This window comes from Aquarana catesbeiana, linkage group LG04 (assembly GCF_042186555.1).
Source record: "Aquarana catesbeiana isolate 2022-GZ linkage group LG04, ASM4218655v1, whole genome shotgun sequence".
NCBI classification, from domain to species: domain Eukaryota; kingdom Metazoa; phylum Chordata; class Amphibia; order Anura; family Ranidae; genus Aquarana; species Aquarana catesbeiana.
In genome coordinates this window covers 59,042,765-59,331,122 of record NC_133327.1, presented here as the reverse complement: position 1 = coordinate 59,331,122, position 288,358 = coordinate 59,042,765, and the positions used below count along the sequence as shown (strand labels likewise).

Below are 288,358 nucleotides of genomic sequence, written 5' to 3'. Positions count from 1 at the left end.
AGCAATAACTCTCGGTGGAGCTGCTGGTCCAAGCGGGCCCGTCACCCTCACTCTCCTTCCCTCTGTTTCACCGGCACCGGGTCTAGGGTTCCGTTGAGTTTACCTCCGGACAATCCAAGCACCAACACTGGAGTACGTTTTCAATGCTTTATTGAACAATTAACGAATGAAGTAGCAGGAAAGAGGCAGAAGGGAAACTGCAGGGAAGCTCAAATACCTCTCTGTAGGATTGTTGACAAATGTTCTTTAGGGTTGAATATTATAGTAGAATTCGCTCCCCTCGTGGGACACACTCCTTGCTCACCTGGATAAGCCTCTCTCACTTGCCTAGCAGCCAGTACGTAGCACGAACAAAAGTCTCTGCCACAGACTTGTTTGGGATAAACCCGTATGATCCTCTGCCACAGGATGTATTGGTTTTGCGGTGAATGTCAGACACAGTGCTTGAACCTTTAAGCCATACCCGGCAACTCTATGCTGTAAAGTAACTTTAGGATACGTCCTCCAACCGAGTCACCAGGCCCCTCTCCAGACTAGCACTCTGCATGATCCTTCCATGACGGGTCCTCCCCTGGGATCTCCTCGGTTGTCCAGCTTCTTCACTCTGGATAGACAGCTCAGGACCATTCCTCGGCCGCTGTGGTAGGCCCCAGACAAGCTTCTGGGCCCACCCATGCGCCGCAGCGACACGGGCCTCCGGAACGGAGGACCACGAAATAGCACTCTAACGCATACCTGTCGGTCAGGAGGGCCAGCAGGTGGCTGAAAAACGGACCCCTAAAACATGGCGTCTGTCCCATAAATACCCTCGCCCAGAATGCACCTCGGAGGACCACCTCCACCGAGTTGTCTCCGGGACAGAGGAGCACTCATACGCTTCGACACGTTGCCTTTCCAACACTTACCGATAGTAACAACGACACCCACCGGCCCAGTATGGAAACACACGCAACATCAGCCAAGCTGGAACAGAGGCAAATCTAACTTCCTTAACGAGCAATTTACTAAATTTACCTATCAGATGGTAGATCGCAAATCTACCAGCGCTACATAAGCAATGATGTAACTTTGCAACTATGTATGTAGTCCCCAGGAAGAAAAGTGCTACAGAAATAATAACTAATTCAATTTTTCAGAGTTGTGCTTTAACTTCTTTTGGCTGTGCAAGATCAGAGTGCTTCCATCGTTTTCTGGAGAAATCCAGTAGTCTGCCACTGATTGGTGGAAGTGCATAGATAGAGATTTTGACATGCACCAGACTACTCCTGGCCAATCAGCAGTGTGCAGGCAGGGAAAAGAAGAGAAGGATGGCTGCTCATATTGAGTTATGCTGACCATACAAATGTAGTGCACCCTCTAGGGAGCCGCAGGTGAAATGGGATCCCCCACCCTGCACAGCCAGGCACACCGAAAATTCAGAGTCAGGAAACAGTCCAGTACATACAACTTCAGGGACAACTTTCCTTATACACCGTCTATATACACTTCTTACTTCCTCCAGCACACTTGCTTGCAGAATTCCAGCTGGAACACTGCCTGTGGATCTGACAAAGCACTCAGTCAGATTTAGAGCAAAAAAAACTGTTTTAGGCAGGAACCCTAGGCCCCTTTAGGTGTGTAGCAAAACTGCAATGTCCAGCATATTCAGGCACTACCAGCCCACCTGGCTGCAGCTGCCCTTTCACTAGCCCCCCTGGCTACTGCTTCACAGTCCTCTGGACAATGACACTCTCCACGGTCCTTCCAGACTGACACTCTCTCTCTCCACAGTCCTTCCAGACTGACACTCTCTCTCTCCACAGTCCTCCCAGACTGACACTCTCTCTTCACAGTCCTTCCAGACTGACACTCTCTCTCTTCACAGTCCTTCCAGACTGACACTCTCTCTTCACAGTCCTCCCAGACTGACACTCTCTCTCTCCACAGTCCTCCCCGACTGACACTCTCTCTTCACAGTCCTTCCATACTGACACTCTCTCTCTCCACAGTCCTCCCAGACTGACACTCTCTCTCTCCACAGTCCTTCCAGACTGACACTCTCTCTCTCCACAGTCCTTCCAGACTGACACTCTCTCTCTTCACAGTCCTTCCAGACTGACACTCTCTCTCTCCACAGTCCTTCCAGACTGACACTCTCTCTCTCCACAGTCCTTCCAGACTGACACTCTCTCTCTCCACAGTCCTTCCAGACTGACACTCTCTCTCTCCACAGTCCTTCCAGACTGACACTCTCTCTCTCCACAGTCCTTCCAGACTGACACTCTCTCTCTCCACAGTCCTTCCAGACTGACACTCTCTTTCTTCACAGTCCTCCCAGACTGACACTCTCTCTCTCCACAGTCCTTCCAGACTGACACTCTCTCTCTCCACAGTCCTTCCAGACTGACACTCTCTCTCTCCACAGTCCTTCCAGACTGACACTCTCTCTCTCCACAGTCCTTCCAGACTGACACTCTCTCTCTCCACAGTCCTTCCAGACTGACACTCTCTCTCTCCACAGTCCTTCCAGACTGACACTCTCTCTCTCCACAGTCCTTCCAGACGGACACTCTCTCTCTCCACAGTCCTTCCAGACGGACACTCTCTCTCTCCACAGTCCTTCCAGACTGACACTCTCTCCACAGTCCTTTCAGACTGACACTCTCTCTCTTCACAGTCCTCCCAGACTGACACTCTCTCTCTCCACAGTCCTTCCAGACTGACACTCTCTTTCTTCACAGTCCTCCCAGACTGACACTCTCTCTCTCCACAGTCCTTCCAGACTGACACTCTCTTTCTTCACAGTCCTCCCAGACTGACACTCTCTCTCCACAGTCCTCCCAGACTGACACTCTCTCTCTTCACAGTCCTTCCAGACTGACACTCTCTCTCCACAGTCCTCCCAGACTGACACTCTCTCTCTCCACAGTCCTTCTAGACTGACACTCTCTCTCTCCACAGTCCTTCCAGACTGACTCTCTCTCTCCACAGTCCTTCCAGACTGACACACTCTCTCTCCAAAGTCCTTCCAGACTGACACTCTCTCGCTCCACAGTCCTTCCAGACTGACACTCACTCTCCACAGTCCTCCCAGACTGACACTCACTCTCCACAGTCCTCCCAGACTGACACTCTCTCTCTCCACAGTCCTTCCAGACTGACACTCTCTCTCTCCACAGTCCTTCCAGACTGACACTCTCTCTCTCCACAGTCCTTCCAGACTGACACTCTCTCTCCACAGTCCTCCCAGACTGACACTCACTCTCCACAGTCCTCCCAGACTGACACTCTCTCTCTCCACAGTCCTCCCAGACTGACACTCTCTCTCTCCATAGTCCTCCCAGACTGACACTCTCTCTCTCCACAGTCCTCCCAGACTGACACTCTCTCTCTCCACAGTCCTTCCAGACTGACACTCTCTCTCTCCACAGTCCTTCCAGACTGACACTCTCTCTCTCCACAGTCCTTCCAGACTGACACTCTCTCTCCACAGTCCTCCCAGACTGACACTCACTCTCCACAGTCCTCCCAGACTGACACTCTCTCTCTCCACAGTCCTTCCAGACTGACACTCTCTCTCTCCACAGTCCTTCCAGACTGACACTCTCTCTCTCCACAGTCCTTCCAGACTGACACTCTCTCTCCACAGTCCTCCCAGACTGACACTCACTCTCCACAGTCCTCCCAGACTGACACTCTCTCTCTCCACAGTCCTCCCAGACTGACACTCTCTCTCCACAGTCCTTCCAGACTGACACTCTCTCTCTCCACAGTCCTTCCAGACGGACACTCTCTCTCTCCACAGTCCTTCCAGACTGACTCCCTCTCTCCACTGTCCTTCCAGACGGACACTCTCTCTCTCCACGGTCCTCCCAGACTGACACTCTCTCTCCACAGTCCTTCCAGACTGACACTCTCTCTCCACAGTCCTTCCAGACTGCTCACTTACCAGCCCACCTGGCTGACTTCTCAGGAGGAAGAGAGTTTTGGATGATAGACTTTATAGGCACAACACTAATTATGTAGTTTTGTAAAAAGTATATAACTTTATTATCTACAAGAACACATATAAAACAATATTAAAATCATTGGCTATCCACCATTGTGCCGTGAAACATATAACACACCACCTTTGTGTCAGAGGAAATAGAATACTTAGTAGTGAGAAACCAAAGGGCACTCTCCAAGGATTACTATAATATCGTGAAATATGAAAGGCATCGTGATTCAGCTCAGCTCTACATGTTACACGTACTCAAAAATGCTTCTTCAGGGGCTTGGGGCATATTATTACTGTGATCAAAAAGTAAACAAGGGACAAAGTCCACGGCACAGCCAGAGATGCGGGGATATCTCATCAACAGAATTCCAAGATAGTCTGTAAAATAACGATCACACAAAAGCTTATGGTGATTGAGGGTTAATTCTATAGCCAGCAAAGGAAGAAACTAGTCAGGATATTTTTTAGAAAATTGTATGATAGTTCTGGAAATGCAAGGGATCCCCCACTATTCATATATATCTCCATTAGTGATCTTTTTTTTTTCCCATGCAGACACCATCAAGGTGAACATCCACTGCAGAGCTACGCTGTGTTGCACCCACAGAGCGTGGTAAAAGGTGGCTCCTTTTACCACGCTCTGTGGAGAACTCAGGAGAACTGGACGTGCTGACCTGCTCCTGCTGTCCTCTCCTTACTCCTGTGCCTCCAGGAAGGATTCCTTCGTGTGTTGTAGAGGGTCCCTCCAGCACCCAGGTTCAAGGCCCAAGGTCCCCCCCCCCCCAGACTAGGTGGCACCCTCAAGGGCCACGACAGTATCCTCAGCACTCCTTCTCCATCTTCAACCCGACTGCCCCTGCTGGCATGACTCATGCCAATTTAAGAAGGGGCCTGCCCCCTGCCATTTGCTGGGGGATCGGCTGGGGCCCTCATGAGTATGCCAATCAGCTTCCTTCTGACTGCTCACTGTCACTTGTCACTGTAGAAATGACACTGGCAGGGAAGGGGTAACATCAGGGAGAATCAAAAGGTTAAATGTGTTCCCTATATGTACTTTCTAACTGTGGGGGATGTGCTTTGACTATAGGAAAGCAGAGATTCATGTTTCTGCAGAAACATGAGATCTCCATTTTCCTTTCTGGCATAACAGCGGTCTGCCATGTTTATATAGGCAGACCACCGTTCTGCCTCTCTACGAATGATCGCCGGATTCCCGTTGGGCATCACGGCCGCCGGACCCGCTGACTGGCTCCCGCTGTGTCCAATCACAGTGGGAGCAGGGCTCCAGTGGCGCACGTCCCAAAGCCACCAAGGAGAATCCCGTTCAGGTACTTGATTTTGCGCTTAAGAGCCGCCCTGCCGCAGTATATGTACGTGGGGCAGTCCTTAAGCGGTTAAAAAGTGTATCACTTCTCAGGCATTCAAGTGATAACAAATCCTCAGTTTTTTAAAGCAGAGTTCCACACAAAAATGGAACTTTTCGGAACCCCCCCCCCCCTCCAGTGTCACATTTGGCACCTTTCAGGGGGGAGGGGGGTGTAGATACCTGTATAATACAGGTATTTGCACCCACTTCCAGACATAGCCTCCCGAGGGGGGTCTACGCCACTTCCCGTCCCCCCCGCTGTCTGCTGGGAGACACACAGGTCCCAGAGACAGCAGGGACCATTCGGATTGCGCAGGGCAACTCGCGCATGCGTAGTAGGGAACCAGGAAGTTCACATCCTGATTCCCTTACCGAAGGTGGCAGCGGCAGCACCCGAGGACCGAGGGTCGGTTTGGCCTCGGGTGAGGACATAGCAGGCGCCCTGGACAGGTAAGTGTCCTTATTTTAAAAGTCAGCAGCTGCAGTATTTGTAACTGCTGACTTTAAAAAAAAAAATTTTCAGCGGACCTCCGCTTTAAGAAGATGATTTAATCACTTACTGAGTTTTCAGCCTTTTCATCTGTTAATCCTTGCATACGTTCCAGTTTAATCTAATAACATGGTCGCTGTCCCGGGTATCCTGTTTCAGGGTAGCTCTTTGCTCTTGCAGCATCCTATAGAGCCACCCTTACTTTGCAGGGTCTCTCTATACTGTGTGCACCAATGAAAACAAGTAGCTCCATATCCTATGATAGCAAGACACTCCCCTGCTCCCTCCTCCCTTTTCCATGCTAACAGACTGACTGGAGATGGCACTGTTTACCATTAATGTTTTCTTGTTGCAGCCCCCTTGTCTTTAACAGGGGTGAATGGTAAATGTAGCTGTGCTAGGTGGTAACTAACCTGGCTGATTTGTAGTCTTTTTGATCATTTGGGTTTTTCAGCCTGGTTTAACTGTGGTTCCTCCCTTCTGTCAAAAGGTGGCACTGTTGCCTTTGGCATTAGTATGATGAGCTGCAGTAAGTTATGAATATGCACATTTTTTTCAGCCAATCAGTAGGCTTTACAAGCCACTGCACATGCTGGGTGAGAGTATATATTTGGAGGAAATCAGGTGATTGGAGTCTTCCCACCCAGACCTTTATTAGGTGTGGATGTGTGAGGAACAGCTGCGTTGGGTGATGCCTGGAGTCTAAGGCCTGGCCATGTGCTCTAGACTCTAAAGAGAGAGAGCTTTCTGTTGCCTGGAGGCATGAGGAAAAGGATGGAGTTCAGAGATGAAGTACCAGAGGTTACTCTTCATGAGCCAGGGACTGTGAAGAGGTCGGGAAAGCATCAAGAGGGACTCAACCAAGGAAGCCCTGCATAATGTTGTGAGTTTTTGGTTACTCTAGGAGACAGCAGTCATTGGGTCATATTTTATACTGAATCTATAGACTCTGAAGGATAATAGAGTGTAGACTAAGTCTAGGAGATTTTAAGGCTTAATGCCAAAGCCAATTGGGGTCCTAGGAATTATTGAGCGGCATTCGTTGAGTGTGATTCTAGCCAAATGTTCCATATTTTGGCAAATTTGGCTGAACATCCTCTGGAATGGTACATAGCCTTATATAGTGGTATGGAAGAATTAACCAATGCCTTCCAGAGGTTTAGAGAGGGCACTTTGAGTTGTTTCCATTTAAGAATCAAAGTTTTCCTTGCATAGAATAGCAATAGTCCTATAAGGGTCTTTGTTGCTTGGCGGTGAGCCAAGATGCCCACCAATCCCAGCAAGCAGACCGACACACAAGGGATAGGGATCGTAGTAAGGGTGGTAATAAAACATGTGACTTCTTTCCAGAAGATTGGCCAATCATTGATCACTGACTAAATAATATCAGTGTGCATCTGGATACCAAAAAAATTACAGAATTAGGAGCAACTGCAGCTAATGGTTGTATTTAGCCACATAAAATTTTAAGCAATTCCATCACCCTTGTCACCAGTACTATTCAACATATACATCCGCCCACTTCTCAATATCATCAGGAAAACTGATCTTTGTTTCCATTCATACGCTGACGACACCCAACTCTACCTTCGTATCAACGGACAAAAAGACCTTCATCAGCAATTACAGAAATGCCTCTCCTTAATAGACGACTGGATGACCACTAGCTCCCTCAAACTCAACGGATCAAAAACAGAACTTCTTCTTCTACAAGCTAACAAAAATTCCAAAATAAAGACTACATGGACACCTCCCACCATCCTTGGACAGACCATCTCCCCAAGCACCAAAGCCAAGAGTCTCGGAGTCATTTTTGACTCAGGAATGACAATGGATGCACAAATAGGATCAGTGGTGAGCGGATCCCACCATCTCCTCTGCCAAATACGTAGACTCATCCCCTTCATCCCAGAAGAGGACAAAGCGGCAGTTGTGGGAACAATCATCAATTCCCGACTCGACTACGCAAATTCGCTCTACGTAGGACTACCCCAATATCAGCTTGCGCGCTTACAACTCATCCAAAACACGGCGGCAAGACTGTTAACAGGAAAAAAACCCTGGGAATCCATCTCCCCCTCCCTAAAGAGCCTACACTGGCTAACGGTGAAGAAACGGATCACATTCAAGACCCTCTGCCTCACCCACAAATGCGTACAAGGAAACGCCCCACCATATCTCCGCGAGAAAATAAAACACTATACACCGAATCGCAGTCTTCGATCAGCTAACCAAAACCTCCTTACCATTCCCAAATACCGCTACAAAGCAAAGGGAGAACGAAGATTCGCAGTCCAAGGACCTCGACTATGGAACGCTCTTCCTACCAACATCCGCATGGAAGAAAACCACCAGGCCTTCAGAAAAAAACTAAAGACCTTCCTTTTCTGAGAAGTTGACATCAGAGAATGCATCCAGCGCCTTGAGGCGATTCAGTTCGCATTTGCAGCGCTTTATAAATCATTCATTCATTCATTCATTCATTCATTCATTCATTCATTCATTAGATCGTAGTTTGTATTTATCAGCCAGTTAGATGTCTATGTGTATGGACAACATAACAGAGGAAATTGGATATTTACTTGCCATCTCCCTGATCACTGCTCTGCCATAACCTCTCAGATGACACTGAACTGTCTGATGTCTATGGAAAATCGAAAACATTGGGAAATCACTTTGGGCAATAATGAGCACTTGTATCGCTCACAGATGCTCATATTTCAGTGACAGGACATCCCGTTGATTGCTCAACTTCTAGTAACACTCCAAGCTGTGGGGCAACGCTTGAAAAAAATCAGGCACACGTAAAAAAAAAAACAGCAATGGAACATTGCTTTGATTTAGATCTTTATCTTGTTTTGATAATTTGTTATTATTTATGTTCCTGTACTGCTATTTTTTTTTTTTTTTTTAGACTTGTGACTCGCCTTTCCTCCTTGAAGTTACAGAACTGCCGCCATAAAACACGGAGACGTTAAGTGCCCATAGTGTGTTGCAATAGGTTAATAGCTCTGGGAAAAGGAACAACATAAGCAATATAAACATGCACTAATTGTACGAGATGCCAAAAATAACTCCGTTGCTGGAGATGTGAATGTGATGATAAAACAGGAGAGCAAAGCAGAGGGGGGAAGGAGGATAAACTATCCTGGGTCACGCTATGATGTTCACCTTATCTGCTAGTAAAAAATTACATTTGCTTTGGGTTTTTTTTTTTTGTATGATTTGTGTGATATACTGTAAGGCCCCTTTCAAACGAACGGACCGTTCAGGTCGGCCTGTCAGTTTTGTCGGCGGACCTGAACGGGCGCTCCATGTTAGCCTATGGAGCAACGGATGTCAGCGATGACATGTCCGCTGACATCCGACCCGGTCTGATCCTCTAAAATCAGAAGGATGGACCTACGTCCTGGCGGATCGTATCAGGTGAGATCTGATGAAAACAGACATGCTGTCCGTTTTCATCTGATCTCTCCATAGCAACCAGCGGCGCTCGACAAGCCCCTCCCCACTCAGTGAGCAGAGAGGGACCTGTCATCCGCCGGCTCAGCGGAGATCAACGGAGAGATCTCCCGCTGAGCTGGCGGACAGAGGCAGACTCCGTAGTAGCGGATCCGCCTCGTGTGAATGAGGCCTAAGTCTCGTACTCACCTTTCAAGCAGGCAGTGATTCTTCATCCTTTGTTGTTGTATTTATGCCACCTAAATATACTTACAAACCCAGCGGACCCAATAATGCCCTCCTCTCTTGCACCGATCCCTTAGTCTCGTGCACCCATCTTCCTTTTGTATGTCATTCATTAGGAGCCAGTAGTCTCTTTCAGGTTTCTGCAGTCAGCCCCTGATGATGCAATGTCAATGCATCTTCTTGCACTGCTGGAAAGCCTGTAGCCTCCTTGTGTAGTGCTACCCCTGTAGGAGCCGCTGGTGAAAAGAGATCCCCCATACTGCACAGCCAGGCACACCACATCTTCACTGTTGTCAGGAAACAGTCCAGTGCTTTGTTTTTTTTGTGTTTTATTGAGGCGCATAAACTTGGATGGGGATAGGGATATTATTATGGGATTCCCATTTGACTTCAGGGATAACTTCTTCTGTACAGTCTATTTACACACTCCTCAGCATTTCCAGCACAACACTTGTTTGCAACACAAAACTCCCAGGACTAGCTAGCACACTGTTAGGTGATCTGACAATAGGGCTCAGTCAAATGTAGAAAATGCCCATTACAGGCAGGGACCGTGGGCCCCTTGGTTGTGTAGCAAAGTCCTAGTGTCCAGTGGTCCTTCTGTGGCTACTGATCCCAGCACCACCTGGTCAGACACTGCCAGCCCACCTGGCTGCAGCAACCCTTTTCTCCAGCCCTCCTGGCTAATCTTCCACAGTCCTCTCAGACTGGCTCTGCATCAATCTCAGACTGCTCTCATCCAGTCCTTTCAGGCTGCCTCTCAGTCCCCCCTGACTGTATCACTCACCAGCCTACCTGGCTGTCTTCTCCTAGGAGATCACCAGAACATGCTCACTGGCTCCTGCTGTCCTCACACCTGCTCCTATGCCACTGGACAGGATCCTTCCTTGGGATATCAGAGGATCCCTTCTGCACCCGAGTTCCAAGGTCCGAAGTAACCCCCCAGACTAGGGGGTTACCCTCAAGGGCCCACCGACAGCCTCCTAGCACTCCATCTCCTACTTCTACCCAAACTCTCCTGTCCTGTTTGGCTGACCCTGAGTATGTGAGGGGGCCTGCTCCCTGCCAACCCATCTGTTGGGGATTGGTCAGGGCCCTCATGAATAGATCGCTCCTCCTAACCTCCCTCCCATTCTTCTAGAAGTTTCCAGCAAGTTCCAGAAGTAGGGGGAGGTATCAGAGATGCTGCCTGATGAGTCATAACAGCCTCCCTTAATCACTCACCCGACCCAGATTAAAATACAGGCTTGGCTGCCAGCCAAGCCAAAACATTTACCTACACTATCAAAAACCTAACATTACCTACTCTAGCACACTAGAGGGTGCTACTCTTGGATATGTGATTTTGGTATTTCAGGAGGCTAAAGAGAAGGCAGACATGTCACTGTGGCCTAGGCGAGAATAAATGCATTGATTGAATTGATCATTATTAATGGTGAAAAGAAACAGGTCTGGGGGGGGGGGGGGGGGGTTGGGATAATGGAAAGTGTATTTCACATTGAAGGTCTGCTTTTAGGAGGACCTGATGTGTGGAAGCTGTGCCTAGGCTCCCTGCAGTTGATCATTTCCCCAATACTGATTTACCATGCTTTGTTCTACACTGTGAGGAAGCAGCCATCTTAGTAGAGGCAGGACGTTGGTCTCTCATGTCAAAGCTGCCCCCTGATGACTGGTGGTCTGATGACTGGTGGAAGAATAATCAAACAGCAGAAGAGGTGCAGAAATCTCAGATCTACAGAATAAATTAGGCAGAAGCAGGAAGATCCTGTCACTGCAAATCCTCTGGTACAGCTTCCCCTCCAACAAGGAGAACAGTGAGCAGCATGGTATTGAGATCACCAAATCTCAATCCAAATCTGGTGAGACTAATAGAGACAGCAGTGCCTTAGATGATGTCACACTGCAGATACAGTATATGCCTATGAGGATTTAGACAAAAAAGTGCCTAGGCACATGAAGTGCCCTGATATTTTTCAGGATCATTTTGAGGCAATGGGTACATTTATCAGGGTACACCCCCAAGGAGCCGCAGGTGAAATCCCCCACCCTGCACAGTCAGGCACACCGAATTTTCACAGTCTCCCTGAGTCATAAAACAGTCCAGCACTTTGTTTTGTTGTTTTATTAAGGGATTAGAACTTGTATGGGGAGTAAGGATGTTATGGGATGCCCACTTTAAACAACTTCAGGGACAACTTCTCCTCTGTACAGTCTGTGTACATGCCTCACTTCCTCCAGCACTCATTTGCTTGCAGAATTCTAGCTGGGACATTTTAGTGGATCTGACAAGCCACTCAGCCAGATCAAAGCAAAAAGCCCTTTACAGGCAGGGACCTTGGGTTCCTTGGCTGTGTAGCAGAGTGCAGTGTCCAGCTTACATTTTTCCTGTGGCTACTGATTCCAGCACCACCGCTTCAGGCACTGCCAACCCACGTGGCTGCAGCTGCCCCTTTCACTAGCCCTTCTGGCTATTTCTCCACAGTCCTCCCAGACTGACATTCTCTTTCCACAGTCCTCCCAGACTGATCACTCACCAGCCCATCTGGCTGACTTCTCAAGAGACCTACTGGATGTACTGACCTGCTCCCCCTCTCCTTGTTCCTGTGCCTCCAAGATAGGATTCCTCCATGTGTTGTAGAGGGTCCCTCCAGGACCTGAGCCCCAGGCCCGAGGTCACCCCCCCAGGATAGGGGGCACCCTCAAGAACCACCGACAGCCTCCTCAGCACTCTGTATCCATCTTCCACCTGACTCCCCTTGCTGGCATGACCCATGAGTAGTTATGAGGTGCCTGCCCCCTGCCAGACCATTTCATTGGGGATTGGCAGGGGCCCTCATAAATACTCCAGGCAACTCCTCCTAGACTCCACCCTCTACTTGGAAGTACTACTGGAAGTAGAACTTCTGGAACTTATCCAAGATTCCAGAAAGCAGGGGAAGTTACCAGAGATGCTGCTTACTGAGTCGTCCAGCATCTCTAAATCATTCAGCCCTGACCCCGATTCAACCCAGGCCTGGCTCTTAGCCAGGCCAAATTTACCTACACTAACAACTATGTACATTAGCACACTAGAGGGTGCAACACTACTTAGGCATAATTACCATTCCTAAATGTACGCTTAGACTTGGTTTACACTTTTGTGCATGTTTTGCACATTGGGCTGCAGCAGTACAGCAGTACATCCTAAAGTACCTTGCAAATGCATGTGCGTTCCAGAGTGCCACAATGCACAGTAATGCACTACCCTGTGTTGTGGTGCACTGCATTCCAAAAAAGTACATGCACCTTTTTTTAGTCCATGTGGTGCATTAGGCAGTCTATTTAAATAAATAGGCTGCCACTTAACAATACGCAAAGTAACGGCCTTGCATGCACATTGTGTTAACGTACCACAAAAGTGTGGCTCCAGTCTGAAAGATAGCATATCTTGACTTTTTGAACTCAGGTTCCCTTTAACCACTGGTCATCCTTATACCATTTTTAAACATCCTGGACTTTGAGTACTTAAAACAAGCTCATGGCTGCAGTTTTAAGCCCATGGGCATAGTATTTTTTGTAGCGAGCGATTCCAATCCCCAATCCCTTTTACTACAGTAAGAAGGGCCTCCTCCCCTGACACCTGCAACCACCCTCAGTGGATCTTGGATGCAAAGAGATTAATGTCAACTCCAAAAGCCAACTATGTTGGTATATTAGGTTTAATGTTGCACACCCTGTTAGTGTTTTGTTTTGAGGTTTTCAGCGCTAAACAATGTCAAATAAAAAACAGTACTGAATGCGCTCTCACCCTTAACCCTAAAATGAATATTTCAATGTCCCAAACATCATGACATAGTGGTACTTTCATGTTTTGCTCTGTCAGCTCTATCAGCTATTTCAAACATACACTTTATACAAAATGTGCAGACTATGCGGGCAGAGTTACTCTTATTCAAACTTTACCTGAAAGAAAAGCCCACAGCAAAAAAAATAAATAAGCGCAGGGCTACATGAAATGTGTACCCTGTAGGCTAATAAAGACTGACTATCTAACTAGACCATGAAAATTGCCAACATCCCTAGGAAGGAAAAATAAAGGTACCCCCAAAGGAAAATGGAACTTTAATGGCAACACCAGTATACTAAAAAAGCCATTTATTAATACAAACTGACATATACAAGAACAACAATAATTATATAGAAAAAGGGGATATACAAAATTAGAACCATTAAAAACAATGGTATGACATGGTAGTGATGCTTAGAAGAACTTCAGCACGGCCCTACGTGTTTCAGGACTTGGCAAGACGTCCCTTCATCAGGGGAATTTGTGGAGAAGGATCCCACTGTATAATGAAGTCAGAATTGAAGAAAGTATATCAATAACTCATTATATAAATACATTAAACAGTTGCTGTTGCATTACAGAGCATTCGGCATAGTAATTACATAAAGGGAACACATACTCAAACATATCAAATTAAGAGTCCTAACGATGGAATCGTGGCGGTGACCACGTCGGACACACATCACCCCAATATCCAAACGGAGACCGAGGTGAGCAATTGGTCCCCCCCATCCACACTGGTCCATCCAAGCAGCACCGACCAAGGAGCCTCCCCGAGGCAGTAAATCCACCAAGTAAAGATTAAATTAGATCTAAAAAATAATAAAATTACAACATAATTATACTAAACCATTTAAATAAACAAAAAAACACAATATGAGCCAGAGCATCCCAAACCATCAGATACACACCATAATGTCATACCTCAATGGAATTAAATCCCAGAGGAAGAAAGGAAATCAAGCCAGGGATGCAGAATATGGAATGTAGAGTATATAAATCACTGTTCCTGATTAGAGTGCTTCCACCATGATTTTCCACATGAATAAGTTCTGCAGACAAAGTCAGGGTGAGGATGTCTCCAAACAAAAAAACCTACCTTAACAGTATAGATTATAGTCTTACAAAAAACTAGGAAAAGTCCCTAGAAATCACTCAGAACCCACCTTGATGCGGTAAAGTCTAGGTGTAGGGGTCCTCGAACCATCCAGTAGTATGCCGTCCAGTGCAGTGACAAAAATCCTGCATCTGATAGGGGTTTAAAAAGGCTGAAAGGCGGCGTGGTATGATGCGGCGCCGCCAAACTTGCGGCGCAATAACGCCACCGCGTCACCGCCTGGGGAGGAGGAGTCGTCACCCACGGCATCCATAATAGCCATGATGCAGCGTCACAACGCTCACAGCGTCCCCCCCGCCGTTATCCAGCGGGAAAACAGCGAGCGTAGCCTAAGACCAGGAAGACTCCGCCCAGACAAGCGCAAGGCGAGAACAAAAAAACAAGCCTAGCCGCAGAGCGATCCAGAAGTGAGTGGTAGCACACAATGAAGAACAGTGGAGATTAAATACCAAGTATAAATAACAAAGAATAAGATCAAAAGCTTTCTTATATAAAACCATATCAATGGATATCATATTAAACCCTGGGGGGGGGAAGAAATAGCATCATCTCCTATACTACCTAAGAGGGGCAAAACCACGATGGCGCAAAAAAAACCTAGAGCCAGCTCGCAGCCATGCAGAGGACGGCCGCCACAGCTCCCAGCGGCTCACTGGAGCGCTCCAGCCCCTCCGGGTCCCCTCGAGCCCAGCGCAACTCAGGGGGCCCAGTTCCAGATCCTCAGGCACAGCCGGCTCCGCCGCCCATGGCGGGAGCCGGGGGAGGTGCCGGGAGGACTCCCCGTCGGGGGTGGGGCTTGGCAGGACGGAGGCGCAACATCACCCCAGAATGCGCGAAGACCAGGAGGAGTGCGGGGCCACATCCCTGTGGATGTTTCCCCAAATATGGTGGCTTAGAGGGGGAGGAATCGCACGGGCCGGGCCAACCCACCAGGGCAGCCGGTGACCCCATTGCACCTGGATACAGCCAGGATCAGAGGGCCACAGCTGAGGAGAGGAGAAGCAAGGCCCCTCCCACCTCCGTGGGGGTGAAGACGGTCTCCAAGATTCCGTCTCCAGACGGTCTCCAAGATTCGTCCTGCTCGGAAGGGGAGCTGTCCGGTGAAGAGGAGGAGTTCAGCAGTGGTGGATTCCGGATTGACGGCTGTGGGATCACGTCCTGGTCGGCCCAGTAAGTCCATGCCTAATGTTGATTCTTCTTTTCAGTGTCCTCCTGTCCCTGTCTCCGGTTCTAGGGGTAATGTTCTTTCAGCCATGGGGGGTGGAGTCTCTCTCCCCCTCTCTCGGTCGTCAGGTGTGGAGTCAGCCACGACTGATGAGGCCACGGCTGTGCAAGACCTATTGGTTGGGCTACGGTCGTTGGTGCAGCGTTTTGACGCGGGCACACCGCTGGGATCCCCGCCAGTGTCAGCAGGGGTTTCGGACGCGGGTCAGGCAGGGGCTCGGTCAGCGGTGGGTCTGGTACAGGGGACAGTGCAGGGGTCAGAAGCAGTGGTGTCACCGGGGGATTCGGTGGTTCAGGAAAACGAGCGCCCCTTCCCCTGCGGTTTGCAAGAATACCAAGTTGGTTCGCCTGGCCAATTCGGCCAAGTGCAAAGTGTATGTTTGCTTTGAGGGTCCCCTAAGGGCTCATCTCAAGGCAGAAGTACAGGAAAAGATTTGGAAGGGGGAGTATGTGGAGATTTTCACGTTACTCCCTCTAGAAAAATTTAACTTGGACAGGGTAAAGCCGGAGGAATCTAAGAAGGAAGATGAGGAGAAGCAGCGGTATCAGTTGATTCCACAAACTTTTAGCAATTGGTTGCAGGCATTCGCCATTTTGGCACGCATCATTGGCAAAAAAGCAGCGGAGAATTGTTCCCCGCTGTTTTGCTATCTGGACTCCATTGGCTAGGCCCAGAGGGTTTACGGTAGTGTGGCTTGGCTGCCATATGACGAACAATTCCGTCAACGCAAAGCAATTCGCCCTTCACTGCGCTGGGATCATAAGGACATCAGTTTGTGGATGAAACTTATGTCCTCTCCACGAGCCTCTATGGCGTTTTTTCCAGCGGGGGGGGGAGTTCAAACACCCCTGGACAACCGGCCGCAAAAAAATCAGGGTCAGTGCTGGCAATTCAATGAGGGTTCTTGTAGGTTCGGCGCCAACTGCCGATACAAACACGAATGCTCACACTGCGGAGGGGCTCACCCCTTGTCCGATTGTTTTAAGGCCGGCAAATCCCATACCGGCGATACTGCAGGAAAGAGGCTGGACAGGATGTCCTTCCTTCTAAATAGATATCCGGACCGGCATGCGGCTCGGTTGTTACAAGCCGGTTTCACGGAGGGTTTTGTGATTCCTTGCTCCCTTACGCAGATTCCCCCTGTGGCGGACAACCTTAGGTCCGCCATGGTACACACTGTAGTGGTTACTGAGAAGCTTGCTAAAGAAGTGTGGTTGGGCCGCACGTGCGGCCCCTTTCCCCCTTTGGAGGACTTGGTGTCACCGTTGGGCCTCGTTGCAAAGAAGGAGCCCAATAAGTTCCGGCTGATACACCATCTTTAGTTTCCAAAGGGCGGCTCTGTTAATGATGCATGTGCAGTATCTTATACTTAGTTTGATGCTGCTGTGTTTTGGGTTTGGCGATACGGCAAAGGGGCCCTTATGGCCAAAACAGATATAGAGGCGGCTTTTTGTTTACTCCCAGTTAACCCACGCAGTTTTCTTCTCTTGGGTTGCAAATGGTTAGGGGCCTTTTACGTAGATCGATGCCTGCCTATGGGCTGTTCCATCTCGTGCGCATTCTTCGAGAACTTTAGTTCCTTTCTGGAGTGGGTGGTACAGGACGTAGCAGGCGTCAATTCAGTAATTCATTACCTGGATGACTTTCTCTGTGTCGGTCCCCCATCCTCTAAGTTATGCGGTGTACTGCTGGCTAGAGTACAGCACATAGCGGAGCGTTTTGGTATACCTCTCACGGCGGACAAGACAGAAGGCCCCACGGAGGTGATCAAATTTCTGGGTATAGAGATTGACTCCAGGGCAATGGAATGTTGTCTGCAGGATGATAAGTTGCGTGCCCTTCAGGAAGAGGTCCGTTTAATTGCAGGAAAAAATAAGATCCATCTACAGGACCTGCAGTCTCTATTCGCTCAATTTCGCATACTGTATTATGCCTATGAATAGAGTTTTTCGTCAACGGCTGTCGGCCGCCACGGCTGGGGTCACTTCACCCAGGCATTTCATCAGGCTCAATAGGGAACACAGGGCTGACCTGCAGGTTTGGCGTGCATTTCTAGATAAGTTCAATGGGCAGTCCATCTGGATGGAGTGGCCAGTCAGCAATTGTGACTTTTTAGGGATGCGTCTGGACCTACCGGGTATTGGGCATTTTTGGGGGGTCGGTGGAGTGCGGAGCGCTGGCCCAACGAATGGCAGGAGGCAGGATACTTAAAAAATTCGCGGTTGGGTCTTTGGGGCATTTGGAAGTAAACTGCTGGAATTAGAGGATTGGGACACGTCTGAGGTATGGGTCCCCAGTGAATGCCAGTTATGGTGGTTAACTGGGAGTGTATAGTGTATCTGCTGAAGGTGGTTCATCCCCGAGTCGGTGCAATGCGACAGGGACCATGGACAGGCCCAGATTTACTCCCTTTGCTGCCCCAAGGCCGGGTCCTTCAATGCCGCCCCCCCCCACACACGTGTGTGTGTGTGTGTGTGTGTGTGGAACACACACACACACACACACACACACCACCATTCTCGTCCACACCACCATTCTCGTATCGTCCTTTATCGATGACTGCTACAATAGATCAATTAAAAACATATCTCCACACACGAAAACACTGAAAATAACTGGCTTTAATTGTACAGACTAAAAATACTCTGTAATGCAGAAAATGCCTTTTAAAGGTTATAGCAGTAAGAAACTCCCTACAATTTTTTAGTTCTAACTTTTCTTTTGGCAAACTCATCGATAATATCTACGTAGGACAAAGTATTTAAAAGTTCTGACTCAAAAGAGCGAACAAAAGTCCTGGATGGCTTAACTCCAATGTAAAAATGCATATAAAAGTAAAGGAGAAGGTCTTCAAAAAATACAAGGTTGAGGGATCATCCTCAGCATTCAGACTTTATAAAGAATTCAACAAGAAATGCAAGGGTGCAATTAGGACGGCTAAAATAGAACATGAAAGACACATAGCGGAGGAGAGCAAAAAAAATCCCAAGAAATTCTTTAAGTATGTAAACATTAAAAAAGGGAGGACAGACCATATTGGCCCCATAAAGAATGAGGAAGGACATCTGGTTACAAAGGATGGGGAGATGGCGAAGGTATTGAATTTATTCTTCTCCTCAGTCTTCACGAGTGAATCGGGGGGCTTCAGTAACCAAAACTGCAGTGTTTATCCTCATGACACAACACAGGAAGCACCTCCATGGTTAACAGAGGACAGAATTAAAATTAGACTTGAGAAACTTAACATTAATAAATCACCGGGACCAGATGGCTTGCATCCGAGGGTACTTGGCGAACTCAGTCAAGTGATTGCCAGACCGTTGTTCCTAATTTTTAAAGACAGTCTACTGACTGGAATGGTACCAGCTGATTGGAAAAAAGCCAATGTAGCACCAATATTTAAAAAGGGCTCAAAATACATCCCTGGGAATTACAGACCAGTTAGCCTAACATCAATAGTATGTAAACTCTTGGAGGGGATGATTAGGGACTATATACAAGATTTTAGTAATGAGAACGGTATCATTAGCAGTAATCAGCATGGATTCATGAAGAATCGTTCTTGCCAAACCAATCAACTAACCTTCTATGAGGAGGTGAGTTGCACCTAGAGTATGCTGTCCAGTTCTGGGCACCAGTCCTCAGGAAGGATGTACTGGAAATTGAGCGAGTACAAAGAAGGGCAACAAAGCTAATAAAGGGTCTGGAGGATCTTAGTTATGCGGAAAGGTTGCGAGCACTGAACTTATTCTTTCTGGAGAAGAGACGCTTGAGAGGGGATATGATTTCAATATACAAATACCGTACTGGTGACCCTACAATAGAAATAAAACTTTTTTGCAGAAGAGAGTTTAACAAGACTCATGGCCACTCATTAAATTTAGAAGAAAAGAGGTTTAACCTTAAACTACGTAGAGGGTTCTTTACTGTAAGAGCGGCAAGGATGTGGAATTCCCTTCCACAGGCGGTGGTCTCAGCGGGGAGCATCGATAGCTTCAGGAAACTATTAGATAAGCACCTGAATGACCGCAACATACAGGGATATACAATGTAATACTGACACATAATCACACATAGGTTGGACTTGATGGACTTGTGTCTTTTTTCAACCTCACCTACTATGAAACTATGTAACTATGTAATGGCAAGTAAAGCTAAACTGTTCAGTCTTTCTTGACCCAAAGATGATCGTAAATAGTTCTTTATACAAATACATTTCATTCATTTTTATTCACCACAGCTCAGTTGCAGTGCATAGAAACAGTATGCATTTTGCACCACACTGCTCAGCACGCAGTGGCGCTGTTGCAGTGTGAAGAGGACACATAGAAAACAATTGTTTTCTATTGCCCTTGCAGAGACCTGTGTTTTGCTAGTGCAGAAATCCCAGACCCCCTTTTACATCAGTGTCTTCAGTCCCCCCCTTCACATCACATCACAGACCTCCTTTTACATCAGTGTCCTCAGTCCCGCCTTTACATCACATACCCCCTTTTACATCACGACCCCCTTTTACATCAGTGTCCTTAGCCCCCCCCCACATCCCCCCCTGCCTCATCACAAACCCCCATCACAGACCCCCCATTACAGACTGACCCATCACAGACTGAACCCCCCCCCCCATCACAGACTGACCCATCACAGACCCTCCCATCACAGACTGATCCCCCAAATCACAGACCCCTCATTACAGACTGACCCCCCATCACAGACCCCATTACAGACTGACCTTACCCATAGCAGACCCCCCATCATAGACTGAACCCCCCCATCGCAGACCCCTCACAGACTGACCCCCCATCACAAACTGGTCCTGACCCATCACAGACTCCCCATCACAGATCCCCATCACAGACTGACCCCCCAAATCACAGACTGACCCCGCCAATCACAGTCCTCTCTCAATATCAAACTCCTTTACCGCACAGCACTCCCCCCTCCCCAAAGAACCCTACCTTATTCACACAAGACATGGAGCCTGGCCGCTCTGGACAACGGGCGGGACTTTTCACGTTAAAAGTGAGTGATTTATTGCTGGGACCGCCCCGCTGTCTAGCAACAAATCACCCACTTCTTAACTTAAAAAGTCCTACCCTTTGTCTAGAGCGGCCGCGCTTCATGTTTTGTGTGAATAAGACTGGCAGTGTAGGGAGGGGGCAGTGCAGTGATATTAGAGAAGGCACAGACCTGCCGCACCTGCCATGCTGCTATGTTAGTGCGGGGGGGGGGGCCGCGAAAGCCCCTGCACCACTGCCGCCCTGAGGCCTGGCCTCGGTAGCCTTGTGGGAAATCCGGCCCTGATCATGGAAGTGTTTAAGCAGATATAAGGTAAAGAGTTGGATACGTAGTGCCTCCAAGGATCGGCAACCAAAAAGTTTATGCCAGTTTTATCCCAACCTTTGGTGTCAGACTATTTTTAGTAGCAATAGCAGGGCACTATAATATGGGGACATAAAAATGGGCAGGAGAGGGTAAAAAGGGACAGAATACATATGGGTTATCTTTTCATGTCAAATGTCAGCAGCTAAGCCCTCATCTCCAAATATAACCACTCCCCGTGTATGCAGTTACAGTGCTGTGAAAAAGTATTTGGCCCTTCCTGATTTTTTGCATATTTGTCACACTTAAACAGGGCTTTTTTCTCAGAGAATGGGTGCAAGTACCCCTAAGGGGGGGCTCTTTTGTCCCTGCCCCTACCCACCTCCCAGCACCGTCCCTTGGTTCCACTCCCTACCTACTTCCCAGTACCTCCCCTTTTAGAGACCCCAGAACAATATACATTTGATTCGTCCAGCAACAGTAGATCCCTCCTCAGCAACAAACCCCCCCAACAACAATAAATCTCACAGCAGCCAGCATCAGTAGACCCCTCCCTCAAAACTAGATCCCTCCGAGCAACAATAGATCCCCCACCAGCAACAATAGACCCCCTGCAACAATTGATCTTCCCCAGGGACAATAGATTCACCAGCAGCCGGCATCAATAGAACCTCTAGCACACCCTTCCACCCCTTGCCATTAGATACAATCAGTGCTGGAGGTACGGGTTCTGCGTTCCCCCGTATTCCCACTCAAATAAAGCCCTGCACCTAAATTATTCAGATTCAGTTTTGGATCATTGTCCAGCTGCATAACCCAAGCGGGCTTGAGGTCACGAACTGATGGCCGGACATTCTCCTTCAGGATTTTCTGGTAGAGCACAAAACTCATGGTTCCATCAATTATGACAAGTCGTCCAGGTCCAGAAGCTGCAAAGCAGCCCCAGACCATCACACTCTACCTCTACCATGTTTGACTGCTGATATGATGTTCTTTTTATGAAATGCGGTGTTAGTTTTACACCAGATGTAACTGGATGCACACCTTCTAAAAAGTTCAACTTTTGTCCCATCAGGCCACAGAATATTTGCCCAAAAGTCTTGGGGAAAATTAACATGTTTTTTGGCAAATGTGAGACAAGCCTTTGTATTCTTTTTGGTCAGGAGTGGCTTGCGCCTTGGAACTCTCCCATGGATGCCATTTTTGCCCAGTCTCTTTATTATTGTTGAAGCATGAACACTGATCTTAACCGAGACAAGTGAGGGACTGCAGTTCTTTAGTAGGGATGAGCTTCGTGTTCGAGTCGAACCCATGTTCGACTCGAACATCGGCTGTTCGATCGTTCGCCGAATTGCGAACGTTATGGGCCGTTCGCGCTAAATTCGTGTGGCGCGTCACGGCCCATAATTCACTGCGGCATCGCAGTGCATTGCTGGCTGATGATTGGCCAAGCATGCACTATGACCCGCATGCTTGGCCAATCACAGCGCCGTCAGTAGAGAGAGCTGTAATTGGCCAAAGCCAGGGTGGCTTTGGCCAATTATGGCTCAGGGGATTTAGTACACACCCCACACTATATAAGGCCGCCTGCACGGCGGCCCTGTGTAGTGTGTGTTCCGGTGTGCTGAGAGATAGAGAGAGAGAGAGACAGTGTCATTTGATTTGAGTTAGATAGATTAGGCAGAACAGTCAGTCAGTTAGCTGCACTTACAGTGTATTGTGTATATATATGCATCCCAGGTGTTGCATATATATATATACACTGTATTCAGTTTAGCTAGATCCGTTCCTGTTATCTTCTATCTAGACTATTTACATTTAATGCAGTGCGTCCTGCTCACAGTGTTCAGCTAGATCCGTTCCTGCTATTTACATTTAGTGCAGTGCGTCCTGCTCACAGTGTTCAGCTAGATCCGTTCCTGTTATCTTCTAGACTATTTACATTTAGTGCAGTGCGTCCTGCTCACAGTGTTCAGCTAGATCCGTTCCTGCAATTTACATTTAGTGCAGTGCGTCCTGCTCACAGTGTTCAGCTAGATCCGTTCCTGCTATTTACATTTAGTGCAGTGCGTCCTGCTCACAGTGTTCAGCTAGATCCGTTCCTGCTATTTACATTTAGTGCAGTGCGTCCAACTCACAGTGTTCAGCTAGATCCGTTCCTGTTATCTTCTAGACTATTTACATTTAGTGCAGTGCGTCCTGCTCACAGTGTTCAGCTAGATCCGTTCCTGCAATTTACATTTAGTGCAGTGCGTCCTGCTCACAGTGTTCAGCTAGATCCGTTCCTGCTATTTACATTTAGTGCAGTGCGTCCTGCTCACAGTGTTCAGCTAGATCCGTTCCTGCTATTTACATTTAGTGCAGTGCGTCCTGCTCACAGTGTTCAGCTAGATCCGTTCCTGTTATCTTCTAGACTATTTACATTTAGTGCAGTGCGTCCTGCTCACAGTGTTCAGCTAGATCCGTTCCTGCAATTTACATTTAGTGCAGTGCGTCCTGCTCACAGTGTTCAGCTAGATCCGTTCCTGCTATTTACATTTAGTGCAGTGCGTCCTGCTCACAGTGTTCAGCTAGATCCGTTCCTGCTATTTACATTTAGTGCAGTGCGTCCTGCTCACAGTGTTCAGCTAGATCCGTTCCTGCTATTTACATTTAGTGCAGTGCGTCCTGCTCACAGTGTTCAGCTAGATCCGTTCCTGCTATTTACATTTAGTGCAGTGCGTCCTGCTCACAGTGTTCAGCTAGATCCGTTCCTGTTAAATTCCTACTGACCGGCAGGCTTGTCTGGTTACAGTATATAAAGCTACCTGAAGAAAATTACAGGTGTTCTATTTGATCCTATTAGTACCACGGTCAGGCAGCTAGACTATTTACATTTAGTACAGTGCGTCCTGCTCACAGTGTTCAGCTAGATCCGTTCCTGTTATCTTCCTACTGACAGGCAGGCTTGTCTGGTTACAGTATATAAAGCTACCTGAAGAAAATTACAGGTGTTCTATTTGATCCTATTAGTACCACGGTCAGGCAGCTAGACTATTTACATTTAGTACAGTGCGTCCTGCTCACAGTGTACAGCTAGATCCGTTCCTGTTATCTTCCTACTGACAGGCAGGCTTGTCTGGTTACAGTATATAAAGCTACCTGAAGAAAATTACAGGTGTTCTATTTGATCCTATTAGTACCACGGTCAGGCAGCTAGACTATTTACATTTAGTACAGTGCGTCCTGCTCACAGTGTTCAGCTAGATCCGTTCCTGTTATCTTCCTACTGACAGGCAGGCTTGTCTGGTTACAGTATATAAAGCTACTTGAAGAAAATTACAGGTGTTCTATCCCAGCTTAGTGCAGCTACAGGCCATTAGTATGTCTCGAAGGCCAAGAAGGAGAGGCAGACAGTCACAAGCCAATAAGAGAGGGCAAGCAGGCTCTGTGTCTAGTGCTGGTCGTGGAGACGGTGCATCCTCATCAGCACGTGGCCATGGGACACGCTTGGCCTTTTTTTCGGCAGCTGGCCATGTTGAGCCGCAACATGCGGAAGACTTGGTCGAGTGGATGACCAAGCCGTCCTCATCCTCCTCATCCTCTCTCACCCATGCCCAGGGTGCTTTGTCTGGCAAAGCAGCGGCCTCTTCCCTCAGCTCAATGTCATCAGTGACTCCTTCCCTAGCTCCACCATGTCCTCATGAGGATTCCCTCGAACTGTTTGACCACAGTGTTGGGTACATGCTCCAGGAGGATGCCCAGCGTTTGGAAGGCTCTGATGACGATACTGAGCTCGATGAAGGCAGTAACATGAGCGCGGACAGAGGGGGTGCCCAAGAAGGACAGCAATCTGGCAATCATGCTCCCCCTGCTGCAGCATACTGCCAGGTTTGCTCCAGTGATGAGGAGGGAGGGGATGATGAGGTCACTGACTCAACGTGGGTGCCTGATAGGAGAGAGGAGGAGGAGGAGGAGGAGGAGGAGGAGGAGGAGGAGGCGGCAGCACATCACCAACGAGGCAGGATGCCCTCCAGGGGCCAGCCTAAGGGCAGCACATTGACTGCATCACACCCCAAAGCTCCACATGTGCAGGGCGCTGCAGTCTCTGCGCGTTATTCAAAAAGTTCTTTGGTGTGGGCCTTTTTTGAGACGAGTGCATCAGATCGCACCGCTGCTATTTGCAACATATGTCTCAAGCGTATCTCGCGTGGCCAAAATATCTCCCGCTTGGGTACCACATGCTTGACCAGACATATGTTGACCTGCCATGCAGTTCGTTGGCAAGCGTATCTAAAAGACCCACACCAAAGAACAAAGAGGATCTCTCCTTGCTCCTCATCAGCTGAGATTTCCAACCCCACTAGACCTTCAGTCCTCTCTGAGACCTGCAGTGAGAGGAATGAAGGTGTAGAATTAGGTGTGTCACAGCCAAGTACTTGTGGGCAATCTGCTTTTGGTACACCGACGTCAGATTGTACCAGGCAAATTTCCCTGCCCCAGCTGCTGCACCGCCGAAAGAAGTTTGCTCCCAGCCATCCACATGCCCAGCGGTTGAATGCTAGCTTGGCAAAATTGCTAGCACTTCAACTGCTGCCTTTTCAGTTGGTAGACTCTGCCCCCTTCCGTGAGTTTGTGGAATGTGCGGTTCCTCAGTGGCAGGTACCCAAACGCCACTTTTTCTCACGGAAGGCGATTCCGGCTCTCTACCGGCATGTGGAAGGCAATGTCCATGCCTCGCTGGACAGGGCGGTCAGCGGTAAGGTGCATATTACCGCTGACTCATGGTCCAGCAGGCATGGACAGGGACGTTACCTAAGTTTCACGGCGCATTGGGTGACTCTGCTGGCAGCTGGGAAGGATGCAGGACAAGGTGCAGTAGTGTTGGAGGTTGTTCCGCCACCACGCCTCCAAAATGCTGATTGTGACACACCTCTCTCCTCCACCCCCTCCTCTTCTTCTTCCTCCATGGCCTCTTCCTCGGAACCAGCGGTGCTCCGTAGGCGTTCAAGGGGCTACGCAAGTACGCAGGCCAAAAGATGCCATGCGGTGCTTGAGCTGGTGTGCTTGGGGGACAGGAGCCACACTGGGGCAGAGGTTCTGTCAGCTCTGCAGGGGCAGGTTCAGAGGTGGTTGACGCCACGCCAACTTAAGGCAGGAATGGTGGTTTGCGACAATGGCACCAACCTCCTCTCTGCCCTCCGACAGGGACAAATGACCCATGTGCCCTGTTTGGCTCACGTCCTTAACTTGGTGGTGCAGCGGTTCTTGGGCAGGTACCCGGGCTTACAGGATGTCCTGAGGCAGGCCAGGAAAGTCTGTGTGCATTTCCGCCGGTCATATAATGCCAGTGCTCGGCTGACGGACCTCCAAAAGGAGTTTAACCTGCCCAAGAACCGCCTAATCTGTGACATGCCCACCAGGTGGAACTCAACGTTGGCCATGCTGCAGCGGCTGCACACGCAGCAGAGGGCCATCAATGAGTACCTGTGCGACTATGGCACCAGGACAGGGTCAGGGGAGCTTGGTTTTTTTTCCCCACGCCAGTGGGCCATGATCAGGGATGCATGCACTGTCCTGTCACCATTCGAGGAGGCCACGAGGATGGTGAGCAGTGACAGTGCATGCATCAGTGACACTGTCCCCCTTGTCCACCTGTTGGAGCACACGCTGCGTGGAATAATGGACAGGGCACTTGAGGCAGAACAGAGGCAGGAAGAGGAGGACTTCCTTAGCTCTCAAGGCCCCCTTTATCCAGACAGTGTTCCTGCGTGCCCGCCGATCACACAGGAAGAGGACGAGGAGGAAGAGGAGGAGGAGGAAGATTGTGTCAGTATGGAGGTGGAGCCTGGCACTCAGCATCAGCAGCAGTCTTTAAGGGATCAGTCCCAAGAAACACATGGACTTGTACGTGGCTGGGAGGAGGTGGCTGCGGACCATGTCGTTCTTAGTGACCCAGAGGACTCCGGACCGAATGCCTCAGCAAACCTACGCTGCATGGCCTCCCTGATCCTGCAAAGCCTGCGTAAGGATCCTCGTATTCGTGGTATCAAGGAGAAGGACCAATACTGGCTGGCAACCCTCCTTGATCCACGTTACAAGGGTAAGGTTGCGGACCTTATCTTGCCATCGCAGAGGGAGCAGAGGATGAAACATCTTCGGGAGGCCTTGCAGAAAGGTCTGTGCAACGCGTTCCCAGAGACTGGGAGGTTACAAACTCCTGTTTCTGGACAACGTGTTGCTGAGGCTTCGGTCAGTCAAAGAAGGAGCGGTGGAGAAGGTGGCCGTCTGACCGATGCGTTCAGACAATTTTTTGGTCCGCAGCCCCAAGGTATGATCGGTTCCAGCAACCATCGCCAGCGTCTGTTTTACATGGTGCAGGAATACCTAGGGGCAAGATCAGACTTGGACACCTTTCCCACCGAAAATCCTCTGGGTTACTGGGTCTTGAGGATGGATCACTGGCCAGAGCTTGCACAGTATGCAATTGAGCTACTGGCCTGTCCTGCATCCAGCGTTCTTTCGGAACGCACATTCAGTGCTGCTGGAGGCGTGGTAACCGATCACAGGGTGCGTCTGTCCACCGACTCGGTCGATCGGCTGACCTTCATAAAAATGAATGAGTCTTGGATCACCACCAGCTACCAAGCACCTGATGCTGATGTAACCGAATAATTTTTTTTGAAATCTCAGATCCCTTCAAAGACTGCCTATGCTGATGCTGAGTGACTATCCCTGAGTAATTATCCTCTTCCTCCTCAATCATCACGCTGATAGCTTGTAAGAACATTTTTGGTTCTGGGCGCCACCACCAGTGCCTAAGGCACAATTTTTCAGCCCCTGTTTAACAGGGGCGTGTAATTACAATTTTTGATGTAATACTTTGCAGCAGGGCTCGTTCCTGCATTCCAACTAGAGTGTCTGTGAGGGGTTGCAGTGTTGTGGCACCAGCACCAGTGCCTAGGGCCCAATTTTTCTGCCCCTGTCTAACAGGGGCGTGTAATTACAATTTTTGATGCAATACTTTGCAGCAGGGCTCGTTCCTGCGTTCCAACTAGAGTGTCTGTGAGGGGTTGCAGTGTTGTGGCACCAGCACCAGTGCCTAAGGCCCAATTTTTCTGCCCCTGTCTAACAGGGGCGTGTAATTACAATTTTTGATGCAATACTTTGCAGCAGGGCTCGTTCCTGCGTTCCAACTAGAGTGTCTGTGAGGGGTTGCAGTGTTGTGGCACCAGCACCAGTGCCTAAGGCCTAATTTTTCAGCTCCTGTTCAACAGGGGCATGTAATTACAATTCTTGATCTAATATTTCACAGCAGGGCCCTGTGAGGGCTTACAGTGTTGTGGCCACAGCAACACCTAAGGCCCAAATTTCTGCTGAGTATATAGGGCAGGACCCTACTTTCAAACATCTAACTTACAAACGACTCCTACTTGCAAACGGAAGGAGACAACAGGAAGTGAGATGAAATCTACCCCTAGGAAGGGAAATTCTCTCCTGTAAGAGTTAATATGGGAAAACAATTTCTCCTTTCCACTGATGCTTTCCAATCCTTGTTCCACAAAAAAACCCAAATTTTCAAAAAACATTTTTCATTGGGACAAAAAAGTGAGGTGAAATCTTCTGAAGAGGAGGAAAGACAGCAAAACAAATGTCACAGGGGTGATAACCCTTCCCTATGTTTTCCAAAAAGCTTAGAAAAGATTTTTTGGCTGGAGCTAAACACGTTAAAAATGTTCAAAATTACAAACAGATTCTACTTAACAACAAACCTACAGTCCCTGTCTTGTTTGCACCGCCTGTATACTGCTGTTCAGAGTATATAGGGCCTGGTGGCCCCACACCTTTCCTTATTTTAATTTGGGTGCGGGGTTCCCCTTAATATCCATACAAGACCCAAAGGGCCTGGTAATGGACTGGGGGGTACCCATGCCGTTTGTCTCACTGATTTTCATCCATATTGCCATGACCCGACATGACATTAAACCCGCAAGCAGTTTTAAATGAGATTTTTTCCTTTAAAAATGACATTTGGTGCAGGGACTGTTCTAAACATGGGAAACACGCGTCACTTTACAGGCATACTATAGACACCCCCCAGGTACGATATTTAAAGGAATATTTCACTTTTTTTTTTTTACTTTAAGCATCATTAAAATCACTGCTCCCGAAAAAACGGCCGTTTTTAAAAGTTTTTTTTGCATTGATACATGTCCCCTGGGGTAGGACCCGGGTCCCCAAACCCTTTTTAGGACAATACCATGCAAATTAGCCTTTAAAATGAGCACTTTTGATTTCGAACGTTCGAGTCCCATAGACGTCAATGGGGTTCTAACGTTCGTGCGAACTTTCGGTCCGTTCGCGGGTTCTGGTGCGAACCGAACCGGGGGGTGTTCGGCTCATCCCTATTCTTTAGATGTTGTTCTGGGTTCTTTTATGTCCTCCTGGATGAGTCGTCATTGTGCTCTTGGAGTAATTTTGGTATGCTGGTCATTGCTGAGAAGGTTCACCAAGTTTTCTCCATTTGTTGATAATGGGTTTCACTGTGGTTCTCTGGAGTCCCAAAACCTTAGAAATGGCATTGTAACCCTTTCCAGACTGATATATGTCAATTACTTTGTTTCTCATCTGTTCTTGAATTTATTTAGATCGCGGCATGATGTGTTGCTTTTTGAGATCTTTTAGCCTGCTTCAGACAACTTCTATTTAAGTGATTTCTTGATTCATCAGGTCTGGCAGTAATCAGGACTGGGTGTGGCAAGTAAAATTTAACTCGGACTTACAAAAAATGTGGTTAATCACAGTTCGTTCATGATTTAGCAAGACGGGGGCATTTACTTTTTCACATAGTGCCAGGCAGGTTTGGACAGCTTTTTTCTCTTAATAAATTCAATGATCATTTCAAAACTGCATTTTGTGTTTACTTGTGTAGCCGTACCCCCATGGGGGCTGCTGATTGCATCTATACCCCACTGGCTACCCTGACTCTGCAGATCCTCTCTTACCTCTGACACCTTGGGTTCCATTCTGCAATGTTACGTTAGTAATAAGAAACTCACACGATATCACTGAACCACTCAGAAAAGTTTACTGAGATAAGTAATGGAACACAATAAAGAGCATGATAGAACGACACCCCCCCCCCCCCCCCCGCCCCAGTGTGAAAGGGGGCTTAATGCACATATACAAAACTTATAACCTTATAATCACCTTAAAGAGTATATGTGAACAGGTGCACAGAGGGATAGGTACTCAATATCTCCAAGACATATATTAAATACCTTCCCACTGAGGCCTCAACACACAGACCAAATGCAATATGTATATTCTTTACATTCAGGAACACAGTGTAAAATCTAACATATACACAAATGGCTCCCCCTAGGTTATAATACAGATCAACTTGGAGATCAACTCTGCTACCTTGGAGCTTCATCGAACATATGTGAAGACAGTATTGCACTCTTTGAGGAAGCAAGGACATTACGTGAAAGCGGAAAAGTGCGATTTCGAGAAGAAATCAATACAGTTCCTTGGGCTGATCATCTCCACTGATGGGGTAGCTATGGATCCACAAAAGGTGCAAGCAATTCTAGACTGGCCAACTCCGTTGGACAAAAAGGGTGTGCAAAAATTTGTGGGCTTTGCAAATTTTTACAAGAGATTTATAAAGAACTTTCTGACATCATCTCACCTCTAACCCAAGTAACCCGCCTGCATGCTCGTTTCCAGTGGTGACCAGAAGCACAATCTGCGTTTGACAAACTGAAATCTTTATCCATCTCTGCACCAATTCTACAACACCCTGATCCTGCTCTACCCTACATCTTAGAGGTCGATGTCTCAGAAGTAGCCACAGGGGCAGTACTATCAGAGCGCCAGGGACTGAAGTCTTTACTTCACCCCGTGGCCTTTTCCTCATGGAAAATGAGCCAGCCAGAGAGGAATTACGATGTGGGTGATAGAGAACTATTGGCCATTAAAACAGCCTTGGAGGATTGGAGATACCTTCTTGAAGGTGCCACTCAACCTGTTGTGATTTTTACACATCACAGGAACCTAGATTACCTTTGCACTGCTAAACGCCTAAGACCCAGACAAGCTTGATGGGCTCTGTTCTTTTCTAGGTTCAACTTCCATATCACCTACCGCCCTGGGTCCAAGAAGGGAAAAGCTGGCGCTCTATCCCAGATGTTTCCCGATACTCGTGAAGAGACCACTCCCAGCACAATCTTGTCATCACAAAACTTTCTCTTAATCCAACCTGATCTGAAGACATCACTCGAACAGGCTTCCTTCCAGTGCACGAAACCAGAGGCATCCTTCTTAAGAAACCAGGAACGGTTCCTTTGGCACCAAGATAAAATCTTTATTTCGCAGCAAGCCAGAATCCAGGTCTTAAAGACATTCCACGATCACCAACTTGCCGGCCACTTTGGGTGCGAAAAACAACAGAACTTCAGATCAAACGGTTTTTCTGGTGGCCTACTTTGAAACCTGACTGTAGGGAGTATGTTACCTCCTGCACTACCTGCCAGCGAAACAAAGGGTCCAACGTTAAGTCTTGGGGCTTGTTACGACCACTGCCAGTTCAGGAACAACCTTGGAGAAAAATATCTATGGACTTCATAGTGGATTTAAGAGTTAACAACTATCCTGGTACTGGTGGACTGTCTGTCCAAGATGGCATACTTTCTGCCCATGATAGGTACACCATCTGCCGCGGACATGGCAACATTTTTTATGATAACATCATGTCCGATAGAGGGGTACAATTAGCCTCCAGATTCTGGAGAGAGCTCTGCAAAATGCTGTCAATTGAAGTATGGCTCTATTCGGCAAATCTCAGGCTTTCTTGCCCCTCCTGGAACTTGGGACCAAAATTTATCGTTCCATTTGAGATAAAACGAGAAGTTAACCCAGTGGCATTCGAACTGGCACTACCAAGTTCTTATAGAATTCATCCTGTGTTCCATGTTTCTCTGCTTAAATCTGCTATTTCTAGTCCATTTCCAGGGAGAGAAGAAGTTCCACCGCCTTCAGTCTCAGTGGGAGATGAAACAGAGTTTGAAGTAGAAGCCATCCTGGACTGTCGTAGGAGAGGTAGGACAATTCAGTTTATTATGAAATGGAAAGGGTACTCAGCAGAAGAGAATTCTTGGGAACCTGCAGGCAATATACACGCCCCTAGACTTTTACAAAGATTTCAGGTCCGATACCCTGAAAGATTGGATCGATTAGGCATCTGGAGGCTGCCCCTTGGGGGGGGGGGGGCACTGTCAGGGAAATGGTCGAAGAATGGGCAATCTTGCCAGTACTCGTCATTTTTGCGCCAGATGAATCCCTGCGCACATGCGTGACGGCAGGTGCATGCAGGCACGTGACCCCTGGCCTATTTAAGGCTGCCACTGACACATGCAGATTGCTGGATTGTCTTCAGCTTCCTGTATCTCCTGTGCCTTGTGTATCCCGATCCTTGGACTTCCCACTACAGACCCGGCTTGCTGTACCCATTTATCCTGAACCTCTGGCTTGACCCCTGGCTCACGTCTTGACCTCTGCTTCTGTCTGCCCCATTGTGACTGATCCCGGATTGTCTGACTACCCTGCTATCTCCTACCCACAGTGTATGACCTAGCTTGCTCCTGTACCCATCTCGGACTGATTCTACTGTGTATGACTCCTGGCCCAGCTACTGACTTGTTCCTGGTTCACCCTGCTGTTCTATACCTGTGGCACCATCCTTGCACGGCTGCCAACACAGTTTACCCAGCACACCCCATCTGTTCTCTGTTAACCAGCTCATCCAACAGCAGTACCGGCAAACCATGCTTCTTTGGGCACTGCACTCCCTGTATCACTCCCAGGGGGCGCCTTCTCAGCAACCCGGCCTCACACCTGAAACGTGACAATCGTGCTTGTTCACACAATAAAGAACTCCTTATCAAGCACTTTGATGGTCTGGTGTGCAACCAATTTCTTCTTTTTTCTTCGCATTGTGGACAGTGGTGAGCCAAGGTTTGCACCTGGAACCCAGTGCACCTGATTATTGCCTGATGCGGTGTGTGTGCTTCTTGTTTGGACTATGAGTTTGCTACTCTACCTCTCACAAGCCAGCAGGACTTACCTAAATAGATCAGGATGGCTGGAAGGGGGAACAATCACATGGACTTTTGTTTGTTTAAGGAGGGATAGATGTCTCATAGTGTGAGCTAGAAAACCCCTTTAAAGCATCTCTTTTATACAAAAGTCCCTTTTTTTCCATGGCACGTCTCAGATATAACCACATCCACACGACGCCCATGTTTTGTCTCCTTCATCAGAATATATAAACACTGATTTTCCATCTCTATGGTTTCCCCGGTTTTGGACTGCCATTCATAATTTTAAGAACCAAATCCAAATCCAACAAAAACAAGAATAGTAAAATAAACACAGTCCGTATGTTTCTTTTCGTCACATCTTCTGCAGCTTGGAACATTTCGGGTGACGTTCCCCTGTTCCCCTATGCCAAACAGGTCTGTTGTTTTACAGGGATAATGATGGCGTTGCAGTGCCACCACAATCAGCGTAGGCTTTTAATGCTCTCAGAAAACCACACACATCAAAAGGCTTCATGAATGAGGAAGTCCTTAAACAAGGAGGGAGGGCAGAGTCCTACGAGTTTCTGTCTGGGCTAATAATTTGCACAATGTCCGTGGTGACAACCGAGGGCGCTGTTGGAATTGGGTGCTGTAAGCCACTGACATTTTAGCAGCGCTTGCTTTGTTTACATGGCGGAGAGATTAATTATTTAAGTGGCTCTTACATTCAGCAATGTCTTTTAAATCTGCGCACAGTCACCGGGCCTGATGACTAATATGTTATGACTGTTTGCAAACAGAATGTCTTACACTGGTTGAAAGCTTCAATCACATGCAAAGTGGCCTGTTTATTCTGCACTTAAACTGCAGGATGTTTAAGAGAAAACTATCGTCATTTTACACTTTTTTTTTCCAGATCTATATGTGAATGCAATCAGCTTAAAGTATACGTATATGTTCAGTACTAGTTGAAAGACTACTGCACACACCCCCATCCCCCCAAACACACACACACACCCCATCAGTTGTAATCTACCAGTTTCGGGGGTTAATAAAAAATTAAACTTAAACACAACAGTGCTTGCACTGTTGCACTTGCAGTTTACAACAAAAGTCTAGTAAAACACAATCAAAGAGGTTCTTGTGTGCAGTGTCCTTATTCACTCACACAAAAATGTTATATATATATATATATATATATATATATATATATATATATATATATATATATATATATATATATATATATATATATATGTATATTAGTAGTGCACCTCTCCACTATGCTCTTGTGTAAACACTCCACACTCACCAGAACAAATTGACATGTGAAACAAAAAAATCAAACTGCGCTTGCTAATGTAACCATATACCAATCTGTTAGGCAGGCCATACATGGGTCAAGTTTCGAAAGAATTTTCTTTTGAAAATCTTATCTAAGAATTTTCGTTCCTATTTCGCACCATTAGTGGGCTGCAGCAACAGCCGATTTTTTGTGCGGCCATCGAATTTGAGTAATCGGGCATGTTAGATTTTTTTTTTTAAATGAACGATTTTCTAATCAATGATGGGAGAATCGTGCGAGAAATGTAATCGAAAAAGAAATGTGTAAGAAAAGAAAATTCCCAGAAAGAAAAGAAGATTCCCAGCCACAAAAATTATTTTCTGTAGCAACATGAGGTGAAATTGAAGGCTTGGTTGGCTAAATTTCAATCAATAGTGGCACCATCGGATCACTAAACGAACGAAAATTCTGATTTTCAAAAGAAAATTCTTTCGAAATTCGACCATGTATGACCAGCCTTAAAGATAAAAGATTCATCATCCAGCTGTCAGCAATATCACTATATCGCTTTACGAACACTCCAGCCGATCCCACTATTACCTCCAAAAGGTTCACTCAAAGCCTCAAAACCTCATTGCTATGATATTAAAAAGATAAGTTGCTCCTGAAGGCATTGCATACATATGACAAAACGTGTAGGGCGAGACTTCCAGTACGTTATTTTCAGTATTGGTAGAACGCATGCTGGATGAGCCAGCAGCAGTTCCTGGCTGCATGTGATACATGCTATTCTATCCTTAAAAGCTGTAAGTGCATTTTTATACATTTACTGGTGCAATAGAAATATTTTACACACTTTTGTGTGCATCCCCATACCAGCATCCCATTGATGTCTATTGGGACACGCAGCTGCACAGACACAGCCACTGTGTCCCATTATGACAGGCGGGTGCATGCGAGTGCAGGTCACCAAATACACACAGGGTGAGTTCAGGGACCCACACCTGGGCGCACCTATATGTCATATTGGTACACAGTGGCTGTGTCCATGCATCTGTGTGTCCCAATAGAAAACAATTTGATGCTGGTACAGGGATGAATGCAACACTTGTGCATCCCCATGCTGTGAAACGATAGCCCTGCGCAGGACACAGAGCTAATGGTTCCATGTAAATGAGGCCTTAATGTAAGTACTGTGCCTTGTGTGATTTCAAATGTTTTCTACCTGAACTTTGGCTTTGAAAGGATTCACCTTTACCAAAAAAAAAAAAAACTGCCTATGCAGGTAAGAGGCGCCTGTAGAGAAAAACTAATTGGAGAGCTTTGACTATAATTGGATAATGCCAGTACTATAGGTTTAGGCCATTTACATACCTCCCGCAGCTTGGCTAAAAAACTCCCAGAGATGGTATCATTTTATCCTGCCTTGCTAGGAGATTGCTAAGAAACTCCCAGCCCTTACTGCTCACCCCACCATCAAAGAAGTGAGTTTCAAACCCCAGCGCACACAGTTGACCAACTCCTCTGTTGTAGCATCGCTGAACTCAGAGCTACTGCAACAGAGGGGAGAGAGCGCATGCAATGGGTTTTGAATTGGCTGGGAGCGTCTTATCAACATTCTAGCAGCAAGGTAGGGGATGATGCCATCTTTGGGAGTTTTTTGGCCAGGCTGCAGGGAGTACTTAAATGGACCAAACCTATAGCAAAGGACAATATCTCACTTTGGTCAAAGCAGTTTGTTTTTATTTATAGGCACCCCTTACCTGCATAGGCAGTTTTTCAGTAGAGGTGAACAAACCCTTCAAGAGCTCATGTACACAAGTATTGCTGTCAAACACTACATTTTTCGCAGAAGAGAGTTTAACAAGACTCGTGGCCACTCATTAAAATTAGAACAAAAAAGGTTTAACCTTAAACTACGTAGAGGGTTCTTTACTGTAAGAGCGGCAAGGATGTGGAATTCCCTTCCACAGGCGGTGGTCTTAGCTGGGAGCATCGATAATTTCAAGAAACTATTAGCTAAGCACCTAAATGAACGCAACATACAGGGATATACAATGTAATACTGACACATAATCACACATAGGTTGGACTTGATGGACTTGTGTCTTTTTTCAACCTCGCCTACTATGTAACTATGTAACTATGTAACATTCAAATGCAAAATGCAGCAAAAGCCTATGTTTGAGTTGCTTTATAGCCTTGTGTTGTTGGGCAATGTTTTCATGCTTTTCATGCGTGTTTGAAGAGTATGTTGAATGCAGTTCAACAGCTTCCCATTTACATCTATAGTAGCACTCAGGTTGCTAGAGGAATGGGCAGTACATGGGGCCAACAGATGCCCTACCTACACATTTATTAATAAGAAACAAGCTAAAAGGTGGAGGGATTAAAGCGTTTGTTACCCCAACACTTCATATTCCTGATATGTGCTTGCTGTACCATGTACTTGTATGAGAATGTATTCTGTTTGTTCTCTTTGTATCGCTTCCTTAATGTGAAATCCCTGGTGTTCCTGCTAGTCCCCTTGCATTCCGGTTAAAAACTGACCACACAAAGCAGGAGAACACACCATGGTCATTTCTCTAGCTATGCTGGGAACTCAATGTACTCTCTTCCAATGATCAGACTTGTCCTGACACATAACACCCCCCCACCCCCCCCCGCACAGCCATTTACTGGGAAGCTCAGTGTGCCGCTGCTTCTCCTCATCCAGCTCTAATGCAGCTAAGAACAGAGGGAATGTGATTACTTATAAAAAAAGGGGAAAAAAAGTATTTATATTGTTTTTTGTTTTTTATACCTATACAAAAATGTTTTGCCTTTCATTTCTATTTTCAACTGAAAGGGTTGTTTTATTATCGTTTACAATCACTTCAACTCATTAGTCTGTTGATGCTCTATCACTATCGAATTATGGGATGAGGCAGGGGGCCAGATGACCTAGCCCTGTTGCAGCAGAGAAAACTCAGGCCACCTTGCTGGCTGTACTCTGTAGCAGAGGTGTGTAACTCTAAGTACTGGATGGACAGAAATAGAAATCTTTAGGCAGGTAAGATAACGGCTATATACAGTATCTCACAAAAGTGAGTACACCCCTAACATTTTTGTAATTATTTTATTATAACTTTTCATGTGACAACACTGAAGAAATGACACTTTGCTACAATGTAAAGTAGTGAGTGTACAGCTTGTATAACAGTGTAAATTTGCTGTCCCCTCAAAATAACTCAACACACAGCCATTAATGTCTAAACCACTGGCAACAAAAGTGAGTACAGCCCTAAGTGAAAAAGTCCAATTTGGGCCCAAAGTGTCAATATTTTGTGTGGCCACCATTATTTTCCAGCACTGCCTTAACCCTTTTGACCATGGAGTTCACCAGAGCTTCAAAGGTTGCCACTGAAGTCCTCTTCCACTCCAACATAACGACATCACGGAGTTGGTGGATGTTAGAAACCTTGTGAAAGCACTAGAATCCACATGATCCGTTAGTTGAAGAAATGATTAATACCCTTCTAATAAATTGGACTGAAAGTGATAGTTGGTGTTTTAGTTGAAAAATCACAATATCTGTATTGCCTTCTGGTATTGCTCATGTACTATGGATAATCGATGCAATTCGTATAACATGTATATTTTTACACTCACTGGATGCAACTATTGTATAATTGTATGCATTGAAAGAGCAATTTCTCAATAAAAAAGTTTTGATTAAAAAAAAGAGACCTTGTGCTCCTCCACCTTCCATTTAGGATGCCCCACAGATGCTCAATAGGGTTTAGGTCTAGAGATATGCTTGACCAGTCCATCACCTTTACCCTCAGCTTCTTTAGCAAGGCAGTCGTTGTCTTGGAGGTGTGTTTGGGGTTGATATCATATTGGAATACTGCCCTGCGGTCCAATCTCTGAAGGGAGGGGATCATGCTCTGCTTCAGTATGTCACAGTACATGTTGGCATTCATGGTTCCCTCAATGAACTGTAGCTCCCCAGTGCCGGCAGTACTCATGCAGCCCCAGACCATGACACTCCCACCATCATGCTTGACTGTAGGTAAAACACACTTGTCTTTGTACTCCTCACCTGGTTGCCGCCACACACGCTTGACACCATCTGAACCAAATAAGTTTATCTTGGTCTCATCAGACCACAGGACATGGTTCCAGTAATCCATGTCCTTAGTTTGCTTGTCTTCAGAAAACTGTTTGCGGGCTTTCTTGTGCAACATCTTTAGAAGAGGCTTCTTTCTGGGACGACAGCCATGCGGACCAATTTGATGAAGTTTTCAGGATATGGTCTGAGCACTGACAGGCTGACCCCCCACCCCTTCAACCTCTGTAGCAATGTTGGCAGCACTCATATGTCTATTTCCCAAAGACAACCTCTGGATATGATGCTGAGCACGTGCACTCAACTTCTTTGGACGACCATGGCGAGACCTGTTCTGAGTGGAACCTGTCCTGTTAAACCTCTGTATGGTCTTGGCCATTGTGCTGTAGCTCAGTTTCAGGGTCTTGGCAATCTTCTTATAGCCTAGGCCATCTTTATGTAGAGCAACAATTCTTTTTGTTCAGATCCTCAGAGAGTTCTTTGCAATAAGGTGCCATGTTGAACTTCCAGTGACCAGTATGAGAGAGTGAGAGCAATAACATCAAATTTAACACACCTGCTCCCCATTCACACCTGAGACCTTGTAACACTAACGAGTCACATGACACTGGGGAGGATAAATGGCTAATTGGGCTCAATTTGGACATTTTCACTTAGGGGTGTACTCACTTTTGTTGCCAGCGGTTTAGACATCAATGGCTGTGTGAGTTATTTTGAGGGGACAGCAAATTTACACTGTTATACAAGCTGTACACTCACTACTTTACATTGTAGCAAAGTGTAATTTCGTCAGTGTTGTCACATAAAAAGATAAAATAAAATATTTACAAAAATGTGAGGGGTGTACTCACTTTTGTGAGATACTGTATGTATGTATGTATTTAATCTGTGTAGATTTTTTTCTACATAATATTACTTTTGTAGGATTTTCATAGTTGTATATTCTTGTTGTCCTTCTGTATTTGATAGGTTCTTTAGGGTTGTAGGACATTCATTGTTTCAGCAGTTATTCCTTCAGTTTTTGCAGTCAAATGTTCCGATAGGCATGTCTTACCAGAACCCATTACATTTTGCTGCTTGTACTGGGCATAAAGAGTTTAACAATATCTAAATCCAATTTTTTTTTCCATTTTGGATTTGATAGAAAATATGTAAAACCTCTGTCAGGAACCTGAGTCATGTTCAGATATGGCTTCTTCTTTGATGATAGAGCTTTACTTTGCATTTTTGGATAGCACTGCGAACTGTGTTTACAGATGGTGAGTTTTAGAAATAATCCTGAGCCCATGCGGTGGTCTCCATTACAGAATCATGCCTGTTTTTAATGCAGTGCCGTCTGTGGGCACGAAGTTCATGGGCATCCAATATTATGTTTCAGCCTTGTCCCTTGTGAACAGAGATTTCTTCAGTTTGTCAGAATATTTTGATAATATCATGTACTATAGATGATGTTGAATTTAAAGTCTTTGCAATTTTACATTGAGAAATATTAATCTGATAATGTTTGACAATTTTTAGATGTAGATTTTCACAGATTGGTGAACCTCTATAAATATATGCTATCCAATCCAATATCCAATCATGTTACTGACCTGTAGATCAAACTAATCCGGCAGCTAGATCTTCCGCAAAGAATACAATTATTAATCCAGGTATGGTACAGAATAATACAGGGCTTATGCATTTCAGCGTATAGCTCTAATCATAGCCATAAAATAGTCAGATAGTCAGTGTGTAACATATTCCAGAGGGTAGTATTGGGGGCATTAGTGGTAGGTTGACCAAAGCACATAAACCCATGGTAAGTATAGTAGCAAGTCCTAGTTGCAATATCGGAACACCCAATAAGAGGATAATATGCGACTGGTCTAAACTACGTGGCATGTTCACCAATGCCAGGAGCCTGGCGGACAAGATGGGTGAACTAGAGATACTGTTGTACGAGGAGGATTTGGATTTTGTAGGAATTTCAGAGACCTGGTTCAATAGCTCTCATGATTGGCTGGCCAACATTCAAAGGTATACCCTTTATCACAATGATAGAGAGGGTAAAAAAGGGGAAGGGGTAGGCCTATATATCAAGAATAATGTACAAGTGAATGTGAGAGATGACATCACTAAGGGAGCTAGGGAGAAGGTGGAATTCTTATGGGTAGAGCTCCAAAGGGATGAAGCTAAGGGGAAAACAATACTGGGGGTATGCTATAGGCCCCCTAACCTGAGGGAAGAAGGGGAGACAGATCTCCCATCACAATTTGGATCAGCAGCAAGGATGGGAAGTGTTATCATAACGGGGGATTTTAATTATCCAGACATAGACTGGGCGGAGGGAACCACGCATTCATCTAAGGCTCGCCAGTTCCTAAATGTCTTGCAGGACAATTTCATGGTTCAGATGGTAGACGCACCAACTAGAAATAAAGCATTACTGGATCTGCTGATTACCAACAATACAGACCTGATCACGGATGTGGAAATACGGGGCAATTTAGGAAACAGCGATCACAGGTCAATTGGCTTCAGTATAAATCACACAAATAGGAAACATAAGGGGAATACAAAGACACTGAATTTCAAAAGAGCCAACTTCCCTAAACTACAAACCTTGCTAGAAGGCATAAATTAGGATAATATCTTAGGAACAAAGAACACGGAGGAGAGATGGGTTTGCTTTAAGAGCATATTAAATAAGGGAATTAGCCAATGCATCCCATTGGGTAATAAATTTAAAAGAGCGAACAAAAGTCCTGGATGGCTTAACTCCAATGTAAGAATGCATATAAAAGCAAAGGAGAAGGCCTTCAAAAAATACAAGGTTGAGGGATCATCATCAGCATTCAGACTTTATAAAGAATGCAACAAGAAATGTAAGGGTGCAATAAGGATGGCTAAGATAGAACGTGAAAGACACATAGCGGAGGAGAGCAAAAAGAATCCCAAGAAATTCTTTAAGTATGTAAACAGTAAAAAAGGGAGGACAGACCATATTAGCCCCATAAAGAATGAGGAAGGACATATGGTTACAAAGGATGGGGAGATGGCGAAAGTATTGAATTCATTCTTCTCCTCAGTCTTCACGAGGGAATCGGGGGGCTTCAGTAACCAAAACTGCAGTGTTTATCCTCAGGACACATCACAAGAAGCATCTCCATGGTTAACAGAGGACAGAATTGAAATTAGACTTGACAAACTTAACACTAATAAATCACCAGGACCAGATGGCTTGCACCTGAGGGTACTTAAGGAACTTAGTAAAGTAATTGCCAGACCATTGTTCCTAATTTTTACTGACAGTCTACTGACTGAAATGGTACCAGCTGATTGGAAAAAAGCCAGTGTAGCACCAATATTTAAAAAGGGCCCAAAATACATCCCTGGGAATTACAGACCAGTTAGCCTAACATCAATAGTATGTAAAATCTTGGAGGGGATGATAAGGGACTATATACAAGATTTTAGTAATGAGAACGGTATCATTAGCAGTAATCAGCATGGATTCATGAAGAATCAATCAATCTACTAACCTTCTATGAGGAGGTGAGTTGTCAGCTAGATAAAGGAAGGCCCATAGACATGGTGTATCTGGATTTTGCAAAACCATTTGACACAGTTCCCCGTAAACGTTTACTGTACAAAATAAGGTCCGTTGGCATGGACCATAGGGTGAGTACATGGATTGAAAACTGGCTACAAGGATGAGTTCAGAGGGTGGTGATAAATGGGGAGTACTCAGAATGGTCAGGGGTGGGTAGTGGGGTCCCCCAGGGTTCTGTGCTGGGACCAATCCTGTTTAATTTGTTCATAAACGACCTGGAGGATGGAGTAAACAGTTCAATCTCTGTATTTGCGGACAATACTAAGCTAAGCAGGGCAATAACTTCTCCGCAGGATGTGGAAACTTTGCAAAAAGATCTGAACAAATTAATGGGATGGGCAACTACATGGCAAATGAGATTCAATGTAGAAAAATGTAAAATAATGCATTTGGGTGGCAAAAATATGAATGCAATCTATACACTGGGGGGGGGGACCTCTGGGGGAATCTAGGATGGAAAAGGACCTGGGGGTCCTAGTAGATGATAGGCTCAGCAATGGCATGCAATGCCAAGCTGCTGCTAACAAAGCAAACAGAATATTGGCATGCATTAAAAAGGGGATTCATTCCAGAGATAAAACGATAATTCTCCCGCTCTACAAGACTCTGGTCCGACCGCACCTAGAGTATGCTGTCCAGTTCTGGGCACCAGTCCTCAGGAAGGATGTACTGGAAATGGAGCGAGTACAAAGAAAGGCAACAAAGCTAATAAAGGGTCTGGAGGATATTAGTAATGAGGAAAGGTTGCAAGCACTGAACTTATTCTCTCTGGAGAAGAGACGCTTGAGAGGGGATATGATTTCAATATACAAATACCACACTGGTGACCCCACAATAGGAATAAAACTTTTTCGCAGAAGAGAGTTTAACAAGACTCGTGGCCATTCATTAAAATTAGAAGAAAAAGAGGTTTAACCTTAAACTACGTAGAGGGTTCTTTACTGTAAGAGTGGCAAGGTTGTGGAATTCCCTTCCACAGGTGGTGGTCTCAGCAGGGGGCATTGATTGTTTCCAGAAACTATTAGATAAACACCTGAATGACCGCAACATACAGGAATATACAATGTAATATTGACATATAATCATGACACATAATCACACACATAGGTTGGACATGATGGACTTTGTGTCTTTTTTCAACCTCACCTACTATGTAACTATGTAACTATGTAAAATCCTCAAAAAATGTTACTGACCTGTTGCCATTTAACCTAACTAGCTGCAAAATGTTCTTCCAGCTTTTCAATGTTAGTACCACCTACTTTTCCAGCCTTTTGTTGCCTCCTACTTTTTTGAGAAGTGTTGCTGCCATCAATTTCAAAATTACCTTTTTTTTTTTAACCACTTGCTTACTGGGTACTTAAACCCCCTTCCTGCCCAGACCAATTTTCAGCTTTCAGCGCAGTCACTCTTTGAATAACAATTATGCGATCATGCTACAGTTTATCCAAATGAAATTTTTATCATTTTTTTCACACAGATAGAGCTTTCTTTTGCTGGTATTTAATTGCTGCTGGGTTTTTGTTTTGTTTTTTGCTAAATAAAACAAAAAGGGACCGAAATTTTGAAAAAAAAAAACAAAACTGTTTCATAGTTTGTTATAAAATTTTGAAAACAGGTTATTTTTCTCCTTCGCGGATGTGCGCTGATGAGGCTGCACTGATGGGCACTGATAGACACTGATAGGCACTGATAAGGTGGCACTAATGGGCACTGATAGGTGGTACTGATAAGCACTGATTAGGTGGCACTGAGAGGTCACACTGATGGGTGGCACTGATGGTTGGCACTGATGGTTGAACTGATGGGTGGCACTGAAGGGCACTGATAGGCGGCACTGATAAGCGGCACTGATAGGTGGCACTGATGGGCACTGATGGCTGGCACTGCAGGGCACTGGTAGGTGACACTGATAGGCAGCACTGATCTGTGGCACTGATTATTAGACACTGATGGGCATTGATTGGCAGCACTGTGGGCATTGATGGGTGGCACTATGGGCACTGGTAGGTGGCACTGTGGGCACTGATGGTGGCACTGGGGGTTACTGATAGGTGGCACTGGTAGGTGGCACAGTGGGCACTGGCAGGTGGCACAGTGGGCACTGACAGGTGACACTGGTGGGCACAGCCGCGGCTTTCTGAGTGAGGGACCGAAGTCCCTCTGACAGAAGCCGGTGATCGGCTTTTTTTTTCCCCTTACACTGACAGAGTGAGGAAAAAAAATACAGATTACCGAGCTCCTGTTTACATCACGTGATCAGCCGTCATTGGCCGACAGCTGATCACGTGGTAAGGGGCCGGGATCAACCCCTTACTCGGATCTGTGATTAGCCGAGTCTCATTGACTCGGTGATGACAGAGCCTGCCGCGCCGCACGCGAAATATGGGTTTATAAGATTTTCAAACCTTTGCCTTCTGTTTTTATGTAGATTTTACACAGAGTCCCAACTTGGGAATTGGAGTTGTACTTTGATAGTGTGACAGAGTTTTTTTTTCTGCAATGAAATCATGGCAATGTTGTCATCCTTCCTGCTGGTGTAACTGCTTAGATTCTTGTGCTATTGATAGCCCTATCAGTAAATAGCTACACCTAACCCTGCTCACAGCCCTTTAAATTTAGAGCATATTATCTGCATAAACCAAGGGAAATGTTGTAAAAGCCAGGCTCAGTCTCAACTACCTCCTCCAGTACTGGCTAGTAGGGTGCAGGAGAAATCCAGCTTCTGATCTGCATTTACTGTACATGTCTATTACATGTCTTTTAAGACTTTTAACATGTCAACTTGCCTTAAAAATTCTTGTTAGGAAAAAACTAGAGGGTATACATGGATTTTAAACCCCATGAAAAACCAGCCATAATATTCAATAAAAGGGAAGCCACACTCCTTCATAAAAGCCTTGTATAAAAATGGGAATGTGATTATGATGTTTGATGTTGTATTATGGGAAAAATGTGTCATGTCCCTTGGATCCTTAGACCTAGATTGTATACAGGACCTTCGAGTTGTTAGAGCTCGGGATTCCTTCTTAAAAAGATTTTTTTTCACATTCTTCTGGATTGATTAGAATTTTTTTTTGGGCATGTGACTTTTTTGAAATATGGAACTATTTAAACAATGCCCATTATTAAATCAGTTTTGAGTGGCATTGGCCTCTAAATTTTGACCTGCCTTTTCTTGAAAGCTATCTGATTAATAGATCATGTAAATAAAAATGACTCAGAAAAACTTATCAAAAGGAAATTTATTGGAAATAAAATTCAAACTTCCACATTACAATAATAACAATAATAATAATAATAATAATAATCAGGTGCAGAGCAAAAAATAAAATTTACAGACGCAAAATAAAATACAAAAAGTCCCTTTCAAATTATGGTAAACATTTCCACAGACACTGTGGTACAAAGCAAAAAAAAAACTGTGCACGAAAAGCAGAAATATAGTAATATAAGCCATTATTTACAAGGCAATGCAGGAACATTTTGTATTTAAGAATTTTTTCGGTACAGTTTTTCCCAAACAATGTAATAGTACCTCTGTAACTATTTAAAAAGTAGTTGCTTCTTTACTGTATTTTTTGCCTTGGTTTTGACATTAGAGATAATATAATTTTGTAAACAAGAAACGCTGGTACATTTCAAAAATCTGCATAGATCAAATATGAGAGTGCACACAAACACATTATAAAAATTCAGAGAGAAAAGGCATCTCGGTGATAGCTCAGTGCTTAATCTTGTGTGATTTACTAGTTTAGGCAATCATAACATAAAACATAAAAGTAAAGTTGGGAGAAATTTCTAATTAGCAAAATAAGTAGGCTTCTATTACTGACAACTACTCTCTAAATGTGCAGTGAAGGTGATCCTCTGGATTAAGGTAATTTTGAGGCACTGTCCTGGAACAAAACTGCAGGTCAGAAGTACTGACACCATTAACGCTTTATGGTCTTTAATTTAGAAAGCATTGAAAAATTTACATATTCTTAACAAGCAGTAAACAAGCTTTAAAGCATGCACTGACCTCTGTAGCTACAGGCATTGTGGAGAAGTGAATCCTCAACATTTAGAACAGAACCATTGAAATCAACAGCTCGTCAACCCTTGCTACTTATCAGGAATTTGACAGGCAGCTTACCTTCTAATATAAATAAACAACAAGCACTGTAAGTTGTTTAGGAATGCTGCCCAAGAGTCTCTGTTGTGATTTTTTAAGTTAAATTACTTCATAGTACTTGCAGCTACAGAGATCAGTTAGGGCTAGTTTTAAAGTTAATTTACTGCTTGTTCAGAATAGGTAAATACTTTAATGTCTATAGTCTGGCCACAGGTACATAGAAGTATCCTCAGGACTTTAGCAATGGCAACCTACATATTTTTCCAATGGAAGGTTTATTTTAACTAATTACTAAGGACGCAGTTATTCATGGCTTCCTGAGAACTGGTACACTAAGAGAATTATTGCAAACAGAACATAAAAATTGATATTTTTCTAGGTAAAAAATAGCTTGGCAACATGAGCAGATGCATTTGTTGAGCAACAACAAGCATAATTATTATAACTAAAGAATAAAAAAAAAGTGTGTGGAGTTTTAAAGTGTCATGCAGACATAACGGAGTAATCCAGTTTGTGAGCTCAATTGGTTGTCAAGAGCACAGCTATACAGTTAACAATGACCCCAAGGTTTTGTAAGGTGCCAGCAGCCAGTAGCTGCCATATTGGGTTATAATATTTCTTAATAAAATTTGAAGTAAGGACTGTCTGTATTTCTCCACAATACCAAACCAAGTTCAAACCTGCCCAATTGAGGAAAGGAAGAAAGTTTTAAGTGTGGCTGCGATAAACTTTCAGATAGATGGATTGATGAGGTTCAATATCTTTGAGAAAAGCTATAATATTTGTATTGGGATATAGAAACCATTAAATAAGCTTTCTCCTTTAAATGTATAACTTTGAAATGGAATGAGACTGAAGCAGTTAGGTTTCCCTTATATATGTCACCTAACAATAAGGGAGACATGATTTGGACTGCAGAACTAGCCAATGACAAACTACAAGAGATATGGCCATAGCTCACACAGTGACAACCAGGGACATGATTACAGACAGCAGTTCCCATAGAGCCCCTACCCTACTGCAGTGGCTTTAGAAACTTTACTGCATTTCTCCATTTACCCCACTAGAGGTCCCATAGAACCTCCAACAGACTGCAGTGACCAACCAGATCCTACATGGCTGCAAGTCTGATGGAAACCTTACCTTATTACAGTGACCACTGCAGTGGCCATAGAGACTCTACCCCCCTGCAGTGTCTATAGAAACCCTACCCTTTGTGATCACTGACTCCCTACCCCCTGTAGTAACATGGAGCCCCCACCCCCTGCAGTGACCATAGAGACACTACCCCACTGCAGTTGCCATAGAGACACTACCCCACTGCAGTGACCATAGAGAACCTACCCCAATGCAGTACCTATAGAGCAGGGGTCTCAAACTGGTGGCCCTCCAGCTGTTGCGAAACTACAAGTCCCATCATGCCTCTGCCTGAGGGAGTCATGCTTGTAACTGTCAGCCTTGCAATGCCACATGGGACTTGTAGTTTCATAAACAGCTGGAGGGCTGCCAGTTTGAGACCCCTGCTATAGAGACCCTACTCCCCTTAAACAGGCCCTGAGCGAAGCACTAAACCACATACCTTTTATTGTGACAACACCTACAGGCAGCTTATGCAGTAATCTGTATTCAAGCTATGTACATAATGTACCATACATAGATCAATAGCAGTACAGCAAGCATTTTCTGTTTGGGCTATAGGGGACGAAAGGGTGGCTTATGTGTACAGAACATGCAGAGAATCCCTAAACAAACCTTGCTTATCCCTCCACAATGAATACATGGGCTTCTACAGAATACTGCTAAGAAATAGATCTCAGGATATACCATCAATATTGGCATCCAGCTATTAAGATTGTCATTATGAAATTCCTGAGTGATCGCACAGATTCAAAGTAACCTAAGAAAATATTCTCTCAAACATCGGTTCGGCCCCAAACATGCTACCTTGTGGAGCATTTGCATATAATAAACATTATAAGAATCTAAAAGGGAGATTCATAAAGGATCATGCAGGGACAGCCTGTGCAAAAAGTGTGCATTTTAATTTATAATGTGCAAAATTTTCAATAACTATGCACATGCTATTTAAAGTTATGGAAAAGACACTAAATTCCAAGAAAAATTGGGAAAAAAACTGATTGCCCAGAAAATAATCTTCAGCATTCAGCTTTAGAGTTCGGGATTAGGTAACATTTAGGGGTTAGATTTAGATCAGGTTCAGGTTAATGGTTAGATCAGGTTCTGGTTAAAGATTTTGGTTTGGGGTAGGTTTGGTAACTGTTAGGTTTAAGGGTTGTGGTTTAGGTGGGTTCGGTTAGCAGTAATGTTTAGGGGCTATGTTAAGGACTGTTTATGGGTTAGGCTGAGTATTGGGATTATCCTTTAGGGGTCATATTGAGTTTAAAAGAGAAGTATGGACTAATAAGCATTTATACTCACCTATGTGGATGCAGCATCGATCCGATGCTGCATTGGTCCCCCCGCTGGCTCTGCAGTGAGAACTGACCAATCAAACACCATTCATCACTCAGTTCTCCCCCTCCACTCTCAGCAGAGAGCCGTGACTGTCAGCCGTGACTGTCAGTCACGGGGTCTCTGCTCTGCCCCTCCAGCGTTTACTGGAGCGCTGGGCTGTAGAAGGGGCAGGAGAGGCTGGCTGAGGCTCTCAGCGGATCTCTGAGAGGCCAAGCCATTTGCCAATCCAGTCATCGGGTGGATCCCAACTGTATTCTGCCACTAATATGAAGCGACAACCCTAAACACTAAGATGTACTTCACTAGAAATAGAAGTTCTGATAGTAGGATTTTTTTAGCACTCACTCTCTATTGGAGGTAACTTTTTAATTTGGTCAAAGTCCCCCCTTGGATAAGCATTATAGGACATTGCTGCCCCATAACAACAATGATGTAGGAAACTCTTGAGTTTTCATTGATTTGTTCAGTTTTTAGGTATCACTATAACTGACACTGCTGTCTCCAGGAGAAATGAAAGATAAATAAAAGCTAGGTTCATCCAAATGGTTTACTACGCCATATATGATCACTTAAAGGCTTCCACTAAAGATTGACATGTATTGGATAGATTTCACCTACAAAGAAACTCTCACCACTGAAGATAACGGCTTTGTTGTCCTACACCCCCCTTCCATTGTGGTCTATAGCATGTTGTCACCCTCCCCTGCTGTAATTATCCGTTTATTCCTACAGTATATGGAGTATGACAACCTCTAGGGCTAAAGCAATAACCAGTGTGATGGGACAGTAGAATTGTGTATCCAAGTGGCATGATCTCTTTGGCTTTTTCTCTAGACTTATTGAGAGCTATAAGGAACCCTGCTGACCTAATACTGAAACATTCCTGGGTGAATTTGACCTTTAAGTGTCAAAAACATAATTTAAAAAACTTGTGAAGGGCAATTTTAAATATGAGCAATGAATGAGTAAATCTCTAAATATAAAAAATAATTTAAGGTACCTGTTATTGCCGAGTACACAAGTCTGAATCTGGAAAGTACCACATTTTCATTTGTCAAATAAATGCAGTGGAGGTCACTTTCACACAAATCATTTTACTTCTGCTTATTTTCTGCAGAATTGTTGCGGCAGATTTCAAGTGAACTTGTCAGAATTATGGGAGCTTCCAAAGCTGGCTGTTATTTTAACCACTTCAGTTGTCACATGGACCAAATTCATTTTTAAATTTCAGATTTGAGTCCATAGGTCTGGAAATCATTTTTTTATTACCGATTATACATTTACTTTTTTTATTTATTTTTTGAAGAAATATTGGTGAAGCTGCCTTTCCAGTAGCCATTTTGTTTTATGTACATTCTAAAGGCAAAAGGATAAAATGAACAAACTTCTATAACTACAAAGTGTATTTTATTCTTTAATTTTCCTCATTATTGTGACATGAAATAATGTTTCTGGTAGAAAGCACGATGTATATAAAAGCAAGTTTTTTATAAAAAAAAATTGGGTGTTTTGTTAATACTACAAAAGCATAAAACGTAGAAAAAAAAAAGATTATACATGTTTGCAGATATCTGGAAAAAATAGTTAAGCTGCAAACTTGAAGGAATTTAGTTCATTAGGGCCTTTAATAATTACCTATGAGTTTATTAAAGTGCACAAGTGCCCAGACTATGGACATTAAAGAAGAAATCTCGGTATGGTTATTTTTACATAGTTACATTGGTCCAGCTTGGACTATGCATATACCATACCAGTGGGATCCCTCTAGAAGCTGGAAATCATTCTTGTAGACAGCCCTACTACAGTGATGGCCACTAGCTTCTGGGCCCCATGCAGAGTGACTGCTACATTGTGAACACAGGAGGTAGACTACTGGGAATGGGTGGCATTCAGAGAATGCTGTGTATTTTGTCAATGAATGCAAAGCATTCTCTGGTTGGACAAGGTGAAGAGCATGATATCATTACTCTGCCTTTCAACCTTGTTAAATCAGAGAATGCTTTGCTTTCATTGATAAAAGGCAAAGTAGTATCTACAACAGTGATTTCCAACTTTTAGTTGGAAGCCACGGGTAGGGTATCCCTGGACCAATGTAACTATACAAAAATATTCATACTTGGAATGCATCTTCAAGCTATTTACATACTTTTAACAAGCAGCAAATAATCTTTAAACAAGCCCTAACTGACCTCTCTATCGGCTTTTAATATAATGTTTCCAAAGTTTTTCAGTTTCTAACAACAAAAGCTGGCCATACCTTATACAATTTTCTTATTCAATTTCTTTTAGATATACCTTCAACTATGTAGTGCAAGGGCCAGCCTGACTCCATACAAATTGAAAGTGTTTAGGTTTGACCTCATATTATATGGTTTTGGTAAATCTAAAGGAACATTATATAATGTATGGGCAGCCTTAGAAACACCTGCTGTTTTTTTACCAAGTGTATGCTCTCATAGTAAAAATTAGATTTCAGTTCCTGTGTTTTGAAATGTGAAAATTAATTTCTTCATAATACCAATAGATACAGAGATGAATTAGGGCTTGTTTAAAAGTGCTTTTAGTGCTTGTTTGCAAATACTTTAGCATGCATGATCTGGGCACAGGTTAACATTAGGCAGTAAAAAAATGTATGCTTCATATATATATCTTCTGTAGCTGACAGCTACAACAAAATGATTACACTGTATCCCTCAATGATCGCTGTAGTAAACTCTTACAGTGGTAACCAAAGAAGCTTTTGTCAGTGGCTCTTGTACACAGACCAGGATCTCCTCAACTATTAACTTGGCAGTGCACATCTGAAGAAGCACAAACACACCAGCTGGGAAAAGGGCTGTAGGATGTACTAAGTATGTCCTGTGGGCTGCCATCTTTAGTTGGACTCCACTACTTAGTGAGTTACTTAACTGGAAAAAGCATGAAGCCAGTAAAGTCTCAAGACTGAATCATATTCACCACGGTAGTTCCAGTTCAATTAGCCCCTAGGTCAGTGATGGCGAACCTTGGCACCCCAGATGTTTTGGAACTACATTTCCCATGATGCTAAACTACACTGCAGAGTGCACGAGCATCATGGCAAATGTAGTTCCAAATCATCTGAGGTGCCAAAGTTCGCCATCACTGCCCTAGGTAATGGAGCCAGTATCAGGATGACATCCCAAGTTTGCAAAAATGTCAGCAAGGACAGCTTCCATATTTCTTCATAGGTTCATATTTTTATATTTATTTATTTTTATATTATATTTAATATATTTTATATATTTACCCTAATCATAATGTTATGTCATTTTCTCCCAAGAACCAACCTGCATCACCCATATATGCTGTTGGAAGAAGCTTTACTCCATCGTTGTACTCTGAAACATATCTGCCCTTGTATGAGAGAGCAAGGAGCCTACTGTAGGTGGGGTTGAAGAAATGTGGCCTTACCTATTCACATAGTTCAGCAATTAGTTTTCCCAGAACACCAGATTGCTTCCAAGAAGGTTGATTAAAGCAGTGGAATGGCTTGATTCTTGGAGCTTCCAAGACACTTAGGTTGTAAAGTGTGGTAGACTCACTGCTTGACACCTATGATGAGAAAATTGCTACACTGGGCCTATAATAGCCAAAGTATGACCCTGGTTTCAAAAGGCATGACCCAGAACAAGGCAAGGTCAATTATGCTGTAATACACGTTTGCAAACAAAATATTGTTCTATAAGTGCAGCTAAGGTTGAGACTGGTACCATATGGCTCAGAATGGAGCCCCAAGCTAAATGGTGCCCTAAGCAACAGCTTATTCCTAAAACCAAACCTGAGCACAACTTTTTTTATGGTAGTGCAACCAGTACCGTAAATTTGTACATACCATACCTCTATTGAGGCAACACTCTTAGTCAAAACAGATATTTTTTTAAGGACCATAAAATGTGAGATTTTACAGCATCTGTGTTAACCCACAATAAGTGCGTGTACCGTTTATTCATAACTAAATACATGTATCGATTTTCAGGACAAGAAACAAGCCAAATCTTTGGAACAGAGAAGTGCAAGAACATAACAGAGGCAGTGCATACTTTTACATATAACAACGACAATAGTGCTTAAAGCTTTAAATGAGTTCAAACACTTTTGAGTGAATTGATCTGTATGTTGCTACATAATATTTGCATTTTTTTAGCTCAGGCCAAAATATTTAAATGTACCCTGTCATTAGATGACATTCTAGCACGTTGTACGTAGATTCCCAGAATAGTACATTTTACATCTGTATGCTCAGTGAAGACACAGAGAGACAGAATTACAGGTTGCAATTCCCGAGGGGTTATTAAAGGGGTTTTCTTTTAAAAATATGCCTCATGGAACACACCATAGCATTTGTCTAGCCCAACTGGTCAACCAGAAAATATTTGGACCAACCACTTCAATTTTTTCAAGCTATGCCCCCTTAAAGGCCTCCAAATTGCATACCTCCCAAGTGCTAAGACTTCTTGTTTCCATAAAAAAATTGCAGAAATCCCCTTTAAAGTTTCCTTATCCTCTGAGAATGGCCATTTTGTGAACTCAACCCATTAATCATGAGATTACAAAATCCCTTAGCCACCAGTGACATCTGAGCGGCCTAAAAAGTCTTTGCTTGATATATTGGGGTTTAGCCCACAAAATATGTGGCTTCACTGAGCACAGACACACAACCATCAGTGTTTGTTTATACACTTGCATGTACTATGAGCTTGTGAACTTTTCAAAAAGAAAATCTGTAAAATTAAATGAAAATACATATTTAGGGACCTATCAGCATATTTTAACATAACAAACACTTGAAGGGTCCAAATATTATTAAATAATTATAAATTAAAAATGTGAAGATGTCAAAATTCGTAGAAAAAAAAAAAAAAGAACAAACAAAAAAAACAAAGTTTATACATACAGATAATTTAAAAATAAACATTAAATTCATATGTTTTGAGCTAATATTGTTGCTTCTTTTTTTTTTTTTTTGTCTTTTCTTACGTTTACATAGGCAATGTTTTTTATTCATATTGTATATGTTTTTGTTTGCTTTGTTTTAAGGCATTAAAATGAAATTGAGATATGAGATAAGTGCATTTTTGCAATGTTCAAAGTCTGTACCATCATCCAGATGAAATTGTACAAAACAAAAAATTTCATAAGAAAATTCATAAGACGTACATTTTGTGCAGCTTTCTGTATCACTTGAAAAATTCCCTTTTTTCAGTACATAAGGCAGGTTTCAGCATTTTTGGTATTGCATAAAGCACGTTCATTTAAATTCCTAAAGTTTTCTCCTTTTTTTCTTTCTCCCACAAAAAGTCACATCTGACGATGTTTATTTTCGTACTCGTAAAAACTATAATTTTCTTTGGAATGCTTCAGTTCAATATAAATATTAATAAAAAGAAATAGTTTAAGGCAATGTGGCTTTTAGCCCTTTTTTATAACAAAATGGCACAATTGTTGACAGGTAAGTTGTATTGCATGAGATTTTCAAGGTCTTTCTGAGTCACACTCAAAATATGAATTTGTATATAAAAGGATTAAGGCACGTACTGATTTTCTTAAAAGATAATGTTTGAAATAGTCTAAGGCCACAGGAAGGAGCATATGATCAATAAGGCCTCCAAACTGACTCATCCATACGACCGCTAGAATTTAACACAGTGGGGGAGCTGCTGTGGCTGCCATCTGCATCAACGCCGTCATTCTGGTTGCCTAGATTAGGGTTTAGCAATGTGCTGCCATTGGCAGTGGTGCATGGAGGAAGCATCCGAGACGGTGAGCGGTCACCCCCTGGGACCATAGGGAACTGGTAGGATCCAGATGATGTACCATAGTAGAGATAAGGTGTGCTGCTGGTTTGAAAAGGTCCACTTTGGTTCTGGGAGGAGCCAGGATAAGGAGGTGGCAAGTAAGTGTGATAGTGAGTGGTTGCAGACATACCCAACGACATCCCTGAGGTGACTGGCGGAGTGTAAGTAAATGTTGCAGGGTAGTGCATTCGTGGGTTCGAGAAGCGACTCTCCGTTAACGAAGAAATACTTGTAAACTGCCTGGGATCTGAAAATGGGCCCAGCTCTGAGGCACCTTAAAAAAAATGCAAAGAATTATTTATTATTTCATTTCAGTAACCATACAACACTATTTACTAATAAATTGGAACAACTAGAAAATGTGAGATTTTGAATTAAAGCCGAAATCTAACAAAAGTGTCAGAGTGTCCAAGGAAAAGAACCTCTGTCAAGTTTTTGTTTGCAGTCTGTGTCTACACTCAGAAGATTTCTCACTTTTTGTCAGGAGAAGAAGCAAGGGGAAATCTCTCCATTGGGGACACATACTGCATCAAAATTTACTTGGCAAAGTAAAATATGGAAAGTAGGAACCTCCCTCAAATTATTATTACTCTTCCATCCTTTTCCAAGTGACAATCACTCCATTATTCCTTGTTCTGCATAAAATGTCCCCAGCAAGTCAGGGGCAACAATAAAAACTTGAATACTTCCAATATTGAAATAAAATGCACCTATAATAGGGCACAGTTTCTTAAAGGAAACAAACATGGAGGCTACCATTACCGATCTCTTTCTGAAAAATTGGCACTATTAAAAACCAGTCATCCTTTGTGTTTTTCTCACTATGGTTGTCCATACAGGACACTCCTTCCTCACTGTGCTCCCTCCCTACCCACCCACTGCATCCATCACATAGACAGGTGCATGGCCCAGGAATTTTGCAGTAGGAGTGGGTGGAGCCTGATGCGGAAGTGGGGGACTATTTCCCCATCAGGTCCATCTGGCTGTTGATTTACAGAGCACAGCAGCGAGCGTATCCACAGCCACTATTCAAAAGTAAGGTGGACCTAATGGGAAACTAGACTCTGAGTTCCCCATCAGGCTCCACCCAACCAGACTCCATTCAAACCAGTGACACAAGTATTTTCCAGAACTTGCCATATTTGGCTAATGACATCACCACTATCCCAGACACTTTGTTTAAATCTAGCTTTCGTCCGATAAATGCCCGATAGCTGAAATAGAGCCCTATGCGGTTAGCTGTCACATACATGACAGTTTCCCAGCAAGTTCGATAAAGATGCTAGCACTCACTCACAATCACACTGCAGAAGCAATATACAAAAAATTAAAGTCAGTTAGGCTGGTTGAAAAAAGACACAAGTCCATCCAGTTCAACCCACGCAGAAAAAACAAAACACCCAAATAGAAAACATCCATATACATAATCCTATAACAACAGTTGATCCAGAGGAAGGCAAAAACAACCCCAATAAATAAACAACTCTATAATCCTATAACAACAGTTGATCCAGAGGAAGCCAAAAACAACCCCATAATGCAAGTTGCTCCAGTGGGAGGAGGGGAGATTTGTTCCTGATCCCCCAAGAGGCAATCGGATATTCCCTGAATCAACTTTACCTATACATATTCGTATCCTGATATACAGTATTTTGTGCATTTAGGAAAGAATCTAGGCCTTTTTTAAAACAATCTGCTGAGCTGGCCATAACCAGCGCTTGAGGGAGTCTATTATACATTTTCACCGCTCTTACTGTGAAGAATCCTTTCCGTATTTGGAGGTTAACACTCTTTACCTCTAGATGTAAAAGAGTGCCCCCTTGTCTTCTGTGATTACCTTAAAGTGAATAACTCACCACCAAGTTCACTATATGGACCACCTATGTATTTATGCATGTTGATCATATCTTCCCTTAGGCCGGGTTCACACCTATGCAAATTGGAAGGCAGGTTTCCCCGCATCCAATTTGCATAGCAGGAGAATGTGACTGGCTCCCTATGGAGGCAGAAACGGTGCATCTTTGGCTCCATGTCAGGGCCAAATTCAGGCATAGATTCGGCCCTGATTCGTTCCTGAAAGGGGGAACAGGGACTCACAGCGCTCCTGTGCAATCCACAGCCGGTTTCAGTGTGAACCGAGCCTGAATCTCCTTTTTTCTAGAGCAAGAATAAATTCAGTTCCTCTAATCTTTCACCAAAGCTGAGCTACTCCATGCCTATTATCAGTTTGGCTGCCCTGAGGTGACAGAGACAGACAGCTTCCCAGCACAGACTATTGTTGTGCCATTATATACCAGCTTAGAGTTGGTCTTAATTGCTGCATGTTTTCTAATCTGCAAACTAGCTGTTAGGGTAACACTTAACACTAGGCACAGATAGTTCTAAAGAAACTGCCACCATAAAAGTGCCTTTAAATCTTTATTTTCAGTCAAGGCACCCTTTAAAATTATGGACAGTCTCAAGGCACCCCATTCTAAAATGTAAAAAACAGTTCTAAAAGTTTTACATAATGCAGCGGCACACATAGGACACCCAACATTAGCAGCAATTTATTCCTCCAAAGCAAATACACTCTTGCACACTGGTACCGACTAGTATTCCTGTGTTTCTCCTCTCCCTCAGTTTCTCTCCATCACTCAGCTAATGTAACCCCATGTTGACAGAGTGGGGCAGGGGAGGGTCAAAAAAGGATGCCGTGCAGGCAATCAATAGCCTTCTTATCAACACTGATAACATCATGTTTGTTAGGACACCAGAGGCTGGAAGGTTGTAATAGTGCACAATGAAAACTTGAGGCTTTGTATACTGAACTTATTCTCTCTGGAGAAGAGACGCTTAAGAGGGGATATGATTTCAATATACAAATACCGTACTGGTGACCCCACAATAGGGATAAAACTTTTCTGCGGAAGGGAGTTTAACAAGACTCGTGGCCCCTCATTAAAATTAGAAGAAAAGAGGTTTAACCTTAAACTACGTAGAGGGCTCTTTACTGTAAGAGCGGCAAGGATGTGGAATTCCCTTCCACAGGTGGTGGTCTCAGCAGGGGGCATAGATAGTTTCAAGAAACTATTAGATAAGCACCTGAATGACCGCAACATACAGGGATATACAATGTAATACTGACATATAATCACACACGGGTTGGGCTTGATGGTCTTTTTTCGACCTCACCTACTATGTAACTATGTAACAATGTAGAACTAAAAGGCAGACTTGATCTGCCTGCTGGCATGCATACATTTTGATCAATTTTTAGGCATTTTGCCAAGGCACCCCTGAAGAAACCTCAAGGTACCCCAGGGTTGAAAAAGGCTGGCGTAGAGAACCAGTAAGAACCTTAAGGAGCTTGCCATAAGAAACATACACGGGTAGGTCAACAATAACTGCATATTTTCCCATGACACTTCTCCTTTAAAATTAAAAAAAAAAGGACAGAGACTATTTAAAGTGAAAGCGACTTCTAATAATAAATATGTTAAATTGGTTAACTCTGTAAATTGTTCCGTCAAATGTTTTGGAAAAAAGTTTTCAAAGGCTGATAAGTGTGATATTCAGTTATCAGCAAGAGGTGGCTGTGTTTTAAATAACCCTTCCTCTATCTGAAGGGGGGGGCTCACTTGGGATTATGAACTAAAATTAAGGAGTAGATCCTAGTAAGACCTTTACAGAACAATCGCTATTAAGTGAGAGAGCACACATTTATATTTTCCATGCTCACTTGTAACCAGAAAAATCAATTCAACGAGCAATAAATAAGCAAATTAAAACCCGACCTAAACAGGCTGCAGCTACGACACCTTTGCTTTTTCTACAACATACATTAAGCTGCTCAGCTTTTTCTCAGAGAGTAGAACAATTAAAACGTCATGTGTTTCCAGTTAGAATGTTGCAGAAGTCTCATTAAAATGTTCAGGCTTGGCCTTGTGCCAGCCTAGCCCGTCTGCATCTCAATAGACGATTCTTTCCTTGAACCCCCCCCCCCAGTTTGCATAATTTCACGTCCCAGCCTGCTGTGTCATGACCGCTCTCCATGCGTATGCCAGGTAATGTCACTTGCCGTTCAAGTAACAATTAGAAGCCAAAAAAGATGTGCATGCAAAGAGTAACGGAAAATAAAAATTCCATCTGGCTGGCGAGCCCTCAGCCTTTCGTTCTCAATTACAATAGCAGCGGGAAGATCACTTCCTCATTGGCTAGTCAGCCTAATTGCACAATAATGGTTACATTAATTCGGCAACTTATACGCGCCCGTTTCTGCGTCAACTTGCATTATGGTTTTATTAGGCACAAAAAGAGACCACTAAGGAACCGTGTTGAGGCCCAGATGGTTTGCTATATAGGAACAGTCTATTTATTGAGTCCTCAACTGAGAGGCAGCAAGGCATGCAACAGTAGACACACCAGGCCAAAAAAAAAGGGGCTAATTGTCTGTAGTCCTCAAGCATGGGCCCCAACAGTAATTAAAGTAGGACACCAGCCAAAACTTTTTTGTCTAGTTTTGTATTGTGTGAGGAAATGTTAAAAGCTCTGTCGGGTTTTTTATTTTTGACTGTGCCCCATTGCTCTAGGGAAAATGATAAAAGTGAGGGGTTGTCCCCAGAAAAGGAGAGAGAGAAAAAGAGAAAATTCTCCAGTTGTCCAGTGACTATGCCTCAGATCTCCTCATTTTGGAGAAAGTTGCAATATCTTCCGGTTGTGTCCCTGGGACAGGAAATACAAGTCAGTGTCACTTATCTACTCTACCTGAAACTCAAAAAAGAAATTCTCTCCACCCTGTGCACAACATTACTCTTCCACTCTCCCTTATAAACATAAGCTGGATACACACTATACAATTTTTGGGGCATTGAGGTCAAACCTCAATGCCCCATACACACGATAGGATTTTCCGACAACAAATGTTGGATGTGAGCTTTTTTTCGGAAAGTTCGACCATGTGTATGCTACATAGAACATTTGTTGTCAGAATTTCCGCCAACAAATGTTTGAGAGCAGGTTCTCAAATTTTCAGACAACACTTGTTGTCGGAAATTCCCAGCCTGTGTATACAATTCTGACGCACAAAAGTCCACGCATGCTCGGAATCAAGCAGAAGAGCAGCACTAGCTATTGAACTTCATTTTTCTCGGCTCGTACGTGTTGTACGTAACCACGTTCTTGACGTTCGAAATTTCCGACAACATTTGTGTGACCGTGTGTATGCAAGACAAGTTTGAGCCAACATCCTTTGGAAAACGGTTTTGTGGTTGGAAAATCCTATCGTGTGTATAGGGCATTAGCGTTTCAATTTGTATGCAACCAGGCAGGCCCTTGCACTACATGGTTTTGGTAAATCTAAAGGAAATCAGACAACAAAAGTTGTATAGTGTGTATGAGGTCTAATGGGGCGTACACACGGTCGGACTTTTCGGCTACAAAAGTCTGACGGACGCCGACGGACCGAATCCGGCGGACAATCCGATCGTGTGTGGGCTTCCCCGGACTTTCAGCAGACTTTTCCAGTCGCAAATCTGACGGACTTTAGATTTGGAACATGCTTCAAATCTTTACGTCGTAACTCCGCCGGACCCAGAAATCCGCTCGTCTGTATGCTAGTCCGACGGACAAAAACCCACGCTAGGGAAGCTATTAGCTACTGGCTATCAACTTCCTTATTTTAGTCCGGTGTGCGTCATCACGTACGAATCCGTCGGACTTTTGTGTGATCGTGTGTAGGCAAGTCCGGTCGTTAGAAAGTCTGTTGAAAGTCCGCCAAAAGTCCGTCGAAAGTCCGTCGAAAGTCTGTCGAAAGTCTGTCGGACGGGCTGTCGGACTTTTGTAGCTGAAAAGTCTGACCGTATGTACGCGGCATAACACATACAAGAGCCTTTGCCCAGGATGAACATTCCCATTTATGTAGCACTCTGATATGACTAGTGCTTGAGAGTGTTTGGGTAGTAACTTCTAGTCCAGAACAAAATTAGAGAGGAAATCTTCCAATGGAGACACTTGCGCCCATGACAACTGTCTAAGGGGATTTCCATCACATTGGAAAGATATCCCCTAATGCTCTGTTGGGACTTCATGATAAAAAGTGTGTGTGGGGAGGGGAGGGGGGGTTGCGGTGTCCAGGTGCCCCCTTATTGTTAAAGGGGTTTCCAGATTTCAGTAAGCCCCCTGCCTGCAGACCCCCAACACCACCAGGCTTGGGTTGTGGGGAGAAGGCACTTAGTCCTCATGAACATGGGAACAAGGTGCTTTGCCCGGTGGTTCCCCCTTGCATGATACCCCCCCCCCTTCCATGTTGAGGGCAAGTGGCCTGGTATGGTTCAACAAGCAGGCCCACATGCTCACCACCCCACCCCCTTGTTTCTGCCCTGCCAGGCTACATGCTCAGATAGGGGTCTGATATGGATTCTTGCAGGAGACCTGACCCTTTTTTCTGTTTGCATGGAATTTCCCCAAAAATCAATACCAGAACCTTAAGCTCATCCTTCACCAGAAGCTATAGAAATACTTTAAAACAGGTGTAGACAAATTAAAGTGATATAAAAAAAAAATGTTTGTTTTGTAAAATTAGATGTGGATAGTAGAACTTCTACTAAAAATGTCTTTAATATTATTTTATCATAGCATTTAGAAGCAAGTCTGACCAATCCAGGTCAGATTGACCAATCCAAACGTTTTTAGGAGGCAGCTCCATTAACAACAAATAGAGACAACCCTAAAAGTTAGACATTAGCTGTCATTTTTAGTGAGCATTGGCTGCCTGGTTTCTGGGATTTCTCCAGCCCTTCTAGAAAATCCAGCATACAGGAGACATCAGGGTCTTGTTTCTAGCAATGACATTATTTTTTTTTTTTTTTGCTTATCTGTATATCTGTTTTGCTTATTATGTTTGCCAGGCAACACAACTATTTTCGTCTTTCCAAATAATCTCCCGTAGGCGTTATTGTGGTTTTTTTTTTCTTTTTTCATTTTTGTTTTTTGTTGTTGTTACATTTGACGATGATATCTATCTGAAAGAACAGGTGACTTCAGAATCTCTACGTGAGCCTCAGGTACTGACCGTCTTTTTTAGGTTGTCGGAAATGACTATTTCCAAAAACTTTGATGTAAACCGGCTCCCGCATTCCTTCTCCAGAATGTTGGGAGGTAAACATTCTGTTTACGTTTTATTTAATCTATGCCGATTTGAACAGGAAAAGGAAGGCGGAATTAAGAATCTTTTTATTTACAAGCTGAGAGTAAACAGAGTCGTCTTCAGAGTAACAAAACATTGTCGCTAAAAGCCCCCCCCCCCCCGCCGTGACGAGTCCCGCTGTAGGATCCCTTCATGGATTACTCACATTCTGCCCTAATAAACATTTCATTGTTGCCATTGAGGGTCAGGCTGATCTGCCAGGACCGAAACAAAAACTCTGAAGCAATTTCTTCTCCCTGGCGGTGAAATAATATTTACGGTTCTGCCCAGGAGTAATAAAACTGTATTTGTTTACATCGCTCAGTACATTGCAGCCCACGGAGGGACCCGAGACTCTGGCTGTTGATGGAAACTGATTGCAGACATTTGAAGATCAAATATTTGTCTAACTTAATGGCATCAATTGCGCTTAGTCACAAGACACGGTTCTCAAAGGAGAGTAAAAAAAAAAAAGATGGGATGGACAGTACTGTATTACTTAAAAAGTATGTAAACCCAACATTTCATATATCTGATATGCATAGCTTCCAACTGTCCTTGATTTCGAGGGAATGTCCCTGATTTCGAGGGACTGTCCCTGATTTCGAGCAATGTCCCTCTGTCCCTCATTCCTCCTCATTTGTCCCTCATTTTGATCTGATCTATATAGATGTACATAAAATGCACTTTTTATCTTTCAAAAAGTGTTTCCCAGTGCTAAACCTTTCCTCCAAATTCTTAATTGCTGCATTTGTAAAATGTAACAGCCAATATAAAGGAATAGTAGCGATTAAAAAAAAAAGCACTTGTGGATTTAACTAATCTTTTTTTTTGTGGTCATTCTCCTTTAAGGGGGCGTGGCAGGGGGTGTGTCCTATGCCTACATACTTTTGCTAGTAGGTGTCCCTCATTCCCATCTCAAAATGTTGGGAGGTATAGATATGTGCCTGTTGTACCACGTACAGGGGGTCCCCTAGTTACAAACATCCGACTTACAAATGACTCCTACTTACAAACGGAGGGAGACAACAGGAAGTGAGAGGAAATCTACCCCTAGGAAGGGAAATTCACTCCTGTAAGAGCTATTATGAGGAAAAGGTACCTCCACTGATGCTTTATCACCAGTCTATGTTTCCACAACAACCCAAAATGTTCAAAATCCAATTGTCATTGGAACAGAAAGTGAGGTGAAATCTTCTGAACAGGGGCACACACAGCAAAACAAATGTTACAGGGGTGTCAACCCTTCCCTATGCTATCCAAAAAGCTTAAAAATTGTTTTTTTGGCTGGAGCTACACTTAAAAAATGTACCTGTTCCGACTTACAAACAGATTCAACTTAAGAACAAACCTACAGTCCCTAACTTGTTTGTAACCCGGGGACCCCCTGTACTTGTATGAAAAGGGCTCCTGTTCTCTTTGTATTGCTTTCCTATTAAAAACAAGACACTAGACATGAGAGCACATCATGGTCAGTTTTTTTGGCTATGCTGAGATCTCAGCCTGCTCTCCTCAAATGATCAGACTTGTCCTGACACGCCACCCCTGCACAGGCATTCACTAGGAAGACCAGTGTACTGCTGTTTCTCATCCGCTAGCTCATTTATGCAGCTAAGGACAGAGGGAATGTGATCGCTTATAAAAAAAAAAAAGGGGGGGGGGGTGTAAAAAGATGTTTTTTTATATCTATACACAAATGTTTTGCCTTTTATTTCTATTTTAAACTGAATGGATTGTTTTAAAAGGTGAGGGTTCACATATGCTTAAGGCTAGGTTCACATTAGTGCGCTGTGCGACATCGCATGTGATTCGCACCGCACTGCTGTGCAGATCACATGTGATGTCTGTGCGATGCAAATTCAGCCATACAGATTGTATGGCTGAATTTGCATCGCATTCGGACCAAAGTCGTGCAGGACCCTTTTTTGTCCGCACTAGAATTGTATCGCATGAGTTTTCACACCCATGCGATATGATTCCTGTCCGAATTGACAGTATGCAAACCATTCTGGGGGTGTATTGACACTCGATCGATTTGTATTGACACTCCCAGCGGTTCGCATATGGCAGTGTAAACTGCCTGCGAGTTGGGTGCGATGCAGGAACCCGCAGTGGATTCACAGGGCTTCCCGCATCGCAACAATGTGAATTGAGCCTGAAAGTGTTTGTAAATCCTTGCTTTTTTATATACATAAAAAGAACAAAACGTATCTATACTTACCTTCTCTGTGCAATAGTTTTGCACAGTGCAGCCCCGATCCCATTGTTCTGGGGTCCCCCGCGGGTGCTCTAAGTCCCTCCTCTTCATTGGGTGCCCCCGCGGGAAGCAGATTTCCATGGGGGCACACGTGCAGGCTCGCTCCCGAGTCCCACTGCTGCCTCTACTGACACAGACAGTGAGACTTAGCCCCACCACCTGCTCCCATGTCACTGGATTTGATTGATAGCAGCAGGAGCCAATGGTCTCATCCTCCCACTGCCATCAATCAATCAATCTAGAGCTACTGCGCTTGTGCACATCGCTGGATCAGATGGGGCTCAGGTAAGAAAAAGGGGGTGGTCTGGGGGGGGGAGCTGCAGAACAGAAGGTTTTTCACCCTAATGCATAGAATGCATAGAATGCATTAGGGTGAAAACCTCGAGGCTTTAAAACCACTTTAAACTGAATGGGCTGTTTTAAAAGCAGAGGGTTTACATATACTTTAAGGTAGAACAAAAGGTAAAGCTTTTTTTTAATATTTAGGTACAGAAAGGGAGGGATATAACCCCTGTTAGGTTTTCTTGTCAGTTCTGTCCCACTGGGGAGATTTCCTTTCATTTCCTGTCTTACAGCCACAACAGGAAGAGGAAATTCCTCCAAAGTTTAAGTTTTTTTTGCCCCAACACTTCATATTCCTGATATGTGCCTGCTGTACCATGTACTTGTATGAGAAAGTATTCTGTTCTCTTTATATTGCTTCATTTATGTGAAATTCCTGGTGTTCCTGCCAGTCCCCTTGCTTTCCTATTAAAAACTGACCACACTAAACAAGAGAGCACACCGTGATCAGGTCTCTAGCTATGCTCGGAACTCAGCAATGTTCTCCTCCATTGATCAGACTTGTCCTGAGATGCCCCCTGCACAGCCATTAACTGGGAAGCTCAGTGTGCTGCTGCTTCTCCTCCCCCTAGCTCTTATGCAGCTGATGACAGAGGGAATATGATCACTTATATAAAAGGGAAAAAAAGTATTTATAATTTTTTTTTATAGCTTTACAAAAATGTTTTGCATTTTATTTCTATTTTAAAATGAATGTGTTGTTTTACAAGGTGAACGTTTACAATCACGAGACATGAACGTTTACAATAACGAGATCGCATGGTGCAGGGATGCTGGTCCTGCAGCCTCCTGGGATGTGACACATGCCCCAGAGCAACGCTGTATCCTGGCCTAAGCCGACAAGGCCCAGGCCTAGGGCAGCACTTTGCAGGGGGGCAGCACGGAAAGAGTCCCCGCCAGCTTGCGCTGTTAGTGTAGCGCCAGTCTTATGGGGTGAACTGGGCTGAGAGGCAAATTAGTCTAGCGTCCCCATAAAGCAGCCGCACTGCTTCTGGTATGCGGGCGGCCGGCAATCCGCAACTGTGGGGGGGGGCTCTTCTAATTTTGACTGGCCGATCATCCTGGACCACAAACCTTCCTCACTGTGCATGTTTTCGGATGCACCATTGGCATGGTTATATCTTCTTAGCCCTCTCCATAAAATTATCAGAAATTTGTGCTTAAAGTAGAACTATGGACTTTATTTTTCATTTTGGATAGAATAAGGGAGGGTTATAGCCCCTGTCAGTTTATTTTTTACCATCCTTTCACTTCCTGCCCCATAGCCAAACAGGAAGTGACAGGAAATCTATGCAAATTAAGGGAATCCATCCCCCCCCCTGGCCCTCAGAACTAGTGTCCCCACTCAAAAATTTCAGGGTGGGTCTTAAACAGCAAGGGGTGTGGCCTTGACAGGAAGGGGTGGGCCATGTTTAAATTAGGGGGTGCACGAGTTTAGTCAGGCCTAGGGCAGCACAAAACCTAAATACACTACTGCCCCAGAGGACTCGGGTAGGAGGGGGGGGGGCAGGGTCGTGTTGGGCAACAGGAAGTTGGAACAGGTACAGAAAAAAATGGTACTCGCACCCCCCCCCCAATGCCTGCAAATGAGTTTGTGTGAGTCTTGATTTCTGCGTATCTTTTTTCCTGAGCCAGCCAGCACTGAAATACAACATATCGGACCCTAAGGGACAGGGTGATTCTCTTGGTCATTTGACAATATATAATCCTGAAAATCGGCTGTCACTTGGGAGCTCATGTGCTCCTCCTCCCCTACCTGGAAGCACTGATGGATGCAGGAGCCGCGAGGGTGCACTGGTAGGGTGGGGTAACAAGTGCACCAAAAGTGAGGTTGTCCTTTAATATGATTTCTGTGCCATCCACTAGAGCTAGAATCTACACAGTTCTTCACATGTTCAGTGGGAGTGTGCATCCTAAAGACTGTATAGTGTATTCTTGCTATATCACCAATCAGATTCAAACTTACAAGACAAGTCTGAATGTGATTGGCAGTTGTCAGGTGAGTTTTTTTTTTAGCACTATCTACTTCAGGGAAGTTTTTTTTAGCACTTTTTGCATATGAGAGGCAGCAAGAAGCAAGGTGAACCTGTGGGCTGAGCAAGGACTATAATATGAAGCATGTAAGACTGTGTTTCCTATGTGGCTGCTGAGATCTCTGCATTAAAATATATCTCTAGTCATTTTTTAAAAAACATTTGGGATACAGTTTATTACAACTGGACAAAAACCCATACCATGCCTATACCTTTACCACCTTAAGGGGGTGCATGGTCCACATTGATACCATAGAAATCCAGCACACCAAGCTTTGTCTTTGTCCACACTGGGAAAATTCATCACCTCTTTATCTTTATAATAAGAAATTCAAAATTTTACAGCTGGCTTCAGAAAAAGCAGTGAGAGCAAAATATCCAACACCTGTTTCATACTTCATCTAATGTCGCCATGCTTTTTTTTTTTTTAATAAAATACTGTTTTCATCTTTGCCACATCTCAGTCTTTCTGCCCTCCTGCAGCCTCTTTGCAGACACTTCCTGTCTACATGCACTTCAGAGATGGCTGCATTTCCCAGAAAGCATAATGTGTGTTGATAAAGCCACCCATCATCCCTATAGAAAGCCCTTGTGCCTGGTTGACAAAAAAGGAGCAAAACTAAGATATAGAGTGTTTTCTCCCTACTTCAGGACCTTGAATAAGAACCTTTACTGCCAGGTGGCCAGATAATATTTTAATTGAAAACTGAAGATTTAAAGGGTTTGTTCACCTTTCTGCACATTTTCCCCAAAAATTCCCTATGCTTTCCATAATCTGCCTCTTTTCCATTGTCGACCTCTATGTCCTTCAAAACCTGTCTGCAAAAAGCTCTAGGTCAGGGGTCTCAAACTGGCGGCCCTCCAGCTGTTGCAAAACTTAAAGTCCCATCATGCCTCTGCCTGTGGGAGTCATGCTTGTAACTGTCAGCCTTGCAATGCCTCATGGGACTTGTAGTTTCACAAAAGCTGGAGGGCCACCAGTTTGAGACCCCTGCTCTAGGTGGTCGAGCCCTACTCCATCCTCGCAGGATGGGCCAAATGTTAGAAGTGCACCCCCAACAACGTTCTGTGCTGAGTCGGTGGAGGGAGCATGGGTGAAGTCTGAACAAGCCAGGAACAGCTGCTGGGGGCGCACTTCTAATATTCACCCCTTCCTGCCATTTAACCAGCGCTAAAGCCAAGAACAAAAATGCAATAGGTTTAGCTTACAGTCCATAAATGAAGTGGCTGCATTCATTTTCTTTTTCTTTTTTTAAAGCTAAGAACATTTTCAGCAAATACAGAAAACAACTGTTGATCCAGCCAGAAATGCAGTCAGTGTCCTTGTCACTTCGTGGGAGCTGCACCAAAGAAAATCTTCCTTACTAGCTATCTTCTGTAAACTACCAATTGCTCTGCACCCCCTATGTAACAGAGATGGAGATATGGACATGTTTTTAGGCCATATTAGCAGAGCAGGAAAAGCAGAGGGCGCAAACCAAGTGCAGTATGTAAAGACAACTTTTGTGAGAACTCACAAATTGCAACTCACTCAGTGTACAGAAAAGAAGTCATTAGTCCGCCCATAAGCGTTAAGTAATGGCAAGCCTCGCAGTTTGCTTCCTCGAAGACAAGTGCTGCTGCAGCCACCAGCCGATACTATAGTTGCCAGAAATCAAAACCATAGGTGCTGGAACCACCACTTTCGGTTGCTGGCGACCATAGTCCCGGCCAGTGGCTGCACCAGCGCTTGTCTTCCAAGAAGCACACCGTGAGGCTTGCCAATACTTACTGCTCATGGGTGAATTTAATGTCATCTTTTCTGTATACCAAATGAGTTGCCAATTGTGAGTTTTAATAAAAGATTTATTTACATGCTGCACTTAGTTTTTGCCCTCTGCTGTTCCTCTTATATATTTTCAGAGGTAACTTAAAGCGGAGTTCCACTCGTTTTTCTGTTTATTAAAAGTCACATGACCAACGGTCCAGGAATGCAGCTGCCCAAAGCCTTGCTTCTCTCCCTCTCCGTGACACCGGCATTGCAAGTGTGGGCACCCGGCTGTGACAGCTTGCGGCTTCACAGCTGGGTGCGCACTGCACATGCTTGAGTCTCGCTGCGCGTCCTGAATGGCCGAGCAAACTTCTGGGAAGATTGCAGGGAGGCAGGGGGAGAGGAGGAGTCACCTAGGTGGCGCAAGCGGAAGTGGGAGCTGTCAAAACTAGGTACCCACCCCAAAAAATGATATGCCGAATGTGGCATGTCAGAGGGTCAGGAATCCTTAAAGAGGAAGGTCCGCTTTTGGGTGGAACTCTGCTTTAATTCTCACTGAGGAGCTGCCACCTATAAATCTCTATGGATTTAGGAACTTTATATGGACTCGTAAGTTTTTATGCTCTGGTACACTTTTGCCTCGTACACACGATCGGACATTCCGACAACAAAATCCATGTTTTTTTCCGACGGATGTTGGCTCAAACTTGTCTTGCATACACATGGTCACACAAAGTTGGTCGGAAATTCCGAACGCCAAGAACACGGTGACGTGCAACACATACGACGAGCCGAGAAAAATTAAGTTCAATAGCCAGTGCGGCTCTTCTGCTTGATTCTGAGCATGCGTGGAACTTTCTCCGTCAGAATTGTGTACACACGAGCGGAATTTGCACGAACGGATTTTGTTGTCGAAAAATTTGAGAACCAGATCTCAAATTTTGTGCAACGGAAATTCCGATGGAAACTGTCCGATGGACCCTACACATGGTCGGAATTTCCAACAAAAGGCTCCCATGGAACATTTTCCATCGGAAAATCCGACCATGTGTACGGTGCATTTGAGTACGTTATATGATAAGAGCGTTAGCTGTACTTTCATCCTGTGCCATTACAGAATTACCTTTTGTGCCATATTAGGAGAGCAACCTAGGGCATACCTCCCAACATTTTGAGATGGGAATGAGGACACCTACTGACAAACGTATGTAGGCATAGGACACGCCCCCTGCCACACCCCCTTAAAGCAGAATTAACCAAGGTTAAAGGTTAATTAAATCCAGAAGGGATTTTTTTACCACTACTATTCCTTTATATTCGCTTTGAAAATGTACAAATGCAGCAATTTAGAATTTGGATGAAAGGTTTAGCACTGGGAAACACTTTTTAAAAGATAAAAAGCACATTTTATATACAACTATATAGATCAGATCAAAATGAGGGACAAATAAGGGGAAAGAGGGACATTGCTCCAAATCAGGGACAGTCCCTCGAAATCAGGGACAGTTGGGAGCTATGCTAGGGTGACAACCTTGACTCCCTCCATAAATACAGTGGAGGAGTGAAGTAGTCACCCAGGAACAGGAAGTGTTTTATTTGCAGGATTACCAGGTGAAAATGAATGCAGCCACCACACCAAATCCTTGCAAGCTGCAATATATTAGATTTTTGGTTTTGGATTTAGATACACTTTAATAGCTGATATGGGATTTCAGTGATTGGGTGTACATCTACTTCAATATTTGGTCGGAGCACACCTTTAATCGCCCGAGAAGACTTTGTCATAACCAGCAATGCTTCTAACAAATGACATTTTAGAAGATTTCAGTAGGACCTCAAACCAGCACATGAAATGAAGCTTGGCATTTCTTCCCCTCCAACCTCTTCAAACAGGACAGGCTCATTAGACGAAACTCGGCGGCTCTCCCCTGACAGATTGATTAGCCACTATGAAAGCTGAAGTAAAGTAAAAAAAAATAAAAAATAAAAGAAGGGGAAGGGGGGGGGGGGTTTCACTTTGAAACTAAATCTAGTGTAGAACAAAAGCCAGTCCTGAGGCAGCTGGATTATTCCGAGAGGCCACCCACATTGCCACACAGACCATGTGACTCTCTCTGTCACATCCTGGAGTCATTTCCAGCCAGCGTGTGCGTGAGTTTGTATTCCGCTTGGAGAAAGAGAGCGGAAAAAAAAAAAAAAAGAGGACGAGATATATTAGGACAAAACATATGGAAACACTTTCAGCAAATCTGCTGCCATGAAATTTATAATGAGCCGAGAGGCTTCAGATGTGGTTAGGAGCCTGAGATAAGACCCCCTAAAACAAGGACAGACGACAAGCTTACCCTTGCCCGTCTTTGCTTTTCAGAAGGCAACAAATAAAAAAAATGGGGGGATCAGAATGCCGCAGACGCAAATATCCGATAACGGATGGTCAAGTGGATTTCAACTGAGCACCTGTCACTCAAGCTTGGGTCCAACGATGTGGGGGGATTCCTCGAAGCCCAGACTACAAAGGGCGCTCTCTTCACTACACGTGCGCCCGGGTCAGTTCTCCCCGAAACATCATTTATAATTCTGATCGAACTCTGAAAAGTTAATCGCTGACAGGATAAGCTGAGGGGGACCGGCATGTTTAATCTAGTTTTCGATAAGGCATGTTTAAGATTCTGTAGCGTCAGGAGGAAGGTGATTGATCATCTGCTGGGGCTCTGAGAATCAGCATTTGTTATCCGGGATTAGGGGAGAATTAAGAATGTAGAGGTAGAGAATGCTGCGGTAGACGAAGTGAGCGTTGTTAAAGGGAAAAGTCGTCTTTACTCGCCAGAAAATGAAAAAAAAAAGGGTTTTATTTGAACATATATTTTACTTTGAGATGATGTCCTTAATCATTTTACAGTACATGTAAACCTTGACTGGATGACTTTTGGCCTGCTAAAGAATTGTGTATTTAAAAGAACTGCCTTTTTTTCTAATAAAATACTGCTTTCGCTATTTTTTCATTCTGCGTTCCATTTTACTGCTGCTGATCTCCTGTATCCTGTTTGCTGCCACTTTCCCTCTACATGCACTCCAGTGAAGGCTGCATGACATTTGTTTCCTTTTACCCAATGGTGACCAAGCTTACCTAATGTGGGTTAAAACCGCCACTTGTAGTCTGCAACAGAAGCCCGTGTGACAGCACAAGAGAGGGACAGAAACATAGAGTGTTGTCCTCCTATAACAGGAAGAAACTGACTAATGCCCCCTACACACGATCGGACTTTCCGACAACAAAACCGTGGATTTTTTTTCCGAAGGATGTTGGCTCCAACTTGTCTTGCATACACACGGTCACACAAATGTTGGCCAACAATTACGAACGTGGGAACATGGTAACGTACAAGACGTACGACGAGCCGAGAAAAGGGAAGTTCAATAGCCAGTGCGGCTTCTTCTGCTTGATTCCAAGCATGAGTGAACTTTTTGTGCGACGGACTTGTGTACACACGATCGGAAATTCTGACAACAAAGTTTTGTTGGCGGAAAATTGGGGGAGCCTGCTAGCCAACATTTGTTGGCGGAAAGTCCGCCAACAAATGTTTGATGGAGCATACACACGGTCGGACTTTCAGCCAACAAGCTCTCACATCCAACATTTGCTGTCGGAAAATCCGATCATGTGTATGGGGCATTACATTTAAACAGCTGCAGCTGCTGACTTTTAAAACATGGACACTTACCTGTCCAGGGCGCCCGCGATGTCGGCACCCGAGGCGGAACCGTCTCTCCGTCCTCGGGTGCTGCCGCCTCCATCTTCGGTAAGGGAATCAGGAAGTGAAGCCGTGCGGCTTCACTTCCCGGTTCCCTACTGCGCATGCGCGAGTCGTGCAGCGCAATATGGATGGTCCCTGCTGCCTCTGGGACCCGTGTGTTTCCCAGCAGGCAGCGGGGAGGGAGCAGGAAGTGGCGTAAATAACCGCAGATTCTGCGGCTATCTATGCCGGAAGTGGGTACAGATACCTGTAATATACAAGTATCTGTACTCCCCTCCCCCCTGAAAGGTGCCAACTGTGTCACCGGAGGGGGGGAGGAATCTGATGAGTGGAAGTTCCACTTTTGGGTGGAACTCCACTTTAATTTGCTAAAGCACCTAGTAATATATATATATATATATATATATATATATATATATATATATATATATACACACACTATATTACCAAAAGTATTGGGATGCCTGCCATTACACGCACATGAACTTTAGTGGCATCCCAGTCTTAGTCTGTAGGGTTCATTATGGAGTTGGCCCACCCTTTGCAGCTATAACAGCTTCAACTCTTCTGGGAAGGCCGTCCACAAGGTTTAGGAGTGTGTCTATGGGAATGTTTGACCATTCTTCCAGAAGCACATTTGTGAGGTCAGGCACTGATGTTGGACAAGAAGGTCTGGCTCACAGTCTCCGCTCTAATTCATCTCAAAGATGTTCTATGGGGTTGAGGTCACGACTCAGGCCAGGTTTGACCATTCTTCCAGAAGTGCATTTGTGCAGGCCAGTTAAATTCCTCCACCCCAAACTCGTTCATCCATGTCTTTATGGACCTTGCTTTGCCATGATACACATAACTAGGGACGAGGGGTCCCGCAGAAGGCAACGTGTCAGCGCATGACGCAACCATTATATACGGGTTTGCCCCTTTCCTGCCTTCTGTCCCACCAACATTCTCAGGTGTGTTGATCTTCAAAATTTCCCAGGTATTTTTATTGATCTCCAGTTGACCTCCTTCTGACCTGCACTTGACCCGCTTTAACTCTCATTTGTTGCACATTTTTTGTGTATTGAACATGACAACACTCTACATCAAGATCCCCATTTTTTTTTATTGTGGCTATTCACATCTCTACGCTTAGTCACTTGAAGATCGGGAAAGTATGCAAGAAGCATACACACACATTTTTGGCTCTTTAGGCTGGGTTCACCCTGGAGATCGCAGCGGCTCACAGCAGGAGTCCGGTGTGTCTTCATCAGGTCCGATTTCAGGCCAAATTTTTGGCATAATTCGGACCTGAAATGGACCAAAAGACGCACAGGACTCCTGTGCAATTCGCACTGGAGCCACTCCGCAGATGTGTGAACCAGCGCCATAGAGAGCCGGTCAAAATCTCCTGCTATGCGAATTGGATGCGAGGAAACCCTCATCCAATTCAAAATAGTGTGAACCCAACCTTAATACAAGCCCCTGTAAACACATGCACATTTTCGCACCTGCACTTCTATTCTCCTCTGCTTTCTTCCTCCCCCCAATAAAGGCCTTGCATACAAGTGCAAAAACATTTGCAACACACTTAAAACGTCAAAACAGCACAGAAAATGTAAAAAAAAATGAAATGCTTCCAACCTACTAAAATCGCTCATCTCAGGTGTGATTGGGAGCTAAAGCTGCTTTTGCACTCCCATAGACTTGCATGAGAATACAAAATTCATCTGACGCAAATAAAGGCCTGATCAACACAGGCCCTAAAAGTGTCAGCTGTTAAATTCAGTGACCTGAACTGCTATCTTTTTGGTTTCTGATGAAAATGAGCCCTATACTGAAAAGCAAAAAGGCACCATTGTAAGTAAGTAGGCTTACCAAGAATACAGGATTTATTAGTCAGAGGCAGGGTCTTTTAAATGTGACATAAAACTGGCACACCCAAAAGGGATTTGGATTCTATTGTAGTTGGTGTGACACCAGTTGACTGAAAAATGGCGCAATACCACTAATGACCACTAGGGTGCGCAGGTCAGACATTGCTAGACGCAAAGCAGTGTCTCAATTATAGAAAAAAGAAAATCTGAGAATAAAAACATGGCAACTGCTACTTCTGACTTGTGTTTAACAGGTGAGGGCTCTGACATCATTCTGATTTTGCTTTCACTGCCCAATCACTAACTTTGAAAATAAATGTAAAAGTAGGAGCTTTTTAGACTCCACTGGCTTCATGCTTGGTCCAGGGCCTGCCTCTTTAAATTGCAAAAGCAGCGCCCATATTTCCATCCTCACTGGTTACATTTAAAGCCGGGTCAAATCACTCATACCTGACTGTAATTAGTAGTAATGCACAGTGCCTCAGCCGCCCACAACAGAATTGGCACATGCAAAGATTTTTTTTAGACTAATATTGATATTATGCCCATCCACCCAGCACCAGATTCCACATTTTTGGGTGACAAAATCATAAAGGAAATGAAATGTAAGGCCTGGCAAACAAAACTGAGAATAAAAAACAATTTGTTGACTCAACCACTCTCAATCAGTGTGTAGCGCTGGTAGATTTGCGAACTACCATCTGATAGGTAAATTTAGTAACTTGTTCATTAGGAAGGTTAGATTTGCCTCTTTTTCAGCTTGGCTGACGTTGCGTGTGTTTCCATACTGAGCCGTGGGTGTCGCTGTTGCCGCTGGCTAGTGTTGGAAAGGCAGCGTGTCTAAGCGTATGGATGCTCTTCTGTCCCGGAGACAACCCGGTGGAGGTGGTCCTCCGAGTTGCATTCTGGGCGAGGGTATTTATGGGACAGGCGCCATATTTTGGGGTTGGTTTTACAGCCACCTGCTGGCCCTCCTGGCCGACAGGTATGCATTAGAGAGCAATCTCGTGGTCCTCCGTTCCGGAGGCCCACGTCACTGCGGCGCAGGGGTGGGCCCAGAAGCTTGTCTGGGGCCTACCACAGCGGCCGAGGAATGGTCCAGAGTGAAGAAGCTGGACAACCGGGGAGATCCCAGGGGAGGACCCGTCATGGAAGGATCATGCAGCGTGCTGGTCTGGAGAGGGGCCTGGTGACTCAGTTGGAGGACGTATCCTAAAGTAACTTTACAGCATAGTGTTGCCGGGTTTGGCTTAAAGGTTCAAGCACTGTGACTGACATTCATCGCAGAAAAAAACAATACATCCTGTGGCAGAGGATCGTAGGGGTTCATCCCAAACAAGTCTGAGGCAGAGGCTTTTGTTCGTGCTACGTACTGGCTGCTAGGCGAGTGAGAGAGGCCTATCCAGGCGTGCATCCCACCAAGGGAGTGCATTCTACTGAAATATCCAACCCCAAAGGACATTTGTCAAAAATCTTACTAAAAAGGTATTTGAGTTTTCCTCAGCAGTTTTCCTTCCACTTCTTTCCTGCTACTTCCTTCGTTGATGGTTTAATAAAGCATTGAAAACGTACTCCAGTGTTGGTGCGTGTGTCGTCTGGAGGTAAACTCAACGGAACCCTAGACCCGATGCCAGTGAAACAGAGGGAAGGAGAGTGAAGGTAACAAGCCCGCTTAAACCAGCAGCTCCACCGAGAGTTATTGCTACAAGTGATAATCAGTAAAATCAGTGCTACAACTCACTAGGCTTTGTCAAACCAAACATTTCTTTTATTAACAAATACTAGAAAAATGTTGCACTTCGTTAAAAGGTACCCAAACCACATAACTACACACACACTTAAAACCACACACATCCACCTCACTCACCAACATTTTGAGATGGGAATGAGGGACACCTACTAGCAAACGTATGTAGGCATAGGACACGCCCCCCACTACTCCCCCTTAAAGGAGAATTACCCAAAAAAATCCAAAAGTGCTTTTTTTTACCACTACTATTCCTTCATATTGGCTTTTAAAATTTACAAGTACAGCAATTTAGAAATTGAATGAAAGGTTTAGCACTGAGAAACACTTTTTGAAAGATAAATAGTGCATTTTATATACAACTATATAGATTAGACCAAAATGAGGGACACATGAGGAGGAAAGAGGGACATTGCTCCAAATCAGGGACCATCCCTCAAAATCAGGGACAGTTGGGAGCTATGACACAAGCATAGTGACCCAAAGATATTTCTATTCACGTGTTTCTACAAGGCAGATATATACAATAGATATCTCTCCAGGAATCATTGGGTAATGGTTCCCATGATGGATAATGATTCCTACATTGGTACATGTACACCCTATTTCTTCACCATGGCAAATTTAGAGCAATTTTTTGTGAATGTGCCGAATAGGTTTATGGTGGAAGCATAGAAGTCCTTGGGAATATTCCTAGTGTAGAGAAATGCAATTTCTTGTACAATTTTCCTTTAGATTTACCAAAACCATATAATATGAGGTCCAACCTAAACACTTTCAATTTGTATGCAATCAGCCAGGTCCTTCTACTACATAGCTGAAGGTAAATCTAAAGGAAATTGAACAAGAAAATTGTATAATGTCCGGCAAGCTTCAGGCTTGTACTTAAAACCTAACTTCGGGTAACCTGAAAATTCTCCCTTGCGGTGGAACTGCACCCACATTGAAAGGGTTAGCTGCTGGTTTATTCTAGGGGCTGCAAAAAGCACTTTTACTTACAGTACCTGATCCTTTCGCTCCCCTGGTAGAGTGCACTTCACCATTCTCCAGTGGTGGACTGTCCCTCTGCATCCTCTCGGCTAATGCAGGGCTATGACTTAGGACAGTGATGGGGAACCTTGGCACCCCAGATGTTTTGGAACTACATTTCCCATGATGCTCTTGCACTCTACAGTGTAGTTGAGCATCATGGGAAATGTAGTTCCAAAACATCTGGAGTGCCAAGGTTCGCCATCACTGACTTAGGATCTTAGACTGCACAGTAGAGCAGATGCATGAGGGAAGCAACGCAAAGGAGTGGAGGATCGGGTAAGTAAATCTACTTTTCCATGCCCCCTAGACCTAAACTAACAGTTAATCCTTGCAGTGCCACTTCAAGGGAGCATTTTCACTTTTCCTGAAGGTCAGCTATAAATAATATTCACACATGGTAAGCAGGAATTTTTTTTTTCATTTCCTCAGCTGTAGAAGAAGAGTTCCACTTTACTATTGCACTCTATTGGACTGTGCTGCCAGTAATATTTATAGCTGTAAGCAAAGTATGAGGATAAAGTAAATGTTTTATCGCTAGCATAATGAAAATTCCAACGAGTGTCATTAATCGGAAATAACAATACATGTCACAATAGGATTTGTTTTTGTAGTAAGGATTATAACACAGGGCTGAGCTGTGTAACGTCCCCAGACAACAAAATAACATTATTCTAAACGAAGTATTTATTTGCCAGCTTGAAGAAACACGGCAAAGACAACGTGGGCCATCTGGGTGTGACGGCGATAATTGTCTTTTAGAATGCCCACGCACTAATGTCATTACCAGTGTAAAACAATTTCTCTATAAATGAACAATGTGTCTCTTTAGATCGCAACTATTGCAGCATGAAAACATTTGAAGCAGAGATTTTTACCTGCGCCAGTGAGGGGTTGCGTTTGAAAGTTAACCTGTCAAAATGGCCGTGCATGGCAAAACATGGATCAAAATTTGGCTGGCCAAATTTTGATCCATGTATGGGCACCCTGGTGGTACTCAAGTTGATCTTGAGCAAGGGGAGAAGAAAAAGCAGCACACTGATCTTCCCAGATGTGTTGATGGGAGAATCAAGCTAACTTCCTTCCTTCCACCCGTGGTGGAAGGAAAGAAAATTGCATGATCTATGGCCTGCCTTAGTGTTCTAATTAACAATGCTGCCTGTAAATCCAGCCATAGACACAATAGACAGGGATGTCCAAATCTGGACATATTTTTTTGTCCAACAGTAATAATTATATAGTTTACACATGCCACAATGCTACCTTTACATAGGACCTCAGTCCATTATGAATGCTTCTACTAGACTCATCCTCTTTACCAATCATTCACTGTCCACCACCCCTCTCAGTCCATTATGAATGCTACTACCAGACTCATCCTCCTTACTAATCATTCACTGTCCACCACCCCTCTCTGCCAATTCCACCATTGGCTTCCGCTCACCCAACAAATAAGTATTAAAATACTAACAACAACCTACAAAGCCATCCACAGCTCTGCCCCAAGCTATATCACCAACCGCATCTAAAAATATCAACCAAACTGTTCTCTTTGCTCCACCAACATCATTTGTATTCAAGTGTTGAGGGTTTACAGCCTCACAGAGGTGGCAAAGATTGGGACTAGACTGCAATAAACTATGTTTTGAAGCGGAATGACCAGTCCTTTATAAACTGTGAAACTACATATAGACCTTTATGTAACTACATATTGCAGAGATCAATGTAAAAGCAACACGTTTATTTTATTTAGACCTTTCAAAATAAAAAAAGAAGGAGGAAAAAGGAAGTGAGGGAAAAGAAGGGGGCAATATATCTGAAGATCAGCACAATATGGTAGAGCCAGTGGGCACTTACCTGAGAGGCGTCTAGGCACATCCGAGATAGCCGGGAGCCCTGTTCCTCGGCTGGAGGATAGGGGTGTTGTGGAATGAATGGATGGAGAGGTCATCTGGCTCAGGTACGATGGATAGGACTGGTCGTAGGACCACGGAGGGGATGACTGTGCTTGCCTGGGGTCTGCAAATAGAAAATGAGAAACTGAGTCTCCATTACCATTAATTGTTTTTATGGTATTGAGTTCAAATTCATCAGCGATGGCATTCATAAATGCAAATGCTATATGTAAGCTAGATAATATCTCCATAGTCTTAAACTCAGCTGTCCACGATTCAAAAGGTTATCGTTAACTAAATCATAGAGCTACTTGTTAACAGCATGCCCTCACGCCTATTCATTTCTTTTCAGGAGGTCCACAAGAATGAATAGGTCCAAGAAAGTTATTGGAAGTGCAGAGGGTACACATAGGCCTGGATGTTTTTGACAAGCTGCACTGCGATCTAGTTGGCAATTTATACCAGAATGTGGACAGGTCAAGTATAAGAGTGGTAGGCGTCTAGTTAGGTACAGTTAGGCTGGACATACAATATGCAATTTTCGTTGCTTTAACTGTGGGTTAAAAGAAAGAAAATTGCTCAATTCCCCCATCAACACAGTTGGTGTTGATTGGAGAATGCCTCCTGTTGAGCTATTGGATTCTGACAGCGGAAAGTTTCCATGCCGTCAGAGTACAATGACAGGCTGGTTGTACTGAAGGCGATCTATTGAGTACAACCAGCCTGTCCATAAATGGATCGACATTTGGACGGTTCCTTCCGTCTATGGCTGGCTTTACCCTATAAAAAGAAAAAAGTTCTATGACTAAATGATAGTTATAAATGTACTAAGGGGCAACTACATTTCATTACATATGCAGACGCTGCTTCCTACTTTGTAGTGCTACAAAGAAGTAGTGCTTTACTACTCCTCCTTACAATGCAAGCCTTTTAGCCACCTGACTGATGAAAGACAATACATTCCCTTGTCTATCTTTTCTTAGCAGTTGTTTACCATTTCCGAAAAATCCATTTAACAGCCAGCTTGTAATAATATGAAAATTGCATTAAACGTTATTTTAAATTAATCACTGCAAAAATCATTCCAGCTATCTGCTCAATGAAAATATATCTGTTTCCTTCACTTATTGAAAGCATAGTGGATAAATATTCATTTAGTGTGAAGGCATTGAATACAGGTCCGATGTAAAAATAATCACTGTGCGGTGTGGAGTTTAGGGTGATGAGCGGAAATTTCCTCTCGCCCTGTTTTTTTCCCCATCTGGCAGGGTGAGGTCCGGCTGCAGATTTGGCAGGGAGGACATCTGTGTCATTTCCATAAGTCATATTGTTTGCTTTATTTCATTCTTATTTCCTAAAATTTCTGTCCAAAGGAAATCCAAACTAAACAGCCCGATACACAGCCAGCATGTGCAAGAGATTAGTGAGCCGGTCCATGCTTTTTATAGGTCAGCCTAATGAGGTCTGCTTTAGTCATTGACCTGTACCCAACAAACTACTGGACAGTCATGGTAGACAGGGAAGTTGGAGGCTGCACCGGATCAAATCCAACCTATGACTTTTCTTGGACACTTGTTAAAAGGGATTAAAGGTACTTTTCCTGTTGGATGGAGCGTTTCTTTGCTCACAGCTTTTCTTTGCTCACAGCTTTTCTGGTTAATGTTGAAGTTGGATGATGGAGCTTTTCTGACAAACCTATTTAAGGCAGCAGTACCAATATTAATTTGTGGTTCTATCTGTGTTTTTTTGTTTTTGTTTTATGTGATTTATCTGAAAACCAGACAGTGTAATAAAAAATCCCTTTTGAAAGCTGAATAACACAAGAACCCAAATCCTCACAGACGGTTTGAAAAAAGTCCAAATCACAAGGATGATTCTGAGGTGATGGACTATGACTTAAAGTGTTACTAAACCCAGGACCCTGCATTCACTATATCTGGTCTCTCACAGTACACATAGAAATGCAATTATCTTGGTAAATATAAACTGCTTAATACCTTTTTCAGTATTTAGCAGTCTTGTGTCATCTATCAGTGTCTGGTTAAAGCCTGTAGGAGGAGTTTTTATTCTCCTCTGACTGTCCTATAGGGATGCAGGACTTCTGACCCTCTATTTGGACAGTGATGGTTGGCCCTGTGCTGATCACATGCACTCTCCCAAGAAAAAAAACTCTGTAGCAATACACACCAAACTGAGCATGTGTAGCTTGTCCCCAAGGCTCTGTTCTATCAGGAGATGGATTGGGGACTGTGGAAAAAGGGGAGGATCAGGAAAGACAAGATCAAACAGCCTTTTTACACAATGCAGAGGACTGACCCCTTAGGCTCCACATTGAGTATAACAAGCATGCTTTACTGCATATACAGACTGATTTCACTGTTGTGGGTTTAATAGCACTTTAAGTCCAACTTCTAGAAAAACAAGAACAAAAACACTTTCTTCTTAGCAAGTTGAAGATAAGTTAGAACTTTTGTCTTTTTACAGCTGTGAACCCATTTGTGAGTGTTGCCACACTTCCTGTCCCAGCGACTCCTTTGCATGCTATGGTGTAACAGGGTGTTAGTAAGACAGGAAGTAAGGTAAACTCTACCCAATAGGGACATAGGCAACCTCAAAAAGAAATTCTAACTCTTACCCTCTCTTTAAAAAAAAAATGTCTCCTAAAACTGCAACACAATGACTTTCGATGTGAAGCTCTGACAGTCAGTTGCTGCTTTAGTTGCACGCAAATGATAGCAGACAGTTGAACAAGGCTGCTACAGATCATGATTGTGGCACAGTAGAAGTACATACGAAAAGTTAAAGGGATGGATGCCGAAATGCTGAAACTGCCATTACTGATTGTTTTTTTGAAGATTCAACAGTACTATTCTATAACTTTTTAATGAGTCATTGACCTTGAACAAGTGTACTGCTACTAAAATCAGCCTAACCTGACTGTAAAGCCATGCACTGTACAACTCACAGAAACCTCAGCACAGTAGTGCATGTAGGGAAGTCTGAAATGCTCTGAATCTCTGAATGTCAATTAGGAACTTAAAGTACATCTAAAGCCAAAAACTTTGTATTTTTTCATAGAGTTGTAAAGGACAATTAGAGAGGGAGAATTTCCCCACAGGGGACACAGACTGCAATAAAAACATGGCAGTGGTCCCAACCCTTCTCTACTGTATCCAAAAATTAAAAAAAAAAGTTAACATTAAGCATTCATTTTATGGAATACATTATAGAATGATGACCTACTACAAAAAAAACATACATATAAATACAATGGATCAGTGCAAGGGGCCCAATTTTTTCTGATGTACTAAACTTAGGAGTGGATGACTAATTCTCATAAAGTGTTAATTATAAATGTATTTTATGATTAATCACAATGAATTATATTCATGTGTTGTTTACTGTAGTTATTCCGTTGACATAAAAAAAAAATTCAGAGGGTGCAGGCACTCTGCTATATTTCCTGTACAGAACAAGGCACCCGGGTCCTCGGTGAGCATGAAGCAGCTCCTTCCTGTCTGTGCTACAAAACTGCCATACACCAAGCTTCAAATATTGCCAGTTATCTCGTTCCAAATAAGTTGACTGGTAACTTTGAAGAACAGGCCTTGCGCCTGTGTGCTGCACATGCTAACAATCTGAGCTCCTTTTATCTTGCTGATGACAAGTTGAGCGAGGCAAACGACAGAAAAATGCTAAGATACAAAACAACACAGTGCACGTTAACTCCTTATTTGCCAGAGATGACGTAAGATCTCATACAAATGATCGTAACCACAACACGGCTGTAAGTGCATAGTAATGGCTGCATCTGGAGATTATTGCAATGGCAATGTAAGTACCATATATATCTGCGTATAACACACATCTTTTTCCCCTTAAAATCAGGGGGAAATCGTGGGTGCGTGTTATGCACCAACCCCTGCTGTCTCTGAGGGAAGAGGAGTGAGCGCCGCTGAATTATACAGAGCCGCGATCTCCTGTGTACCCGGTTCTCCGTCACTCACAGCCACGCCTCCTGGCCCCGCATTGGGACCCTGTTCTGCCTATCATATGAGCAGGGCAAAGGAGGCGTGGCTGTAAGTGATGGAGCGTCGGGTACACAGGAGATCGCGGCTCTGTGTAATTCTGCGGCGCTCGCTCCTCCTCTTCCCTCGGAGACAGCAGGGATAATCCAACACTGGCGAGGCTCCAATGATGGGAAAGGTAAGACTACAGATGGGCACTGAACAGGCTGCATTATTGGTCAATTTAATGACTGCAGATATGCACAGTGCAGAGTACATTGATGGGCAATTTAGAGGCAGCAGATGGGCACTGAGCAGGGTACATTGATGAGCTGTGACCCTAATTTTGCTTCAAAGTTCTTTATTTAAAATGTACGTTTTTTTCCTTAAATTTCCCTCCTAAAATTGGGGTGCTCGTTATACACCGATAAATAAAATGGTAGGTAAACAGCAAATATCAAACAGAGACACCCTTGCAACTGTGCATAACAATTTTTAGGAGGTTTCCAACAAAGTACCATAAAAAGTGCCCATGGTAGATACAACCACTGACACGGAGGCTTTCCAAGATACAAACAACTACTCACACAAGGAGGTTTCCCATGGAGGTTTGTCTTTGGTAGACCCTACCATTGACATAGAAGCTTTTCCATGATTCAAAAAACCACTGACATTAAGTTTTTCCATGGTGGACCTTACATTCAACATAGAAGCTTGCCCATGGTAGATCCAACCACTGACATTAGCGTTTGCCCATGGTAGACACAGCCACTGACATGAGAACTTGGAGAACTTGTCCATGGTTGACCCAATCATTGCATTGAAAGTTTGCAGCTTGTAAACCCAAACAGTGACACGAGAGCTTGTCCATGGTACACCCAATCACTGACATGAGAGACTATCCATAGTTAACCCAACTCCTGGCATTGAAACATGCGCATGTAGACCAAGTCACTGACATAGAAGCTTGCTCATGGCAGGCCCAACCATTAACATGAAAGATTTTTCATGGTAGACCTGACCACTGACAAATAAGTTTGCATATGTTAGCATCAACCACTAACATGGAAGTTTGCCCATGGTAGACCCAAACACTGACATGGAATTTTGCTTATGGCAGACCCAACCATTAACATGGAAATTTGCTCATGGCTGACCTAATCACTTATATGGAAGTTTCACAATGACAGACCCAACCAGTGACCTGGGAGCTTTCCAAATATCCAACCATGAACACAGAAGCTTGCCCATGGTAGACCCAACTTCTGACATGGAATTCTAATATACTAGAGGCATTTTCGAATTCATCCTCTAACATTCTAATTATAATCTCTGAACAAGCTTGTAGAAAACCTTCTATTCTACCTGCACAAACATAGCCCAGAACTCATTCTATGTGACCACAGGCTGGAATCTACCCTAGTGAATTGTCAGTGCAGTAAAGCATCAGGAATAATGGCAGTGGGTGGAATATTTTGCCTAATTGTTTATTAATAATGTAATAAAGGTTCCCTGGATATACTACCACACCCTTAAAACAAATAATTGCTTGTTCCCAAGCTGTTCTAAGTGAACAGGGAAGTCTCTTCGTTAGACTATTTCCTGACTCCCTGCCAACACTCTATAATATGACTGTGAACACAAAACAGAACTGACACAGCTAGCTCATCCATGTCTAATTAATAATCATTTATCTAAGAATAATACAACACTTTGAGAAGAAATCAAGCTAAATTAAATAGAAGGATATTGATTTTGAAATGTAAAGCCACCAATTTCACTACATACAACCAATTATCATTTTTACCATTTGGAGTGCAGTAAATCTGTGAATTTAATATAGAGGGAGGACACAGGAACTTGAACAATCTTTGGCTTGACCCACTTGACAGTTTCTGGAGTCTAGAAAGAGAGGCGCTTAAATTGGACAGGCCAGTTGGTGGTAAAGACCATTTTAATGCCTCAATGTGCTCCTTTACCTGGTAACATTAACTGCAAAGTACATTTAAACCCATTCCCTAAAGTCTTACAAAAGCTTATTATCTAATTTTAAAAATTGTTAAATTGTTTTTAATATTTGTAAATTAGCAGTTTTCATACCCAGTGGTTTTGCCATTCTTGCCCTAGCAGTTTCTCTTACGGAGTAACAACTGCCTCCCAACTGTGCTCCTACACTGTCTCATTGAGACTACAACACCCATTGTACAGGCATGTCCACTGTTATTATAGTACTTGGTAAATTAAATGTCATCCAGTTTGGGCTTTATATCTACCTTAAGTTAAGCTGGTGCTACTTTACGGAATAAAAAAAAAAAAAAGAAATACCAGGATGTTCTCTTATTATATCTAATAATGATTGGCTGATAAGCTTTGAAACACAGCAAGCTCTCTGAAAGTCACAGTTGACAAGGCCTTGACCTAGTTTCAAAATCAAAATTTTGAAGAGATACATTCATCTAAGTAGGGAAAGCTTTTGCAGTTTTCACATTTTCATAGACCCATCAACAGGAGAACTCAATATATAATTTTGTGTAAATGTACTCATAAATAATAATAATAATGATTGGCTGATAAACTTTCAAACACAGCAAGCTCTCTGAAAGTCACAGTTGAAAACTAGACAAGGCCTTGACCTAGTTTCAAAATCAAAATTTTGAAGAAATACATTCATCTAAGGAGGGAAAGCTTTTGCAGTTTTCACATTTTCATAGACCCATCAACAGGAGAACTCAATATATAATTTTGTGTAAATGTACTCATAAACATGACCACATGTGGGATGATACGGAAACGTAAATCTATGACACTCTGCCACGTCACCAAGAAACTCTTTGAAGACTGATCTCCTTCGCCTTTCTCCATGCACATATACTATGCATTTGAGCAGTGCATGCTCAAGGATCTTTGCCATGAATGTCTTTTAGCATTCTGACTGTAGTGTTATATTAGACTGACATCTAATGTTTATGGCTAGCTACAGTTTGGTTTGTCCTACAACGACTATATCTCAGTGGTGCTTTAGCAAAGGTGTTGACTATACTCAAGGGAGGATGAAAAAAAAATTGTATTGTGATTGCGTCCATTGGGGGTAGCCATCAGAGCTCTCATCACAGGGGCTTCTGATAGACATAAGAGGACAATTGATAAGTCAGGCCACCAGTAATATTCCCAACTCAACTTTTAGGTTTGAGAAGGATGACCCATTAGGAGGAGCAATCTAAATATGATGAAAGGTGCTTCAAAATCCAACAATTTGTTCATAACTTGCTGTGTCAGAAAGGTGGGAGCTTTGGTGTATGAGCCAATCTATCTTACCATTTTACCATCTTACTATCTTAATCAACTTCAAATAAAAAAAATGGCTAAATATAGTTTTCTAATATATATATATATGTATATATATATATATATATATATATATATATATATATATAATATATATATATATATATAGGATATAGGATATATAGGATAGTCGTCACTTCACTGCCCCCCACCTGAAAGTTGTATAAAGCATTGAAGGTAGGGGCTTACAGTCCCCTTTGATTTCTGGCACAAAGGGGATTATGGGAAGTTAATGAGAACACTGATTTTAGGTAATTATACTGGTAGTATTTAACAAATGCATATAGTCTTTTTAAAATGAATACATAACTGGATGAAAGGTTAGATCCACCAGGAGTTATGCTTCAAAACAATACATAAGACATCTAATCTGTAGTCTAACTGGAAGAGACTATACAAAAATAAAACAATGTAAGTCTGCCCCTTACCTGCAATCTGACTCTGTCCTTGTGGATTATAAGGACTTGGTGCAGAGTTCAGGGAGGGCCGAGGACTCTGGGTAGGGACACCCACTCTCATACTGGGATGAGGGATGCGCCCTAAATCACTGAGGCGCTCAGAGAACAAACTAGGTTTAGAGTCATCAAGCTTCTGTCTGTGCCCTAGAAATAGCAAATCATAAAATGAGAGTTATTATTATTGTCAGTGAGAAGCCTTCCATACAAAGTACACAACACCCGCCTAAGAGAAGGGTTCTGGTCAATCAATTATACAGAACAATCTCTAAACCTGTAAGCTCTAATTAACAGGGCCCTTTGATTCCTCCTGTATTGAATGGTATTGTAACTGTACTGTCTGCCCTTATGTTGTAAAGCGCTGCGCAAACCGTTGGCGCTATATAAATCCTGTATAATAATAATAAACCTATAAAATGTCACATGGGTAAAAAATGGCTCAATGTCAATCTAGTAAAAGGACAATACATGTCAGCACAACCCACTCCTTGTAGATGAGACACTGACAGAGCCATCTGAACAGAACTCCTAGAACTGATATATAAGCATGGGCGGGCATTGGTGTTATAAACTGTACTGGGGCACTCCCTTGGACAACGCTGGAGGCAGTACTTAAAATGATCAATTTTAGTGACCAGAGACAATGGACAAACTTTTTAAGAAACTGCAAGAGCTACATAGGCAACCACTTCATGAAGGATCTGTCACATTTGAAATATCTTATTCATCAATCAATTTGATACAAGCTATGAAATTTTCAAATTTTCTTCCATAAGAGCTAGCTCTTCAATTCTGCTTCTCACCTGGGAATCAGGCAGATAACAAACATTTTACTACATCACTCCTACATACCTATGTTTTAGTACAGATTTGCTCCTACTGACACTTTTCTTCAGCCAATCTACTGGTGATGTGATGTCTGGCAGATAAGTAGTAGAGATGGATTGGGCACTTTTGGCAAATATATGTAACTTGAATTAAATTTCTATTTCAGAGGTTGCAGAAAGAACACAAGGAACCTCCTCTATAGGCCAGAATTAGGTAAAATAATCCAGATACCTGCAGTAGGCCTTCACCAAGTGCAAGGAGTGCCATACCAAGCAGGGAAAAGTACCCGAAGTCACCTTTCTTGCAAGCTATTACTGCTTTATAGCCTTAATACATCTAAAAAAGAAATGAGGGTGTTTTTGAGCCAGGGGAAATATTGCATGTGTATTTTATTCTTAAAGTGTATGCAAATCCTAAGTCTGTTCTTCCGTATGTTTACCATCATGCTTCACTCTATAACAGCCTTTCCTAACCTTTTACCCCTGAGGAACCATTGAAATAATTTTCAGGTCTCGGGGGAATTCCTGGTAAAACAAATGAATTGGAGGTCAGTGGGAAAAATGCCCCTTACATTGGTGGCCAGTAAAAATAATCCCCCCCCCCCCATATAGTGGTGGCCAGTGGGAATACTGTCCTTACAGACAACTAAAAAAAGAAATGGGTGTATGCAGCTGGCTCTGTCAAGTGGCTTTGTCCTTAAATTATGTAGGCACCTTTCAATGGGAGATCAATCATCCAGAGTTTAAAGAACCCCTAGCAACCTCTGGATTGCTAGGGTTCGAGAATGGCTGCTTTATACAGTTTTCTTACCTGGAGAGTGTGCCAGTAACAGCACTTCCTATTGCAAGCTAGCAATGCTAAGCCACTGCTTCTCAATTAGCAGCAACATTGTCAGCCTTCCATTTCAGCTCCTTTAATTGGCTGTTGGGCTGCCTATCTGATAAACCTGACAATCAGCCCATTGGCTTATTCTGGGAGCACAAGCTGACAATGCTGCTGCTTGCATGGCAGCGGCGTAGCGTTGTCAGCCTGAAACTGAAAGAGTTGCTATTGTTAGGACCCCCGGAATATAGCTTTTCAATAAATTTACAAAAATATATTTGCTTATAAAATTGTATACAACATATGACATCAAATATACAGAAAATTAGTTTTTTGGGCTTTTTGGTTCACATACACTTTAAAGATTTTAAAGCTGGCTCAGGTCAAAAGTTCCCACACTCCTACTCCTCAGGTCCTCCTGGAGGACAAGACAATAGGATCTTCCCTGCTGTGAAGCCACTGAGATGTCTTATATCAGGGGTCTCCAAACTTTCTAAACAAAGGACTAGTTTACTGTGCTTCAGATTTTAGGATGGCCAGACCACGGCCAGTGGGAGTAGAAAATGCCCTGGCAAGTAGGAGTAAACAATGTGCCATCTTTGATATTATGGAACATTTTAGCGCCCCATTGTTGTGTCAGCAGAAGGAATAGTTCCCTATTCCTGATATATGTGTGGAGCGCTGTGTAAATTGGCAGCGCTATATGGATACCTTAAATAAATAATGATATAATAGATGAGCATCTTAATGAGACAACGTACAGGGATAGGGACAATTGTAGACACTCACTCAGGTTGAACTGGATGGACTGATGTCTTTATTCAACCTTACCAACTATGTACTATGTACTATTGTTGGTGTAAGTGGAAGGAATAGTGCCCCATCTTTTGTGTCAGTGGGAGAAATTATGCCCCACTGTTGGTATCAGAGCAGAAATGATTGCCCCATTGTTGGTGTCAGTGGGTGGAATATTGCCTCAAATCGGTGGGAAAAATAGCGCCCCAAGGGCCAGATAGGACTATACTAGACTATACTAAGGGTCGCAGTTTGGAGACCACTCTCTTAAATTATTACTGAGAATATGGTATTTTCTTCTGAGAAGTAATTATTTATTAGACAAAATAAACTGACTGTGACAAGCTTAGTCAGCTTAAAGGACAGGGAAAGGGTCACAGTTTCAGGCTTATAATGTATCCCCAACCTCTACAATACAAGGTACAGGCCAAATGGGAGCCTGTGCAAAAAAACTCATGGAAATCAAACAACCGCACTCCAAAGACTTCGGGTCTTCCTTTCAACTTTTTAGAACTGGACAAAGCACCCTACAGCCTTGCCTAGAACTAGAACTGCACCACTGTAATGCATTTCACCCTTTCGTAGGCTTGATCATAGAGAGTGATTTAATCTTTACAATGAAGCCCTGGCAAGTGTGAAACCAAAAAAAGTTTTGTTTTAGACATACTTTAAGCAATCCTAACAGTCATCTAACACTTTGCCAGCAACTCAGAGCAAGACATTTTATGCTATCATGTATAACTCGTGAACATATTTCATTATGCAATACTAAAATGTTCTTAGCTTACAGTGAATAATGACATATACTTCTGTCAGAGCTTAGTGAGTCTACTGGCTTATTTTTATCGTGTTCACTAAGTAACACCGGAATTCAGTAATGACTCATCTTTTGCAAAGCAGCCTTCTGTCTCAGGTTTTAAACCTTTATTTGAATCATTATTCAAGAATAGGTAAACTTATAACCAGCAACACCCCAATATGACCCCATCTCCCCTTGCAAATGTAGAAGCAGAACTCCTTTGCACAGAGGCAGATTTATCTCCTGTTCAAGATGCTCAGTCAGTACTCGATCAAGCATATCGTTGACTATGGGCTACCCAAAATTTGGACCTGTAATACAAGAATATGTGCTCTGTTAAAAGGATGTAAAAGCCCCTGGAGGAAAGTTTTGGGTGACATATGGTTGTAGGCCTACAGGCTGCAATGAGGGAAATCCAAGCCTAGTTATGAGTCTTCATGTTGCTAGTGCCCTGTCCAGTACAGAGCATGCCTAGTTGACAGCCATCGAGTGGAATAGCTACCTGTCTACCCGTTGAGTTGTAGTGAATCAAGGATAAGAATGAAAGTAATGGAGGGCACCCCTTCAGAAAAAAGTCCTACACTGTACATGCGGACACTGAAGGCCCACCTACACTCCAGAGGGCTGAATAGTGGAAGAGAGCGCCAGGTGCCAAGGAAGCATGGAGTAAGATAAGTACATGAGTTAATTCATCATACCCTAGGCAAGGGGTCTCCAAACTTTCTAAAAAAAAAAAAAAAAAGACCAATTTGCTGTTCTTTAGACTCCAGGAGGACCAGACTGTGGCCAATGGGAGTAGAAAATATTCTGGCTTTTGTGGGAGTAAATATTACCGCATCTGTGGTATTAGGGGGAGGAATAGTGCCATAGTGTCCCACCGTTGGTGTCAGTGAGAGAAATAGTGTCCCTTAGTTGGCGTCAGTGGAAAGAATAGTGTACCATCATTGGTGTTAGTAAGAGGTATATTGCCCCATTGATGGTATCAGTGGGAGGAATAGTGAACCAGCGTTGATGTCAGTGGGAGGACTCATGCCCCATCATTGATGTTAGTGAGAGGAATAGTGTGCCTTCGTTGGTGTTAGTGAAAGGAATAGTGCCCATCACTATAATCAATGGGAGGAATATTGTCTCATTGTTGATATCAGTTGGAGGAATAATTTCCCAACGTTGGTATCAGTGGGAGGAATAGTGCCCCATCCCTGGTGTCAGTAGGAGGAATAGTGCCCCTTCATTGGTATCAGTTGGAGGAATAATGTCTCATCGTTGTCAGTGGGAGGAATAGTGCCATAGTTGATGTCTTTGGGAGGAATAGTGCCCCATCACTGGCATCAGTGGGAGGAATTGTGCCCCATTGTTGGTGTCAGTTGGAGGAATAGTGCTCCATTGTTGGTGTCAGTGGGAGGAATAGTGCTCCATTGTTGGTGTCAGTGGGAGCAATAGTGCTCCATCACTGGCGTCAGTTGGAGGAATTGTGCCCCATTGTTGGTGTCAGTGGGAGGAATTGTGCCCCATTGTTGGTGTCAGTGGGAGGAATTGTGCCCCATTGTTGGTGTCAGTGGGAGGAATTGTGCCCCATTGTTCATGTCAGTGGGAGGAATAGTGCTCCATTGTTGGTGTCAGTGGGAGGAATCGTGCCCCATGGGCTGGAAGGCAAGTAAAGGGCCACATCTGGCCCCCAGCCTGCAGTTTGGAGACGACTGTCCTACACAATTCAGCTTTAAAGGACATGTAGCATCAGATGTATTTTTACATAGTAAATCTACCTAAGCTAATTAATGTATAAGCATAACATTTCCCCTAACAAAGAACATCCTCCGACAATGCCTTTATCTCTTTTTTTCCCCCAGAAAGGATGGACCCATTTTTGTTTTGGTATCATTCAGGTTTAGCATCTTCTTCCTGGACTGAGATGACAGCTCAGAGGTAAGACAGTCGGGTGCAGGTCCCGGCTGTGTTTACAATTGTCTGACACATATTAGCCCCTGCTGCAGCCTCTCACCTCATGACAAGGAAATGTTTTATCCTGCCTGCAGCAGACTGATGACATCATCACAGCCAAGCCAAAGTCACTGCCTGGCACTCATAAAAAAAAAAAGGTTGAAGTCACTGCCTGGCACTCATAAAAAAAGGTTGAAGCCACTGCCTGGCACTCATTAAAAAAAAAAAAAAAAAGGTTGAAGCCACTGCCTGGCACTCATTAAAAAAAAAAAAAAAAAGGTTGAAGCCACTGCCTGGCACTCATAAAAAAAAAAAAAAAAAAGGTTGAAGCCACTGCCTGGCACTGATAAAAAAAAAAAAAGGTTGAAGCCACTGCCTGGCACTGATAAAAAAAAAAAAAATAAAAAGGTTGAAGCCACTGCCTGGCACTCATAAAAAAAAAGGTTGTGACATATCAGCAGTGTATTCATTACTTTAACAGTGTCAGCTAATAGTCACACTGTTCAATAGGCATCATGAGATGCACAAGTAAGCGTGTAGTGGACTGAAATGCGCTGTTTATCTCCCTATTACCAACTTTCTAAAAAAAATATTTAGCCTCATATACTGTACATCCTGGTAAAAAAACAAAGTTCAACCTCCTGTGCACAGGAGTGGTGCTCAAATATTAGGTAAATCCTCCTTATTTCAAATTACAAGGATCCAATTCCACTCATTAAAGCAGTAGTAAAGTAAACCGCATCCAAAAAAAAAAATTAAGTCATAATGTGCTAGTATGCATTGCATACTAGCACATTATGGCAGACTTACCTTTAAACAAAGTCCTCAAGCTGCGCGCTGTTTATTACAAGGGAAAGTAGGTCATTGAACTCCCAAACCAGTAAGAAGGACATGCTCAATCAATATAGCTTTGATGAAGAGGGACCCCCCCTTGAAACATATCAACTTCTGCAGACCCGTGTGACATCTTCACCAACATCCAAGAAGTATGTGTAGCGATTCTGGCGGTTTTTCCATTTAGGTAGTTATAATGAGCGTTTCCTTTTTAATAGTTTGTGAGTATAATGACCTACTTTCCTTTTTAATCAGCAGTGTTTAAAGATAATGCACTAGGCTGGTGCTCTCTGTTTTTTTGTTTTTTTTTATATATATATCCTGGTAAAAGACTGGAAGCTCAGCCACATGACTGCAAATCTGTTTGTAGCAGCTCTCATTCAGTCAGCTGTGCTGGAGTGCTAAGGGGCTAACTAGGAGCATGCAGGTAGGAGAAGAGAGCAGAGAGATGGGTTTATCAGTTCTCTTTTTACTGCCCAGTCACAGGCTGGGGGAGGGACAAGACCTGTAAAAATTACTGAACTACACAGCAGAGAAAATCAGTTCTCCTGCCTTGCCAGACAGGACAATGCTGTGCAGCAAAACTGTGTAAATCTGAATGGACAGAAATAGCAGAAATAAACTTTTTAGGAAAATCTTGTTTTTCTGTATCATTTGTAATTACAGCATTTAAGGACATTCGTTCATTACATATAGGCTCTGTTCCTGCTTTGTAATGCTGCTCAGTGGTTGCACTTTACTGTTCTTTCTCACAATATAAGCCTATAGGGGAGCATAACTAACATGGGTGCACCAAGAATGTGGTGCACACGTAACCAATCGGCTTCTAGGTTTTATTGTCAAAGCTTAATTGAAAAAGCTGAAGTTAGAAGCTGATTGGCTGCTACGTACAGCTGCATCAGATTCTGCGTGCTCCCGTTTTTGTAAATCTTCCCCCTATGAGTCAGCAGACTGAAAACAACGTACTCCTTGTGTAGCTGATATCTTTTCCTCAAACCACTGCAAAAGTATACAAAGCATGAGCTCACTAAACATACATTATGTATTTATTTAATTTTAAACTCTAGGCAGAAATTACAGCCATAAATAATGCATCTCTGTATTCATTCCTACTGTATATACACTATATTGTCGTAGTATTGGTACGCCTGCCTTTACACACACATGAACTTTAATGGCATCCCAGTCTTAGTCTGTAGGGTTTAATATTGTGTTGGCCCACCCTTTGCAGCTATAACAGTTTCAACTCTTCTGGGAAGGCCGTCCACAAGGTTTAGGAGTGTGTCTATGGGAATGTTTCACCATTCTTCTAGAAGCGCATTTGTGGGGTCAGGCACTGATGTTGGACGAGAAGGCCTGACTCACAGTGTCCACTCTAATTCATCCCAAAGGTGTAGTTCGAGTTGAGGTCAAGACTCTGTGCAGACCAGTCAAGTTCCTCTACCCCAAACTTGCTCATCCATGTCTATAAGGACCTTGCTTTGTGCACTGGTCCAAATCACTTGGCGGAGGGGGGATTATGGTGTGGGGTTGTTTTTTAGGAGTTGGGCTTGCCGCCTTAGTTCCAGTGAAGGGAACTCTTAAGGTGTTAGCATACCAAGACATTTTGGACAATTTGTTGCTCCCAACTTTGTGGGAACAGTTTGGGGATGGCCCCTTTCTGTTCCAACATGACTGCACACCAGTGCACAAAGCAAGGTCCATAAAGACATGGCTGAGCGAGTTGAGTGGAGGAACTTGACTGGCCTGCACAGAGTCCTCACCTAACCCGATAGAACACCTTTGGGATGAATTAGAGCAGAGACTGCGAGCCAGGCCTTCTCCCTAACATCAGTGCCTGACCTCACAAATACTTTTCTGGAAGAATGGTCAAAAATTTCCATTGACACTCTCATAAACCTTGTGGACAGTCTTCCCAGAAGAGTTGAAGCTGTTATAGCTGCAAAGGGTGGGCCAACTCAATATTGAACCCTACAGTTAATAAAGGCAGGTGTCCCGATACTTTTGGTAATAGAGTATATATATATATATATATATATATGTTATTCTTTTTTTTTTTTTTTTTTACTCTAGGCAGACATTACAGCCAAAAATGAATGCATTTCTGTATTCATTAGTACATATTTTTTTTTAAGTATTTTGTTTGCAATGTGTACAGTAAGTACTTGAATTTGACTTGATTTCATCGTTTTGTAATCCCGAGGGTTGGGTGCCAGTCGTATTAGCTATATGTAAATGGGCTGACATGGAACATACTGTCAGGTGGAGAGTGAAGGTTGACTTCATCATTTGGCTACTGCTCCTTCATTGTCCAATCAGAAGTCTGGAGTGGACAGAAGACAACACTATTTCCCAGCTGTACTGTAGGTGGTTTCAACCACCTGGCTGTGCTGTGTGGTAGGACTGTGTACATTTCAATACTCTATGCAGAGAAACGGAAATCTTTTGGATTTATTTTTTAATTGGAATTTCACTGGTTATTGTATTTCATTTTGCCTCTGAGAAAGTTGGGAGGTAGAAGGCCATGCTGGGACTTTTAATTTTGTTTTTTGTTTTTTATTCAAAATGTGGGGTCTTTCTAGGCACAGACGCATATCTCTTCCTGTGGCATCCATTCCGATCATTTCTGTGCTGCTCGGAGCAACTGATAAAAAAGTTGCGGTCTCCCCTGCCTAGCTGATGCCAGATGATGGTTACATGTGTGTTTCTCACAGCGCTTTGGGAGGAAGTCTGATAAATGTCTTTGGCAATAAACACCCCTGAGTGAGTGATAGGGTCCCTTCACACGCCGGTGCAAGGATTACAACAGGGAGGATGAATATGCCAACATGAGACAGCAGGGTCTCTTGTGGTTTGCAAACAGGAAATGTGTAAAGCAAAGATCAAGCAAGGTCTTGATCTGAGCAATAAAAACACAGAAGACTCACAGGCCAAACAAAAACTACAGCTGTCTCAGGCAGTCATTGTAGGCAACACTTCCCAATGAACTACAACGCTCAGCATGCCTTGCAGGTCATTATGGTAGGTTTATGGTAGCACTGACTGGACTAATGTGGGTAGAGGTAAATCCAAATGCAGCAAACCTTGACAGAGCTGTAAAGTAGAAGTAAGGACTCCTTTCTGGACTTAGGCTGGTGGCTTTCTGATCACAATGATCCAATCACTGATAAAAACCTTCAAAGTGTGTGGTTAGGAGCACCTAGGAAAAACTTCCATTTCACTTGAAATTTGTTTAAAATCTTTTTTTTTTTTGTTAGGAACAACAAATACACCCAACACTTTTCGGGGGAAGATCCCCCACTTCTTCAGGGTTTGAGCAACATTTTTTAATGCAATAAAAGTAAACTAACATAGGAGGCTGGAACGGAGGCTAGTATGTTCTAAAGACATGTACACATTCTGGAGAATACAATGGTGGGGTACCTGTTGCCTTTGCCCATGTGGCTATATGGTGCACTTGGGCACCAGCTCCTTGGAGAATAGGTGAGGCCATGTTTGTCAATTCTTCCTTTCCCAACCGAATCTGGGATATATATTTTATAATTTATATAGAACTGACAAATTCCTCTGAGTACACAGAACCAAACATAGTTCCCGTCCCCAACCATCTTCATATCCATAAAGTATGCTTTGAGATAATGCAAGAAGCCTGAAGATCACCCACACAAACGTGACAAGCACACTTCACAATGACATCCTCCCTGGTAGAAAGTGAAGCCAGGATTATATGTAAGAGAAAATGTATAGGATTCTTGTTTACAGAAATGTGTGTATTGCTTGAACTATCTGCAATGATGTTTGAATTGCTTGCTCTGGCTTAAACTAAAGCTGTGTGGGTCCACTGGACAAAGTGGAAGCCTCTACCTACAGGGTGGCCAATGTCTCCTATGCTGGCAGTCATTAAGGACTGAATGTAATACAGTACAGTAAAGACATTCCCTGCACCCTACTGTCTCCTTCAGTATACAGTACAGTTTATAGCACAGTACAGGTATCCCTTGCACCCCCTTATCTTCTGTATTATATAGTACAATAAAAGTATATAGTACAGTACAGGCATCCCCTGCACCTCATTGTGTTCTTTAGAATACAATACTGTAGCAGTATATAGCACAGTACAGGCATCCCTGCACCCCATTGTCTTCTATATTATATAGTACAATAGCAGTATACAGTATAGTACAGTACGGGCATCCCCTGCATCCCATTGGGTTCTTTAGTATACAATACTGTAGCAGTATACAGTACCATACAGGCATCCCTGCACCCCATTGTCTTCTGTATTATATAGTACAATAGCAGTATACAGTATGGTACAGTACAGACATCCCCTGCACCTCATTTTGTTCTTTAGTATACAATACTGTAGCAGCATATAGTACAGTACAGGCATCAACTGCACCCCATTGGGTTCTTTAGTATACAATAGTGTAGCAGTATATAGTACAGTACAGGCTTTCCTGCACCCCATTGTCTTCTGTATTATATAGTACAAGGGTCTCCAAATTTTCTAAACAAAGAGCCAGTTTATTGTCCTTCAGACTTTTGGGGGGCTGGACTATGGCCGTTGGGAGTAGAAAAGGTCCCGATATCAGTGGGAATAAAACAATCCCCATTTTTGGTGTGCCCTATCATCTGAGTCATTGGGAGGAATTGTGCCCTATTGTTGGTTTCATTGGGAGGAATTGTGCCCTATTGTTGGTTTCATTGGAAGGAATTGTGCCCTATTGTTGGTGTCATTGGGAGCAATTGTGGCCTATTGTTGGTGCCAATTGGAGGAATTGTGCCCTATTGTTGGTGTCATTGGGAGCAATTGTGCCCTATTGTTGGTGTCATTGGGAGGAATTGTGCCCTATTGTTGGTGTCATTGGGATGAATTGTGCCCTATTGTTGGTGTCATTGGGAGGAATTGTGCCCTATTGTTGGTGTCATTGGAAGGAATTTTGCCCCATTATTGCTGTTGTTGAGAGGGATTGTGCCCCTTCATTGGGGTCAGTGGGGGGGGGGGGATTATGCCCCATTGCTTCATATTTGTTATCAGTGGATGATATAGTATCCCGAGGGCCAGATAAAAGCAAGCAAAGGGCCGCAGTTCGTAGACCACTGATAGACTTTTGGGGGGCTGGACTATGGCCGTTGGGAGTAGAAAAGGTCCCGATGTCAGTGGGAAAAAAACAATCCCCATTTTTGGTGTGCCCTATCGTCTGAGTCATTGGGAGGAATTGTGCCCTATTGTTGGTTTCATTGGGAGGAATTGTGCCCTATTGTTGGTGTCATTAGAAGGAATTTTGCCCCATTATTGCTGTTGGTTGGGAGGGATTGTGCCCCTTCATTGAGGTCAGTGGGGGGGATTATGCCCAATTACTTCATATTTGTTATCAGTGGATGATATAGTACCCCGAGGGCCAGATAAAAGCAAGGAAAGGGCCGCAGTTCGTAGACCACTGATATAGTACATTAACAGTATATAGTACTGTACAAGCACCCACTGCACCCCATTACCATCTGTAATTTTTAGTACAGTAACAGTTTATAGTGCAGTAAGGCACTCCCTGCAACCCATTGTGTTCTGTATTATTTAGTACAGTAACAGTATATAGAACAGTACAGGAATCCCCTACAGCCCATTGTCTTCTTTATTATACAGTACAGTAATAGTAATTCTCCTCTATTCTCATTTTACAATAAGTAACAGTATGTAGTACAATACAGGCATCCCTTACATCCATTATAGAGTGCAACAACATTACGTAGTTCAGTACAGGCATTCCTTGCACATGCATTCCATTGTCTTCTTCAGTTTACAGTACAACAAACGTGTAAAGTACAGTACATGCATCCCCTGCACACCACTGTCTTCCTTATTATAAAGTGTAGTCACAGTATATAATATAGTGCAGGTGTGCCCCAGCACCCTATTGTCATACAGGGTATAGTATACTGTAAAGAGAAGGTATATAATGCAATACATGTCACCCCATTGTCTTCCTCATTATACATTACAGTGTTCAATGTACTGTATAGTACTGCCATCCCCTACATCTCAGAGGTATTCAGGGGCCAATGGTAAAGCAAGGCCTCGGGGGTTATGCATGAGAACCAATCCTGGAGCTTTTCCTCAATGTAAAATATCCTATTTACTGTGAAGGAGTATTACAGTCATGACAGCATGGTGTTTGTCAGCTCTTCCTCCAGTGAGATAAGAGTTTTAGGATTATTTTCCATGCAATGGGACCCGGGACCCCAGCACTGCCAAGCAGTAATGATGACAGTTTATAGTGGATGTCATTTTGTTGTTACCACTGTACTTGGAGAAAAATCTCTGATGTCTGATTTGTATTTTAGCATACTTGGACATATAATGTTATTTAATGTAAGCACAAGGAAATCTACTTGTGAATGATCAGCCTTTCCATGTGAACCTATCTGCAGGGACCATCCGTAATAGCTCACCATGTTCACTAGAGGACACTTGGCTTTTTCATCTTATTATGTACAGTAGTCTAACTCCTGGACAGAAAGTCTGGGCAACTTGACACTGGGATTTGGGCTACTTTTTATGGCAAGCCTAGTTTGCAGAAAGTTCCAACCTTACCCTTGGCTGGCTGCATTCTACAGCAACGCATGGGAAAGACAGACACTTACTCAAAAGACCCTCCTGATGGTACACAGGATGTGATTAAAAATAATTCTGCAGAAACAGCAAGTTAAGATGGAGAGGGAAAGGGAGTAGCACAATGAGCAGATCATGTACTGGCAAGGAGCATGCTGATAGGAGGGGAAAGCAAAGGGATGAGCTCAACACTGTGCTGCTTTTCTTTTCACTGTCCAGTCAGAGGCTGGGGCAGGTCCATGACAGCCTTGGCCTAGAGGAAATAGCTTGAGTAATGCTTGCTGTCATTCAGCCACAATGACTAAGGACATCTTATGGCGGAAAAGAGGTACTGCAGAGTCAGTTTTAGGTTGATGCTGTATATTGTAGTTTCCTTTTATTTTATGTTTTAATACACTCATCTTTTTTACTGTTTTACTTTTAACTTGATGTCTGCTTTAAACATACTAAAAAAGTTTTTTTTCTGCCGTCACGCTTCTATGTTTCTGTTTTCATGGCTAAATATAATTTAATTTATATATATCTATCAGCTCTATATGAAAGCAAGGTTGGTGCAAGAAAGATGGTATTTACAACTAAAGAGTACAGCTGGGAGTACTGTTCTGCGCCACTGACCACTGATGGCCACAGCATGCTGGTTCTTGTAGTTCTACAGCGACTGACAATTATTCTTATAACCCAAATTAGACCACCAAGCCAAAACACAGGCGTTATCAATTGCCGCTGGGTTCAGTCACCTGGTTTTGTTAACAACCGTCGGTGGAACATGTGTACACTGGCTGTGTTCCTACACCTCCCCATTGTTTTTAGACCCATGAAAGCCCAACTCCTCGTTCCTGCCGTGCAAATGAGATTTCAGGAAAGTAAAAGTACTGCAGATTTTCAGTCCAAGGAAAATAACTGTGCAGACAATCTAGGCTGATTGCTTTCAGCACGGCTTAACCTGTGTGGTCCATATGTGCTCGTTGACACCTTGGGGAAACACAAAACTATTCTTATAAGCGTGTAATTAATGTTCGGCCCGGGATGAAGATGAATGCTCAGTAAGATTAGCACCTGTCACGTTAAATACGCCGTCACCTGAAACATGCTGAGCAATGCAGGGAAGGGGAGCCAGGAGGCCTGCTAGCGATAGTTTAACAGCCTTTCCTGGCTGCACCAGAGGGGTGGAGAGAGACAAGTTACTCTGAAGGATAAGAAAATAACTAGGGGCCTTCCATCTGAGTCAATGCACAAAACAAGCTTTCTAAGGCCACCTCTGCTGCAAAATAATTAAGCTCATATTTAGGGAGCATTTGGATCTATGTGTGTTTAGAGGTGCGTCTTTTTGTAGCATTAGACAGTTCTGTTGCTGTGTGTGTGAGTTTCTTTTGTGCGTTGACATGCATTTTGACATGTGTTGATGAACGTTTTCTGTGCATTTTTTATTTTGAATTTGGATTTGATAGGAAGGAGTGGATATGACTGGCCAAGGATGGAGTGGATAAGACTGGCCAAGGATGGAGTGGATAGGACTGACCAAGGATGGAGTAGATAAGATTGACCAAGGATGGAGTAGAGAGGATTGACCAAGGATGGAGTAGAGAGGATTGACCAAAGATGGAGTGGAGAGGATTGACCAAGAATGAATTGGATAGGACTGACCAAGGATGGAGTGGATAACATTGACCAAGGATGGAGTGGAGAGGATTGACCAAGAATGAATTGGATAGGACTGACCAAGGATGGAGTGGATAACATTGACCAAGGATGGAGTGGAGAGGATTGACCAAAGTAGGGGTAGAGAGGTTTAACCAAGGATGGAATGGAGAGGTTTGACCAAGGATGAAGTGGATAGGATTGACCAAGGACGCAGTGGATAAGGTTGACTTAGGATGGAGTGGAGAGGATTGACCAAGCATTGTTTGCAATTAAGAGTATGTGGGATGGTCTCCCCATCATTGAATCATTGTGATTAGCTTTGGCACATGATTGGGAACCTGTCCCACCAACTAATCGCAAACAGTGAATGGGAGCCATGAGTGACATTGTGACATTGTGTGACATTGTGTTCTCGGCACTGGGGTTGCCTTCAGCATTACAAACTCCTAAAGAGACAGCTCACTCAAAATTATTTTTTTCTATATGCTGTAGAGTTAAAGGACCTGCCAGCTTCTTGCGTCTCTTGGAGACAATTTTAGCTCTGTGCTCTTGTTCCTGGGTCTGCATATCTACTGTGGCCATTGTGGTGGGTTCCCACTCTCTCTCTCCCAGGTGAACATGAATATAGTAACTATGGCACGGAGCTATCAATGCTGAAGTATCCAAGGCATACTGTATAAGAAGCTAGGGGCTGACTCAGACCTACTAAGCACCACCTATAACTAAAAGATACATTTTGGGTGAAGCTGACCCTCTAAGGATGTAATCAAATATCCTATATAGTAAAGGCTGTGGACCTATAGAACCTAGTTATGTAGAGCCAGTTATGTGAAAACCAAGTAAAGCTGCCATGTTGCAGCCTCATGCTAGGTCTTGGAAACATGGCTGGCCTTGGCAATTCCTTTGCCTTAGTATATAAACAGAAACAGAAAAATACATCAGGACAGTAATAATGGGGTGATTTTAAATTACCCTTGAATGCAAAGAAAATGACATATGAGTTATCAAGGAAGCGATTGAAGGTATTCTAGTAAAGAATAAATCCCAAATATGTACCTAAAAAATTGGATTTTTTTAGTTACTGGTAAAAAAAAAATATTGTAGTACCGTACAGGGCACCGGATCCATGCCATGGTTAAAGACTAAAGATGCTGTGTCCTGTACTGTCCGATTCATTTTTTTTTTTTTAATTTAGCCGTGTGTCAAAAATGTATATTCAGTCCGCACATGTAAATCATTGGACTACGTAGCAAAGACGAATGCTGTTCTATCGTAAGTTACTGGCTCCCTTAACCCCAGGCAGCTTCCTAGATGGCGAGCCCTCTTTTTCCCTTCATTTTTGGCTGGTGTATCATCAGTGTCATTGGTGCATCATGAGTGAATTCTCTGCAGTGGTTTTGAGGTTTTTGGTCCTCAGAAGCCAACCGACTTGCTGTAATTGACATAGTGTGCTCCAGGACACGTCCGACTTCCCAAGTCTACAAGAAGCCAATTTAACAAATTCACTACCGATGGCTGCCACGTCCTACCGCAAACCAGAGAGACATACGTGAGGATTCAACGTAACCATGCCATGCCAATCTACTAACTCAGGCCATGTATCAGAACCATTCAGGAGGTATCATGTCAGTGTAGACACCCCCATTTCACAAGACAACATTAATCAGTACAGCCAGAAAGGTATTGCATAGTATTATCTGTTTACAGATCTATCTATCTATCTATCTATCTATCTATCTATCTATCTATCTATCTATCTATCTATCTATCTATCTATCTATCTTTCTACAGTATATATCTTAAACATAAAATTCCAGACAAACAGCTAAACACATACACTATATTGTCAAAAGTATTGGGACACCTGCCTTTACACGCACATGAGATTTAATGGTATCCCAGTCTTAGTCCATAGTGTTCATTATTGAGTTGGCCCACCCTTTGCAGCTATAACAACTTCAACTCTTCTGGGAAGTCTGTCCACAAGGTTTAGTGTGTCTATGGGAATGTTTGACCTTTCTTCCAGAAGCACATTTTTGAGGTCAGGCACTGATGATGGACAAGAAGGCCTAGCTCACAGTCTCCACTCGAAAGGTGTTCTATTGGGTTGAGGTCAGGACTCTGTGCAGGCCAGTCAAGTTCCTCCACCCCAAACTCGATCATCCAAGTCTTTATGGACCTTGCTTTGTGCACTGGTGTGCAGTCATGTTGGAACAGGAAGGGGCCATCCCCAAATTGTTCCCACAAAGTTGGGAGCATGAAAATGTCCAAAATGTCTTGGTATGCTGACACTTTTAAAGCTCCCTTCACTGGAACTAAGAGGCCATGTCCAACCCCTGAAAAACAACCTCACACCATAATCCCCCTTCCACCAAATTATTTGAACCAGTGCACAAAACAAGGTCCATAAAGACATGGGTGAGCGAGTTTGGAGTGGAGAAACTTGATTGAGTCCTGACCTCAACCCAATAGAACACCTTTGGGATGAATTAGAAAAGACACTGCCAGGCCAGGCCTTCTCGTCCACATCAGTGCCTAACCTCACAAATGTTTTTCTGGAGGAATGGTCAAACATTCCCATAGACACACTCCTAAACCTTGTGAACAGCCTTCCCAGAAGAGTTGAAGCTGTTATAGCTGCAAAGGGTGGACCAACTCAATATTGAACTCTACTGACTAAGACTAGGATGCCATTAAAGTTCATGTGTGTACAAAAGGCAGGCGTCCCAATACTTTTGCAATATAGTGTAGATTAAATGCAAATTACCTGCCAATTTCTGTTCATCCAGTCATGAAGTTTACACAGCCCTGCCCCCACAGCAGAGCCCTGTAGAGCAGAGGAGGGGATCTGGTGTAGTTTCACCTTCACTTACAGGTGTTGTTCGTCCTACCCCTATTACTGGACAGTAAATGGGAAATCCGCACACTAATGAGTTCATTTCTTTTACTCCATACTCAACTCCTATCAGCATGCTCCCTGTATATCAGCACATATTACTGGCTCATTGTGCTGCTTCTTTCACCCCTCCTCCAAGGTCTGCTGTACAGACTGTACAGGGACTGCAAGAGGCTAATACCAGGTCAAATGCAGGTACTTATATTGATTGTATTAAAATAAAAAAAATTTAAATTAAAAAAATGTAATGGTGTAAAAATGATAACAGAGCTGTGACAATGTGTGTATTTTATATCTGCTTGGAGCAGCTTTAAATCTTCTTATCTGTGTATATGCATGTATGCATATAGTTGTAGATTGACAATTATTAGAACCTTACCCTGAACCAGGGCGACATTCCCAGCATGCATTCCATCCCTTACAGTATAAGGACTCTTGCTATAGTATAGGGGTGCAACTAACGATTATTTTCATAATCGATTAGTTGGCCGATTATTGTTTCGATTATTCGATTAATCGGTTAATAACCTTAAAAAAAAGTGTGGTGCATAATTTAGTTAATATGTAAAGTTTAAAAAAAAAGGCAATTTATTCTTAAATATCTCTATGCAGTGGTAAATATAAGTAACCAACTATATGGTTAGGGAGCAAAATATCTAATCCACTGAGAATAACAGACAGAAGAGATATACTGTATATGCTATTAGAGGAGATATACTGTATAAACTATTAGAGGAGAGATATTCTGTATATACTATTAAAGGGTGCATCTGGTAAATATCATCAGACTCAGAGATCATTTTTTTTTTTTTTTTTTATTAAAAAAACAAACAATGTCTTCCTTCAAAATAAATTTCATTTTAAAAACGTTCGTTTGATTTTCTAATTGTTAGTGGGGTCAAATCGACGTTCATTTTCAACCACAGTGACAGGAAAGTTTGGAAATAATAGAAAACTTCTTGGTCAAAAGAATTTTCAGACAGTGTATGTGGTTTTCGTTCAGAAATTACATTCATTTTAAAAACAGAATGTTAAAAACAAGTGAAAATTTCAAACGACATTCTTTCATTCAGGGAATGTACAAAGATTTTTCGTCTGAATATTCTCGTCTGAAAATTGATCCGTGTGGCCAGCATAAGGCTCGGTACACACCTAGGAAGTTTGCTTTTGATCTGTTTCTGCAGTGCTTTTTGCTGTGCGTTTTGATGTTTGCGCACATGATTTTGCTGCGATTTGCGTTTTTGCATTTTTTTTGGCCAATTTGTTGTTGGGCAGATTAAAAAACAAATTCCTGCAAAAACGCATTACATGCTTTTCTGCAGCTTCTCCATGGAAGTATATTGAACCAAAAAAGCACAGTTTTTTGTTTTAAAAAAAGTCACTGACCCTTTCCAAATACACGGCGGCTGAAAAAAGCATAGATGTCCCATAGGAATCCATGTAAATGAACTGTAGTGCGTTTCTGCAAAAAGCACCAAAAAACACATAAGAGTGAACCAGGTCTAAGACGTTTAGTAACATAAGGGGGTTAAAAAACTAAAATTAGCCCTTTTATAGTACAACAAAAAGCAGATAATCACTACTGTAAGGGGTTAATTTTTTTACTGTAGAACTGAGAAAGTTCTATTTACAATAGCGATTATTTGCTCTCTTTGTACTATAAAGGGCTCATTTTCGTTTTTTTTTTTTAACCCCATTATGTTACTGGCCGATAAATTGATTATGAAAATAGTAACCGATTAATTTCATAATCGATTCATTGTCAATTAATCGATTAGTTGTTTCAGCTCTACTATGGTATACAGGGAAGCAAGAGAAGAGAAAAAGCAAAAATGTGAATTTATATTTTTTTTGCATTTGAGCCTGGAAAGCATTGCAGTCACGATCAGTGTATTATGGGTGCAATGATCTGGCCTATACAGGCTACCAAGGTACGGACCTTCAGGTATGGAGCTAGAGGAAGTATCAGTGGACTACAAGTGTGGTGACATTGCTGCTCTTGTACTCCATTGAGCACTACAGTCCCTCTACCGTGGTGGAAGATGGGACTTGAATGATGCTGCCGTGCAGGCGAAGCCACACACAGCCATGGCAGATTCAAATTTGGAAGGCTAGCAAGGACAAGAACCTCTGATTATGTAAGGAGGATGGGAGGTGGACTAAATATGGGTGTAACATGAAACATGGTACAAAAGTTGAAGTTAACTTTGAAGCCCAAGATAGTCTCCACCATGACCAGCGCTATGAGCACCTCCATGTTGGATTCTTCCCCTGGGAGAGCTGGCAGCTAATCAAGCGCTCTCCCATGACAACCTCTGCTTACATTACATAGGATATCATGGAGATCTCATGAGCTTAGAAGGAAGTTGAGATGGGAGGGGGAGTTAGTGGGGTTAGCAGGACAGCCTCGTCATAGGGAAGATTTCCCTTCACTTCCTGTCCAAGTGACCACTGCCAGACAGATGTGAAATCTCTTTTAGCTGGAGTTGGGCTTTAAGCTCAGTTGGGGGTGTATCAAGTGCCCCCTTTGTGGGCCGAGCTGAAGTTCAGGCTACCCACAGATGCCCGGCGTCCAATGGTGATAATGGTCCTCTTCATAAACCAACCACAGACTCACTTCCACATCTACAGTCCAGGGTCCGATGCCAAGACCACACTAAAATACAATCAGGACTCGAGCTCAGACGATTTATGAGCAGTATCGAGTTCCTGGCGGCTTTTTCTTCAGCAGAACAATTATGATTTAGGCATCTCTTTCCAAACCATATTATCAAAATAGTCATTTTCTATGAAATGCGATATGCATTTAAATTGCTACTTGGTGACGCAAGGAAAGGCTGCGATTCCTTTCTGGGCTCGTTACATCTCCTCCGGTTTTGCTCCCGGTTTGTCCCAGAAGCTTGCCTGTGCCAAGCTCAACAGACTGGGGTCTGCCAGAAACCATCTGCAGAATAATTCTCCATGCAGACACGGTGCAGAGGGCTGTACGGCCGGACAGCTTGGCACGAAGTCTCCTGAAGCTGACAAAGGAGCCCTGCGAATAGCATTCATAACTTCAGACCAATCTGCCCAGACCGAAAACAACAGGATGATTTGTTGTTGTGGACATGTTTGGCTTCTGGAACGGCCAGAGTGGCGGATCCGTTTTCCGGGAAGTTATTTTCGAACCCTGTCATTAAAGGGGCTGTGTCAGGCAGAATGTACAATTTTAACTTGTGATTTTATCTGACAATGTCAGCAAAATGTCAAGAACCTTGACGGCAACAAAAAATGTTTTTTTACTGGCTTTTTTAGACTGCATATTCCTAATCAGAACTGTAGAAGAGCTTAACACAGAATGGGTAGGCAACATGAAATCTGAGGGGTGTATATATAAAAAAAAAAAATGGACAGCTATTCGTTCTGTACATTCATTCTTTGCAAATAGGAGCAAAATTGAGTGTTAGAGGCTGTTTTCTATCTAATGTTATACATTCATACAGAATTGAGTGATTTAGGAAAATTTGTCCTGTGCATGTATATTCGTTCTATGCAAATGAGGCAAAATTGAATGTTACAGGCTGTTTTGTCTCCAGGTCTAATGTTATACATTCATACAGAATAGAGTGAATCAGGAAAATACCACAATATGACAACTAGATGGAGCCGATTATCATAGGACATAATCGCCCTCTAGTGGCTATAATGCAGTTTTTATCCAATTCACTCTAATCTTAAATCACATTTAACCTGGAGAGGAAATAGCCTAAAAACTTTTTATTTTGCCATCATCCACACAGGATGAATGTACATCCAGTTTTGCAGAAAGAATAGCGCTGTGATTTTTTTTTTTTCAGACCTTTTAGAGTAGATGAGCTGGCTTTTTGTACAAGCTGACTATTCAACAAATATGAATGATGATTGTCATGTAACGTAAAGTGACTTAAAGTGAACGCATGCTTTGCACATCCAGAACAAAGCAACAAGTTCACTTTGATCTCCACCTCCCCAGCAATGTATACTTACCTCTCCTTTATTTGGCTACTAGGAGCAGGAGAAGCCGCTCTGGATCCCATGTGACAGTGCTGGTGTTTGGTGATTGGCCCAGTTGTGTCACATGGAGTGAGTTGCAATCTCCTCTGCACTGGGTATTTTCTGTAATCCGACTTAAAGAGCAGCAGGGGAGCAAAGGAAAGGTAAGAATGTGCAGTTGGGAAAGAGGGGGGGTAGATTAAATCTTGGGCAAAGCACATGTTTACCAAAATTATATTATTATTCAGGATCTACAGTGAGGAGAAAAAAGTATTTGATCCCCTGCTGATTTTGTACGTTTGCCCACTGACAAAGAAATTATCAGTCCGTCATTTTAATGGTAGGTTTATTTTAACAGTGAGAGACAGAATAACAACAAAAATATCCAGGAAAACGCACTTCAAAAAAGTTATAAATTGATTTGCATTTTAATGAGTGAAATATGTATTTGATCCCCTATCAATCAGCAAGATTTCTGGCTCCCAGGTGTCTTCTATACAGGTGGTAAGCTGAGATTAGGAGCACTCTCTTAAAGGGAGTGCTCCTAATCTCAGCTTGTTACCCGTACAAAAGACACTTGTCCACAGAAGCAATCAATCAATCAGATTCCAATCTCTCCACTGTTGCTAAGACCAAAGAGCTGTGCAAGGATGTCAGGGACCAGATTGTAGACCTACAGAATGCTGGACTGGGCTACAAGACCATCACCAAGAAGCTTGGTGAGAGGGTGACAACAGTTGGTGCGATTATTCACAAATGGAAGAAACTAAAAAAATAACTGTCAATCTCCCTCGGTCTGGGGCTCCATACAAGATCTCACCTCGTGGAGTTTCAATGATCATAAGAAGGGTGAGGAAGCATCCCAGAACTACATGGGAGAATTTTGTCAATGATCTCAAGGCAGCTGTGACCACAGTCACCAAGAAAGCAATCGGTAACACACTATGCCGTGAAGGACTGAAATCCTGCACCGCCCGCAAGGTCCCCCTGCTCAAGAAAGGACATGTAGAGGCCTGTCTGAAGTTTGCTAATAAACATCGGAATGATTCAGAGGAGAACTGGGTGAAAGTGTTGCGGTCAGATGAGACCACAATCGAGCTCTTTGGCATAAACTCAACTCGCCGTGTTTGGAGGAGGAGGAGGAATGCTGCTTATGACCCCAAGAACACCATCCCAATCGTCAAACATGGAGGTGAAAACATTATGCTTTGGGAGTGTTTTTCTGCTAAGGGGACAGGACAACTTCATCACATCAAAGGGACGATGGACGGGCCATGTACCATCAAATCTTAGGTCGGAAACTCCTTCCCTCAGCAAGGGCACTGAAAATGGGCCTTGGATGGGTATTCCAGCATGACAATGACCCAAAATACACCACCAAGGCAACAAAGGAGTGGCTCAAGAAGTACATTAAGGTCCTGAAGTAGCCTAGCCAGTCTCCAGACCTTAATCCTATAGAAAATATGTGGAAGGAGCTGAAGGTTCGCGTTACCAAATGTCAGCCTCAAAACTTTATCTTTGCAGATCCTCTCCAATGACTTGGAGAGGATCTGCAAAGAGGAGTGGGACAAAATCCCTCCTGAGATGTGTGCAAACCTGGTGGCCAAACGTCTGACCTCTCTGATTGCCAACAAGGGTTTTTCCACCAAGTACTAAGTCATGTTTTGCGAAGGGGTCAAATACTTATTTCACTCATTAAAATGCAAATCAGTTTATTTTTTTGAAATGCGTTTTTCTGGATATTTTTTTGTTCTGTCACTCAGTGTTAAAATAAACCTACCATTAAAATTATAGACTGATCATTTCTTTGTCAGTGGGCAAACGTACAAAATCAGCAGGGGATCAAATAATTTTTTCCCTCACTGTATATAGCGCCAACAATTTGCACAGCGCTTTACAAAATGACCAGAAAATAGGAGAACTCAGTTCCCTTCCTAAGCCACACCCCACCGACGCATTTCATCTCCATTGGGCTTGTTCATAGAGGTACTCCTAGAGTAGAGCAAAGGAGTACCATACATTTGTACAGTCTCCAATAACATCCTCATATCATTCGCTTTTTTATTTTAAGCCACACTGTATATTGGTCACGTCACATCCATTATCTTTATACCGTTCTCCCTTTTCCATGTAACATCGCCCATAGCAAAGACAGCGGTACTAAAGGGTAAGTGTAATGGTCAATTTTATGTCAAATATTTAATACAGGGGAATATAATGATACTATTAAGGACCATCTGAATGCCTATTGGCAACCTGTACATAACTTACTAAGCCATAAAGTCTTTCTTAGCTAGGGAATAGAGGGGAACTGTGCATTCATTCAGTATGACTTGCTTTAGAAACCGCTATACTGTGTGTAATCTGTTCTCTCCTGCTTTTCAGGTCTATTTTATAACACAGCTGTAGAAACAGCCTGCAAGAAGCTGATGCTCAAGCCTAAGGCCTGCCACCTGTTGGCTGCCACTGGTAAATATCTCATCTCCATGTTTCATATTTCATAGTTAACTGAAAACCTAGAGCTTAACCTAGTTAACTGAAAACCTAGAGCTTCATCTTAGAAATTAATTTAGAATGACTTTACCCCATCATAAAAGCGTGGTCAGTTTCAGAGATGCTGCATATCAGTTTTTTGGTACCTTATTGACAGTTGATTGTTATATTAGAGTTCAAAAAGCCAGGAAAGTTAAATTGGTTGTAAACCCTTCCATATACCCAATGAAGTGACTGGCCTCAGGTGATACACAGAGGTCAAACAAATACTCCTACATAAGTTGTACCTGTCTATCCGCAGCCCTTTCTTCTCTACATCACTTTAAAGTTCAGAATTTATACAGCTTGTCTGGGCTTCAGAAAGCAGGGGACGGAATTACACACTGCAGAGCTTAGTAAAGAAGAGCTCTGAGAGTTGATTTGAGAGAAGGAACACACCCTCTTCATACAGCACACAGGAATAAAGTAGAAGCTACCCTGTTTCCCCGAAAATAAGACCTAGCGTGATTGTCGGTGATAGCTGCAATATAAGCCCTACCCCCCAAATAAGCCCTAGGAAAAGTCCTTGTAGGTCTTATTTTCAGGGTAGGGCTTATTTTCGCTGAAACAGGGTAGGGCTTATTAGGGGGATAGGGCTTATATTGCAGCCATCACCGACAATCACGCTAGGTCTTATTTTCGGGGAAACAGGGTATCAATCACAGGCTGTGTGCTGGAGATCCCTCCCCGTCACCTTTTTTTTTTTTCTCTTGGCGTCAGGAAAACGTGTCAGAAGTGACTTATACAGATAGCAAAGGAACAACGCAGCAGAAAGAAATGTCACTTAGGGGTTGATTTACTAAAACTGAAAGTGCAAAATCTGGTGCAGCTCTGCATAGAAACCAATCAGCTTCCAGGTTTTTTCATGAACACGCTGAAGTTGGAAGCTGATTGGCTACCAAGCTGCACTCCCCAGTTTTAGTAAATCAAGTCCTTAGTGCTTTTAATTGAGACAAGTTCACACTGTAGAGGGGTATGCTTTGTTCATATTTCATGTCTGAGGTTTACAACCGCTTTAACAAGCTGTAGGCTATAAATCACTGAATGGTCCTTTCTTTGTAGAAGAAAAAATGTGATTCCAAATTTTGTTTTTTTTTCAGATTTTTTTTTTCCACTTTTTTTTTGGTTTGGGATAAACCGGAAAACCCATTTAAAAAGCTTTAATAAACATGTCATTTTCAGGTGTCTCATTTTCTGTGGTCTCCTGTGCACGACAAGCCTGGAAACAGTAGCTGAGCAGCGAAGTGTTATTTTAGAATGCTGGCAACTATGTAAACCAAGGAGTAATTAATGTTTGCTGGCCCTTTAAAACCAGATGTCTGTAAAGTGGAGGTAAAGCAGGACAACCAGAAGCCACCATATGCATCGTGTAACACAATGCGCCGTTGTTTTGGTTACGGATGAAGCTATTTCGGTCCGTGCGCCCCCCTTCCACGCCCCCGATACGTGTCTTTTTCTATTCAGTTTTCTCTGAATGAAGTCTCTCGGTGGCTCAGGTCAGACCCCAATCTCTCCAGTCATAACAAAGTTTATTTATGAAGAAGCCGAGCCCCCCAGCGGGATATTGTTATTCTCACATAAATATTGCTTTGTATCACGCTCGTTACAGACTCGCTGCCGTGTGAAGTCATTATTTCCTCTTCCTCCCCGGAAAAAAAAAAAAAAAAGACAATCTTTGCCCAATTGGTATAAACCCTCTACAAACCAAAGACTGCCCATAAACTGATAGATCTTTGTGTGAATGTTCGAGAAGATCGTTCATCAGAGCGTCAGATAATACCGCCAGATACTGTTAGTGACTATATAATTTTATTTTATTTTAATATTTGATTTGGAGATGAACGGAAATGAATAAAACTCCAAACGGGAATCATATTCAGAGTTAGAATTTAGTTCTGTCCTTCAGTTTTCTAAGTCATTGTGGTCATAAATGATCACTGATTTGACCACACTAACCATTAGGAAACCACTTTGCAACTGAATATTTATCAGCGTATGGCTAGCTTAATCGGCTCTAAATTAACGAGTTACTAAACCCAGGACCGTGCGTTCACTATATCTGCTCTCCCACAGTACACAGAACATGGAACTACAATTAGTTTAGTAAATATAAACTGCTAAATAGTATACCTTTTCTCATCAGCAGTATATAACAGTCTTGTGACTACTATCAGTGTCCAGCAGAGCACTAGTTAAAGCTTGTAGGTGGAGTTTTCTGACGGTCCTATGAGGCTGCAGGACCCCTGACACTCTGTCTGGCCAGTGCTGATTGGCCTTGTGCTGATCTCCAGCAATACACACCAAACTGAGCATGTGCAGAGTGACTCCATAGACTCTGTGTTATCAGGAAATTATTAGGGGACAGTGGAAGGAGGGGAGGATCAGAGAATACAGGATCAAACAGCGTTTTTACACAATGCAGAGGATTAAGCCCTTAGGTTCCACTGTGAGTATAACAAGCATAACAAGCATATAACAAGTATAATAATAACAGATTTTACTGTTGTGGGTTAAAAAACACTTTAAAGAAGAATTCCAGTTATGGATAATTTATACCAGTGGGGGCCACTCCATTAGGGGCGCAGGGGCGCCATCCCCCTAATCCATGCATCCGGCCCCTAATCTACATGCAGGGTGCCGGACAAATGGATTTCCATGTTTTTTTGGGGGTTTTTTGGAAGCACATGATTAGAGCCTGAGGCTCTAATTGGCTTCAAAAAAGGGTGGGCTCGGGGAGCAAAGCACTGCACCCTGAGCCCACCCAGTTGTGTGACAATAGCGAATTAATATTCACTATTGTCTCACTGCTCTTCCTCTTGGCCAATCAGGAAGCGGGTCCTGGGACCCGATTTGCCAAGAGGAGAAGCGACCGTATTGACGTGTTTGACGCCCCCCTGGCTGGAGCACCAGCCGCCATTGATTTATACAGTACATAGTTACATTAGTCTAGCTTGGACCACTGTAACTATGTATATATACCATACCTGGTTGATGCCCCTGGATGCTGGAAATCACTGAGATAGACACCACTACTCCAGTAATCTCCACTTGCTTCCGGTTTCCATGCTGAGCGGCCGGCCTGCTGCATTCTAAACACAGGTGGTCGACAGGTCCACATGGGTGCTATTCAGAGAATACTTTGCATTTGTCTAAAGGAATGCATAACGTTCTCTGATTGGATGAGGTGGAGAAGGAGCAGGACAGTGATGTCACAGACTATGAGGACAAAGCCATACAGTCCAATCAATCTCCATCCAATTGCACAGGGCCTTACATTACATAATTGTTGGTAGATCTAAGCCCCGGTTCACACTGCTGTGACTGATCATATGAGTTGTGACATATAAAGTCACATGACAAGTCAAAACACATTCATTTTTATGGGTGCCATCTTAATCAATGTGGCTCAACTGTGACTTGAGTGCCATAGACTGCAATGTTAAATCACAAAAGTTGTAAGCAAGTTGCAAGAAAGTCGCAAGGAAATCACATGAGGTCATACCAGTGTGAACCAAGCTTTAGGATACTGTGTAATCAGATTGTATAATGTCACCTTTAACGTATAACTAAAGGCAAAACTTTTTTAGTTTTAGGATAGAGTGTAGAGGGATCAATGGCGACCCTAGGGGGGGGCAGAGGGGGCCCTGACTCCCGCAACATTATGCTGTGCCCCACCATGTGCCCCCCCAAATTATTATTATTTTTTTTTTACAAAAGGGCAATGTCTAAGAGGGAGAGCGTCCCCAGTCAGCTCCTGCGGGTAATTCCTCCCCCTCCCTCTGATACTGCATAATATGAGCGCTCACACAACCACAGCCGCCCGATCTACTCCTTCCCCTGCATCCTCATTGGCAGGGAGAAGAGCGAGTTGCAGGAAGCACTCCACCAGGACTTTCAGTTGCTGAAGCTGGTTCTCCTTAGGACAGGAGAACCAGCCTGTAAATTCCAACCTTTGCAACCCTGATAGTTCTCCCACTGCTTTGGACCTTATATTTTTTTGGTATGCTGGTGACATATATCTCTTGTTTTCTGCCACCCTGGGGGGGGCCCAATACAGTAGGAAGGGAGCTCACTGCAGAACATGTGAAAGGGCCCGTTGTGGGATCGTAGTAAAGGGCCCCAGGATATATATATATATATATATATATATATAAAATAGTTGCCCCCCCTACTTTTGTCCATGTCTCCCCATGTGCCCCCCCAAAATATGAAAGCTGGAGACGCCACTGAGAGGGATTAGAACACATGTCAGTTTTTATTGCTATCTGTGCCTCCTTTAGGGAGATCCCCCCTCTCTATTTGTCCTGTTTATCATTATTATTGAAAGTGAAAGTAAAATCCCAAATTTTGGGTTGTCCCTGGAAAAGTTATAGAGGGGAAATCTTCCGATGGGAACACTAGTTCTGGTGACCCGGGGGTCCTCAAAAAATTTGCAGGGATTTCCTCTCACTTCCTGTTTGGCTATGGGACAGGAAGTGAATGTAGATCTCCCTACTGAGACACAGATGGCAAAATAATAACAACCCGCCCTTACTCTTCCCAAATTAAAAAAAAAGTTTTTCTTATAGTTCTACTTAAAGGGTCCGCTTTACATATCTCCCAACATTTTGAGATGGGAATGAGGGACACCTACTAACAAACGTATGTAGGCATAGGACACGCCCCCTGCCACACCCCCTTAAAGGAGAACTAACAAAAACAAAGGTTAATTAAATCCACAAGGACTTTTTTTATAACTACTATTCCTTTATATTGGCCTTTAAAATGTACAAATGCAGCAATTTAGAAATTGGATGAAAGGTTTAGCACTGGGAAACACTTTTTGAAAGATAAAAAGTGCATTTTATATACAACTATATAGATCAGACCAAAATGAGGGACAAGTGAGGAGGAATGAGAGACAGAGCGACAAATCAGGGACAGTCCCTCGAAATCAGGGACAGTTGGGAGCGATGGCTTTAAAGTGTTAGATCACTTTTACAGAAAAAATGTAAAGGTGAACTAACACCCCCACTGGTAACGTTGCACTTACTTCTGGGGTTTGCCGAGCTGTCATTGCCCACGGTCCAGCAATCCAGGGATTTCAAATCCCTACTCTTCTCCCTCTTCTCTCTGCAGCGCTTCTGGGATGAAACAAAGCAATTCTGATTGGTCCGCGCAGTCACAGAGCATTGCTCTGATTCGTCCTGGAAGAGTTGCACAAAGAAGAGTGGGATTTCAAATCCCGGGCCCGCAGGCACTGACAGCTCATCCACAGAGGTAAGTACAGCGGTAGCAATGGGGGTGGGGCGGGTTTACCATGTCAGTTCACCTTTACATTTTTTCTCTAAAGGTGAACTTACACTTTAAGGTGTTATTGCTTTGTGCTTGGTTCTCTGTGCCAAAAATCAATGAGAGCCCAAATGAAAGAGAAAAGAAAAAGAGGGTGAGGAGAGGAGAGAGAGGGAAGAAAATACACCCGTCTTCTAGGTATCCCACCAATGACTTCCAGATTAATAATACAGCATACCTCCCAGCTTTCTGAGATGGGAGCGAGGGACACCTATCAGCAAAAGTATGCAGGCATAGGACACACCCCCTGCCACGCCCCCTTAAAGGAGAATTGTACAACAAAAAAATGATTGGTTAAACCCACAAGTGCTTTTTTTAGCACTACTATTCCATTATATTAGCTTATGGAATTTACAAATGCAGCAATGATTGAATGAAAGGTTTAACACTGTGAAACACTGTTTGATAGATAAAAAGTGCATTTTATATACAACTATATAGATCAGACCAAAATGAGGGACAAATGAGAGGGAAAAAGGGACAGATGCACATTGCTCCAAATCAGGGACAGTTGGGGGCTATGATACAGGCCAGTCTTGGTCATGTCATGCTGCAATGAGAAGCTCTGGCATTGCATGCATTCCCTCAGCCAGTTTTAGTGGGCAGTGCTGAAAACACACAGTGAACTGTCTCCTCCAGCAGCTGCTTCCTGTCCTCACCGCTTCCTCTGAGTCCCACTTATTACAACGCAGATGAGAAGATTCAAATGAGGACAACGTTCTGTTATGCAGAAACAAACATCATGGTGGGGACATCATCCAGCCGAATGCATGGAGCTGACAAACATACCTGTATTTACCAGCCCACGAGGGGTCATTATTATTTATTCAGAATTACAATACAGGCTCTCCTCACTTAACGACCAGGTTCTGTCCCAAAGACCAGGTCGTTAAATGAGGAGCCACAAGTAATCAATACATTAAGAATTCTTAACTACTGTACTGTATTGTGAAAAAAAAGGTCTAAATACAAAACTCCAGCTCAATAACATTATTTTAATTTGCATAAGTACAGAACACAAACTAAAATTCTGTACTGTACAATACAATGATGTACAGCGCGTCGTTCGGATGGGGAGAGCTGGTCGCAGGTCCGTATGGTCATAAAACAGGTAAGTCGTTAAAGGGGTTGTAAACCTTCATGTTTTTCCACCTTAATGCATCCTATCCTATCCTTGTCTTGCATACACACGGTCACACAAATGTTGGCCAAAAATTCCGAACATGAGAACGCGGTGACGTACAACATGTATGACGAGCCGAGAAAAGGAAGTTCAATAGCCAGTGTGGCTCCTTCTACTTGATTCAGAGCATGCGTGAACTTTTGTGCGACGGACTTGTGAACACACTATCGGACTTTCCTACAACAAGTTTTGTTGTCGGAAAATTTGAGAACCTGCTCTCAAACATTTGTGTGCGGAAATTCCGACAGCAAATGTTCGATGGAGCATACACCCGGTCGGACTTCCCGACAACAAGCTCACATCGAACATTTCGCGTCGGAAAATCCGACCGTGTGTACACGGCTTAAGTCCCATTGGAGAGATTTCCTTTCATTTCCTATCCTATAGCCAAAACAGGAAGTGAGGAGAAAGCCTTCTAAAGTGAGGCAATCCCCTTAGCAGAACTCCCACTGTCCCCATTTGAAGATTTCCCAACTATTTCTGTTCTTGGGACAACTCAAAATTTGGATCTTTCTTGTACTTTAATTTATGATGGTACAAAGGACAGATCGAGAGGGTATATCTCGTTAATGGAGACACAGACAGCAAAAAAAAAAAAACCTGACAGGTGTTCTAATCCTTCCACTCTCCAATTCATCTAAAACTTAAAAAAAAAAAGTGTTGCCTTTAGTTATACTTCAATAAACATACAGACAACCCCAGCAAATCCAGCGTTGTTCTGGTGTGATCTGCCACTCAGGTGGTCCCATGCCGTAATTTTCCTTTCTGATGTCATCCGAGGCTGACTGTCTCTTCCTGGTTCATGCAGCCGGTCCTCTGATGACACACCACCTGGTCTCCCCTCTCTATGGCCACTGTGTTGAAGCTGACACCGCTTGGGTGATTTGAAGTGCCATTTTAGAGTGAAAGTCTGCTTTAAGTCAGAAGAGTCTTTATTAAGCAAAATCAGAAGTGCATTCCTCATCAAGCAACGCAGCCTAGTCACCTCCCCACTCCAGCCTGTGATTGGATAGTGAAGGAGCAGAAGCACACTGATAGGGTCATTCCCAGTTTTGTTTTCTCAGCATTTTCTTGAAAGCATATGTGGATTGCAGCATACCTGATTGGACCCCTGTACTGAGCCTCCCCTAGTCCCAGATTTATAATGCACTGCATTAAAAGAGGCTTACGTCCCTTTTTTTTTAAAGAAACTGTTCTGTTCTTCATGTACCAGCATGTCCCATCTTCCAACACGCTGTGGAAGGTTAGCTGCATGTTTGTACAGAATGCACGTCACCCCCCGACCCTCCTCAAGGCAGTCTGACAACACAGCTAGCAAGGATATGGCTGCATTGTCTCCAACTCCAAGTAATGGCCCAGGCAAGGGCAATGCAGGTGGAGTTAGGGGTGTGTCCCGTCCCATCTCTCTGCATTCCTCTTGCTGGCACATGTCTCAGGAAAGTGCTTGGAGCCGGAGATAAGCTATAAATGCAGCCGTCTCCTTGCTAGTTGCGAAGTCAGATGACCGTGGGAAGTAGGTAGGGCATCCTGTCCAACCACCTAGCTAGCCTTCCACTGTGTATGTAGAAAAGGTTCTTAAATTGAAAAAAGAAAACAAATGCAGCCACCAATATATTGCATTTTTGTTCTTGGGTTTAGATATATTTTAGGGACAACAGTACTGCTTTCTTGTCAGTATAAGAGAAGTACCCTTATGATGAAGGAAGTATTTCTGTTGCTAAACCCTAACATGCAGGAAAATATAAATACTTGAGGGGGAAGTTAGGTACCAGGACTGACTGCATAAAAAACTGTATCCTAGAGGACATGCCACTTGTATCTTGTATTAAGGCTTGCAGTAAGTCCTCATAGAGATACAGTATGGTAGAGATATGGTACAAGAGATACGACAAGACACGGGTCTGCCATGTCCATGTGCAGTTGTACACAGCTCTTTCTGATAAACAGCCTGTGTATCCTTGCATCAGTTCCTTAGAACTTTGCGCAACATAAATGCCTCTTGATGTGTCATTTCCTGCTTGGCCAGCGGCCCAGCTCCCGACACTCAAAAAACTTACAAAAAAAAGAAACTGAATGATTTGAGAATTCTAAATTGTGCTTCTCCCACCAACTTGTAACACAGAAACCCTGAATAGAGGAGGTGCTATGAATGGAATTTAATGAACCCAACTAAACGCTCAATAATGTGTGCTATTAAATAATGATATATATATAGTATATACATTACAGTAAGTTAATAAGTCCAACCTGGTTCATTTTATTATTAGTTTTGGATAAATTTGGGATGAATTTTCTTGTCAAACTTTTATAGATCTCGTAACAGCAGCCATGCTTCTTATCCCTTTGACAATTCATTACTGAAGGACAAGAAATGATGGGAGGGTTCATCACTAGGGCACTGGGTCATCCAGCTTGGCACAATGTAATTATCAATATTGTATATCTGGAGGGCTTACTTGGGATGCTGCAAACCACTGTAGTAGCATGCACTACATACATTGATAGCCACAATCTTCCAGGTCCTTCCCCAGTGGCTTTCCGTCTGCACACTAAACAAAGGGGATCACTCACTCGGCACCAGCACCAATCTGAAACTGCCTTGTGATTTTTCAATGAATACAAGGCATTCTCTGATTGGACAAAATGGAGGGGAAGTGTGGATGAAGTCTAGATCTACCCTCGTCCAATTCATTGAAACAGTGGTTGTGCCAAGTGGGCAACCTCCTGTGTTCAGTGTGCTGAAGCTGCTCGAGCAGGACTTGGAAGATCGCGGCTGTCACTGCATCGATATAAGTTGGCGATAAAGATAATTCCTGGACTTTAACACTTCTTCCTATATAGGGCCAGCCTAAACCACAAGCAAACCACACAGCTTCCTACTTTACATAAGAAGCCCTTGAAAAGTATCAGTAGTCAAAACTTCAACCCAGAGAATGGTCAGTGCTTGAACCAAGAAACACTGTTCTGAATTTTCACAAATTAGAGTCAGGGTTATTCAGAAGATAAATATTTAACCTAGACAGCCCAGCCCAGGTCCACAAGGTGAATGTCATCATTAAACGATATTTCAAGGGAGATGTATTTTAATTCTGTTGCCCAGCAAGGTAAAGCTAAACCAGAGAATTATGTGACAAATTTACTACAGGATAACAGCTTGCATCACAATTTCCTCCATCTGACGCTCTACAGCAGTGGTCATCAACCCTGTCCTCAGGGCCCACTAACAGGCCAGGTTTGCAAGATAACTGAAATACATCACAGGTGATATCATTTGCTGCTCAGTGATTGCAGTATTCTAGTCTGCATCTCCCCAAGGTAATACAGAAAACCTGGCCTGTTAGTGGGTCCTGAGGACAGGGTTGATGACCACTGCTCTACAGTACAGTACCACTGTGGCAGAATGAACCTTGACCCTGTCCACTGCTTAATTGTGCAGCTTTATGGAGCAGCCATTCTCAACCAGGGTTCAGTGGAATCTTAGGGTTCCTCCAGAGGTTGCTAGGATTTCCTTGAGCTGTGGCTAGTTGACCTCCCAATCAATGATGGTGCCTTCACAGTTCAAGGGCCAACACCACTTGGCAGAATCAATGGCATTACACCAATGATCTTTTTAGCTATCTCTAAGTAGGAGGCATTCAGACCATCACTATAAGGGGCAATTCTTCCCACTGACCCCCAATGAATTTGTTTTAGCAGGGGTTCCCTGAGGCCTCAAAATTATGTAAATGGATCCTCTAAGGTAAAAAGGTTTAATAAGTTTTTAAAAGGCTGGTATAGAGTGGAACTGTATCTATGCCAGTGCAGTGATACATTTTTTACAGATATTTGCAAACTGTCACACTTATGCCCTGTACACGCGGTCGGATTTTCTGATGGAAAATGTGTGATAGGACCTTGTTGTCAGAAATTCTGACCGTGTGTAGGCTCCAACACACATTTTCCATCGGATGTTCTGACACACAAAGTTTGAGAGCAGGATATAAAAATTCCGATCGTGTGTACACAAATCCGACGGACAAAGTGCCACGCATGCTCAGAATAAATAAAGAGATGAAAGCTATTGGCCACTGCCCCGTTTATAGTCCCGACATACGTGTTTTACGTCACCGCGTTCAGAACGATCGGATTTTCCAACAACTTTGTGTGACCGTGTGTATGCAAGACAAGTTTGAGCCAACATCTGTCGGAAAAAATCCTAGGATTTCGTTGTCGGAACGTCCGAACAAAGTCCGACCGTGTGTACGGGGCATTAGCTTTTCGGGAATTCAGCTTTGCTGAACCAGACTGATTTGCGTCTAATTGTGTCATCAGTTTGCTTGATAAATGTCTGCCATTGGGTGGACTGAATACCTTGGAATAAGCCCATCCATGAGAGCTTAAAATAATGTTGTTTGTTGCTTGTGATTCGTGTCTGATGTGTTGCCTACTTTTTACAGCAGCTAACACAGAGGCTGACGGCAGAGCAAAGAAACTTGCATCTCAACTATCTCAATTTTTCTGTGCTTATGTGGAGACGTCTACAGAGCAGTAATAGTTCTTGGTTAGTATTTCCCAAAATGTACCATTTTAATTTAAATTTCTGGTTTAGTGTATTTTTTTCAGTCTATGTATAGGAATAAGTGTTTTTTTTTTTTTTTAGGATAGGATAGGTTAACCCCCCCCCCCTTCCCCCTTTTTTTTTTCTTTGCTGTCTCTGTCCCATTGAGGATATTTTCCTTTATTTCCTGTCCCAGTTGCACAACAGGAAGCAAGAGGAATTTTTTTCAAAGTAAGGACAATTAAACAGTTATTACTGGAACAGGGGTCCTCATTGATAAATCCCCCCTCTCTTCCTATTCCAGTGACATCAATAGTCACTGGGGCAAAGGTAGCAAACAACTCTTCCTAATGGGGACACAAACAGCAATAAACATTGGCAGAGGTTCCAACCCCTCACCACTCATCAGAAGCTAATAAAAGTTTTGTTTATAGCTCCAATGTAATAATACATTGGATTGCTTGTATCATCTCATTGTTGATGAAGTTTCTTCCAGGGAAAACACTTGGAAATCCGGACTCTACTTCTCATCCAAAATGTATATATCAAGGGAGTAGAATTTTTTTTTTTTTTTTACTTTTAGTCTGCTTTTCTGTATGTCAGGATAAAAATAGCTCAGCACGTACTATACTAATTAAAATCTACAGGACGTGGCTCCATGAAATGACACACTGAATTGATGAAACATGCATAAAAGTATTTGCTCGCTTAGCATCTTTGTAGTAAATGACTCTGTTCTGTTTCCCTCTGTGCACTTACTTTTTATGTCTTACAATTTAGTTTAATAAAACAAGAAGATTCTTCAGTACTCTACTAAGGTAAACAGAACAAAAAAAATTCTATTTACAGTATGATTTGGACTGGGTTCACAATTTTACATTGCATTAAAGTGTGTTACTTTGGGTGTTAAAGTGATACTAAAGTCTTGTTTTTTTTTTTTTTGTTTAAAAATAACAAACATGTTATACTTACCTGGTCTGTGTAGTAGTTTTGCACAGAGTAGCCCAGATCCTCCTCTTCTCGAGTCCCTCTCCAGTGCTCCTGGCCCCGCCCTCCCGCTGAATGCTGCTTGCTCTGGGGGCACCCGAGCCAAGCCGCTGCTCTGTGTGCCCATTCAGACACGGAGCCGCGGCTCAGCTCCACCCCCTCTCTATCCTCATTGGCTCACTGACTTTGACTGACAGCAGCAGGAGCCAATGGCGCCCACTGCTGAGTCTCATCCAGGGAGGAGGGAGAGTCCCAGACAGCTGATGCTCTTGTGCAACAACACTGGATTGAGATGGGGCTCAGGTAAGTATTGGGGGGAGGCTAAGGGGGGCTGCTGCACACAGAAGGTTTTTTTTTTTATCTTAATGCAAAGAATGCATCAAGATAAAAAACCTTCTGACTTTAGAACGGCTTTAACATGCATTGTGTTAAGGCAGCCAATGTCAATGCACTGCCTAAGGGCCCATTCACACGGGCAAACTGAGCAGGTCCGCCTGTCAGTTTTTCAAGTGCACCTGATCAGAAGGTCCATGCTTTCCTATAGAACAGTGGGTATAAATGTTTACACCCACACAACCTCCACATCCAATCAGGCTAAAAAAAAAAAAATGGAGGAGGAGGGTGTCCTCTTCCGTTTGGGAGGACCAGATTGGTGGCATCCATATGTAAATGGACAGCGGAGTTAGTTTATTCCTCCCGGCTGCCCATGCAGGACTTTTTGGTGCACCGAAACCACTTGATCTAATAGAAGTCTGCGGGAAAGCATGAGTAACCCGCATGAAACCCGCAGGTACACTGCTCTGCAGCCACACTGCAGGGGATCAGTGTGAAACCAGCCTTAGTGTAAGTAGGCCCTCAATGACCTACTTTACCCCCACTAAGTAAAGTTCAGTACAGATTTTAGCAAACATTTGACATACTCTGGAAAAACACAAACAAGTATATACACACACAGCAAATACTAAACTGATTATCTTTTGATATTATTACGACACCTACACCAGTGGTTAACCTAGAAATTTACACGATTTGATCATGTGTAAATAGTAAAAAAAAAAAAAACTATTGCATTTTAGATTTCTTTTTCGTTTTTAAGATAAGATTTTTAAGGAAATCAATCAAAACTTGTTTTATTTCTTGGTTTTCTTGAAAGCTTAATTTCAAAGGATGCAAATCCACTTTATGTGAACCAAATGGCTTGTACAAGTGGTGCTGACATCTTAGCCTTTGCAGACAGCAGAGCTGTAGGAGGGGCCAAGCAGGCTCCACCCAATGCAGGCTGCCTGTAGGAAAACTAGAGGAGAGGCGGAGACAAGACCAGCCACCCTGCACAAGGAGAGAGAGCAGCTGTGACTGGTCCTTATTACAGGAAGTGTGAGTGAAAAACTCCTGTGCTACCGTGTGATGGCTCTCAAATTATAAAAATAAACCTGATAAATAAATCACATAACAATCTGTTGGTTGCTGGATGCACACAATTGTGTTTGCACAATTCTTAAATAAAATATAATGAAAGCGTGCAGCGCTACCGATCTCAAAATGATAAATGTGCAATACCATGCAAAAAACGAAGTGCTGACTTAGTAATAATAATGTCCTTCATATACATCAAGTGTTAAAAAATAAATCCGTTTCCCCTGGTGAAGTTGAGTGGTGCGTGACGTAATGCGTAGGGCAGAGTCTGAGGGATCACGGACCGGAAGTGACGCCAAACTAGGAAGAACGATACTCCTGTGAATGCATGTAGTATTTTTATCAATGTAAGCATAATTTTAAAAATAATATTAAGCCTTCTTTTTAAAATATTAGGCTATTGGGGGCATCCTCTCTATTTTAACATGGCATTGGAGTAGCCATACATCATGTGGGTAAGAAACTCTTAAAGAGACCAGCACCCTATTACCCTGGAGGAACACCTAACAGGATACAAGCACCCTAGTGGCGGGAGGTCACACTACATGTTCACGGAGGACCCTGGCATAAGACATTGACTGGAGAGAACCAAGCTGGATTTGATTATACATGCATGTATATCATACTATTAAGGTGAGGGCACTGAGAGCACAGTGGCGATCGTGAAGAAGTGGTTTAGAATCTTATGAAGATTTTTTGGGATGTGATTATCACAGTTATGCACTTTTGATGAACTGTCAATATTATGAACTGATTTATTATTTAACACTTGATGTATATGAAGGACATTATTATTACTAAGTCGGTACTTAGTTGTTTTGCATGGTAGTGCATATTTATGATTTTGAGATTGGTAGCGTGGCACACTTTCATTATATTTTATTACAGGAAGTTCCTGCACAGAGACAAATTTTCACACTGGGATCTGGAAGAAATACACAAAGCACGCCAAGATTCAAGAAGGACATGACATGACTCTTGTATTTAGACAGTATTTGCTTATTGTGGAGTTCAGCTTTAATGCCCCCTAGCTGGGCAGGTAGGGCAGCCTTAAAATTAATTTGTTGCAATGGCACCTATAAAACAATTGCTTTCTATGTGCCATGTGCATACCATATTTGTGCGGTGGTGTACACTGCCTAAAAAGGGTGCATGCAAGATGCATAAATCTTAATTGGCCCCAAATATGACATTTTTCTAACTGCCTGGAGTTCAGTTGTAACCAGGGGCGGACTGACAACTCATGGGGCCCCGGGCAATAGGAGATTATGGGGCCCCCAGGCAATAGATTATGGGGCCACACAGTATACACACACACACATACAGTATACACACACAGACACACAATATACACACACAGTATACACACACAGAATACACATACACACACTGAAAAGGTACTGGAGAGGCGGGGCAGCTATAATCTTGGGATTTTTAAAAAAACACAGATTTTTACATACTGTCCCTGGTTTTATTGAGGCTGGCAACCCTGATGGGGCCCCTTAGTGGCATGGGGCCCTCGGGCAGTGCCCGAGAGAGCCCGAATGGTCAGTCCGCCCCTGGTTGTAAACCCCCCAGACACTTGCTGCTGTACCAAAAGAATGACATTCCCTTTTATAAAAAAAAAAAAATAATACATAGCAATTCACCCAGTAAAAGTGCACGTATGTTTGTTCTGTGTGAATGGGACAAACAAAAAAAACACAAATGTTATTAGTTTATCTTTGTTTGAGTGTTTTCTGCCTGAAGTTTAGCTGTAATCCCCAAGACACTTGCTGCTGTACCAAAAGAATGACCGTATTTCTAATAAAAAATAATGCATAGCAATTCACCCAGTACACCCAGTTCACCCAGTGCATGTACAATAATTCTGTATGAATGGAGCAAAAAAATGATCGTTATTAGGTTATTTCCTGTGCTGTTTGAATGTTTTTTTTTATAATGGAAAATACTGCATTTGGGCACTAGGTGGCACTAAGTATTATCGACATTTCCTATGATACCTAGAGCCATCTAGTGGCCAAATGCTGTCATTTCCATTTGAATTCAATGCAAAATATCAACCAGCACAGGAAATAATTTTTATTTATTTTTTTGCCCCATTTGCACAGGACGAATGTACATGCACTTTTTATATAGCTATGCAATTTTCTTTTATACCTACCCCCACTTAGTTTACAGCTCATCATTTTGCTACTTTTGAGAACTATTATTTCTCACTTCTGTTATCTGTCTGCCATAAATCATTTTGTTTCAAAACATGATCCCCTCTTATCAGCACAGTATAAATATTTCTCGCTGAATCTGGGGTGTTCGACCTTAAGCAGTCAGTCTGACACCGTGTAATCTCCTATCTGGTACACACACAAAAGCAGCATTGTGTCAGCGCACCACGTCTGCACCAAAATATTTCACATATCCAGACGAGTGTGAGGAAACCAGGTTCACTTAGCTGAGACCAACCGTAGTAATTGCTGCTAATTCTTTGACTTCAAACAATTATTTCCGCTAGCAAGACAATGGCAGTGCATGTGGCGGTTTCTGCAAGTCTGAGTGACAGAAGGAGGGGGGGGTGACATGAGACTGGAGGGTGTCCATCAGGCAGCGAGGACATGGCATTTCATTGCTTTTCTCAGAAAAGTAACACATAGATGTTATCCCAAGGATTTCAGACTGCTCATTCTCTATTTTTGCCATACACTCTTATATTCTGTCACAAATGAAAGCTGGAGTTTAATCTGCTCATAATTTGCCCTTTCTAGTTCTTCTTCCCCAATTCTTATTTACATGCTAAAGAAATTTGTATATGAAGTCTTTCAATTTGCATAACTAATTTTAGACCCTACATGACATCACTGGTTCCCTATGCTTCTCAATGCAAAGCAGGCAGATCATAGCTGGTGGGAGGGGCTGACAAATATCAAAATGCCTTGATGGGTGGATGTCAGCCTGGAGTAGTGGGTGTTCTTAATCAGGCTGTCTTTGCGTGTAGACCGCCCTAGTTAACACCCACATGTAATGCTGAGCCTCCATGATTGAAAGGCCTAAAACCCAAAGAAAGCAGCAGACCAGTCTGGAGAAGAAAGGGCTCCCTCTTCTTTGGAATCCATTCAGACCATCACAGTGCATTAATGCTGAAGGAAGATAAAATTGAATCTTGCCGTGCCCCATCCCCTGCACTGCAAGAAATAGATGCTAGTTTAGTCTAGGCTTCCAGATTATGATAAACCCCCCTCCCACCGACCCCCACAACTCCTGAGTCAGAGTTGTGGGGAATAAGCCATTGTCTTCACCAACCTGGGGACAAGGTGCTTTGCCAGGGGCTATGTAGTCTGATGGTTCAGGAAGAATGGACGACCCCCCTTTTCTGGCCAACCAGGCTGCATGCTCAGACTAAAGATCTAGTATGGATTCTTAAGAGGACCCTATGCATTTTTTTTTTTTGCTTGTGGATCCCCCTTAAAATCTATACCACACCGGAAGTCTTGTGCCTACGCTATCCCCTTGACCCAAATCATGAGCTGCGGCAGGGTAAAGCTTAATACTCCACCCAGTCCTGGGACAAGTTCATCCAGTGCCCAGGGCAAAGAAGCCAAATTGCGCCTCTCTCCTTCATTATGTGTGAGCTTAGGGGCTGCTACCCTCAGCTGTCAAATGCCTTGTATCACAATGAGCTCACTGGTGCCCCCATCCATACAGTAAACCGCTGCGCCCAGGGCAGCCCCCCTCCTGCCCACCCCTTGTCCCGGCCCTGACTCCACCGAGCAGCCAGCACAATTTCTGCACAGCATAGTGACAAAAGGGCTCCTGCTGGTCCTTATGAAAGCTGGGAAAAGATAATCCGCACTCCAGTCATTGCTCTTAAAAAGTGTAATATTTATTGACAAGCCACAGTGACCAAACGCAAATGAGAACAGTTGATGCGTTTCAGCCTATAAGGCCTTAGTCATAACTATGGGTTATGACTAAGGCCTTATAGGCTGAAACGTGTCAACTGTTCTCATTTGCGTTTGGTCACTGTGGCTTGTCAATAAATATTACACTTTTTAAGAGCAATCACCGGAGTGCGGATCATCTTTTCCTCACTTCCCTACTCAGCCAGCGACTGAGGATCGAGCACCCGGGATCTCTGCTTTCAATGTGATGTATGGGTAGGTGCACTGACTTTTTTGTTTATATCCTTATGAAAGCTGTTGTCTCCTGTTTTGTGAATCCTGATTGCTGTGTTTATTTTGTCCATTTTTTGTTTGTCATCTGCCTTAATTATGACCTGAATGCACCTGTCCCAGCCCATGTCTATCATTCTAGGCTGCCTGTACTCCTATATAAAGCTTCTACCTCTTTCTGGCATCATAAATACATGAAACCTTTAGGCTGGGTTCACACCATTGCGAATTGGATGCGGGTTCTCTATGGAGTCAGTTCACATATATCCGCTGCGACTCCGGTGCAAATTTGCACAGGATCCCTGTGCGCCTTTTGGTCCGTTTCAGGTCTGAATTCAGCCCAAAAAAATGAATGGACTTGAAACTGTGAACCGGGATGCACCGGACCTCTGCTGGGATGCGGCGATGGTGTGAACCCAGCCTTAGACTTTGCAGGCCGGGTGTAAAATTGTACAAATCGCCAGGTATGGCCCACTCTGACTATTGCAAAGCCTTTCTTGTTGAAGTATCTCTACACAGACTATCCCCCTTGAGTCCATGATGAATGCTCCTGCCAAACTTATCCACCTATCCAACTGCTCCGTGTCTCTCTGAAATCCCTCTACCGGCTTCCACAAGCCCAATGCTTAAAGAATCCAAATACTAACATACAAAGCCATCCACAACTGTGGCCCAAGCTACAGCACCACCCTCACCTCAAAATATCACTGAAACCATCTTTACTTCTGCCAAGGCCTCCTGCTCTAGTCCCCCCCCCCCACCCCCTCCCATGGCCATCTCCAGGATTTCTCCAGAGCTTCTTCCATCCTCTGGAACTCCATACCTCAGTCTGCTTTCATTTGACCCTTGAAAACTTTCTCCATCAATCACCCTGCGGCTATTACTTTTTTACCTTTTGTATCACTTGCTTCTCCCTTTAGGGCCCTTTTACAGTGATCACTGTAAAAACTTTTTTTTACTTTTACTTTTGTTTTTGCCTTACAAAAAGCAGAAGAAAAATGGATGACCATTAAATCCTATGGAACACTTCACACCAGTCATTTGCGTTTTGAAAGTCCTGAATACTGCATTTTTGATGCATGTTTGCTGCGGTAAAACAAAAAAAAAACACCAAAAGTGCACCTCCCCGTTGAATTGAATGAAAAATGCCTCAAAAACAAGACAAAAAAGCCCCCACGGTTGCGTTTTGATGCGTTTTTTAAGTCACCTGTGCTTTTTGCACAGGTGCAGGTTGATGTCAGACACCTACAAAACTCACCGGAAAGACTGCAAAAACATGGCAAAAACACATATGCGTTTTTGCAACGGAGCTGTGTGAAAGCAGCCTTAGATTGTAAGCTCACACGAGAAATGCCCTCTAACCCTCTTGTTTTGAATTGTATTGTAACTGTACTGTACCCCTAATTTTCTAAAGCATTGTGCAAACTGATGGCGCTATATAAATCTTGTATTAATCTATAATAGCATTGCAATACCGGTATGCTCCGATACTAAAACTGATACCTCCCTGGTTCACACCAGTGCGATTTGTCATGCAATTTGCCCCATTGCCAGCAATGGAACCATTTAAATCGCTGTGACTTTGAAAAAGGTTCCTGCACTACTTTTTGTTGTGATTTCATTGCGACTTGCATTGACTTATGTTAAATGAAGTTGCAAGCCGCAATAAAATGGTCCAAATCACACTGATCTGTGCCTTTGAAATTGCGTTAAAGTAGCGCGGTTTCAAAGCCGCAATGATTGATTTTATGTTTGCGCAGCCTACTGAAAATAGGTATCGGTAATTAGTATCGGCTAGTACTTGAGAAAAAGTATTGCTACTCATACTCTGTCTTAAAAAACTGGTATCGGTGCATCCCTAATCTGTGCTAAAAGAACAGGAAAGCATAACCTTTCACAATGACTGCTATCCATTGAAAAGTATAACTGAATTTCAAATTTTTTGATGCAAATGATTTCATACATAAGGTCAGTCCAGCCAAAAACGACATTTCAGTTTTTTGGTAGATGCTGGAAAGTTAAACAATTTGGCAGTTTCTTATATTTTAGATCTCTCTATTGAGTTCCTAGGTCTGCACACTTGCTGTACCCATTATGAGGGTCTCCCACCATCCCTGCAGGCTTTCCTATTTATTTTCTATCGTGGATAGTGTAACAGGAGTAGCTAGAAAGCTAGAACATACAAATGTAAGGCTCAATTCAGACCCAAGCGTAATGGAATCCCAGGCAGAATCTTGCAATTCCAGAATCGTCGCAAAACACAGGACACGTTTGCAATGCCATTATTTCTTAATCAGCGAGATTTTTCTGTGATTGTCAAGTGACAAAACGTGCTAAAATCACACAAAAAATCTTTGGTGTGTTTTTGGAGCAGAGGGAGGCCCATTAAAATGAATGGTGCCGCTCCAAAAACACACCATAAAAACACACAAAAAAGTTAAGAAAAATGCAGTGCAGCGGGTGTCGCTGCAGTGCGATTATGCCGCGTACACACGAGCGGACTTTACGGCAGACTTTGTCCGGCGTACTTTTCGACGGACTTTCCGAATAAACAGACTTGCCTACACACAATCAACCAAAGTCTGACGGATTCGTACGTGATGACGTACGACCGGACTAAAACAAGGAAGTTCATAGCCAGTAGCCAATAGCTGCCTTAGTGTCGGTTTTTGTCCGTCGGACTAGCATACAGACGAGCGGACTTTTCGACCGGACTCAAGTCTGTCGGACAGATTTGAAACATGTTTCAAATCTAAGTCCGTCAAACTTTTGAGAAAACAAAGTCCGCTGGAGCCCACACACGATCGAATTGTCCGACTACATCCGGTACGCCGGACCAAGTATGCCGTAAAGTCCGATCGTGTGTACGCGGCATTAGATGTGAATGGAGCCTTAGTGGTGCAGCCTAATCTCCCTGATGGACAGGACCACAGCTTGGAATTATGACTATCACTGTTGGTATATCCAAGTCATATAAGAAACTGATGCCACCCACACCCTATATCTAAGATGAAAGTTTTGGGCGGAGTGTGCCGTGACAATTTCAACAATTCAAAAAAGATAAAAACTAAATATGACACATACATTTGAAAGCCTCTGCTAAATGAAAATGCACTTTATAGTCATAACTGCGTTTGATTAGCTTTTCATTCACCTGCCATGTACTGGAATCACTGTACTGTCCTACAAAAAACCCAGCAACAGCAGGTCACATGGAGGACACCATTTTCAGCAATATGAGGTTTGTCACAGTAGAGCAGGAGGTGAAACTGAGATCTTGAAGAAGAGGAAATTAGGTTCCCAGAGACCAACCAATTAGAGTTCAGCAATATAGAAAAGAGTGGTACTTACGCCTTGGTTCCCTTGGTCCGTCGACCGTCACTTTTATGGCTCGGTGGTAGGTGGCAACTTGAGGTGGGTTTGTAAACACCGTGATTGTTAATGTAAAACTTTTACCTGCAAAAGGCAGATAAAGGATCAGGCATTAAATAATTGTCTTTTAATATAGTGAACCTTATAGCTATTCAGGAGCATGGCTGCTTACTCTTATTTTGGTGCCCCCCTTGCACCATGGAACTGGAAGTCCAAGCAGACCCCGTAGGCTGACAAGGTGAGAGAGACTCCCACCCTTTGCTATTTCTCCACGCAATTTACTCTTTACAGTATACTCCTGTCATTGTCTAAAATAAAGACCTCTACACACTATCACCGGATGGTTACTTGTATAGAAGAAATGATAATAGCCTATACATCATTCATCCTGAAAAGGGGAGCCATTCTTGGGAGTTATTAACGTGTAAAGGGACTGTACATAACTACAAACAATACGCGTATTCACTTATACCCCATATGCATTAAGTGCAGGCAATCAATCTACTTTTACCACAGTATGTCCATCTTCCCATCTTCTGAAGTTCACTTTTATGAGGTCTACTGGTCTTGTTTACACATATACAACTCATTAGCCAAGCTTTAAACAAAAACTGCCATATTTACCATATTTGATCATATAACAACTCATTTAAACAAGCCCCACCACTTTCAGAATCCAAATCTAGATATAAAGAGACAAGGAACTGTGTCATTAATCAATGAACCTACATTGGGTATATATATAAGTGGTCAACGGCAGCCAGTCTGCTGCAAGCCTCCACAAATGAGGACTACTTGGTGAATGCAAAAGAATAAAATACTAATTCTTTGTAGACAGGACCTCGACTAGAGTTGAATGAATGCCCCAGATTTGTCAGTCCTTGTAAAGTTGCTGTGTATTAAATATTCTTTTTTTATAAATGTGAATGACTGTATTGTATTTTATTATAAATCCTTTCATTTGAAAAAAGCTGAACACCCAAAACCAAAAAGCTGCTCCAAAACTGGATTTGGATACATATTTGCACCTAGCAGTTTTGTTGCATTTGATGGATATTTTCAGTGCTATTTTTTACAATATACTTGAACTCGAGATTTAAGGTCATTGTTAGGGGTAAGAATGAGGTTATGTGTTAGCAATAGAGATTAGTGAGGTTTATATCTATATGTATTGGTTAGGTTGAGGCTTTTGGTCAAGCTGAGGGTAAGGTGGGCTTTAAAAGTACGATTGAGAATTAGGACTAATTGTAGAGGTGAGGTTGAGTTTTAGAGTTTCATGTAGGTAACGGGTTCAGGTTAAGGGTTGGTTTAGGGCTTGATTAGGTTGAGATTTAGAATCAGGCTGAGTGTAAGAGTTAGCTTTTGGAGGAAGAATGAGGCTTATGGTCAATTGAAGAGGTGAGGTTAAGACTGAGAGTTCACTTTAGGTGATGGGTTTTGGTTAAGGATCTTTTTAGGTTTTAGGTTGGTTAGATTGAGGTTTAGGATCAAGCTGAGTGTACATGTTAGCTTTAAGAGGAAGGATGAGGCTTAGGGTTAATTGTAGAAGTGAGGTTAAGATTGAGAGTTTGGTTTAGGTGATGGGTTCACGGCAGTTCAGGTGTTAGGTTGGTTAGATTGATGCTAAAAATCAGTCTGAGGGTAAGACTTATATTTAGAAGGAAGGATGAGGTTCACTGCTTACTCTAGGGCAGGGATCTCCAAACTACGGCCCTCCAGCTGTTGAGGAACTACACATCCTACGAGGCATTGTAAAACTCTGACATTCACAAACATGACCAGGCATGACGGTAATTGTAGTTCCTGAACTACTGGAAGGCCATAGTTTGGAGACCCCTGCTCTAGGGGTTAGAGTTAGGTTCAGGGTTGGTGCACAAGTTAAGGGTCAGTTTAGGAGTTAGACATAAACTTAGGGCTTGAGGTTACCCTGAAAGTAAAGGCCAACTCCAAGCAAAATTGTATTTGCTTTAGTAAGAGGGGGGAAAGCTTAGAAAGTCTCTGAGTTTTCTATTGTTGTTAAGTCCCTGTTAGGGAAATTTTACTTCACTTTGTGTTTCAGTAAACAAACAGGAAGTAAAGGGATCTCCCCATTAGGAAGACAGATGGCAATAAAAACAGACCCTAGTTTTAACCCTTGATTATGCTACTTTTAAAAGAAATATGCATATTTTACCACTGCCTATACATCATTAGAGAGATTTTGCCTATTTTTTGTCTCAGTGACCATACAGAACGATAGGGAAAATCTCCCCAATGGTTATAGAAACAGCAGTTTAAAAAACCTGACAGGGTTCCAACCCTTGCCCACTCCATCCAAAACTGATTAAAGGTTTGGATGGAATTACGAGTCAAGTATATGTAACTTAGCTTAGTGTTAAGTTTCATGGGTATGCCCAATGAAATCATCGTAGTTTCAGTGCCAAATAACAATGGCAATCAATTTTACATATGTACACATTAATGGTACTTAAAATTCATGTACAGATATTTCTGGTGCTAAAAACCTTTGCTCAAAATAATCGTGCCAGGACAATTCAAAGTGTAATAAAACCCTAATTAACAATGCACATAAAATGTCACTATGCGGACAGAATGTACTTTTTTTTATTAACTAACTTTATCTACCAAAGAAAGCCATGTGGCCGCACACATATGCCAGCAGCCAACCAGAAGTCTGCTTCTGCAAATTCTTCTATTCTGTCACAGTTGTCCCACTTAGGACACGACAGGAAGTCCTTCGCTGGCAGAAATAAACATTTGCAGAGCAGAAATACTGTATCTCTTCCGTATTTCAAAATGCATAAACACTAGTTTAAAATGTCATATTTGTCTGGAAGTCTTGGCACAACCTGTAAAAAACTTTGGTGTCAAATTGATCTTTCCTCATAGTCAATTTCACAGAATCATTTCCAGCATCAGTTCTTATAATCGTGAATCTAAGCGACTTCTCTTCTTTGCCCTTATCCAAACCTTCTGGAACCAACCTCTTTGCTGTCTGTGATAAATTATCCATACAAAGTTAGAATTGCATTTGAAAGCTCTCTTTTTTGAAACGTTCATTCCGTTTTCTAATACAGACAATTGAATGATTATTTTTAACTACAATTAAGACTAAAAAGAAAAAAGAGAAAAATCAAAGGCACAGAATGGGAAACTTCCCTTGTTTCTTATCTAGACAAACAAAAGTCTAACTGTGAATGTGGTTTCCAATCAGCAAAAAATTAATTAATTATTAGTCCTTTTGTTTGTTTTATATATGGTATGTGGTAGGGTCACAGGAAATAAACATTACATTGCTTCTGAGCATCCCAAAATGTGAAAATTTGAACCACTGAAATGGCAATCAAGCAAGTGTTTGAAAGCCCAATTCTAAGAAAAAGTCAAAACTATCCCCTGCCGCGGGGTTGCGCCAAATGCTAACTGCTTGTTAATTCTAGGGGAGAGGAGAAACACTTTAACTTACCTGGTTCACCGCTTCTTCAGCAGATGGCACTCCCCAGCGTTCTGACAGTGGACCTTGTATTGACGTCAGGACCTTAAGCCTAGTACACAATATCAGTTTTTTTTTTTCGTTCAACCCAGTGGACTGAATGAAAAAAAAACGGAAGAGCTCTGAAGGAAATCCTGTACTAACAATCTGATGCTAGTACAGTGATCTCCCCGCTGAGCTATTGTGTTCTGACAGAGGGACCGGGACCGTCCCCCCCCCCCAACCAAAAAGCACTGACTGGATGCTGAGCGGCAGACCTTTTTCGGTCGTGTACCTTTGATAGAAGCCAGACATTTGGCTAGCTTCTGTCGGATCAGTTGCCGTACACATGGGCTGAATGTCGGTTTCTATTAAACCAGCAGATACTCCTGATATTTGGCCCATGTGTATGGGGTTTAAGACAGTTGGAGCATGGGGACAAGATGCTGTTGGGACTGGTCTAGTGCTGGTACACACAATGAGATTATCGGACGAATGATCGTCCGTTTTTTTTTTTTTTTGCATGCTAATCTCAGATCGAACTTGAAGAGTTTACCAAAGTCACGAAAATTCTCATACGGCAGAATAAAAATTTGGAATTGGTGTAATGTGTTGTAGTGTATTTGTATTGCATTTTCGAATGACAACTGTACTGATTAAACAAAAATCGTAGGATCTGGTATCGTACGAAAAAATTGTTTGTGCATGTTCGATCAAATAATATCAGATGAACTGTCCTGATCGGCTCTCGAAAGCTCTGTACTAACGATCCGATTATCGTACGATCGCTCCAAAATCAGTATTTTTCGTACGATTTTCTGATCGTGTGTACAGGGCTTAAAGTGGAGGGAAATCATCCTATTGTTTTCAGCTAAGGATGCTGCCATCTTGGGCTACTGTTGATCATCTGCCATGGTGCTGCACATGTGATCAGTTATGACACCAGCCATTGGATGGTTTGACAGTTTGGTTGAGAGCACAACCAATGTGACAGTTAGCCTTCCCGGCATGCCGGGAATGTTATGCCTCAAACAAACGATCGGACTTTCCGACAACAAAACCGTGGATTTTTGTTTGAAGGGTGTTGGCTCCAACTTGTCTTGCATACACACAGTCACACAAATGTTGGCCAACAACTACGAACGTAGTGACCTAAAAGACGTACGGCGAGCCGATGTGATATCTCCATTAGGAGCACTAGTTTTACAAGGACTCGTCCTTGCTTCCGAGCATGCGTGTTTGTACTTTGGACTTTTGTCCAGCGGACTTGTGTACACACAAACGGAAAATCCGACAACACACATTTGTTGGTGGAAAATTTGAGAGCAAGGTAGCGAACAATTCTTGGCGGAAAGTCCGCCAACAAATGTCCGATGGAGCATACCCAAGGTCGGGTTTTCCGCTAGCAAGCTCACATCCAACATTTCCCGTCGGAAAATACAATTGTGTGTACGGGGCATAACTGTTTTTTGAAACCGTTAAAGCGTTGGGTTTACCTCCGCTTTAACAGTGCGGAGGATCATTAAACCAGGTAATTAGATCTTCTTTTCTATGTTCCCTAGACCTAAAGAAGCAATTATTCCCTGCAGTGATGGCACAGCCCTCGATAACTGAGATAACTATGTTTCCTGGGTTGGGCTTTAACGGTTATCTGTCTAAATTTGTTGAGTCATTTATTGTACTACTGAATGTTTCTGAATTTCCATACGAATACTGGAAAAAAAATTCTGCTTGTGTATGCCTAGCCTTATCCACAATCCTCCTCTCTTTAAGTATACACTGTTATGACATGTTAGGCAAGATATACTATAACTAGCAGATATGTTACAAGACTTATCATTTATTTAGCCTTTTTGCCATTTATTTATGCTAAAAAATACAACACAACGTCTTTTTTTCTTGATTATGTATGAATATCTGATTTAAATTTTTTTTAAATTATTTTTTAATGCTTTTTTAATAATTAAAGATGATCAGAATTCATAAATAATGGCCAAAATGCATGTTTATAACACATATGGCAATACATGTTTATAACACAAATATCTAAATGTCATCTTACGGTTAGGCCCAGCCTCAGATAAAATTCCATTATAATTGTATTTTAGGGAGATTATACTCATTTTAGACAATGAGTATGAAAGCACACAGCTACAAAGATCTATGCTTATGGAGGAAGTACTTTAAACATGGAACTAAACTGTGCCACTATGCCACTGGCAGCAATGCCATCCAACTCGTCTCCATTTATTTATTGCTTTTCACAAGCAGAGTAGCTGAATTTCCTCAGCTGTAAAACAATGACTGTTTGCCTGGATGAAATAGGCGCAGGCTGGACTCCCTGACAGTTGTAATCTGTTGAGATGTATAACGGTTATTCCTGTCACACAGAGACTTCTGCAAACTGTTTTAACACAGGAAGATGTGGGCGGGAAACGTTGACTCAACAAACAGTCAGCGGTCCCAGGCCTGGGCTGATGTATGAAGATGCTTCTGTTCCCAGTTAAAGGAGCTGTCTCCCAACATGAGCCAACCTCCCGCTGCTGCCAGCCCTGGTGACACACAACGACTTCCTCTCAGCCTATTCTCAGCGTCCCGCAGTGTCTTCTCTACAGAGGACCCGCAGTATTATTGCATAGTTACTAAGTGGGGTTATTTACTAAAACTAGAGTGTAAAATCTGGTGCAGCTCTGCATAGAAACCAATCAGTTTTCAGGTTTTATTGTCAAAGCTTAACTGAACAAGCTGAAATTAGAAGCTGATTGGCTACCATGCACAGCTGCACCAAATTCTGAGTGCTCCAGTTTTAGTAAATCTCCCCCCTAAACTAAAGCCTAGTACACACTACTAGCTGTGTACTAGCAACCCGCCGGGTTGAACGAAAAAATCTGACAGCTCTGTATGGGGCCGCTGTACTAACAATCTGATGTTAGTACAGAGATCTCCCCCGCTGAGCTGTTGTGTTCTGACAGGGGGGTGGCCGCCATTGGCTGAGAGTGCTGATCAGGAGCTGGTCAGCTGCTGGTTTTCCAGCATGCACGTCCAACAGAAGCCAACTGAATGACCGGCTTCTATCAGACTGGCTGCCATACACACGGGCAGAATGTCGGCCAGTATTATTGTACTGGCCCATGTCGCCTGACATTCGGCCCATGTGTACTAGGCGTAAAGGATAATTAAAAAAAAAAACAAACATGTCATACTTACCTCCTCTGTGCAAGGGTTTAGCACAGAGCGGCCCCGATCCTCCTCTTCTGGGGTCCCTCAGCAGCGCTCCTGGCTCCTCCTCTTCTGCAGTGCCTGTCGGAGAGGCGCTCTCCGTCGAAGCACCCGTGCGGGCACACTCCCGTGCTAGGCCTCATCCACTGCTAGGAAGCAGGCCTTTATTGCTGTCTTGTGCCAACAGTTGGTGGGAGGCAAGCAGATTTTTGCTGCCTAGCATCCTCCATTGCTAGAAGGCAGGTAACTATTGCTGCCTAGTGTGCTTGGTTGCTAGGATGCAGGCGACATCTCAAGGAAGCCACCTAATGTTCGCCATTGTTAGGACGCAGGTGGCTTTTCAAGGAAGCCACCTAGCATCCTCTTCTGCTGGGACAGAGGTGGCTCTTGTACTCCAATAGAGTACATTTGTGCTGGATGCATACTGCATAACATAACAGTTCATATGCAGGACCTTTTTATAGATATAAAGCAGCGCAGGTATACTGACATGAGATTTATGCAGAGGTGCATGGGCCCAAAATACCTAAATTCAGGTAAAAAAAAGAAAAAGTACCGATGAAAACATTTTCACAACCATATGCATAAGCCCTAAGGTGTAGGTAGCTCCTTAATCCTAACAACCACTGTTCTGTGAGCTATCACAAATCAAAACTATTTGGACTGAGGACAACAGAGGTCAGCTAGTAGAGCCACTGCAAGCATCTCATGTTTTCATCAGCCATTAAGTCTTTGCACCTTGCTCTGTGACAGGGTCTCATCCTACAGTATAAGAAGTGCACTCATGTATAAGCAGGCATGTACAGGCCCATGTCTCCAGCAGACAGAGAGGAAGAATCTTCACTCTTCCGCAAACTCTGATCTGCTTCAAAGAGCAGAAGGGGAAAAAAAATGCCTGTTTTTCCTCCCGTTAAGATCATAGGAATCAAAAGAGGAGGGGGGGTCATTGCTGTTTGGACATAATTACCCTCCATCAAAAGAGCCTTTCTTCATCTACCATGCGTGAAAAGCTTGCTAGCAGTTACGTCTGCCCCTTTTCCCTCTTTTTTTTTTTTTCAAATATTAAAATCGCTGCTTGGGAAGCTGGCCAAAGTTGAGTCGATACAGCAGCGCGCAGAAAGGCCTTTGTTTTTCTTTTAAGTCCCTAAGATAAATTGGGCTCATAAGCTTTAGAAAAGAACACATTTCCTTCTTTATAGGGGCTTCGGAGCTGGAGTCATAGGTCAGATCTCAATCAGTGTCACAATCTAAAGGGGAAATTTCATTTTTGTAAATGTTTGATAGGTCAGGGTAGACATATGTATGCTCCGGGATACTTGCATGAGCAGTTTTACAATATCCGTTATATAAAAACAAGTTTATTGCTCTTTGGGAGGTGTGAAACCCTTCATACAGCATTAATGTAGTAAGTGGAAAGCCAAAACTTTTTTCTTTTATTTTTGGGTAGAGTAGGGAAGGGTTAAAACTGTCAGTTTTTTTTTTTTTTGCTATCTGTCTCAGAAGGGAGACTTTCCTTGACTTCCTGTCCTGTAAACTCAACAGGAAATGAGAGAAAATATTTCCAAAGTGAAGAAAATCCCCACTTAGACAGTTGCCCCCTATGGAAAATGTCCCCTCTAATCCTGTTCTGGTGGTGACTCAAAATTTTGGATTTTTACTCACTTTCACTCCCATTAGTGGTCAGGACAATTAGAAAAAGTGAATCACCCTAAAGGGGACAGCAACAGAAACCTCCAAAGAAAGATGGGGGTGAGGGGCTAGGCACAGATCTTCAACCTATAACAAGGAATGATCAGGAATGCCTAATGGCTTGAATTTGGCAGCCGCCCAAAAAAAAAAATGGGGCCCACCAAATACTTGGGTGCCAATTCTTTTGAGTCCAAAATCTTTTATCGTTGTTTACACATTACAACAGGGTGGCAAAAGACATCCAATGCTTTTTAGGGGCCAAAAATGACTCTTTGCCAGGGCTTGGACATTATGGCAAAAAGGTTGCCTGTACTTGGCTCTGGTAGGTCTGGGAAAAAGGGAGGCTGGAGCAATGTCCATTGTTTCTATTGCTCCAGTTGCTGACTTGTTTTTGGAGGTGCATGTTCCAGAACCTCTATACCCATTTTTTGTTCAGTATTACCAGGGGAAGTGATCTTGAACAAGCAGTCAAGCACATTTACTAGATTTTTGGACACCTGATATGCTTGTACTGTGTCTTGTGGAATAGTGATTCAAGGATGGCAATGACAACCTTGGAGTTTAGACCTTCAAAAAGAAAATTCCAAATTTGTAATCTTTATAATTTTTCTTTAGAAATAGGCTTGCCTCCCTGAATGTTTAAAGGGAACTTTTACCTGAAGGTAAGTTTAGCTTCCTGGCTTCTGTAAGTCTTGATACAATTTTTCAATGCACTTAACTCCCTTCTGTGTTTTTCACCATGTCTCTGTATCATCAGACAGTGTTTATAATATCTGTTTTCTTTGATACAACATCATAGTGAAAATGTCCTTATTGCACACTGAACAATGGAATGGGAATTGCAGGTGGCTTAGAGAATTGGGCATTGATACCAAAGTGAAACAAAATCAGAGTAAGAGGCAGTTAATAAGCCTTTCTCGCTAATAAAGACAATAAAATAAAGGCCTAGCTTTAGTGTAGACACCCCAAGGTGCCTGTTTATGTGTGCATTGATCTAAAAAAATCTCTCCTGTGCCCCTTTCTGATTGAGTCCCCCAGGAGCAACTTTCCTTGACTCCGGGATTCTTGTCCAGCTGCTATTGAAAGATGTTGTGTACAGGGTAACGATTAAATGTAGTGGTTAGGTTGCGGTTTAGTTTAGCCTGAGGGTAAGGGTTAGATTAGGTGTTAAAGGTTAAATTACCTGTTAGGGGTTAAAGGGTGATATTAAGTTATAGGCCACTTTTAAGAATTAGGGCAGCCATTCTCAACCAGGGTTCAATGGAACCCTAGGGTTTCTTCAGAGGTTGTCAGGAGTTCCTTGGGATGTGGCTGATTGACCTCCTATCTAAAGGTGCCTGCATAGTTTTGGGTCCAAATCCACTTGGCAGACCCAGTGGCAGCTGTCTGTAAGGGTGGTATTTTAACCACAGTTAAGGGGGTATTCTTCCCATATCATGACTGTAAGAGGCATTATTTCCATTGGCTCCCAATATAGTAATTTTAGCAATGGTTTCTTGAATACTGAGAATTGTTCCAAGGGTTCCTCTGGGGTAAAAAAAATTGAAAAAAGCTAAATTAGGGGTTAAAGAGTTAAAATGAGACTAAGTGTTAGGCTAATGTTAATGGTTAGGGTTTAAAGGGTTGAGTTGAGGTCAAGTATGTTAAAGCTTATGTTAAGGATTAAAGGGTAAGGTTGAGGCGAATTGTTTAGCTAATATTATGAATTAGGAGTAAAAAGGTTAGATCGATGTTGAGCATTAGGGGTTAAAGGGTTAGGTTTACTGTTAAACTGAAGCTAAGGGTTAGGAGTTAAAGGATTTGTCAGGATTAGGTAATTGACTTTTCAGGTGTAATACTTTCACTTTCAATTGTTAAAAGTTTTTCAAAATATCAAATGCAGTGAAAGTGTTTGAGCAAATTTGTATAGGCAGTTTTGATACCAAGATTAATGTAACAACAAATTTATTTCAGATACTTTCATGTGGTAAACAACTGTATTATGATTTGAAAGCAGTGTACTGGTATTTCTGTGTATGTGAGACTTCTACATATGTAAATAGGAAGTAACTGTAGAAATGTCATCTGCACCATCAGATTTAATAATCTGTACATGTTTATCCCATTCCACATAACTGTATGGACTCAAGGTCCACCACGCATAGTTTGTTAGAGGTCTGGCCTTCAGGCAGAGGGAGTAATGTCAACTAGTCCAGGACAGGGATGGGCCACTGGGACACAATCAGTTTTTTACACATAAAAGAAACACTGAGGTCTAAAAAAAGACATGGTATTGTTTTAAAGCGAAACTCCAGGCTCCTTAAAAAAAAATAATAAAAGTCAACAGCTACAAATACTGTAGCTTCTGACATTTAATATTAGGACCCTTACCTGTCCACAAACCCAGCGGTGTCTTCACCCGAGCCAATTTTTCAATCGGCTCTCGGGTGCTGCCGCCGTCATCTTAGCTGAGGAAAACCGTCAGTGAAGCCTTGTGGCTTCCCAGCCAGTTCCCTACTTGCAAAGCACTTTGTTACTTGGCCGTGTAGCAGAGGAAGGAGGAGGGGGGCTGAACTTCCGGCTGAGTTTGGTGTGGTGAGATAAAGCAGCCAGGCCAGTGACTGAATTTTTCTCTACTGCAATAAAGCAATACAGCAAAGTCACCTCCAGCCAGCCCCCAGCATGTGACGTAAAGGAATAACAGCAGGCTAATAGCTCCTATCTCTCATCCTATCAGCATGCTCCTTGTCAGCACATGTGCATGCTAAAGAGTCTGGTTGGTACAAATTATTGACCACCCCCCCCCCCCTTCACAGTCTCAGTTGTGCTGTGCAGATGATTATATTTGCCTGGAGTTCAGTGTTAAATAATAAATAAAGGGTTACCTATGAACACTTCAATGGGCATTCATATATCAAGTCTTTGGTACACATTTGAGGAGGCACCTTAAAAGGTTTTGGTGGTGAGATCTCTGTTCTTAAGCAGCAAGAAAAGTAGGAACATTAGTTGGAAACAGCAAGTATAGCCCCAGAAAATGGGGGGGGGGGGCACAGGGGAGAATGATGGTAGAGTTACCCAATAATTCCAATAGGAAACCTGTTGTAGATCTGCTAAAGACATTAAACTGAACCTCTTCCTGTATAGAGTGCACCATAAGATGTCAGATTGTGCCTTCAGGTCTGCTGTACCCCTCCTCATAGTGCTATTATGGAAAAAATTCTTATGGAAATACTGACTTAGACATTAGGGTCTATTGACAGGTCAGCCCACAGTTATGTCACACAGGTCAGGAGGCACTCCCCATAACCATCTGCAATTTTGACAGGTGCTATGAGGAGGGAAACGTAGGACCTGGTAAAATCTTATACCTTATGGTGTTCACTAATATAACTGGGGTTCAGTTCAATATTTTTATTACGACTATAACTCGATTCACACCTATACTTGCAAATTGCCAGGTTCGTTGACTTTTGTCTTCACAGACATTACCGTGAGATGTAATGCGTTGTACAATATGGGCCATACTATACATTTTGAAACAATGCACATGATCCTTCAATTTACCACAGCACATGGTCATGGTGTGCTGTGGGGGCCAAAAAATTTGTTAGGTACATTTTTTGTCCTTTGACCCTCAGCATGGGCCTCTAGAAATTAAATGGGTGGGTGTAATTGTGTTAAGGTGCCTTCCACATGCAGATACATATGTGTGGGCCCTAAAGATTGAACCATAAAATTCTATGCAAGATTTGTCATTTTGTAATCAAACTTCTTACCTCTTCCACTTCTGCCAACGAATCTTAGGTCGTTAAACCTTGCCACTTGATTTTTCATGACGGCAGAAGCGTTCCTGAGTTCCGCAGAGTAGTTTTCATCATTCCCAGCCATCACAGTAACCACAGAACCATCCGGCACCTCTCCCAGGGCAACCACCTGTACAAGCACAATGCCAGAAGTTAATGTGAAACCACTTTTAAAGGGTCTTAAAAGTTGTGACAAATGTGGACAGGTCATGTTAGGACCAGCAGTATCACAACAGTACAGCTTCCAAGTGTCCCTGTATCAAAGTCCCAAGTGTTGACTGTGATTTGTCCTTGGAATTTTGTCCCTTGAAATGTCCCTCATGTTGTAGTTTGATCACACCTACCCTTTTTTTTTAACAATGTTACTATTAAAGTAGGACTTTGTTCAAGTGAATGTGAAGACCATTTTTTGTTTTACGTTTTGGAAATATGTTGAAGGATTAGAACCCCTGTCAGGTACATACTGTTGAACAAAAAATCCATACTATACTAAACCTTTAAACACCTTCAGGAGGGTGCACGACCAACATTGATACCATGGAATCCAAAAATGGCCAGCACACCACTAAGTAAAGACCTAAAATCTTTACTGGAGGTATTTGTTGTAATTACAGTATATTTAACAAATAGATACCATGGACGTTTCAGAGACACTGTGGCCTCCTTTTATCTGTCACCTTGAGAAAGGACGCCATAGTGTCTCCAAAGCCTCAGTGGTTTGATGTTTTCCTCTGCTAAAATTTCTGTTATTGTACTTAAGACCTCAGTAAAGATTTCAGGTCTATAACTACTGCAGTTGTATGCTGGCCATTTTTTTAGCTTTAGTTATTCTATTGCTGTCTATGTCCTCGCTGGGGAGATCTACCCTCTTCTATTGGTCCAGCTAACCATTGTCTCCAGTACAGAAAGTGATGGGAAATCCAACATCTGCGTTGTCACCTAAACAGGAGTAAGTCTTCAATTCGGGAAATCTCTGTTGGTGGCAACTGTCTAAGAAAGGATATCTTTGCTTTTAACAGATGTTCCGAAACATATCTGTGATGGGACATAGGCACACTTACTAAAAACTAAAATAAAAATGTGGATTTGGCTTAAGCTGGAGGCAAGTCTGTCAATATCACTAGTGCATAATGGAAACAAGCTGCTCTGTTTATGTAATTGACCTAATTATTAAAGTTGTGTAAAACATCTGACATTGCTGATTCACCACTTTCGCTAACAGAGTTATGTGTGAACAACTCACCTTAGTACGTCACCTTTCTTATACAGTGAAAGCATCTAACAACACCCTCTTAGGAACATTAACAGTTGGCCCATAGGTGTGCGCAAGGAGTGTGCCGGGTGTGCCAGGGCACACCCTAATCTCCCTGTGCACCAGGGCCAATGATAAGGCAGTATAGCCTGCCCTCCAGTACCAGGCCCATGTCCTATTAGATTAAAAGGGTGGCCCAGGCACCTGCCGAGCAGGAGGACCGGCTGTACTGCCTTTTGCAGATATCAATCCTCTTGTCCCTCAGCCCTGCCAGCTGCTCCACCTCTCCTTCCCTCCAGCTGCGCTGTAGAGGGATCGGTTCTAGCATCTGTGCCTTCATCCTGTCCCTTTTTCAGTCTTAAATGTAAGTCATCAAGGGTCTGTTTAGAACCCTGATATTTCACCAAAGGCCCCCAAAAGAGCAGTTAAAAAATGTAAAAAAAAATCTAAAAAATAAATAAATAAAATTTAAAAAAATAATTAAATTAAAAAAAAGGACTTCACATGTGCTTTGCACTTGCCACTGCCTAGCTACTGCCTCTGTTGCTCTGTGTTTTAGCTTTGAGGTGCACACCCTGATGCAATAGGCTGCCCACACCTATGAGTTGGCCACTTATAGTCCCAGCATACTTTAACTAGACTCTGCTACAGTTAGTTGCCTATTGATGTGGCTCCGAACGGGAGCTGGTTGGCAGATCTTTTTTCATGCCATGACCCTCTGACAGAAGCTGGCTGGCTTCTGTTGGACTGGCTGCTGTACACACGGGCTGAAAGTGGGACGGTTTCTATTATACCAGCTGATGCCACCCAACATTTGACCCGTGTGTACTAGGCTTTATGTACTATCAGCAGGGGGAAAAGCCACCAATCCTCTCCATAGACCATCTGGAAGATACCTTAGTTATTCTCTTCAACACTAGAGCCCTGTACACACGACCGGTTTTGCCGTCAGAATAAACTCTGAAGTTTTTTCCAACGGAGTTCCGACGGAATTCCGCTCAAGCTGTCTTGCATACACACTGTCACACCAAAGTCCGACCGTCCAGAATGAGGTGATGTACAACACGTAAGACAGAACTAGAAAAAGGAAGTTCAATAGCAAGTAGCCAATAGCTTCCGTCTCGTACTTGCTTCAGAGCATGCGTTGTTTTTGGTACGTCGGAACAGCATAAAGACGAGCGGGTTTCCCGATAGTAATTAGTTCCATCGGAAAAATTTAGAACATATTCTCTATCTAAGTCCGAAAAAAAGTCCGATGGGGCATACACACGGTCCAAATATACGATGAAAAACTCCCATCAGACTTTTTCTGACGGACATTCCACTTGTGTGTACGCGGCATTAGTCTGGATTTCACCTATGTGTCTGAACACAAATGTATTTCCACTGAAATCAATGTAAACATGTTAACACATGTTGTAAACACATGTATGTTGACATGCATTTTCACACAGGCTGAAGAACAAGGCAGAGTGAGTTGCAACTCAACACGAAAATGTGTGCTAACATTGTCAAGAATCTTTACGCCTTTTTATTGATTGTATTAGTTAAAGGTAGGCACCTTTAACTAGAGTGAGGTTTGAATGCAGCCTAGGGTTATATTCAGTGATTGTTGTCTGTGAATCTGTTGGAGAGATGTCCTCTCATTTCCTCGTCCATTGACACAACAGTTAGGGAGGGAAAAGCTTGCAAACTGAGGACATAGACTGTAATTAACACCTTATAGACGACCTAAACTTTCTTCATGCCATATAAAATAAAAAGTGTGTTGGGTGGAGTTAAAAAACTAAGTACATGGTAATTTGTTGCCTATCTATCTATCTATCTATCTATCTATCTATCTATCTATCTATCTATCTATCTATCTATCTATCTATCCATAGAATGGTCATGTTTCCCAGAAAACACTTTCTATTCACAGATCGATGTTCCATGTACTGTAGCTGTATAACTGCTATATAAACTGAAACCAGAACAGTGAATGGATAATGCCTATATTTTTATAGTATGTGTATATTTTTATAGTATGTGTATATTTTTTAACAATACCAAAAATATTCATAATTTATAAAAATGAATTCAGCCTGGCAGAAAATAGCTGAATAGTCACATAAAAAAGAGCAAACACTATAAAACTGGCATATGTTAAGTAATATATTTTAATAAACTCATTGTTAATGAAAATCCGCACTGTTTGAGAAAAGTTAAACACTGCATTAGGCAAGCAAATTGGGTGCATTTTGCAAATTATATTTTGTTATTAATTTTATTGTTCGTTAACTCAACGTGACCTTGGCTTGTTAGCTAGAGAGCTCTCTGCTGTATTTTAAAAGTACAGGCTTTTATTATTTATTATTATTAAAGCCAAATGTAAAAATCAGAACAATGTAAGGTACCAGAATGTAGTGGTAAAAGGTAACTGCGGTGTGTACAGTTTGCACCTTAGCGGCAGTCGATCACGTTTGTCCAAACTGGGGCAATATAAATTACTCACCGAACTAACAAACAGTTCCCGTGGACCTCTTACCATAGCATCTTTGTATGGATTGATCATTGAATTAGCCAATGGATGTTCATCTTGCCCTGTGCTCTTGCTCCTCTTATGGAGCGTTCTGTTGCAGATTTGCTATATATATATATATATATATATATATATATATATATATATATATATATATATATATATATATATTTGTATATATATATATATATATATATATATATATATATATATATATATATATATAGCAAACCTGCAACAGAACGCTCCATAAGAGGAGCAAGAGCACAGGGCTGATTTGCTGATATTAGTGCTGGACCATGTCTGTTACTGATAGCTGTTACTGATAGCTGGTGGTTCAAGTATTACACCTGTTGGGACCCCTCAGAGCCCTTGAGACTGGGTGTAGTTTTGAATGGTGCTGGAACAACTAAAAGCGATCAGAGTGCCTTTTTAAAGTGGGGACTGGGATTCCAGTGGTTGAGATGGGGCAGCTCCTCCTTGGAGCATACCAAGTTATCTTGACCTAAGCAATCTAATCTGAAAATGATCTGCATCATTGCAAATGACATGACATAACTTTGGTGCTATTAAATAAAAAAAAAATAATAAAAAGATGGGTCACATTCTGCACACCGGTCCTCAGCCGAGTCATTGGGGAGGGTTGAAAAACAGACCTGGTCACCTATCTTGTAAACAAAATTGCCAAGAAAATTCTACAGAAAACAGTTCTCAAGCGTATGATTCATGGTGCCAAGAGAGCTGGCCCATAGAATTTCGGAAAGCTGCATATGACTGAATGCATAGATACATATAAATTGAATGCAGTGTTCAACCTCAGATACACTATATTACCAAAAGTATTGAGATGCCTGCCTTTAAATGCACATAAACTTTACTGGCATCCCAGTCTTAGCCCATAGGGTTCAAACTTGAGTTGGCCCACCCTCTGCAGCTATAAGAGCATCAACTCTTCTGGGAAGGCTGTCCACAAGGTTTAGGAGTGTGTCTATGGGAATGTTTGACCATTCTTCCAGAAGCACATTTGTGAGGTCAGGCGCTGATGTTGGACGAGAAGGCCTTGCTCGCAGTCTCCGCTCTAATTCATCCCAAAGGTGTTCTATCGGGTTGAGGTCAGGACTCTGTGCAGGCCAGTCAAGTTTCTCCACCCCAAACATGCGCATCCATGTCTTTATGGATGTTGGTTTGTGCACTGGTCCAATCCTTTGGTGGAGGGGGCTTACGGTGTGGGGTTGTTTTTCAGAGGTTGGGCTTGGCCCCTTAGTTCCAGTGAAGGGAACACTTAAGGCATCAGCATACCAAGACATTTTAGACAATTGCATGCTCCCAACTTTGTGGGGGATGGCCCCTTCGTGTTCCAATATGACCAGTGCACAAACTAAGGTCCATAAAGACATGGATGATCGAGTTTGGGGTGGAGAAATTTAACTGGTCTGCACAGAGTCCTGACCTCAACCCGATATAACACCTTTGGGATGAATTAGAACAGAGACTGTGAGCCAGGCCTTCTCGTCACAAATGTGCTCCTGGAAGAATGGTCAAACACTCCCATAGACACACTCCTAAACCTTGTGGACAGCCTTCCCAGAAGCTGTTATAGCTGTAAAGTGTGGGCCAACTCAATATTGAACCCTACAGACTAAGACTGGGATGCCATTAAAGTTCATGTGCGTGTAAAGGCAGGCGTACCAATACTTTTGGTAATGTACTGTATAAGATAAAAAATTCCATGCACCGAAATGTATTCTGTACAAAGATCTGCATTGCAAACTTTGAGCCCAACAATCGGCACTTTGGGCTCTCCTGATCAGACCTCATACTGGTCTGACTTAAAGTGACTAATACAAGAATTTACACCCACACAGCATGACATGGCCTTCTCCTAATTCAGCCGCATGTCATCTGTAACCGTCTCGAAATGGGAATACCCCTCTGAGGTGTGTGGGCACGTATCCCTTCTCATCACTGAGCCTTGGTTACAACAAACCACCATTACATAATTCAAGAAGGTGACTAGAAGTCCCGTCTAGTCTTAGAGTGATGTATTTGCATACCATTGTCACAGAACGTTTCATACATGTACTGGGGCAGCCTGAAATACTAAAATCCATTTCTACATAGTAACACCTTTAATGGTGATGTATTATCTACCAGAACTGGAAGAAGAGCAATCGATAAATTGAATATATACACCTAGAGCTAGATGCTGCTTACAGCTTAATTTAGGTCTAAAGAAATGCTGAGGATGCAGGAACACAACTGTTTGCTAGAACTGCTTATAAACTGTTAGCTAGAGTTCAGCTTCACTTTGTTAATGTATTTAAATCTGCTAGTGCATCTAACATTCCCCTTCCCACAAACTGACAATGCTTCTGTCCAAAGGTGCCCCCTGCACTTCTTCATCCAATGTGGTGGCACTCTAATACAGGAGTTCTCAGGGATTGGAATTGGGACCCTAACCCTAAGCCTAACCCTAACTCTAACCCTGTGTTACTGGCCAGATCATCAGGTGGAAACAGAGGGGAAAAAGCCTAACAAAAGAAAACGAATGCAGCCACCCACATCTAATGATCAGTAAGCTGTAATATATACAATTTTTAGTTTTGGGATTAATAAAGCTTTACCTAATTTCTGTGTCATTCCTGGTGTCAATGCATCCTAAGCCTTGGGGGTGTATATACAGTACAGATATCTGCAATAACCATTTCCTGCCCAGCCAGGTTTGTCATAAGTTTGTGATGCTATTTGCAGAGTCGTGGGAACAGGAACAGGAGACCCATAGATCCAGCGGCTCCTTCAATGGTAACCACTACCCCCATGTCAGCCAGAGAGGCAGCAGGAAACAGGAAGGAGCTGCAACAATGGATGGGCCTTTGAAGTGAATGGGTGACGTCACCATTCCAGGTTTTACGAGTCATTGTCTGAGTGCTCTCTCTCCTCTCCCCTGCAGCCGCCGCTGGCTGACTGAGGGGATCACGTCACCAGACCTGAGCTGGTTAAAAACGGGTAAACCTGGCCATACATGGTTCAGTTTTATTCATTCAGCCAAAAGAACATCCAGGAAAAAGAAGGATACCCTTTTTTAGTTTTGGTATAACATCACAAAGTAATGACAGAGGACAGGACGATGATTATGGAATGCAAACAGTGCAGTGTTCACATCTAGTCAGTAGGGCTCATGTTGACACAGGCGCTCTTTTCAAACGCTGCGTTTGCTGTTCAAATGCAACTGTATTTCAATAGCAAACATAGTGTTTGTCAAGAAAAAAGGCGGCTTTTCACCTACTATGCAGTTCAAACATATCCCAATAAGACATGCTGCACACAAAGAATATTACACATTGCAACACTTTGAGATCAGGACGTCACCGCCCCTTGTTTCCACCTCATCCAGTTAGAGAAAACCCTTTATTCATTGAAATAAATACAAGGTGTTCTAATAATGATGGCAGTACCAAGTAGGGCTGGGAGATTTTCTTAAAAAAAAAAAGAATCAAGTTTTTTTTTTTCTTTGGAAACCGCGCCGGTCCTGAGGCGCTGTGGGCATGAGCTTTTAGGCAAGGCCGCGGCTTCAGCCTAGTCCGCGGCGTCCGGCCTCAGGATCGGCGCGGTGATAAAAAAAAAATCTAAAAAAATCGATTTGCTTAAATTTTGAATCGAATTGACCTCTCAACTCGATTCAAGATTTAAATCGATTTTTTTCCCCAGCCCTAATACCAAGTGAGTGATGTTCAGTGTGCAGAAAGTCTGCTGCTTGATACAGGATCTGGAAGTTTGTAGTGATCACTGTAGAAATGCCAACTACTGGAGTAATTGTCAGCTTTACTAGCATGTATGAGATAGGCATACTTACATTGTTCCAGGCTAGATCAATGTAGGTATATAATAATTAGGGTTGTCCCGATACCGATACTAGTATCGGTATCGGCACCGATACCGAGCATTTGCCTGAGTACTTGTACTCGGGCAAATGCTCCCGATGCTTCCCCCGATACCTGGACTGTCAGCAGTGATCGGCGCGTGGGGGGAGTTACAAGCTTCTCCCCCCCGCGGCTTTCAGCTGCTTAGTGATATACAGCGGTGATCGGTGCTTGTAACTCCCCCACACGCGATCACCGCTGACTGTCACCTCATCCTCCTCCATGCCCCCTCCGTTCCTCTGTCCCCCTCCGCTGTCCCCCTCCATTCCGCGGTTCCCCTCTCCTTCTCTGTCCCCTCCGTTCTGCCGTGCCTCTCTGCTGTCCCCTCCTCCTTTCTTTGTGTATGGACAGAGTCAGCTGACTCTGTCCATTCACATAACTGAAACATTGTAATCTCCTGTGATTACGATGTGTCAGTTTATGAATGGAGAGGAGCCGCTGTCTTCTCTCTATTCATTTTCAGTGCAGTTGAGGCTGCAGAGAAAGCGACTGGGGAATCTCTATCCTCTGTCTCTTTCTCTGTCTCAAGGGGGAGATATCAGAGGGCTGATTAAAAAAAAAAAACACATATTGCAATAAACAAACAAAACAAAATTATTGTAAAAAATAAAAATTGTAAATAAAAAAAAAAAACACAGACACCGTTCACCCCCCCCCCCCCCTGAAAAAAAAGAAAGCATTGTTAAAAAAAAAAAAAAAAAAAAACACTGTCACGTGACATTAAAAAAAAAAAGTATCGGTAATCGGTATCGGCGAGTACTTGAAAAAAAGTATCGGTACTTGTACTCGGTCCTAAAATAGTGGTATCGGGACAACCCTAATAATAATGATCATTCCTAGAGTTCTGCTTTAAAGTGGATGTAAACCCAATGTCATCCTTTCTAAACTACTGTCATAGGGGTTATCTATAAGGATATACATGCCTCCTGCATGTATATTTACCTGTCAAATGTCTCCCCTCTGTCTGTTATGACAGCTGAAAAACTGCAGATTCTGTGGGTGGGTCTGTTGTCTGGAGCTCGGTGGGTGGAGTCGTGATGTCAGTAGACTCCCCGCCCACCTCTACACTCACCTTGTCAATATGCATTTTCTCCTGTGTATTTCTTACACTGAACTTCTGCTATGATCTCTAACATCCAGTGAAAAGACAGGAAAGTAACCACATGACTTCAGCATGTCAAATCATGGTGAGGTGTGGAACAGCCAATCCTTGCAGAGCTGCTGAAGAAAGTAGTGGGGGAGGGAATTAAAAAATAATGCATGTCTTAGGCTCGTGCACGAGATGTAAATCACCTGTCACTCACAGCAAGGGGGAGGATTTGACAAAGTTTTTCTCTATTTGTCAAGTTTTATCTCACTGAACAATAAAAGAGGATTGCCCAGAGCTGGATTAACTCTTTGTGGCAAGACTGGGCTCAAATTATAGGAAATCTTATACTCTACATTATGACATAAAAAAAAAAAAAAAAAAAATTTCGGGTTTACATCCACTTTAAGTCACTTATTGTTGACTGACTCACTACTTTTGCTGGAAGTCTACTCCAAGCATCAACTACAGTGGAACCTTGGATTACGAGCATAATCCGTTCCAGGAGAATGCTTGTAATCCAAAGCACTCGCATATCAAAGCGAGTTTCCCCATAGAAGTCAATGGAAACGAAGATAATTCGTTCTGCATTGACTTCTTTTGCATGCAGTACCGCATGTGGCCAGAAGTAGAGGGGGCGCCAGAGAGCCTCGGAAATACCTGAGGACAGCTCGGCTAAACTCAGAAACACTCAGGAATGGAGTATTTCCGAGTATTTCCCAGTATTTCCAAGTGATGCCAAGTATTTCCAAACAGCTCCGAACGGCTCCGAACCGTTCTGAATGTCACTGGCGCCCCCGCACCTCTGACCAAATGTGGTACTGCACACCACATTACTGCGGTACTGCACACCACATTAGCTTGAATTCTGCTTATTTTGTGAGACAACACTCACAAACCGAGTCAGGATTTTTTTTAAAAAAGTTGCTCGTCTTTCAAAACGCTCGTTAACCGCGTTACTCCTTAACCAAGGTTCCACTGTACTCTTTTAGTCAAATAATACTTTCTAAGATAAATTTTGAGGTCATGTTTCATATTGAAAATACTGCCCTCCTGAACCTTATAATTAGCATAGCCAGCAACAGGTACTGCATGCGCTAGTATTGTCTCTATACTATAGTATAGGTTGGGTTCCTCTTCATAAGCAGCAGCAAGAGGGCAGATAAGACTGAGCAACAAAATGCATTATATTCACCACAAAAAGTAAGCATGTGGAAGCATTATGTGGAAGCATTAGGTGATATACACAAGCTCACTGTTGATGCTTCCTCCTACACTGAGTGCCACCACCTTTTTATTCCACCTCTTCCATCTCATTACAGGCTGTCACTCCCTAACACAACCACGGGCCAGCTCTTCCAATGCTGCACTTCTCCTTCTATATAGGGTGAATTAGTTTTACTGCACTGATACAAAGTAAGAAACCAAACTAGGTTTTTGTCCATTTTAATTTTTTTATCGTATCAGGTTATAAACTGATATTTTACAAAGTGGAACTATGGTCAACATACAAAATGTGATATGTTATCTGGGCCGGCAACAGGAATTAAAGCTGAAGTACGATCTGCTTGCATTTCACTTTCCCTGGTTCCTCCCTCCATCCTCATCAACATGGTAATACAATATTTCAATAAAACCTTTCTGCTGTCATTATATTGCTTATTATACTGGGTCCCTGTGCTACTCTGTGAAATGCAGACAGATCATGGCTGGCAGGAAGGGCTGGCAAGGTGCTGCACATAGCTTCCTGAAAACATCACAGCACCCTGCCTCAGTTCTCCACTGAAGAGCCCTCAGCCCTGATACAGGCATTAGGTGGGCTCTAGAAAGGAGTTATGAAATTATCAAAATGCTTTTATGGTTGGATATCAGTCTGGAGGAGTGGGCATTCCTAGGCTGGCTGTATTTGTATGCATAGTGCCCAAGGTAGCACCTACATGACATCATGGTATCAGCAGTAATAGAAGACATAAGATGACATCAGCAGTGGGCATGGGTAGCCATCCCATAGCTGGCCATTTGTAATGTTGTCTGTCCAGGCCACAAAGCCCCCCCCCCCCAATTCCTTTCTTTTACATTCTTACTAATGGGGTCCAGAGAAAAGCCCCTGACTGAAATTTTAACTCCACAGTATATTCAAGACAAAAAAAAATTGTCTGGAGTTAGGCTTTAAGAAAAGTATGGTCAAAGCTTTTTTGGTCATACCTATTTTGAAGGTCAGAGAAGTGCACTTACGTTTGCTCTCCAGAGTCAGCTGACAGCAGGCTGAAGTGCCAGAGCTGCTACAAGCTCTGGAAAGATCCTGACAATATTGTCTGGATCCACCCGGCTGCCTGATTGACAGCTGGCTCCACCGCTCAGTGTGCGGCTAAGAGCTAGAGCCAACTGCGCCTGCATCCTCCCGAGCTTGGCACTCCGAGAAGAAGATCAGAACAGAGAATGGTGACTGACAGTTACTGCTCTCTGTTCCGAGCAGATGGAGAACTAATTGATCAGTGGTCATAGGATCGCTCAGTTCTTGGCCTTAGAGCCGACAATGGACCGATAGAAGTGAGTATGTATGTTTGTTTTTTACAAACCCATACTTTTCCTTTAATGTTTTGAGGTGCGCTGCTTTAATCCACTGGTCAAGATGTTGCTGTGCATTCTAGCAGAAAGGAGGCGATATGTCCTCTTCTGACCCACTCCGGTCTATTGTAATCACTACAGCTGTAAAGAGGGCTCTTCACAGAGGATACACCCTGAAACAGTGCCACCTGCTGGCTGCTTGTTTGTGTTCATGTTTTACAAGAAGTGTAATTTCCATGTACAGAATGTAATTATTATGTTAGCGGGAGTTGCAATTTTTGCTCATTACAGGCCCTGCTTCCTATTTAGTAGTGCTGCACAGTGACTGTGCTTTACTGATCCTCTCTGTATCTCTTCTGCTTCTACTGTATCTTTTCAATGGAAGCCTATGATTAAAACAATAGCTTATTGAACAAACAATAGCTCCTCTGCATGGCTGATGTTTTTTTTTCAGCAACTGTTAATCAGGGAGCCTATGCTAAGATTATTTAGCCAGCAGAATAAAATGTTGAAACTCTGTATATACAGTATAGTACACTAATGGAAAGCAGGTAAATTGTGAAAGTGACACTAAAAATAACTTCAAGGTAAATTCTACAATAATACTATACTTTCCCTTCAAAGAGTCTCTTTAAAGACAGGGTCTCTTTAAAGCCCTCCCCCATACTCACCCTCACAACACTCCCCTCTGCTGTGGTTGAACCATTCCCAGTGATTCCAGGTTATGAGGGATCATGTGACCTCCCCCCAGGATGCGACCTAGCGGCCAATGATAGAGGAGGTGACGTCATCTCCCCTGTGTAAGCTCTGACACCATCCAAAATGGAGCTTACACATGGGAATTTAGCAGTGGCATCAAAGGAGGGAGCAGCAGCGGGAGATGTCTACAAATGTTAGTACGTGGGATATAAGCCTTTAAAGACCTTGTCACCCTGCCCTTAGTGATGTGTTGGTGATATGCTAAACCCGCCCAGGGTTGCCAACCGCCAGTAAATTTACTGACAGTTTGTAAAAATCTGTGATTTTTTTTACAACTGCCAGTAAATATCAGGGGCTGATAATTTCATGCTGTGTTGACTTTTTAAACGTAAATCAAGCAAATTACTTTGTTACAGGTTGTCAGTGTTTCAATGTATGTTTATACTGTTCAAATATTCACTGTGTTAGTTTTTAATAGGAGTTCTGTAATTTCTCAGGTTGCCAGTAAAAAATGTGCTCTGCCAGTAAATTTTCAATGTTTTGCCAGTAAAAAATGCTACGGGAGGTTGGCAACCCTGAAACCGCTGATGGTGAAAAATGGGCTTGGTATAGAATTCTTATCGGGAGATCGCCCCAGCTGGGGTATCCACAGGGGTTCCTAGAGTAGTCGAAATAGTTTGTAAAAGGATGAGCGTGCCACAGGTTTGTACCAAGTCCAGCAGAAATTTATTAGAGGCCACAGGAGATATTCAACACGTTTCGAGGGTTCACCACCCATTTTATTTGTTGATCCTGTCCCTCAGGGGCAATAGAATGCATGTAGAACTTTGTCCTATCTTTGTAGTTCCTGAGATTCTGATCTTTATAAATAGGGCCTTATGCTCCCCAGGTAGTAGAATAGTAGGGCTTCGTTTAGATGAGAAGTAGTGATTTTAGATGCCAGTCTAAACATATCCCAACTTATATATCCACCAGTGACTTTACACTAATTGGCCAAGGAACCTAATAGATATTATTTTTTAATTATGTACAGGAGAAGGTCCAAGGCATGTTCACTTCACTTTAGTAAATCACTTCTATAATGGAAAGGGAGAATTCACAGATTTTCCATCAAAACACAGTAAAACATTTGCCTCTAAATTTGGGTGCCCCACCAATGGTCAGATTTTTCACTAGGAAAGAAAGATCTGATTGTCTATACTGGGACCAACTATGACCCTTCTATTATATATAGCCAACATACAGATGTGCAAAGTACCAGAATCATTCTCTTCTCTATGGACAAAAGAGAAGAATCACCAATCATTTGCAGCTTTCGGTATGATATGACACACATGCTAATTCTAATACTAGCTCTTTTAACACAGTCAGATTGCTTAAAGCCATACAAGAATGTGCGGCATTACCTGCATTTATCAGGCCAACTATGGCCACTCAATGGCCTATGGCCACTCTCACTTTAAGCAAAAATAATCTGGCCATACACTCACAATTTTCAGCCAATTGCAACCACAGTGGTTTCAAACCCATGGGCTCAAGAAACCACCAGAATTAAGTAGATCATAAAGTCGAAACTGGGTAATGAACTAACAGCTTCAAAGCAATTTACCGAAAGATCAAACTGAGATGGAATAAACTAACATTTTGTTGAAGGCGATTGGAGCAATTTCAATCACAACTGTTTGTGGTCAATCTAAACCACCATTTTATGTTTGCAATAAAATTGGAAGTGAATGTTTGGTTGGTCTTCTAAATTGCCACGTGTATGGTCAGCTTTAGAGTTGCCATTAATATTTCCATAGTCTTTTCCACAGGCAACCACAGCATTAAAACTTTGATGAAAATTCTGCCTCATACATTGTATGTAAAGTGCCCTGACACCTAGATAGGGAATCAGCAGAGCAATAGTCTCTCCTATCCCATCTTATCTTCACTTTTATACTTACAACTCTACCCCAAGAAATGTTTAATTTATCAAGAGAACATATCATAGAATAATGCTGAATAAAGCTGGTAGTGACCTTAAAGCCGAGTTCAGGGTTAACACTATATCTCTACCATCTGGGGTGGTTTTTTTCTTATAAAGGAGAAAAAAAAAAACTATTAACAGGTGCAAAAAGAGTTCAAGATTTATGTTCACATAAAATATGGTCAGAATCTGTTACTGTGTTACATTCAAAAAGACAACCCATTTAACAGCCACTTTACATTGTATGTTATGGGGAATAATAGTTGTTGAACTAATACAGTGAAAGGTTACGTTACGTTGATGATAGTTTTTATATATATATAGTTTTTATATATATATATATATATATATATATATATATATATATATATATATTATTCATAAACTCCTTTTTTTAAATATATATTTTTATATATATATATATATATATATATATATATATATATATATATATATATATATATATACATATGTATTTTTTTTTTTTTTTTACGTGATGGAATAAGGTACGAATAATTGTCCTTTTTTATTTTTACATTGTTTAATGTGGCAGGTGTTTCAGATCTGCACTTAGAGCAAAATAGTCAAATACGTCTACAGCACCAGTTATTAAGTATAATTTACTATTGCTATTTTACCAAAATTAAGCTTTTTTACACAAGTTTCTAGCAGTTTGATATTTATTTTTTTTTTTTTTTTACATACGAAGCAAACATGTTATTACTTTTTTCTATACCTTTTTTTTAAATAAAAACAGCCTTTACTAAATAATGTAATAAAATTAAAAAGTGTTTGCAATATATGGATAAAAGAAAGCAATGCTTCCACAGGTGTTACTATTAAATCTTTTTCATCTAATAAGTCTTATTGTTTCACATATCAAGTATGATTATGTAAATAAAATATACAAAGCTTTATTTCTTTATTTGTTGTCCCATAATAGCCCTATTAATAAAGTGTACAAACCCCATTTCAAAGGGACATCATTACAATAAAATAGAAATAAAATCATTTAAAAAAAATGGTCTGTCAGCATGAGAATGTAAAAAAAATATTTAAATCCAAAGGTCTCAAACTAAATTTCAGCATCAGAATTTTACTTATGATGCCATCAACTTAAAAGATAAAATGAGCTAATTAGATTACTAAGGAATAAGCCATGACATCCTTGAAATAAAGTAAATAGTTAAAAAGACAGAAGCTGATTACTTAAGGTGTCATTTTCACCACAGCCCAGATAAGAGGGCATTTGTTTTTTTTTTGTTTTTTTTTCCTTCCTCCTGAACCTGCTTGGGCATTTGAAGTATACACAATTCTTTAGCAGGTAAGCCTCACATTATTTTGAAGAATATATTTCAATTAATTTAAATTAAAATTGAGTTTCTCAAACTCTGTTTAATATAAAGAGCGTGCTTAATATGTTGCACGGGTGAGACATTCTTTCTGAAAAGAAGTAACAGCATTCAACAAATAATACCCTACATGCAAATCGTACGGAAGTCAGGTACTTTTCAAAAAATGTATAGTTTCTACTCCCCCCCCACCGAGTCTTGGTCTACTATATCATGCCCGTCTCTATAGGAAAAAGTTTCTAAGTGCCTGTTACACATATATGTATCAATATTGTTCTATTGGGCTATAGAATAACTTTTAATAATGTAAGTGCTTATAAAACCTGGCTCCTATTTTTAAGGATGCTCAGAAAAATGCTTCTTCCCCATCCAGAGGATATAAAATTAAACACACTAGCTACATAAATCTTTGATATAAAATTAAACACACTAGCTACATTAAAAAAGGCCAAATTTTTGTCTAAATCTATAAAATAAAGAAATAACTACATCAGATGGTTAAATTTAAAGCTGCAAAAAAATAAAGGTATAAATAATCCTGTATTGTTACCAATAACAATATTAAGTAATTGTTATAATTAAAAGAAATTCAGTCAAATGTCTACAGTCTACAAAATGGTGTGAATTATTTTGTTCATGGTTTGGGTCAGGAAAGATATGTTAAAATGACTGCATAGTCTATATTTTAAAAAAAAAACGAGAAAAACTCTATGCATTGTAGCTCTTTATACAATAAACATTTCCACTCTTGGGTAGGTTCAAAGCTTGTGATACAGCCACTAGGTCTTAAAAGACACTGCAGCTGCGTAGAAAGGATCCTTATTTTATAGGCATAGAATGGCAGTGCTACAGTAGCCAGGCCTTAATAAAATATCCTCATTCAGCCACTGCCCACAAGCACCTCCTCAATTGACTATTTATTGTAAGACATGTGCTTGTAAGACTCTTAAAAAAAAAAAAAAACAGCAGATCTTACTCTAGACTGACTTTGCAGCTCTTCAGGCCGTTGATGTGCTAAATATATACAGCAACCTGCTAAAATTAGCTGGCAAACTATGTGATAGGTATTATAACACCACATTTGTTTCAATTATATATTTTATAAATAAGAACAATATTATTATTATGTAAAATCAAATAATGGCTAACGCAATTACTAAAACTCATTATTATTTATTATTAACACAATTACAGTACTAAAACTCATTATTATTTATTATTTTCTTAAAATGTCTATATATTTTATAATCTATCGTTTTTATTTTTGCAACATTACATTTTCAGGATGTGGAAATTTAAAAATGATATTTTTATTGAAAAACGCCCCGTTAAACAGCAGAATAGACAAAATAACTGACCCAGATATATGGACTTTGCTAACTCTGAGGTTGGTGTACTATCCCGTTTTTTACAATGCCCAGATTATTTTAATGGGTATTATTTTATCAATGGGATGCTATTTTTATAATGTCAGGATTAATCAAGTATTGAATTGCAAATACAGAAATTTGCTATTTAAAAAGATTTGCGATTTTTTTTTTCTATGCTTCTCAAATAATATATTAAACCTTAAAAATATATTCAAATTTTTGGGATTTAAGCTACAGGCTTACATGGGCATTTACATTTCCTGGACAGGAAACAAAGTTGACACCCATTTGACATTAACAGTCGGGTGCTATTTTATTCTTCAGCTGCCTAGCAAAAAATAAGCACAACTAACCCCACATAGTACCAGCTATTGTTGAGTAAAATATAGCCAAGTAAAAACTGGCGATGAAAAAGAAAAGTGCAAAATGTTAAAGAAATTAGAGCAAAGTGTAACGGAACAGTTTTTTTTTTTTTTGATAACACAGCAAGTGAAGGAATTCTTGGTGTGAACCTGGGACAGGAGCCTGAAACCCTTTTAGCCATATAAAATGTACTTTATTTAGTTGCAGAAATAGATTGTTTTATACATATGCCCCGAGAGGGAAAAAAAAAAAACTCTGCTTCATTGCTGAGTTGATGCAGAACCCCCTCTGGGGATATTGACTGTAAATTAAAATACTTGGCTCCAAGCTTGCAGCAGGAAGACATAGTCAACCACGATTAACTATTCAGATGCCAAGTCACTGCCAAAGCTAATACTTTATTTTTTAGAATATATCAGGAATATTGGAAGAACTGTACTTGCCTATATCAGCTGATAATAGGGTGACTTCCATAACAGAATATTATTATTATATATTATTTATAATTATATTATATATATTATATAATATATTATATTATATATATATTATTCATTTTTCTGATAGGAAGTTTAAAAAACAAAAAACGCCTCAAAGGCAGTCCCCAGATGATTTAGTAGTGAATAAATGCGCATCATGAAAAAAAAAGAAATCAATACACACAATGCAATAAAAAATAAAGAAAGAAAAAATAAAATAAATAAAAGTAAAATAATAACACAAAATAATATTCAAAGACAAATAAGACAAAAATAATAATAAAATAAAAATAAAAAATTAAAAAAAAAAAAAACAAAAAAAAAAACAAATACACATGTCTGGCCTCCTAATAATATGTTAAGGGACATGTTGAGCAGGCCGTTGCGTTTCCGGGGGCACTGATGCTGAGTGGCTAGATCTAAGGCTACTTATTGACATGACACAACGCTCACCATACTTAGGGGCTATTGCGCTGTTGTTTAGTGTTTCACAAGGGTGTTTTTTTTTTTTTGTTTTTTTTTTTTTTATATCAGATGAAAGAGAAGCAACGCTTACAGCAAATACCCTAATATACTATGTTCCATTATTTGTTTTATGATGAAAAAACAGACATGCGGAATAATTGGTCGCACAGAATAAAAAGAACACATAACTACTTCCAAGGATCCTTTTTATCTTCATGGTCAGGCTATGGCTAGAGTTTTTTTTTTTTTACATTTCTTGAGCCTGCTATCTCCTATCTATGGATAGACTAAGGGGGTTTTTTATCAATATTTTTTCCCAAGAATCAGATGTTTTTGCTAATTGAATCCTTTTGTGAACAAATGTGTAAAAACATTGATAAATAGACCCTTATATTTATCAAACAAATTTTTTTTATTAGAGGAGAGCTGGGCACCACCCTACCAGATGTTACATGTTTTTGGAAGTGGATAGTAAAGTATCTTTTCTCTTCATACACTTTAATAAAGGTTGTTTTATACCATCCATAGCTCATAGAGTGATTATGTTACTTGAGGTCTACCCTGCAGCTTTATAGGCACTGCACTGTACAGGTAGTTGGCTGGTACTGAGTACAAGGGACATGTACAGGAGCTTGTACCCGTGGGCATGGCCCAGAATTTTAGGGTCAGCCAGTCTCAGTGCAATGGCAGTTAGGCCATCTAGAGAACAGGTTTACCTCTGAACTGATACCACTGCTTTGTCTAGAACACAACACGGGTGCATATAGCATATAACCAGCTTTGGATAGTGACTTCGTCCTAAGTAACATCGTATTGTAACAATGCAATAATAAATCATCATCTAGTCTGGACACAATGAAAAATCCTTCATCTGCTCTCTGCAAAATACTGGAGATGTTCATAAAATAACACCAAAACTGCTTATTTTCCACTGCTATGTACTGGGCAATGCTACTACACATGCTAAAAAATGTGTCCACTGCTATGTACTGGGCAATGCTACATGCTAAAAAAATGTGTCCACTGCTATGTACTGAGCAATGTACACTTAAAAAAGTGTCCACTGCTATGTACTGGGCAATGCTACATGCTAAAAAAAAGTGTCCACTGCTATGTACTGGGCAATGCTACATGCTAAAAAAAAGTGTCCACTGCTATGTACTGGGCAATGCTACATGCTAAAAAAGTGTCCACTGCTATGTACTGGGCAATGCTACAACACATGCTAAAACATGTGTCCACTGCTATGTACTGGGCAATGCTACGTACTAAAAAAATGTGTCCACTGATATGTACTGGGCAATGTACATGCTAAAAAAAAGTGTCCACTGCTATGTACTGGGCAATGCTACATGCTAAAAAAAAACTGTCCACTGCTATGTACTGGGCAATGCTACATGCTAAAAAAAGTGTCCACTGCTATATACGGGGAAATGCTACATGCTAAAAAAAAGTGTCCACTGCTATGTACTGGGTAATGCTACATGCTAAAAAAAAAGTGTCCACTGCTATGTACTGGGCAATGCTACATGATAAAAAAAAGTGTCCACTGCTATGTACTGGACAATGATACATGCTAAAAAAAGTGTCTACTGCTATGTACTGGGCAATGCTACATGCTAAAAAAAAGTGTCCACTGCTATGTACTGGGCAATGCTACATGCTAAAAAAAGTGTCCACTGCTATGTACTGGGCAATGCTACTACACATGCTAAAAAAAAATGTGACATTTGCTTTAGTGCACTATGACTTATGAGGTTTTGGGGTGAGTGAATTTGGGGAGTGCCTTGTATTAAAATAGATTTACTTGGTACGGTATTTTTTTTGTTTTTTTGGGTTACCACAGTGGCCGACAGGGGCAGTCCCTGCTTTTAAAAGTCTGTCCCTGAACATTTTTATGGCTTTTTGTCACTGCTTTTTAACTAACCAACAATTCCATAAATTCCCTTTATTTCAACATGTCATTAAACTCCTATCATCTTTTAAAGTGAATTTGGCTTTTTTTTGCAAAAAGGTACAGCAGAGCGGTCTTTAAAACATAAAAGCGGAAGTATATTCTCTCTACATTACATAACTGGGGATACAGTGACTGTGACCTTTAGAAGGTATTTACATAGTAAGCAGCCATTTGTGGTTGTGCGTGGTGTACACATTGAGGCTGATTTACTAAAACTGCAGCGTGCAAAATCTGGTGCAGCTGTGCATGGTAGCCAATTGGTTTCTACCCTGAGCTTGTTCAATTAAGCTTTGACAAAAAAAAACCTGGAAGGTGATTGGTTTCTATGCAGAGCTGCAGCAGATTTTGCACTCTCCACTTTTAGTGAATCAACCCCATTATATTCTGGATGCCTACAAAGTCCGTGAAATGCCTTTTTTTTTAGGGGGGGGGGGTTACCTTAGTCAAGGTGCTTTCAAGCAAACTTTCTTAACCATTGGTACATTTATTGTTTTTTTTTACAACTAAATCTGATAATAAAACATTCCAAATCTTACAAAATTGTGCATCATTTTGCAGGGTAGAATTATGACATTTCCAGGGACACTATGCCAGGGAAAAGGCTGATGTGACCATCCGGGGGTGTTAAAAATTATTCCAAATCTTACAAAATTGTGAATCATTTTCCAGGGTAGTAGCAGTAGTAGACGGTAGATGGGGGCACTAAATACATGTAATGTAAAATCACTGCCCTTCCTAGCATATAAGTGGGCACATTTCTTAACTTTCTTAACCATTGATACATTTATGGCAATGGGGGGACCTGTGACAGGCTGGGGGGGGGGGGGCATCTGCTACTTTTATTATACTTAAAATGACAGTTAAACACATTCTGATGCTAAAACATTCCAAATCTTACAAAAATGTACATAATTTTGAATGGTGGTAGGAGCATTCTACAAGCCTCTGGGGGTGGTAGTGGGGGGATTGGGTTTTTTTAGACTGCTACTACCATTCAAAATTATGCACATTTAAGATTTATGCGGATTGCCCTTTTTGGCATATAAATGGACCCATTGGGGTTTATTTACTAAAGTCAAATAGATTATGCACTTTGCAAGTGCAGTTATACTCATTTTCCCCAGAGCTTATTTTATATGGTGAAGCTCTGCTGATTTATATATACTGTATATTGATTGATGTAATAATATATCTACCTATATCCTTGTTTATGTTTTTTATTTTTATAACAGGAATCCTTGAAAAGCTAATGTCATATTGCCCAATAACCACTCCCAGGGCCTCTGACATTTATATACCCAATTAAAAAATTCTAATTACACTTGATTTTAATTTGCTGGCACTTAAATGATAGATCTAATGTTCATTTTGAAAAATCCCAGAAAGCATTATCAGTGAGTAACGGCAATAGGCAAATGAGGATTTTTATTGGTATATAGATGTTTAAAATTGGTAATCGGGGAAGATCTACCAAAGCCAATGGGACTGTTCAAAAGGAAACTCGTGGCAGAATGGTGCCAACTGCAATAAACGCTGCGCCTTGTCTCCTGCTATGTCATCTAGAGTTACTCTGCACAAGTTGAGGGGACCCTTACTTTTTTAAACTTTAAAGTTTTTGCAAAATATATAAATATTACACAAAAATGAATTGTTTTATAAATAATAAATACAGTATAAATAATCAATATAAATAAATAAAGTATAAATAATAACTATAAATATATAAATATAAATATTACACACAAATAAATATTATACAAATAATAATTCAATTATAAATAATATATTTATATAAATATAAATAAATACATATAAATATTACACAAAAATAAATATTATATAGATAATAAATAAATTATAAATAATAAATATAAATATTACACAAAACACAATCCAGTCTGGTTATTTTGTGATATATAACTAACTTACAAGGGCCCTCTTATTAATATCTATGTACATTTAGTGGGGGCTGACCTGACATGTACATAGCTATGGAGGCACTTTAGAAAAAAGGTATGCCAGGGATATCTAACTTAGAAAAAGGTAGGTATCATTTTGAGGGACACTTACTAGCCCTGCAAGCGCTATCTCTACAATTACTCAGAGCTCTGCCTGATGAACCTGGAGTCCAAGTCCTCAAGTATAATTGCCCACTTCTACTCTGCTGTTATAGATATTAACTGAAAAAGACCAAATTCTAAGTACATGAGAAGGGGAACACACCATCACGTTTATTAGAATTAAAGGGGACATTTCTTGTTATTCATTCGCCCATTTCAGGATGCTCCATCAGTGCTCCATCTGTCATCACCTAAGTCTCTTTTTTATGATTCTACATCTCTTTTGTCTGCTTATTGCTTGCTGTAAAAACCTGAAACCTCTTAGCTAATAAAAATAGTGATTTCCAGGGACAAAATGCCAGAAGAATCTTGGTGGAGCCATCCTGGGGTGATGTGGTCATGCTGGGATGCTGGGAATTAGGTACCATTTTTATAAAGATATGCCTAAGCTGAATTAGGACATTTCCAGGAAAAAAAACAACAGGATAAGCCTGAAGTGCCTATCCTGAAGTTCCAGAAATCAGGGAAAACTATATAAAGGTAAAGCTGAGAATCATTGTAATATTTCCAGGGACAAAATTCCAAGTCAAGCCAGATGTGGCCATGCCAAGGTGCTGGAAATAAGGGATAATTTTTTATAGGAACAGGTGTCAAAAATCAGGGACAAGTGTGCATTTTAATAAGGTACAGCTGAGGGAGAAGTCTGATGTGGCCACCCTGGGGTGCTGGAAATCAGGGACAGGTTTATAACTTCATATTCTATCTGAGCTGAATTATAACATTACCAGGGACAAAAGATTGCCAGAGGCTGATCTTTAACCCTTCAAATCTTTAATTTAAGCATAGCAGCCCTCTATATAAAGAAACAGTTGATCATACCCAGGAACATCATACCTACAGACCCCCCCCCCCCAAGATTAGACACATAAGTACCCCTCTACCCCCCTGGAAGATCAGACACATAAGTATCCCTCTACCCCCCTGGAAGATCAGACACATAAGTATCCCTCTACCCCCCTGGAAGATCAGACACATAAGTACCCCTCTACCCCCTTGGAAGATCAGACAGATAAGTACCCCTCTACTCCCCTGGAAGATCAGATACATACGCGCCCCTCTACCCCCCTCCTGGAATATCAGATGTATAAGTACCCCTCTCCCCCTGATCAGACACATAGGTATCCTTCACCCCCTTGAAGATCAGATACATAAGTACCCCCCTCAAGCTCAGACACATAAGTACCCCACTACCCCCCCTGGAAGTTTAGACCCATACATGTCCCTCTGCCCCCTTCCTGGAATATCAGACACATAAGTACCACTCCCTGGAAGATCAGACAAATAACTACCCCACCCCTGGAATATCAGACGCATACCAACCCCTCTACTCCCCCTGAAAGATCAGACTAATGCGTAACCTTCTACCCCCTGGAAGATCAGACACATCAGTACCCTTCTAGTCCCCCTGGAAGATCAAATACATAAGTAACCTTCTACCCCCTGGAAGATCAGACCCATAAGTACCCCTCTACCCTCCTGGAGGATCTGATACATATGTGCTCCTCTGCCCCCCTGAAGGATGAGACACATAAGTGCCCTTCTGTCCCCTTCCTGGAAGATCAGACAAATAAGTACCCCTCCCCCCCCCGAATATCAGACACATCAGTACCCCCTCTAACCTCCTAGAAGATCAGACACATAAGCACCCCTCTACCCCCCCCCCCCCTTGAAGGATGAGACACAAAAGTGCTCCTCTGCCCCCTTCCTGGAAGATCAGACAAATAAGTACCCCACTTCCCCCTTGGAAGATCAGACACATCAGTACCCCCTCTACCCTCCTGGAGGATCAGACACATAAATGCTTCTATACCTCCAAGATCATACACTAATGAGTAGTACCCCTCTCCCCCTGGAAGATCAGACTAATGAGTACCCCTCTCCCCCTGGAAGATCAGACACATCAGTACCCCTCTCCCCCTGGAAGATCAGACTAATGAGTACCCCTCTCCCCCCTGGAAGATCAGACTAATGAGTACCCCTCTCTACCTGGAAGATCAGACACATCAGTACCCCTCTCCCCCCTGGAAGATCAGATACATCAGTACCCCTCTCCCCCCTGGAAGATCAGACACCTCCCCATTCCCCGGTACCCACCTTGAATGCCACGGGCAGGGTCTTGTTGCAGCGCCAGTGGGAGGGCAGCACTGAGCAGAGGAAGTTGGGGCTGTCGGTCCTGACCAGCTCGGCGGGGTGGTCGGCGATGATCTCCACCATGGTCCGGTTGTCGTGTGCCCGTAGCCTTGGCACCGGCAGAGCCGCTTCCTGCTGCTGTGGCTGGGACTGCTGCGGGCCGGGCACCGGGCTGACGTCGCTCATCTTGCCGGGTTGCAGGCTGCTGGAGGGCGGGCTGAACCTCCGGCTGGTGCTGGGATCTAGGGGAATATGCATCACAACAGCCACCGGTTATTGGCAGGGCTTAGGTGGGCACAGAAGAGTAGAAGAGCTGGGGGGTGGGGGGATCGGGCGCTCAGTACATGGGACGCCCGGGACTGCTGCTTTTGCTGCTGCGGGGTCGGTGGATGGGGTGCAGGCTGGAGCGCGGGGCGCAGATTCCGCGGGGCGCTCCTCGGGTGGACGGGGCTTCCAGTTTACAAAGGTCGGTCTTCTCCGGTAATTTGCAGTCTGTGCGGGGGAGCTGCGACTTCTGTGGGAGGAAAGCTGCTGCCGGGGCTCAGAGAGAGCTCAGTGGGATTCCAGTGATCTTCGCAGGCTGTCAGTGAGTGTTCCTTGCTTACTGATGTCTGATCTCCCTGTCCTCATCCACTGGCATCCCCTCCCTTACAGAACCCCCTTCCAACTGCTAGTATGAGATCTCCGGACTACTGCCCACCGGCACCACCACTGACTGCAGAGGCACTACTGAAAGGTGCAGGGGGATGTCCTCATATACAGCTCTTCCTGATCACTGAATTCCTCTCCTCTCTACAAGACTGAAGTCAGAACACTCAGATCTCTTTCTACAACTGGAGAGGAAGTAGACTGTCTGCAATCACTGTGTATGGACCATCTACCCAACTTTACCCAACCTTCTACAAGGACGACTGCCTTCAATGGGAGGTGATTGCCCCCAATGTTCTACAAGAAGGACTAAATCCAACTGTTTACAGTTCTCTAAGGGAAGTTATATTGGGAGTTCTAATTGTCCTCAATGTTCTACAGGACTAAACTGTCTACAGCCTTCTATTGGAGATTATTATAGTATTGTAAGTTCTGATTGTCCTCAATGTTCTACAGGACCCAACTGTCTACAGCCTTCTGTGGGTAGGTATTATAACATTGTGAGTTCTGATTGTCCCCAATGTCCTACAAGAAGTTTTAGACCCAACTGTCTACAGCCTTCTATGTGAAGTTATAATATTGTGAGTCCTAATTGTCCCCAATGTTCTACAAGAGGTACTAGACCCAACTTCCTACAGCCTTCTATGGTATGTTATGGTAATGTATTTCTAATGGTCCCCAATGTTCTACAAGAAGTACAGGACCCAAATGCCTACAGGGTTCTACGGGACTTCTAATATTTTGAATTCTAGTTTCCCTTATGTACCACAAGAAGTACAGTGATAGACCCAACTATCTACAGCTTTCTATAGGAAGTTATAATATTGTGAGTTTTAATTGTGCCCAATGTTCTACAACAAGTGAGTACTATACCCAACAGTCTACAGCCCTCTTATAGGAGGTTATAATATTGTAAGTTCTATCCAACTATCTACAGCTTTCTATAGGAAGTTATAATATTGTGAGTTTTAATTGTCCCCAATGTTCTACAAGAAGTGAGTACTATACCCAACAATCAACAGCCCTCTTATAGGACGTTATAATATTGTAAGTTCTATCCAACTGTCTACAGCCTTCTATGGGACATTATAATAACGTGAGTTCCAGCTCAATCCAACATTCTATAGAAATGTAGAGCAAATTCTACCCAACTGTCTACAAGGTTGTGTGGGAAGAACCTGTCTGCACCCTACTATGAGAAGATATATGAGTTGTACCTGACTAAAGTGTTCTATTGAGAGTAATGATAATGTGAGTTCCACCTAACTGTCTGCAGGGTTCTGTATGAAGGTATAATAATGTAATTCTAACTGTTTGCAGGGTTCTATGGAAAGATAAAATCAGCTCTACCTAAACTGTCTACACGGTTCTACGTGAAGGTATAATAATATAATTCTAACTGTTTGCAGGGTTCTATGGAAAGATAAAATGAGCTCTACCTTAACTGTCTACAGGGTAGGGTTCTACATGAAGTTATAATAATATAATTCTAACTGTCGGTAGCCCTCTATGGGAGGATATAATAATGTGAGCTCTACCTGTCTGTAGGGTTCTATGGAAAGTAATATTTATATTCAATCTGTCTGCAGGACTCTATATGAAGTTCTAATAATGCAAGTCTAACTGTCTGCAGTCTTCTATGGGAAGTGTTCTGCACTGATCTGTTAATTAAATTCCCCGAAATGAATGAAAATCCTAAGCCTCCTTATAAATGATAGATCTTCTTCCCCTTTAATAACTAATACAATGACATACCCATCTGTCTAGGATCCCCTCTTCTAATGGCACTACCACAGTCCCTAAGAAAGTCCAGCACAAGTTCATTCATCAACAGGCAGAAGTCATGGGAGAGCGTCCCGTCTTCTCCTCCGCGATCACCGCCGGCTTCCCATTCATCCAGCCCCGGGATAGTCGCTTCCTCTCACTCAGTCCAACAATGACAACAACAAAAAAAGCCACAGAAATCCGCAGCTTGGAGCCTTCAGTGCCCCCCACTAAAAAAAAAAAATCTTCTGTGCAAAAATAGAAGGGGGTCAAAACTTTTCTTCTTTTTTTTTTTTTTTTTTTTTTAATGTGTCAAATTTTTCTCCATCAAGGGAGCTTGGAAAAAAAAAAAGGCTGCGGTCGGTGGATGAGAAGCCGCCGTTTTGTCCTGAATTGAGTCTCTTTTTTTTTGTGCAGTAGGCTGGATTTGCAATGATTAGGGGTTTGTGGTTTATATAGTAGAGAGTCCTCCTTAGGCAGCGTAGGAGACACAGCAACACGTGGTATCCTGACACAGGATCAAAGTCATTAGCATGTCCCCAGCCAGCTGCTGCACTACACCCCATCCACAGAGGCCAGCAGAAGCTTGCTGACATTCACCATCACTAAGGAGCAAAAAAAAAAGAAGTTTAGAGCTTTTCTGGATGCGGTAGCAGCAGCCCCCCGCCTGCACAGCCAGCTTGTTTGTGTCTTATGTTAGAAAAGGGCAGATCTTATTAAGAGCATTTTCTGTACCCAATAGTAATAGTGCAGGACGCCTCCCACTGCAAGATAAGGGCCTATGAAAAGCCTTGCTGGCTGATTTGGGGAGCTTTACAGTGCCATGTCCTGTTCCACCTTTCTGCCTGGCTCTGGAGGGAGAGAAATGCTGCTGCTGGGTTAAAGAGCCTTGCCTTGCCTTGTCTTGCCTGCCAGTGTTCTCAGGAGTTAACCCTAACCGGCCTCGCTCACTGTCTGTGCTCGCCTGATGGGATTACTCACAGATGTGTGCGGATGTGTGATCACACTGCTGACTCCGCTCACTTGTAAGAGATCACAAGTTCTCATTCCCCAAGGGGGGGGGGGGATGCCAGGCAGTGCCGCATTTATGAGAGGGCAAAAAGGCCAATTGCCCCAAGCCCCCTCTACACAAAAAAAGCATTAAAACATTTGTTTTATATGATTTATTTTGGGAAAGTCGTATTTTTCCTGCAGTCATCTGTAAAAGTTTTCTATATCAGTTTTTTTGTGAACCTTTGGCGGCTCAAAAATTAACCTTGCAGTGGAGCCCCTGAGCACTGCAAGGGTTAAACGCTTGTTAAAGCCCAAATCTTGGAATTACAAAAGTCTACGCTTGCAGTGGGGCCTCGCTACAATGCAAGGGTTAAATACTTGGTAAAGCCCATCCCCGGGAATTACACAAATCTACCCTTGCATGGGGGCCCTTCTGCCACGAAAGGGTTAAATGCTTGTTAAAGGACAACTCCGGGAATTACAAAAATCTACCCTTGCAGTGGGGACCCTCTGCGGTGAAAGGGTTAAATGCTTGTTATCCGGGATTTTACAAAAACTACCCTTGTAGTTGGCCCCTTTGTACTGAAAGGGTTAAACACTTGTTAAAGCCCAACTCTGGCAATTACAAAAAAAACTACCCTTGAAGTGAACCCCTGTGCGCTGCAAGGGTTAAATGCTTGCTAAAGCCCAACTCTAACAATTACAAAAAACTACCCTTGCAGTGGAGCCCCTGTGCACTGCAAGGGTTAAATGCTTGCTAAAGCCCAACTCCAGGAATTACAAAAATCTATCCTTGCAGTGGGGCCTCTCTGCACTGAAAGGGTTAAATGCTTGTTAAAGGGCAACTCCGGGATTTTACAAAAAATTACCCTTGTCGTTGGCCTCTTTGCACTGAAAGGGTTAAACACTTGTTAAAGCCCAACTCTGGCAATTACAAAAAAACTACCCTTGAAGTGACCTGCAAGGGTTAAGTGCAAGTGCACCGCAAGAGTTAAATGCTTGTTAAAGCCCAGCTATGGGAATTAACAAAACTACTCTTGCAGTGGAGCTGCAAGAGTTCAATACTTGTTAAACCCGATTCCGGTAAATACCCTTGCAGTGGGGACACTCTGCACTGAAAGAGTTAAATGCTTGTTAAAGGACAACTTTGAGATTTTCCAAAAAAAAAAAAAAAAAACAACCCTTGCAGTGGGTCCCTCTGCACTGAAAGGGTTAAATGTTTGTTAAAAGACAACTCTGGGATTTTAGAAAAAAATACCCTTGCAGGGGAGCCCTTCTGCATTGCAAGGGTTAAATACTTGTTAAAGCCCAACTCTGGGAATGAACAAAAGTCTACCCCTGCAATGTGTACTCTCTGCACTGAAAGAGTTAAAAGCTTGTTAAAGCAGAACTCTGGGAATTACAAAAATCTACCCCTGCAGTAGGGCCTCTGCACTGAAAGGGTTAAATGCTTGTTAAAGGACAACTCTGGGATTTTATAAAAACTACCCTTGCAGTGGGGACCCTCTGCATTGAAAGGGTTAAATGCTTGTTAAAGCCCAACTCCAGGTTTTAACAAGAACTGCCCTTACAGTGAGCCCCCCTGTACTGCAAGAATTGAATGCTACTTAATCAGAACTCCGGGTATTACAAAAATCTACCCCTGCATTAGCGCCTCTGCACTGAAAGGGTTAAATACTTGTTAAAGGACAACTCCGGGATTTTATAAAAACTACCCCTGCAGTGGGGACCCTCTGCACTGAAAGAGTTAAACACTTGTTTAAGCCCAATTCTGGCAATTACAGAAAACTACCCTTGAACTCCGGGAATTAACAAAAATGACCTCCTGCAGTGGAGCTACTCTGCACTGCAAGAGTTAAATACTTGTTAAAACCCACTACAGGGGTAGTTTTTTTATTTTCCTGGTGTTGGGGTTTAAGTTTAGGGGGTAAAATGATAAGTTGTAATACTTACCTTATTCCTCACTCCAGCTGCTCCCTTCATGTGTACAACTGGTCCCTCAAAGCCTCTTTCCTAAGATGCTCCGGCCTACAGTTGGTACTTACCTTATTCCTGGCTCCAGCTCCTCCCTTCATCTGTACAACTGGTCCCTTAAAGCCTCTTCTCTAAGATGCTCCGGCCTACAGTTGGTACTTACCTTATTCCTCACTCCAGCTGCTCCCTTCATCTGTACAACTGGTCCCTTAAAGCCTCTTCTCTAAGATGCTCCGGCCTACAGTTGGTACTTACCTTATTCCTGGCTCCAGCTCCTCCCTTCATCTGTACAACTGGTCCCCTGAAGCTTCTTCTCTAAGATGCTCCGGCCTAGAGTTGGTACTTACCTTATTCCTGGCTTCAGCTGCTCCTTTCATCTGTACAACTGGTTCCCCTAAAGCCTCTTCCCTAAGATGCTCTGGCCTACAGTTGGTACTTACCTTAATCCTGTCTTAAGCTGCTCCTTTCATCTGTACAACTGGTCCCCCAAAGTCTCTTCTCTACGATGCTCCAGGCTATAGTTGGGCACTGACATCTTCATGTACAGTGCAGCACACATTGTTCATGAGGATGGCAAGGGGCCACTCACAGCCCAAAGGATCAGAGAGAAGAGGAGCACGCCAACACCTGCCAGATTGAGGTATACAGTGAGTACCTTATTCCTCTAAGTATTAGGAGTAAGAATTACAGCTTATTCCCTCTAGACTGAAGGAGCATCTAATCATTAAAGTGAAGGAGATGGCCCTCTGCAAGGTCATATTTCTGTAATACCCAGATTAGTTTGTTCAGGGGAAAAGTCATTTACCGAGGACCTTTCATGTAGAGCTAGGTCTAGGCAGCACCATACGGTTAGACCAGGGTTTCTCAACCAGGGTTCTTCCAGAGGTTGCTAGGTGTTCCTTAAGCAATAAGCGGTTTCTCCCTCTCAGATAAGTTCCCACTGTCCCACCTGTAATGGGATAATTCTTCCTAATGTCCACCATTGTAGGGAGCATTCCTCCCACTGATCATAATGTATCATGAGATCTATGAATTTTTAGTAGAGGTTTCCTGAGACCGGAAAGGTATTTCAAGTGTTCCTCTGTCTTGAAACCTGAAATCCCCTGGGCCCCCTGAGGTCTAAATCCGGCTGTTATAATAAATTATACGTAAAGGATATCTGTATTTTAGTTATTTGAAAAACCAATGGGCTGTCACTTAATTAGGGGATAGCTGCACTACAGGGATTCTTGAGGCTGGGTGCCCAACACTAGGTAGTTGTCATTGGTAAAGCTTGGCTTTTGTATTGGGGGGTGCGTTCTGTAACTTACTACTATTACTTTGCTGTGATAGGCGATAATGATGATGATGACGATGATGATGGAAGACAAGCTGCCTGGCAGTTTAAAGGGGGGACCCACATCTAAACAAAAACTTTTCTGTGGCTTCTAATGGCAGAGCTGTTTAAGTCTTAAACATAATCCAGGCAGTAAACTACCCTCGCAGTGAATATTACTGCATGAACTCACATTTCAAGTAGAAATTCATTCTTTCATACGTGGCTGCTTCACACCTACTGTATGTGTGTTCTTAAAGGGGAACTATAGGAGTCCATTCACACCTATGAGTGTGCTAATGGGTCTTAAAGAGACATTGTCACAATGCAGAGTGACAGAACCCATCCTTTACTAAAGAAATCAAGAATATTTACACAGTAAATTGATTTAAATCTAAGTCGAGTGAATAACATATTTCATCTGCACAATGACTGAGTGCTTAAAGTGAACAGGGATTTGCTTTTCACATAATTGGATAATTAAACTGAATATAGATTTTAATGTGTGAAGATTCTCAACTTCTTTAGTGAATCAGCCTTCCTGTGTCTGTGCACCCTCCGACTCCTACCTCGTCAGTGCCCCCTGGCTGCTCTTTCCTCCATTACAGCCAGAATGAAAAATCCCCAGTGTTCGCTGGTGTTGAACACTAGGGGGAGCAGTGACACCAGGGCCCAATAAACAGCTCCAATTCATATAATTCCTAATTAATAGGCTGGAATATGAGTCATAACATCACTACGCTCAACAAACAAAATTGACAAGGCTAGGTGGTGCCATTCTATTCAGACAGCTGCAGGATCCACATCTTTCTGAATACAAGAGCCATCAGTAGAGACCCCTCCAGCCACGCTGTGTAGCATGGATGGGGGGGAAGCTATTGGTTTTCTTTTGTTCAGCCCCCTGTAAGATTACAGGTAAACTTCACAATGTTCCCACCCCCCTCTTTGACATATTAGTCTCTGGAGCTGTTGTGTAATTCTGCTCTAATGGCTCTTTCACACTTACAGCTGGGGGTGGTAAAAACAGGTGGCTCAGCCACATTTTGACCACCCCCGGTTTCCCACTGAAATTCTACCCTTACAGGTCTGTACCCATATCGTGGCAATTTTAACTTGGGCTGCAGAGTTTGCTAGGCAGCACTGTCTGTCAAACTCACCCAATGAGATCAATAAGGCCGTGCTCTTTGAGATCCATGGGGCAAGCATCTGGCTTGTAGTTGCGGCACAGTCCTGCAATGTAAAATTGCTTTTTGGCAATTTTAAAAAAAAAACAAAAAAACAGGCACCAGGAGGGGGCAGTAGTGCCTGCCAACCGCTGCTATACCACCTACTGAAAAAGTGATCCACAGCAAGATCTCTTTTCAGAGGGCAGTAAGCATTAACACCTGTGTGAAAGAGCCTTGAAGTAAAGCTTTGAAATATAGAGGCTGCCATTGTCGACAAAGCAAGTTGTCTGGCTGTCATGGTGAGCCAATGGCTTCGATTCATTGACCTGGAACAAAGTCTGTGCGTCATCAAGGCTGATCCATGAAACACAGAAAAGAAAAGATCCCATTGGTTCACGTGAGTTTTTTACCAGGTCAGAACTACTTAGCTAGGCGGCAAAGCCAAAAACACAGCTCCTGTTTTTTTTTTATTATTATTTCTTGCACATGCGTGCGACTGTTAGAGGGATGGGGACCCCACAGAAAGATTTTTTCTTCCAATTAGGATTGCATTACAGAAAACTAGAGACCCCGCTCTGCCATTAGGAAGCACAGAAACATTTTTGTTTAGAGAAAAGCTCTTATGTAAGTCATTCAGGGCTATGCTGCAACAATGTCCATGTTAGAAGACAGGATTATACATGGATATACTGTAACCAGAACAGACACAACTCTTTTGTAACAATGTTATACATGATTATATGGGAGATACAGGCAGTATTATGGTAATTAGACACAACTATTTGTAACAATGAAACCCAGACTGATATTGCAACAGAGACATTCCACAGATTTCTGCTGTAACATGATGTTATTCTCTGTATACTGGAACAATCTTATTATACCAAAATACACAGCGACAGGAAATATCAAATACACCGCGCTGATTCCAGCAGCAACCAATCAGATGTCTCTTTTCAGATGAAAGTAGAACCCTGAGTGGCTGCAATGGACAGCGTCATTTGTGTTTCATGCCATGATTACTAAAGGGCCCGTTCACATCTCGCACCTGCACTTTCTTCATAATGTATTTTTGGTGCATTTTGAATGCATTGCTTTAAAAAGTAAAGCAATGCAAAACTTGTTATATACGCGTTTTGTGTGTGTTTTACATTCATTTTTATGCTTTTCATTTATATCAGGGATATGCAATTAGCGGACCTCTAGCTGTTGCAGAACTACAAGTTCCATGAGGCATAGCAAGACTCTGACAGCCACACGCATGACACCCAGAAGCAGAGTCATGATGGGACTTGTAGTTTTGCAACAGCTGGAGGTCCGCTAATTGCAGATCCCTGATTTATATCATTCCTTTGCTCCATCTTGTGGGCTATGTTTCTAGGAAATGTGACTTAAAAAAACACACCAATTAAAAAAAAAAAAAAAAATTTGAAATTAATTTTAAAAATTGTGTTTCTAGGGTGTTTTCTGTGCACTTTATATATATGTTTCCATTACCTATAATGTAGCATGCATTTTTCCAAAAATACACAAAATCTGTTTAAAAATAAATAAATAAATATGCAATGCACCAATGTGAAAAGCTTCATAAATTATAATGGTAACTAGTTCTCTACTGTGCTTTTATCTCGCTGTGATCCTGCAAAGTAATGCACAAAAAAAAACACAATGGTGTGAACAGGCCCTTAAAAACAATGGTGCAGTAATATTATTATATTGTAACAATGTTATACAGTATATTGTGTGTTATTATGTCACTGCAATATTAATGTATATATCCTTACGTTGTATGAGCATTGCACACTGTAATTATATATCATGTAAAATGTACACTATAATGTATATATATTGTAAAATGTACACTATAATGTATATATAATGTAAATGTATACTGCAATGTATATATAATGTAAATGTATACTGCAATGTATATAAAAAAAGTAAAATGTACACTGTAATGTATATATAATGTAAATGTATACTGCAATGTATATGAAAAAGTAAAATGTACACTGTAATGTATATATAATGTAAAATGTACACTGTAATGTATATATAATGTAAATGTATACTGCAATGTATATGAAAAAGTAAAATGTACACTGTAATGTATATATAATGTAAAATGTACACTGTAATGTATATATAATGTAAAATGTACACTGTAATGTATATATAATGTAAATGTATACTGCAATGTACTGTATATATAAAGTAAATTATAATTGTAAATTGTACACTATACCATACCTTCCAACTTTTTGGGATGGGAATGAGGGACACCTATTAGCAAAAGTATGTAGGCATAGGACACACCCCCTGCCACGCCCCCTTAAAGGAGAATTGTACAAAAGAATTTTTTTTTTACCACTACTATTCCTTTATATTGGCTTTTTGAATTTACAGATGCAGAAATTTAGAAATTGGAGGAAAGGTTTAGCACTGGGAAACACTTTTTGATAGATAAAAAGTGCATTTTATATACAACTATATGGATCAGACCAAAATGAGGGACAAATAAGGAGGAAAGAGGAAGAGAGGGACTTTATTCCAAATCAGGGACAGTCCCTCAAAATCAGGGACAGTTGGGAGCTATGCTATAATTTAAAATGTATACTGTACTGTATATGAAGCACAAGTTATATAGGCTAAGGCTAAGTTTAGAAGTGCAGTTGCAGTCCAAAATGCACAAAAATGCCAACCGCCCCCCTTCAGCTGCAATAGGTAGAGGACAGGGGTGTTTATATGCCATGGATGTGATGCTTCGTGCCCACAGCAAAGTTTACCGAACAGGTAGAGTTCAGAGGGCAGCAAGCCCGCAGAACGCTACATATTCAAGCAAATGGGGAAGCGCTGCAAATGCTTTGTACCCGCATGCCCTGCACGCGGTTGCGGTGCGTTTGTCGTCAAAAATGGGGTTAAAACAGGCGGCGAGGAGGCATCACATTGCTTCCTCACTGTCAGTAGCGATCTGAATGTGGATGGAGCTTGAGAAGAAAGGGAGATTTAGACGTACGTCTAAATGTAGCCATCCTGTAATAATATTCCACCAATTCTTACCATGCCATGTTATACTAAATCTAATAATGAAATCAAAATCTAATAAATCTATCCCACCCTATTAAAGTGTAAGCTCTTTTCAGCAGGGTCTGCTTAACCCTCCTATATTTTGTAAATGTATTGTCTCCCTTTAGATTGTAAAGCACTGTGCAAATTGTTGTCTAAATCCTAAATAATAATAATAGCCTAAAATGTAATCTTATTATACAGGCCTATGCTAATTGACAAGTGTAAAGCTATGTAACGAATGCAGAGGAGAATGGTCTTAAACTGGTCAAACACCGTACAATCTAATTGTACAATCTCTGTAATCTCTGTAACTGTGTAATATGGTTGTATACCTCTCATTGTCACTTTTACCTATAGGTAAGCCTATAATAAGGCTTACCTATATGTACTGTAAATATCTCCGAAACGTGCGCCATTTAGGAGATATTTATTGGATATCTTGGAGCATGCGCTGTGAAGAAACGGCCCTCCGTGCCCTTTTCTTCAATAGCAAGTGCCGTGACTGATGGCTCCCGCACGCATGCACGGGAGTGACGCCATGCAACTCTGGCCAGTCACAGAGCCGAGGCCCCGGAAGGAAGAAGGGCGAAGATGGATGCAGCCACCAGCGGGGACAGTGCGGGCTTTCGTTTGCAGGTAAGTGCCATATAATGGGCTAGTATGCAATGCATACTAGCCCATTATGCTTTTACTTTGCAGGAGAAAAAGGAGGAAGTAAAACCCATCAGGGTTTACTTCCTCTTTAAATATGAATCCAGACAGGCAGATTCTTGAGCTGGGTATAGATGGCTCGAATTTTGTACATTCACGAGAAGAGACATTTCTCCATCCATACCAACAACGAGAATAGCAGAATCTCCATTGTATTCAGGCAGCCATGGCTCTGCTGAACAGCGACTGCATCTGATCAAACACAGTGAATGTTCAGACAATTCCCCCCCAGCTTATTCAATCTTTCAAACAACTTTTGTTAAAGTGGAGCTCCGACCTTTTTTTCTAAATAACCCCGGTGATGGTTGCAGCTTGTGCAATTTAAATTGGCATATGCAAATGAAAAAGTTTGGCTTTATTTTGTTTTGTTTTTTTATTCACTGTCCCCCAGTAAGCTTCCTTCCTTAGTGTGGGCATCTGAAGCCTGCTCAGAGTTTCTTCTGGGAAATGGTGCTGCTTGGTACCCAGCATGCACTTTCCAAACTCGCGCCTTCGCACAAAGCACGGCACACTTAGTATATTGCAGGTTGCCATAACAATGGCGGCATTGGAGGAAGTTCCAGCCCCACTGTTATGGCAACCTGTCAATCAAGAATGCCCATTGACTCCTGAGATTGATCACACTAATATCCCAGGAGCCAACGGGCGGCAGGAAATGACGTACTTCGCTGTGGCTAGGTACAGCAGAAATGGACATATTTATGGGCCTTTAAAAAGTAATCTGCTTTAAAAAAAAAAACATTGAGAACCTTAATGGCATTGGAATAAGCAACGCCGGGGGCAGTAGTTTTTAAAATAGGCCAGATCTCCGCTTTAAGTATGTTTGTAATGGTGGTTACACTACATAGTTACTGGTAGATCTAAAGGATAGTGTCAATCAGATTGTAACATGTATGGCCAGTTTTAAGGTGTGATTTCTGTTTCTCTGATCTTCAGCTAATCATTTTTTAGCCAGTAAAATGTGTGTGAATTTTCAGTAAATCATTTCTCACAGCACATCATCGTCACCAGAAAAAAAGAGTTCATGTCATACTTTATCATTGGTGTGGGCAGCCTATTGCATTAGGGTGCGCACCCCTAAGCACAAACAGACATGTGTGTATATGAGCAGAGCAGTGGACGGCGTCAGTAGTTTTTTATTTTTATTATTTTTTACAATATTATTTAATTGTATTATTTTTTTTCACTATTTCACTAAGAGTCTAAACAGACCCCTCTGATTTATGAGACAGAGTAAGGGACTGTGGACAAAGATTCCCTAATCCCTTTCTCTGCAGCCTCAGCTGCACTGGACAGTGAATGAATGGGAAGTGTTGAGCTGAGTGGCTTCCTGTTCATTCACAAACTGAGGCATAATAAACATAGTTTACTATGCTTCAGTTAAGAATGAACACAGGAGCAATAAGTACAGATCACTCACTGTTTGCTCAGAAAAGCAAAGGTATGATAAATGAAATATTTACCGGTCTCTTCCCCCACTCTCCATCCTGAAACATCCCCCGAAGCAGCCGACAGGAGAGGAGGGAACCTGGCAGCACTGCAGGGGGGAGACAGGGGAAATCGGCATGGCACCAGGTGATTAGGGTGTGCCCTGGCACACCTGGCAAACCCAGTGCACACGCCTATGTACTCTATACAAGGAAGGCTTCCATCTGATGAGCACCGTAATCTGTGTGTGGATAGGCAAAAACATAACGTGGTGTCATGCTGGCTTTTATCTGGGAGTAAAGATTCCTGGGTTTTGTGGAATAATCTTGCCTTGCGTGTATTGCACATTATTAAGTATGATTCACTATATTTTTAATTCAAACAAAAGAATTTGAACTGGAAAGGAAGAATTCAATCTTGCTGGCAGTACTGAATTCATTATAAGAGAATGGCAGCTTTTTTCCAGGCCTGCTGGGGCGTTCTCAAGCCAATACTTTAAGCTGAATTCCAGGAATTCAGTCACTTTGTAAAACATGAAGGCACACTATGAGTTAAGTCCAAGGAGCTGCAGGACATCTCTATTATTTACATTTGACAGGGTTATTGCTCTGCCAGAAAGACACTCTGGGATCTGAGAGGAAAGAAGTGCACTGAGCTGCTGTTCCCGCTCCACCCCCCTGCTGCCTATTCACAGAAGCCTTTGTATTTTGCAAATGTGTTCACCTAATACCAAGGCTTCTGTGATTGGGCAGGAGTAGGAGAAGGGCAGACATAGCAGCTGCAGTGACTCTCCTGTTCGTAATGCAGAGCCCAGAAAGATCAGTGTCGCTCTCTCAAAAATACAGCGATAGCCATCTTCCTGGGAGTACTATAAAGCTGTCAGATATAAACAGTAGAGCTTAGTCTAGGGGGTGTCATGTACCCCCCTCGACTTAACTCATAGTGTGCCTTCATTTTTTACAAAGGAGCTGAATTCCTAGAATGGAGCTTTAAAGCTGAACTCCAGGAAAAATAAAAGTCCTGCACTGCTCCCAAACTGCAAGGGTTAGCTGCTTGATTAGGTATAGGAACCAGGTAAAGCAGTTGTACTTACCCAATCCCCTGCCCCTGCAGACTCCTCTACGCTGCTAGACCAGTCCCTGCAGCCCCTCTCTGTTTAACTTTGGCAGTAGGATGCCCCTGGCATCTTCAAGACTGATTAAGGGACCATAGCCTTGCATTGGATGTAAGGATGCCAAGGGACCGTCCACTGCAAGAGAAAGGGTGCAGCACTGTTTGCAGGGGAGGAGGATTAGGTACATAACAGTGCTCTTACTGTCCCCTAGAGATAGGGTCTCCAAACTATGGCCCTCCAGTTGTTCAGGAACTACAATCCCCATCATGCCTAGTCATATCTGTGATTGTAATGCCGCGTACACATGATCGCACATTCCGACAACAAAATCCATGTTTTTTTTTCCGACAGATGTTGGCTCAAACTTGTCTTGCATACACACGGTCACACAAATGTTGTCAGAAATTCCGATCGGCAAGAACGCGGTGACGTACAACACATACGACGAGCCGAGAAAAATTAAGTTCAATAGCCAGTGCGCCTCTTCTGCTTGATTCCGAGCATGCGTGGAATTTTGTGTGTCGGAATTGTGTACACACGATCGGAATTTACGACAACGGATTTTGTTGTCGGAAAATTTGAGATTCAGATCTCAAATTTTGTTTGTCGGAAATTCCAATGGAAAATGTCCGATGGAGCCTACACAGGGTCGGAATTTCCGACAACAAGCTCCCATCGAACATTTGTTGTCAGAAATTCCGACCGTGTGTACGCGGCATAAGAGTTTTACAATGCCTCATGGGAATTGTAGTTCCACAACAGCTGGAGGGCCGTAGTTTGGAGACCCCCCTAGAGTAAGCCAGCATGTAACCCTTGCTGTGCAGGAGCAGCCCCACTACAAGAGAGGACTTTTACTTTTCCCAGAGTTGATCCGTAAAATATATCTAAAACCTAAACTTTTTTAGGTAGGAGAGAATAGAGGAGAATTAAAATGGCTTCATGAACTGAATGCTTCACCTGAAATGGGATCCATAGTGAGGATTTCATTGCTTGTACTTGTAATGAATCCATTATTGGTTTACCCTATGTTCCATGTTGGGGATCCTAAATGAATACAAATTTGTGACAAGGATGCTGCACACCCAAAAGGCCCTTTATTACATATTAGACAGTAAATGCCCAACAAACTTCAATGCCGACATATCGTCATACGATGTTGCATAGTTGTAGTGTATCTTTGTAGATGGCGTCCATCACTATTCTTCACTGCTCTCCTATTCTATATTTTTTTTCATTTAATAAGGGTGAAAAACAGATAGAAAGTAGCATGAAGAACATACAGAACTTTTTGTTCATATTTTTTCAGCTGTGAAAAGTCTGTACATTTTTCCATAGATAATGAGAGTTACTATGCTACACGCTACACTGCTTTTCTTTTTTATCCAATCTACAAGCCATATTTTTTTTTCTAAAAAAAGGTTATATTGGGAGAGACAGAGATCCGAGAAAGTGGAGTTTGCAAGATCCTATGAAGTTTGCGTGACCCTCAGGCCTGGTGAGTAATGATGGAAAATCAGAAGTCAGGTTTTAATAGAGAACACCACTAGGGGTACACATGCAGCACGCTTGTACATGCAGGTGCCTCTCCGAATACATGAAGAAAGGAACATTTAGAAGAAATCAGGAATGCTTATTAACTAGCCTGCGTGCTTGCTGAGTCTTAAAGGAGAACTCCAGAGAGGACACAAAATGCAGCCAACCCGGTGTCTTGTCAAATACAGTCCCCTATCATATAGTGTCCGCCCTGTACTGCGCAGGCGCAGTACGGAGGACAAACGAGACGCCGAAAGTCTCCGAAGTTTAACAGCTGATCATCAGCTGTACACGGCGCCTGCGCTTTTATTCTCACCCTATGTCCAGGTTCATTCCCTACTATCCAAGTGGACATAGAGTGAGAATAAATAGTTACCGAGCGCAGCGAGGCCGTGCCCGAAGCGTGGCGAGCGAAGCGTGGCGAGCGAAGCGAGCCCGCGAGGGGCCCTCTTACACTGCCATCGCTAACAAGTGCCCGAGCGCCGTGAACAGCTGATGGTCAGCTGATCAATTTCGGAAACTTTCGGCATCTCCTTCTGCTCCGTACTGCGCAAGCGCTGCGCCTGCGCAGTACGGAGCGGACACTATCCGATAGGAGGACAGTATATGTCAGAACACCGGCCTTAGACATTCTATGGGGCATCTTCTGAGGAAATCTGAAAATTTTCAGGTGGGGATAAAATAACGCTTCATAAGATTAAAAAAAGAAATAAGGTACACATGGCTATTTTATGTAAAAAAAAAAAAAAAAAAGTATTTCATGCCTATATAAAGATTGTATGCCTGTAAATTGTCAATTTTATGAGAAAATCAACATGTGATAAATAAAGAACACAAGTAAGTTACAGCAATTCCTGGGAGACTCCAGAGTGTAATTATAGAAGAACTTCATCCCCTATGTAAATTTTTTTTACAAATTTCTCCTTTTATCTTCTTCATTGGGTTATCCTCAATAAACATTCTCACACATCCATCAAATCCAGCGAAGTTCTGTTGTACTTGCTGCTGCACAACATGTGCCACACCGTCATCTTCCTTTCTAACATCATCGGGAACCGGCTGTCTCTTCCTGTTTTTTTCAGCCAGCTCCCTGTGGCATATACTTATGTGCTGTAGATAGCCATGAAGCCTCCTGAGATACATGATATGATGCATAACTGGACTGCGGGGAGCTGAGGGCTATGTCATTCTGGTCTCGGGACGAGAGAACTGGCAGTGTGGGGCTGATTACATAACAAAAGGTATTTACAAAAAAAAATTATATAACTATGAAAATGAAGAAGTAGGGCACGAGATGTAATCTTATGGAAAAAGATGGTGAAGGTCCATTTTAACTTCCAGGAGGTGTCCTTTGCTATGTGACGGTACCTTCCTCCAATCCCTTTGTCACTGTAGACTCTTGTAATCAAGTAGGGGTCAGAGAAAAAAAAACAGAACGCAGCAGGTGACACAGGCATCCAATGCTCCCAGAAGTGTTGAAGAAGGCCACCATGCTGGAACCAAAGGGAGGTAAAACATGTGGCCCAAGTGAATATAGCACTTTTTCTCTTGACAGAGAACTGAAATTTAATTAATTTAGAGATATGACAGGGTCTCTTTCAGTGTGGTTACAGATGGCCATATAGCTTACACCATGGGAGGGTCATTTTTGTTTGCCCCACCACACAGATTCCATTCTGGAAGTTTTTAGTTGCTTTACCTGCACTGCCCCCATTATAAAGTGAGGGGAAATCTTCGTAAAAGTGCTTCTAGCCTTCCCTGCTTTATTTACTACCACCAAAACAGTTTTGGTTGTGGTTAAGCTTTAAAGCCCAACTCCAGGAAATGTGAAAATTATCTCTTGCAGTGGGGCAACAATGGTTAATTGTCTGTTTAGTCTAGAAAACATTCATACTTACTTATGTAGATGCAGCATCAATCTGATACAACATCTGTCCCCTGCAGCCTCTACATCGAGAACTGGGTGATTAAAATCAGTCACCGGCTCTATGCTCTGCCCCTCCAGTGATTACTGGAGCACTGGGCTGTGGAGGGGGTGGGAGTGGCTGGCTCAGGCTCTGGGCGGATCCCGACATTATTGTCAGAGCCTGGAGCAGCTTTGTGACGTTGGCTGAATCTGGGTCATAGGAGTGCAGAACAAAGTGTGACCAACAGGAGAATTAATAAAAAAGAGCTTTGGCCATACTTCTTTTAGCTTACCTAATCCTCAACTCTACTGTCCCTCAGAGTCATCATGTTCATTACAGGGCTATGGACTATGCATTGGGCTTGATGGCATCAGGACCTTAGACCACTGGATCGTAGATGAGACGACACTGTAGGGATCAGACGTCTAGTCCCCTCAGTGCCGGGACAAGGTCATCCAGCACCCAGGGCAAAGATGCCAAACAGTGCCCCCCTGTTCATGATGTAAAGCTCCCCAGCAATCACTCACTTGTTAAAAATCACTGACGCTGTCACTTTGTAACACAACTTGTAATGGAAGGAAGGAGCCCCCATCCCCACAGTAAACCATTGTGCCCCTCTCGCCCACCCCTGGTCCTGGCCCTGAGTACCCTAAACCTAAGCAGGCACCCAACCCTTGCACCGGGGCTGATAATTTTTCAATTTCCCAGAGTTGGGCTTTAATCACGGGGGTAAGAGCCTAGCTGGCCAATGTTGTGTCCATAGGAATCATACCAAAAAGAGCATTTTTCCACTGGTCCTGCATTGTACAGTATGTGATGATGTCAGAGAGCTGTGGCCCGGTCAGCAAAGAGCAGTGCTTTCAGAGATTTCGGTATTACAGAGAAGAGGAAGCCTGCAGAACTAAGGGATAAAGCAAATAGTCCAAATTATCCCTATCCCCCTAGATAAAATGAGCAATCATCCCTTATGCCCCGTACACACGGTCGGATTTTCCGATGGAAAATGTGTGATAGGACCTTGTTGTCGGAAATTCCGACTGTGTGTAGGCTCCATCACACATTTTCCATCGGATTTTCCGATACACAAAGTTTGAGAGCAGGCTATAAAATTTTCCGACAACAAAATTTGTTGTCAGAATTTCCGATCGTGTGTACACAAATCCAAGGCACAAAGTGCCACGCATGCTCAGAATAAATAAAGAGATGAAAGCTATTGGCTACTGCCCCGTTTATAGTCCCGACATACGTGTTTTACGTCACCGCGATCAGAATGCAAGACAAGTTTTAGCTAACATCCGTCGGAAAAAATCCTAGGATTTTGTTGTCGGAATGTCCGATCAATGTCCGACCGTGTGTACGGGGCATTACTGTGCGTAGGGGGTCCCTAGGCTAGGATAACTTTTTCTTCATCCCGGGGTTCAGCTTTAAGATACTCTTTCTGAAGAAGACTCTAGTACCTCTGAGTTAGAGGTGAGAGGTCATCTAAGGTCTGACAGTTGTTCTGCCAAATTCTTGATCTCGTGCTGATAACACATGCTCAATAAATGACACAGTTCTCGGTGCCTTCTGGGAGTCAGTAAAATTATGATTCAGCAGTTAACAATATAAAAATGACAGTTGACAATAATGATGCAATAAAAGGAAACAGTCCTAGCCAATAGCTTATTCATATTCCACCTGATCAGTCCACCGCTGAAGTCATGTCCAGGTCACCTGAGGCAGTCGCGCTGCAAGTCGCGCTGCCTCAGTGTGAACTGACCCTTAAGCTTTGACAATAAAGGCCCGCACACACGATGCGAAAATTAGTAGTAAGATTCCGGTTTTTCGACAGACGAAAGCTGGTTTCGGAGACTATAAAATTTTTGTCTACCTGAACTCAACATCCAATTTTCGTTTAATTAGTAGGGTTTTCATACGAAAAAAATCATAAGCGGAAGACTACACATGCTCAGAAACAAAAGAATACATGCAAAACTAGTCAACACATTACATCACTACTGAAGTTGTATTCTCTCATACAATAATTTTCGTATGGTAACCTCTTCACTTTTGACATGAGACTAGCATGCAATAAAAAATGGATTTTCAGTAGTCCGAAAATCTTATTGTGTGTACGAGGCTTAAGGCTCCATTCACAGTTGTGCAACTCCAAAGTCGTGTGATTTACATTGCGACTTTGATGCATTTTTGATGCAAATTTGGATGGGTGTGACTTTGGCTGTTGACTTTGGCTTTGACTGTTGCACAACTGTCATATTGATAACATTAAAGTGTGAATGTCTTGCTCAGCCCATTGTCAAATGAGGGCTAGGTGGGACATTCATCATTCCAGATGGATGTCATATGAAGTCCTCCCGACACGCGCATCGGGCACACCACGCCGCGTTGTGGCGTGATCTGTCACCTGCTATGTTCACCGCCGATGACTGATCAGGGTACTGTATCACTGCTGGTACCATGTGATCTCTGTGACCAATCACAGCAGATCACGTAACAATTGTAAACAATAAATGGCTTTGATTCATGCCATTCATTGTATACAATTGTGTTGCTAGCTGTGATTGGTCACAGTAATCACGGTAGAGACAGGGCCAACCACAGCTAATTACAAAAATACACACTGAATGAATCAGTTTCATTTAGTAAAAATGGTTGCTTATACAGTGAAATTTACTAATATAAGCAATCATAATGTGTACAAAAAAAAAATTCCTGATCACTTATCCTTTCATCATATGACGTCCACCCGGACAATAGGCTGGGAGGGAAGTGGTTAAAGTCACTGAGTCGCATAGATTTGAACAGTTTTCATTAAATACATGGACTGCGACTTGTCACGCGACTTTATATGTCCAAAGTTGCATGGAAATTCACACAAGCGTGAATGGGGCCTAAAACCTAGATGCTGATTGGTTACTATGCACAGCTGCACCAGATTCTGTGTGCCCCAGTTTTAGTAAAACCCTCCATCACAATTGTTGGTAGATGAATACATTCCCCAGCGCTCAGCTTCACCATTCAGCAAGAGGAACCTAATTAGCCGCTTCCCGTTCCCCGGCCGTCAAATGACGGCTGGGCCGCGCGGTTCTCATTCTGGGTGGACATCATATGACAGCCTCCCAGAACGATCGCTCTCGCGCGCCCATGGGGGCGCACATCGCAGTGATCGGTGGTGCGGTGTGTCAGGCAGACACACCGCTACACCAATCTCGGTAAAGAGACTCTGATGGAGGTTCTTTATCATGTGATCAGCCGTTTCCAATCACGGCTGTTCACGATGTAAACAGGATGAGGAAAAGATATCACCGCTCCAGGGGTATTAAACAGCCAGGAAGTAAAATACTTCTCGGTTTGAAGGCCGTAGGGGCTGGCACTTGCTGATAGCAATGAACAGGAAGAGATTCTGGACAGCCACACTCTTGAAAATAGCCTTGTTTATTAGGAAAGATTCACATCAAAACCAATGGTAACAGCAGACAAAAAAAAGAGCTGACGTTTCGCACTAACATTAGTGCTTACTCATGAGTAAGCACTAACGTTGGTGCGAAACGTCAGCTCTTTTTTTGTCTGCTGTTACCATTGATTTTGATGTGAATCTTTCCTAATAAACAAGGCTATTTTCAAGAGTGCGGCTGTCCGGAATCTATTCCTGTTCATTGTAAACAGGATGAGCCGTCGATTGGCTTTTCCTCACTCGCGTCTGACAGACGGATTCGGCTGCTCTCCTGACAGGGTGGGGTCTGATTTTCTTATCAGCGCGGCCCCTTCTCCGATGCCCACCCAGGACCATCAGGGATGCCACCCAACTGGACCACCAGATATGCCACCCTAGACCACCAGGGAAATGCCAATCAGTGCCCAGGCAGCTGCCAATCAATGCCCATCCCCAATGCCTGCCAGTGCCAGTGTCATCAGTGATGCCTAACAATGCCATCTATCAGTGCCGCATATCAGTGCCCATCAGTGCCATGTATCAGTGTCCAGCAGTGCTGCCTATCAGTGCCCAGCAGTGCCGCCTATCAGTGCCACCCATAAGTACCCATCAGTGCAGCCTTTCAGTGTCCATCAGTGTCGCCTATCAGTGCCCATCAGTGCCACCCATGAGTGCCCATCAGTGCTGCCTATCAATGCCCATCAGTGCTGCATATCAGTGCCACCCATCAGTGCCACCTACCAGTGCCCATCAGTGCCGCCTATCAGTGCCCATCTTCAGTGCCCATCAGTGCCACCTCATTGGTGCCACCTTATCAGTGCCCGTCAGTGAAGGAGAAAACTTATTTATTTACAAAATGTTATAACAGAAACAAAAGAAAAAAATTTTTCAAAATTTTAGGTATTTTTTTATTTGTTTAGCAAAAAATAAAAAATGCAGAGATGATGAAATACCACTAAAAGAAAGCTCTATTTGTGGGAACAAAATGATAAAAATTTAGTTTGGGTACAGTGTAGCATGACCGCGCAATTGTCATTTAAACAGCGACAGCGCTGAAAGCTAAAATTTGGCTTGGGCAGGAAGGGGGTGTAAGTGCCTGGTATTGAGGTGGTTAAAGCTCTCTCAAGGTCGGCTTGCTCTCAGATTATTAATATTGTCCAAATGTCTGTATTCTCATCAGCTAGAGTAGGACTGTGCAAAAGATGCTTTTTGACTCTTTTTTTATGGCTCTTACATGTTTGCAAACATGCAGCCAAGACTTCTGCTTTTACTGAAATGCTAGACATAAGTTTTAGTAAGGTCCAAAAATGTTTATGGTAAAAAAAAAAAAAGTTAAATGATTTAGATGAAGAAGATGTAAAGGATATAAAAACATTGGGATTGCCATATATATATATATATATATATATATATATATACACACACCTATATATTCTACATTCTAGAATGGACGTGTTTATTATTTGTGGACGCATTCTTATCTATTTGCCTTACCTTGATAACCTAGAAAGAGAACCTGTTATGGAAAAAAATACCACAGCTGACATGCCTCACCCCTTCTAAAAAATGCCAGTTGCTTGGCTGTTACTTTGGCTTTAGCCATTTGCTTCAAGGGCTGTTCATTTGTCCTTGCGTATGTAAACGCCCAGATGTGTGATGACCAGTATACAACCACAGCCTGTCATTGATTTGTAGAGGCAGTTGTATGCAATAACAACTGTGCATCTCGGGCGCAAAAACGCGCTAGTTTTATTTGGTGTACAGACCCCTGCGCTCGTGTAAATGATCCCCAACCCAGAACAAGTTTGTGTGTCAGGAGTTTGGACTTCTCCATCCCGCACAATGATCTGTGCTTAATTTCTGTGCAGCTTGGTCCTTAGGACTGAGCTATGACAAGATGTAAGGGGCATCTCAAGATGTGGTACCAGCAATCCATGCTAGCCCTCGCCATCCCTTTCCCTCTGGCCATATTCCGTCAGCTTCTGGAATAAAGTTTTCAAAAATTAACTTTTCCGTCACAGGGGAGAGCTCTCGCCCAACTCCAGGCTTGTGGAATGAATGACTCCGGCACTGAGGCAGCCTGTGCTCACATGTCTAAGGCTAGCTGTTAGATCAGCGCTGTGTTCCTCACATGAAACATCCATAATAAAGAGTTACACAACGGCAACTAATAAACTTTTCAGCTTCTCATGTGACACCACACTCCAATCATGGCCAGATGTTGCAGCGCTGACCATTTCAAGTGGTGTCCCTATAATACAAAAACATGGTTGGATTGTGAATAATGCTAGCAACTAACTACATTACTATACAGATAATAAAATACAGTTCAGAAAGTTAAAATGTATCCCTTTTACCAGGGGTCTCCAGACTATAGCCTTCGGGCCACCTCTGGCCTTCTACTAGATTTTATCCAGCCCGCAGCTGATGTGCGGGCCGGAGTGGCACAAAGATCCAGATCAGTAGGTTTCTGCTGATGGGGATCCTGCTGTAAAGGGGACTCTGATGGGGACCCTGATGTAAAGAGGACTGTGATTGGGGACCCTGATGTAAAGAGAACTCTAATGGGGATCCTGTTGTCAAGTGGATTCTAATGGGGACCCAGATGTAAGGGGGGCTCAGATAGAGACCTTGATGTAAGTCGGGACACTGATGGAGACACTGATGGAGACACTGAAGTAACGGGAGGCTCTGCTGAAGGTTCTAATGTAAGGGAGAATCTGATGGGGAACTCTGATGTAGGGGGGAACTTTGATGAGGACTCTAATGTAAGATGGACCCCTAAGCTGAAATCTGTTATGAGAGGGGCTCTGGTGGGTTCCCTGATGTAAAGGGGACTCTGATGGGATCCTGTTGTAAAGTGGATTCTAGTAGAGACCCAGATGTAAGGGGGGCTCAGATAGAAACCTTGAAGTAAAGGAAATTCTGATGGGGAACCAGATGTAAAGAAGGGCCCAGATAGAGACCTGGATGTGAAGGGGTTTCTGATGGGGACACTAATGTAAGGGAGACCCTGATATAAGGGGGGACACTGATGGAGACACTGAAGTAATGAAAGACTCTGCTAAGGGTCTTAATGTAAGGGTTAATCTAATGGAGAACATTGATGTAGGGTTGGGGACTTTGATGAGGACTCTGATGTAAGCTGGACCTCTAGGGTGGACTCTGTTATAAGAGGGGCTCCAATGGGGACCCTGATGTAAGAACGGTTTTTGTTTTACTTCAGTTCTTTCTCTTTTGTTCTGAATCATGTCATGCTGCTTTCAAAAACCCAAGACAAATGTATTAATTTGATTAATATTAATTGATTCATAAAACTGTTTTTTTTGGCATATTTGCAAAATATACAATGTGCCTCTCATACTGAAACGTTTGGAGTCCCCTGTCATATAATAAAGCAGCCCCTAACATAATTTCTTCTCTTTCCTGAAAATCTCCTAAAGTTCTTAATATTAACCCTCCACATCAACCATAAACCTATTAACCTAACCTCTAAAACTATCCCATAACCTTTACCCTCAATACTTACCCTTCTCCTCCTACCATAAACATAATTCCTAAATTAAAATTTATGACCTACATTTCTTGTTCCAGAAGCTCAACAGGAAGTCAAAAATAATCTTTCCAAGGGAGGGAAATTCCAGTTTGGACAGTTTTTCCAAGATTAGATTCCTCCTTTGGAAGAGTTTGCCCCTTACCCTTGTTTTGGTAAAAAAAAAAAAGAAAAAAAGTGGGATTTCTTTTCTTTTCCTGTCCCTGAACAATTATCCCCACAACAAAAGAGTGCTTCTAACCTGTTCAGGGGTTCTATTTAACCCATCCTTGGCCTGTCCAAAGCTACAAATTAAAAGGTTTTGGCTTTAGGGCTAATTGTAGTGTTACAAAAAGGGTTAGTATTAAGGTTTTCACATATAGTTTGTCACTGATGACACATGATAGCTAATAATTGTCAGGTGTAGAGAGCAGAGGGATCCAGTTACCTTTCCATATAGAACAGAAGCTGGAAATGTTGTTTTTAGCATTTGCATGATCTTGACGTGATGTTCGGTGTTACATTTGCCTTGCGCGCACCTTACGAATACAGTTCCGTTCATTAATTCTGGCTCATTTTGCAAGGAAAAAAGTGACACATACGCAAAGTGTGCATCCTTAGATGTGCACAAGGCATGGAGTTATTCAAATCGCAGCTTCCTATGGCACAGGGGAGAGGGGGGTCGGAGCTTACGGCTGTCCACCATGAAAGACAAGGCAGAGTGGATTTGTTTGAAATATACATCTATTTGCAAAATCCAGAACTAAAGAAGAATGATTGTAAAAGGAAACTGGTTAACCCTTTAAAATATACCTGGTAAGGGGAAAAATGAAATAGAGGGTTTATATGCTACAACAAGGAACTGGATGATGGAGTCAGCAGAGGTTCCAATGTGAAAAGGAAATGTTTACGATCTATTTCTTTAAAAGGTGGATTGATTGGTCATCAAAAAATAATGCAGCAACTTCATTATGTGTAAAAGTTCAGGTCCTAAATAGCTTCCATATGTACAACACATGAGATACTAAAGAGGTGTAACCACTTAGTAACCCTTACATACGCTCATAGCAAACTTTGGCTTATAAAAAGTGTGATTCTTAGCTTGCATACTGTATATTGCAATACATGTTCTAGCTGGTCAACTGCATCAAAGTGGCCGGTCCCTACTCTATCTTGCCTATTGCCTATTTGCTAAAATGGCATACTCTTAAGAGCATGGACTTATGGTGCCAATATATTTGATTTATTTTGGTGGCTTCTTTTGGGAAACACCTGTTTGCATGCATAGATAAGTGTCCTTACCTGCAGGTAAAGGTTGTTCACCTTCCTACACTATATACAGTATATATATATATATATATATATATATATATATATATATATATATATATGAAAATTACTTGTAATTGTATGTAATCAGTTGCTGAAGACTTATAGCTCATATATGTTTACAACTATTATGCATATGAAGCTATAGCCACCATTAAATATTTCATTATAACTATCTTCCCTATACATTACATGGTTTTTATTCATAAGATTTTTAGAATACAAAATATCACACAACGATATCTTATGCTGCGTACACACGACCGGACTTTATGGCATACTTGGTCCGGAGAACCTGAGTCCGTCGGACAATTCGATCGTGTGTGGGCTCCAGCGGACTTTTTTTTCTCAAAAGTTTGACGGACTTAGATTTGAAACGTGTTTCAAATCTATCCGACAGACTCGAGTCCGGTCGAAAAGTCCGCTCGTCTGTATGCTAGTCCGATGGACAAAAAAGGATGCTAGGGCAGCTATTGGCTACTGGCTATGAACTTTGTTTTACTCCAGTCGTACGTCATCACATACGAATACGTCGGACTTTGGTTGATCGTGTGTAGGCAAGTCCATTCATTCGGAAAGTCCGTCGTAAAGTCCGTCGAAAAGTCCGCAGGACAAAGTCTGCTGTAAAGTCCGCTCGTGTGTACGCGGCATTAGAAAAATGTTGTACGTGGCATTGAAGAACAGTGCCAGGGATAGAAGATACACATATGTCTTTGAACATGGTATAAGTGCACTAATCATAAACCAACAGGTATATGAATAAGCACTGTGATTCACTAAAGAGATCTGCATATGGAACAGAAAGCAAAAAAGAACCAGACGTCTTAGGGAAATGGTCAAGCAACTGGGGAGCTATGCTCTGTAAAAGAGTAATTGAGCATCACAATGTAACGGGGGAAGAGAGAGGTGGTTCAGGACAAGAAAAGGTGGAACCAAGAAAAATGATCTACCGTGTCTCTGCGATCAACTCAGGACAGTCAAAAATATGTCTGAAATCTGGAAATGTTCGATAGAAATGAAAAAAGGATTGGGCGGAAAGTGGGGATCAAATCACTGTGGAATTAGGGTGCGAAAGCGTAAGCTCTCCAGCAGGTCCATGTAGAATGAACCTTTTCCAGGTCAATACTGTCTTCTGCTACAAGGGTCTCCATTGCCATAATGTCAATGAGTATCTGGGATCATTCAAGGATATGTGGAGGGGAGGTAAATTTCCAATGACAAGAGATGGCAGCAAAAGCTGCCAGCAGACTGTCTCAGGATCCCTTTTTTGATTTTGGAGAAGAACCCACGAATCATAGACAAAAGGGCAATTTCAGGGGAGGCCTGTATACCAGAAATATACATCAAAATGTAAGAGGTGAAGACCTCGTGCCAAAATAAAGAAATCATGTCACACCCCCACCAAAAGTTCCTTCACCTTCCATGCACCTCCAACAGGTTACTGGAGAAGAAGGATACATGCGATGTAAGTCCACCGGGGTCCTATACCACAATGATAAAATATTATAGCTCTTCTGCTGGAAGAAAGAAGACATTGAGAGTTTGTGCGTGAAAATAAAACACTTCCTCCAGTTAGTGTTATGCAAGCACTTGCGCCAATGCGTATCTATGTGCAGCATCTGTCCCAAACTAAAATTTATAAACCACTAATAACACACAATGTGCTATAAAAGCGCTTGCAAAAATAATCACCACACATAATATTGTGCAAAATAATATATAATACACGTCAATAATTATAAAGTAAATAGTCCCAATAGTTTAGGTATTAAGTTCCATAGTGAGAGTCTTTACGATGTGATAAATAGTCCATTCAATATACTGTGCAAATTGCTGTTGTGCTGATTCACCAAAAATACCCCCCAATGCTGCTGTGTCACCATGTGCTCAAGTAGAGAACCACACTCACCAGATGATGTTGACCCATTGTTTTACAACAAAAAAGGTCAATCACACTTGTTGGTTACCCAGGGACCTGAGGGTATCTGCCAACTGTAGCCTGGTGTCCTCTCCTTATGTTGTATGACTCAGTGGTTCCAGTGGCAAAATCAACCAAGTGGTTATAAAAAGAGAGAAGAAGGTCCTCTCATAGTGTAAAAAATTTTGTAATTCATTGTTAAAATCATTTGTTTTACATACAAGCTTTTAAAACCATATTATTTATGGTGATCATTTTTGTAAGCGCTGTTATAGCACATTGTGTGTTATTTGTGGTTTATAAATACTTCCTCCATCTTATGTAAGGATATATGGTTTTTATTTCTATTTAATCAATTGCACTGTACTTGTTTTTAATATTTAATTTTTTCTAGAAACACAATAGAATAGTAAAATGTGTAGACTTCCAACAGTAGATTGGCAATCATATAAACAGAGATTGCAAAGTATTTTATATTTCTTATTTAGTGTCCTTTACACCTATCTTCAAGAAGGCCCGAAACACGTCAACTGTGTTTTTTGAATGTTTCTTTGATACATATGCATTTTTTAAAGAAATGGGTCTTAAACATCTCCTTTTCACACAGATGATTCATCATCCAGATCTTTTTGGGACATATAAATCCTCTACTAAATTCCACACTGGGATCCAATTAACACACAGTATTTGATTTTCCAGATCACACTAATAGTCATCGAGAGCTATCCCCTTCTGCACAGAGACAGCTATATTCTTCAAAAGCCTTTAATCCAGCTTGCTAGATCCCTTTGTGGGTCTCCTGCAACCTTACAGATGTGAGTTCACAATATAAAATCTCACTGATCTAATTCCATGTTCTATTTTTTTGAGAAATTCCACATCTCATAGAAAAAATGCGAGAGGGTGTCATTAGTATTCAAAATAAGAGTAAATAATAAGGATATTGAGGGAAATCACAACAGTGGATACACAAACAAAAATACAATCTTGACAATTATTTTAATGCTTCCTAGTCTAGCCAAAACTAAAAAAAAAAAAATGGCTGGAGTTTCACTTTAAGTTGTTAGCTAGCTCCTAGCCAGCTGCTTTTGGTCATTTCAGTAATTTTTTCCTCACTGAGAAAAGAAACTCGGGCACCCGAAGCTATGTCAGAAACAAAGTGCAGAGTAATCCCATCTGTTGGTCACGCAGAGGGCTCCCTGTCCTCTTTCACCACAGTTAATGTCAGCTATTGTATTTTGCACCAGACCTTAATTCCTCTCTGGATCGCTCTTAGTACAAGAAAATGATAAAAGGAAAAAGCCTATCTATGAATGCAAATCTTACATTCCTTTATCATGTCTGATCTCCCTGCCAGCAAATTAAGTAAATTAAATCCAGAAATATCCTATTATCTCTACATTCCTCAAATGCTCCCTCTCTGGATAGAGGGGATGTAACATATAAACAGGTAAACAAAGTCAAGGGAATCTGATGGAAGAGTAATGGTCGATTCACTTGCAATCTCCAAATGGATCTTTGCAATCTAGCAGATATGATTAATTTCTATTTTGGTGGTAAAGACTAAAAAAGTCATAAAAATAAAAAAGAATACAAAAGATATTCAAAGACCACGTAAAGGGCCTTATTAAGGATGTCACATGAAACATGGGCTCAATCGCTAACCCTCCACCCTCAAACCCCCCGCCCTCAATAACCTGAGGTGCAGGGTTCTGCTTCCTGCTATCTCTTGTTTATTTATGTGGCTGTGTGTGGCTCCGCACCCACAATCTCATCATTCATTTACAGAGATCTGTGAATGGAAAGACTCCAAGTCCTTTCTGCCACCATGGCAGAGGGACTCAAACAGGGCAGTCTTTAATAATGATTGGACCCTGGGCAAAAATTCTTCCCACCCTCCATGCAATTTCGTTCTCCACCTGCTCTGAGACATACAAAATATAGTAGTTTACTGAATCAGATCAGGCAGCGATTGCGATTGGTTGCCAGAGGTTACAGTGTATCATTACCACTCACTGACTGACTGCTAGAGTTACTGCACACATTATAGCTCACTGATTATTTGTTAGAGGTTACAGCACATCACTTTTGCTTGTTGATTGGTAACTAGAGAATACTGTACATCAATACTGCTCACTGATTGGTTGCTAGAGGTTACTGGACATAATTACCACTCACTAATTGGTTGCTAGAGGTTTCTGCACATTTTTACTGCTCACTGATTGGTTGCTAGAGGTTACTGCATATCCTTACCACTCAATGATTGGTTGCAAGAGGTTAGTACACATCATTACAGCTCACTGATTGGTTGCTAAAAGTTACAGCACATCATCTGCTCACCGCCTGCACACCATGGACTGGGGAGGTGAGGGGACCCATCAATTGACAGAAAACTCCTAGGGATAGAAATCCAAATAGAGAGAAGAAAACACCACCGCTCCAGGTAGATCCACCAAGACAAATCCTTCTCCTCTAGAGACAAAAACCCCAGGTGCTGGCTAATGCATGTGCAAATGGAAATGGGCGGAAGAACTCTGGACAGATGCACTCCGAAGAAAGTTTCTAATGCCTTTTATTGTAGACAAGGATCACATAGTACAAACCACAGCAAAGCGATACAGAAAAAATTTGACGTGTTTCACACTATAATAAGTGCTTACTCATAGCTATGAGTAAGCACTTATTATAGTGTGAAACGTGTCAGATTTTTCTGTATTGCTTTGCTGTGGTTTGTACTATGTGATCCTTGTCTACAATAAAAGGCATAAAAAACTTTCTTCGGAGTGCAGCTGTCCAGAGTTCTTCCGCCCATTTCCATTAAAACTCCTAGGGATCCTAGGACTCCTGGGATTAGTGGCAAAGCTGGGGGAGGGGAGGATGTGATCAGTGGCAATGCTGGGGGGGGTTGATGGGATCAGTGGAAGTGGTGGGGTGATATGGGATTAGTTAGGAGGCAGTATACTGTGGCATATTCTGAATCAGCAAAGCTGGAAATCTTTGTCAAGTATATAGTGGGGGATTCTACACTGTCCACCAATGTAATGGAGAATTTACAATGACCACCAATATGAGGGGAAATTTGCAAAGCCAACATTTTAGGGGGAATTTACACTGACAACCATTGTTGAAGAGATATGTACTGACCACCAATGTAAGGTGGCACTTCTACACCAAACACTAATGTTAGGGGGAATTTACACTGACTGGCCACTGACACTTTCTTTTACGCCACACACCAATATAAAGAGGGATTTCTACACTGACACCAATGTAATAGGAGCATTTACACCAACCACCAGTGTAAGGGGAAAGATACAATGACCTCCATGTAAGGGGGAATTTACACTGACAACCATTGTCGAGGAGATTTGTACTGACCCACCATTGTAAGGTGACACTTTTACACTGACCGCCATTGTAAGGTGGCACTTCTACACAGACCAACAATGTTAAGGGGAATTTACACTGACCACCAATGTAAAAGGGGATTTACACTGACCACCAGTGTAAGGGGAATTCTGCAATTACCCCCAATTTAAAGGGAAATGTACACGGATCACCAATGAAGATTAATGAAGATTTTACACTGACAACCAATTTTACATCAACAAGGGGGATTTCTACACTGGTCACCAATGTAAGGTGGGATTTACACTCACCACCAATTTAAAGGGGGCTTCTACATTGACCACCTTGGTAAGGAAGGATTCAAAACTGACCACAAATGCAAGTTTGGATTTTTTACTGATTACCAATATAAAGAGGAGCTTCTGCACCGGCCACAAATGTAATGGGATTTACACTGACCACTAATGTAATGGAGATTTACACTGACCACCAATGTAAGGGGGGCCTTCACACTGGCCACTAGTATGAATGAAAGGATTGTACACCAAGCCCCAATGTAATGAGAAGATTTACACTGACCACCAATGTAACTGAGACATTTAGACTGCATTCACAATTCTGTGTTTTGGGAATGCATGCAAAATCGCTTTGCTAACACCACAGATATGTTCTGCCCTTTAGCAGATACAGCAGTGCTGTTAATTGTTAGTGACACCCTCATGCATCGGCTGAGATGTGCATATTCATGTGCACCAAAATTCAGGGGGGCTGTAGCACCATGTTATTTTGAAAAAGGGTTCCACCTCCAATTTGCTTACCTTCGCAGAACAGGCTGATGTTAGGCTCAATGACCACAGTTGTAGGCAAGACTTTCCAGCATGATGATGGATGTGACCTCGGGGGGGGGGGCATGATATACATATGAATGTCGACTATTTACATATCAATGCCGCTGACCGTGGCTATTAACATATTAATTCCACCACTATTTACATATCAGTGCAGGTTAGTTATATGTAAACACAGGGTCTGCAGGGTGAGTCATCTGAACACAGCAATAGGGCAGAGCTGGGCAGCATTAGTAACAGAACTTCACACTGAGATATCAGGACAAAGCACGAGACTAAAACTTCAAGGGACAAGGGAATTTAAACTGGGATAGTTGGTAAGTAAGTGGCAGCTGCTTTGGGCAACTGAGAGCGCTGACTGGAGTGTTCTGGCAGGGGGGCCGTCCCCCTGTCAGAACATAATAGCACAGCAGAGAAGAACACTGTACTAACATTAAATAGTTAGTAAAGTGCTCCTCCCGAGCTCTTCAGTTTTTTTTTGTTCAGCTTGCTGGGTTGAATGGAAAAAAAACGAACAGTGTGTGCCAAGATTTACTATACACTGAAGTGTACATTACATAAATTCAGCACGTGCATACAGTAGCCTGAAGGATATGATCTGCTTGTCTGCTAACGATTGATGGTAGACACACATATCTTTTAGTAAAAGTAAAGTAAATGTTTAGATTCTAGAGTGGACTAAATCATTTTACTTAGTGAATTAATCTTTATTTGTTATTATCCAGTAACAGACATCCTCAAACTGAGAGGATTGTGATCTTCATGATTAAAACAGTAAAACCCAAGTTTGTTTCTGAACATTTTAAGGCTTTTAGGTATGCATACTGTGGCTTCTTTTCCCGTGGCACTATTAGCATCCACTCCATCATCACTTCATGTTGTTCAGTGCAGTTTTGCACATACTGTACTATGTTTGTCTACACACTTACATATATTTGCTTGCTCTTTCACTATCTCTAGTAATTGTTTTTACACTTGTATATTGCAACTCCAATATCTACCTGAAACCCTACATTGTCTGTCCTCTTCTGTGTGCATCCCATATGCAAATACACTAAATGGCCAAAAGCATGTGGATATCCCTCTATATTATTGAGTTCAGGATTTTCCAGTGAAGATTAGTGTTAATGCTAAAGCATACATTTTAGATAGCTATGTGCTTCCCAACCTTGTTGTAACAGTTTGGTGAAGGCCCTTTTCTGTTGCAGCATGACTGTGCCCCTGTGCACAAAGCCAGCTCCATAAAGACATGGTTTGACAAGTGTGGTGTGGAAGACTTCAAGTGGCCTGCACAAAGCCTTGGCCTCACCCCTACTGAAGACCTTTGGTTGAACAGGAACGCCAATTGTCATCCAGATCCTTTCATCCAACATCAGTACTGAATGACTTTATGGGCACAAATTCACACAAACACAATCCAAAAGCTGCCCTGGAAGGACGAAGGCTTTGAAGGGGGAGAGGGCAACTACATACTAATACCCAAGATTTTTGAATGTCCAAAAACCTCATACAATAGTGATGGTTAGGATTCCACAAACGTACATACATGCTTCACATACAGCGGAGGCGTAACTAGAACCTTCAGGGCCCTGGTGCAAGAAACCATAAGGGGCCTCCCTGAGCCCGGCCATGGCCCCCCCTCCACAGTGGCGGAACGCCAGGGCCCAGTCGCAAGTGCGATCTTTATGGCCCTGGTAATTCCGCTACTGGTGTCAGTAGTACTTTATTTTTGTTAATTATTTTTTTTTTACCATCTTATTTAATTAATTTATTTTGCAATTTTATTTTTAAATATTTCTTACATTTTTTTTAGGAGCCCCATTGGAGGGCTTTGGTGAGTAAGCAGAGGTCTAAACAGACCTCTGATGTTCCACGTTTCAGACAGAGAAAGGAGGTTGAGGACACAGCCCTCAATCTCCCTCTCTGCAGCCTCAGCTGCACAGAATAAACAGAAAGGAATAGCTCTGTTCAGAGCTTCCCATTTATTTACAAACTGAAGCAGTTTATTATGCCTCAGATGTGAATGAACAATGTCAGTGATCGGTACAGTTTCTTATTCATTAAGACAAGGAAGGGGCCAGTAAATTACACATTTACCGACCCCTTCCCCGCTCTCCACCCTGAAAGAATCCCCCACAGCCTCATCGGGCCAGGTCGCAATTGCGAACTCTGTGACCCCTGTACATACGTCCCTGCCATAAAGCCTACCATAACCAAAACTCCAACTTTTTATACCTCCAAATCTAAACAGTATTTTCACATGGGAGCAATTTTAAATATTAAGTGTAGGGATCTGCTGCCCTCTACTGTCCATATTTGTAAAGAGCTGTTTCTTGTTAAAGCAGAACAGCACCCAAAACAGAGAGCTCCACTTTTCCACCCCACCATTAACTTTTGGGCACTTTCTTTTGGGGGGGGGGGGTACCTGGTGCGTGCTGTGTATGTGCATTGGGAAGCCAGCTGTGAAGCCGCAAGGAGTTGCAGCCAGCTTACTACACTAGACATGGGGGCACCGGGTACCCAAAGACAGGCAAAGACAGCGGGGGCAGCATTGGATCCCTGGAGAGGTAAGTGTCCTTTTGTTAAAAGTGAACAGCTACAATATTTGTAGCTGATGATTTTTTTTGGGGGGGGGGGGGGGGGCTGAACATCCTCTGTAATTACCACAGAATTAGTTGGTCATAGACAGGTACTTCTAGTCCCTGCTAGCCAGGTCACAAACCCTAATTGGAGGACTATGATATTATATAAAGGGGAGTTTCCAGGAAGTAGACACAGAGTTGGACCACCTGACAATCTAAGCAGCAGCTGCTTTTGTATTTTATCCAGGCCAGAAGCAGAGACTATTGAGAACAAAGAGTGGTGACAGAAGTATATCTGTCTCCTTTTTGTTATCTGACATGCACTATACCAGATTGAGTCTGTGATACAGTGTGCATGTGTAGTGGTCACCTTGCTGTATGTTAGTATATGAACCTTTTTATTGCAATAGAGTTTATATGTAGCTCCTGTTATTTTAGTTATCCCTGTCCCTTCTGATCTAGGATTCTAGTTTTAGCTCACGACTCAATAACCACTATAGGTTAGAGCCAGCTTAGGCATCTGATGGCCACTTGGTAGTTAGAGGTCTGCTTACAGGATGGATCAGAAGCTACTAGGGACTAAGACACAGGGTTAGGGTTGCCACCTCATCCCTTTAAAACCAAACACATATTAATTACACAGGTTCTGTGGCTGATTAAGGTGATAATTAAACTCAATTGGTGCCTTCTCTGCATAAAATTAGCCTCAGAAACTGTGTAATTAATATGTGTTCGGGTTTAAAGGGATGAGGTGGCAATTCTACACAGGGTAGAACTAGAATTGTTGTCTCTGAGTTCCAGTGCCACATTATGTTTTCTACTGGTGAAGAGCTGCATTTCAGGCTGGTGGGACAATGGCTGGAGGGTTTCCCCATCATAATGGACCTTGTTTTTGGGTTTCCGACACCAAAACGAAGGGTTTCCCCATCATGATGGACCTTGTTTTTGGGTTTCCGACACCAAGACGAGTTCTGCATCATGATCATACTCAGGGCCCCTGCAAATGAACTTTGCTGCAACATTCATCTGGAGTTATCTTAATTTATAACTATATATACCCGTGTATATGTACACAATTCCACTAGGCCACCCTTTGTTGATATTACCTTATGTACTCTGGATGTATGTACTATTATTTCTCTACCCCTCCCACACACACACATCCAAAAGAGGGCTACATAAGCACTGAGTCAATATTCCGCTAAACGGTTTACAAAATGAATGCATAATTGTGTTGATTTGACCCAAGTACGCTTTACTTAGTAAAATGTTTGACCTTCTCGCCTTGAATGGAACAAAATCCCCCTACACATTTCATGACTTGTATGACAGAAGTCCAAGGAGGACTACACTGGTCTAAGGGTAAAGTATGGCTGCGCTCCTCATTAGGAATTTGGGTAATTTTTGGCCACCCTAAGATTAAAGAATTGTCTGCTAAAGGAACCCAAAATTAGAAAACATGATAAAACAACCTAGAGTCCCAGAAAGTGATGTCTGCGGCACAAACTGAAGACCTAAGCATAATAAATAATACACTATAATTACATCAATATTTACTTCCAAATACAAAGGTCTGACACAGATAAATTAAGTGTCAGACATGAGGTAAGCTCATTTCAGATAGGCAGATTACGTTTGATATGTCTCCCCTATAAACTGATATATATCATTATCTATAATTGTGCTGAGAAAGTCATTCAGAGATCAAATAAATAAAAAATAATTGTGTTCGCCGTTGCAGACATCTAGTCAAAAAGATTATAACATTTTAGTGAAACCTATTTTCTAAGGAGAATTCTAGTTTCAGGGATCATTCACACAATTGCAGTGTTTTAGCGTATATGTGTCAACACGCATTATGCCGTGCAATGACGTGCGTTGCATTAAGGCAGCCCATTGACTTGAATGGCCTGTCTAACGTACCAAAACACACCAAAAGGGTATATGTAGCATTTTTATCAGGGAATTGCACCACAACACACACCAGTCTGGAGGGTGTGCTGGGCTATTATTCAGAATAAAAGGCACCGGGTCACACCAACACACGTAATTGTAGCACAGTAATGTAAAAGGATCCTTAAGGTGCCCATAGATGGTCCAACACTCTGGTAAGGAGTTTAAATATTACTTTAAGCCTAGGTTCAGACTAGTGCGATGTGGGAACCAGCGTGATTACAGCGCCAGTTCCCGCGTCGCTTCTCTCCCGCAGGCAGTTCACACCGCCCTCTGCGACCCGCTGCAGGTGTCAATGCATTGTTAATGGCACCCCAAGAACGGTTCACAGATTGGCAGTGCAAACTGTGCATTTGTACAGGAATCGGATAGCATAGGTGAGAACATTCATGCGATCCGATTCCAGTGCGGGAAAAAACCAGTCCCTGCACCTTTTTCTGTGCAAATCCAATGCGAGTTCAGCCATACAACTGTATGGCTGAACTCGCATTGCTCAGACATCGCATGTGATCGGCACCTGCGGTGCAGGTGCGAATCACATGTGATGTCTGAGATCACACTAGTCTGAATCTAGGCTAAAATGTTACTAAACTCACAACAGTAAAATCAGTCTGTACTGTACGTATTTGCTCACTGAGGAACCTAAAGGGTTAATCCTCCTCACTGTTTAAAAAGGCTGTTTGATCCTGTCTTCTCAGATCCACCCCTTCTTCCACTGTCCCCAATGTATCTCCTGATAGAACAGAGCCATTGGAGTCACTCTGCACATGCTCATGCTGTTTTGTGTGTATTGCTAGAGAGGTTTTTTTTTTTTTTCTTGGGAGGGTGCATGTGATCAGCACAGGGCCAGTCAGCACTGTCCAGACAGAGGGTCAGGGGTTCTGCAGCCTCATAGGACAGTCAGAGGAGAATGAAAACTCCTCCTACAAGCTTTAACCAGACACCGATAGAAGTCACAAGACTGCTATATACTGCTTATGAGAAAAACTTTTTTTTTTTTCTTGGGAGGGTACATGTGATCAGCACAGGGCCAATCAGCACTGTCCAGACAGAGGCTGCAGCCTCATAGGACAGTCAGAGGAGAATGAAAACTCCTCCTACAAGCTTTAACCAGACACCGATCGAAGTCACAAGACTGCCATATACTGCTGATGAAAAAAGGTATTTAACTGTTTATATTTACTAAAATAATTGCATTTTCATGTTCTGTGTATGGTGGGTGATCAGTTATTGTGAATGCAGGGTCCTGGGTTTAGTAACACTTTAACTGTCAGATTTAAGGCTAGCTCTGACCCCCTACTCTTAAGCTGAAGATCCAGGCCAAGGTCAACCTATGCTTCAAATTAAGCTTTTCAAAGTAAAATTTCTTCCTAACTGCCAACATTGCAAAATGCTTGCTTGTTAAACAACGTCATACTCCACAAACATCAGACACATACAATGGTCATCTTTTATTCACAGTTTAAATCTTCCTTTTTCTAAACATTCCATTGATATAAATCGCATCAACCGCTGTCAATGTCATTTTTTCTGGGCAACCCAATCTTCTTGTTAATGCAGAGAGAATACACAGAAAGGCTTTAATAAACTGGGTTGAATAAACTGAAAGTGGTAATAAACCCAAAACCAAAAATGTAATATATCACAGCTTACCAATCATTAGATGTGGTGGCTGCATTTGTTTTTATTTTGTAGGTTTTTTTCCCCTCTGATTTCACCTGATGATCTGGCCAGTAACACACCTCCTGTATTAGAGTGTATTCTGGATGAAGGAGCACAGAGGCACATTTGGACAGCAGCATTGTCAGTCATGGGGGGGGGGGGATTAGATGTATTAACAGATTTAGATTCACTAACAAACTTAAGTCAAATTCAAGCTCAAACTTTATAAGCAGTTACAGCAACTGTTTTTTTTTTCCTTTTGGGATAAAGGTTTTACATAAATAAATAACAGTTGATTATTGTAAGCACCCCTGTCAGTGGTAAATGGTTTGTCTCAACCCTCCAACTGCAAGAGAGCTTGTTCTGTTGAAAAACAAAAGACGTTCTGGCTGGATCACCAGATGTAAGTAAAGAAACAAAAGCCTAAAAAAATTAAACTAATGCAGCCACCACATCTAAGATCTGGTAAAATGCAATTTAATGAATGTTTGCTTTTTGATTTAATACTACTATAAATTCCAGTATTTTTTTTGTTCTGTATCCAAAATGCATAGAAAGTAGGTTACATGGTTTTCAATGGCATAGTTCACACCAGTGCATTCCAGTTCCAGAAAAAAGGAACATGCTGCATTTTTCCTGCACAGAACTGTACTGGAATGCGGTAAAACGCAACAGAAATGCAACAAAAACACAACAAGAATGCACCAGACCCCAGTGCAGTGAAAAAAAAACAGGAAGAGGAAAAAAAAAAAGGAGGAAAAAAAGCATCTGGAACGCATCAAAAATGCACTGGAACGCATAAAAATGTGTAAAAAAATGCACATGCACAAATGCATCCGGAACAAATCCGGAGGACGTTTTTGTGGTGTGATTGTGCCCTGAATGCTATTATTTCATGCGTACCACTATCAGAAAAAATATTTTTTGCAATAGTTGTCTTTGAAGCAACAGAGCCTGGTCCAGGACCCTACCCAGTCTGTAACTGTACAATGCATAAGCAACAGGGCCTTGATGAGTCTTCCCTGTGCTCTCTCCTCCTGTAAGCATGTCCATAGCTAGACTGACAGCATTGTGTAAAGGAAAAGATCCCTGATTGTCTCAGACTGCCATTCCTCGCTCAGTCTAATTGCTGCTATACAAGGGGATTACATTGTTACTTATTTAATCAGGTTGAAAAAAGTCCATCTAGTTCAACCAATAAAAAGGGAAAAAGTAAAAAAAAAAATTAACATACATTTCCATATTCACAATCCTTCACCCACAGTTGATCCAGGGGAAGGCAAAAAAACCCAGCAAAGCATGCTTAAATTTGCTCCAGCAGGGGAAACAATTCCTTCCCGATCCCCCCGAGAGGCAATCAGATATTTCCTTGATCAACTTTAACTATAAATGTTAGTATCCAGTTATATTATGTACATTTAGGAAATAATCCAGGCCTTTTTTAAATCAATCTACTTAGCTGACCAGAACTTGCTCTTAAGGGAGTTTAATCCACATTTTCACAGCTCTTACTGTGAAGAAACCTTTCCATATTTGGAGATTTAATCTCCTTTCCTCCAGATGTAAAGAGTGCCCCCTTGTCCTCACCAAGTTCACTATATGGACCCCTTATATATTTGAACATGTTGATCATATCCCCCCTTAATCTCCTCTTCTCAAGAGAGAATAAATTCAGTTCCTCTAATCTTTCCTCATAGCTGAGCTCTTCCATGCCTCTTATCAGTTTGGTTGCCCTTCTCTGCACTTTCTCCAGTTCCCCGATATCCTTTTTGTGAACTGGTGCCCAAAACTGAAATGCATTACAATAGGCTTCTATCAAGACAGACCCAGGTATTTGTGTTAGTTGTATTTAAAATGCATTTTAAAAAGCATACATTTTTCATGGATAACAAGAATAAATTGTATTTTGTGCATGACTGATTATGCTAAAATAAAATTGCCAAAAAAGGGTCCCTGGAAAGAAGACTGTAAATACTGAGCTCTTCCTCTGTCTACATGGCTGAACATGCCTGCAATGAAGATAAACTGCCATTAGAAGATTCTTCGTAGTATGATACTTACATATGTGGGGATTTTCTGGTACCCCGCTGTGCTCTGTGGTTCCTTTTGCGCACCATTATGTCACTGCAGGAATGACGTAGAGCCCAGTGGATGGAACCACTGAGTGCAGCGGGGGGGACTAGGAAATTGACACTATCGGAAGTGTTCAGTTCTGAAGAGTTTTTGGGCAGTGGTTTCACTTCATTACAACAAGGTTTTGGTGCCACAGAACAGGTCAGTATTTACAAACTTCTTTCTAGGTGAGGCTTTCTTTGGTAATTTAATATTAGCAACAGCCTTGCTTTAAAGATATCCACTTTGGCATATTCCTTAAGCATTGCCAACAGCAATGATGATGTGAAAAGTGCACTCAGTGCATTCTCATTGGCAACTGTAGGTTACCTATCATTACATATTATTATTGCCTTTTACTTGGCTTTACCAAACAATCCGAAATTCGGTAACATGGAGTATTTGTGTTTTTGCTTTGTTCTAGATTGTGCAAAGATGTAAGATAGACTGCGGCTACTGCTTCCTCTTTCATCAGTCATTGTGACAAATATCGACAGACTGGTTCCTCTTCTGTCTTTCTGAGAGCTGGTAATGAAGAGGTCTCCTGGAGAAGCCTGGAATCACCTCAATGGTTTCAGTTGTCAGACTAGACACTGTCTTTTACCTCACTGTCTGGAACTTAGTTGACTCATGAGAAAACAAGAAGACAATTATCTTATAGATATGTGTTTTGCCAACAGCTGCAAATTCAAAAAACATGCAATATTACATAATATTCACTTAGGTTCCAAACTTAAAGTCAGCTAGTGCTTTCCCTATACAGGGCAAAGCCCACAGGTCTACTTCTGTGGTGGACTTCTATGGTGGCTTCATGATGGTGGTCATGGAGAGAAGGTCAGAGCCCTATGTGACCTTCAGGTAACAACCTGGAACTTACATGGGGCTTCCACTGTTAAAGTGATATCAAAGGCAAGTTTTTCTTTTTTAAAAGACAACAAACATATTATATTTACTTGCTCTGTGCGGTGGTTCTGCACAGAGAACTCATCTTCTCGGGTCCCCTGCTGGAGCTCCTGGCCTTCCCTCCTGCCAAGCTGCTTGCTGTGGTGCTGTGGGGGGGCCCGCGTAGAGTCACTTCTCTTTGTGTCCATTCAGACACAGATCCCGCAGCTCAGTCCCACAACCCCTCCCGCTGTGATTGCAATTAACTCCCACTGCTGTCTCAGCTAATGAAGAGGGAGAGAGGTTGTCATGCACATCGCTGGATCACGATGGGGCTCATGTAAGTATTAGGGGGGCTGCTGCACACAGAAGTTTTTTTTTACCTCCATGCATAGAATGCATGAAGGTAAAAAAACTATGAGCCTTTAGAACCACTTTAACCGCTTAAGGAGTGCCGGCGGGTAAACAAGGCAAATCGCCGTTCTGCTAGTAAGGTACACAGAGATCTTGTGTTTCTGCTAAGCAGGAACACGGATCTCTGTCTTCCTACAGTTAAACCATCCCCCACACAGTAAGAAAGTACTCCCAGGAAACACATTTAACCCTTTGATCGCCCCTGATGATAACCCCTTCCCTGCCAGTGTCATTAGTACAGTGACAGTGCATTTTTTTTTAGCTCTGATCACTGTATTGGTGTCACTGGTCCCCAAAAAGTGTCACTTAGTGTAGATTTGTTGGCCGCAATGCCACAGTCCCACTAAAAATGGCTGATCGTCACCATTACTAATAAAAGATAAAAATTTAATAAATATGTCTCATAGTTTGTAGATGCTATTTTATAACTTTTGCGCAAACCAATATATACGCTTATTGGGATTTTTTTGTAGCAGAATACATATTGGCCTAAATTGAAGAAGAAATTCGATTTTTTTACATTTTTTTATTGGATGTGTTTTATAGCAGAAAGTAAAAAATATTGATTTTTTTCAAAAATGTCAGTTAGGTTTCCGATTTGTCCACAGAAATGTCACAGTCCCGCTAAAAATTGCTGATCGCCGCCATTACTAGTAAAAAATAATAATAATAATAAAAATCCCATAAATATATCCCCTATTTGTAGATGCTATAACTTTTGCACAAACCAATCAATATTCGCTTATTGGGGTTTTGTTTACCAAAAATATGTAGAAGAATACATATTGGTCTAAACTGATGAATACATTTGTTTTTTTATATATATATTTTTTTGGATATGTATTATAGCAGAAAGTTAAAAATATTGTTTTTTTTTGTTTTTTTTAATTGTCGGTCTTTTTTTTGTTTATAGGGCAAAAATAAAAAACTCAGAGCTGATCGAAAAAAGGACATCAATTTTATTTGTGTACATCGTCGCATGACTGCACAATTGTCAGTTAAAGTAATGCAGTGCCGTTTGTCAAAAAATGGCCTGGTCAGGAAAGGGGGTGAACCTTTCCGGAGCTGAAGTGGTTAAGGTGAAAGTGTTTCTTTGCCTGCATAGAGTAGAAAAAGCATGGATCCACTATAATATAATATTTTTTTTTTCAATGGATCAAAAACGTTAGAAAACGCTGGTGAGCCATGTTTTCGGGTGTTTACGTTTATCAACGTTTATGAGCATTTGGTGTTTTTTTGTGGTCAGAAAACCGACTCCTGAACGCGATTTTATGGCGTTCAGAAAACAGCCCATATACTCCACTGCTGATAAACGTCCAAAAACGTCTATGTGTGCATGGACTTATAGGATAACATAGAGGGGAGTTTATGGGCTGTTAAAAAAATGCCCAAACTCCCAAAAACGGCCATTTATGAGCTTCAGTGTGCATGGAGCCTTAAGAAACTTATTTTCTCCTTTCCAGAAACATTTTAATTACTTTAGCATTGCCCTTCTTAAAGAAAACCTGGCAGTAGAAATGTACATGAGTGTCCATTGACGCTATTTAAAAAATGCTAGTTCTCTGGCTGTCATGCTGTGCTGCGGCGTTGGGTAGTGTGACATAGGTCTACCAGTGTAGGTTGTAAGACAATAGAGAGCAGATAACATGAGTTATCTAGAATTAAAGTGATTGTAAACGATCACCTTGTAAAACAACCCATTCAGTTTAAAATAGAGATGAAAGGCAAAACATTTTTGTATAGATATGTAAAAAAAAAAAAAATTATGAATACTATTTTTTTCACTTTTTTTATAAGTGATTACATTCCCTCTGTTGTCAGCTGCATAAGAGCTGGGGGATGAGATGCAGCAACACACTGAGCTTCCCAGTGAATGGCTATGCAGTGGGGGCATGTCAGGACAAGTTTGATCATTGGAGGAGAGCATGCTGAGTTCCCAGCATAGCTAGAGAACTGACCATGGTGTGCTCTCCTGCTTAAAGTGGTCAGTTTTAAATAGGAAAGCCAGGGGATTAGCAGGGATGCCAGGGATTTCACAGAAAGGAAGCAATACCAAGGGAAAAAAAAAAACAGGAGACTCGCTCATACAAGTACATGGTACAACAGGCACATATCAGGAATATGAAGTGTTAGGGTAACAAACGCTTTAAGGGTGTGCTCATAGTAGCCTCTTACTGTACCCCAGTACGGTTTTTTCACCCTTCCCACTCCCTCATTGGACTGTGTTCACATTGTGCCGAACTTGGGTGCTCTTATGTCATCACCTTTGCTAGCCAGACCTCAGTGATCCTTGCTTCCGTGTTCCATAGGTGATATAGAAGTGCAGAAATATTGAAGAGTGTCAGCAGAAGAACAACCATGTGGTTCATCAAGTCTTGTCCCATCTTTCGTTACTTTTTGCTCTTTTTAATCTATGTTTGTCCCAGAAATGTTTGAAACCATTAACTGTTGACTGACTCACTACCTCTGCTGGAAGTCTATTCCAAGTATCAAATACTCTTTTGGTAAAATGATACTTTCTAAGATTATTTTTGAACTTTCCTCCCGCTAAGTAAACTTCAAGTTGCTGTTACTTTTTATCTGATCATTTGGCCAACTCTTCATACTGTTAGGGCCCTTTCGCACCTAATGCAGTAGGATGCAGTTGACTGCATTTTGGGCATCACTCGCAACTGTATAGACAGTCCAAAATCAAGGTAATCCTATTGGCATAGTTGACATTTTTGCAGTGCAGCACAGTCAAAAAAAAGTAGAGTATGCTGCATTTTTCTGCACTGCAAACATGCAAAAAGGTATGCAAATGCACTGCAACGCATCACAGTGCACATAGAAGCCCAGGGAAAGAAAAAAGAAGAAAGTGACCTCACAGGACAAATGCAGTAAGAAAAATGTGCATAAACTGCATGTAAAAGATCAGGCTTGTCTACTTCAATATAATACTGAATACCTGAAAAAGGAGATGGAGCTCCCTATAAGGACTTTTTTTAAATTATTATTAGACTATACCTTGAAACAACAGGTTTGAGAGAACCGCTCTTGTACACTATTGTCAAAACGTTTTTTTTTTTTTTTTTTTATTCTGGACAGAGCAAGGGAGGGTTATAACCCCTGACAGATTTTTTTCTCCATCTGTGCCCCATTGTGGAGATTTCCTTTCAATTCCTGTCCCATAGCCAAGCAGGAAGTCAAAGGAAATCCCTACAAATAAAGGAAATTCCTTAGGAACCCCCAGCTCACCAGAACTAGTGAACCTATTGGAAGATTTCCCCTCTATTACTTTTTTGGGGACAACCCAAAATGTAGGATTTTCTTTTATTAGAACTTTCAAAATAACGGTAAGCAGGACAAACAGGGAGGTTGTATCTCTTTAAAGGGGGCACAGGTAGCAATAAAAACTGACAGTTGTTCTAATTCCTCTCCACTCTATCCAAAACTAAAAAAAAAAAAAAAAAAAAAAAAGAAAAAGCCTTTAGTTATACTTTAAATAAACCAATAGCGTGCAAGTTTTCAACAAAGATTGTATTGCTAAGCATAAATGGTCAAATCTGATTTTATAACCTTCTGTTCACCAACTATGTAGTACAAGGGCCTGTCTGAATGGAATCAAATTAAACGGATTGTTAAGGCAGCTCTTCCATTTTACTGTCTTGGTAAAGCTGAAGGAGATTAGACATAGAACCAGTGGTGTGTTTAGGTTTTGTGCTGCCCTAAGCCTGACTAAACTCGTGCAACCCCTAATTTAAATATTACCCACGCCTTCCTGTCAAGGCCACAACCCTTGCTGTTTAAAACCTGCCCTGAAATTTTCGAGTGGGGACACTAGTTCTGAGGGCCTGGGGGGGGGGGGGGGGGGGAATGGATTCCCTTAATTTGCATAGATTTCCTCTCACTTCCTGTTTGGCTATGGGGCAGGAAGTGAAGGGAAATCTCTGCAATGGGACAGGGATGGTAAAAAATAAACTGACAGGGGGCTATAACCCTTCCCTATTCTATCCGATATGAAAAAAAAAGTGTTGCCTATAGTTCTACTTTAAGCACAAATTTCTGATAATTTTATGGAGAGGACTAAAAAGATATAACCATGCCAATGGTGCAGCAGAAAACATATAGCATCGTGAGGAAGGTTTGTGGTCCAGGATGAGAGGACAGTCAAAATTAGAAGCGGCACCCCCCCCCCCACCCCCACAGTTGCGGAACACCGGCCACCCGCATACCGGAAGTAGTGCAGCCGATTTATGGAGGAGCTAGACTAATTTGTCTCTCAGCCCAGTCCACCCCATAAGAATGGCGGTACACTAACAGTGTAGCGCAAGCTAGCGGGGACTCTTTCCGTGCTGCCCCCCTGCAAAGTGCTGCCCTAGGCCTGGGCCTTGTCGGCCTAGGCCAGGATACAGCATTGCATAGAACACACAATCAAACTGTAATTTATATAGAGAGCATTGGATAAGCAGTTCTTGGTTGAAAGGCTCTGGCTCCATTGGTCACCACCATATTTGTTGTGTGGTGCACACATGAACTGTGAACAGGAATAGTCAGGATGATGATAGATATCTCATAGCCAGTATAAACTGTTCCAACAATTCCTTGCCAAAGCCATCAAGACTGCTCTTCCAGCAGGATGTTTCTGAATGTATGGATGCCATTTAAGTTCCGTAATAAGCAGAGCCGAAGAAACAAGACCACCAGCAGCTGTACTATTGGCCAGAGATTTCCTTTATAATTCATAAAGAAATGTTTACATTCGTTTACATTTTAACATTATTTAATAAATATTAGATGCACTAATCTTGCCCGATTGAGTAATGTGTATAGCTAATCCAGCTGTTCCATATTTAAAAAAATATCCTAAAGTTTTGTGGAGAAAAGAAGGTATCAGTGTGGAGTGGGCTGTGTGTGATTTTTACACAAAGTGACTGCGCTGTAGTTAGCCACACACAGCTCATTCATTTCCAGGAAAAAACCCACAAATGAGCTTCTATTTTAAAACTGGTCTTACAAACGCCACTCATGCAAATGTGCACAAATTGGAAGGACACGCAAGGACAAATTACACGAAAGGACTGATTGTGTAACCCCTGGGCTACCGGTGAGGAGAGCGGCTCCCTACTGAGAAGATATGGGGCAATGACAAGCTTCTACTCTCTGCAGGTGATCGGTTCGACTAACGGCTAAGTGCAACTCAAGAAAGAGGGGCATGATAACTAACTAAACTGACAAGTACTAAGAAAGAAAGAAAGAAAGAAAGAAAGAAAGAAAGAAAGAAAGAAAGAAAGAAAGAAAGAAAGAAAGAAAGAAAGAAAGAAAGAAAGAAAGAAAGAAAGAAAGAAAGAAAGAAAGAAAGAAAGAAAGAAAGATAGAAAGAGAGAGAAGCATGACAACTAACTAAACTGACAAGTACTAACTAACTAAACTGAAAAGTGATAAAAAAAGGAAATAAAAAGAGAAAGAAAGAAAGAAAGAAAGAAAGAAAGAAAGAAAGAAAGAAAGAAAGAAAGAAAGAAAGAAAGAAAGAAAGAAAGAAAGAAAGAAAGAAAGAAAGAAAGACAACTTGCATGACAACTAACTAAACTGACAAATACTATAAAAAATTGTAATATTTACCACATTTCCATATCTAAAATGTTCATGTACCTAAAATCTCTTTTTTTTTTTAATTCTAGATTTGTAAACATCTGAGCTTGAAGTGCACCTACACCCACACTATGGACATTAGAATATTTCCCTTTTCTTCATGAGTGGTAAAAGAGTTTTAAACAAGCTATTACTGACCTCTGTAGCTACAAGTTCTCTAGATGAATTCATTTTCAAAGACTACAACAGAGACTCTAAAGTCGGTCGATCACAGTTTATAATTTATATAAATCTGAATGCAGCGTTATTTTATTATATGGCCCCATGCACTCTGGTCCTTATTGGTGCGAGTGGACCCTTTCCACCTGCACATAAATGCTGGAGCGTCATGCACCTGGGTTAACCTCCCTGTGTGCATGAGGACATTTCAGAGTAAGTAATTACACCTACAGAGACCTACAGAGATCACTGAAGGCTTATTTTGATGCAATTTTACTGCTGTTAAGAATACTTTAAAGCTTTTTGCCCAGGCATTTTATATGAGAAAATGACACAGAGGGGTTTATTTACTAAAGCTAGGGAGTGTAAAATCAGGTTCACTTCTGCATAAAAACCAATCAGTTTCCAGGATTTAGAATTTTAGGATTTAGGATTTAGACAAGCTTAACTGAACAAGCTAAGGTCAGGAACTGATTGACTACCATGCAAAGCTGCACCAGATTCTGAGTGCACCCGCTTTAGTATTTCTACCCCAGTGTTGCTAAAATATGTGCTAATTAATTGCAAATTGTATGCTTGCAAAAATTAAATAAATTACATTATTGTGTCATACATTTTCAGAGAATAATTATTCTCTTTAACTAATTCTGCAGAATCCCTTGTCCCCCCAACAACCTGTGTCCTTTCTCCTAACTGGAGAAAGTAGAGATGAACAAAATAGAGAGTTTTTGTTTCCTAGAAATGTTGTCAAAAATTAACAAAATACATTGGAGTCAATTTATAAGGGTTACTTTACTGCTCCTTGGCTGCACATCTAAACAAGCCATCCAATGGACTTTAAAGCTAGAGGCAGAGACAGTGCTAGAGGCACCGCTAGAGGGAAAAGAGAGAGCATGCAGTGAAAATTGCATGCTCTTGTGGCCTCTGTTTACCATTTTGGACTAGCCTATATTTTACAAGTTCCCCATCTGAATAGGATATGCCAAGCCCAAAGGTGTTTAAGGTAGAAGGCTTTTTATTTAAAATATTTTCTTTTGCTATTTTTTTTTTTTTAGAAACTCTTTTTTTATTGAATATAAAAGTTACATCAAAAGACAGTGGATGGAACCACTGCCAGAGAGAAAAAAAAACGAACCCCCCCCCCCCCCCCCAAAAACAAACAATCAAGGCAAAAATACAATCAATAACATAGCTACAGCTCCGCAATTCAGGCTAAGCAGGGTGCTTGAACTACCATGGGGGGGGGGGGGGGTTGCATAAAGGCCTTATGGTAAGATATGGTTAGGAGATATTAATGCATTTAACATCATAGGACAGGAAGGATAAAGACAGATCTTCAAGCTTCCACAACGATAGAGGTTGCAAATTGGTTAAATAAATGAGAGGCACTTTCACTCAAAGAGAACCTCAGGAACCTCAGATATAGGAACCTCAGAGGCTACACCAAAGTGGGCTTGGGACACCAGTAAAAGGACCTTGGGTGGACGGTCACACTGATGGTTCTGTAATAGGTTCATGATGCTCTAATCACGGGTTCCAGATTTTGTCAAATTTAGTTGGACAACCTCTAGCGTCGTAGAAAGCCTTATACAGGGGAAGCACTGAATTAACCGGAGATTTCCACTGCTGCAGGTAAGGGGGATTAGATGACTTCCAGTGCAAAACTATACGTTTTCTAGCATAATATAACAACATACTCAAAGGCACACTCATAACCTTGCTAAGGGCTAAGGCTCCACCAGACCAAGCAAGCAGACGGGGGCTTTCTTTTGCTGTTTGTAGACCTTAAAACACATACTTGCATTTTTTTAACTGCTTCTAATTTAGCTTTAGATTTTTTAAGCCACTATTTCTTTAAGAGATTTCTTTAGGTATGCCAAAGGGGAAAAATATATTTCCAAATAAACACAGTGACTAGATATTTTCATCTGGAAAAAACATAAATATAGTATAGCGGGAATATAGCAGGGTAACGAGTTTATTTTAGAAGACGAAAACATACCACTCCAAACCACTTCCAAATTTGTAATGAGTATTTAAATATTGATACATTTTGGGTGGCAATGCATCTTTTATACAGCTATAAACCCCCCCACCCTCCTCCGTTCATGAAGATGCAAAGCCTTTTCACAGAAACATATTTCTGACTGGCGTTTATGTAAAGCAGAATTCTAGGAAGCATGTTTGATGTGCTGCATGTATACCTATCCCCAAATGCACCGCACTGCAGGAAAATGGTCAGCGCTTGGTAAATAAACACATTATCATAATATTACTATTAATAATATTCAGAGCTATGGCTCTGTTTATATTTAACGGATTATATAAACACGTGTATTTGGAAAATAAGCTGAAATAAAGATACAGTTGCAGGATCTCCCCATTTGTGTTCTGGCTCCAGATCCAGCCATAGGTGCACAGCAAAATGTCTTTTTAACAAGGAATGACATAGGTAGGTCAGCTAGGGAACCCCCTTGCAGGTCTGCACCTACCTAGAGCTTTTTGGACGCAAGTCATGCCAGAGCTCAGAGCTAGTAACTGATATTGGCTGCTGACGTATGATAAAAATATTAGTTGTTTTTAGGAAAGCAATTATGTTTCTTTAGTATTTGTTAGAGTTTGTGTACTCAAGCCTTTATTCATTTCGGAACTACATTTCTCTTAAAACAGCTTGTAAGGAGATAAGAAGTAGGTCAGAAGGAGGCCGCAAGCATCTCTAAATGCAGATCTTCTGTACAAAAAAAGTTAGTATGAATAACACACACAAAAAAGTGCACTTAAGGGTTTGTCTCTTGTCCACCATCCAAAGGAGCGTTACCTTACTCTGACTTCCCAGGGTATAAGGCTCCTGACAGGGGCAAAGCTCAACTTGGTCCACCCAGGCAAAAGTGCGGGCAGACCCCTCTCGTGTGCCTTTTCACACCGTGGTGTTCCCAAACCCAAGTGTTACCAAAAGCACCGCTTGGGTGACCAACTCCCAGGGGGCATAGACACCACGGATTCTCATCCCATGGCCAGACAAGGTAGACCCATTGAAATTATACAAATCAGGAGGCACTGGGCCGCTCCAGAGGGAATTACTCCTGTGCCCCACATCCCATGGGCAGTGGGGGTTTCTAGTAGGTACTAGCTTTCCAAGCCCCCATCATACCAGCAGGGATTCCATACAGGCAACCATCCCAGCCAAAAGGCCAGAATAGCGATGCACCCCTACTGGACACTGATAAGAACAACTTACACTTGATCTTAGCCAAAAGGCAGAGAAGTTGCACTGTAGTTGGGTTAAGGGGGCGGTCAGCTGGGGGGAGTCACCTGCCTCTGTGTCAACCAGCTGTCTCCTGTATGGTGGAGACCTAGGCTGTTCACCTGATTACACTGAGAGAGCAGCTATCCTGGAATAATCAACAAAGCTCCACTTTCAGTGCAATGGCTGGTCCTATTCAGTTTTAGGAGCACTGACATCTGCTCCTGATAAAAACAGTGTAGTGACAGCTGCTGAAGCAACAGAAGAACTCTGCTGATTACACCCTGAGAGTTGCTTTCCCGGTCTATTCTGCAGGACTGGACTGTCAATGTTGTCATGCTGCTTAGTGTGGTTCAGGAAATCAGATGATTTTTCTTTTTCAACCTGTGGGGCTAAATGAGAAAAATCCTATTGTACATGGCTAGTCTTAATCTTTTTCTCTGACAGGGAAAGAATACAAGTAGATAACCTCAAAGCAGAGCTCCACCCAAAAGGGGAAGCTCCACTTGTTTGCACCCTCCCCCCCTCCATTACCACATTTGGCACTTTTTGGGGAGGAGGTGGAGCAGGTACCTGGTTTTGACAGGTAGCCGCTCCCATTTCTGGCTCAGATCGCTGTGACGAACTGAGCCGGAAGTTTGCCCCCCCTCCTTCCCCCGCAGTATTCTGGGACACATCACAGGCCCCAGAAAACAAAGGGGCCATTCACAAGGCACAGCACGACTCATACATGGGCAGCAGGAAACTGGCTGTGAAGCGGCCAGGCTTAACTTCCTGTTTCCCTTACTTCAGATGCCAGCGCCTGCACTCGAAGCCGAATGACAAATCGGCTCGAGTGAGGACATCGCTGGATCCCTTATACTAAAAGTCAGCAGGTACAGTATTTGTAGGTGCTGACTTAAATTTTTTGGGTGGAGCATGGAGCTCCTCATTAAATCAAGTGATCCCTGGGATATAAAGTTGGGTGATAATAACAATTCAAGGGTAAAGATTTAGGCCTCATGCACATGGACATACCAATCCTTACACTGGTGCAAAGGGCCCTCTTAACCTGTGCATAGTTTTGTGCATCCGTGTGCAGGCAGATCCATTTCTGGATATTAGGGTGCAGCTGTTGTATGGAAAGAATCGCTGTTCCCAATTTGACAACCTGTGGGTGAGTGCATGGCCACTAACGCAGACTTTGTGGGAGAGTTACTAAAACTGTAGCATGCAAAATCTGGTGCAACTCTGAAGAGAAACTGATCATCTTTCAGATTATTGTCAAAGCATCTCATGACGAAATGCGTAGGTAGGAGCTTGTGACGTGATGCGAGTGTATGACGAGACGTGGAACGTGGAAACCAGGGTGCCTGTATCCATCTCCCTTTGTCTGCTTGGTCGTGGTGTGTTGGGATACATCCGATGCCTATTTGATCTTTGTTATGAGGGTCCAAAGAGGAGGGTAAGCGGCAGTGTGATCAGGTGCTGGTAGTGGTTTTTCTTTTCTGTCCACGCATAGTGTATACCTTAACAAGGGTGCTGTCTTCAACAATTTTCATGGACTAATGTTTTATGGACATTTTTTATGAGCGCTGCACCTATATTTTTTATCATTTATCATTGTTGTTCATCGATACTGTGCTGGATGCTCGGGAGATCCTTAATACTGTTTTAACTGTGATTAGCGCAGCAGTTACCCATTTTTTTCTATTGTCAGTGCTTAACTGATCAAGCTGAGGTTAGAATCTTGTTGGCTACCATTACCACTATTAAACCCCCCCCAGTGTATGTTTTAGGTCATGCACCCTCACGGCTGTCAAACTGGTTTTGATTGGTGACTTGTTATCTTTGAATATCATTGATTTTTTGCTGTTTTTTATCCAAAGATATATTTTGAAACATCAAGAGTGCTTACAACCCCAAATGTATTTCAAATGAATTTGAGTTTCATTTAATTGAACTAACACAGAAAGCATGCATTTCTAAAATATAAACTTTCCACAGCAGCTAGAGGTATCTGTCCAATAGCATCCTGTTTATTAATTTCCCTTTTGCTGAATCAGTCAACATTCAGCCTCTCTATTACTCTGCAATTTATCCATAGCCCTAAAAGATGTGTGAGGTCCTCCTCATTTTGTGTGATAAAAGACACCATGTCAACGGTTTGAGGTTGAACCTGCCCCTCAATAACGATCCCTCTGGCCAGCCCTGAACACATTATTTGATTGAAAGTACATGCTGATCAAAGCAATGTGAGTACAGTCGTCCTCTTTTCTTTTCACTCTCCTAATTCTACTTAAAAGCAGTGAATGATCTCATTTATAAGATAGTTCTGCCGTTTTCTTGGTGTTTTCAGTAAGCTCTCTGTCATGCAACAAGCTGCCTGATATTTCGACTTGTTGGTCCAGACTGCCGGTCTGCTCTCAGCAACTTTAATTTGCCTGGGATAAAATAACTTAAAGATGTTTTGACTTGGCCTTGATTAGAGAGAAAAAAATATATTGGTTAATTAAAGTCTTCTATATTTAAGGATTCTGTTGTCCTCTATTGAGGGTAGAGGCAAATGAGTTTTGCCAGGTGCGTCTAAAACAACTGGCTTGGAATTTCTATAAGTATGCTACTTGGAATGACGGTGAAAGAAAATCATGTTTGTGATTCAACCTGTTTTGAAATGTGGAGTTGTTCTAATTTCTAACTTGCCCTGAACATGAAGCTCTCGGTTTTACATAGTACTCTGAGTAATTCTCTGACCAAAAAAGCTAAATGTAGTCCCATGAGTAATAACTCAATCACGTCCTGTAAAGCAGGAGATTAAACAAAATAACTGAATGTATTTTTAAGCCGCACTAATATAATATATAATACTTTAATTTATTTTATGTATCAGCCTCCTGTAATCCCCTGTACAGCAGGACTTGTACTGGTAGACAGATGGGCAGCACCATTTGCCAGCCTTGCTCTATGGACTGAATGCTGCACTCAGTCTAACACTGGGAGCCGGTAGAAAAAGAAAGCAGAAAATACTGAGCAGCAGGAAATACTGTTAAGCTGGTTAGCATTTCAGTATGAACCCCTTGGTGACGGCGCCTCCCGGCCCTTTAAGGGGTTTCAGATGCCGAGAGGCGGGGCGGGATTTATGATCAAGGGACCGCCGTTATTGGCTGTCACAGCGGCCACATGATCGCAACTTGTGATTGAGGGCTTTCCGTCAGATGCCGGTAACTGTGCCAGGAGCGTGCAGGGCGCGCGCTCTTGGCACAGCTGTATTTACATTCTGGTACGCAAATATGCAGCCGCTCGGCATTAAGGCCCACCTGCTGAGAGGCCGCATATTTGTGTACTATTGGCACCAAGAGGTTCAGTAATCAATTCACGGGTGAAGTGTTGCAAACTGTACGATAAAAAAAAAAACAGGCACACAGATCAAATGTTATACATCCAGGTCTTTTTTTTCTCAGAGAATAGGTGCAGGTACATCTCTCCCACCCCTTGTCTCTGCCTCTTATCCACAGCACAGAACCTTGGTTTCACCCCCTAGCCACTTCTCAGTATCGCCCATTTTAGAGAATACAGAACCAAGTATCATTTTGCAGTGCTAAGTCATTTGTATAGATAACAAGAACAGCAGTAAAATAGATCCCCTGCAGCCAGCAACATTAGACCCCCCTGCAGCAACAATAGACCCCCGCCAATAAAATACCCCTAGTAACAATAGATCACCCAGCAACAATAGACCCCCTTTAGCCAGTAACAATAGACCCCGCCCTCAACAGGAGATTCCTCCCAGAAATATCCCCCCGGTGACAATAGACTCCTCCCACCAGGAAATATAGACCTCCCAACAACAATAGACCCCCTGGCAAACAATAGTTCCCTTGCTGCAACAATAGATCTCGCAGCAGTCAGCTACAGTAGACCCTCCTGCTCACTCTACCAACCCTTGCCATGGAGGTGTCCCCCCCCCCCCACACATTCCTGCTGAAAAAAGCCCTGTATACAATCATAGTCAGTACTGTAAGATGCATCAGATGCACTCAGCAATACACATATGTTGCCTCACAGATGACTGGGGTGGCACTGGCTCCAGTCTTCAGGTATGACAGAATGAATCCTTCCTCATGCCCTAGCTATAATCCCAAAAAAGACCTGGTACTAGTGAATTATTATTAATAAGAATTTTAGAGCACTTTATTATAGCCAAGGAGACAGTACAGTTAGAGTGCAATCCCAGACGGGAGGGTTAGAAGGACCACGATTGTGAGATCTTACAATCTAAAATCGGAATCTAAATGGTTCGTAAGGTGGATGAGTATGGAAGCAGAATTCATAATACATTGAAAGGGAGAATTCTGTGTGGAGGAAGACCAAGAGTTGATATAGTTGTGGAGAGAGATAATAAGGGAGTGAACTGGTAGGTTGGTGATGTCATTGGGAAGAAGGACAAATGTTGGAGATGTTATGGAGGTGACATCAGCAAGATTTGGAAAGTGATTGGATTGGGGAGTGAAAGAATTTAACCTAGCACCCTGGCATGAGGGGACAAGGAAAAGGTGGAGGATGGGGGGGGGGGTCGGGGGCAAAACTTGTGTTATTTTCCGTGATTGAAAAGTCAGAGGAGGGGGCATGGGATCTTTAGAACTTAATGGTTGGGCATACCTGCAACATTCAAAAAAACATTGACAAAGGTTTTAAGCCTTGTTCACTCTCTTAAAAAGGTAGGTATATTGATGTTTTCGTCTTCCGTGATCAGTAAAAGCTATATTATTGGTTGGGAGAGTATGCAGGATTTAGCCATGAAGTAAGGCATCAGTAACAAAGTGAGACAAAACCAGAGAAGGCCACATAATAGGGTCTTCTGACTAATAAAGGTTACCACAGATCTTGTGGTTGTCTTGTGATTCCTGTTCTTAGGTAGGGCCTTTGTGTTTAAACCCTTCCAGTCCTGATATTATTGCCCCTTAACGTGATGCCCAGTGCTGAGGATATGCTAATAAATGTTCTCAAACAGATCCTGAATCTAGCACTTGTGCTGCCTGCTAAATCTGTGACAGATCCATATCTGAGAGCGGCCCTGATGGATACAGTGATCATGAACCGATCAGCATTGCTCTCTCATGTGATGACTATAAACCTACGGTTCAAATGTCATTGTGTCTTGCACAAACAGAGGTATTTTGACAGAAGCAACTGGCAAGCTCCACCCATTGAAGTGAATTTGCAAAAAATAAAAAAATAAAAAGTTTTTAAAAAATATTATAATATATTTTTGCATTTTTTTTTCCTATTTGTAAGCTTATATTAAATAATTGAAGTATCATAATAATAAAGACTAAATAAAAGGCGTATATGTCCATTAAAAAATCAAATAAATAAGCAGTGCAAAATGTTTTTGAGTAGACAAGTTCATCATAAACTTAAAGTTAAGTTAACTGTGCCATTTGGATGCTGCTTAATTTGGTCTGGGCAACTAGACATCAATGATCCCCGCCCAGGTTAAATGTTTAAAATGAAATACAAGTTCCCTTTAACAATGCATTTAGTTGTTTGGCTGAAATTCCCCGTTACCAGGAGAACTTCGTTAAACGTCTTTCGTTTATACATTTAATCATATAATTTTTTTCACTTATAGTAGAAAACAATTTTCCTTGTAGAGATCGCTCTTGTTTGCGGATGAATGGATCATATATCTTCCAGAGGAATAGAAGCCTTATTTTATGTGCACGATTGGAGACATAGAGTCAGACACCAGATAGGGGCCATCTGGCCCACCTAGACTGCCCATTTACACTACAAAATGTTTGGTGCTGCCAGGCTTAAGACTTTAATTACATACTTTAGAGGTTTCCCTTGTGGCCTTAAGAAGAAGACGAAAATTCTTTCACTGTATTTACCCTGCGCGCTCTGCTGTAGAGCACAATTCCCTTAATGGAACATTTTTGTTGGGCTGCGGGATGCAGTCCTGAAATGGGCTGAATCAGTTCTTGGTCATTAAGAGGCCACCCTGTTATCTGTGAGCCATTCACACTCGCTGATTGAAATGCAGCCTGAATGAATGAATTTAAACACATATTTAAGGGCAGGACATCATGTTTTTCTTTTTATGTCTGAATTTATTGTAAGTTTTTTTTTAAGTATTTTTTTTTTAAGTTAAAAAATTGCAAAAATTCCCTACAGGGAACTTTTTCTATTTTATTTTGTTTTCCTTTTTTTTAATATAATTTTTCTCTATATGTTCTTTGATTACTGAGCAGCAGTTTGAAAAATTCTGGGCTTTATACCTTAAAGTAGGTATCAACTCTGTCACTAAAATTACATATATTCTGTAATATGTTAATATCATTTTAAAAGTCAGTTTTGGTCTTTTTAATTCTACGTTTCTTATTAAAATATTAGCTGATGACCCTGAAATAAGGTCCTTGTTTTGGAACTTCTTGTTCTAGGGAGACAATGCTTTTTCCCCCATCAACCTATTGTTCTCCTATGTTGTCAACCTACCACATGTTCTTTTCATTGGAGTCTAGACGTGACTGAGCTGGTTGAGCCAATAGCAGATATACCCCAAAGTAAAAAGGGCAAGTAGGTAAAGAACCTTCCAGACTGAGAACATATTTAGCTGAAAAAGGAAGTCCTAACCAAGGGACTGAAAGTTACTGTACTCCAATGTGTCCCTATGGTGGATTTTGTCACAGCTACTTCCATCGATAACAACTACATATTGGTAGAACAGACTGAACAACTCTAGCTGAGGGTCTCAGCAGTGCTGTTCGGTGCTGAAGCACCTCCTTCCAACTTGGCCCAACTGGAGAGGAAGGCTTGATAATTGCTTAGTAGGCATCTCAGAATTACCATCCTGCCAGCAGACAAGGGGAGAGAAGCACAGTGGTCATGGCTACATCTGATTAGCATTCAAAGTTGACCACTCAGTGATGCTAAAGCCGCGTACACACGAGCGGAATGTCCGACAGAAAAAGTCCGACGGAAGGTTTTCATCGTCTATTCCGTTCGTGTGTAGGCCTCATAGGACTTCTGTTTTCGAAAATTGTGACGGAACTAGAAATAGAACATGTTCTAAATATTCCCGACGAAACCAATTCCTATCGGGAAAACCGATCGTCTGTATGCTGTTCCGACGGACCAAAAACCACGCATTCTGTGAAGCAAGTACGAGGCGGAAGCTATTGGCTACTGGCTATTGCACTTCCTTTTTCTAGTCCCGTCGTAAGTGTTGTACGTCACCGCGTTCTGGACGGTCGGACTTTGGTCGGACTTTGGGTTGACTGTGTGTAGGCAAGACCGCTTGAATGGAATTCCATCGGAGTTCCGTCGGAGAAACCTTTTGAGTTAATTCCGACGGCAAAACCGGTCGTGTGTACGCGGCATTACACATGAATCACTAAAGAGGGACCACATTCACTGTTTACAACAACTAGAAAAGTTAGGACCTTACATATAAAAAAAAAAAAAAAAATCTGCACTAAGACCCCTTTCACACTGGGGAAGTTTTCGGACGCTTTAGCGCTGGAAATAGCCTCTGCTAAGCGCCTGAAAACCGCCTCCCACTTATTCCAGTGTGACTTTTCACACTTGGGCGGAGCGCTTGCGGGACATTCTGAAAAGTCCTGCAAGCAACATCTTTGGGGCGGGTTGGGAGCGCTGTATTTAGCACTCCCAAAATGCCCTGCCCATTGGAATGAATAGGCAGCGCTTTCGAAGTGCCTGAAAAGCATTTTGAAAGGGCTGTAAAACAGGAGTCTTTGACCCTTTTTTGGGGTTAAAAGTGCCCCGCTAGCGGCCAAAAAGCGGTGCAAAAGCGCAGCTTAAACAGAGTAAACAGCAGCGCTTTAGCGCTAACAGCCGGTGCTTTCAGTGTGAAAGCAGTCTAATAGTAAGGACAGCAGTCACAGAGTGACCCTCACCAGCCCCTTAATGACCTCCCTTGTGATGAAATGCATCGGAGGGAGCCTAACACTGACGTCATCATGCCTGCTCGGCTGGAGCATTGTTTGTGGTTTGTCTCTATTTGAATTGTTTTGTACCTTTCTTTTATATAATAATTGACTGTATTATACTACATTATATAACATGTATACATATGTATACATATACATATGTATATATATATATATATATATATATATATATATATATATATATATATATATTACATGTATTATACTACACTATGGAGCTCCAGTGCTTTCCTCTTTATGTTTGATAGCGTTTATTCATTTCGGTTGAGTACATTGTGGCAGAACGATTTCTGTTTCCGATACTCGGTGTCCATGGCAGATCTTAAAGTGCAGTTAGGCCTCTCATTATCAAGGGACTAACTATCTGATAAGCAGTGTATGTGTCTCCCTGGTGGTGGAACACTGAAGTGGATATACAGAGAAGTAAGTCCTGCACTTTGATGGTCACCCATGGATTTGTAAGGGACAATCGCTTAAAGTGGAACTTTAGTCAGAAAAAGAAGTCCTGCTAGATGACTTCAGGCTGGCCCCTTTTGCGGGTACAGCTATGTAATACATTAAAAATAAGTGTCTATGCTGTTTAAAATCCAATGACACACGATCTCGCTCTGCTCTGAACATGCTTAGTTATTCTCCATTTTTAGACACTTTTAGACAATGCCGAGCTTGTAGAGGCCGATCTGCTGACAGACTTAAAGCGGAATTAAACCCTTCTCTCCTTTACAGCCAAGTAAGCTGCTTCTGCTCGATCTGCAACCATGGTGCTGCACATGTGATCAGTTATGACACCAGCAATTTGATGGTTTGACAGTTTGATTGATGACACAAGTAAATGTCATGGATAGCAATCCCGGAATTCCAGGAATGTATCTGTTTTTTGAAACCATTAAACCAATGGTTTAGTTCCACTCAATGACGAAACGCGTAGGGTGAAGTCAGCGACGTGATGCTGTTGTATGCTGGGAAGTGGTGACCATCTTGTTGGTGGCGAACGCCGGGTATTATCACAAACAAATCATGTTTTTTATGCGGAGCATGTGAGTTCATCTCCTCTTAATCTAATAAACGTATTTTGATATACTTTACCATGAGGTCTATCTCTTTACATTTTTATGGGATGGATTAATCTATGGTGGTCCTGATTGAGACGCATGGAGATTGGAGAGCTCTCCCTATTATCCAATGCTTATATGCCCTTTGTGATGAGGGTCCATTATGGAGGGTAAGCGGCTGTGTTATCGGGTGCCGGTGGTGGTTTCCTTCTCTTTGATGTGAAGTGTGCTGAACACCGTCTTTGGATTTATTTTTTATGAACTTATTGATTTTTTAAGCGCTACACCACCTCTACAATTTTTCTACCACCTTATGATTTACTGCTGTTCAGGGGTTCTGGGCTTCAGCAAAATGGCAGCCTCCAGTAAGAAGAAACAGGAGCAAAGCTGGAGGCATCTTACAGCACACATTAATTTTGGTAGCATAATTATTCATGTGGAATGTATGTTCCATGCTAAAGAACATTATTTTTTATCTAATTGTTGTGGGTAAAGTTCCGCTTTAACTGTTCTTGAGTTTATTTTTTTAAATTAACATGATTGATCTCACATTACTATTTGTGTCACACTGGTTTTGCACTGACTGAAATGATTTGTTTGAAGGGATAGCGCAACATTTTTTGTCTGTATAGACACAGACAGAGGGTCTCAATCGGCAGCACTAAGTATAATTTCTGTCTGCTGTCTCGTTCCTCTGCTATCAGCATGAATCACTACTGACAAGTTTTCCTGACACCAAGAGAAAAAAGGTGACAGGGGAGGGATCTCCAGCTGATTGACAGTCTCAGCCTCTGTTCCTGTGTGCTGTGTGAAGGGGGGAGTGTCCCTTCCCTCCAATCAGCTGTCTGAGTATTGCTCACTGAGCTCTGCAGTGTAGAATTTCAGCTCTCCGCCCTCTTTTTTCTGACAGCTCAGACAAGCTTTATAAATTCTGTACTTTGAAGCTGGGTTCACACTGCCGTATGGAGCGGCTCACAACAGGGGTTTGGTGCGTCCCTGTTTCAGGTCTGATTTCGGTTCAGATTTTAGGCTGAATTCGGACCTGAAATGGACAAGAAGGTGCACAGGACTCCTGTGAGAGCCGGTCACAATCTCCTGACATGCAGGGAAACCCGCATCCAATTCGCAATAGTGTGAACCCAGCCTGAAGAGTTGTAGAGAAGGGAAGACTGCAGATAAACAGGTACAACTTATGTAGGAGGATTTGTTTCATCTCTGTGTATTACCTGAAGCCAGTCACTTCACTGGGTATATGTAAGTGTTTACAACCACTTTAAGAGCCATTGATCAAACCTTGTACCACCATCTCTCTCCTGGAGAAGCTACGCCATGCCTGTAAAAACTCCCTATGATCCACAACGAAGGTTCCCCCTATGATTGTCAAAAAATATCAACTTTGTCACATATATACCACGGCTAACTATCTGGATACCATCCTATCACCAATAGTTGTCAACATGATACACTATATTTAGAATTCTAAGGACAATGTCAACAAGGTTGAATGGGGTAAATGTGGAGTGTTCAGTGTGGGGGAGGGGCAGGAGGTGAATGTGGGGTGTTCAGTGTGAGGGAGGAGCATATGGTTTATGGGGGGTGTTCAGTGTGAGGGAGGGGCACAAGGTTAATTTGGGGTGTTCAGTGTGAATGAGGGGGGTGAGGTAAATGTGGGGTGTTCAGTGTGAACGAGAGGGGTGAGGTAAATGTGGGGTGTTCAGTATGAAGGAGGTGGTGAGATAAATGTGGGGTGTTCAGGGTGAATGAGAGGGGTGAGGTAAATGTGGGGTGTTCAGCATGAAGGAGGTGGGTGAGGTAAATGTGGGGTGTTCAGTGTGAATGAGAGGGGTGAAGTAAATGTGGGGTGTTCAGTGTGAATGAGAGGGGTGAGGTAAATGTGGGGTGTTCAGTATGAAGGAGGTGGTGAGATAAATGTGGGGTGTTCAGGGTGAATGAGAGGGGTGAGGTAAATGTGGGGTGTTCAGCATGAAGGAGGTGGGTGAGGTAAATGTGGGGTGTTCAGTGTGAATGAGAGGGGTGAAGTAAATGTGGGGTGTTCAGTGTGAACGAGAGGGGTGAGGTAAATGTGGGGTGTTCAGTATGAAGGAGGTGGTGAGATAAATGTGGGGTGTTCAGGGTGAATGAGAGGGGTGAGGTAAATGTGGGGTGTTCAGCATGAAGGAGGTGGGTGAGGTAAATGTGGGGTGTTCAGTGTGAATGAGAGGGGTGAAGTAAATGTGGGGTGTTCAGTGTGAATGAGAGGGGTGAGGTAAATGTGGGGTGTTCAGTGTGAATGAGAGGGGTGAGGTAAATGTGGGGTGTTCAGTGTGAACGAGAGGGGTGAGGTAAATGTGGGGTGTTTAGTGTGAATGAGGGGGGTGAGGTAAATGTGGGGTATTCAGTGTGAATGAGAGGGGTGAGGTAAATGTGGAGTGTTCAGTGTGAACGAGAGGGGTGAGGTAAATGAGGGGTGAGGTAAATGTGGGGTGTTCAGTGTGAATGAGAGGAGTGAGGTAAATGTGGGGTGTTCAGTGTGAATGAGGGGGGTGAGGTAAATGTGGGGTGTTCAGTGTGAATGAGGGGGGGTGAGGTAAATGTGGAGTGTTCAGTGTGAACGAGAGGGGTGAGGTAAATGAGGGGTGAGGTAAATGTGGGGTGTTCAGTGTGAACGAGAGGGGTGAGGTAAATGAGGGGTGAGGTAAATGTGGGGTGTTCAGTGTGAATGAGAGGAGTGAGGTAAATGTGGGGTGTTCAGTGTGAATGAGGGGGGTGAGGTAAATGTGGGGTGTTTAGTGTGAATGAGGGGGGTGAGGTAAATGTGGAGTGTTCAGTGTGAATGAGGGGGGTGAGGTAAATGAGGGGTGAGGTAAATGTGGGGTGTTCAGTGTGAATGAGGGGGGTGAGGTAAATGTGGGGTGTTCAGTGTGAACGAGAAGAGTGAGGTAAAGGAGGTATGTGTGTATATGTATATATATATATATATATATAAATAATGAATATTAAATATTAATATACTATATTTATTTTATGTATAAGTGTATATATATATATATATATATATATATATATATATATATATATATATATATATATATATATATATATATATATATAAATAAAATATTTCTCTGTATATATTATGTATTATATAACTATACATATATTTATGTTATATATAGCTACATATATATGTATACCTGTTGTGTCTACATTATTCTCCAGCTCACAACGACTTCTGAGGGGGGAAAAAACGTATTTTGACCCACTGTAGACACCGTACAGTGAATGCAGGAAGCTAGAAAAACTAGAGCAGGATGAGCCAGCAGCGGCCATATTTACTGATGGAGCAGAGCCTGTAAGTTAGTGGATAGGCTGGCGGTAGCCATTTTTGCTCCTGGCACAGCATCTTTTAGCCATGCTTGTTGAGGGCGCCTATAGCCGTTCATGTGGGCTCCTTGCAGGAGTATAGGGGATTTGGGCATCTCGGCCTGAGAGCCGCTCATTGATGTGTGCTCAGTGTCCATAGAAAGGCGGTAAGTGACTGCAGGGCTCCATCCTACTGTCCAGTCCCATAGACTGCATGCAGCTGGTCAGCACACTGTGCACTGCAGACACCACACTGGCAAGATGTCTGATAACTTTTCTTGTACCTATCAGCACTTGGGAGTTAGAGAGAGATGGGAGATATCTGTGCATCTCACAAGTTTTGCAGTTTTAATCATATTTCTCTTTTATAAGGCAGATGTAAGTCCATTCACTAACATCTCATTTAATCTTTAACAAAAGTGTACAGATGTAAACACTGACTGAATGGCGTGGGGGGTGATGCTAGAAGCTGATTGGTTGCCATGCACCACTGCTACAGTTTTTATAAATTCCCCTCAAAATATATTTGACAGTTATTTAGATAAACAACTTTTCAACTTTGCATCTCAGTGCTGCTGATCTCCTGCAGCTCCTTTGCAGCCACTTCCTATTTACATGGGATTATGGACTGAGAAGGCACTTTCAGACAACGAGTTCCATACGTCGTGCTGAGTGGCATTTTGCTGCATCTACCTCGGAGCTGCTCACATAGAAGTGGATGGAGACACAGCGACTGCACACAGTTGCATATCAAAATTGAACAAGGGTGGGAAGGGGGTGCGTGGATCTGAGAGCACAGTGTCTGCGTTCAGATCTGTGCGCCCGCTCCTGCCCACTTGTCAAATTCTGACGTGTGCCTGTGAGCAAACTCCAGGGTGGATGCAGACACAGCAGTGGTGGCGCAGCATTTTGAGCGTTAACACGGTTGGTGCCATATGCCCTCGGGAAAGCAATCCACCGCAGATTACTTTTCAGAGTAGCCGCGCTTGTGAATGAACTCTTTGGAGTTGATTTACCTAAAGTGGAAGTCCATGCTAAAACTAAAATCCCTGCATATATAGCCACCAACATTCTAATACTAACCTCTCTAACCCTGTACATACCTTTTCTGCAGGCGATCCGACCAGATCTCCAGCGGCGGAAGCTCTGCTGAGTACACGTCCGACAATGGCTGTGGAATGAAGGAATGAATGGGAAGGGACGTCACCCATAGAGTTACTGTGGGGCTTCCGTTGTCGGACGTGACCTCCGCACCCACCTCCACAGCTAAGCCGCGGCTGTCAGCTCAGCGTGGGATCAGAGCCTCCGCCGCTGGAGATCTGGTCGGATCGCCTGCAGAAAAGGTAGGTACAGGGCTAGAGAGGTTCGTGTTAGAATGTTGGTGGCTATAGATGCAGGGATTTTAGTTTTAGCATGGACTTCCCCTTTAAAGCGGAGTTCCACCCAGAAATGGAACTTCCGCTGATCGGATTTCCCCCCCCCCCCAGGTGTCATTTGGCACCTTTCAGGGGGGAGTGGGGAGCAGATACCTATCAAATCCAGGTATTTGCTCCCACTTCTGGCGATTTTCGTGCACATTGACTACGCTACGTCTGACACCCCCCCCCCGCTGTCTTCTGGGAGACACACAGGTCCCAGAAGACAGCAGGGACTATTCAGAACGTGCAGTGCGACTTGCGCATGAGCAGAAGGGAATCAGTAGGGAGTCGCAAGTCTTCATTTCCTGGTTCCGCAGGAATGGCGGCGGCAACACCCGTGAGTCGATGCCGACATTGCGGGCTCCCTGGACAGGTAAGTGTCCATAGCATTGGTCCATGGCATTGGTCCTTTGATCCCTTCTGGAAGATCTTTGGGGGTGGGGGAGGCTTGATGAAAATCCCTGATTATATTAGTGGTCTGTAGTATAATCAGAATGATGCAGCTGGGCAAGTGGGATTCAGAGTAAGGGCCCGTTCACACCACATGCAGTCCAGTGTGTTTTTTTGTTTTGGATCAAAAATGCATAGAAAGTAGGTTATATGGTTTTTAATGGCATAGTTCACACCAGTGCTTGCAGTTCCAGAAAAAAAAAAGTAGACCATGCTCCATTTTTCCTGCACTGGACTGTACTGGAACTTTGTAAAACGCATCAAAAACTCACCTTAACGCACTGGAACACACATATCTTTATTTAAAGGGGTTGTAAAGGTACACGTTTTTTCACCTTAATGCATCCTATGCATTAAGGTGAAAAAACATCCGACAATGCCAGCCCCCCCCCCCCCCCCGTTTTACTTACCTGACCCCTCGAAAGTCCTGCGCTCGCTCCCGACATCCTCTTTGCCGCTCAGCCTGGGCGTTGATTGGCTAGAGTGGAATGGATTGAAAGCAGCACAGCCATTGGCTCCCGCTGCTGTCAATCACATCCAATGACGCGGGGGGCGGGGCCGAGTGATGCAGTCAGCGGCTATAGCCGCCGGCTGTATCACGGGAGCGCGCCCCCAATAACTAAACACCATGCGAGAGAGCTCGCATGAAGGTGTTTAGTTCTTGCAGGGGGGAGCTGAGACAGCCGCCAAGGGACCCCAGAAGACCAGGTTTGGGGCCACTCTGTGCAAAACGAGCTGCACAGTGGTGGTAAGTATAACATGTTTGTTATTTAAAAAAAAAATACCCTTACAACCCCTGTAAGGTCCAGAAAAAGAGGGGGGAAAATGAACAAAACATGCATGCAGAAAGGCATCTGGAACGCATCCGGACTGCGTTTCTATGGTATGAACTGGCCCTTACACTTATTACTGAAAATGCCTGGATTTAACAGACATGAGCTAAATTCCTAGTTTGTATATAGCCTTACAATTAATGGCTTAATAAGGACATATCACCGGGGGGGGGGACACCTCCTATGGGCAACTAGGTCACTGGGACCAAAGCTGAAGACACTGTAACTAAAAAGCTGACGACATGAGAGATGTAAGCAGGGATGGGATCACCTGGAGTGAGCACTGTGAGGACCATGAGGTGAATATATGCCTCAAAGTGTGGTAGGAGAGGACCAGACTGCAACCCAGGATCCATAGAGTACTTCCACTAACATCTTTCAGAGCAGATTTCCCTTCATCACAGTTTCAGTGGCCACTCTGATGAAGGGGCAAGGGCTCTGAAACACATTAGAGGGGGCACTCCATAGATCCAGAGTTAGTGTGGTCAACTTGCAACTTACCTTGGGGTGTATGTTCACTCCAGGGTCTTCACATTGCTCACTCCAGATGACACCATCCCTACATAACCTCTTGCTGAACACTAAAGCGTATGTGCGACAGGAAGAAAGGTGAGCTTTAATGCCCAGCCGCCGCACATACTGTATGCATCCATGGTGGCATGAGGTTTATGTGCCGAGTGCGCACTCGCTGCATACTGACCAAGGTGCCACTAGAAGCTCCTAGCCCTAGGCTTCTGATCGGGAGTAGCGATGCGCTCAGGCGTGTTTCGATCCTAGTGCTTCTTTGGCCCCTTTCAAACTAGCGGACCGATTGGGTCCTCCTGTCGGTTTTTCAGGCATACCCAATCAGACCCTCCAGTCTCCTCTTTGGAGATGGCGTGGCTTTTGTATCATGTGATCACTGTGATTGGCCCCCCACAGTGGTCACACAATCCTGAGCCCGTTCTGCTGGCTCCTGATCAGGGTTGAGCTCAGGCATGTTCAGATTCTAGTCTGAACCCACCTGAGTGATCCCGCCAGGAAGCTGTCCCTGTACTTGGCCAAAAGACAACCGAGCTGCACCCAGGCACTGAGCCACACTTATACAAGGGGCCACTCAAATTAGTCAATTACAATGATCACTCCCTGGTGGGTATCACTCAGGTAGTTTCAGACTAGGATCTGGACATGCCTGAGCTCAGCCTTAAAGTGGTTGTAAACCTTTACAGACCACTTTGTGCTACAGGTAAGCCTATACTATCTCCTAAACCTGTATGGGTTAGGAGATATCCCCTGTATTTGCATGTGCCGACATCATTCGCACATGCGCACTGACACAAACTGATGCAATGGCACGTTTACCGCGTGTATACGTGGGAGTGACATCATCGCGGCTCCGGCCAATCACAGTGCCAGAGCCGCGATACCCGGAAGTAACCCCCGGGAGTGATGTCGCCGGCCCATTGCTGTGTACGAGCACCGCAGCGAAGGCTTTGATCTCAGGTGAGTATTACATAATGAGCTAGTATGCAATGCATACTAGCTCATTATGCCTTTGTCTTGCAGGCGTTAGGTTTTTTTTTTTTTTTTTTCAAAATGGGTTTACAACCACTTTAATCAGGAACAAGTGGGACGGACTCCCAATCATGTGACTACTGTGGGATCCAATGACAGCGGTCACATGACACAGAAGTTGCAATAAAGCCCACTTAAAGGTCCGTGTTAAGGGGTAAAGTCTCTCCTGATGCCAGCTACCCAGTAAAAATGTCAGCAATGGTTTTGGTGACCTGGTTCCCCAATGCAGGTCTTTTTCCGTGGTGGTTGTGATCAGACTAATAAATTGTAAGCGGAAAACAAATACTCCTGCGCACAAGTGAGCCAACCAGTTGGGGTAGAGTTCGTAGTGGACAACGCCTCGGGCCTTGCTGCTCTCAAGGATGGGTATCCTAGCAGTCAAAAGAGAAATGGAAAAAAGAAGGTGAACCAACCTTGTGCATTATCCTTAGATATATTTTAGTTAAAAGAGTAAATTAAAAACTACTAGCAAACATGTAAAAGAAAACCGCAATATAAATGGCAATCGGTCTCACGACAGCAGACTCCAGATGGTAATGGAGAAGATTTTAAGGGCCACTTCCGGCTGATGCGTTTCGAAGGGATACCTTCTACCTCAGAGCTCTGCTTCTTATACACACACCCACAACAAGTATGCACCCATAAGGCACCTCCCAGAGGGGTTCAGAGGTCCCACCCACAATTGTGGGCGGCTCTCAGCAAGAGGGTAACGCCCAATTGGCAACCAAGAAATACATCCACATAAGGTTTTTTTTTGATTGTTTTTGATCTTTGTTCTTTGACTGTTATCGTTTGATTTCTTTTATTGCATATGTCTGGCCTATGCGCTGACAGAGATTTTTTGACAGCTCACTGTGAGTACTGATGTTTGTAACATCATCCGCATTGTTCTATGGGTATCTAGCTAATCGATCATATAGGTGTGGGCATGTCCACTTATGTGGATGTATTTCTTGGTTGCCAATTGGGTGTTACCCTCTTGCTGAGAACCGCCCACAATGGTGGGACCCCTGAACCCCTCTAGGGGGTGCCTTATGAGTGTACGCTTGGTGTATGTGTGTATATATACATATATAAAGAGAAAAAAAAAACACATTGCTGGGCTCTGAGGAAGAAGGTAACCCTTCAAAACGCGTCAGCCGGCAGTGGCCCTTAAAATCTTCTCCATTACCATCTGGAGTCTGTTGTCATGAGACCAATTGCCATCATCTGAAGGCTATTTATAAAATATATTGCGGTTTTCTTTCACATGTTTGTGAGTAGTTTTTACTAAATTGTAAGTGCAGTTTTACTCTTTTTGGATTCCTTTTTAAAAGGCGTTTTTTTTTTTTTTTTTTTTCTTTTACTACATGATCCGGTGTGTTCTGTTTTGTGCTTTTACTTTTATTTTAAAGATACATACGGACCTATTGGTGTGCTGTCACCTCCTGCAATCACACCTAATATAACTTTATGGAACCACATCAAAATGCATGTAAATGCTCTGAAGATGTATTTGCACTGTAGGAGGTTGGACTGAATGTTTGGAACCAAACTGTGTTTTATCACTTCGGACACGTGTGAGTAAACCGCCTAGGAAAAACACAAGCATCCACCAAAAAACAGGCATTCACCGACAGCCAGAAATCTGCTTGTTATATCAGCTCAGCAATGTGGAGTGATAATAAGGGCATAAAACGCAATGAATGGATTTAGCTGTATTGCAAAATACCCATTGAATCACACCATATTAAACGAGATTATTTTAAAATTCTTTTCCTTTATGGCTTTTTTCATCCATTCCAAAAGCTGATGTGATCTTTGAGGTCTTTAAGAAAACCACAGTGTAAAATTCTGGATAATAGCGGGTTTCTGAAAATCTGCATTGCGAGACAATGAGTCTGTGACTAGGTGTAGGCTGGCGTTGTTTAAGACTGAGATAGGGTTGGGAAAAAGTGAGTTGTTCAGTAAATTAACTATTGGGGTTGAAAGATTATTGCTGTACTCCTGGTGAAGACACTGGCTCCTACCCGAAGGCTGCCTTCATTCTAAAGCTGTGTGTAAATGGACACACAGAGCAGAGGCTCGGCTCCGGTGCCCCCATAGCAAGCTGCTTGCTGTAGGGGCACTGAACAGGAGGAAGGGGCTAGGATTACTGAAGAGGGACCCGGGAAGGAGAGGGTTTGGGCTGCTCTGTGCAAAACCATTGCACAGAGCAGGTAAGTATAACATGTTTGTTATTTTTAAACAAAAAACACAAGACCTTAGTATCACTTTAAAGGAGATGTTCACTTCTTAAAAGAAATAAAAAATGCACATTTTTGCAGGCAAAAAATTTTGATTATTATTATTATTTATTTATTTATTGGAGCCTGTAAATCATTGCACCAGCAATCAGCAGATCGCTGGTGCCTTGCAGGTCTCCTGCAGATCTGTCATTGTATCTGTGTGCCCAGACATCCCATACAGACAAGCAGATATAGTGACAGGAAGAATCAATGAACTACCACAGAGCTCCACAGCACCATGCTAGTTAATTGAGAACTGCAAGCCGACAGCTGCAAAGAAAGGATGTTGGGGCTTGTAAGTACACACACAGCTGTGTGAATGAATGATGTGGCCACATGGCCCCTCTGATTTCAAGACCGACAGCTATTACGGTGAACTTCTCCCCATACTGCTGTCACAGGGTGGGGGATCGGGCAGCGGCTGCAGCATTGGTAGTATGTTACATTTTCCCAAAAGTGAACTTGCCCTTTTTTGGGCTCCATTCAAACTTGTACCACTCCAAAGTTGCACCAACTTTGGAATGCAACTTTGATGCAACTTTCAATGGGTAGGACTTTGATACGACTTTGGCTTTGTGCAGAGATAATGAAGTCCTATGGTCCTCAAGTTGCATGAAAGTCAGATCAAAGTAGTGCATGAACCACTTTGAAGTTGCTGCAACTTTAACCACTTCAGCCCCGGAAGGATTTGCCCCCTTAATGACCAGGCTGTTTTTTGTGATACGGCACTGCGTCGCCTTAACTGTTGTGCTGTCATGCGACGTTGTACCCAAACAAAATTGGCATCCTTTTTTGGCCACAAATAGAGCTTTCTTTTGGTGGTATTTGCTCATCTCTGTGTTTTTTTTTTTTTTCTTTTTTTTCTTTTTTTTTTTTCTTTTTTGCGCTATAAACAAAAAAGAGCGTCAATTTTGAAAAAAAAACAATATTTTTTACTTTTTGCTATAATAAATATCCAAAAAAAGTAAAAAAAACTAATTTCTTAATCAGTTTAGGCCAATATGTATTCTTCTACAAGTTTTTGGTAAAAAAAATCGCAATAAGCGCATATTGATTGGTTTGCGCAAAAGTTATAGCATCTACAAAATAGGAAATGGATTTTATGGCATTTTTATTATTTTTTTTTTACTAGTAATGGCAGTGATCTGCGATTTTTAGCGGGACTGCGACATTGCGGCGAACAGATCAGACACCTTGACACTTTTTTGGGACCATTGACATTTATACAGCTATCAGTGCTATAAAAATGCACTGATTACTGTGTAAATGTCACTGGCAGGGAAGGGGTTAACACTAGGGGGCGATCAAGGGGTTAAGTGTGTTCCCTAGGTGTGTTTCTCACTGTGGGGGGATGGGACTGGCTGGAGGAGGAGACAGATTGCTGTTCCTACTTAGAAACAGACGATCTGTCTCTCCTCCGCTGTCAGAACAGGAATTTGTGTGTTTACACACACAAATCCCCGTTCTGGCAATTGCGGGTGGCTGGCGGTGGCGATCGCGCCCTCCAGCCACCCGCATTGGGTGCCATGCAGCGGGCACGCGCGCCTGCTATGGCTCTTAAAGGAGCTGCCGTACATATATGGCGATTCGCGCAGGAGAGCCATCCTGTCGCCGTATGTATGTATGGGAGCCGGCCGGGAAGTGGTTAATTTGCACATATATGAATGGTTATCATTGGAAAACATAGAATGACTTGTCATGCGACTTTGATGTCCAAAGTTGCATGACAAGTCGCACACGTGTGAATGGAGCCTAAAGCGGTGCTTCACTCTAGGGAAAAAAAAATCAACATCAGCAACTACAAATCCTTTAGCTGCTGACTTAAAAAAAAGGATACTTGCCTGTCCAGAGCTGTCCTCACCTGGACTAGTTCTTTACTAGTGTTCGGGTCCCTGGCGCTGACATCTTTAGTGTTAGAATTTGGCTGTGGCAGCTTTCAGCTTCACAGCAGTCTTCCTACTGCATATGCGTGAGCTTTGCTGCGCTTTGTGAATGGTCCCGCAGCCTTCTGAGACTTGTGACTTGTCCCAGAAAGCTTCTGGGGGGGGGGGGGGCGTTACCTGTCAAAACTAGGTACCCACCCCCCCTAAAAAAAGTAACTTGGTAAATGTGGTGGTGGGGGGGGGGGACTTAAAGCAGCATTTTTGGGTGAAGTTCCACTTTTATAATGGCATGCAATGTCAAGCTGCAGTTTCTAAAGCTAGCACAACCCTTCCTTGTATAAGAGAGGTATGGACTCCAGAGAGAGAGATATCATTTTTGCCCCTGTACAAATCATTAGTAAGACCTCATCTGGAATATGCAGTTCATTTTTGTGCACCAGTTCTCAAAAAGGATATCAGGGAACTGGAGAAAGTGCAGAGAAGGGCAACCAAACTGATAAGAGACATGGAGGAGCTCAACTATGAGGAAAGATTAACTGAACTGAATTTATTTTTTCTTGAAAAGAGACTATTGATCTACTTTAAAATAAAGCGCTGTAATGGAAAAAAATATACTTGAGATTACATTTTTAAAAAGAAGAATATTTCAGCATCTTTTTAATTGTTGTCTTTGACCAGATGAGCCTCAATGCTGCAGTGACCACCATGTCTTCATCTGCCTCTTCATCGTCTGGGAAAGCAGCTGGAAAATTAACCAGTTTTGTCCCTGAGCTCCAGAGTATGATGTAAGTGCCACATCTCTTAATTCTTTAAAGTATTCTGGACCTGTTATAGGGCTGCATACATTGGATTGATTAAAGGCGAACTAAAGGTGAAACCTTTTAGTAGTAAAGAAGGGTATAACCCCTGCCAGTTTTTGATTTTGGTTTTTTTTTTTTTTTTTTTGTCATATGTGTCCCATAGGGAAGATTTCTCTTCATTTACTGTCCCATAGTCAAAACAGGAAGTCAGAGGAACATCCTCCAAAGCGAGGGAATCCTGGTGTCCCCGTTGGGAGTTTTTCCCAATGGGGACAACCTAAAACAGTGGTTCTCAACCTTACTATTGCCGTGACCCATTGATAAAATTTCCCAAGTTGTGGGGACCCCTAACAGTAAAATTATTTTCATAGCGTGGGTTGTCAGCACCCAGGGCAAATCAAGTAATTTTCGCCCCTAAACCACGGACTTTTAGGGCTCCCTGAGTCCCTTCCACTCGTACAGTATTAAAACCCTTATGGTACACCTTTTAGGATGTACCACTCTCTCTTTGTTCTCCTTTCTTTTCCTTTTATCTCTCTCTATCCTAATTTCTTGTTTTTTTTTTTTTTTGTTTTTTTTTTCCCCATCCCTCTCTCTAGTCATCTTTCTTGTTCTTCCTCTTATTCTTTCTGTCCTTTTTTTTTCCTTTGTTCCTCCCCCGCTTTTCCTCTCCCTTCCATGTATTCTCTATTTTTATTCATTCTCTTACTCCTTGGTGGTGGGGAGGGAATGGGATGAGTGGCAGTGCTGGGGGGGGGGGAGTTCTGATCAGCCAACTTAGGTTCTCCTGATCAAGGCCTTCTGCTGATCTGAGAACTGTAGTGGGGACTTTTAATGGCAACTATAATCACAGGTAGTGTTACTCACTGTGTCTCCGGCTTTGTGGAGTCTCGTAGCAGTGACACCTATGCCAAAATCAAGAGATAGGGTCTCCTCCAGCCCCTCCCACTTCACATTCCTCACCAGTCAGCTGACCTCTAGTCTCTGCCCCCAGCCATGCCGTGAACTGAATGGGTGGCTGCGAAGAGGCTGAGTGGGTGGGAACAGCCCTGGACGGCCACAAAAAGGCAGGGAGAGCGGTGCGGACTTCGGTAATAGCCCAGGATTCGGTGACCCCTGGTAATCCATCATTTGTCCCCCAGGTTGAGAACCACTGACCTAAAACTTGGGATTTTCTTTTCCTTGTTGATGACAGTAAACAAATAGTGAAGGTGGATCTCTCTAACGGGGGCACAGACATAAAAAGACCTGACATGTTCTAATCCCTCTCTATTCAGAAATTTGCCCTTCAGCTGTCAAAACCGAATACCCTCATGTACAACAATATTAGTTGTTGTTAGGCCTTTTTTTAAATTATACTATTGACTACTGTTATCTCTGTTCACTTGCAATAACCCTCAAGCACACGGGCACAAAAAAAAAGTTGCTTTCAGAGGCGCTTGGCATTATAATTTTATGCCTCCTGTGTGCCCCTGCACATTCTGGTTTTTAAATCCATATTTTAGAACAATATCAAAGCAGGAACTAGACTACTCCTCCACACCAGCCCTGCGTTTTTTTTGGAGCTCTCGCCACAACCGCTGACCTCTTCAACCAGTCTTCTGGGTTCTGATCTTCAGATTTAATTGGGTGAGACAAGATGACACCATTTATTCATCTTGGCAGATGCCAGACAGGTGGGTAAGAAACTTTATTGCAGAAGAGACATAGTATGTCTTTTCTGCATTAAAAACAAAATAAAAAAACTGTACGCAAATATTTTATTTTAATTAAAGTTCCGCTTTAAGAAATGTAAGAAAAAAATGCCTGAAAACCCACATTCTAGGAGGAGCATATAGGCGTAATTGACATAATTTGTGCTAACGTTTACATGTGTGCAATGTTGGCTACCAATGCTGTAAATACCAGCGGTGTGGTTGACAGACCCTGCGTCACTGATTACACACCATTGAGATTTACAAGTCTCCCCTGAAGGTGTCATTCAGTCCGGCATTGTATGAGCAGAGCTAATACGGCTTGCTTATATTCAATTGCTATAGGCCGTTCTTCTTCAGGTCTGCAATCAGGACAGGGCATGTTTTCTTTAGCACATGTGCAGGCAGCCGAGCCTTATTGGCCCAAATGCTGCCCCTCCCTCAAGCAGTCTGAATGCTGCTATGTAAAGGATGACTGGGCTAATATTAAAGTATTACTGAAGGCAAACTTTTAAAATTTTTTAAGTTTTGAAGAGAGTGGAGAGGGATTAGAGCACCTGTCCGTTTTTCTTATTGCTGTCTGTTTCCCTGTTATGGAGATTCACCCTCTCAATTTGCCATGTTTACCATTATTACCGAGAGTGAAAGAAAATAAGATTTGGGTTGTCACCAGAACAAGGATAGAGGGTGATGACCAGGATTTCCCTCATTTTGGAGGGATTCCCTCTCGCTTCCTGTTTTGGCTATGGGACAGGAAGTGAAGGGAAATCTCCCCAATGGGATTTTTTTTTTAAGTTCTATCTTTAGAGGGTTAGTTCACCTTTACAGAAAACATAGTAAACTAACATGTTTAGCTTTAACTAATCATTTGAGCTGGCTTTTTTCTGAGCTGACATGAATGTGTATTGAAGTTGCTGCTACTGGAATTATTGTTGTGTTGGATTATAAAGTCAAAGGAGCGTGGAGGAAATCCTTTCTGCCATTTTGGGCCCTACTTATGAAAAGTGTTCTTGTTGCCATGGCAACCCGACTGCCGTTCGTTTTCTATAGGAAAGCTGAAAGGCCACTTCTGTGAACGACAACCCTACTCTTGTCACCAAAGTGGCTTAAAGATCCCACCAGCTGTCCAGTTACTTCTACTAAAACGCATCTCCAACCTATAGTACTGTGGAAAGATTGGCACATCTCTCAAAAATAATATCTGGGCTCTTAAAAAAAAGGAAAATTAGATTATTAAATGCAGAAGCAAAAAATGTTATACGTGAGGCTCTGCAGTTTACTAGCCCATTAATTGAAGATATCATATTTATGTTTTTATTATTCATACTTGCACTCCTTTGGAAAAAATTGCACCTTTCCATGTGATTTATAAAGATGAATTCCAGGCAAGGGAGTTTTGTACAGATACATTGATCCAGCTTGGACCAATATAACTGTATATACCAATGCCTTCACTAAAGTAGAAACCGCTACTCCAGTGATCTCCACTTGCTTCTCATTCCTGTTGCAAGAGGCCGGCCTGCTGCACGCAGAAAGGTGAATGCTCAGCATTGGCTTCAGTCGTGATTTAAAAAAAAAAAAAAAAAAGATTTTCAACATTTCACAGTACAAAGTAAAAAACACCAAACTACTGAAAAGAAAAGATCCTCCGCATTTCCACACAAGGCCAATGACAAAAAGGTAGACAAACAGTGGAGCTGATAGGTTTCCAGTAGTCCTAATACAGGGTACAATATAGCTCCATGGCAAAACTCACTCAGAAAATATACATCAGCAAAGAAAGAGAAATGTGCAAGCACCTAGTGCATTACCAATAATGTATTTGAATGAATAAAAATGAATAGTCATAAAAATGTAACAACTAAAAGCCCATAGGCCACAAGATGCTATGCGGTTCAGGATAAGTGTGCTCCAATCACGTTCAGCTATAGTGCCAAGCTGATGCATTTTTGGGGCACACCCTCTTCCTTAGAGCTGGACCAGGGTACATCTATGAAACGCGTCAGGTTGGCACTATAGCAGGATGTATTTGGAACACACTTCTCCTGTACCGCATGGCATCTTGTAGCCCAAGGGGTTTTTTTTTTTTTTTTGTCGTTTATTCATTTTATTCCTTCAAATATATTTTTGGTAATGAATTAGGTGCTTGCGCCTTCCTCTTTCTTTGCTTTTTGTAGTTCCAATTTGGATTCCCCTGTCCATGGAGGGCTGCATCCGCCAAGCATTTGGATTTGTTGTATAGTCCCATCCAACTGTGTAGGCCCTCTTGGCGCTGGAAGTGATTGCTTTGTGTTGTACAAAAAAAAATACATCCTACAAACAGAGCAAAATATGCATAATAAACTGATTACTCATACTTAGTCTGATTGGAAATTGTCTCTTCCCCAAGTACATTTATATACCAGGGGAGGGGTACATGTCCCAAACCTAAATGTATTTTCAAGCGATCTGCTCTCCAGAGAGGGGCGAGGAGGATAGGAACCACAACAAAGTCTAGACCCACCACCCCTATTAATAGCTTTTTTAACCTTTTCTGTATGTCTCATAAGCTCATAATATGTGAGGCATGTATAGGAATGGATATTTCTGAGCAAAATGTGTTGAAATGGTCTCAGGTTTCTCGGAGAGTAAATTGTGTGAAATATTCTCATATAATAAACAGAATAAGTTGCATATGGTAAGTCAATTTGCAGCATCGCACAAAGGCAAGTTTTCTTTCTGCTTCTGTTGGGCGTTCCATCTGTAATGGACTTTCTAGGTGTGTAGAAAGTGAAGCCGGGCACTTCAAGCCGAGACAAACAAGTCAGGCATGACCTGAGGGAAGTCTCCCTGTAGAGTCTGGTGGCAATCTGAGAAGTACTTAGTTACCTCCAGGAAAAATAATTCACACAAATGAGGAGCTGTATACCGTCTCCGCTGAAAGGGGCAGAACACTGAATATCTTTTAAAGAAGTTAGTGGATGTAAATGCTTACATATATCCAGTGAAGTGACTGGCCTCAGGTGATACACAGAGATGAGGCAAATTCTTCTATGTAAGTTGTATCTGTTAATCTACAGCAGGGGTCTCCAAACTTTCTAAACAGGGGGCCAGTTTACTGTCCCTCAGACTTTAAGGGGGCCGGACTGTAGCCAATGGGAGTAGAGAAGGTCCCGACTTTGGTGGGAATAAACCATGCCCCATTGTTGGCAGTGGTGGGACTTTTGCCCCATTGTTGGTGTCATTGGGCCCAATGAGGAATTATGCCCCATCATTGGATTCATTGGGCCCAATTGTTGGTGTCATTGGGAGGAATTATGCCTCTTCATTGTTCTCAGTGGGGGGGAAATTATGCCCCTTCGTTGGTGTCGGGGGCAGGAGATGTGCCCCATCTCTGGTGTCAATGGGGGGGCCGGACTGTGGCCAATGGGAGTTGAGAATGTCCCAGTGTCGGTGGGAATTAAAAATGCACCATCGTTGTTGTCAGTGGGAGGAATTGTGTCTCATCATTGATGTCATTTTGCCCTATTGTTAGTGTAATTAGGAGGAATTGTGCTCCATCGTTGGTGTATTTGGGAGGAATTGTGTTCCTTCATTGGTCTCAGCGGGGGGGAATTATGCCCCAATGTTGGTATCGGTGGATGAAATGGTGCCCCAAGGGCCGGATAAAAACAAGCAAAGGGCCACATCTGGCCCCTGGGCTGCAGTTTGGAGACCACTGATCTACAGTCTTCTCTTCTCTACAGCCGTTCAAAGTGCTGAATTTCCAGCTTGTCTGAGAGTTCTGACAAAAGGGGGTTGAGAGATGAAGTTACACTCTGTAGCGCTCAGTGAGGAGAGTTCTGAGGGCTGATTGGAGGGAAGAGACAGACCCCCTCCACACACACAGCTCACAGGAACAGAGCTGAGGCTGTCAATCAGCTGGAGGTCCCTCCCCTGTCACAATTTTTCTCTTGGTGTCAGCAGGCAGAAATGACACTTATGCTCTTAATTGAGACAAGTACACACTATAGTGAGATATGCTCTGTTCATATTTCATGTCTGAGGTTTACAACCACTTTCATAAACGTGAGTGAAAAAATAGTGCTGGACCCATAAGGTTATCATATTGGTATTGCAATCTTATCCTAAAGTACTGATGTTGATGTAGGTGATCTGATTCCTGGTTCCTTCTACAACCCAGAGGATCTCCACAGTCTCCTTGGCTTGTAGTAGTCTAAATTGACTGACCCTGAACCCACTGTCATCCAGCCTGGAGGTTGCACTGTTGGAGTTGGCAGAACCCTCGCTGAGAGTACCTACTGACTGTGATGCTAATACCTGAATCCAATCTGTACAGTCCTTTCTGCTATCCGGTTATTGTGGGTGACTAGACTAGAATAAATTATATTATTCCCCCCCTCCTCTTCCTTTTTTTTTTTTTTATAATTATTTTAATGCTATATGATGTGATTTTCTTTCAGTCCCTGTTCTTGTAATATATTTTATGTTGCATTGGGTGAAGTACTTGACCTATAATTCCATTGCATTAGCGGGGCTCCCGCCCTGGTTGGTCCTGGAAAGGGCCCGGGTGGCTGTTCCCCTGGATGGAGGTTTAACGGAGGGCTTGTTGCCTCCCTCGTCCGGGGCTGGAGCCGGTGGGGTCCTCTGCGGCTGCCTCATGGGGGTGGGGGGGGGGGTGCTGTTGTTCCTTAGCATGGATCACATATTTTACTCTGTTAGAACGCCTACCCAGGGTAACCCTATCTCTATATTTTTCCATCCTTCCCAAGTTTACCTCCCCACCCCCCTTTATACCCTACGTTTTTGTAGCCAGCTGTGCCGATGCTTTTATCTCTTTCTTATTTGCAAATCCTCATCGGTGAGGCATTGTTGGATATGTTGTATTCTCTGTGTCAAAAATAAAGATTTATATAAAAATCTAAATTGAAATGGCAGCAATCTCCTACACCACTGTTTAATTTGATGGGTGAAACCGTTTCCACCAAGGGCTTTATTTTCAGATGTTATGCAATGTTACTAACAGACTTTTTAACCTCATTTGCCCTGAAGGTTGGAGAGAGATGGGAGAGAGATCTTGGTCCTTTCATAGAAGATCAATGGGAGGAGGCTTTACAGGCAGTGCCCCAATGTTCCCTTAAAGCGGAGTTCCACACAAAAAATGGAACTTCCGCTTTTCGGAACCCTCCCCCCCTTTGGTGTCACATTTGGCACCTTTCAGGGGGGAGGGGGTTGCAGATACCTGTCTAAGACAGGTATTTGCACCCACTTCCGGCATAGACTCCCATGGGAGTCTACGCCTCTTCCCGTCCCCACCACGCTGTCTCCTGGGAACACACAGCTCCCAGGAGAGAGCGGGGACCACTTGGGACGCGCAGCGCGACTCGCGCATGCGCAGTAGGGAACCGGGAAGTGAAGCCGCAACGCTTCACTTCCTGATTCCCTCACCTAGGATGGCGGTGGCAGCTGCCGAGAACCGAGCGGGTTTTCCCGTGTCGCCTGCCGACATCGCTGGACCCTGGGACAGGTAAGTGGCCATGTATTAAAAGTCAGCAGCTACAGTATTTGTAGCTGCTGGCTTTTAATATTTTTTTTTTTTTGGCGGTGTGGGTGGACCCCCGCTTTAATGTAACGCAAATGCGTTGTAAGGGGCGGCATTCTAAAAACGTTCTCCTTTTTTGCACTTAATTATTTTGTTACTTTTTGTGTCTTTTTGACACAATACAACCAAAATATTTATTTTAGGTTGTATGTTTTGTATCCACTTTAATATAAATATTAGAGACTATTCATAGCTCTAGTACCATTGCAGCAAAGAATTTCTTTCTTCTTTGTGATTTTTCATGTGTTGCACTTTTTTCACATTATTGGTTTAATAGTTTGTGGGTTTTACTTCCTCTTTATTTCCCTGAAAAAGTAAAGCATAATGGGCTACTATGCATTGCATAGTTGCCCATTATGTGTCACTTACCTGACACTGAAGCCTGCGATGTCACTGTTGCCCCACGAGCAGGGAGCTTCCATCTTCGCCCCTCTTCCTTCCGGGGCCGCGAACTCTGGCACTGTGACTGGCCAGAGTTGCGTGACGTGACTTCTGCGCATGCCCGCGAGAGCCGCCAGTCATGGCATGATGCCTATTAGAAACCGTGTTGGTTTAGGAGATATTTCAAGCACCTACAAGGTTAGCCTTAACATAGGCTTACCTGTAGGTAAAAGTGGTTGTACAGGGTGTACAACCACTTTAACATAGTGGTTGGATAAACAAGAATGATCTGTCCATCAAAAGAGCCTACCCTAAACAAGTGTACTCAGTTTGCTCAATGGTGCCTATTTGTGACTATAGAGAAGGGGAGGGATAAGTCAATGCACGTTTATCCTGACTAAGGCAGGCCATACATTATGCAATTTTCTTTCCTTCAGCCATGGGTTGAAGGAAAGAAAATTTCTCAATTCCCCCATCAGCACCAACTGAATCCTTCCTGTTGTGCTATTGTATTCTGACAGCAAGAGGTTTCCCCGCCGTCAGAATAAAATGATCAGTGCTGGTGGCTATAGTCGCTGGCAGTGATCGTACAAAAAGCCTCTGACAGGCTGGTTGTACTGAAGTCGATCAGTAGATCAACTTCAGTACAATCAGCCTACCCATAGATGGATTTAAATTTGGCCAGTTCTTGCTGAACCAGCCGAATTTCTATCCATCGATGGCCACCTTAAAGTGGTTGTAAACCCTCCTTATATTCCCAGTGTGGTGACTGGCCTCAGGTGATACAGAGATCAAACCAATCCTCCTACCAAGAGGTGGACCTGTTTACCGGCATTCTTCTCTACATCTGCTCAAGGTGCTGAATTATATTTACCAGCAGCAGTGTACATAAGGCCTTAGTGCTCCGGATTGAGACAAGTACACACTATAAAGGGATATGCTTTGTTCATATTTTTACAACCGCTTTAAGGCATTACAACCGCTTAAAGGCTTTGATCATATATGCGGCCGGGGGAAAAGTAAAATGGGTGGTTGAGTCTAGGTTTTACTGCCCCTCGACCTCCCACTTGAGCATTGACATGCAGTCCCTCATAGCTATACATATGCTGTGGCGGCGGAAAAAATTAAACAGCATGCCGCTTTTGGCAGCCGTTGCCACCGACTAATGCAGGTCTAAAGGGCCACACAACAACTGCCTGCAACTGCGATTGCGGCGTGGTAGTTCGGCCTTTATATGGCTAAACCAGGCTGCCTGTCAGATCACCGCCTGCAAAATTAAAATTGATCCACCATGGGTCGCTCTTCAGAGAGCGCTACTCGTGTGAACAAGCCCTAAGGGGAAACAGTAGCAGTGAACTTAAAAAAAAAAAAAAAATCTGTTCTGATCTTAAAATTGGTTAGTCAGGAGATGTCTGGAGAGGTAGATGAGTACCTTGAGCATACCGTAGTTTACTGATTGGACTGCAATTGACCAGATCCGGTTTTACAGCAGGATTTACAGTGACTGCACTTGTGTGTTATTGTATTAGAGACATGGTTGCTTAGTATCTTCTCCTTGCATGGCATCGCTTATCGAGCACCCTGCTATCCAGGGTCTATATTTTCTAATGCTGGAAATATGAAAGTTTCCAAAAGCCATTTATTCCTTTTGGTATTTCCTGAGTGTAGAGTTTTTCTGAGTGGATTAAAATCACAAATCTTCCATAGATGAGTGTGTGTGTCCCAGGAGCTCTCATACTGTACTGCTGACGCATGTAAGATGGCTGGAGGGTCTTCAGCCAACGCTGAAAGGCAGAGAGACTTTATTTAGCCCAGTCAGATGCTTGGGACAGTAGACACAGCTTCTAGCACTTGGGAGGTTTACAGACGCCATCTAGAAATGAGCTTCAATGGTGGGAACGGTGGAAAATGTGCTGAGTACAGTTGTAAAATTATTATAGAACTGTGAACTTGTGAGGATCAAATGCTTTACTAAGATGAAAGTCACACTTCATTCACATGAGTAAAAATTTTGCATCCAACTTTACTTGGGGCGACATGGTCTGCATTAATGTTGGCATTTATCCTCTACCCCTGGCAGCTCCACTAGCTAAATCCTTCTAGTTGTTGATCTCCTCAACTTCTGAATGGCCCTTTAAAGTGGTTGTAAACCCTCCGAGACAACTTTAGCTCTTCATAATGTAGATAACAGGCAGCTGATCACTGCCTGTTAAAGTGTACTCACTGCTGTAGTTTCCATGTAATTCGTCCTGTAATCGAAAATGACGTCATGCGCGATTGCGCAGTAGGATGTTTCATTACCGGAACCTAAAGTGTGCCGTTTCTGTATTCCCTGCATGTCGGGACATTTCTTTGGACGAGCTTCCCCTCTGAACGGCACAGAGGAGAAGTCTCGCGATGCTGCTCTGATTATCTCCTTCCTGATACGGCGCATGCGTGAGATTTCGAAAGGGAAACAGAGTAAGGGCGGAAGTGATGTCCAGAACAGATTCAGCAAACAGCACAAACAATGGCGCGGCCAATACCCTGAAATGAAGAGTTTACAAAGAGCCTAAATAAGATATTTACAGACCTCGTTTTTGGACGATTTCAATCTATTATCCCTTGTAATGAGCTATTGTATGTGAAAATTGAAAAAATAAGAAAAATCGGCCGGGGTTTCTTTCCTCTTTAAAGTGGAAGTAAAGTCATTTTGTGAAGAAATGTTGACAGGTAGGGTTTCTTTTTTTTTTTTTTTTGATGGCAGAGGAGACTGCATGTCTCTTCTGTTTGTAGATGCTTCCAACTACCCGTCTGCAATTTTGTCTAAAGCAGGCCATACATTATGCAATTTTCTTTCCTTCCACAACGGGTGATAGGAAAGAAAACTGCTAGATTCCCCCATCAGCGCTGCGCTACTGTATTCTGTCAGTAGGGAGACTTCCCTGTCGTCAGAACACAATGATAAGCCTTGCCGGAACTAATTGTTTGGGGAAAACCCAACAAGCTCCTTGTACACAAGTCAATCAATGGATCGATTTGTGTACAACCAGGGTGCCCATACTTGGATCAAAAGTTGGCTGATCGCTGCTGAACCATGTGAATTTCGATCCATGTATGTGCAGCACCCTCCTAAGTAGGTTGCTAGGATGTATATAGTTTAGTATAGTGTGCTCTCCTGCTTAAAGAGGAGTTCCACCCCCCACGAAAAAATTTAAAGTCAGCACAAATACTGTAGCTGCTGACTTTTAATATCAGGACACTTACCTGTCCAGGGTTCCCGCAATGTCGGCACCCCAACCGACTTTTCTGATTGGCTCTTTTGTGCTGCCACCATTATTCCCTATAAGGGAACCCTTACCTACTGCACATGCGCGAAGCGCGCTGCACATTCAAAGCGGAGGAAGGAGGAGGGGAGCCAAACTTCCGAGGCATGACGCCATTTCCTGGAATTGGGGAAGGGGGACCTGTCCCCCCTCCCCCCTGAAAGGTGCCGAACGTGGAAGTCCTAATGTGTTTCACAGTACTGCTGGTTCCGTATTGGCTCCTCCTGTATCCAGGCGACTTAGGAAGGTGCTGGATGAATAGGAGTGACTCGTGCAGATCAGCAGCATGAATATTGATGCCATCTCAGCCAATTACAAGCATAGGATAGGGACCCCTTTGCCTGCTGGGAAGGGTATCGATATTTGGTGGAACACACAGGAAGAGGTATTTGCCTTGAGAGGAGAGACCAACTGAGGAGGGGGTGCTGTGCCCTCCTCAGCACCTGCTGCCATGTGGCCTTGGTTGGGAGGTCTCAGAGCTGAAATGCTGACCTGAAGAGCTGACTGAGGGGGAGCCGTCCCTGTGAATATCTGCCTGGGATAACTGGGGGGTGCTGCTGGAAGATTGGAAGGAGGCTACCATTCAGTCCAGAAGCCTGGGTTTAGCAGGGGGGAGGATACTGGCTAATATTCTGAAGAGCAACAGTCCTTTATCCCAACAGAGGGCTTGCTCAAGAGTGCGCGGTGCAATGAGCAGAAATTCCACAGTTCAGGTAAAGAAGCTGTGCTTTATGTAACTGGTTGAATTTGGTTTGGCGTATCCCACTACATTTCCTTTCCCTATCCAAGTTCTCAATAAAATACCTAAAACTACCAAAACCCCTCGACTGATTATTGAAATAATGAGTGGAAGTAAGAGTGCACCTGGCTGTGGAAGAAAATACTGTGTGCCTGGCTGCTGAAGTCGAAATAGGAGAAGCTCTGGGTAATATATCTAGCGGCTCTTGCGGGGGTAGCGCTACATATGGTCGGCAATGAGTCACGCATGCGAAGAACAGTGTACAGTCTTGGCATGATTCCACACTGACACAAAGTAAATCCAGTGTATGGGAGTTGTCCCGACCCGGCCATTGAAGATGGCTGAAGACTCCTAGCCCGCAGTGCAAAAAAAAAAAAGCACCTTCCATAGAAATCAAAAGCACACCACGTTTAGTTTTTGATGCTTTTTTCGCTCACATCCAGGATTGACATTTGCATGCTACCACATATTTGGAGAGGTTGCCCTTCACAGGAACTCCCTGCTCTTATGCACACACGCCAGATCTGTTGAATATTACCACCTTGCTCACATGCATACACCATGAAGACTGGTGATCTGTGTTCTGGGGACCCTGTGTGTGCGCTCTACTGGTGCGCAGCCTTAGACTACCTCAGCTCCCGGGAGAGACAAATCTTTCTGGCCCTGGCTCCATACTCTCCTTACACCAATGTACTTTATCTGATATACTTTTGAGCATCCCCCTGAGGAAGTCATAGATGAAACGCGTCAGACATTTAGGATGCAGTCATATGCCTGCCAATAGGAATCTATCTAGACCCACTATCTACAATCAATGATGTTTACAATGTATACATATCTTTTATAACATTGGAATGTGCCGCTCATATGACATGTCTGTATATATGTATGAATTTACAACAAACATTTACTTATCAATTCGTTTTATATCCTATACCGTGAAGGCAATATGTATGCAATCATGATATATATATATATTTTTTTTTTTTTTATATGTCCATGCCCTGAATGCATGTGTGTATATAAATGAAATTAACAGTTTTTACTTGTCTGTTTATAATTGTAATGTATTTATGCCAATTAAATGCTTTTACAATCTATACCTCCACTAGTCAATGGCCTCATCTAAAGTCCCAACCTCCCTTTTCTTGTGTATCTGAACCAGGGATGGAGGCACATTTCTATGTGCATCATTTTAAAGTCTCAAAATCCCCCCCCCCCCCATATTTTCTTTTGCATGCTGGGAGTCAGTGATGTAATGTATCCAGAAAATGCATTAAAATTGCATTAAAAATGCTATATGTGCCGCAATAAAAACACGCTATGCATTTAAAAAAAAAAAACGTTTTTAGGCTTTCAGTAAATCGGTGTGTTCCCTGTTATAGAGCACCACCCTCACCCAACCTTCTGTTGGTACAGCCAAACGCATGGGGGCATTAGAGGTAGGCTGCACAGGAGTAGTAGAGGATAAATGCATTTATCTACAGCCCTCTCCTTGTGCTGAGCATTTGGTAAATAGGATTTACTTGCCTTTAAAGTGTGCCTTCAACCACAGATAGAACAGTCCAGTGTTTTATTTTATTTTTTTTTTTTTTTTGCACTTTCTAAATCTTTGCCTAGGCAAGAGTTACATTTCCACCCACCTGCTGATTCCTGATGGGATGTTTATATCACATCTCGGGAGGCAGTATTTTGGTGTTTCAGTGGGAGCCCTGCACAGCTCGCCACAAGTCTCTGACAGTCTATGGATACTACATAGACCTGACCGAGACCCACAGTGTGTCTGTGCATGTGCAGGATATTGTTCCAAGATGGCGGCACGGGAGCAGAGTGACAGAGAAAAAAAAAACAGTCATCAAGGAATAGAAATAAAACTTTAGCCCTGTAGGGTGTAGGGTACCTCTCTAACACTAAGGCTCCATGCACACTGGGCATTAGTAAGTTTATAAAAAAACGACAGTAGCTTTCCAGTGAGTCTTTCAAAGTTTTTTAAACGTTTTTGCAATACCGTTTATTAGCGTTTTTCGGCATTGGCATTTTTTAATTTTTTTTTTTTTTAATGAATGAAAAACGTTAAACGCTGGTGAGCCACGGTTTTGAGCGTTTGACGTTTATGAACGTTTGGCTTTCTTTGTGGTGAGAAATACCACTCCTAAATGCGATTTTATGGCGTTCAGAAAACAGCCCATAAACTCCACTGCTGATAAACATCCGAAATTGTCCATGTGTGCAGAGGGGAGTTCATGGGCTGTTAAAAAAAAAAACAAAAAAAAAACCCCAAACTCCCAAAAACGGCCGTTTATGAGCTTCAGTGTGCATGGAGCCTAGCCTGCATAGAACTACAGGAGGGGGAGGAGACGAGACCAGTCAACTTGCATAAGGAAAGTGAGCAGCAGTGACCGGCCTTTATTAGACCCCTTTCACACTGTGCCGTCAGTTTTAGCGGCGCTATTCGGCCGCTAGCGGGGCGGTTTTAACCCCCAGCTAGCGGCTAAAAAGGGGTTAAATCCGCCCGCAAAACGCTGCCGGTATTGCAGCGCTGCCCCATTGATTTCAATAGGGGGCAGCGGTGGAGGAGTGGTGAGTTCACCGCTCCAAAGAAGCTGCTGGCAGGACTTTTTCTGACGCCCTGCCAATGGGCTTTCACACTGGAGTGAATGGAGCAGCTGTTTTAGAGCAGTTTGCAGGCGCTATTTTGAACGCTATAGCGCCTGCAAAACGCTCCAGTGTGAAAGAGGTCTTACTACAGGAGGGGGCGGAGACAAGACCAGTCACCCTGCACAAGGAGAGAGAGCAGCAGTGACTAGTCTTTAATAAAGGAAGCTCCTGCACAGAGGCAGCCTCACACTGGATTACTGCACAGATCTGGAAGAAATCCACAGAGCACATCAAGATTCAAGGAATAATACACAGGACTCTGGTATTTAGACAATATTTGAGTATCCCGGAGTTCAGCTTTAATTTGTGACGTGCTTTTGTTTTATGATTCCCCAGAGTACAATGAGCAGAAGTCTAAGCTGGATGCTGTTGTAGATGATTGAAAACATGAATTAAATGTTACAATGTATTCCCACAAATCCAGGACTAACTGCTGGAAGCAATCTGTGCCGTGCTTGGTGGGGACACACCAGGCCCTGCGCAGTGTCTGGTCACAGAGGGTCTGGGATGATGTAGGGCCAGTTCTGGAATGTAGATGGAGATATCATGCTGCTTCCTCTTTTGTAGAAGTTTGCTGCGTTCGTAAATGCACAGCACAATTTACAGGCTTGTGGCTTTGGACCTCATTCGTGTGCTGCAGCTCTTCCACCATCTAATCACAGGCAGTCACAGAACAGTTGTTTTCTATGTGCACTCTTCACACCACACATGTGCAGAAAAACACAGCTTAACAGATTTAGTGTGAACAAGTTGGCTGGTCATATTAAATTATTATTATTATTTTTTAATGCGTAGTCTGCATTTATACCATATTTATCGGTGTATAATACACACCCCAATTTTAGGAAGGAAAAAAAAAAAACGTACATTTTAAATAAAGAACTTTGAAGGGTCACAGCTCATCAATGCACCCTACTCAGTGCCCATCTGCAGCCTCTAAATTGCCCATCAATGCACCCTGCTCAGTGCCCATCTGCCGCCATTAAATTGACCAATAATGCAGCCTGCTCAGTGCCCATCTGCCGCCTATAAATTGACCAACAATGCACCTTGCTCAGTGCCCATCTGCAGCCTCACCTTTCCCATCATTGCAGCCTCGCCAGTGTTGGATTATCCCTGCTGTCTCCGAGGGAAGAGGAGGAGGAGTGAGCACCGCTGAACTACACAGAGCCGCGATCTCCTGTGTACCCGGTTCTCCGTCAGTCACAGCCACGCCTCCTGGCCTTGCTCATATGATAGACAGAACAGTGGCCCAATGCGGGGCCAGGAGGTGTGGCTGTGCGTGACGGAGCGCCGGGTACACAGGAAATCGCGGCTCTGTGTAATTCAACGTCGCTCGCTCCTCTTCCCTCAGAGACAGCAGGGATCGGTGCATAACACATGCCTGACGAAGGGGTCCTGCATGAATCCGAAACGTTGCACCTCTTTGTGTTGTGATCATGCAGTAAACTAAACCGCTTGGACGCCACCCTGCACTGATCCTTGGTGTGCTGGCAAGTATCTACATGGTGCATAACACGCACCCACGATTTTCTCCTGATTTCAAGGGGAAAAAAGTGCATGTTGTATGCCAATAAATACGGTATTTATTTTCAGCAATTATGTGCTCAGCATCTAGGGAGGTATGAGAAGAGCCCTTCATTTTCCCAATGTAAGGGGATATGGCCTGTTGCCAGTGGCAGGTCTCTGTAACTTATGACTTTGCAGCACATGAAAACAAATTATATCATGCGTTTTTCATGTGCTCAGATTGACTGCAATGTGACCCACGATGCACATCAACAAAAATAAACCCAGACTATTTTCCATGACATGCAGGAACGCATGTATGCGAAGCAACCCTATTGAAAACCGCAAGATTCCAAGTAACATGCGTTTTTGATTTGTCGTATGGCATGTAGGTGTGAACAGGGACTCAAAGTTGAACTCTTGCCAAACTACTAAATACTCAGTAAAAAAAAAAGCACGCTGCTGTTATACCTGCCAGAGGATTTTTATATCTGTCCATCCAGTCCTGAGATTTTTTTTACAGCCCTGCCAGACAGAAGAGCCAGGTTGGTGACCTGACTTTTCCATACTTCAGTTAATCAGTACAACTTGGTCACTTTCCTAAGTCTAGCCTGAGATTAGACGTGGAAGAACTGGGGCACACTGAAAGGGCCTGCTCACTTTGCTTTCTCTTCCTGCTATCATCGTGTTCCTTGTGAGCACATGTGCATGCGGAACACTTGTAATGAGCAGAGATTGTTAGTTGCGGTCAAGTACGCTGCTCTATGCACACTACAAACCCCATAGTCCATCTCAGGAGTGAGCAAGAGAGGGTGGCTACGTTCCTACATACAGTGGGACCATGGAGAAGGGATGTAGCCACCTTCTAATAGGAAGTTGAGTCACAGCAACAAAAAAAATGGAGGCCCAGGCTGCATGCGGACAGATTATAGAGGTGGATGCAGACGCTGTAGCTGGACATGCATTTAACATACCAGCAGAAGCGGGTGCATAAATTTGAACACTCTGTCTGCGGTCAGATTTGTGCACCCCCTCCTGCTTGCATGTCAAATTTTTGACATGCAGCTGTGTGTGTGCAGCTGCTGCGCCTGCATCCCCCTCCCATAGGCTGCCTGCATGGGACAGAAGCAGCACCCATCTGAACAAAGCTAGAGTTTAGTGTCACTTTAATTGGCCTCTTGTGTTGACCACCCTTCTCCCAGTCTGGGTACTGCTGTGTAAGTGATTAGAAGAGGATTTTACAAGTCAAATTCAGGTATTTGTACTAGCTGCATTGAAAAAAACCATGACATTATGTTTAATGAACATAAAACAGTGTGTGTATGTATGTATATATATATGTGTGTGTGTGTATGTATATATATACATACATATATATATATATATATACATGTGTGTGTGTATGTCTATCTATATGTGTGAGATAGATATAGATATATCTCTATCTATCTGTCTATCTCATACATTATATATATATATATATATATATATATATATATATATATATATATATATATATATATATAATCTCTTTTTTTTTTTTTTTTTTTTTTTTTTTTCATTTTATGTGCCTGGAGTTTAGCTTTATTTTTTATTTCAAAACAAGCTCAATTAGAGGCATTGGGAGTTACTGTGGTTTTGTAAAGGGTTGGTAATTTTATGTTCTATTTTGAGTATCTTTGGGTAAAATCTGCAGAGCTTTTCCATGTTTCAGCCTTATTCAGTAGTTACCCCAGATTAAGTACAATTAAAGATCTCTGTTTTTCATCTGTTTACGATAATCTATGTTGCCAGGTTGTAGACGGTAGGGCTCTGGCATGTACATTCTTACATAGTTGTTGAGCTGAATCATGTACGCTGGCATTTTGGGCATCTTTGGTTGTCTCGGGTTAATCCTCCCCCTGTATTTGTACACAGTACTCTGTGGGCCTTTCTCTGCTCGTGTTTTGTTGGGGGTTTATGCCTGTGCAGGACAGAAGTCATTTCAGGTCGTTTTTAATGAAGTTCGTTGTCAGCAGCTTCTGCTTAGCTGCCTGTAATTTATAGCTTTGTCAAGTTTCTCAATTCTCTAAATGACACGCTTTGTGCTTTGGAGACGCTGTGTTGGGGTTTTATCAAGAATCGCAGGCTTTTTCACAGCGCAAATAAAGCCATATTAAAGTTGAATTGAAAAAAATAAAATAAAAACGCTGATAGGATTTTCATGATAGCCACCCTATTGGTCTCTTTTGTCATAACTGCTTCTCCCTTGGGATGCTGCCAAACAAAAAATGTTAGACCAGCACCCCTATAATCCCACCTCCAACGTCATACCTCGGCATACTGCGAGTGTCCTTGTAGGTTAGGCATTGGGTAAAAAAAAAATGTTTTCCCCTTCGAAGGGGAATTCATTACTAAGTTGTCTCTGCTCAGTGTATTCACTCCAATCGTACACATTACCCAGCATACATCCAGCCTGTGGATTGGTGTTCTTACCTAGAGCTTTTCCTGACAGACAGTTGGACTCCCTACTTAGGTCTTAGTTTGAAACCACTGGAGTGACTCTCCGTCTACGCACTGTTGGGGGTGACTTTTGATTTGTGAAGCTATAAGGGAGATTTACTACAACTGGAGCACTCAGAAACCGATGCAGCTCTGCATGGTATCCAATCAGCTTCTAACTTCAGCTTGTTCAATTAAAGCGTTTGTAAAGGTGTTTTTTTTTTTTTTTTTAAAATAACAAACATGTTATACTTACCTTCACTGTGCAGCTCCTTCTGCACAGAGTGGCCCCGAACCTCGTCTTCTGGGGTCCCTCGGCGGCTGTTTCAGCTCCTCCCCGCAAGCATTCACCACCTTAATGCGAGCTCCCTCGCACGGTGGTGAGTGCTTGCGGGCGCGCTCCCGTGATACAGCCGGCGGCTATAGCCGCTCACTGTATCACTCGGCCCCGCCCCCCGGCGCGCCGCGTCATCGGATGTGATTGACAGCAGCGCGAGCCAATGGCTGCGCTGCTTTCAATCCATCCACTGCAGCCAATCAGCGGCCAGGGTGAGCGGAGGAACAGATGTCGGGAACGCGAAGCTGACTTTCGAGGCGTCAGGTAAGTAAAACGGGGGGGCTGGGGGCGGCGGTTCTGTCAGAAGTTTTTTCACCTTAATGCATAGAATGCATTAAGGTGAAAAAATTTTTACCTTTACAACCCCTTTAAGCTTTGACAATAAAACCTGCAAGCGGATTGGTTACTATGCAGAGCTGCACCAGGTTTTGCGCACTCCAGTTTTAGTAAGTCTTCCCCCTAGGGCTGCAACTAATGATTATTTTCATAATTGATTCGTTGGCCGATTTTTATTGTTTCGATTAATCGATTAATAACCTTAAAAAAAAGAATTGGTGTTTAATTTAGTTAATATATATAGTTTAAAAAAAAAAAAGGCAATTTTATTCTTAAATATCTCTATGCAGTGGTAAATATAAATAACCAACTATATGGTTAGGGAGCAAAATATCTAATCCACTCTGAGAATAACAGACAGAAGAGATATACTGAATATACTATTAGAGGAGATATACTGTATATACTATTAGAGGGCGAATCTGGTAAATATCATCATCAAACTTAGAGATCATTTTTTTTTATTTAAAAAACAAACAATGTCTTCCTTCAAAAAAAAAAAAAAATGTCCTTTTTAAGAGCGTTTGTTCGATTTTCTAATGGTTAGTGGGGTCAAATCGACGTTCATTTTCAACCACAGTGACGGGAAAATTTGGAAATAGAAAACGTCTTAGTCAAAGGAATTTTCAGACAGTGTATGTGGTTTTCGTTCAGAAATTACATTCATTATTAAAAACAAGTGAAAATTTCAAACAACATTCTTTCATTCAGTGAATGTAAGATTTCTCGTTTGAAAATTGATTCATGTGGCCAGCATAAGGCTCGGTACACACCTAGGCAGTTTGCTTTTGATCTGTTTCTGCAGTGCTTTTTGATGTGCGTTTTGATTTTTGCGCATGTGATTTTGCTGCGATTTGCATCTTTGCTTTTTTTTTGGCTAATTTGTTGTCACAAATTGCTGCAAAAGCATATTACATGCGTTTCTGCTGCTTCTCCATTTGAAGTATATTGAACCAAAAAAGCACAGTTTCGCGGTAAAAAAAAAAAAAAAAAGTCTCTGACCCTTTCCAAATACGCAACGGCTGAAAAAAGCATAGATGTGAACGTGTTCCATAGGAAACCATGTAAATGAACTGTAGAGCGTTTCTGCAAAAAGCACCAAAAAACACACATAGATGTGAACCAGGTCTAAGACGTTTAGTAACATAATGGGGTTAAAAAAACTAAAATTAGCCCTTTTATAGTATAAAAAAAAGCAAAAAAAAGCAGATAATCACTACTGTAAGGGGTTCATTTTTCTTACTGTAGAACTGTGAAAGTAATATTTACAGTGGCGATTGTTTGCTCATTTTGTACTATAAAGGGCCCTTTTTTTTTTTTTTTTTTTTTTTTTTTATGATACTGCCTGATTAATTGATTATGAAAATAGTAATTGATTAATTTCATAATCGATTAGTTGTTGATTAATCGATCAGTTGTTTCAGCCCTACTTTCCCCCTATATCACTAGTTATCTAATCCTTTAAACTGGTTGTAAAGACTGAAGGTTTTGCATTCTATGTATGAAGGTAAAAAACCTTCTGTGTTCTACTCGCTCCACAGCTCCCTGTAATACTCACCTGAGCCCCGTCTTGATCGAGCGATGTGCATAATAGCCTCGGCTGTCCCAGGACTCCTTCTCCATCTTGGCTTAGACAGCTGCATAAGTTATTGGCTCTCACTATTGTCAATCACAGCCAGTGGGCCAATGAGAAGAGAGCGGGGGCGGGGCCAAGCCATGGCTCTGTGTCTTATGAACGCATAGAGCAGGAATCAGGAGCGAGCACACACCAGTGTCACCATAGCAAGCGGCTTGCTATGGGAGCACTGGTCAAGGGGGAGGAGCCAGGAGCATCGGCAGGGGACCCGAGAAGAGAAGGTCCCCACTTGCAAAAGTGGGACGCACCTTCATGCAGAAAGCTGCATCGATAATACAGAGGGCTTCTGGCCTCGATCTTTGCAAGTGGTAAACTTAAGCAGTAGTAGATGAAGATTGGCGTTCCTCAGCCCCATTCACAGATCGCCTGCTTTGAGGCAAGCACACAATCCCACCACGCGCCCTGATCTCTCCTCATTGGCTCAATAGCTGTGTTTGCTGTCTCAGCCAATGAGGAGAGGGAGTCCTGGGACAGCCGAGGCAGTCTTGCACATTGCTGGATGAAGAGGGGGCTCAGGTGAATATTAGTGGGGGGAGCAACATACAGAAGGTAACAAACCTTCAGCCTTTACAACCACTGTCATCCCTTCTCACCTGCCGCCTTCCAGCAAGGAGCATGCTCTCAGCACAGTAAGTGGTTTACACATGGCCACATATATGCGGCCGCTCAGGGCGTGAAGGCCAACACGGCGAGAGGCCACATATGTGCGTTAAGCCGTTGTGAAGAGACCAATATAGCAGTTTTCAGGGGAGTCTCTCCTTAACCCGGTCCATGTTTTCAATTTTTTTTTTTCCCCCCACCAAAGGGCTTATGAGAATACGGTAAAACATTTTGTACTCGTAACTAAAAAACAAGATAAAAATACGCACGTAAAATGGATAAACATACGTTGCTTATATTTTAGACTGCAATCTGTATGACATCTTTCAAGTGTAACTGAGAACGACCTCAAATGTTTCTGTAATTACACACTAACTGTGAGACAGCAGAGTTTTGCAATGCATATGTCCCAACAGGCAGAATCCTAGAATCCTACGTAATTATCACTGTGGCCATGACTGCTCAGTGGCCGATATTTAGATAACAATGCAGGGAATGTGTGTGTGTGTGTATCAGAGGAGTTATCTGAGGCGAGTGTTGTCATTACTCATGTCTGAAAGACGTAGACCGTCCCGTTAGTCTCATCTCTGTGCTGTACCTGACACTTCTATATGTTCCACGACTCGCTCCCTTCCTACATGCCTGCTGTGTGCCCTGATTGTTTTCACCCATAGATGTTGTGTCTTGTATGGTAACATTTCAACACTACTATTTTGTAACTTTTGTGTTCTGTAGAAAGGTAGAATTGGTCAAAAATTTGTCCAAAAAAACTTAATATTTCAGAAAGTAACTTTAGGCTTACCATAAATATGTAGTTCTTTTTTTTTTTTCAAATTTTTACGTGTTAAGATTTATTCTGTTAAGCCAGTCTAGTGATTCAGAAAATAACTTCAGGCCTACCATAAATTTTGTAGTTTAAAATGCATATATGTTAACTTTTTTTTTTTTTTTTTTCTTTTTCACCTGTTAAGATTTATTCAGTTAAACCAGTCTAGTAATTCACACACCCATCTATAGCTGGGTACATCACTGTCAGCATGTTGACATCATAATTTCATAGTTACATAGTTGGTGAGGTTGAAAAAAGACACCAGTCCTTCCAGTTCAACCTATGGTGTGTGTGTGTGTTTGTGTTTATGTCAGTAATACGTGTGTATATGTCAATAGTACATTGTAACCCCCTTGTATATTGTGGTCATTAAGGTGCCCATATAATAGTTTATTGAAACTATGTTCGGGATGCAAAGAAAAACCCACAAATAACTTCAGGTGAAATACAGGACTCTGAAAACATTTGGTGTGGCTGTTTCAAGATGCACAATAAGGAGGCACTTGAAGAAAGAAGGGATGAATCGTTGAGTCGCCAGAAGAAAGCCATTACTACGCAAACGCCACAAAGTATCCTGCTTACAATACGCCAAACAGCACAGAGACAAGCCTCAAACCTTCTGGCACAAAGTCATTTGGAGTGATGAGTCCAAAATTTAGATTTTTGGCCACAACCATAAACGTTACATTTGGAGAGGAGTCAACAAGGCCTATGATGAAAGGTACATCATTCCTACTGTGAAACACGGAGGTGAATCCCTGATGTTTTGGGGATGTGTGAGCTACAAAGGCACAGGAAATTTGGTCAAAATTGATGGCAAGATGAATGCAGTATGTTATCAAAAATACTGGAGGAACATTTGCATTCATCAGCCAGGAAGCTGCGCATGGGACGTACTTGGACATTCCAACATGACAATGATCCAAAACACAAGGCCAAGTGGACTTGTCATTGGTTACAGCAGAATAAAGTGAAGGTTCTGGAGTGGCCATCTCAGTCTCCTGACCTCAATATCATTGAGCCACTCTGGGGAGATCTCAGATGTTCAGTTCATGCAAGACAGCCCAAGAATTTACAGGAACTGGAGGCTTTTTGCCAATAGGAATTGGCAGCTTTACCATCTGAGTAGATAAAGAGCCTCGTCCACAAATACCACAAAAGACTTCAAGCTGTCATTGATGTTAAAGGGGGCAATACACAGTATTAAGAACTGGGATATGTAAACTTTTGATCAGGGCCATTTGGGGAGTTTCTGTTTTGTCATTATGATTTTAAAAGAGTAAACACAGTTGATTGATAATAAATGGCTTCAGCCAAACACTAACCATGAGTGAAAGAAAAGTTTTTGTGTTATTCATATTCCCAGAAAAATGGCCAAGAAATCATAAATTCTGCCAGGGTATGTAAACTTATGAGCATAACTGTATAGGCAATGTCCCTTTTTTAAATGTACAGTACACCACGTGCAAATTATGTTTGACATAAAGTCCCAAAAAAACCCTCAAAAGTGCTTGTGAAAACAAGATCCAAATTCCCTTGTGCCAGGATGCCAGCAAACCTATCCAGCTGCCACCAAAAAAGATAGCCAAACTCCTTACCCTGTAATATGACCCTCCATATCACAAGGATGTCAAAGAGCGATTGTTATACCACCATTCCACGCTCCTTCCTGCTCCAGACCCACTCAGATGTCTTTCCCAGGATCTCATGGGAAAGACCTTTTAAACAGTATCGTGCTTTGTGCAGTGCGCTTCCTTTTTTTTAAGTATGTGATCCATGTGGGAAGAGGTGTAGTGGCTTGAGTGGCTAAATACTTACAGGCCCACGGTCCTGTGTTGTCGGATGTACACCTTGGAAATCCATGTGGATCCTGTAAGTTGTCCATAAGATCCTGGGAAAGACATCTGAGCAGGTCTGGAGCAGGAAGGAGCGTGGAATGGCAGTATAACAACAAGCGCTCTTTGACCTTGTGATATGGGGGTCATATTACAGGGTAAGGAGTTTGGCCATCTTTTCTGGTGGTGGCTGGATTGGTTTGCTGGCATCCCGGCACAAGAGAATTAGTATCTTTTTGTTTTCACAAGCACTTTTGTGGACTTTTTATCACTTTACTATTTTGAATATAAAAATTTTTTGGGGACTTTATGTCAAGCATAAATTGCACGTGGTGTATTGTAGATTTAAAGGGACATTACCTATGTTTGAACACCGAGGATAGCGCTTTACATCTACAGTTCTAGATTATTAATATCTGTATGTGTAGGTGTTTATGTTGGTAGCTTTCCGTTTTTACATTTTATGTAATGACGACTTGTGATCTATAACACATTTTCACACATTGTGGGTAGGTATTTGTTTTTATTAGCACAGAGTTTTTCGTTTTTTAATCATACAAGAGATGTTTGAGGGTTATGAGCATGATACAAGAACTGGTGACAGACTGTGGACAAGTTGCAGGAGACTCTCGGAGACACTAAACGTGATTGTAGGAGTTGTTGGAGACTGGAAACGTGCTTCAGGAGAGTCAAAGACTCGAGACACATAAGAGCCCTTGCACACTGGGGCGGTTTGCAGACGCTATTGCGCTAATAATAGCACCTGCAAACCGCCCCGAAAGTGCCGCTGCTTTCATTCCAGTGTGAAAGCCCCGAGGGCTCGCACACTGGAGCGATGCGCTGGCAGGACGGTAAAAAAAGTCCTGCCAGCAGCATCTTCGGAGCGGTGAAGGAGCGGTGTGTATACCGCTCCTTTACCGCTCTGCAGAGGCGCTTTGCGGTGGTATTTAACCCTTTCTCGGCCGCTAGCGGGGGGTAAAACCGCCCCACTAGCGGCCGCATACCGACGGTAAAACGCTGCTAATAATAGCGGCATTTTACCGCCGACGCCGCCCCCCGCCCCAGTGTGCAAGGGCTCTTATACAAGACTGCTAGAGATCCCTGCTATAACAGGGCATTAGGGAAACGCAGGTTAGTGTCTGCAAGGGCCCCAAGGCCCACAGAAAAAGTGCCAAAGGGCGACAGGTTGGGCACCATGGAGTAGAGCAAGACTCAAGTTTAAGCCCCAATTATTTCACAATGGTTGCCAGCGTCTTCTGGCCCAACATAGAGAAGGTGAATCCAAGCTGTCTGACACCTCTGCCCTTCCTGTGGCAGTCACGTGTTCCTGCTTTCTGTCTGTTTATGACCAAAGAGAATATTTAAAGATGGAAAAGTGGGCTTACATGTTGACTTTTGATCAAAAGTCAAAATTTGCATATCAGTAACATCACAATTTAGTCTGCTTAGGCTACTTTTTTTTTGGTTTAAAGTTTATATATTATTCTGCTTATTTTCGTAGACAGAATCGCATTTTAAAAATCCATGTATCTAGTAGAGTCTTTGAGGGCCACAAGAAACTTTGGAAGGTGACCAGCTCTGGTCTGTGTAGACCACAGTCTGGTCCACTTCACTGAATGGAAAATGAATCTGTTATTCACTGCCCTTGTGTGTTTTATGTGTTTTTTAATCTCCATCTTTTGTCATGGGCCAGTTTTTACAGGGTTTTCAGTGCGGCGTGTTTGTGGTTGTGAGTAACGTCTATTTTACGCTCCAGTCAGCGTGTCTGTAGTATCATATAAAAAAATAAAAAAGGTCCACAACCTCAGTGCAAAGACAAACTCCAAGGACCCCTCACAGAGTATATGATGTTTGTGGACGGGACAATGTGTTAAGTTATTCCATTTTATAGAGCATTTTCTTTGCCAAGAACACATAGGTCATTGTTTGAGTTCTTTCATGACTCAGAGTGATTTGGATATATAAAAACTTTCTGTGTCAATTTTTTGGGGACCATTTGAACATAAAGCTGTTTTGTAGCTTAGCGTCCTTTTTAACCGCATTCATGAATCAGCATTTACCAGTCCTCTAAATGCCTGCTTTTAAGGGAATGTATAGTGGTTTTGTATATATTTTCTTGTTATATTTAATATGCTTGAGACAAAAAAATTCAAATTTGCAGTCTTCTATCCAGCAAACGGCTAGAGCTGCAGTCTCCTTTACATATTCATCTGTGCTGAAAGAAGCCGTTTATAGAACTAGAATGAGTAATCGCAGCACTGACTCATCATTTAGTTGGATGCCTCAGTAGGAGGTTTCTATTTGGCAAAATGTGCCTTATTTACTGTATTCTCTCTCCATAGTGCTTTGGGAATCCCTGGTCATGGAATAAAGTGTTTTTACCCAAACATTTCATATTTCTGATATGTGTCTGCTGTACCATGTGCTAGTGTTAAAATGGATCATATTCTCTTTTGAAGTGCTTCCTTTTTGTGGAATACCTGGAAATCCTGACGGTCCCGCTGCTTTCCTGTTTCAAACTGACCACACCAGGCATGGAAACACATCCATCCCAGCATGGTCAGTTTTCTGGCCGTGCTAGAACAGCCTTCCTGTCCTCCTCCAATGGCCAAGACTTGGGCTGTCACGACCCCCCCCCCCCCCCCCCCCCGCCATTCACTGGGAAAATCAGTGGTCTGCTATTTATCCTGCCCAAGCTCTCCAAGCCCCTTTATGCAGCTGAGAACAGAGGGTATGTAAAAAAAAATGTACATACAACTTAAAAAAAAAAAAAGTATTTCATAATGTGGCTCTGTGAAATGTGTGACATAGCAGTGCCTACTCACAGGGCATACAAAAATGTGTGTCACAGAATTCAAGGAAATACTGTAGATGTGTGGGGATTTTCACAAAATAAGTTTATAAACTTCATGATTATTTAGAGCAGGAGACTCCAAACTTTTTAAACAAAGGACTAGTTTACTGTCTTTCAAAGTTTAAAGGGGCTGGACTGTGGGGTGCAACTGAACTAATGCACATGATAGATATACACTCAACTGACACTTTATTAGGTACAACTTTTCAATTGCTTGGTAACCCAAATTGCTAATCAGCCAATCCCATGGTAGCAACTCAATACATTTAGGCATCCACACGTGGTGAAGACGACTTGCTGAAGTTCAAACTAAGCATCAGAAAGGGGATTTAAAGTGGCTGTAAACCTGATTCATGAAATTTGAGCTGGGCACATATATCTGCAGTGTATCTTTATCTCTCTTCAAAGCACTATGTCCTGTAGCTGTCTCCTGCTCCGAGTGTTCTTCTGTTATCAGCCTGATAACGCCTGACAAGTTCTGTCACATATGATAAAACCAGCCTGAGTTTTGTGTTGGGGAGGATGCTATAAATAGATTAGCAGAGCTCTGAACTATTCAAGGATCAGCTCTGAAAGTCTCTACCTATGAGCAGAGGGGGTGTGTGCCTTTCCTCCAATCAGCTGTCTTGGCTGTATGCCCAGGCTTCACTGCAGTGCTAACCAGGAAGAGAAAATCTCCTAACACTATTTGAAATTTCTAACACACACACACACACACATACATACATAGAAACTGTTTAGAAAGTTTAATTTGTTTGCGCTTAAAAAAAGATCGACAATTAAAAAAAAAAAAAAAAAAAAACACACAACAATATTTTTTAATCTATCTCTATCTCTATCTTCTCTATCTCTATCGTCTCTGTCTCTGTCTCTGTCTCTGTCTCTGTCTCTGTATATCATAGTTTGTAGACGCTCTAACTTTTGCGCTTATTGGGATTTTTTTTTTTTTTTTTTACCAAAAATATGTAGCAGAATACATACTGGTCTAAATTGATGAAGACACTTGATTTATTTATTTTTTTCCAACTTTTTTTATTGGATATGTTCTATAGCAGAAAGTAAAAATTGGTGTGTGTGTGTGTGTTTTTTTTGTTTTTTTTTTTGTTTTGTTTTTTTTTTTAATTGTCGATTTTTTTTTTTTTTTTTTTTTTTTTGTTAAGCGCAAAAAAATTAAAAACCGCAGAGGTAATCAAATACCACCAAAACAAAGCTCTATTTGTGGTGAAAAAAGGACATCAATTTTATTTGGGTACAATTATCAGTTAAGGTAGAAAATGGCCTGGTCATGAAGGGGGGGGGGGGGGGTAAATCTTCCAGAGCTCAAGTGGTTAAATCTACGTTCACATTTGTGCACTCTCCTGAAACGCACAGAAACGCGCTGCCCTTTAGCAGATGCACCACACCCTGGATGCTCAGGGACTTTTTTTGCATGTAGGGCAGCCCATTGAAATGAATAGGCTGCCATACTAGTGACACATGGGAAATGCTTGCACTCTGTTGCACCTACATGGTGTGAACAGAGCCTTTGGGTGACCTTTTTTTCTAGTTCATTTTTTTTTTTCTTTTTTCTTTATCGAATATTGTTGAAATAAAAAGAACCAGATACTGTAGTGTCCTTTTTTATTGTGGTCATTTCTGGGCCACAAATATTTATTGATTGATCTCCCTTGCATGAAACAGCAGTGAAGAGGTTAATCTGTGCGCAGCGGCCATTCAGCGCTATGCGACTGCTAAGCTGCCACCTGCACTTAAGGGATAACGCACTGGAATATCCTCTTGTTAATGCGAAGAGGAAATTCTATAATACAGAGAACTATTAAGGCATGATTCATACAAACACTGATAGGCCCGCTGGGGTGAAATCATTTACAATCCGTTCCACCTGTTTCCAGCCGAGTCGAGGCGAACGCACACAGGTGGTTTTCTTTTCAAAGATGTTTATGGCCAGGCCGCAGGGATCTGGGTTTTTGGATTGAAGATGGGTCATAATTCACTCTTAACACATCGTCAAACCCTATGGCTGAGATTTTTTTACCTTTTGTGAAGTTATTAGAGCGGCCTGTGTTTGCCAGTAGCGTTGGGTCTTGCCTGACAGGAGGTTTATGTATGCTGTCTAATACCCTAGAGATCTTTGTGGAGGATTATTGCCGCGTTAACACGGTTTGCGTGTCAGAAGCTGATGTACGGCATGCGCTGCTGCTCTAGTACAGCATGGACAGTTTTTAATGTGCATATCTGTACCTGAATGTCAGGGTGAGCCATTGATGAATGAAAGGACTTCTAAGGTTAGGAGATATGAGATATTATTTAAGCGGTTATTCTACATTTTTTATACTGCATTCTTTTGGAACAAAAATTAAGTGCCAGGGCTCGGTTAATGAAATTAAGCTAAAGCCTGGTTTGAACATGAGGACTTTTATTTGCATTATTATCTGCAGGATTGGATCCGCTAGTGCCTAAAACTGCCTCAAAAATTTATGTAGAAGAAAAAAATGTAGAATAGTGGGTGGGATACTTGTCGACGTAGGAACGAGTCCCCAAGTCATAGCATGTTCCACCAGGACCAACACTGATTTCCCCGAGCTACAGCTGAGGTTGGCCGGGGGTGACGTAAACCAGAGTCGCCGCAGTATTCGTTTATGCTGGTCAGCGTAGAGGCCCTGCCCGCAACGAGTAACTCGCTTGATAGGAGCAACAGCATGCACGCTGACATCGGCACAGGAGGAGGCCAGAAGAGACGTGACTATCCAGGGCAGTGAGTACATGAGACCCCATTGTGTATGTTGCTGGTCATATAGGTTAGCTTAGTTTTACAGGGGTAGGCTACCCACGTGGCATGGGACCCCCCTGCTCCAGCAGTCTGGACCTGAGCAATCATTTTGGGAGTCCTATGAATTGCTTCTAACCCCGGACTCTATTTACAGTGTCATGAGTATGTCTTACGTGCTCCTCTCTCTATACTAGGCAGATAGTCCAACCTACTTGGGTGAATACCCTATTCCCCCCCAGCTCTGTTCAATAACATTGACTGTTATGCTGCGTACACACGAGTGGAATGTCTGACAGAAAAAGTCAGACGGAAGCTTTTCATTGTCCGTTCCGATCGGGGTATGCCTCATCGGACTTTTTTTCCAGAAAATTCTGACGGACCTAGAAATGGAACATGTTCATTACACCTGCCCGAAGAGCTAGAACCACGGTTCTTTACAGAATCCTTTCACCATTAATCACTGGTTGCTCAAATCCTCATTCAAACTAATGAACTTTTCTCTCTGCCAGTGGTTCTCAACTCCTATCCTCAGGACCCACTAACAAGGCCAGGTTTGCAAGATAAATTAAAATCTGGCCTATTAGCGGTGTCCTGAGGAAAGGAGTTGAGAACCACTGCTCTATGTCAAAGTATATAGACCCTGATTGGGTCACAGCAGATCGAGTCGTGATGACCAGAGGATCTTGCTGAATATTTTTTCAAGGATTACAGTGCTGAGTCTATGGCGGGTTTATTTGAGTAGTGCTGGGTGGTACTTGTCCACAGTCGTAGTGGTTTGTTTTAGCACCCCATTCACCCACTGAGGTTTTAAGGTGGGGTGCTGAACTTACCAGGGCCCTGTTAGGGCAGCTTATGGTTGGTCATATAGGTAGGACTATGGGGAGGTCTAGGGGCTGTTGTGTTGGGTTTGGGATATGTCCCAGCTCCCATTGGAGGACTGCTATCGCCTTTTGGTAGTATCCCAGGATCAGTTTTAGGAGGGACCTGTTTAGGGAAGGTTTATAGGCAGGGTGGGTTAAGTGGGGCGTGGGGGGCCTCTGGGTGTGTGATGCTGACTCTCTTTGTACTACATATGTGTACTAAATATTGTTTTCATAGCAGTAACTCCTTTTGGGTGTGTATATTCTTTTCTTTTTTTTTTTTCTCTTTTTCATAATCAACTTTGATCAAACCCTTCCTCTATATTAGTAAGAGAGTATCTCTTGCTAACTAATTTTGCAGGGCTCCCATGACCATCTATTTTTGAATTGGGATATTCTCCCAGCCAACAATGCCACGACAACCCTGGGAACTATAGACACTGCTTGGGAAGACATCACTGGTAGTGCGGAGAAGTGTCATGTGATTGTGATTAGGAAGTGACTTATTTCAGAAATGTATACAGGGATACAAGGATCAGGAGAGCAATATTTAACTTGGGAGTTATTGCAATGACTTTTCTTCAACTTTAGTGCTTTATTCACAATGCTTACGGTCCCTAGCACCTCTCTAGAAAAAACTATTTAAGTGGATTACTTTTTTTTTTTTTAAGAGGAGGTTTGCAGGGGTACAGCGAGGAGATCCTACCTCCTCCTGAATGCATGTGGTGTTTCTGTTTTTTGTTGTTGTGCTAAATGTTTTTTTGCGTTGCAACCGCAAGCCAAACATTGACTTCAACAGGCGAGTTTGTCAAGTGTATTTTTTTTTTTTATATAAGAGGTGGGACATTGACTGCCTTATGATGCAGGACCCCTGACCCTCTGTCTGGACAGTGCTGATTGGTCCTGTGCTGATCACATGCACCCTCCCAAGAAGAAAAAAAAAACACTTTAACAATACACACCAAACTGAGCATGAGCAAAGTGACTCCAAAGGCTCTGTCTTATCAGAATATGGATTGGGGACAGTGAAAAAAGGGGAGGATCAGAGAAGACAGGATCAAACAGCCTTTTTAGACAATGCACATGATTAACCCCTTAGGTGCAACAGTGAGTATAACAAACATGCTTTACTGCATATACAGACTGATTTTGCTGTTGTGTGTTTAGTAACATGTTTTAATATCCTTGTTGCTGTTGGATTGCTGGTCTGTGAAAGCTCACAGCCCAGGATGTTCCTGCCCGGCACCTGCTTGTAGCTATTAGGGCCTCATTTACAAGGGCATACCCATCCATATACTAGTGCGAAGGGCTATCTTCGTCCGCACAGAATGCACAGTTGTTTCATGCATCCACATGCAGAGAGTCCCATTCATGTCTGTTTGGATGCAGCGTCTGCATGGATGTGACCACTGGTCACAATTTAACAGCCGTGAGGGTGCAAGTGTTTGTCCTCCCAATGCATACTGTCTGCGTTCACGGACACGCACCTGCACACCTGTTGAATTGGGATCAGTGGCTGTGTCCATGCAGCCACTGTATCCCAAAAAACATAAGGACTGCCTGCTCTTCCAGTGTGGATGAAGAAGGCTCTTTTCCTGGGCATATAGATAGGTATTCCTGTGTGAATGAGGCCTCAATGTACTTTTCATTGCATTGCCCTCTTCCACTGATTGCCACTCTGCTTCTGCTCCATCCTCTTCCATTGAGCTGAGGCTGTTAATGACCCTCTCTTGGCTCAGCATCCTCACGCAGCCAGGCTCGCAGTATAATACCGCCTACAACGATGGCAACCGGTACTACGTTGCCATATGTTAGTGCCATTCTAAGCAGCATTGAAGTTTTGTAGCATTAACGTCTATAGAAAAAAAAGATATGCTGGCATTTGTTTAGGCATTTGGGTTATCTGGCCGGCCTTACATATTCATAGACGCCTGGTTGAAGACCTCTCGTGTGTGTATAAGTGTCCCACTGTCACAGGGAGAACACAATTGTTCTTCATGAGCCCCAAATTTCAGTGAATCCTTGTTCACATTGAATTTGGCGTTGAAATCGTGCGACTTCATCTGAAATTTCAAAGCCGCATGTCAGTGCGACTTGGAAGACGTCTGTGCGGCTTCATGCACAGATGTCTATTTAAGTCGCACCCACGAAATTGCCTAAAGTAGTGCATGTACTACTTTTTCAAATTTGATGCAGCACTGCAAAGTTGGCGTCGCACAATTCCGATTATTGGCAAAAGAATGTGGCTTGTCGTTTGATTTGTCCTGTCAAATTGCATGACAAGTCACTTCAATGTGAACAGGGGCTTAAAGCAAGATATTCAATTGGTGGTAGGCAACAATTTTATTTTAGGCCTCCATACAGCAAACAGCGCATGTTAACAATTTTCAAAAATTAAAACCATGTAAAAACACATTAGGTAAGTGATTACAGTTAATATATGAATAAATAGTGCGGCTTGTTCATTATTCAAGGCATGCAAACATATGGTCCTACAACACAACCTTTTAAATGAGTTGTTTTCTGTATTTCTCAGAGGAGGTTTGGACGTGTCAGAGCCCCTGGCTGTCCCATCTGCACAAGAGTTATGCAGAAACCCAGGGAGCTTTCATCAGATCTTTGTTAACAAGTTAGAGTGAAGGATTGGCCCGACCTCCCTGCTATTACTGTAGCCGTTTGTGACTTCGATGTTCTGTATTACTTCAGAATGGAAGCAGCGGAGGAATTCAAACTCCAACAAGCGTTTTGCACTGGAGCTGGCAAAATGATACTACCACAATGCAATTTAGGTAATGCCGCCTTTTCTGTGGGGAGAGGAGGAAGCCTGAAGGCAAAGTAGAACTAAAGGCAAAACTTCTTTTATTTTTGGATAGAGCAAAGGAGGGTTATAACCTCTGTCAGATGTCTTTTCACCATCCGTGTTCAATTGCAGAGATTTCCTCTAACTTCCTGTCCCATCGCCAAAAAGGAACTAAGAGGAAATCATGCAGATTAAGGGAATCCCTTGGGGACCCCAGGTCACCAGAGCTAGTGTCCCCATTAGAACTTTTCTGGGGGACAATCCAAAAATTGGGATTTTCTTTTACTTTCACTTTTTTTTTGTTTTTTTTTCCTTTTTTTTTCTTCCTGCATAGTGAAAATGCTTCTCCATATGCTGGCATAGCTAAGTACCAGACACATCCCTCATCACAACACGTGTCCTCACATAGACTTGTATTGTAGAGGAAGAGAGGGGGCGGATGTTGGGCTAGCTCTCTTTCTCAGTACTGAATACTGAATGCACTAGGTCTAATTCTGCTTCGTATTGGACCACACATTCTTAGTTAGACACACTGCACAATTGCTGTTAACAGGGAAGTGGAGGTAATGCAATAGAAATAGAGGTCATTTGTAAAGTGTCTCTTATTCACTATAATCTATGTGTGTGCGCTTTAACCTGGCCATATACAGTGCAATTTCAATTGCATGAGCATATTATGACGTGTATAAAGCCTCGTACACACGATCGGATTGTTGGCCAACAAAACCGCAGACTTTTGTCCGAAGGGCTTTGGCCCAAACTTGTCTTGCATGCAAACGGCAAGGAATTGTCGACCAACAAATACGAACGTAGTGACGTACTACGTTGTTTTTCAGCTCTTTAGCACCACCCTTTGGGCTCCTTCTGCTAATTTCGTGTTAGAAGTTTGGTGAGTGTTCATTTGCGCTTTTCGTTTCCCGCTTTTCAGTTCGTTTCTGAACGGTCGTTCGTCAACCAGCCATGTTGCGCATTCGGAGGAGATAAACGTGTTATTTATTATTGGCCTTGGAGTTATTGCTTTGACATTATTTTTTTGGTTGAATAATGATTTGATTTGGTATATTTTATTTTCTATATTTTTGGATGCATAGAATGCACTTTTTGGTTAAGTTCTATTGACAGCATGTCTAATTTTATTTGTTTTCTTTATTTAATGCACAATAAAAAAAGTGTGGAGAATAATGCTTGGCTATGTGTTTTACTTCAAATGACAGTTTGGGAATAGGCAGTTACATTTAAAAAAATACAATGTAAAATTGACAAGGACACCAACATTGTTGTATCTTTGATCTGAAAAACTAGGGGATAATGGTGTTGTGGTAACGTGCCCAAATAAAAAAAAAAAAAAAAGCATAATAATATTATTCTTGATATCACTAGAAAAAAAAAGCCTTTGAAAATTTGTTTGCAATAACTCCATCAGTATCACCAGCACAGCAGCTTCATTATTATCCCATTAAAGAAGAGAATTGTGCTCTGTATTTCGATATTTCATAATTTGCCGCGCCACGAATGTTAATTCTCCATTACGAGCGCTAGTTTACAAGACCGACCGCTTCTGGCTCGTCCTCGCTTCCGAGCATGCGTGTTTGTACTTTGGACTTTTGTCCGACGGACTCGTGTACACACGCTCGGAAAATCCGACAACAGACATTTGTCCGCGGAAAATTTTAAAACCTGCCATCCAACATTTGTCCACAGAAAATCTGACAACAATTGTCCGATTTAACAAAGAGACAAACAGTCAGCGCAAAAACCCTCAGATGGAACGAAGCTGCTGAACACTAAAGGCAAATATATAAATCCTTTCACATGGTATAATACAAAAAATAGTGCAGCGCTGAATTATAAATCAGTATAAAATGTCCGTGAATGAACCATAAGTATCAACGGTGGTGCAGAGTGCTTCATGCAGATCCAAAGTGCTCTTAAATCAGTGCTCCCCCTCCTTTCAGTCAAACCGCTCACCTTGTTAAAGGGACCCCTGAACTAACAGGAAGGTCTGATAAGCGTTCACCACTCGAATGGTGGTCAGGGTAATGTCTCGGCTGGAAGGCAGGGACCTCTTCCTTAATAGGGATCACCACTTAATTTTTCGGTATGCATGGAATGAACAAGAAAAATGCATAGTGCTCTCTGTATACTATTAAAAACAATTCCTTTATTAAAAAAATGGTACTCACAAAATTAGCACTATGGCCAGTGCTAGGCTAAAAAACGCATGACAATATTACAGATGACAGTCTAAGATGGCTGCAGGGGCGTCTAAACCAGGATGTAACCAATCCGCACGCGTATCGTCCGGAGGACTTCCTCAGCGGTCTATGGATCCTTAGGTGTAGTAACAATTGTCCGATGGAGCGTACAAACGGTCATATTTTCTGACAGCCTGTTATCACACATTTCACGTCGGAAAATCCGATCATGTGTACGAAGCTTTATGCCCCATACACGTGATCAGAAATTCCGTCAGAAAAAACTTGGATGGTTTTTCAGACGAAATTCCGCTCAAGCTTGGCTTGCATACACACGGTCACACAAGTTCTCTGAACTTTCGGCTGTCAAGAATGCGGTGACGTACAACACTACGACCCGAGAAAATGAAGTTCAATGCTTCCGAGCATGCGTCAAATTGTTTCCAAGCATGCGTGATTTTTTGCGCGTCCGAATTGCATACAGACGAAAGCATAACTTTTTCCGAACGAAAAATAGAGAACATGCTCTCAATCTTTTGCTGGCTGGAATTCGGCCAGCAAAAGTCCGATGGAGTATACACACGATCGGAATTTCTGACCAAAAGCTCACATCCGACTTTTGCTGGCAGAATTCCTGATCGTGTGTACAGGGCATAAGAAAAGGTTACTTGGAATGAAATCAAGACCCCAATACAATCAGAATCTTTACTTGAAACTTGGCTTCACCTCCACCAAATTTATCTATCAACGTGGTTGGCAACCTCATTGACTAATAGGCTAATAAGTGGAAATGTGGAGCATACCTTGATATAGCATGAGATAACAGTAAAGAGGGATTCTTTTTTTAAAATGCTACTACCTGTACTTTTTTGACCCATGATTACATGAATCAAAATAGATGACAACAGATTATTATGGGTAGGTGGATGTAGGTGCACTTGTTTCAAACCTATATATGCCCACCTCGGGTTCTATTCAGGTCCATAGAACTGTACAGAAAAAGTTTGCATTCGGGTCCACTTTTACTGACCGTAATAGAGGTGGGTGGATAGAGGCAGGCACGAGTCTGTTAACAGGCACCAACTCCAAATGATTATATGGGTCCGTGTATTCCACGGAGAAAAAAAAATCTGAACGGATACACATGTTACATACGTCACACCCGTATTGTTCAGATCCAAATCGGCAGTGGATCTGTCTAGCCCCATTCACACTTGAGGATTTGGAATCTCAGGCATTATTGCAACGGTTCTGCCAGCAATTCCAAATAGTGTGGCAATCGGTGCAAAATGCACGTTTGGGTGCCATTCATTCTAAATGGCACCCCAAACGCAGTTCAATTTTGCAACTTTAAAAATCAGGTGGAGTAGGAGCTTCTTTTTGGCAACAAACACGCATAGGGCAGCCCATTAAAATGAATGAGCTGTCCTGCGCGTGACACGCAGAATTGTGTGAAAATCACTTACACAAAATCGCAAGTGGGAATACACGTAATGTCTTATTTGTAATGGGTGACATTACTGTAGCTGTTATGCAGCTAGTTAAGTCGAAACTGCAGCCGTATCCACTTATTTTTGGGTTGCTGACTTATTAAATAGTGTTGGCATGAAAGTCCCAAAGCTCGCTCTTTGAAAACGGCTGCAGCTCCCGTCTTGATGATAAATAAATTACGCTTATAGAAAGTTGCAAGTAATGTAAACTGTAATAAGTTACCATTAGTCAAATGGGAGGAAGCCTAGGGAGGAAGTTACTATGAACCTTGAGGCCATCTATCTCCTTCTCTTAGCATGAGATGTTCTGAACTTATTATAGTGATAAAAAAATCACACTGCTGACAGCTGTCATTTGAACTAGTGTGGTATAGCAGTCCAAAGCTGGCAGAGCTTGTAACCCTTATCGACTCTATCAAAAGCTTAATAAAAAATGGCTTGAGATCCTACAGTGCTGCTTTATTGCTGATCTCTTAGTGAAAACATTAAAGACCCCGTAATCTTTCTGCCGCTAATCTCAGGAGCTAACTAACACACACACACTCGTACACGTGGCTGGCGGTTGTGGCCACACACAATCTGGATGCAGCTGATCATTCAGTTTGTATGCGGCCATAGCACTTAGTGCTGCTTCATCCTGGTGCAGAGTTTAGCCTCATCTGAAGGCTGCAGTCCAGCTGCCCGCCTGAATGAGCCCTTGGTGCCCCTTATATCAAGTCACAGAACAGAAACAGAGAAGGTAAGTCACATTGATTAGAGGTAAATCCTCATACACACGATCAGACTTTATACAGACTTTCCCGTGGATTTCTGTACAAAGGGCGTTGGCCGTTAACTTGTATTGCATACACACGGCAGGACTTTTTAGGCCACAAACACGAATGTAGTGACGTTTCAACGTACTGACGACACTTCAAAAGAGGACGTTCAATTCTCCGGTGCCACCCTTGGTCAACTTCTGTATTGTTGTCTGATATTTTGCATTGGTTCTGAGCATGCGTGTTTGTACTTTGTACTAAAGTCCGATGGTTTTGTGTACACACGATCGGACTATCCTGTCGTCGGACTTTTGTTGCCGCCAAGTTTGTCTGTTCGCACAGCCAACATTTGTCCGATGAAAACCGAAAAAGTTTGTCCGATGGAGCGTACACACGGTCGGATGTTGCCTTAAAACAGCTAATTTGCATGTTTGTTGTCAAAAAAGTCAGATCGTGTGTATGGGCCTTTAGGGTTGCTGCACTGCCAGTCTCCACTTGCCACTGCACTGCTGCTAACCCACCACCCACCAGCCATATGCAGGACAAGTCCCTGCAACCCGCTGACAAAGCCCTGCCCCCTGTGCCGCGACATGGAGTTGGTTGCTAGGACTGCCGGAATCCTAGCAACCAATGACGTGTTCAGTGTGGCACCTCCCAGCTGCCGCCCATTGTTTTAAATCTGTTTCCCGTTTGCTTACAGCGTACTTATGTAACAGCGGAGTGGCAGCTAGGAGGTGCAGGAGACACCAACTTAAGAGGAAAATGTGTGCTGGACATGGAAGTGAATGGAGACTGATGTTTGGGAGACTGATGTTTGGGAGACTGATGTTTGGGAGACTGATGTTTGGGAGACTGATGGGAACACAGATGTTGGTGGGGGGGTACTATAATGGGGACACAGAAGGTGGGGGGGGACTTTAATGGGGACACAGATGTGGGGAAAACTCTTATGGCTACACACGAGGGGAGACTCTGATGGGGAGACAGATGTGGGGGAAACTCTGCTGTAATTCCCCCCCTTACATATGTGTCCTCATCACTCTCCCCATACAGCTAATATTTTACATAAATGACTGTTTTTTTTTTTTTTTTTTCCGGCTCTCGAATACGTGTTAAATATGTAATGTGACCCTCCTACTGAAAAGTTTGGAGACCCCCGCTCTAGATGGGCTTGACTTTAGTCTACTTTATATGACCTGGCAATGACCTCCAAACACTCGCCATTTCGGTAATATTTGCCTGGATATACCCGGCTAGAAGTGCAGCCTGAAGAGCTCCACCAGTAAGTGTACGCCGATTTATCTTTTATGTCTCTCTGGCTTGCCCAGAGGTTTTATTTCTGATACCTACAAACGGAGGGATTGTGAAAGGCACTTTTGACACCGCGGTGGTGCTGGAGTGTAGCGTGAATAAAAGGATTGATTATGTGACATTGTAAACTACGCAATGCATTTACTGCCCCTTGGAGCCTTGCTGTTTCCTATTGGAAGTACTGCCTGTCCTAAGCACTGAATCACATTCCTGCGTTAACTCTTTGACAGTTGGATTCCGCCACCTAAGCTGCTTGCTCTTTTCAACACGCTGGATGAAGAGGACCCATTATGTGAGAGAGTTGTTCGTTTTTTTTTTTTTTTTTTTCGGTGACCTGTATGGGATATTTCTAGATTACCATGTAACATATTTCTTCTGAATTTGTTCATCTAGGTGCACACTTTACACTTTTCTTGTGCCCAAAACACAAGGGATGTTACAAGGGTACAGACCCTTCATCACCGTGTCGATTTGTGGCATTAAGAAAATGGTATTTCTTGTGTACGGTGGGTGGCTTTAATGGGAATTTTTGTATTTGCATTAACATTTTCCTTCCATCAACATAAAACGTGCCCGATTTTTGCCTTTTTAGTCCGGATTTTCGAAAAATCAAACTGCGTTATTCAATCACTTCTAATACTTTTTATTGAAATGGACTGGAAAAGCCAGTGAACAGGTTAGATAATGTGTTAATTTTATATGTATTGTCGCTGTGTGGAATAACTAGCATTTTTTGTTTTGATTTAAATTTTATACAGCATGCAGAAAAAAAATAATTGGATAAAGATGTTGATTTTGATTTTAAAGTGGAACTTTAGTCAAAAAATTAAATCCTACTAGATCATTTCAGGCTGGCTCCTTTTGCAGTTATAGCTATGTAAAACATTAAAAATAAGTGCCTATACAGTACTGTTTAAAATCCAGTAACACATGTTCTCACCCTGTTCTGCACATGCTCAGTTGCTCTCTATTTTTTAGGCACTGCTGAATTTGTAGAGTCCGATCTGCTGACAGCCTTAAAGTAGAATTAAACATTCCAATCCTTTACAGCCAAGGAAGCTGCTTCTGTTTGATCTGCAACTGCCATGGCGCTACACATGTAATCAGTTATGACACCGGCCATTTGACAGTTTGGTTGAGAACACAAGCAAATGTGATGGTTGGCAATCCCGGCATTTCAGGAATGTAACCGTTTGTGGATACGGCTAAATTGATGGTTTAGTTCTGCAGGGGCTTCGGGCAAAATGGCAGCCCCCGGCAAGAAGAAACGGGAGCAATGCTGGAGGCAATTTAGAACACACACATTTTTGAGGCATAATTATTAATGTGGAATGTATGTTCCTTGCTAAAATACATTATTATTTTTTTTATCGAGTTGTTATGGGTAAAGTTCTGCTTTAACCACTTCAGTACAGGGCACTTTTTTTTACCCCCTTCCTGCCCTGGCACAGTCACTCTTTTATTGCGCTACAAATAAAAAGACTGAAAATTTAGAAAAAAAACGTTTTCTATGTTTTCTGTTATAACATTTTGTAAGTTTTCTCCTTTACTGATGGGCACTGATGGGCTGTGAGGCTGCACTGACGGGCAAGGACGAGGTGGCACGGATGAGGCGGCACTGGCAGGCATTACTGATGGGTGCTGATTGGCATCCCTAATGTGCACTCGTTGGCATACCTGGTGGGCACTGATTGGCACCACAGGCGGGCACTGCTGGGCATCACTGGTGGGCATGCCTGAAGGGCCTGCACTAATAATCAATGCACTGATTATCAGCGCAGACACCCCCTCCCCCCTGTCAGTAGAGCCGCTCTCCTCTACTCGCACCCTGTCAAGCACTAATAGAGGAAAGTCGATAACTAGCACTTCCTGGTTTACACTGTGATTAGCTGTGATTGGACACAGCTGATCACATGGTAAAGAGCATACGTCATAGGCTCTTCACCAAGATCAGAGATGCAGTGTGTCCAAGCGTCACACCGCACCAGCGATCACCGTGCTGCTAGCCTTATCCCGCTGGATGTCATATGACGCCCAGTCAGGATAATGGAACCCCAGCCGCCAATCTGCTATAGGAAGGAGTTAATATGGATTGCATTGACATATTACAGGACATTGACCTTCTGTAACCCACTGTCCTGCTGCTGCACATAGGATCCCACACTGCCATATACTTTATTTAGGTTGGGAGCCGGCTGTCCTGTCTTATCCTGGTTCTTGTGGCCACAACCGATGATGCAATGTGGTGCACGTGCAGGGTGTTGTAGATGGCTTCTAAGCCTCCTGGGATACATGTGGTGAGTATCCCTGTGTTGCTATGGCTATTTTAGTCATTTTTATAGCATAAATATATAAAATAACACATTTTATTTACCATGTATTGTTTTTAGAAGCTGGGCTTCCCCTATTCATATGCTAAGTAATTGGTTTGTTTTCATGGAACAGGAAGTGATGTTGACAGGAAGTAAGGGGAGGGAACAAAGGACATGAGCACAAAGGAGCACAAGTCGTTTTGGAGTACTCTGAGATTGCCAACATCACTTCCAGTTGCATGAGTTCCATGAAACCAAACCAGTTAATTAGCATATTAATAGGGGAAGCCTAGCTTCTTAAAACAATACTTGGTAACCAAAATGTTTCATTCCATATATTTATGCCATAAAAAAATAAAATAAAAAAGACTAAAATAGCCGTAGCAACACAATCCCATGAGGCCGCAGGCCATCATTTTTCACCTAGTCAAGAAACCCAGAAGTATAAGGCCAGTCACATTTAAAATTATGTACTTTAATTTTTTTTTTTTTAAGAGAAAGAAGGGGGAAAGGAGTAATCTGCAAGAAAGTGGGTGGAAAGGGGTGATTATAGCATGGCTGTGGTCATTTGTCAGTCGGTGTGCCCGCTCTCAGGTGGCAACACTTGTTAATAGAGTAAAATAAAAAAAAGTACAACCTACCCTAAAGCCCAGTTCATATTGATGTGGTGTGGAATTCGCAGCGATCTCTGTGCGTTTCCTGCACTGCCTCAAACTCATCACGCCCTGTTCATACAAACCACTGCTGGTGTGTATGTTAATGACACATAAAAATTGGTTTGCAAAACCCAGTGTGATTTTCATTCACACCAATGCAATCCGATTCTGTTGTGGGGGTAAAAAAAGGGGTCCTCGAATTGCACTGCTGAAGAATGGAAAGTGATTTGAACAGGAATGCGGTGCGATTCCTGTCTGTATCGCATATGGATCCTGCACCAGTGTGAACCGGGCCTAATACGCGTGTGCGTGTTCAAAGGTTTGCTTTCACACATTTCCTTCCATATTGGTGCAGCTAATATGCAATTGAAGCTGAACTTCGTGTGTGTGTATATGTGTGTATGTATATATATATATATGTGTATATATATGTGTATATATATATATATATATATATATATATATATATATATATATATATATATATATATATATATATATATATATATATATATTTATATTGTGTGTGTGTATATATATATATATTATATAATTTTGACACAAGTTAATCAGCCGTGTTTAGAATTTATTCATTTTTTTTTTTTTAGTGGGAAAATGTAATAACGGAATTTGACTTGGTATCCACCTTTTGGCATTCTCTGTACAGCAGCTGTCATACTGGGAAAAGGAGTGTTAGTCAAGTGTGGTGCACGCTAATATGCTGACACGTAGCACAGTGATAGGAGGGGTGAGCAGAAAGATGACCTCCTCAGTCTGCTGATACTCCTTTTTCTGTTCAGTCACAGGATGGGGGAGATGACATTACTGTGCTTCTTAACCTTGGCAGAGAGAATGGTGTCATCCACCTGGCTGTGATGTGTGGTAGGCACAGTGGGGAAATTATTATTTAATCCCCTGCATATTTTGTACGTTTGCCCACTTACAAAGAAATGAAGGTGTTTTTCAGGCGCTGAATTGCTAAAAATAGCGCCTGGAAAAACGCCTCCCCTGCAGCCCCAGTGTGAAAGCCCGAGTGCTTTCACACTGGACAGGTGCACTTGCAGGACGTTAGAAAAAGTCCTGCAAGCAGCATCTTTGGAGTGGTGTATACACCATCTGCCCTGCCCATTGAAATGAATGGGCAGCTGCAGTTTACCGCTATGCTAGTAAACACAAGATGAAGACTCTCCTTAGTATGTCGCCTGGACTCGGCCTTGAGCCGCCTGAGACCAGGCTTAAATTCTTGAACATCAGTTCTATCTGCCGGACACCGGCAGTCTTATACCTGTTAATTCATGATGTATCCATCACTGTTTTGTACTATTCTGTTGATATATATTTTCAATAAAACTCTTTGTACAAGAAATCAATGGGCAGCGCTGCAGAAGCTCCTGTAAAGCGCTTCAGCAGCAGTTTGGCCGCTGGCGGGGGTTAAAAGCTCCCCACTAGTGGTCGAAAAGCTCCGCTAAAACGACGTTAAAGCGCTGCTAAAACTAATGCGGAGCAGTGCCAGTTTGAAAGGGGTCTTATTGTTATCATAGGTGTATTTTAAATGCTAGAGAAAAGAAAATAAACCAAAAATCTAGAAAAAACACATGATACAAAAGTTATAAATTTGAGTTGAAGTTCAGTGAGTAAAATAAGTATTTTGATCTGCAGGGGATCAAATAATCAGAGCTTTTTTCCAGCAGGAATGCGGGGGAGCACAGTTCCGGCACCTCCAGGTATGTAATGTGTATGTAATAGCAAGGGGTGCTCGCTGCTGAGGGATCTATTCTACTTGAGGGGGGGTCTATTGTTGCTGATGGGGGGCCCATTTTTACTGGGGTGGATCTTCTATTGCTGGGGGGGCTAGTTGTTGCTGGGAGAGATCTACTGTTGAGGGAGTGGTCTATTGTTGCTGGCTGATGGAGAGTCCATTGACGCTGGCTGTGGGGAGATCTGTTGTTGCTAGAGGAAAAATTTTGTTGCTTGTGGTCCATTGTTGTTAGGGGGATCTATTGTTGCTAGCTTTATTGTTACTGGCTGCAGGGGATCTATTTTACTTCTTTTCTTGTTATCACCAAATTCCATACAAATTACTTAGGACCACAAAATGATACTTGGTTCTGTATTGTCTAAGAGGGCAGTACTGGGAGGTGGGTAGGGGATAAAACCAAGGAATGGTGCTCGGAGGTGTGTAGGGGTGAAGAAAAGGGGTGGTTCCTGCAGGGGGAGTTCCTGTTCCTATTCTCTGAGAGAGAAAAAAGCCCTGCAAATAATTATTTTTGCCACTGTATGTGTACATTTCAGGACTAGATACATACTAATCTGTCCATTGTAGATATTTGCATGGAGTTGAGCTTTTAGGTGCCCGACACCCTCTCAAACAGACTATCTCCTCCCTATGTGACATATAGCATAACTTACATGCAGTGCTGCTGTTTCATGTAAGTAGGGTATTAGTGTTGTTTTCTTTTGGGCCCAAATTTGTACCTTTTAGCTGTTATGATTATGAATTTCCTATGTCCCTTTCTTCAGCACTTCTCTGAGCTGCTGGTCAGGGAACATGCCCTGAGCACATCAGAAATCAAAATCTTCGAGACTACATGTCCCATGATTCCTTATGGGCTGCCTGTAATGTGCATGTGTCAGCAGAACAGAAGTTGATTAGGAACGGCTACAAATTAATCAAAATTCGCCCAGTCTCTGCTAAACAGGCTGAATGTCGATCCATCTGTGACCAGCTTAAGATTTTACCCATTCAGCCCTGTGGACTGAATAAGTGAAATCGGTAGATTCCCTGTCCACTCGACACCATGGATGGATGGATGAATTTCCCACTGCTGGCTAATGTAATCTAAAAGGTAGTGGTTAGAGGAGCGTTGGACGCAGATTTTCACAGGATATTAATATGCAAAAAAAAAAAAAAAGTCATTACTCCAGGCCCAATTGGCCTGTATTCAGGAGCTCATCACAAAGACCGGGGTTCCTCCCGGAGAGGACCTTCACCCAAGTTGAGAAATCCTACTGTAATAGGTCAAAGAGTGCACCAGATGAAAAATTGTCCAAAGTCTATTGGTCAACTGGTTATTATGAGCATGGCAAAGGACAGCCAATATGTTTCAGGGCACACAGTCCCCCTTCATCAGGACTCAGAGAAATGGCAGAATGTTAAATGGACTCAATAATACTCCTAAGCAGACTGATCAGCAGGCAGAGGATGTGTTCAACAACAAACATTGCTGGCGTTCACAGTAAGCGTGGCAAGCTTGTTACAATAAACAATAAAGGCTTTGAACACCTAAGGATTTGTCATTTTGGTGCTCTCTTTGACCTACTACACTTGTCTTTTTGTAATCTGACAGCCGCTGCTCCCTCGGATGTTGGAGTACTGCGATGGTGACTGCATTTGATTGGCTGCAGTCATTGTTCGGGTTGAGATTTTTCCAGATCGAAATTTGTTGAACTGAGTGGTGCTGACGAGGGGGTCCGCACATGGCTTGAAGTTTACAGACTGTGCAGAAATTGTCTGCATCTTGAGCCACATTTGGGCAGGAAAAGTAACATTTTGTCTCAAACGGGTGGGGGTTTTCAGAGATGATGGACTTGCGTTATGTAGGAATTTTACATACAAATAGTTCCTTACCAGGTATATAGTTACATAGTAAGGTTGAATAAAGACACCAGTTCAACCTGAGTGAGTGTGGGTGCGTGTCTACAGTTATCCCTATTTATTTAAGGTACCCATATAGTGCCATCAATTTACAAAGCTCTCCACACATACATCACACACTCACAAGGGTCCCTACCCTCAAGGAGCCCACAATCCAAGGTCCCCAACTCACATTCATATACTAGGGCCAGTTTTGGACAGAAGCCAATTATCTTGTTTAATTGTTGGCGTGTTAATACAGAAAGCAAACTCAGTAGCTCATAGTACTTTTCCAAGTGGAACTAAACCGTGCTTTCGTTTTTAGCCAGGGAAGCTGCAATCTTAGCCTCTGTTTGATCGTCAACTGCCATGATGCTGCCTATGTGATCCGTTATGACACTAGGCAGTTGATGGTTTGACAGTTTGGTTGAGAACACAACCAATGTGGCATGGGCCGGGAGTGTAACTGTTTTTTGAAACTGTTAAATTTGATGTTCTACTTTGAGATATAATAGGATAAATATTATTAAAAAAAAAAAGTATGGGGTGTGTTGTGTGTGGTGTGTTGTGTTTTTTTTTTTTTTTAAAGGTGAACTTGTTTAACGTGACACTAATAATCTATACACTTCCACTATTTAATGACCATGTAATCCATTTTTCATTAAACTATTCCTATTTCCCCCGTCACTTACATTTGAGCAGGGAATGTTAGTTGCCACCATGTGCACTGCTCTAAGCACACTGCACATCCCACATTCTATAGTCCATCTGGGAGCGATCAAGAGAGGATGGCTATGTTCCTACATATAGTGGGACCATCGAGGACCCTCTAACAAGAAGCTGGATCACAGCAGCAAAAAAAAATAAAAAGAAAAGAAATTTGGGAATTTGTAGGAGACTGAGAGCAAAACAATCTTTTTGAGCTAAAAATACATATTGTACATTGAATATTCTCTCTCTCTCTATCCTATCTATTCTATCTAAAAAAAAAAACACATATACACAAAACACAAAAAAAAAAACCACATATACACACATTACATATATATATATATATATATATATATAATATATATATATATATATATATATATATATATATATATATATATATATATATATATATATAAAATGTGTGTATATGTGTTTTTTTTTTTTTTTTTTAAAACCACAGTTTAGTGTCAATAAGAAAAATCAGAATGGTTTCTGGACAGCATTAGGACTTTCTAATTGATTTTACTTGTGTATTGTTAAAAATTCCCTAACCTTAACACTGTAGATACCCTAAATTCTTAGTGTTGGGAATATTCTAATATCATAGCAGATGATGTTACAATGCCTATTGTCTTGCATTTTTTTTTAATCCAGCGTGCTGATCCCGGTCTGGATGATGCTGCTGGGGAAGGCAATCTCTGGGTAAATAATTTGTACAACATTTGGCCAAGGTGTAATCACCTTTTTTTTTTTTTTTTTTTTTTTTTTTCTACATTGAGGGGGTTTCTCTCTGAGGATGTGTGGCATTCCTGTAAAGGTTAAATCAATAAAAAAGAGAGTTGGCCCCATTCCTAAGCATAGCTTAGAACAGGTAGGCTGTTGTTTAATTTGTGTGTCGACTTCTCCATCAGATCATTACGGTGCAGTAAAAAGAATTCATTAGATTTTCCTTAGCATTTTCAAGAACAGTACACGTATCTATTTTTTTTTTTTTTTTTTTCTGCAAGATGCTATCAGTTCTGCTAGTGGGGTTGGGGGGTGCCATTGATACATCCTTCAGCAAAATAAGACAGGCGTGCAAAATGCATGAGCTGTTCCTACAGGTCTCACGGGGTGAAGCTGTAGAATAATTTTTTTTTAAATATATATAATGGGAACGTTTTACAATCCTGAAGAGGTAACGTTCTTTAATGACTCAGGTATGTAGATCTAAAACCATCTTTTTCATTTGCAAAAAAAAAGACTTTAACATTGTAATTATTTTAAATTAACTAAATTCGCTAAGGATTAAATACAGAATTTGCTAGATAGACTGTTAGCTGAAAAGTCCACCTAACAAATAAAGTATAGGATTTAGCGTTCTGTTTTTCATGTGCTTTAATCTACTATGTGCATTGAAGCTTGGGTTACATTGCCGGGTTACACCTCAGAGTATAAGATTTACACCCTTAAGTTTTTTTTTTTGTTTTTTTTTTTTATGCAAGTGTATTTATGGGATTTTTAAAATAAGTTTCCCTCACACAGTAGAGGCATATATTCGAAGAAAAAAATGAAATTATTTCCAAGTGACACCTCGCATTGAGCATGTTGATTTAATATTTTCAATATCTTGCATTTCTGTTTCAGCTGACTGAATTACTACTCTCCGTGTTGTTTCTGGCACTTGCAGGAACTGGTTGATGCACTTTTTTTAAGCATAGCCTAAAGTAAACTTCTTTTTAATGTTAAAGCAAGTTGTCAAGAAGGTGCTTTTCTTTTTGGAGTTTACTGTTAACCCCAGTGGTGCCACTGTCGTATCCATGATGTCCTTTTGGAACCTTTTGTTCCACATTGTTTCCTCATAAATACGCTGATCAAAATTTTTTAAGTTTTTGGTTTTCTGTTTATTTTCTATTTTTTTTTCTATAAATCCCTCACTTATCTATATTAGGACAGTGTAAAAAATATAAATGAATATTATAATGCTGGATTTATATAACGCCAACAGTTTGCGCAGGACTTTGAAAATGAACTGAAAGTATAAGGTGCACATACCAAAATGTTGAAGGTTACACTCATTTACAATTTTTTTTGATCCAAAAAAAAAATTGTGTAGACCTTTTTAATTTATCTGGTTTGAGGGGCTATAAAAAATTAAATTGATTTGGAAGTGTTAAATTTTTTTATCTTAATTAGTCTAACATATAAAGCTTAAAACACAAGGATATAAGGATTTTTTTTTCCAAACAAATTTTGTTGGGAATATTCGCGCTATACAATGCAATATAATATTATACAATGCAATTTAATAGAATTCAAGAGGGTAAAAGTTTTTACAATCAGAAGGATCTAAGGATTTTAATTTAATATCTGACTGAATAAGGAACAAAAAAATATAATGCAAAAAAAATGTTTGCTTAATTTTGACCTGCGTCCCTTTGGGGAATTGGTCTGCAGACCATTTGTAGGCTAAAGGGCCTGATGATAAAAAGACAACACTCTCTTGAATGCGTATGTGTGGAACATCCTATCAGTAGTGGTTTATAAGTACTATTTTTTTTTTACGATAAATCCTCCTGTCTGATAGGTAAAATATGCTTTCTCTGTCTTATAACCTGAGAAAATTTGAGCAAATATATTAAGGTCAG

At 42.5% G+C, this 288,358-nt stretch overlaps 2 protein-coding genes across 4 annotated transcripts in view; one reads left to right on the top strand and one right to left on the bottom strand.

Moving 5' to 3' along the window:
• Positions 1-47,000: 47,000 nt before the first annotated feature.
• RUNX2 (RUNX family transcription factor 2) lies at positions 47,001-170,357 on the bottom strand. Of its 2 annotated transcripts, XM_073625240.1 has the most exons (6): positions 167,180-170,355; positions 142,937-143,093; positions 130,784-130,888; positions 86,080-86,253; positions 78,262-78,423; positions 47,001-54,744 (listed from the first exon to the last, which is right to left on the bottom strand). In XM_073625240.1, the coding sequence occupies exons 1-6, from the start codon at positions 167,471-167,473 to the stop codon at positions 54,269-54,271; spliced, it is 1,368 nt and encodes a 455-aa protein (XP_073481341.1). In that variant the 5' UTR covers positions 167,474-170,355; the 3' UTR covers positions 47,001-54,268. The 2 variants fall into 2 exon arrangements, with proteins under 2 accessions (XP_073481341.1, XP_073481342.1); XM_073625241.1 differs by lacking the exon at positions 86,080-86,253 and having other exon boundaries at positions 167,180-170,357.
• Positions 170,358-230,262: 59,905 nt separating this feature from the next.
• Positions 230,263-288,358, top strand: part of SUPT3H (SPT3 homolog, SAGA and STAGA complex component) — a 727,450-nt gene continuing 669,354 nt past the window's right edge. The window contains exons 1-2 of one of the 2 annotated variants that reach the window (XM_073625237.1): positions 230,263-230,418; positions 239,335-239,441. In XM_073625237.1, coding sequence (XP_073481338.1) covers positions 239,335-239,441 — 107 coding nt within the window. In that variant the 5' untranslated portion in view covers positions 230,263-230,418. Of the gene's footprint in view, positions 230,419-239,334; positions 239,442-288,358 lie in introns of those variants that run through there. The other variant, XM_073625238.1, reaches the window with a different exon arrangement.

Bases quoted from the DNA above. Each gene is read 5' to 3' on its own strand.
- RUNX2 (XM_073625240.1), bottom strand. From the start codon at position 167,473: ATGCATATTCCCCTAGATCCCAGCACCAGCCGGAGGTTCAGCCCGCCC. The intron at 86,254-130,783 runs GTAAGTACCACT...TGCTATTTCTAG, and splicing joins CGGACCAAGGGAACCAAGGC to GGCACAGACAGAAGCTTGAT. The intron at 54,745-78,261 runs GTAAGTGCCCAC...ATTTTTTTTAAG, and splicing joins TGTGCCTAGACGCCTCTCAG to GTGCCTCAGAGCTGGGCCCA.